Source organism: Anomaloglossus baeobatrachus, chromosome 2 (assembly GCF_048569485.1).
Source record: "Anomaloglossus baeobatrachus isolate aAnoBae1 chromosome 2, aAnoBae1.hap1, whole genome shotgun sequence".
Classification (NCBI taxonomy): domain Eukaryota; kingdom Metazoa; phylum Chordata; class Amphibia; order Anura; family Aromobatidae; genus Anomaloglossus; species Anomaloglossus baeobatrachus.
The window spans coordinates 259,950,180-260,238,537 of NC_134354.1; the positions used below are offsets into that span (position 1 = coordinate 259,950,180).

Sequence of the window (288,358 nt, forward strand, 5' to 3'; positions counted from 1 at the left end):
AAAAAATGCTGAAAAGCCTGAACCTCTGCACAGCAATAGATGCATATGGTCATTCGAGTATTTTTCATAGTAGTTTCCATGGTGTGATCTGCCCCCAAAAATGTCATTACACATTCCCTAAGTGGTATGTGTCCAAAATTATCACCAATGACAACAACAGCTTCCCTGATCACCTATCTGTAGAATAGGTCATCAAAATTAGTTCAGGGGGATCTGATTTTGTATCCCTGCCCATCAGCTATATGACCGCAGCATTATATGGAGAGCAGCATCCTCTTCATTATCTGTGAGGCCCAGCTCTGTAGGGAAAATAGCGGCTTCACCAGGTCCTGCTACTAAGAGCAATAAATAGGCCTGAGCTGTAATACTGGATGCAGCCGTGACTACATGTTATGTGGTCGTGTTACACAATCTACAAGTGCACAAAGATATTACACATTCAACACTCGAAAAGTGGGCCTGTGTACCGCCCCAGCACCAGCAGCCGGGCTGCTGCTCGGACCCAGATCCGCGGTGGCTCGAGAGGTTTCCAGGTCTGAGAGGGGTCGCACGGACACCCGGAATAAAAGGGGGAGTATTTACAGGGGATTTTTTGGTTACAGTTCGTGACGCCACCCACAGTGTGTGGTAATGTGGGATACCACCGCTGCTGTTGGAAGCGCCCGGTGGCAATGGTATGACAGCCAGGTGTTTAACCCCTCTGTGGTAGGGGGAAGTGCTTTGGGGCTTGGTGATGGGGAGAGGGGAGTACCGTTGGGGAGGAAAGGGTCACGGCATACTCAGTCCAATAACGCTGACACCGACAACTTGTAGGAATTCGTAGCACCACTGTAGCAGGGAGGGAGTACGCTGGGGTCCGTACCCGATGGTGTTGCTTGTTAGCCTGTGACCTTTTCCTTTCCACTGTCTCTACTTTTCCTTTCCACTGTCTCCACTTGTTGGCCCCTGTAGTTTGAAACTAGTCGGGTCCCGCCCACCCGTATGGCTAACGAAGTGAGCTTGCTCTCAGGGTTCACGCTTGGGATTTTCTGGACTGTGTATTGGAAAAGTCCTATCCCCCTCCTTGCACTAGTACCCCTATTTTAGAGCGGGTGGAGAACGAATCATGAAGTCTTCGCCCTCGTCGGGTAAATTACCAAATTACCAGGACGCGTGAAGCTACCTAACGGCCTAGGGTCCACATACCCCGTCGTGCCCTGGCCCCTGCCCGGAAATGACTCAAGGCGGCCGGCTGCCCTCCTCGGCAGTTCCATGCCCTTTGACATGATCCCCTATGACCGGGGTTCCAGCTCCTACCAGGCCCAGACCAACGTCTGCCACCTAGTACGGAGGAGCCCAGCTCCCAACCTGTGACCTCTCCTCTCAAGAGTTCCTCAGAACTGACTGTCTCCTACATTCCTGACCCCCCCAAACCAACCCCTCAAGCAAGTGGGCAGCCCTATTCCCTTCAGGCTACCCATTGGCTTGTCTGGTGGGTGTGGTGCAGAGTGTTTCTAGGATTTTTGATTGGCTTGGCTCTTAGCAACACCAAAATGTCAGGGACCCGTAACCAAGGAGGTGGATACCGTGCATAAGGGCAGACTGCACAATACCCTGTGATGACCTGATAGGCCAGGGCGTCACACCTGTGTACCCCCAAATGCCAGGGCTGAATTTTAGTCCCAGTCTGGCCCTGAGTTCATGTAAAGAACATGCCATATAGGACAAAATAGCTGAAAACTTCAGTGTGCATCACTATTCACCCCCCCTTATTCAACTGCTCCAACTTCTTCAAGTAAGGCTATGTGCGCACGCTGCGTTTTTTTGACGCTGCGTTTTTGTGCGTTTTTGGCCACTAAAAACGCACAAAAACGCACCTGTGTCGAAAAAACGCATAAAAAAAGCATGCGTTTTTACCGCGATTTGGTGTGTTTTGGCTGCGTTTTTGATCTCTGCGTTTTGCTGCGTTTTTCGCAGGAAAGTATTGACATGTCCATTTTTTTTTTCAAGCTCAAAAACGCAGCTTAAAAAAACAGTTGTGTGCGGACAGCAAAAATGAAAACTCATAGACTTTGCTGGGGAAGCAAAGTCATGCAGTTTTGAGGCCAAAAATGCACCCCAAAAACGCGCAAAAACGCCGCGAAAAACGCACTGTGCGCACATAGCCTAAGGCCTCCTTTCACATGTCCGTGAATTTGGTATGTATGATGCAATTTTTATACGTACCAGAATCACGGACATATACAGACCCATTAAAATCAATGGATCTGTGCACACATCAGTGATCTTCTCACGGTCCGTGTGGCGCACACACACACGTTCGTATGTGTCGTATGGAGAAAAGTCTGTTTTTCCACAGCAGCACTGATGTCACACAGGACCACACACACACCAATGTGATCCGTGTGATACGTACTAGAGAAAACACGTCTGTGAAATAAAATTATTTTCTATACTCACCTGTCTCCGGAACTGCTGTCATTTGCTTCAGGGCCTGCTCATTGCATATTCACTGCACTGTGGACCTGGAAGAAAGCACCAGGGACAGCAGCATCGGAGAAAGGTGAGTAAAAAGTTCCTGCTCTCCATGTGCTAGAATGGATCGCACACGTGTGCCAAAATCATGGCACATGGGCCATATGCACCTTCAACACGTGTATGAAAAACGTGTTTTTTTCACTGACGTGTGAAAGAGGCCTTAGGGCTCATGCGCACTTAACTGCATAATATTCTGCAGCGATTTGACAGCACATGTGTGCTTCAAATCACTGCAGAAACACTGCGTAATGGATGCAGTATTTTTGTTAAAAAAAAAAGTCAATTTCATGCGCTTGGGATGCTGCCCCCACCATAGACAGAGTGGGAGCTGCATCCATAGCGCACAAAATAATTGACATGCTGCTTTTATGAACGCACCAATTTGGGTCAAAATTTTAGCATCAAAATCGCTGCGTTCAAAAAAAGCAATGTGCGCACGTGTCATGCACAATCTACATAGATTGTGCAGGGAACGCAGGATGCATGCATTTACGCTGCAGTGAAATACACAGCGTAAATGCATGTAAGTGCACAACGTGCGTACGAGCCCTTAGATGGATTTCTCTGGTGTACAGCAATCTTCAAGTCTGATCACAGATTCTCCAATTAATTAAGGTCTGGGTTTTGGCTAGGCCACTTCAATATATTTATAAGTTTCCCCTTAAACCACTCGAGTATTGCTTTAGGCGTATGCTTGGGGTCATTGTCATTTTGGAAGGTTAACCTCCGTCCCAGTTTCAAATCACTGACAAACAGATTTGATCAAGAATATACCTGCACTTCTCACCATCCAGCTACCCCTGGGCCTGTGGTATACTGTTTAATAATCGGCACATTGCAGCGCTTAGCACATGAAAGCACCGCACTGTAAGGCAGGCTGCAAGGAGAGTGAAGTGTGATTTGGGCACTTCCAGACTGCTGTCGCTCACAGAGGCCACCCGACCAGGGATGTGCTCTGCCCAGCTTGTCCGATTCCGGTCTCCAAACCAGAAGGATTAAAGCTAGAACATCTATAAAAATATATATGCGCTGCAGAGAGATGACGTTACAGGAGCAGGTTAGGTAGCAAGTATATTGGGATAGTGTGTGTAAGGCCTAAAACACACTTCCGCAAAAAAAACGTCCGTATGACACTGTCCGTTTTTCGGGTCCGTGTTCCGTATTTTTGGGGCGTTTCTCCGGTACGTATGGTATCCGTGTGATGGCGTATGCGAGCCGTGTGTTCGTGTGGAATGTCCGTATTAACATAAAATACGTACGTGTGCAGTCCGTGTGCCGTCCGTTTTTTCAGATACGTATTTTCACACAAATAACCTTGTTAGCCCATCAAAATGTGCTCCTGGTGTGTTAAATTGGTCAATTAACTACCCAATTTGTTTAGTTTGCTTAAAAAACATGGCTTCAGAGCTCATTCTCACATTAGACACACTCCAAAATGTCTCTCTCCAATGAAGCAACCATGTATTTGCTCTTGTTGATATCTAGGAGATTTGGGGTTAGGCGACATATGATTGAAGAAGAGCCACCACTGGCAAGGATGTGGATTCACCCCCTTGTGAAGCTCAGGAAAACCATGGCCATTTTAATATTTTATATGGCGAAATGCGGAAATTTCCACCTAAATTCCAAGCCTACTGCCATCTCACCATTAATTCATTTGACAACATCCTTGACCTTGTGTACCATCGTTTGAAGCATCAGGACACCTCTATGCGCCTCAGCATCTCCCCTGAGGAACGACTGTTGGTGACTTTACGGTAGGTGTTGTCATGTATACTCATGCTTTATCTGTTATATTGAAATACATGTTAAGTCGCTAAGGCATCATTTTGTTGAAATTATGTAATTTAAAATTATGGTCTTTGTAGAAAACTTATATTGATCACTTAACCACAGTGCAATTTCAAAATAAGATCTGAGAAGTCACATCTACCATTCTATCTCTACAAAAATTAAAGAAACAAGAGGCTTAACTCAAACAAGCTTGTTTATTAAACACAAAATGAAATATTTTTCCAATATGGAAAGTAAAGATCACATATGTTTTCCCAACCAAAGAAATTGTAAAAAAACATACACAGTATCTCGCCAGTCATTGGATGATACAAATATTTGGTGTAAAATACAAATTACATGAATAGTCTAAGTAATGTCATGTTTTTATTCTATTTCAGTTACCTAGCAACTGGGCAATCCATCAGCAGTCTACATTTCGAATTCTTATTGGGAAGGTCCACAATTGGCAAGATTATCCTGCATACCTGCACTGTGCTTTGGGAGACCCTTAGGCATCATGTCATGCAGCTGCCTTCAACACAGGAATGGATGCACATTTCAGATGAATTTTTGGAGAAAACAACTTTCCCAAACTGTATTGGTGCCATTGACGGAAAACACATTAGAGTGAAGAAACCACCTAACTCTGCATCAAGATATTTTAATTATCATAAGTTTTTTTAGATTGTAGATTGTGCTACTGTGTGCATGGTATTAGTTGATATTCTTGGCTGTGTGCCCGCATGTTGCTGTGGACTACTCTCTGCAAGAACTGGTGAAGGGCCACTTTGTTGCCCTGTAGACTGGCCTGCAATTACATTAGTGGATTGACTTGTTCCCAAACCCAAATCAGAGGACATTTCTTCTGCGTCTGGCTGGCTGGTGTTGGGGACTGTTGGTGGTTGATATGAGGTTGGCTCCATCTCCGAAGCAGAGGTCGCTGTTAATACTGTTGACTGGGCTTCCTCACTATCTTCCAGATTATCCTCTGTACTTTGATGTACTCTGTACTTTGATGAAAAACAAAAAAAAAATTAATGTGTGCCTTTTAAAAAAAAACAAAAACAACCATGTGATGTAATGGTTTCAACTTACTTTGGTACTTCCATAATGGGCATAAGGAAGCTCAGTTTTTCCTGATGGACATATTTTTTTCTTTTTTGCAGCCGCAGCTGTGGTGGCCACTGGGTTATATTCTCTTCTGAACTGGTCACGGGCTCAGCGCCATCGCCGTTTGACAAGATCCACTGTATAAAAAAAAAAAATACATTGTAAAATAAGGTCACAAATTCTAACAATTGTAGATTTAAAAAATTAGACATTAGTCTTGTATTGCAGCAATTGTAAAAAATAGGAACACACATCCATGTGTATGAAAACAACAACCCATAACACTCATATAGTGACATAACACAATAAGCATGAGAAAGAAAACAAGTTCACCAGTAAAAATCTTAAACCACTGAATAATCATTTATCTCCTTTTAAATGTCCAAAAAAAAATTCCTACAGAAAGCCATGAGAATCAAAATGACTAATAACCCATGAAGTGCCATATGTTCCACATAGATTTTCCATTAGACACTACACATTACTGTTACCATTCCAGACATGGTGACACCAAGGAACATGCATAATAAACCAAACATAAAAATACAACTCAAAATGTATAGACATTTCACAGCACATTTACAATAGAAAAAGCACAGAAATGCAAACAAAAAAAAAAACAACCCAACATGTTTAATAGTGGCCTGAGCACCCTGAAATGCCTTTTGTACATGCATAAAATGATTTGCAGGCCACATATACACATGCTGACATTACTAGTAAACTGCAATGAATACTTCAAAAGGCCAGAAAACTACACTCTCCTGTTTGTGAGTCTCCAGTGTAGCTCAAAATGAGTCAGGCCCATTAATACATGCCAAACTATACAAATATGTTTCTAATCTGCCTACAGAATGTGCACATGTAGGTAAAGACAGAAGCAATGCAAATATCTGTACTCACCATATCTATTTTTCTTTCCAGGGGTACATTGAGACCATCCATTCCTAGGGTAGACTATCTCTGCCACAGACATCCATGCTCGTTCCACCAATAACCTGTCATGGTAGCCATCAACACGTGTGTCCCACAGCTCTGGATGCCTCTCTACTTCTCCAATCAGCCTCTCTGTATCGATCCTGGGCGCCATGCTCAGTACCTGTGTTGTTCTCTGTGCTCAAAATTCCTCTGCAGTGAGAGGACAGGTGCCCAGCTGCTGTCTGGCGTGCAAATGAGACAGGAAATGTATGTTTGGCGCCAGAATTAATCTCTTAACGACCCATGACGTACTGGGTACGTCATGGATCGTGTGCCGGTAAGCCCCGCCCCCTGCAAGCGGCCGCGATCCGCGCACATATCAGCTGTTATCAACAGCTGACATGTGTGCCTGCTAGCCGCATGTCGAATCGCTTCCACCCGCGGCCATTAACCCCTTACATTTCGCTGACAAAATCTGGCAGTGATATTTTTATGGGCGCCGCCATGACAGTCACTTACCCCGCCCCCACCGGAAGTCACGTGACATGATCACGTGACTTTCGGTGGTTGCCATGGTAGCACAGGGTCATGTGATGACGCCTGTAGCTAACATGACTCACTTCCTCTCAATGCCGGAATACAGCCGACATTGAAAGTAAAGCAGCAAATTTGCAGTTCTCAGCTCTGTAGCTGAGATCTGCAGATAGTGCAGAGCGATCGGATTGCTGATCGCTATAGCCCCCTGGGGGACTAGTAAAATAAAAAAAAAAGTAAAAAAAAAAGTTTTAAAAAATTAAAAAAAATAAAAAAAACCTAAAAGTTCAAATCACCCCCCTTTCACCCCATTGAAAATTAAAGGGTTAAAAAAATACAAAATACACACATATTTGGTATCGCCACGTTCAGAAATGCCCGATCTATCAAAATATAAAATCAATGAATCTGATCAGTAAACGGCGTAGCGGCAAAAAAATTCCAAATGCCAAAATTACGTTTTTTGGTCGCCGCAAATTTTGCGCAAAATGCAATAACAGGCTATCAAAACGTAGCATCCGCGCAAAAATGGTACCGTTAAAAACGTCAGGTCGAGACGCAAAAAATAAGCCATCACTGAGCCTTAGATCCTGAAAAATGAAAACGCTACGGGTTTTGGAAAATGGCGCAAAACGTGCGCCACGTTTTTTGGACAAGCTTGTGAATTTTTTTTTAACCCCTTAGATACAAGTAAACCTATACATGTTTGGTGTCTACAAACTTGCACTGACCTGAGGCATCACATAGATATCTCAGTTTTACCATATAGTGAACACAGTGAATAAAATATCCCAAAAACTATTGTACGATCACACTTTTTTTGCAATTTTTCCGCACTTGGAATTTTTTTGCCGTTTTCCAGTACACTATATGGCAAAACTTAAAAGTACAACTCGTCCCGCAAAAAACAAGCCCTCATATGGCAAGATTGATGGAAAAATAAAAAAGTTATGCCTCTCGGAAGAAGGGGAGCAAAAAACAAAAACGCAAAAACGGAAAGTGCCTGGGGGCTGAAGGGGTTAATGGCCTACAATTGACCTCATAAATTGGTAACAAGTGTTTCAAATGTTGTGAAGAAACTTGGACACGGACGATACGTGCTGAACACGGACATATTCCGTGTGCGGTCCTTGCAGGCACGGACCCAGACTAAAGCGGGTCCGTGCCTGCATGTTGCCGGCCAAAAACGGACATGTCGTCCATGTAGAAAAGCGCACACACGTACTTACGACACGGACACACGTTCCGTTTGATTTTACGTGCGTGTGCCATCTACCATTGAATAACATGGGTCTCCGTGTGTACGTGTCTCCGGTATGTGCAAATACGTACCGCACACGTACAAATTACACGGATGTGTGTTGCGGGTCTAAGGAAGAGTTAGGACAAATGAAAGGGGGTCCCATTAGTAGTGGCAAAACTCCTTTAATATAGGAAACTGTTTATGGTCTTAGGTGACTGTAATATACTTTTGGGGTATACCACCCTGTAACATATGTAGTTGTAAATAACTCTTATGGATCACTACCTTGCATAAAGATAATTTATTAGAAATAGAAGTCTATATGTCTTGTACAGTGCTAGTATCATGAATAGGAATTCCTGGTTATAGATCAGTAAATTGATACCTTCTTGATCTAAGGAAAACAATACAGGGAGGAGTATTACCATTTGGGAACTCCTATATATTGTACTGTGCAAGCACCACTATAGGGCTTTCCATCACATCCCTATATCAGGGTCAGGGAGAGGGAGAGCCGACGTGGAATGGGGGCACCCGGTAACTTATGGTGTCATACCCTCCGTTGTTAGGTAGGGATACACTACCCTTATAGGGCTATATTAGTTTCCCTTCCCTGTCCTAAAGTGAGTGTGTATATAAAACTCCTTGGTTATTTACAAGGATAACGTGATCCATTCTCATTTATATGTTTGTGTGTCTGTTTGTGGGTACATTTTAATGAATATTAATAAAAATTGCACATTTTAAAATAGGGTTGAGATTACATGTTAGTCCCTGAATGAAAATAAGAATTTTTTTTGCCTGTGTGAATGTAGCCTTATAATTATAAAGGTACAGGATGAATTAAATAGGTTATTGCACCACATACAATCATCTGACATATAGCTGATATTGTACACAAAGCAACAAAAGCAATAATACCGCACCAACCCGCTGCTGCTGTTTCCGGTTTCTATCTCCCGACTGCCCAGTGCCAGCGAAGTCGCGTCTACCAGACAATGATGAGGACAATAGCATCAAAGCATGTTAAAGGCAGTAATATCACCAAATCACATCATTGCTACAGCTTCATAAATACTGATGGATGATCAGAGAAGTCCCATATGCAGTAGGTGATTTTTTTTTAACCAATAAATAGCATTGTAAAAGCCCTTTTCATTTATAAAAAAAAAATGCTCTTTGTATTTATAATAATGGAGTGTGGTACCTAAATGGTAGTGTATATTTTTATTTATTTATTTAGCCCAACAATCTTATTCCTTATGCTTTTACAGACTTTATATTTAGTAAAAAATATTATTTTAGATGCATCAAAGTCCAAATAACATTTGACTTGTATTATATCACACTCAAATTTACTGCACTTAATAGATTTAATTCCAGTTTTGCATGTGGTGGTTATTTAGGCACCCAAAAAATAAACATGAGTACAAAGATTAAATGTTTCTTTACTTCATCACCTAAAATATTTTTTTCTATGTTCATTAGCAGCCTCTACATACAATTTTATCCTTTTATAAATACTGATATATGTACACACACTGAGTTATCAAATTATTACATAAGACAAAGTTGATATCACTGCTTTTATCCTCACAATACCTCTGCTGTGTTATGGTTTGAACATTTCAAAATGTGTAAAAGCCACTGTGGTTTGCTTAGATTTACAGTGCTGGCCAAAAGTATTGGCACCCCTGCAATTGTCAGATAATACTCAGTTTCTTCTTGAAAATGATTGCAATCACAAATTCTTTGGTATTATTATCTTCATTTAATTTGTCTTCAATGAAAAAAAATTAAAAAAAATTGTCAAAGCCAAATTGGATATAATTCCACACCAAACATAAAAAAGGGGGTGGACAAAAGTATTGGCACTGTTTGAAAACTCATGTGATGCTTCTCTAATTTGTGTAATTAACAGCACCTGTAACTTACCTGTGGCACCTAACAGGTGTTGGCAATAACTAAATCACACTTGCAGCCAGTTGACTTGGATTAAAGTTGACTCAACCTCTGTCCTGTGTCCTTGTGTGTACCACATTGAGCATGGAGAAAAGAAAGAAGACCAAAGAACTGTCTGAGGACTTGAGAATCCAAATTGTGAGGAAGCATGAGCAATCTCAAGGCTACAAGTCCATCATCAAAGACCTGAAAGTTCCTGTGTCTATGGTGTGCAGTGTCATCAAGAAGTTTAAAGCCCATGGCACTGTGGCTAACCTCTCTAGATGTGGAAGGAAAACAAAATTTGAAGAGAGATTTCAACGCAAGATTGTGTGGATGGTGGATAAAGAACCTCGACTAACATCCAAACAAGTTCAAGCTGCCCCGCAGTCCGAGGGTACAACAGTGTCAACCCGTACTATCAGTCGCCGTCTGAATGAAAAGGGACTGTATGGTAGGCTATCCAGGAAGACCCCACTTCTTACCCCGAGACATAAAAAAGCCAGGCTGGAGTTTGCCAAATCTTACCTGAGAAAGCCTAAAACATTTTGGAAGAATGTTCTCTGGTCAGATGAGACAAAAGTAGAGCTTTTTGGGAAAAGCCATCAACATAGAGTTTACAGGAAAAAAAAAAAAGAGGCATTCAAAGAAAAGAACACGGTCCCTACAGTCAAACATGGCGGAGGTTCCCTGATGTTTTGGGGTTGCTTTGCTGCCTCTGGCACTGGACTGCTTGACCGTGTGCATGGCATTATGAAGTTTGAAGACTACCAACAAATTTTGCAGCATAATGTAGGGCCCAGTGTGAGAAAGCTGGGTCTTCCTCAGAGGTCATGGGTCTTCCAGCAGGACAATGACCCAAAACACACTTCAAAAAACACTAGAAAATGGTTTGAGAGAAAGTACTGGAGACTACTAAAGTGGCCAGCAATGATTCCAGACCTGAATCCCATAGAACACCTGTGGAGAGATCTCAAAATGTTAGTTTGGAGAAGGCACCCTTCAAATCTCAGGGACCTGGAGCAGTTTGCCAAAGAAGAATGGTCTGAAATTCCAGCAGAGTATTGTAAGAAACTCATTGATGGTTACCGGAAGTGGTTGTTCGCAGTTATTTTGGCTAAAGGTTGTTTAACCAAGTATTAGGCTAAAGGGGGCTTTACACGGTAGCGATATCGCTAGCAATTTCTAGCGATATCGAGCGTGTAAGTACCCGCCCCCGTCGCGCATGTGATTGTTTGTGATCGCTGCCGTAGCGAACAATATCGCTACGGCAGCGTCACACGTACTTACCTGGTCGTCGTCGTCACTGTGACTGCTGAACAATCCCTCCTTCAAGGGGGAGGGACGTTCGGCATCACAGCGACGTCACCGCTACGTCACTAAGCGGCCGGCCAATCAAAGCGGAGGGGCGGAGATGAGCAGGACGTAACATCCCGCCCACCTCCTTCCTTCCGCATTGGGGCCGGCAGCAGGTAAGGAGACGTTCCTCGCTCCTGCGGTGTCACACATAGCGATGTGTGCTGCCGCATGAGTGATGAACAACATGGATAAACAACCCTTACCGATTTTTGAGTTTGGGACGACCTCTCCATGGTGAACGATTTTCACCATTTTTGAGGTCGCTTAAGGTCGCTGGTCAGTGTCACACGCTGTGATATCGTTAATGACGCCGGATGTGCGTCACTAACAACGTGACCCCGACGATAAAACATTAACGATATCGTAGCGTGTAAAGCCCCCTTAAGGGTGCCAATACTTTTGTCTGGCCCATTTTTGGAGTCTTGTGTGAAATGATCAATGATTTGATTTTTGTTTCATTCTCTTTTGTGTTTTTTTAAATGAAGATAATAATACCAAAGAATTTGTGATTGCAATCATTTTCAGGAAGAAACTGAGTATTCTCTGACAGAATTGCAGGGGTGCCAATACTTTTGGCCAGCACTGTAAGTAAAACCTAGAGGTTGCTTCTTTATTCCAGAAACGTTAACCTACAATTGTTTGATTACTTGTTTTACATACCAAAATATTACATATAGTATAGAGGTGTCAAAGGATGGCTAAGATGGCAACCATGGGGGCACTTCAAAAGGCCCCACTTTGCCCCACCAACCCAATGATTAAAAATGGCATTTAAATGATCAAACAGTAGTGATCTGGGCTAGTGGTTGCTACTGTTAAAGGGAATCTGTCAGCAGGTTTTTCCTACATACCATTGGAGACCAGAACAATGTAAGCAAAGAGAGCCTAAATCCAACGATGTATCACTTAGATTACTGGGTGCAGCCGTTCTGACACAATTACAATTTTTTAGATTTAGCCATATGGCAGAGCGGAGAGAGCGGTCCCTGCCCACACCAGGCTCTCTATAGAGATTGACAGTGAGTTGCCAATCACAGCAGGAGCAGATCAGACAGCTGTGCACTTTGTAGTCTAAGCAATGATAAAGGTCCTACAGCTAAAACAAACAGCAAATAAACACAGATCTTACCTTGACAAGACAGGCATACCCGAATTCTACCCTGTTTCAACGAAAATAAGACACTGTCTTACATTTTTTTTTTGCCCTGAAAAAAGCACTATGTCTTATTTTAGGGGGTGTCTTATTCTCGAGGAGACATGGTTGGGGGTAAGTTTACCCCCCACAAAAAGCAGACCCCCCATCCCAGGATCGTTATACTTACCAGCCCAGGGTGTCTGTATGGCTCCCAGATCCTTCTGTGATCTCCCATCAGATCACACACACAAACACACACTTCTCCCTGTGATCTCACTGCAGCTGTGCTCCCCTGCGTCTGGCTGACATCAGATCTCACACACACATCAGATCTCACACACACATCAGATCACACACACACACAGACATAAGATCTCACACACAAACACACATCCACCCCACTTCTTCCCACCCACCCCACGATCCCAGCAGCTGTGCTGCACGCCGTGCTCCTCTGCCTCCTGCCGACACTCACAGATCTCATCACATACACTTACACACAGTCACACATCAGACAGCATACACGCACACATCTGATCGCATAAACTCACACACACACCCCACTTCTCCCTGTGCCCACCGATGGGCGGTCCCAGCAGCTGTGCTGCACGCCGTGCTCCTCTGCCGACACTCACACATCCGATCGCATACACACGCACACATCCGATCGCATACACTCACACACACACACACTGACGATATCGCACATACGCGCTCACACACTCACAACACCCAGAGATACCACATGGTTCCGGCCATGTGATCCTCCGGCAGGTCATGGAAGGTCACTGCACAGGGGACAGTATCGCCGCCGAGAAGCAAGCGATATCGTCGGATGTTGTGAGTGTGTGGATGCGATCTGATGTGTGTGTGAGGTATGTGTGAGAGTGAGTGAGTGTGATCTGATGTGTGTGTGTCTGTTCTTATGTGTGTGCGTGTATGTGTGTTCCTCCGCTGCAGGACCTTGATGCACTCACCTGCTCCCGGTCGGGGTCTGGTAAGTATGATTGGGGGTCTTCTTTCTTCTGTCTTCTCTCTTCTGGGGATGTCCGCTGCCTATAATGAAGTGTCCTGCAGTGTCTTTAACTCTTTCACCGGTGCATGACACTTCATTATTGACCGCAGCTATGTCTTATTTTCAGGGGATGTCTTATATTAAAGCATCCCTGAAAACTCCTGCTACGTCTTATTTTCGGGGGACGTCTTATTTTCGGGGAAACACGGTATGTTTTAACCGTTGCAGCATGCTATCTTCATATGCCCCCTTCACACATCCATGATTCTGGTACGTATGACGTCCATTTTCATATGTACCGGATACACGGACATACGCAGACCCATTAAAAGCAATGGGTCTGCGCACACATCCCTGTATTCTCATGGACATGTATACGTGTGGAGCACACACATGTCCATGTGCTGCACATGGCGACATGTCCATTTTTCTTCGGCAGCATGGGTGTCACACAGACCACACACTGATGTGATCCATGTGACATTAGTGTGACACATACCGGAGAAGACACATCTCTTTTTATTAAAATGATTTTCGATAGTCACTTGTCTCCAACCATGCTGTTTATCGTGCTGGTGTCACTTGCTTCCGGGTCCGCTCATTATGCTCATGCATATTGACTGCACCGTGGACCCAGAAGCAGTAGCGCTGGGGACAGGCGAGTATAGAATTCCTGCTGTCCATGTGCGATCACAGATAGCACATGAAGAGCACACTGACAGCACACGCTGAACACACACACAACATACACACACCCACACCACGTACCATGAAAAACATGTATTTTTAACACTGACGTGTGAAGGGGGCCTTACATAACAAAAACCTGCTGACAGATTCCCATTAACCAGCATCTGCTATGTATTGTGTGAACTCCACTACTCAGTCGTTACTTATATACAAGCCAAACGGGTACTGTCATGTCGGGAGGTTGTAAAATCAATGCTAGTTTTGGCTTAAGAAAGATAAATATCTGTCATGGATAACACGTGCTCTACTACACAAGTTGTTTAGATGGTAGCAGAGGCCACAAGCATCCCCTCTTTAACTAATCACTAAAAGTCCTTGAGTGAACATTGCTGGTCTTGAGGAGGGGGTGTGGTGGTGTCCGACACCCCTGATTCATTAAAAGGCACAAGGTGACAAGTGGTGTGCACCTTACCACAACTCTTACTCTAGTTGGAGACAAAACTCTAGCATATAATCTTTGATGAACTAGGTTTCTAGTGTTCCTACCAGAATAATTTGCAACTATCCTGTGTATCACAATTAGGTCAATTATGCTATTTAAGGTGCAAGTGTCTTTTCAAGGCAACATACAAAAAAGAGCCATAAACTCTTGGTCCTAAAATGGCAGTACATTGTAAACTCAGTGTAGGCAGGCATGCAGAATAATATGGCAATATATTTACACGTTTGGTTAGTGTTATCAGTACTGCTGTCAATACAATCTAATAGTGTTTAAAGGTTTACATGGGACGGTCTGCCGCCAAAAACTATTATTTAAGCAAGCTTAAAAATCATTTCACCCGGCGAACACGCAGTTTTTTTTCTCCATTAAGTGACTAGGAGCCTTAGACAGACCGATTATTTGGAAGCAAGCATTCCTAGGAATACTAAGTCCCAAGAAGTAGCAAATGCACACTAAGAATATAAATCAGGATATATTGGATACTAATGTAGTACAGAGCAAAACCAATAACTCCGTAGTGTTCTGTCGGCAATACAATATAGTAAAATACATTAACATCCATAAAAGAAAATAATACAATTCTGTGCAGATCACGTCTGTGTACGTGAAAAGGCAGCACAAGTAATGATAAAATAATCACTGAAAAGTGCAAAAGAACAGGCTTTAAAATCCTTGAAAAGTAACGGCTATGCAGCAATGGTTCGGTTTCTTCCAATCTTAATCATTTTACTTTTTCCAACAAAATGTCATTAAATCCACAGTTGAATACATCTGGACATACGCTGGCGAACTGTAGTGGAGACCTCTTGTAATGAAACTTCACAGATCCCTTAGAACAAAAGCAAGAGTAATTATGTAAATCAATGTAAATTAAATTAAAAGGCACAAAAACAGCGATGCACGATAGACTTCTTTAGTTTGCCATCTTTACCTGAAGCTATTATGCCTCAATCACTATTAACTGCATTTAGAGCAGGCACGTGGATCACAGCCAGTAATAATCTGGAGACGAATTTCTAAATGCTAGTTAGTACTGAAATAACCATCCAAAAATATGCGTGTATGTAATATACCTGTAACTAGAAGGAACAATCGGGAAAAAGTAACTTCCTAAGATTGGTAAGTGTTCTGTGGTATTTGGCATTAAGACATCAATGTAACATAGTAACATACTTACCGCCGCTCTGTCTTCAAAATCATTTATAGGAGCATATGCTCCCGGATGGGGGCAAATGCCGTCCATCGAAAAGTTATGTAAATAGTTAACACATTCTGTTGGGCATTGGGTATAGTCATGATCAGCAAAGTACACCCTATTTAACCCTATTTAAAGATGCATCATATGGCCACAAGGCATGTATGAAGCGAGAGCAGAAACTGAGCCTATACTATACTTGGCAGAGGCAGACTGGGTTACACAGCCAACATATGTCTGTAAGGCTATGTGCGATCGTTGCGTCATGTCCCTTCAGAAATTTCTGCAGGGATTTGACAGCACATGTGCGCTTCAAATCGCTGCAGAAACACTGCATAATGGATGCAGTGTTTCTGCAGAATAAATGCTGATTTCATGCGCTATGGATGCTGCCCCACCATAGACAGAGTGGGAGCAGCATCCAAAGCGCACGGAATAATAGACATGTTGCTTTTTAGAACGCAGCGATTTTGAACAAAATTTTGGCATCCAAATTGCTGCGCTCTCAAATGCAACGTGCGCATGGATTATGCACAATCTTCATAGACTGTGCAGGGGACGCAGGTCGCATGCATTTACACTGCGGTGCAATACGCAGCGTAAATGAATGAAATTCAGCAACGTGCGCACACAGCCTTACAGAAGCAGAGAGACCTAGTTCCAAATGGTGCTGTTAAACAGCATTTTTCACCATATTTTTCATGTTGAATTGTACACACAAAGTAATAATGACTGCATTTTTTTAAAATTTTTTCGCATCTCCGATATTAGCGATCATAGTATATGGCACCTAATGGTGTGCTCAAAGTCCCACTATATCAGTACAAGATACAAGCACATCTCAATGAATTAGAATAGCATGAAAAGGTTAATTTATGTCAGTAATTCAATACAAAAAGCAAAACACATATATTATATAAAGTCATAACAAACAGAGTGATCTATTCCTATATATTGTATAGTCATTACACACAGAGGGATCTATTCCTATATATTATATAGTCATTACACACAGAGGGATCTATTCCAATTATATAGAGTCATTACACACAGAATCATCTATTTCAAGTGTTTATTTCTCTTAAGGTTGATGATAATGTCTTACAGCCAATGAAAACCCAAAAAGTCATTATCTCAGAAAATTAGAATATTATATAAGATCAACTGAAAAAAATGATTTTAAACTCAGAGATGTTGTCGCATACTGTAAAGTATGTACAGTAAATGCACACAATACTTGGTTGGGGCTCCTTTTGTATGAATTACTGCATCACTGTGGTGTGGCAAGGAGGCGATCAGCTTGTGGCACTGCTGAGGTGTTATGGAAGCCAGGTTGCTTTGATAGCAGCCTTCAGCTCGTCTGCATTGTTTAGTCTGGTGTCTCTCATCTTCCTTCACAATACCCCATAGATTCTCTATGGGGTTTGGGTCAGGCGAGTTTTCTGGCCAATCAAGCACAGTGATACTGTGGTTATTAAACCAGGTATTGGTACTTTTGGCAGTGTGGACAACTGACAAGTCCTGCTGGAAAATGACATTTCCATCTCCGAAAAGCTTGTCGGCAGAGGGAAGCATGAAGTACTTTAACATTTCCTGGTAGTCGGCTGCACTGACTTTGGTCTTGATAAAACACAGTGGACCTGCACCAGCAGATGACATGGCTCCCCAAACCATCACTGATTGTGGAAACGTCACACTAGACCTCAGGCAGCTTGGATTGTGGCCTCTCCACTCTTCCTCCAGACTCTGGGACCTTGATTTTTAATTGAAATGCAAAATTTACTTTAATATGAAAACAACACCTTGGACCACTGAGCAACAGTCCAGGTCTTTTTCTCCTTGGCCCAAGTAAGACACTTCTGGTGTTGTCTATTAGTCATGAGTGGCTTGACACAAGGAATGTGACAGTTGTGGCTCATGTCCTGGATACGTCTGTGTGTGGTGGCTCTTGAAGCACTGACTCCAGCAGCAGTCCACTCTAGGTGAATCTCCCCCAAATTTTTGAATGGCCTTTTCTTAACAATCCTATCAAGGCTGTGGTTATCCCAGTTACTTGTGCACCTTTTTCTACCACACTTTTTCCTTCCACTCAACTTTCCAAAAATATGCTTGGATACAGTACTCTGAACAGCCAGCTTCTTTAGCAATTACATTTTGTGGCTTACTCTCTTGTGGAGTGTGTCAAAGACTGCCTTCTGGACGTCTATCAAGTTAGCAGTCTTCCCTATGATTGTGTAGAACCAGACTAGGGGACCATTCTAAACGCTTAGGAAGCCTTTGCGGGTGTTTTGTGGTAAATATTTTCATTCTCTGAGATAATGACTTTTGGGGTTTAATTGGCTGTAAGCCATAATCATCAACATTAACAGAAATAAACACTTGAAATAGATCCCTCTGTTTGTAATGTCTCTACATAATATGTGTTTCAGTTTTGTATTGAATTACTGAAATAAATTACCTTTTTGATGATATTCTAATTTATTGAGATGCACTCTTCTATATTGGATGCTACAAATATATTTAATAGACTACTCCTATATGATCACTAGAAATCCATGGCTTTAATGATATTTCATAGAGCTTATATCACAGCAGAGACAGAGAGATAAATCCTTCACATAATTATGTTCCAAGTGCCAAATCTCACAAGCAGATATTTTCCAATGTTTATAGGAAAACAGTCCTTCAGTTTTTAAAAGATACGGATTCTGAAAGTATTCAGCCAGCACCAGAATGGGCCTTTTAAACATATTAACCCCTTCAGCCCCAGGGAGTTTTCCGTTTTTTGGGGGTGTTTTTGCTCCCCTTTTTCCGAGAGCCGTAACCTTTTTTATTTTTCCATCAATCTTGCTATATGAGGGCTTGTTTTTTGCGGGTTGAGTTGTACTTTTAAAAGAAACCATAAGTTTTACCATATAGTGTACTGGAAAACAGCAAAAAAATTCCAAGTGTGGAAAAACTGCAAAGAAAGTGTGATCGCACAATAGTTGTTGGGATCTCTGATTCACCATGTTCACTATATGGTAAAACGGATGCGTTGTTGTGATGCCTGAGGTTGGTGCGAGTTTGTAGACACCACACATGTATAGGTTTACTTGTACTTAAGGGGTTAAAAAAATTCACATGTTTCCGAAACCCGTAGCGTTTTCATTTTTCGGTATCTATGGCTCAGTGACAGCTTATTTTTTGTGTCTCGAGCTTACGTTTTTAATAATACCATTTTAGCTGAGATGCTATGCTTTGATCGCCTAAAATGTAATTTTGGCGTTTGGAATTTTTTGCCGCTACGCAGTTTACCAATCAGATTGATTTTATATTTTGATAGCATTTCTGAACGCGGCGATACCAAATATGTGTATATTTTTTATTTTTTTAACCCTTTAATTTTCAATAAGGCGAAAGGGGGGTGATTTGAACTTTTAGGTTTTTTTTTTTTTATTTTACTAGTCCCCCTAGGGGACTTTATGGATCAGCAATCCGATCACTCTTCCATATCTCCAGATCACAGCTACAGAGCTTAGAACTGCAGATATGCTACTTTACTCTCATTGCTGGCACTATGCCGCCACTGAGAGAAAGTGAGTCATGTTAGCTACAGGCGTCATCACATGACCCTGTGCTACCATGGCAACCACCGGAAATCACGTGCGTGCATGGGGGCGGCGGTAAGTAAAAGTAATGGCCGCGCGCATATACATCTCGCTGCCAGATTTTGGCAGCGATATGTAAGGGGTTAAAAGTTCCGGGTGGAACGCGATTCCACTCGTAACTTGCAAGCACACATGTCAGCTGTTGAAATCAGTTAATATGTGCGTGGATCGACGCGGCCTGCCCACGGCAGGGGGCGGGGATTAACCTTACACGATCCATGATATATCCGTCATGGGTCGTGAAGGGGTTAAGGAACCCTGTAAATAACTCATTAAATAATGAGGAGAAGCACACCGTGTATATTTGAGCTGCAGCTACATGCAAAAGCATTCTACAATGTTTGTTGCAAAATTAATCCCTTCACTTTTCATTATTAAAAGCAAAGTTGCTTTCCTATTGAAAATCGATTGGATAAATACTTTCCTAGAAAATAAAAAAAATGATATACAGTTGAAATCTGAAGTTTACATACACTCTCTAAAAAGACACATATGCATGCATTTCTCACTATCTGACATGAAATCAGAATAAACCTTTACTGTTTCAGGTCAATTAAGATTACCAAAATTATTTATATTTGCCAATTGCCAGAGTAATCAGAGAGAGAATATTTTAAAGCATTTTTAATACTTTCTGCAAAGTCAAAAGTTTACATACACTAAGAGTACTATGCCTTTAACCCTTTCACGACCAGCCGATTTTGCACTGGTTTTTTTTTTCGCCACCCTTCTTCCAAGAACCGTAACGTTTTTATTCTTCCGTCAATATAGGCATGTGAGGGCTCATTTTTTTGCAGAACGAGTTGTACTTTAAAATGAAATCATGTGTTTTACCATATAACGTACTGGAAAACTGCAAAAAAAATTCCAAATATGGAAAAATAGCAAAAAAAATTATATTGCACAGTTGTTTTTGAGATATTTTATTCCCTTTGTTCACTATATGGTAAAACTGATGTGTTGGTGTGATGCCTCAGGTTGATGTGAGTTTGTAGACACCATACATGTATAGGTTTACTTTTATCTAAAGGGTTAAAAAAAAATCAGAAGTTTGTCCAAAAAAAGAGGGGTATGTTTTGCGCCATATTCCGCGACCCGTAGCGTTCTCATTTTTCGGGATTTATAGCTCAATAACGGCTTATTTTTTGCGCCTTGAGCTGATGTTTTTAACTGTACTATTTTAGTGCAGTTGCTATGTTTTGATAGCCTGTTATTGCATTTTGCGCAAAATTTGTGTCGACAAAAAACATAATTTTAGTGTTTGGAATTTTTTGTTGCTACGCAGTTTATCGATCAGATAATTTGATTTTATATTTTGATAGCTCTGGCATTTCTGAACGTGGCATTAGCAAATGTGTGTATATTTTTATTTTTTTAACCCTTTAGTTTTCAACTTTTAGGTTTTTTTATTTTTCAAAACTTTTTTTATTTTTTTTATTTTACCAGGTCCCCTAGGGGACTATAAGAATTAGCAGTCTGATCGCTCTTCCATATCTGCTGATCACAGCTACACAGCCTAACACACAGTTCTCGGTCAGGTGAGACAGGAAGTGAGTCATGTGAGCTACAGGAGTCATCACATGACCCTGTGCTACCATGACAACCGTTGGAGCCACGTGATCACGTCATGCGACTTCCGGTGTCACGCAGTGAGTAAACATAAATCGAGACTGCTATTATAATGCCGCTGTCACAGTTGCACAGCGGCATTTAAAAGGTTAACAGGTATGAGCAGATTGCGGATCTGCTCGTATCTGGTAGGCACACATGTCAGCTGTACAAATCATCTGACATGTGCGCGGATCCCCTCCGACTGCATGTGGCAGTCGGGGGGGATTAGCACTATGACCGCTAGGACGGAATCTTACGGCCCGCGGTCGTTAAGATGTTGAACAATATGGGACAGCACATATAATGATGTCATGTCTTTGGAAGCTTCTGATGGGTTTATTGGCAACATCGGAGTAAAGTAGAGACACACCTGTGGATGTAATTAATGCACACCTGAAACACACTGCTTCTTTATGTAGCATCATGGGAAAGTCAAAAGAAACCAGCCAAGATTTCAGAAAGAGAATTGTGGACTGGCGCAAGTCTGGATTATCCTTGGGTGCAATTTCAAGATACCTGAAGGTTCCTCATTCATCTGTACACATTCACTCCCTGTTAAAGCAAAAGACCACACAATCGTGAAACGTGCGTTGGAGTCCTATGTTGGGGTAACTTTCCTCTTCACCTCCCGGCCTGCCTGCGTTCTACCTGGCACTTTTTCCTCTCTATTTTGGTATGCAACTGTTTTGTATAGCATAGTGTTCAATTTAAATGATATCAATTGTTCCAATTAAGCATAGGGATATTTTATATTGTTTCTTTATGGCCCATATCTACCAACGTTGTATTATTGCTGTTTTTGGTCCAATAGACATACTTACCCTAAATTGATTCCAATCCATTCTTTTTTGCTATACTGGCCATTTTTTATCTAGCTGCACAGCCATTGAATATGCATCAATTTTTTGATGTATTGTTATAAATATTATCTATCGGTGCCATTTAGAGAATGTATAGTTAGACTAATCTGTACCATCTTCTCTTGATGTATACAATTGTTTTTCCAACAAAAAAAGTCTCTTTTGTACTGATTTTACTACATGCATGGCAGGTCTATTACTTGTTTATTTAACATCTCTTTCCCTCTCTGTGCCTAACTTTCACTTTGGTCCTTTTGGACCTTATTTCACTAATGTACGTATGATATTTATTATCAATAAATAATCTTTGAAGCATTATTACTCTCTCTATTTTTGGTTTGATATGCTTTTTGAGTAGCTCAGCAGCTGGGTTCGATCTTTCTGGCTTCTTTTCTGTATATGGACGTTTTATATGCATATGCAAACAATATGGGAATGTACAGCCATCATACCGCTCAGGAAGGAGATGGGTTCTGTGGACCAGAGATGAACATGCTTTGGTCAGACATGTGCATATGAACTCAAGAACAAAAGCAAAAGACCTTGTGAAGATGCTGGCAGAACCTGGTAAGATTATGTGTCATTATCCACAGTGAAACAAGTACTTTATCAACATGGGCTGAAAGGCCACTCTGCCAGGAAGAAGCCATTACTCCAAAGGAAACATAAAAAAGCCAGATTAATATTTGCAAATGCACACGGGAACAAAGACCTCAATTTTTGAAGACATGTCCCATGGTCTGATGAAACTAAAATTCAACTGTTTGGCCATAATGACCATCGTTACATTTGGAGAAAAAAGGGAATCTTTGAAGCCTAAGAATATCATCCTAACTGTGCAACACAGGGGTGGCAACATCAAGGTGTGATGTTTTTCGCTGTAGGAGGGACTGGTGCACTTCATATCTCAAAATAGATGGCATCATGAGGAAAGAAGATTGTGGCAATACTGAAGCAACATCTCAAGACATCAGCCAGGAACTTAAAGCTTGGGTGGAAATGAGTCTTCAAATGGACAAAGTACCAAAGCATACTGCAAAATTGGTTACAAAGTGGCTTAAGGATAACAAAGTCAATGTTTTGGAGTGGCCATTACAAAGTCCTGATCTCAATCCTATTGAAAATGTATGGGCAAAGCTGAAAAGGCAGGTGCGAGCAAGACGACCAACAAACATGGCGCAGTTACACCAGTTCTGTCAGGAGGAATAGGCCCAATTTCCTACCAACTATTGTGAGAAGCTTGTGGAAGGATATCCAAAACGTTTGATCCAAGTCATACAGTTTAAGGGCAATAGTACCAAATAGTAGTGAAATGTATGTAAAGTTTTGACTTTGCAGAAAGTAATAAAAATTCCTTAAAATATACTCTATCTATCATTATTCTGGCATTTGGAAAATATAAATAATTTTGGTTCCTAATTGATCTAAAACGGGAAAGGTTGATTCTGATTTCATGTCAGATAGTGAGAAAAACATACATATGTGTCTTTTTAGATAGTGTATGTAGTAAACCTCTGGTTTCAACTGTATTAATATATGGGGAAAATTTTTAATCACTTTGCCATTAACCAAGATACAAGCTCTAAAGTCATCTTTTCAGTTAAAGGGGTGGTTCACCCATTTTTTTATTGTCTCTCTCAGTGTAACTTACCATTTAATTTGTCTTCTTAATTGCCTTCTATTTCCAGTTCTGGCACTGACCGGCGCTATCCTCCTTGCTCAGTGCCAGTCACATGACCCCCGGGTGCTGTGGCCTCTTGTATCCGCTGATGTCACATCAACTTTCGGGCTCTGAAAGTTGACTTTACATCAGCAGCTACAGCTGCCTCTAATCCTTAGCGACTGGGCTGTGGGCGGTGATCACCGCACGTCACAGTCCAACATGAAAATAAGCAGCTGTGTGCGGGGCCGGCAGCAGGAGCGAGAGGAGAGGAGGAGTCATGTCTGTTGGGAGAGTATGTTATCGCACAGGGGTGGGGGTGGGAGGATGAGCAAAGCGCAGTGTGTGTGTGTGTGTGTGTGCACAAAGGATTATGGGAGTTGTAGGAACTGAACCCAGGAAGTCAGGAGAGAGATTAACCCCATCAGAGCTGGATTCAGCAATGAGGATGTGCTGCTAGAGCACGATAAAAGGTAATATTGCTGAAATAACATAATAGATGTGTGGAGAGGCACATAATAGCAAGTTTTAGAAGAAAAAAAAAATCAGTTTTGGTAACTGGACAACTTCTTTAACTAATTGGAACTATTAGCAGGGACCATTCCTGTTCCACAGACCTAAAATATTAGTTCATAATGAGAAACCTGCACTAAGCTCTGGTGGTGGGGTGTGATCTCTTTACCTTTGAGTGTTGCTGCCTGTCTATGATTAGTCAGTATTATAACACACCTCCAGTGAAAACTATCTGATAACACACTTGAAATATAACTTTATAGGTGCCAAATACTTTGTCAATATCTGCGCAATGCCTACGAGACGGTTTTTCAGCTCAGGAGACCTACGGCCAGTCCGTGCATCACATGGATGTGTGAATGCAGCCTTAGGCATATATAGTTTTTCATCTAGAAAAGTAGAACCATTTTTTTTCTCACTTGTCATTTGTGTGCTGTCCGTATGCAATATTTTTTTTTCTCATACCACATACAGTATTCTGCTACAGATTGGTAATGTATGAGTAAAAAATGGATGTCACTAACATAGTCCGTATGGCATCCAATTTTTTTATTGCACACAGACTTGATTAGGTAAGTCTTGTCCACTTGCAACATTTCCTCATCTGTACTTGGTTTGAACAGTCATTCTGTGCTGACCGAGTCCCTTTAATCACCCCCTAAAGAATATGCGGTTTTGGAGATGTTGTCATCCAGTTCTCTACCTATTATAATTTGACCCTTTACAAAACAATCAATTTAAAACAACTAACAGGTAAACTACATTTGTACGGAATGAACATCTGATATTATTACGATTTATATGTATACAACCTAAAAAAATCAAATATATACCTGAGGTAGTGCTCGGATTGAAGTGATGCCACGCTCTGACTGGTTCGCTTTCACGCTGTATCCATTCCTTCTAGTAAGTAGATGTAGACAAGCTAATAACCGAAGATGCCTATTAAACCCATCAGAAACACCCATGTTTCTTACAGGTGGCGCTCTAAACAATGCAAAACCAAAAATCCAAGACTGTGCAACAAAATAATACTCCAGCGGTTTGCTTTGTGCATAGTGTTTATCTGAAGAGCCATTGGTTTTTTGTTCCACTGACAATGCTGGACTTTCCAGAATATCTATAATGTCATCCAGCTCCTGTGCAGACAGTGCTTCCATCCGTTTCTGGGGGGAAAAAAAAAAAAAACAAAACAAGATTTACTTTTGCATTATCGGAGCAATTTTGACATTCTAGTGATGGGGAAACAGAATGGTTTGATCCCTTCCTTTTTCGCTATGGTATTTCCAGAAAGACGAGCAAAAAAAATATTTCTGGAAATGAATAGAGTGAGATAAAACATTTCCACCTTTGCTGCTCAGGTTTCATTTTTACAATGTTCACTGTATAGTAAAAATTACATGATGAAGCAGGTCACCAGGTTACACAAATAGATATCTGCAAGCACATGAGAATGGTGTACTTTGAAAATCCATGTCAGTGCTGCATTTTAGGAGTATAAAATGATCAATTTAATATAAGACAGGGAAATATTCCTAAGGGATTATGCAGCCATTCTGACATGGATTTCCACAGTAAGTACACCCGCCTCACCAGCTCTGTGAGATCTAACACACACATGTGGCTTGTGTTGCTATAGTCTGAGACCCACAATGTTTAACACTAGAAGTCCCAGGAATTTCGAGCTCCATAGGGTTCCAATAGTAGAAATGTCAAATGACCCCTCTCTGGGACTTCTAGTGTTAATTGATCTGTGAGGTCTAAGTTTGTTTTTTTGTTTTATTACTTTTTGTTAGCATTTTGGTGTACATAATGTTTTGGGGGAATCATGCTTCATTTTATGGGATAAATAATGTGATTTTTGTGTTGGTATTGTTGGACATTCGTGGTACAAAATTTGTATTTTTTTTTTGTTTATGGAATGGGAAAAATTACTTTAATTCTCATTAAAAAAAATAATTCTTTTTTTTTAATTTTAACTATTTATGAATGATGTGCAGCATGTCACCACTGCACAACTAGTGGATTCAGTAGCTAGAGAACTGTAGGATGAAAACGGTTAGTTACAGTTAGGTCTATAAATATTTGGATTGTGACACAAATTATGGAATTTAAACTATTTATTTACCAAAACATATTCAATATACAGTTATATAATAAATATGAGCTCAAAGGGGTGGTCTCAAGTCATGCAGTGTGATGGCAGGGGCATGCATAGCTTCCAATGACACTGGGTCACTAGTGTTTATTGATGATGTGACTGAAGAAAGAAGCAGCCGCATGAATTCTGAAGTGTACAGAGCTATACTTTCTTCTCAGATTCAACTGGATGCAGCAAGGTTGATTGGATGATGCTTTACGGTACAGATGGACAATTACCCAAAACAGACTGCAAAAACAGGAGTTTTTTAAAGCAAAGAGGTGGAATATTTTGCAAAGGCCAAGACAATCACCAGATCTTAACCCCATGGAGCATTTCACATGCTTAACACAAAACGTAAAGGGAACCTGTAAGGTCCAATATGCACCTAGGACCACGAGCAGTTCTGGGTGTATATTCCTAATCCCTGCATATCAGTCCCTGTATACACTAGCATAGATAAAGGGATCTTTAGAAATAGTTAAGTCTCTAAAGATCATTTTTCGTATGCTAATGAGTGAGGGGACTAGTCCCCTGGGCGTTAGTTCCTCTGGGTAGTTAGCTCCCTTAGCATATTAGTACTCCCCTATAGGCGTGCTAACATGCTAATTAATGCGCACCATCAGAGGATGATCTCACTTCTCCGCTGCCATCGCCGCCTGACACTGGATTTCGGCTCAGTGCGCATGACCCCAGAGTTTGGGTCATGCGCACTATGAAGCCAGGTGTACATGACCTGGCTTCAAACTAAAGTAGTGCGCAAGACCGAAACTCCGGGGTCATGCGCACTGAGCCGAAATACAGTGTCGGGCGATGATGACGACAGAGAGGTGAGTGAGATCATCCTCTGACGCTGCACATTCATTAGCATGATAACACACCCACAGGGGTGTACCAACATGCTAATGGAACCGACTAGCCAGGGGAACTAACGCCCAGGGGACTAGTCCCTGCCTTCACTCATTAGCATACCGTAAAAAATCTTTAGAAATACTTTCTCTAAAGATTTATTTATCTATGCTAATGTATACAGGGACGGTTAGGCAGGGAATAGCAGTATGCACCCAGAACTGATCGTGGCTCTGGGTGTATATTGAACCTGACAGGTTCCCTTTAAGGTAGAAAAGATCCACAAACAAGCAACAACTAAAGTCAGCTGCAGTAAAGGCTGGCAAAGCACCACCAAGGAAGAAACTCAGCATTTAGTGACGTCCATAGCTTCCAGACTTCAGGCAGTCATTGTTTACAAAGGATTTTCCACAAAGTATAAAAAAAGAACATTTTATTTATGGCACAGTAAATTTGTCCGATTCCTTTTGAGCCCATGGAATGAGGAGGCTTTGTAGAAAAGTGATTGCAATTCCTAAACTTTTTATAGGATACTTTTAAACCTGAAAGTCTCCACTTCAATTGTATCTGAGTTGTTTCATTTTAAATAAATAGCCATGCAGAAGCCAAATTACCAAGACTCTGTCACTGACCAAATATATCTGAACCTAACTGTATGTACAGGGTAATTTCTTTGTTCTCTACACATTCCATACTCAAAGCAAACTTTTAAAAATCCTTACCTTCCACTTTATCCATGTTCTCTTGATGACAGAAGCTGCCTTCTTAATTTTTTCAATGTGCTTTCTTGTAAGCCAGCTTCTGATTGCTGTGTGGATGTAGAACAGTGATATAAGGACATAATATTATTTAACTACGAGCTGGATAAGAACCAACTAACTGTTATATTACTTTACCTGCTTGGATAGTTATGGCTGCCCTTCTTTGTCTGGTCAGTTTTCTATGTCTGTATTGTCTCCAACAACGCTGAATAATTAATGCCCTTTCAGAAAGTGCTCCTGCTCTTTGTTTTTCAAGTACATCTACCTGATAAATATTAAATAGGATTTCTGTAATAAACAGATCTTATATGTATACAAGAGAAAAACGGGACTTTTCTTACCATAAAGTGTGTCAGAAATACTTTTGTGGTGCCGCAGTGTGCTAACGTATTACTTGATGGATGCAGTTTTGACAAAACCACTTGCAAAATGTTTTGTGATTTGAGCCGTAATTCATCCTCATCTACAACTAGCGTATCTGCAAGTAAGAAAGAGTTGTGCAATTAAATAATGTAATAATTGAATACAAAAAAAGGAAAAAGAAATACCGTATATTTTTGTATAAATTTTCTATAAATATTAATGAGTGAAAGTTACAATAAAAGCGCTAATAATATTATAGTAACAGATATATGGATTAATAACAAGTGAAGGATTATCACTAAAGTACTGGACAAAAGTAGAGATTTGTTAGCAACCATCAAAGTTCCATGACTCAGCTCTGATGTCCTGCAAATATTTTCTATCATAAAGAAAGATGGTTTGAAAGAAGAACGGTCATTAGGTCAAAAGTGGCCATTGGTGCTCTTATTTTATTTAGTCTGCTTCCAATTATTCAGATTTTTTTTCTTTTTAATCCCCTTAACAACTGTGGACCGAAACGGTACATCCTAAGCCATTGAGTTGTAATCACCGGCGGTTGCTGCGGGCAGCCAGTGGCGATTCCTGCACATGTCAGCTGATTTGAACAGTTGACATGTGTGCCTCACACATCCACTCATGCCTGTTAACCCCTTGAATCTCACTGTCAAAATGTGACAGAGCGATTTAAATGCCCGCTGCGTTAAAATCTTCACTCACCCGGCCTCATCGGTGGCACTGTAACGTGATCACTGTGAGCCGATTGTTCTTTCACTTTATCTACAAACCCTGAGTGCTGGATTCTCCTATAAATTTCTACAATAATAAATGTGAGCCGATGGTTGCCATGGAAGCTCAGGGTCATGTGATTTCACCCAGTCAAGTACTGCCAGTAACAAGAGGGCAGCATTTCTTGTGATCACAGCTGTATACGTGTGATCGACAGAAATGAATAAGCGATCAGACTGCTGATCCTTATAGTTCCCTAGGGGGACTGAAAAAATTAAAAGTAAAAAAAAGTTTAAAAAATAAAAAAAACTAAAAGTTCAAATCACCCCCATTCGCCCCATTGAAAATTAAAGGGTTAAAAAAATATCAATTAATCTGATCAGTAAACGGCGTAGCGTCAAAAAAATTCCAAACGACAAAATTAAGTTTTTTAGTTGCCGCAAATTTTGCGCAAAATACATAACAGGCAATCAAAACATAGGATCTGCGCAAAAATGGTACCATTAAAATCATCAGCTTGAGACGCAAAAAAAGTAAGCTGTTACTGAGCCCCAGATCCCAAAAAATGAAAACTCTACGGGTCAAGAAAAATGATACAAAAACTGTGCCACGTTTTTGGACAAACTTCTGAATTTTTTTTAACCCCTTAGATAAAATTAAGCTATACTCGTTTGGTGTCAACGAAACTCATACCGACCTGAGGCATAATAATGACACATCAGTTTTACCATACAGTTAACACGGTGAATAAAATATCCCAAAAACAATCATGCAATTGTACTTTTTTTGCAATATTTCTGCACTTGGATTTTTTTTTGCCATTTTCCAGTACACTATATGATAAAACTTATGGATTTTTTTTAAAAGTACACTCGTCCCGCAAAAAACAAGCCCTCATAAGGCAACACTGACCGAAAAAGAAAAAAGTTACGACTCTCGGAAGAAGGGGAGTATAAAAAAAAAATAAAACCAGAGAATCGGCCGGGGGTGAAGGGATTAAATCCGCCATAAGGTTCCAGAGATGTTGGCCTTTTTTTACACAATGCTTATTGATATTGTAATTACCAAGGGGGTGTCACAGGGTAATAATGCCAAGCAGCCTAAAGACATGCCCTAGACAGAGAATCCAGCTACCAAGCACAAAGGTAGAGTAAAAAAAGGAGAATTTTAAGTAATGCAAAATTGTATAACATATTATTGTGCAAGTAGCCTCTTCAGAAAGAAGGAGAGCACCAACTCTAGTGCTAGTCTTTGGATGTAGCAATCCTAAAATATATTATCGATCCTTTAAAAGGCAACCTGACAGGTTCTTCATACCTCCCAACCCACCATCATTTGTCTATTCCTTTCTAAATAGCCTGCATAACAAGACCTTTATCATTTCTGACACATAAACAGAGGTTTTAAAAAAGGATTTTTAAAGTCGATTTTTAATATGCTAATTTCCTTTTGGCAAGTCGATGGGGCATTTGTTTTCCTATAATAGTTGTCTCACTCAGCATGGTATGACGTTACTGTGGGTGTGATAACATGATTTGCAAGAGGCAGTGTCCTCGCATTGCGCATGGTGGAAAGAAAAGATATCGGCTTCTCCATGGATGTCAGCTTCTCTCTTAGACATGTGCAGTGCACCTTTGAAGTCAGGAAGCTTACACCTGGTTTCAGAGGTGAAATGACGTGCAGGCAAGAAAAATGCATACATACAAATTTGCAGAGGCCTGGCGACGATACTAGCTATTGCAAATTAGGCCTATAGGGGCATGATTACATGTAAAGTTGGACAACTACAGTAGTCTGGGGAAGCAAAACCCCCCTCGACTAGTCAAACGGAAATGAATATTAGCATACTAAAAAGAACTGTAAAAAACACTTATTTTTTAAGAATTTTAACCCCTTTTATTATTCAGCGTCATTGTCTCATTTGAGATTCATATTACATTGTGCTGTCCTCTCTCTGCTATCCATAACATATGATTACTTACATTGTTTAATATACTGTACTTGTATATACCAGGACTTGTTTTCTTTCTCTGCACCACGTCATGACCCCATCTTTTATGTATGCTTCTATTATGACTCTTTTTACTAATAAAATATTTATTTTAGGCTGCGGCCATACGGGCATTAATGCGAGTCAGTCGTATGACACTCGGCCCCCGCTGTGCTGGAGTGTAAGCCGAGGATCATGCCACTGTGATGTGATCCTGCAATGACAGCACAGCCGCAGAGGAGGGGGTCAGGCACTGCGGAGGAGAGGGAGGGAGTAATCTCCCCATCTCCTCCATTGTCAGCTGATGCGATTCTCTAAAAGGAACTCGCATTACACTGGTGTAATGCGAGTGCAATGTGATGTTTCTCTCGCACCCAGAGACTTGTATGGGTGCGCGTGAAAACAAAATCGGACTGCACCCGCAGCATGTTGCGATTGTTTTCTCGGTCCGATTAAGGCTGATACGAAAAATCTTTCAGGGAGCTGGCCCCTAGAGTAACATAGGTCCGGTTGGAATGCGATTTTTCTATCGCATTCCACTAGCTCCGTTTTTCTTGCCGTGTGTGCTTACCCTTAGGATGAAACTGAATCACAAGGGTCTATGTTTTTTCTTTTTTGCATTTATGAGTATTGACCCTAAATTATGTAACGGCCGTATTAGCCTATTATTTAAGCAAATAGCCTCCTCACACATGGAGAGTATTGACTTTTAGGATTGCTACTAGTACTTACATGATGTGGCACTAGAGCCCCTGCTCTCTTCATATATAAATAGGCTATCACCATAGTAGTCATAATAAATTCAACTATTTTAACTATGTGAGTTGTTTATTAATTTTACACACATATAGATATATCACCTATTAGATATTTTATATTAGCCCTTGCATCAAACTACCCAAAAGTGTTAAAAATATGAAAAAAGGAGACGGAAAGGAAAACAAAGGATGGAAGGATAAGTGTGCTATAGAGGTTCTGTCACTTTCCATAAATGTAATTTTTCACCTGGCCTAAATGCCGTTGTCCTCCTGAATCCTATGCTTTTCTTGTGTTCTTGTACCTCATCATTCCAGAGAGTCTTTTTAGTCAAGTGGGCATGGTTATTCACTCTTCTCTGTGGGTCTCCTTAAGAACCACTCCCAACTGGCTAAAAAGACTAGATTTCTATACAGGAAAGAGGGGGCAATATTTCAGGAATGGAGAGGCACAGGAACGACGACAGATTGAGACGAGCAGCGACATTTACACCACATACAACAAAAATGAGTACCGTATATACTGACACAAAGTAACAACTCACAACACCAACTGTTACAAGTTTACACTACATATAAGGTAGATAATTACCTTAGTTTAATTCACTTTTATAAATCCAGAGTTGCAGACAGTAAAGTGATATCCACAAGAAGGAGACAAAAAGATGTGAGAAAATAGTGAAGATGTGAGAAAGACAGCTAATAGGAGAATAGGTACTGTATATATGTATATATATATATATATATATATATATATATATATATATATATGTATATATATATATATATATATATATATATTTAATCTTCACTTTCCAGTACATCCTGGATTTGATACATGAAGCTGTGAAGATACTATAGGTATAATCTCTCTTGGCTGACAACTATTCCTCCAAACCCCCAAATACATGCATGTCCAGCTTGCCTTTCCTCCAGAATTTTTGCTACCGTTAGTCTAATGTGTATCGTAGCTTTGTAAAAAGTCTATCAGTAATTTTGATAGTTCAAAAATGCTGGCAATGCAACACATCGGAAGAGAAAAACTAGTGCAAACAAGCATACCTGAGGTGATGGTCATACAGGATGCATTATTGAGAAATAAATATTTTATGGTCGCTGGAGTCTGCCAAGGTGGTGTGTGCAGCATGTATGCATGCTAGAGATCTCTGCTCTTGTATGGCCTTACTTCATACTGAATACTGGTATTTAAAGGGAATCTGTCAGCAGATTTTTGCTACCTCATCTGAGATAAGCATGATATAAGCAAAGACACCCTGAATCCTACAAAGTATCACTTAGTTTGTTGGGTGCAGCGGATCTGACACAGAGTTTTTAAATTTAACATGCAACAGAGCTGAGAAAGCTAACCACACCCACACCAGACTCTCCAAGTACAATGTCTATAGACAATGAGCTGCTTATAAAAGGAGGCGGTGTGACGGACCAGGGCTCACGCACTGGTGTAGTCTGTGGTTTGTGCACAAGTATTGCACTACATGCTGCACTATTTTTGATATAAAAACTAACAGAGCCCCTGACAGAAAGCCACAATGTAAATATATTGCTGCCAAGGCTATGTTCATAAGATTAGCAAATCAAGAAAATCGACAAAACAAAAGGGGCATCATTTTATCCATACTCCTGGGCACATATCTATGCACAAAGCTGTTTTTGCAATTGAGTTGTTGTATTCAGTCATCCCCTTACATTTGGCACATATCAGATGAGTAGGGGATCTCACAGTGCAGCCTTTAAACGTTTGCTAAATTAGGACTATTCTTGCAATGTATTTTATAACTTCATAGATGCTCTAAAAGATAATACTGCAAAATATACACTGCAACCATTTGAATATTAGTTTACATGATATCCCAGTTGGCAAATTACCTTGACTTGTGTTTTTTCTCATTTTTTTCTTTTCCATTGCTATACTATGCTTATAAGATGTAATCACCTCGTAGCGTTTTACAAAGCTTTGGAAAGAAATCCTAAAAGATAAAGGAAGATTGATAATGTCAGTACTGTTCAATGTCCAACAGTTGGCAAAACAAATTCATAGAAGGTTCAGCTTTTAGGGAAAGGGAATATGTCACTAAGGTTTTGCCACTTAATCTAAGAGCAGCATGATGTAGAGACATAGAACCTGATTCTAGAAATGTGTCAGTTACTGGGCTGCTTGCTGTAGTTTCAATATAATCAGCAGGTTTATCAGCAGGAGATTATCATTTAAGGACTAGTAATCATGCTGCCATGTAGTCCACCTAATTCATGAGCTCTGTATAACCCCGTCTACACCAGTGAATGACAGATTTCTGCCTATGCAAAGTGTACATAGAAACCTGCCAACTGCAGCCCAGCAAGTTATACATCACTGGAATCAGGATCTCTAACCCTACATCATGCCACTTTTAGATGGGGTAACAACCACTTGGTGACAGATTCCTTTAATTACGAATACAATTTTGGCAAAGTCACATTATTCAAACGTCACTTTATGTGGTAATAACTTTGGAATGCTACAACATCTCCCAGTGATTCTCAGATTGTTTTTTTTCTGACAGTGATAAATTTAAGTTGATATGTTTTGTGTCTTTATTAGAAAATATCTGAAATTTGAGAAACATTGAAAAAAAAAAATAGCCTTTGTAAAAAAACAAACAAAAAAACCCCACATGCTTGTTTTTGGGCATTACCATTTACTTCAGCAACTTTGTTATTTTTCTGCTGACAGAGCTGCATGTGGGTGTGTGGCTGGATAAGAGATGGATAGATAATTGAGGGATAGATAAATAATACAAGGATGGATGGCTAGATAATAGATAGAGAATACATACAGTACAGACCAAACGTTTGGACATACCTTCTCATTCAAAGAGTTTTCTTTATTTTCATGACTCTGTAAATTGTAGATTCACATTGAAGGCATCAAAACTATGAATTAACACATGTGGAATGAAATACTTAACAAAAATGTGTGAAACAACTGAAAATATGTCTAATATTCTAGGTTCTTCAAAGTAGCCACCTTTTGATTTGATTACTGCTTTGCACACTCTTGGCATTCTCTTGATGAGCTTCAAGAGGTAGTCACCAGAAATAATTTTCTTTGTCGCTCCATTGGGAGACCCAGACAATTGGGTGTATAGGCTATGCCTCCGGAGGCCGCACAAAGTATTACACTAAAAGTGTAAAGCCCCTCCCCTTCTGCCTATACACCCCCCGTGCTCCCACGGGCTCCTCAGTTTTTTGCTTTGTGCGAAGGAGGCAGACATGCACGCATAGCTCCACAGATTAGTCAGCAGCAGCTGCTGACTATGTCGGATGGAAGAAAAGAGGGCCCATAACAGGGCCCCCAGCATGCTCCCTTCTCACCCCACTCTTGTCGGCGGTGTTGTTAAGGTTGAGGTATCCATTGCGGGTACGGAGGCTGGAGCCCACATGCTGTTTTCCTTCCCCATCCCAATTAGGGCTCCGGGTGAAGTGGGATCCTAATCGGTCTCCAGGCACTGAGACCGTGCTCCATCCACAGCCCCTGGGGATTCTGCTGGATAAGGAGCCGAGTATCGTCAGGGACATGGCCCTGCTACTTTGAGGTACTCTGTGTCCCCGTGGGGACCGCGCACAGAAACACTCCAGCATTGCTGGGTGTGTTAGTGCGCCGGGGACCGCGGCGCTGACCGCACTTGTGCCATCACACGCTGCAGCGTGGCTGGGTGTGTAGTGTATTGGGGACTACCGCGCTGACCGCCGCTGCCATTGTTATACATGCGGCGCGGCTGGGACTGTTAGTGCGCCGGGGACATCCGCGCCGACCGCGCTTATACGGCGGCCGCGCTTATAACGCTAGTCCCCGGCTTTTGCGGCCTAGTCTCATTCTCTTCCCGCCCCCAGGCCTGCCAGTCAGGGGAAGGGCGGGACGCTGTACAGAATGTCAGCACTGAGGGCTGGAGCATGCTTTGCATACTCCACCCCCCTCACTGTGCACAGTGGGGCACCAGTTTCCCGCACTTTCTAGGGCACGCCCACGGCCCCCTCCTCTCCTCAGGACGCCGGCAGCCATTCCTGTCAGCTCTTCTGACGCTGGAGAGGGGAGACAAGCTCTGGGAGACCCAGGCAGGGATTCTGGTGGCCACACAACCGCTTTGAGCGGTCCGGTAAGCAGCACCTCAGGTGCTGGCCCCACTTGTGCAGAAGTGTACTATAGATTATATGATTATAGGCTATACTTTACACTGTATAGTGCACGGTTGATTTTTGGCTATATACCCTCCTGGGTTGCTCAGGGGAGACAACAGCATGGCGCCCACAAGAAGCAGGGGTGCCAAAACACAGGCTTACTATGCTGCCTGCGCCGCATGTACGGCTTCACTACCGGCAGGTTCCACTGACCCTCATTGTGTGCACTGCTCGGCCCCTGTGGCACTTACTCAGCCGGAGCCTCTGCTAAGGGTGGCCCAGGGGGAACCACCTGCTAACACTGTCCAGGTGACAGGGACGGAGTTTACAGTTTTTACTAATGGCTAAGATACTAGAAGCTTTGCAGTCCAGACCGGTATTTCAGACCATGGGCACTGTGGAGTCATTGCCCCCTGGTTCCCCTCAGTTGGAACAACCATGTCCTCCCGGGGTGTCTCATAGATCCCAGGGTGAGGTCTCTGACACGGACCGCAGTCCCAGACCGCCTAAGCGAGCTCGCTGGGAAATTCCCTCGACATCATCACATTGTTCAGGGTCTCAGCGGGAGGACTCTCTGTATGATGAAGCGGAGGTAGCTGATCAGGATTCTGATCCTGAGGCTGCTCTCAACCTTGATACTCCTGATGGGGACGCCATAGTGAATGATCTTATCGCGTCCATAAATCAAATGTTGGATATTTCTCCCTCAGCTCCTCCAGTAGAGGAGTCAGCTTCTCAGCAGGAGAAATTCCGTTTCAGGTTCGCCAAGCGTACAACGAGTATGTTTCTGGACCACTCTGACTTCAGAGAGGCAGTCCAGAAACACCGGGCTTGTCCAGATAAGCGTTTTTCTAAGCGCCTTAAGGATACACGTTATCCCTTCCCCCCTGACGTGGTCAAGGGCTGGACTCAGTGTCCCAAGGTGGATCCTCCAATCTCCAGACTGGCGGCTAGATCCATAGTTGCAGTTGAAGATGGGGCTTCACTCAAGGATGCCACTGACAGACAGATGGAGCTCTGGTTGAAATCCATCTATGAAGCTATCGGCGCGTCTTTTGCTCCAGCATTCGCAGCCGTATGGGCACTCCAGGCTATCTCAGCGGGTCAAGCGCAAATTGACGCACTCACACGTACGTCTGCGCCGCAAGTGGCTTCCATAACATCTCTAACGTCGGCATTTGCGTCCTACGCTATTAATGCTATCCTGGACTCTGCGAGCCGTACGGCGGTTGCAGCCGACAATTCGGTTGCAATACGCAGGGCCTTGTGGCTCCGGGAATGGAAGGCAGATTCGGCTTCCAAAAAGTGCTTAACCGGTTTGCCATTTTCTGGCGACCGTTTGTTTGGTGAGAGATTGGATGAAATCATCAAGCAATCCAAGGGAAAGGAAACATCCTTACCCCAGGCCAAACCAAACTTACCCCAACAGAGGAGGGGACAGTCGAGGTTTCGGTCCTTTCGGGGTGTGGGCAGGTCCCAATTCTCTTCGTCCAAAAGGCCTCAGAAGGATCAGAGGAACTCCGATTCATGGCGGTCTAAGTCACGCCCTAAAAAGGCCGCCGGAGGTGCCGCTACCAAGGCGGCTTCCTCATGACTTACGGCCGCTTCATACCGCATCCTCGGTCGGTGGCAGGCTCTCCCGCTTTTGCGACACCTGGCTGCCACAGGTAAAAGACCGTTGGGTGAGAGACATTCTGTCTCACGGTTACAGGATAGAGTTCAACTCTCATCCTCCGACTCGATTCTTCAGAACATCTCCGCCTCCCGAGCGAGCCGATGCTCTTTTGCAGGCGCTGGGCACTCTGAAGGCAGAAGGAGTGGTGGTCCCTGTTCCTCTTCAGCAACAGGGTCACGGTTTTTACTCCAACTTGTTTGTGGTTCCAAAGAAGGACGGGTCTTTCCGTCCTGTCCTGGACCTAAAACTGCTCAACAAACACGTAAAGACCAGGCGGTTCCGGATGGAATCCCTCCGCTCCGTCATCGCCTCAATGTCCCAAGGAGATTTCCTAGCATCAATCGACATCAAAGATGCTTATCTCCACGTTCCGATTGCTCCAGAGCATCAGCGTTTTCTGCGCTTCGCCATAGGAGACGAACACCTTCAGTTCGTGGCACTGCCGTTCGGCCTGGCGACAGCCCCACGGGTTTTCACCAAGGTCATGGCTACAGTAGTCGCGGTCCTCCACTCTCAGGGACACTCGGTGATCCCTTACTTAGACGATCTGCTGGTCAAGGCTCCCTCTCAAGAGGCATGCCAGCACAGCCTCACCGCTACTCTGGAGACTCTCCAGAGTTTCGGGTGGATCATCAATTTTCCAAAGTCAAATCTGACACCGGCCCAATCGCTGACATATCTTGGCATGGAGTTTCATACCCTCTCAGCGATAGTGAAGCTTCCGCTGAACAAGCAGCGTTCACTACAGACGGGGGTGCAATCTCTCCTTCAAGGTCAGTCACACCCCTTGAGGCGCCTCATGCACTTCCTGGGGAAGATGGTGGCAGCAATGGAGGCAGTCCCTTTCGCGCAGTTTCACCTGCGTCCTCTTCAATGGGACATCCTACGCAAATGGGACAGGAAGCCGACGTCCCTCGACAGGAACGTCTCCCTCTCTCAGGCAACCAAAGCTTCCCTTCGGTGGTGGCTTCTTCCCACTTCATTATCGAAGGGGAAATCCTTCCTACCCCCATCCTGGGCGGTGGTCACGACGGACGCGAGTCTGTCAGGGTGGGGAGCAGTCTTTCTCCACCACAGGGCTCAGGGTACGTGGACCCAGCAAGAGTCCTCACTTCAGATCAATGTTCTGGAGATCAGGGCAGTGTATCTTGCCCTGAAAGCGTTCCAGCAGTGGCTGGAAGGCAAGCAGATCCGAATTCAGTCGGACAACTCCACAGCGGTGGCTTACATCAACCACCAAGGAGGAACACGCAGTCGGCAAGCCTTCCGGGAAGTCCGGCGGATTTTGATGTGGGTGGAAGCCACGGCCTCCACCATCTCCGCAGTCCACATCCCAGGCGTGGAAAACTGGGAAGCAGATTTTCTCAGTCGCCAGGGCATGGACGCAGGGGAATGGTCCCTTCACCCGGACGTGTTTCAGGAGATCTGTTGCCGCTGGGGGATGCCGGACGTCGACCTAATGGCGTTCCGGCACAACAACAAGGTCACGGCATTCATGGCACGTTTTCACGACCACAGAGCTCTAGCGGCAGACGCCTTAGTTCAAGATTGGTCGCAGTTTCAACTCCCTTATGTGTTTCCTCCGCTGGCACTGTTGCCCAGAGTGTTACGCAAGATCAGGGCCGACTGCCGCCGTGCCATCCTCGTCGCCCCAGACTGGCCGAGGAGGTCAAGGTACCCGGATCTGTGGCATCTCACGGTCGGCCAACCGTGGGCACTACCAGACCGACCAGACTTGCTGTCTCAAGGGCCGTTTTTCCATCTGAATTCTGCGGCCCTCAACCTGACTGTGTGGCCATTGAGTTCTGGATCTTAGCGTCTTCAGGATTATCCCAGGAGGTCATTGCCACTATGAGACAGGCTAGGAAACCAACGTCCGCCAAGATTTACCACAGGACGTGGAAAATATTCCTGTCGTGGTGGTCTGCTCGGGGTTTTTCTCCCTGGCCATTTGCCTTGCCCACTTTCCTGTCCTTTCTTCAGTCCGGATTGGAAAAGGGTTTGTCACTCGGCTCCCTTAAGGGACAAGTCTCTGCGCTCTCTGTGTTTTTTCAGAAGCGCCTGGCCAGACTTCCACAGGTACGCACGTTCCTGCAGGGGGTTTGTCACATCGTTCCTCCTTACAAACGTCCGTTGGAACCCTGGGATCTGAACAGGGTGCTGATGGTTCTTCAGAAACCACCGTTCGAGCCAATGAGGGATATTTCTCTCGCACGCCTTTCGCAGAAAGTGGTTTTCCTAGTAGCAGTCACTTCACTTCGGAGAGTGTCTGAGCTGGCAGCTCTGTCATGCAAAGCCCCCTTCCTGGTGTTTCACCAGGACAAGGTGGTTCTGCGTCCGGTTCCGGAATTTCTCCCTAAGGTGGTATCCCCCTTTCATCTCAATCAGGATATCTCCTTACCCTCTTTTTGTCCTCATCCAGTTCACCAATGTGAAAAGGATTTGCACTTGTTAGATCTGGTGAGAGCACTCAGACTCTACATTTCTCGTACGGCGCCCCTGCGCCGCTCGGATGCACTCTTTGTCCTTGTCGCTGGCCAGCGTAAAGGGTCAAAGGCTTCCAAATCAACCCTGGCTCGGTGGATCAAGGAACCAATTCTCGAAGCTTACCGTTCTGCTGGGCTTCCGGTTCCCTCAGGGCTGAAGGCCCATTCTACCAGAGCCGTGGGTGCGTCCTGGGCTTTGAGGCACCAGGCTACGGCTCAGCAGGTGTGTCAGGCGGCTACCTGGTCGAGCCTGCTCACTTTCACGAAACACTATCAGGTGCATACCTATGCTTCGGCAGATGCCAGCCTAGGTAGGCGAGTCCTTCAGGCGGCGGTTGCCCACCTGTAGGACGGAGCCGTTACGGCTCTATTATGAGGTATTATTTACCCACCCAGGGACTGCTTTTGGACGTCCCAATTGTCTGGGTCTCCCAATGGAGCGACAAAGAAGAAGGGAATTTTGTTTACTTACCGTAAATTCCTTTTCTTCTAGCTCCAATTGGGAGACCCAGCACCCGCCCCTATTTTTTTGTGTACACATGTTGTTCATGTTGAATGGTTTCAGTTCTCCGATATTCATTCGGATTGAATTTACTTTAAACCAGTTTATAATTTTTTTCCTCCTTCTTGCTTTTGCACCAAAACTGAGTAGCCCGTGGGAGCACGGGGGGTGTATAGGCAGAAGGGGAGGGGCTTTACACTTTTAGTGTAATACTTTGTGCGGCCTCCGGAGGCATAGCCTATACACCCAATTGTCTGGGTCTCCCAATTGGAGCTAGAAGAAAAGGAATTTACGGTACGTAAACAAAATTCCCTTCTTCACTTCACAGGTGTGCCCTGTCAGGTTTAATAAGTGAGATTTCTTGCCTTATAAATGGGGTTGGGACCATCAGTTGTGTTGTGCTGAAATCTGGTGTATACACAGCTGATAGTCCTACTGAATAGACTGTTCGAATTTTTATTATGGCAAGAAAAAAGCAGCTAAGTAAAGAAAAACGAGTGGCCATCATTACTTTAAGAAATGAAGGTCAGTCAGTCCGAAAAATTGGGAAAACTTTGAAAGTGTCCCCAAGTGCAGTGGCAAAAACCATCAAACGCTACAAAGAAACTGGCTCACATGAGGACCGCACCAGGAAAGGAACAAGAGTCACCTCTGCTGCAGAGGATAAGTTTATCAGAGTCACCAGCCTCAGAAATCGCAGGTTAACAGCAGCTCAGATTAGAGACCAGGTCAATGCCACACAGAGTTTTAGCAGCAGAAACATCTCTAGAACAACTGTTAAGAGGAGACTTTGTGCAGCAGGCCTTCATGGTAAAATAGCTGCTAGGAAACCACTGCTAAGGACAGGCAACAAGCAGAAGAGACTTGTTTGGGCTAAAGAACACAAGGAATGGACATCAGACCAGTGGAAATCTGTGCTTTGGTCTGAGTCCAAATTTGAGATCTATGGATCCAACCACTGTGTCTTTGTGTGATGCAGAAAAGGTGAACGGATGGACTCTACATGCCTGGTTCCCACCGTGAAGCCTGGAGGAGGAGGTGTGATGGTGTGGGGGTGCTTTGCTAGTGACACTGTTGGGGATTTATTCAAAATTGAAGGCATACTGAACCAGCATGGCTACCACAGCATCTTGCAGCGGCATGCTATTCCATCCAGTTTGCGTTTAGTTGGACCATCATTTATTTTTCAACAGGACAATGACCCCAAACACACCTCCAGGCTGTGTAAGGGCTATTTGACTAAGAAGGAGAGTGATGGGGTGCTACGCCAGATGACCTGGCGTCCACAGTCACCAGACCTGAACCCAATCGAGATAGTTTGGGGTGAGCTGGACCGCAGAGTGAAGGCAAAAGGGCCAACAAGAGCTAAGCATCTCTGGGAACTCCTTCAAGACTGTTGGAAGACCATTTCCGGTGACTACCTCTTGAAGCTCATCAAGAGAATGCCAAGAGTGTGCAAAGCAGTAATCAAAGCAAAAGGTGGCTACTTTGAAGAACCTAGAATATAAGACATATTTTCAGTTGTTTCACACTTTTTTGTTAAGTATTTCATTCCACATGTGTTAATTCATAGTTTTGATGCCTTCAATGTGAATCTACAATTTTCAGAGTCATAAAAATAAAGAAAACCCTTTGAATGAGAAGGTGTGTCCAAACTTTTGGTCTGTACTGTAGATGGAAGGATGGATGGATAGCTAGATACTGTATTTTTCGGATTATAAGACACACTTTTCCTCCCAAACATTTGGGAGGAAAATAAGGGGCGCGTCTTAAAATCTGAATATCGCTTATCAGGAGGTGGAGAATTGGCGGGGGGGCTGTCTGTGCGTCTCTCTGTGCGGGCGGCCAGGTGCCTGTCGGTGCATGCGGCCAGATGCCTGTCAGTGCGTGCGGGTGTCTGCTCTCTGTGCTGGCGGCTCTCTGTGTGGGTGGTTGGGCGGCCTGTTGGTTGTCACTCTGTGCGGGTCCCCGGCTGGCTGTGCAGACTGCGCTTGCTGTGCTGGTAGTGGAAGCTGTGGTGGCTTTACGGGGCGTGTCCCAGATGGTCTGTCCGGGGTTTGGGCTTCAAATGATGGCACCTGGAGTCAGCGCATGCGCAGATGGAGCTCTTGGATAAGAGCCATTTCTTTGAAGCATCTGGGACACTCACCGCACCGGTCTGCTCCACCACACAACCACTGCAGCTTCCACTGCCAGTACAGTCCCGCCGCTGCTGCCAACACTGACCCACCGCCGCCAGCATTGACCGGCCGACCGCCACCATGGCTGCAAGCACTGACCCGCTGCTGTGAGCACTGACTCACTGCCACCGCCAGCATTCACCCGCCCCCACTGCCAGCACAGCCTCTGTCTCCTGTGACCCCGCACCACTACCACTGCCGCCCCTCTCCGGTAAGTCAACATCGGAGTATAAGACAGGCCCCATTTTTTTATCTCTTTGCGGTGCGTCTTATATAACGAAAAATACGATAGATAGATAGATGTCTTACACACAGAGTTTGTAGAGTTATGTTGATGTTCTAGAATGTAATATGATATCTGAATAAATGTTTTTTTTTTTTGGAAAATAATAAATGTGGATTATTGTTCATGGAAAACAAATAAGACAACCCCTGAAAATAAGCCTTAGCCCATTTTTCAGAGCAAAAAAAATAATATAAGACTGTCTTATTTGTCTTATATAACAAGAAGAGTGCACTGTTATATAGTAGTCAATATAAACAAAAAGGGAAGGATGCTCCCTTGCGCAGCAAAATTACATGTGTCTGGAAACGAAGAAGGCACTGCACATAAGTGGGAAGCACATCCAATAATAATCAATAAAACATGACCTTTGTTATATGCAAAAGATTAAAAACACTCAAAACCAATACCACACCCAAAAACATGTGAACTGACAGAAACCCACAGAAGTGCAGGTAATATACACAAGAGCCTATACTAGAATAATCAAAACAGACATCGAATTTGCAAGAGTACCCCAGCTACTGTCGCCTCCCCAAAACTATAGAACATAAGCCCGCAAGGGCAGGGTCCTCTTCCCTCTGTACCAGTCTGTCTATTGTAATTTGTATATGTATTTTCTATGTAACCCCTTCTCATGTACAGCACCATGGAATCAATGGCGCTCTATAAATAAATATTTAAAAAAAATAAAAGAGTACATCACATGATAATGACAATCATAATATTAATACCCACATGGATCTTGTGACATTCCATATGGGTACTAATATTATGATTGCCATTATCATGTGATGTACTCTTGCAAATTTGATGCCTGTTTTGATTATTATATTATAGGCTCTTGTCTATATTACCTGTACTTATGTGGGTTTCTGTCCTCTCACATACTTTTGGGTGTGATATTGGTTTTTAGTGTATTAATCTTTTGCTTATAATAAAGGTCATGTTTTATTGATTATTATTGGATGTGCTTCCCACTTATGTGTTCTATATACGGTACTACTGAGATAAAGGTCTCCTGTGAATCCTAGCCAGCTTGTTGCCATGGTGACCTATTTGCATCCAACAATGGTGTTGCATAGGGCCATTGGGTGCATGGAATGCCACACATTGAATGACAATGGCAGAGATTGACAACTGCATTTAAGAAACTACCAGCAGTGATCAGAGCTAAAATACAGATGCTGGCTCTGTCGGAATCTGTTAGATATGGGGCTGTCTTCTTAGCCTGCTCCCTACATGGGGACCAATTGTGGTATATACCATTATATCCATAGTTGGTAAGTGGTTAATGACCACATTACAAAAGGCATATGGAAGGTCATCATGAGTTAAACACATAGTTTATTAGGTGTACGAAATTATATGTACGAAATGAAGGCTTCACTAGCGTCTGACAGTTTTCTCCCCTTTTCTGTATGAAACAAGAAATCTGACAAAGGATTTGGGAAGTCCCAGCCATAAAAAGAATCTGTCACCAAAACTTTGTCACCGAAATGGAGAGCAGCATAATACATAACCCGCCCCCACCACTGATTGGCAGCTTTCTCCTTATGAACAGTGTACATAGAAGGTGGTTAGTGGTGTGGGTGGGTTTATATAGAGCTCAGTATTCAGATATCTGCAGTATAAAACACCATAAGTGATACATTACAGGAATCAGAGCCTCTGCCCCTACATCATGCTGCTCCAATATGAAGAAGCAAAATCCTCATGCCAGATTCCCTTTAATGAATACATCAGGCTATGCCTTATAATGCGGACATCACACTGCAACAACAACTATGAGCTTAATCAGAATATACACTTGAATTCAGGAGAAACGCACAGGGATGAAATCAGCATGCAAAGATATCATTACCTGATTGGGAAGCCAGCTGCACTTATATGAATGGTTTCCACAATGCCACAGGCTTCTAGTTGACTGAGTACCTAAAACAAATGAATATGCATTGTGTTAGGAACAATATAATTACACATTTATGAGATAAAATATCTGGACAACTTAAGTTGCAATCTATGTTAGATCACATAATATTCTCTTGCTGGAATTCAGCAGAAATAATACATAGGAGCGATTTGATTCTATGGAATTTCTTGAGTTCCAGTATGATCCACAGAAATGGCTTTTACCAATTACATTTACTGTTGCGTAGGTATAAAACAGTGGTACTGTATATGAGAAGAGGGTTTATATGCATTCAATGTATATATAAATACAGTAAACAAAGAGTGACAGACTGGTATACAGTAGAGAAGGAGAGCACCCTGCCCTTGCAGGCTTACAATCTACAGGGTATTGGGAATGAGACAGTAGCTCTGCTGGTGGTGAGGTGGAAGTGTGTTTATTGCAGACTGTAGACATTTCTGAAGAGATATGTTTTCAGGTTGCCCAATTAAGGTTTCAATTGTGGGAGACAATTGGACATGCTGAGGTACCTAACTCCATGATGGGGGATGTCTTGGAAAACTCTTGGAGGTGATTTTGTGAGGAACTTACAAGAGTGAAGGTGAGAAGATCTTGTGACAACAGATTATGTGTAGGAAGGTATCGGGAGATTAGTTCTGAGACTTATTAGGGAGACCGATTATAGAGATACATTTAAGTCATTGTTGATGTTTAAACTGGATTTACTGTGTAATTGGAAGCCAACGAAAAGATTGGCAGAGGGCAGGAGGAGTAGCGAAGGCAAGAAAGTGAAAGAAATACTTTAATCAAGGTTTTCATCCTCTTAATATATTGTAATCATCATATTACAGAGCACTGTGTACTTATAATTGATCATTTTGCCTTTTTAGCCAGTTAATTCTTCTCTTTTTTCTGCTCTATGTAGAAACAAGAAGTCTATTTTCCCTGCATAAGTCATCCCCCTTTTTAATTCCTAACCCAGCTGCTCCACTCCTCCCCCTGCGTTTAACTTTTGCAGTGATGACTCATGCAGGGAAAAAAGACTTCTTGTGTCTATATAGAGCTTAGAAGGATTCAGCTAGTCTGTTTTTAATCGCATGATGTCATAGACCTAATGGAAAACAGAAGAATTAACTGAATAGAAAGGCGAAATGAGCAATTGTAAGTACACGGTGCTACATAATATGATAAATGCAATATATTATGAGGATAAAACATTTTATGGGAGTGTTTCTTTAAGGATAAATTGATATGATCCATAAATGTTACTTGGAAGATCATAGAGAAGAACATGGTGTTATTTTAAGGTAAGAGATGAAGGCATGCACTAACATTTTAGTTGATTCAGGGTTCAGGAACAGATGGGTTGAGAAAGAACAGATTCTGGAAATACGCTAGAGTTCAGGGGCTGCAGGAGGTGGTAAGAGTTTGGACGAGAGGTTTGAATGGCGGAGCAGATTCAAGGTTTACAGTGTGTGATACCATGGAAATCATGATTTCAAATATTGTAATAGATAGATCTGGTAGGGGGTTAGTGAAATGGGAGAAAGATGAGTTCAGACTTGTCTAAATTGAGTTTTACAAAGTATGATGAGAAAAAGAAGGATACAACTGGCAAACTTTCTGCGAAGCAGAGAGGTGACCTCTGGGCCACGCCAAAGGTATAATGTAGAAGAGTAGGGGTCCCACGACAGAGCCCTGAGGGACAGTAACAGAGAAAGGTCGGGATGTTGAGGTAGTTTGGGAATGGGAGACACTAAATGTGAAGTTAGTGAGTTAAGAGGAAAAGACATCCAGGAAAAGACAATATCATTGATGTTAAGGGAAGAGAGTATCTGTAGTAAGAGTAAATGGTGAACTGTGTGGCAGAGGAGAGGTCTACAAGGACGTGTACAGAGTATTATCTGTTGGATCTTGCAGTTACCAGGTTGTTAGTAACTTTGGTTAGGGCAGTTTCAGTGGTGAGGATACAAGGTAAATTATAGGTTGTTGAAGAATGGGATGGATAAGAGGTGAGAGGAGAGCTCAATGTCAAAATGCTGTTCAAGGAGTTTAGAGGCAAAAAGAAGTAGTGATATGGGGCGATAGCTGGATGTAGAGATTGGGTCAAGGGATAGCTTTTTCAAGACTGGAGTAAGATTTGTGGAGTAGGGAACACCGCAGCTTGTCATTAGCCACGCCAAATGGCTGTAAGAATGCCAAAAGTTGCCAAATTTTAGCACAGTCTTGTACTGCACCAACATTTTGCATCTTTTGAAAGCTTTGAAAGCCAGGACTGTGATGAAAAACATTGTATGAATTGGAGCCACAGTGTAAACAAGAAAGGGCATTAGAGTAATTACGGTAAAGCACATACATTTTATTGCTCAAGATAAAAAAAACAAAACAAGACAGCAATAAAAGGTAAATAAAAGTGTACAGCGAGGTGAGGTGTCTTTTTGACAAATAACGTTTTACCTCTTCATTCCTGAACACCATTGCCTTGCAGTCCATATTTGGTTTAATACATCTGATATAGTGTGGAGTAGTTTCATGCAAAATATTCATCAAATTTTCTAACGATCCCTAAAAGAAATAAATTAGATCACTGGTATATTAGGTTAAAATGTATTCAGGCAATATAAAGGAAGATATATATTCCCTTATCACAACATTAACATTTTTATAAAATATATTTTTACGTTTTCCAAGTCAGTTAAAAATAAAACCCTGAAATCTTATGACTGTTCACTGAGCCACCACAAAAGACTAACACTTTAGAACACCTGTTCGGTACTTCTTAGTTTGTTTTTTACATACCAGTAGCTGGAGAGAATAAAACTTCATCATCCGAGCTGTCATTAACCCCTTATTACCCCGACTGCCACCGCACCAGGGCAATTGGGATGAGTCAAGTAAATTTCCAGGATTGTTGCATCTAATAGATGCAACAATTCTGGGAGGCTGCAGTCTGCTATTTTGATGCTGGGGGAAGGGTAGGGGGGACAAAACCATGTGCCTCTCCAGACTGAAAATACCAGAATCCATCTGTTGGCTACCCTACACCAATTTTTTAAAATTTATTTTTACATCACGATAGGGACACTCACAGTGTCTGTAATTACAAGCAGACACGCTGTCATGCAAGGTGGGGGCGCAGTCTGACTGCAACCAATCACAGACGGACTGCAGGTGGGCAAGGGAAGCAGTGCATATGCATGAGGTAATAAGCGGCCCTGGAAGTAGTGTTACCGCGGGAGACTGGTAAGTAAAAAGTGCTTGCTGTCTCCCTATTTTCTTTACTTCTTTTATTTTTTTAATTCCTTGGGTGGCCAGGTCCAGATAATTACCCAGATTTCCCTGCGAACTCTGGGACTGGTTTCAGTACACGGGTATTAGGTAACCCACGTGGATCCAGACTTTTACAGTCCAGGTCTGCCCATCACTATCAGCAACCCAATGGCTTGATAGTATCAAGATAATGATGCAGAAGACCCTGGTGGGCCTATCTAGGCTTGCACAAGATCGATCTTCCTACACAGCATTTATCCATCAAGTCACCATGGCTCGAGCTGAATGCCTTTAAAGGGAAGGTATCATCAAAAAAAAAAAAATAATAACAACTGAAGAATCTAAAGTAATAATGTTTAAATGTTTTGTTTAAATATTTTTTTTTTTAATTGTGCAAAATATAAAAAAAAAAATTAAAAAGTTTGATATTTTCCACTGTTAAACACTAGGGGGAGCAGCTTCTGAAATCCTACAGAAATGCCACTGTATAAAAAGCTCACATTACAGCCTGCAGTAAAAGTGGGCGGAGTCTGCTCTCCTGTGTGTGATGGCACACCTCCCCCTCCTAATCTGAGTGTTTACAACAGATAACAGAGAATGACATGTAGGGACACAGTGCACAGCCATTTTGTTGATGACCACAAATGTCTAAAGTGTCACCAAGGACAGCAGGAGTATCACACAGGATAGGATTAGATACACGGCTCAGCAGACAGTATCACACAGGAGAGGATTAGATACACGGCTCAGCAGACCGTATCACACAGGAGAGGATTAGATACACAGCTCAGCAGATAGTATCACACAGGATAGGATTAGATACGCAGCTGTGCTGACAGTATCACAGGATAGGATTAGATACACAGCTGTGCAGACTGTATCACAGGAGAGGATTAGATACACGGCTCAGCAGACCGTATCACACAGGACAGGATTAGATACACAGTTTAGCAGATAGTATCACACAGGATAGGATTAGATACACAGCTGTGCAGACTATATCACAGGATAGGATTAGATACACAGCTGTGCAGACAGTATCACAGGATAGGATTAGATACACAGCTCAGTAGACAGTATCACACAGGATAGGATTAGATACGCAGCTGTGCAGACAGTATCACAGGAGAGGATTAGATACACAGCTCAGCAGACAGTATCACAGGATAGGATTAGATACACAGCTGTGCAGACAGTATCATAGGATAGGATTAGATACACAGCTCAGCAGACAGTATCACACAGGAGAGGATTAGATACACAGCTGTGCAGAAAGTATCACAGGATAGGATTAGATACACAGCTGTGCAGACTATCACAGGATAGGATTAGATACACAGCTGTGCAGACTATCACAGGAGAGGATTAGATACACAGCTCAGCAGACAGTATCACACAGGAAAGGATTAGATACACAGCTCAGGAGACAGTATCACACAGGACAGTATCACACAGGATAGGATTAGATACGCAGCTGTGCAGACAGTATCACAGGAGAGGATTAGATACACAGCTCAGCAGACAGTATCACACAGGAGAGGATTAGATACACAGCTCAGCAGACAGTATCACACAGGATAGGATTAGATACACAGCTCAGCAGACAGTATCACAGGATAGGATTAGATACACAGCTGTGCAGACAGTATCACAGGATAGTATTAGATACACGGCTCAGCATACAGTATCACACAGGAGAGGATTAGATACGCAGCTGTGCAGACAGTATCACAAGAGAGGATTAGATACACAGCTGTGCAGACTATCACAGGATAGGATTAGATACACAGCTGTGCAGAGTATCACAGGATAGGATTAGATACACAGCTGTGCAGACAGTATCACAGGATATGATTAGATACACAGCTGTGCAGACAGTATCACAGGATAGAATTAGATACACAGCTCAGTGGACAGTGTTACACAGAATATGATTAGATACGCAACTGTGCAGACAGTATCACAGGAGAGGATTAGATACACAGCTCAGCAGACAGTATCACACAGGATAGGATTAGATACACAGCTCAGTAGACAGTATCACACAGGATAGGTTTAGATACAGCAACTCAGCAGACAGTATCACACAGGATAGGATTAGATACTGTCTGCTGAGTTGCTGTATCATACAGGATAGGATTGGATACACAGCCCTGCAGACAGTATCACCCGTACACACACATGTCGTCAGGTGACAGCGGAAGGGTGTTTTTGGAGACGGTAGCAGCGCTGAGGCGCACAAAGGTAGCAGAGGCGCACACACAGCAGCGGCGGCGGGGGTCAGAGCGGAGGGAGGGGGTGTCATTGCAGACGGTAACAGTGGGGGGGGAGGGGCGGCGGTTTCAGCAGTAGCGGTGGCTGGGTAGAGCGAAGGGAGGGGGTGTCATTGGAGTCAGTGGCGGCGGTAGCGGGGGCAGAGCGGAGGGACGGGGTGTCATTGGTGACGGTAACGGCGGGGGGAGGGTCCATACTCACACATCCCGGCGGTTGACAGGGGTTAAGTGGAGCAAACAGCATACGCTGTGAGCTCCACAATGATGGTGCCGATCTCCTCCCTCTGCTGTGGCGCCAGGGGGCGCGTCCAGGTCCCAGCAGACGCCCACTGTAACGTTAGCAAAGGGGTCGGATTCCGACCCCTGTTCTCTATGCACAAGGGCTGCCATAAAGGAATGAGTTACTGTCGTTACACACACCGCAAATCCAGCATGGCAGCCCTCAGTGCCTCCAGCAAAATTAGAATTAAATAAAAACTAAATAAGCTGCGATTTTCATTTTTTATTAGAAATACTTGATTTCATAATCACTATTTTTAATACAAAAATAAAAAACTGCGACACCTTCCCTTTAAAAGAAAGAAGAATTTATCTAAGAATAGAATGTTGTGTTGATCAACGAGACATTCTGCTTAGAGGGGATTATCTCATGGGCTTAATTTTAGAAACAGAAATGTGTTTTGGTCTTCTTACTTGTATTCCCAGCTTTTATTTTTACTAGCTTTCCTAGCAGCCACATTGGAAGCCAATACTTCTTATATTTTCTATATAGACAACACATAAGGATGTTTCAAATGAATTTGGGAACGGTGCCTTCAACAAATCAAATAGTGACAGGAGAGAAGCCATCAGAACCTTTTCTTGTGAGTTTTTCATTTAAAACAAATATGTTTAGAATAAAAACATACATTTCTATAATATGTAGTTATTTGATGATACACTAGTATATATTAGCAATACGGCTTTATCAAGTATTCAATATTTTATAATTTTTAAAAATGTCAGGCATATCCTATGTTGACAACAGGAGATGCCTATGCTCCTACAATGGTAAAAGAATGAACGTGTTATTGTCACTAATTTTCTTGTATGTCCCCGAATTCATAATTTCCATTGCATTCGCACTGAAATGATGCCACTTTGTCTATGCTTTGAGGCTATAGAGAACTAATTGATCAAAATTGGATCAGTGACATTCTGACACCTCCACACAACTGTTTTCAGATCCTGTGACAGTTGACTGTGATGGATAAAATAATGAATGGGAGTACCTGAGAAAGGCTTTTATACAGTGTACGGAGCTAGTTTTTACTTCCAGCCAACACAAGACCTGCAAACAGTTGATCTGTGGGGTGATGAGGATTGTAAGCTCATCATTAATATTTAATGGACAGTACAATTAATACTTGGATAACCCTTTCTGCTCAAACATTTCCCCCCGGTAAAATAAAAAAAGCCTATACTCCTTTTCAAGGCCAGTACGGTTGCTGTGGTGCCGGGGCCCGAGTTCCCAGGGCTCATGTGACGATGTCCAATCAGTGCAGGCTTCTCTCTCTCCGCCTTCAGTCAAATTAGTTAATCAATAGAAAGTGAACACTGCGGCTGCCGCTCACTTCCTGTTGATTGTTCCGGTGTCCAAAGGTGGGGAGAGAGAAGCCGGCGGTGATTGGTAGCGGGACTCATGTGACATCACGCGAGCCCCAGCGCCGCTAGAACCGCCCCAGATATGGAGGAGAGTATAGACTTTTTAATTTTACCTGGGAGAAACATGTGGAATCAGAAGGGGTTGTTCTAATAGTGGACAACTCCTTTAAGCTTTCACCCTGCATTTGTAATGTCCAATTTCTATAAAACTCTATTTTTTGGAAATAAAAAGTTATTCTGTTAGTTTTCCTCATAATTTGCCCTTTATGAATCAGGAAAAAACTGATTGCACAGAAGTAACAAGTAATAACTAACCTTAAATTTGGAAACCACGGTCACAGCTGATATTCTGTTGTGTGCACCAACATTAACATGGTTAGTTCCTACAAGTGGAAACACCTTCTGAAGTAGGCTGTCCTTCGTCTCCTGCAAAAGTTGAATAAGTTCGGGTGGAACAGGATCCTAAATAAGGAATACAAAAAATAAATATATTAAGTGGCTTCAACTATTGCAAAGGAATAGATTTCAAAGTATTATTTGTCAGCCAGTTTTATAATGTTACGTATTTTTTTTTTTTCACCCAAAAAAGACACAAAAGATTAACAATCTGTAGTAAAAAAAAAACCCAATATAATTCCCCAAACGTAGCACACAAATATAAGTGGAAGTTTCCTACATTAATATTGCAAGTTAACAATATCCATCATTTAAACCCTATGTAGTCAGCTTGCTGTAGCAGTGGCTACAGGGGCAAAATCATGAATTGTGCTTTTTTTTCTCTGGGAATTACACAGGCAGAAAAAAGCACCTATTTTTTGCAGACTGGCTGTGAATTTAAAAATGGATGGCAACATAGTGGAGCACAACATATTGAGTAGCTCACCATATTCAGAAATGACATTTAAGGAGGGTTCCTTCAGTGTGGTAAATTTAATATTTAGCAATTTATTCCACCTATACGGTCATTCACAAAACTAAAAGTTTGTGAACCGTAGATAAAAATGTGTGGTCTATATGTTTTGTTTCGCCCAAAAGTTAACGTAGGGAAAACTACGCAGGAGCTGAGAAAGATTTCAGCACAACATTTTGATCATCAATTATGCACTCTAGCTTTGCTTAAAGAAAAACTTTGATAACAATCTTAGCAGTACAACAAGCCTCAATACATTTACCTTGAAAATAAAGTGGTCTCTGTACATAGCCCAAATATGGTGGAGCAAGAACATACGTTACTAGTGCTCTATGGACCCAGTCACCTGACATGCACTTTTTCTTCCACCTATACCCTTGGGGTTGCCCTCATTAAACATCAGGATTATGACCTAAAATCTTCATCAATCTCACGCCCGGAACGCTTGCAGAGTAATACCATTGGTCGGTTCTCCTTATTAGCTACTCTAGCCGTGGTTAGTCCCTTCCCAGCTAAAATGGCACCAATATCTAACATGTCAGCTGGTTCGCAGGGAGTAGCTACCAGAGATGAGCGAACCTAAGGTTCAATGTTCAGAGTTTTGAGTTCGGAATCCGACTACCAAAAAAACAAAGTTAAGGTTCGATGTTCGAGTGAGTTACGAGTGCAAACCACTCAAGCGAGCAGTGCTGTGCTTGGATATGAGTGATTCTCAGCCCTGTTCGAGCCACTTGCAGTGTTTGAATGGTTTGCTTCGGGTCTAAAATCAGTATGTTCAGATGTAGTGTGTGCACACATACAAAAAAAAAAATGTAAAAGACCCTGCCCACCCTCTCTCAGAAGTGTTCTGCTTATGGCTGGAAGAATATGGGTGGAGCCACAAACAGCCTAATTACAGACTTCCATTGAGGTTTGGATCAAGTCGGGGTCACAAACTGAACTTTAAGGTTCAAATGTACCTGCCGAACCTGTGAGAGAATACAAGTCATTTTGTTCTTATAGTTTCCATCTTGTTCTATAGCTAATGATGTCATGGGGTTTAGCTAACAATAATGGGAGGGGAAGTTTCACATTTCTGTTCACGCCCCTATTGTTCTTATTGTTGCATAGTTTAGATGGACAAGGCCTTTGCCTGTGATCTTATATAAACTGGTTAGATGCACTAATAAAGCAGAATTCTTTTAGTACACCATACTAAGTGTGTGCTTGATTGACTTCCCGAGCACTCGTAAAACAAAACTTATTAATTTGGAGTCCCAGAGGCATAGAAGGAGTAAAGTTCGCTCATAGAATTTGGTGACGAAAAGTCCCAGGATCAGACTGCATTATACATCTGGATCTCGAGTGAGAGTTGATCTTTTACAAACAGTAATGCTAAAAGCTGCAGCATAAAGGTAAGAAGCTTATTCTTACAATTGCCTTACTCTTTCTAATTGATTTAGCTCTATAATGCAGGTGCGTTATTGTGCAGTCTGCTCCAACTGGTCCAACTGGGAAAAGTTACCTATGCCTTTGTGAACTGTGTGTATGGGATGTGAAACATACTGGTACTTGGAGGGTTGATAGAATTGCTGTGATATGTTTGGCTGTGGAGTCTAATCAACTCAACAGGGGGTTCTTGAAGTCCATTTTACTGGGTTTTTGTAGGGTTTTAAGTGGCTTTGGGTACATGTGTATAATATTTTTATGAATATTATATAATCTTGGCTTTGGTGCCTACCTACATATACATTGAAAGTGTGTTCTAGCACTGATTACAAGCTCTGAGGTAGCTTGTAGGAGCAAGTATGGAGACTTGCTATAGTAAATGGATACAGAAACCCAAATGCAAGACAGAGAAGAGTGTTCAGATAATGTGAAGAAATTGATTGTTAAATGCTGAGATTCCCCAAGATAGGTGTAGTCTGCCTCGTATGAGTTCAGTTAAAATGGCTGCTGTTCTTTAGAATAAGCATGGTGAGAACATCAGGGACACTTTAAGAATGTGATATAGGAAGTGAGTGGTGGAGGTGTAAAGTAACCAGAGACCACATGGTGTGTGAATGTTTGGACAATGGACTGTACAGACTTAGACAGAAACAGAAGCACTTTTTATCTATAATGGACCAGGACCGTGGACATGTACAGCATATATAAATTACAGAATAAAGGCGGGAAAAGATAATTGTTGAACTTATAGTTTTTTCAGCTCTAGGGTCAGTTCCCCACATATGCTCCTACCATCCACTAACAAAGAACCTCGTGGTGAAGCGAAGAAACTGCAGAATACTAAAAGAATGAATACTGAAACTGTTTACTAAAGATAAGAAACATACAGATCAGATATAACTGTAGATTGAAAACTGAAAAATTTGCAAATGAAAAGTGAGAGGTAACTGCACATATTAATAAAGTAATATTTGGGAGTTGAGAGTCATAAAGGATATCTAATTAGTGTAGATATGAGATTGAATATCTGCAGATGTGAGACTCAGGGATATATATTTTAAAGTCCTGCAGCACTGGATGTGAAAGAATGGATGTGAGCAATCCAGATGTTAAATTATGTACCTTAGAGACAGATGTGATGATAAAAAATATATTTTTCGGGGGGAGGGGGCGGAGCTAGCTGATGGTGCGTTAGGACGTAGAGAGACGGAGCTCCCACACACCCGTGGCAGATCCCTTAATCTACAGGCACTCACCGGGTCCCAGGTCGGTAATGGTCAGCAGGAGAGGATGGGCGACGAGCACACAGATCCCAGAGGAAGAAGGTGCCGATATCGCCCGTTTTTTCGGGGCCACAGCTTCTCAGCCTAACACCGCTGCTTTCCCCAAGATGGCGACGGCAGACAATGAGGCAGGAGTTAACGGTCAGCAAACATGCAGCGGAGCGGCCTCACCGCCTCCACACGTGGGAGCAGCAAGCACAGCCTTAAGCTCAGACATATCGCAGCAGAGCACCAAAGGGGGGAATATTGAAAACCCCTTGCCTCAGCCACAGCGACGATCCCTGGATGAGTTACAGGCAGAACAAGGCCCCAGCTCACCATTACTGCAGACCCCAGCAGCCATAGGGAACAGACCTGCAGCACCCAGAGAGGAGCCTATAATGCCACTACAACAATATTCATCACCTAAAGAGCAAAGATCCCCCAACTCATATACCACCACCCGCAGAAACAAGGGAGAACAGAATAAACCAGACCAGACACAGGAACAAGAGGAAGATTGGGATTGGAAAGCACATATCAGATCAATTCCAACCAAGCAGGAAATGGACTCTTTACTGGGGAAACTGAGGGAATCTCATAAGCAAGACATGGCCTCTATACAATCAGAGATCAAGCAAATTGTCCAGCGTGTAGCAGCTTAGCAGCTACAGAAGAGGTACAGGAACAGATATTTTCCCATATAGAATCACACCAACAAGTCCTATCAGAGCACACAGTCCAGATACAGGACATCCTGACCCATTTAGATGACATCGAGAACCGGCAACGCTGTAATAACCTAAGGATCAGAGGCCTTACAGAAGCAGTGGAACCATCACAGCTGAAAGAATGGGCACAAACATTTTTCATCCGTCTTATCCAACGTGATCCAGAACAACACATAGAACTGGACCGCATTCACAGATCCCTGGGTCCCAAATCCCCTGATCCAGCCAGACCATGAGATGTAATATGTCAGGTCCATTTCTATAAAGAAAAGGAGGCCATACTACAAAGATGCAGAGAGAAGGGAGTGGGTACATATAAAGGGTCACCCCTGCTTGTCCTACCAGACCTGGCACGAAGGACACTGCAACTGCGCAAGGCCCTAAGACCACTACTCCAGTCCCTTAAAGATAAAGATGTTCCATATCGCTGGGGATATCCTTTCCAACTCATAGCAAAGAAAAATGGGAAGTTGGCGGTTCTCCGGTCCTTGGGAGATCTTCCCAACTTCTTAGGGACTTTTGAACTGCCTATGATCAGCCTACCAGATTGGTCAACCCCAGGAGGCCCTACACCCTTACCACCGAGGGAGCAATGGCGACAAGTCCAGAACAGACGAGTTGGAGGATCCCCCCGGGATGTGCACCGCTGACCATCGCTGACCATCCAGAGAAAAGGAGAAAACCTTCTGGAAAAGCCAGGAGACGAGACACATGTTGATTGTATTTGATTGTTTACCTGTTTATAGAGCGTAACTTTATCAGTATCTCTCCCCCCGTTTCCTACCTGTCTACCTCCCTCCCTTTTTTTTTTTCTCCCCCTCCATCCTTTCCTTCTCTCTCCCTTTCCTCCACCTCTCTTTCCCCCCCTGCTTCTCCATCTTCTCACACTTCCCGCACACACACTACTTCCCAACAACTAGTTCACCATCTAACTCCCCCTCCCCCTCACATATAATTACAAGTGCCACATGCCCCACACCATTTTCTACCCTTTCACCCTCCCCTCTTCTTGGTCATGCTCTTTACACACATTAAATCAGACATTTCTTACACGCCGTCTTTCCACTTCCCAATTCTCCCCCCTCCCTTGCCTTACGCCATTCTATGTCTTACATTGTCTCTCACAGCCTGTTGTTCCCTCCCCTTTCTCCACTTCTCCCCTCATCATTCTTCTTCATCTCGATCTGATATTGAGCTCTGGTTTAACCACATTTTTCATTGAGTTTATTCTCTCATGTCCTCTCTGTGCCATATGATTCATATTCAAAATGTACCAAACATTTAAGGGTCTGGGGGGGGAGAATAGAAAAGTGACTGATCAATACTAGACTACATATGTGGATTGTTACTCATACTACTTGTGGGGGTTTGTCGCGGGAACGGGGGAGCTCCTGAAGGGCCGTAGGCTTCCCCGTACCTCTATTAGGGACGTGGCAGAGTGCCACATTAGACAACAGTCTACTAGTAGATACCCAGGACCAGTAGGCACTCTAGTCCTACTTAGCCTAATTCCTTTTTTTTTTCCCTTCGCTATCTTATTTCTGCTCTTTTTCCTCTCCTCTTGGTTTACCCTACCCCCTGCCTACCCTCTTCTGTGATGTCGCACCTAACCTTTTGCACCTACAATACTAAAGGTTTAAATAAACCTGAAAAGAGGAGCCAGATCTTGTATCGCCTTCACAGGAAGGGAATTAAAATAGCCCTATTTCAAGAGACACACTTCTTAGCCTCCAACACACCTAAATGTAAAACCAAAAATTACCCGACATGGTTCCATAGCCCACACTCTAGCAGGAAGGTATGTGGGGTTTCCATTGCCTTTCACAAGACATTTCAGCCAATAATTCTCGACACGCTCATTGGCCCGCTGGTTATTTCTTAAAATATCTTTTTTGAACAATACAAACACTATTGCTAATATCTATTTTCCAAACCAAGACCAGGTATCCTTTGGAATGGAGACTCTGGAGAAACTGGCAGAGTTTGCGGGTGGCACCTGTATCATCCTGGGAGGAGACTTCAACCTCGTACTGGATCCAGCCCTGGACTCGTCCTCTGGTAGGTCTGCAATCCCCTCCTTTGCACTATGTAGATTGAAAAGAGAACTAACATCCCTTAATTTAGTCGACCTTTGGAGAGTCTTACATCCCGGAGTCAGAGACTTCAGCTTTCACTCCACAGTTCATAATAGCTATACCAGACTGGACCACATTTTCATATCCCATGACTTGCTAGACAAATCCCCGGGTTGTTCGATGGATGTCTTTCTCTGGTCGGACCACGCGCCAGTACATGGGGAGATTGGGGTAAGAGACGGAGGGGGAGTGGGACGCACATGGAGACTGAACGACAACCTGCTCAAGAACGAGCAATGTCTAGAGGATATTCATAAAACTATTGCAAACTTCAAAATAGACCATGTGGCAGACCCCACACCTGCCCCGGTCAAATGGGAAGCGCTAAAATGTATGATTAGGGGGGTTTGCATATCCCATGGATCCAGAATTAAAAAAGAAAGTGCAAGGGAACTAAAAGAACTGTTATTACAACTAGGTCATAAAAAAACGATAAATAAAACCAGATCCAGTGACATCCTTAAAACAGAAATATCTAATATTCTTCACCAAAGATTATCTATCCTTGATCGAAAATCACTGTGTGCCAGAGATAAATTTCGTAGGAATATCTTTGAGTTTGGAGATAAAAGTGGACGATTGTTGGCTAGAACCCTACACCCCAGACATACACAAACCCCAATACTCGCGTTAAACTCACAGGCAGGAACCCAGATACACTCCACCCCTGACATATTAGAAGAATTCAGAAACTACTATGCAAAACTTTATAACATCCCAACTCCACATGCCCCATTATCTGAAGCGAGACATCATGACATTTTGGAATATCTCAACAAATATGCACCAGACCCCCTTGAGGATGTGGAAGCTGAAGACATAGACGAGGATTTCTCAGACACAGAGCTAAGCAATGCCATTAAAACTCTTAAAGTTGGTAAAAGTCCCGGTCCTGATGGGTTTACTCCCCGGTTTTATAAAATATGTGGAGAGGCCTGTAGCCCTATAATGCTGAAAGCCTTTAATTCTATAACTAACACATGCCAGTTCCCTAAACAGACACTCCAAGCCCGAATAACCATAATCCCAAAACCTGACAGGGACCCCCTGATTTGTTCCAATTATAGTCCTATCTCACTAATAAATGTGGATATTAAATTATACTCTAATAAAATGATAGCCCTGAGATTAGGCCCCTTTATTTCCCAGCTGATACACAAAGACCAAGTGGAATTTGTTCCAGGGAGGGAGGCATGTGATAATACCGTATTTTTCGGACTATAAGACGCACCGGACTATAAGACGCACCCTGGTTTTAGAGGAGGAAAATAAAATTTTAAGCAAAAAATGTGGTCATGACGCACTGTAATGGGGCGAGGATCTGCTGCCTACACTGTTATGGGGGTAATGTCCCCAAATTCTCTACTAAGGTGCCGCATCCTGGTAATGATCCTCCTGCCTTGTATATACAGTATATGTCCCTCATCCTGCTATATACTGGCATATGGCCGCATCCTGCTATATAAGCCATCATGGCATATGGCTCCATCCTGCTATATACCCCCATCCTGCTCATATACTCCCATCCTGCTCATAATATACCCCCATCCTGCTCATAATATACCCCCATCCTGCTCATAATATACCCCCATCCTGCTCATATACTCCCATCCTGCTGATATGACCCCATCCTGCTGATATGACCCCATCCTGCTCATATGACCCCATCCTGCTGATATGACCCCATCCTGCTCAAATGACCCCAAAAACCAGTAAAAACTTCTCAACAGAGGAACATGAGAAAAGAAGAGTCATAACCAAATAAGGTACGGAGAGAACCAAGGCCCAACAGGGCAACAGGGTGGGTGCTGTGTCCCCCAATGATGGCTAAGAGAAAACGGTTTTACGGTGAGTACACAAAAATCCGTTTTTCTCTGACGCCTCATTTGGGGACAAAGGACCATGGGACTTCCTAAAGCAGTCCATGGGTGGGAAACATAAAAGAAGACAACACAACCCAAGGACTAGGAACCAGTCCCAGACAGCCTGGAGCGCCTACTGAGAGAAGTGCTCTACTGCCGTTTGCAGAATTTTCCTACCCAGATTTGCCTCAGTTGAAACCTGGGTATGGACTCTGTAATGCTTTGAAAACGTATGTAGGCTAGACCAGGTCGCAGCCTTACACACCTGTTCCACTGAAGCCTGATGCCGAATGGCCCACGAAGCGCCAACTGCTCGCGTGGAATGAGCCCGCAGCCCACTAGGAATGGGCTTGAGTTGCAAGCGGTAGACTTCCTGGATCGCAGAGCGAATCCAGCGAGCCAGAGTCGCCTTTGAAGCTGCCTGTCCCTTCTTAGGCCCCTCAGGAATAATGAACAAGAGAGTCCGTTTTCCTAAAGGGGGCTGTCCTGGATATGTAATATCTGAGAGCTCTGACGAGGTCTAACGAATGCAGAGACCTTTCCACCCTATGAACTGGGTGTGGACAAATGGAAGGCAGAACAATGTCCTCGTTCAAATGAAACGGGGTAAGAACCTTTGGAAGGAAATCCGGAAGGGGGCGCAGAACCACCTTGTCCTGGTGAAAGATCAGAAAAGGCTCGCGGCAAGAGAGTGCTGCTAGCTCCGAAACCCGTCTGATGGACGTAATTGCCACCAGGAATGTTACCTTCCAGGACAGAAGAGCAAGGGAGGATTCCTTGAGGGGTTCAAAGGGAGACCTCTGGAGACCGTCCAGAACGAGGTTGAGGTCCCATGGGTCCAGCGGCCGTTTGTACGGGGGAACTAGATGGGAAACGCCCTGGAGGAAGGTCTTGACTTGCGGTTTTTGAGCCAGGCGGCATTGGTAGAAGATTGAGAGCGCTGAGACCTGCCCTTTAAGGGAACTGAGAGCCAACCCCGCTTGCAAGCCAGACTGTAGAAAGTCGAGAATTCTGGGGATGGCCAGTGGCATAGGCTGGACGTTAGTTTCCCTGCACCATGAAAGGAAGATTTTCCACGTACGGTGGTAAATGCGGGATGAAGCAGGCTTTCGGGCACTGATCATGGTGGAAATAACCGCGGGGGAGAATCCCGCTCTTGTTGATACCCAGGTCTCAATGGCCATGTCGTCAGCTTCAGGGCTCTGGAGTTCTGATGGGAAATGGGCCCTTGGATCAGCAAGTCCGGGATGTCTGGAAGGCGCCACGGTGCGTCTGTGAGCATTTGTACTAATTCGGCGTACCAGGCGCGCCTGGGCCAGTCCGGTGCTATCAGTATCACCGGGACTCCCTCTGCCTTGATCTTCCTGATTACCCGCGGCAGCAGGGGTAGAGGTGGAAATATGTAAGGCAGGCGGAAGTGGTGCCAGGAACAGACTAGAGCATCCGCGCCGATGGACTGCGGGTCGCGTGACCTGGCTATGAATGCGGGTACCTTTGCATTCAACCTTGAGGCCATTAGGTCCACGTCTGGTGTGCCTCAGCGAGTGCAGATGTGTAGAAACACATCTGGGTGGAGAGACCATTCTCCGGCGGCCAGGCCTTGGCGACTTAGAAAGTCTGCTGCCCAGTTCTCTAACCCTGGTATGTGTACCGCTGATATCAATGATCCCGTCGATTCGGCCCAGCTTAGGATCTTGTGGGCCTCGAGAGAAGCTGCTTTGATGCGGGTGCCCCCCTGCTGATTGATATAGGCTACAGCTGTCGCATTGTCCAATTGGACGCGAATCTGATGACCCGCTAGCAGAGGGCAGAATGCTGTGAGCGCGAGGAAGATCATGCAGAGTTCCAGGATGTTTATGCGTAGGGAAGACTCCTGGGGCGTCCAACGTCCTTGAGCAGTGTGGTGCCGGTACACTGCTCCTCAGCCTAGGAGGCTGGCGTCCGTGGTCAGGACCAGCCAGTTCACTGGGAGAAAAGATCTCCCCTTCGATAGGGATGAGGACCGAAGCCACCAGCGGAGTGCGTACCTGACTGAAGGCGTCAGGTGAAGAGGTCTGTCCAGGGAGAAGGGGCTCTTGTCCCAGGGCGCTAGAAGGGCTAGCTGCAGTGGGCGGAGGTGCAGTTGAGCAAAGGGTACAGCTTCCATAGCCGCCACCATCCTGCCGAGCACTTTCATGCTGAATCGAATGGGTGATGGATCGTGATGGGATCGGGGATGATTTGTCTAGATTCACTAGCCACCCTAAGCGGGATAGGGTGTCCGCAGTGATCTGTACGCTGGTTGAGCAGTCGCGGAAGGAGGGGGCCTTGATGAGGAGGTCGTCCAAGTAAGGGAGAACGAATACTCCCCTGGCGTGAAGGACGCTCCTGGCGGCCGCCATGACTTTGGTGAAGACCCTTGGTGCGGTGGCAAGGCCGAAGGGTAGAGCTACTAATTGAAAGTGGGAGTCCTTAACTGCGAAGCGGAGGAACTTTTGGTGATCTGGGGCGATGGGTATGTGCAGGTACGAGGCGAGGAATTACCCTTCGACCATGGATGCAATAATGGACCCTAGGGACTCCATTCTAAATCTCCGTACGTGCACATATTTGTTCAGGTGTTTGAGGTCCAGGATTTTTGGGGACCACAAAGAGGTTGGAATAAAAAACCCCGAACTTCTCGTCGTCTGGGACAGATATTATCACTCCTGCTGTTTGGAGCGAGTGGATTGCTGAGAAAAAAGTTTCGCGTCGTTTTCGAGTCTTTGGGGGGTTTGAGAGAAAGAACCGACTCGGGTGTCGGGTCCGAAATTCTATGTGGTAACCGGAAGACACAAGGTCTCGCACCCATTTGTCGTCTGAAGCGGCAGCCCAGATGTGTTGAAAGAGCCGCAGTCGACCTCCTACAATGAATGTATCTTCCAGGGTGCCGAAAGAGTCATGAGGGGGGGAAAACGTCGTGGCCGAGTCTCCCTAGTCCTGGACTGTTTCGGTCTAGGCTGCCATGACGAAGTGGGTTTCGGGGAGAGCTGAGAAGGTCGGTCCCTGCGTAGTCCGCGGCTGGTGGCGGGGACAGCACGGGATGTCGACCAACCAAATGAGTTCCGAAAGGAGCGGAACGAGGACTCTGGACGTCTGGTGAAGGACGTCCTGGACTTCAACTGGGGGAGGGAGGTACTCTTTCCTCCCGTGGCGTCAGAAATGAGCTTGTCCAGACGTTCGCCAAACAATCGGTCTGGAAAAAAGGGAAGGCCCGTGAGAGACTTCTTGGAGGCAGAGTCCGCTCGCCATTGTCGGAGCCAGAGAGCTCTACGGATGGCTATGGTATTTGAGGCGGCAAACGCTGCGCAGGTAGCAGTGTCCATGGAGGCCTGCATGAGGTACTCCGCCACAGCGGCAATTTGAGCTGTTAGCTCTGTGAAGGTATGAGTGAACTGGGATTCCTCAAGCGAAGTGTTAGGGGATTCTGCCCAGACCGAGATCGCCTTTGCGACCCACACAGAGGCAAAGGAGGGCGAGAGGGAGGAACCCGCAGCCTCAAAAGCAGAGCGGGCGAGGTGCTCCACCTGTCTGTCTGTTGGGTCCTTGATGGAGGAACCATCGGGTAAAGACAGGAACGTCTTTGTGGTAAGGCGGGAGACCGGGGGGGTCGATCGATGGCGGATCGGCCCAGCCCTTAGGGGCAGGTGATGCAAAAGGGTACCGGGACTCCATGAGTTTTCGGTTACCGAAGCGCCTGTCATGCTTCTCCCTTTGCTATGTGAGGATATCCTGAAACTCTGGGTGATCAGCGAAAACCTTTTGGAGTTTCCTTGCCCTCTTAAAGGAGACCGCATGGTCAGTGGTAGTGGATGGGGGATCCTCCACATGCAGAGTTTGGTTGATTGCTGCTATAAGGGAGTCTATTGCAGTTTGATCATCTGGGGAGGATGAAACCAAGGAATCCTCCTGGTACAAACAGCATTTTCCCTCCTCCAGCTCTTCAGAAGCCGTGGAGCGTGTGGGAGAGCCTGCCCTGTGTGCTCACGAGGGAGAGTCATGGGGGCCATGAGAGAGTGCTGGAGACACCCGGCCGTGTGCTCTTTTCCTGATCCCTGCAACCGGTGAAGCATGTGCCCGGATTACCTCAGAAGGATCCTCCATAAGGATATCCTCAGGCTGCGTTCCGTCCCGGGGCCCAGAAGGGTGTGGAGGACGACATTGCATAGTCAGAACCAGGTTCTGTGACAGTTTTTCCATGGATTGTGCCCATTCCGGTGGGCTGGGAGCCCTAGGCTCTGGGCTGATGGTTGTGGCGGTGGTGGCAGGGGGGTCTTGGGGGGCTATAGGGACAGAGGACTCACAGAGAGAAGAGGTGTGTTTTCATTGTAGCTCAGCGTGGCAGGCAGTGCAGGCTGAATAATAGACTATGTGGGCCTTAGCACTCTTAGTGCCCTTAGAATTCTGCATGTTCCTAATAGGAGTATGCCAGGAGGGGGAGCAATGGTCAGCAGAGCTACAAGTGAAGCAAGCACCTCACCAGAATCAGCCGATGGCCCTGCGTCCTCAGGAAGGAGAAAGCTCTGTGGAGATCTTCGCACGCTTTCCTGGGGGGCGGGGCTTATCGCGCTAAAAGAGCACGAAGAAGAAGTCAGTGTGCCCTCCCGTGCTGTGGGTAGTAAAAAACGTCGGGAAGGGAGCTTCTGACAGTTTTCCTCCCTCTCCCTCCAGTCAGCACACAGCTTGTCACTGGTGGTTATCTCTGCCGGCTTTTCTGCTAGAGCAAATAAACAGAGCAAATAAACAGTGTGAGTTCCTGAGCTCTGGGCCCTCCCCCTGCCACCGGTAAATTATCTGTGCAGGACTTTCTGCAAACAGTGAGGGACTTCCCCCTCCTCCAGCCAGCAAGCTAGAGAAAAGTTAACACTGTGTGTTCAGGATCCCTGGGGCTCTCCTCCTTGCAATCAGCAAGGGACTTTCTCATAATAAATACTGTAAATTCAGCAGTCCTGGGAGCCTTCCCTGCACCGTCTTTTCTCCCTTTGTCTGGGAAACCAGTCAGGGGGGATCTCACCTTAAACACTGCTTCAGTCCAGGCAGTGGAAATAGCAGAGTCCCCTTGCTGTGTCCGGTCACACAGGTGCCATGTTCAACTCAGAGCCTGCAAAGAGGGGCTGAGGAATTGTGCCTCTACCCCGGGCTCTGGAAAATCGGTGTCTGTGGAACCCGTCGTCCAGCCCAGGATCCAGCGTCACAGGAGGGGGTACGTGGAGGCGACACTCCACGTTCCCGCCCGTTGATGGTAGTGGGAGATCGGTCCCAAAAGGAAACCGTCGCCCTCAAAAAATAACAAACCTTGAAAGGAAGTGCCTCCTACAGACACTAAGCTAAAACTGAGGCTGCCTGGCCCGGCCAGGGGGTGTATACTGCAGAGGAGGAGCTATGCTTTTGCATCTACTTAGTGTCCTCCTATGGATAGGCAGCATAACACCCATGGTCCTGTGTCCCCCAATGAGGCGTCAGAGAAACTGCTTTTTAACGATCAAGAAAATAGAGGGAGGAGAATAAATATTTGTATATAAGGACTACCAGAGACTATGGGCCAAAAAGATCTCAGGCAATTGATCGCATTTCAACAAGGTCATGCAGAGACCTCTTGAGGCCTCCTATTCGATTGATAGGGTACATCATGTACCACATTGCAGGGAGAAATCTCACGCGTGCATATGCACATTGCCTGCTCACGCATGTTGCTCTGTCCTAATGCAGGCAGAACCTAAAACACAAATACACATGTGCGAGCTGGCAATGTGTCTGTGCAGGAGTCAGATTTAGACTGGCTACATCGTCATCCACATAGCTGGGGAAATCTTGCGCCTGCGCAAACACATCGCTCACTCACGCACATGTACTTGTGTTTTAGGTTCTTCCCACAGTAGAGCAAAGCAAACTGCGCATGCGCAAGCTGGCAATGCCTATGTGGATGACGAAGGAGGCCTCAGCCACGTCAATCAGCGGAGAGTAGGGATAGACGCCGCAGCAAGGACGCCCATCGGACCAGACCGTCCGGATTTACATACAACTTTGAAGAATGTATACAGGTTTTTGAGGGGTATGCAGGGTGTCAGCGGATAATATCAACTTTATAGAATGAAGCACAGGCACTGCTGAAGGTGGTAGTCTTAGTTCACACACATTAAAAATCTGGTGACAGGTTCCCTTTAATCTGATGTGCATCCCATTGCTCTTCAATTTGTAATTCCTGTGCTCCTCAGAGTTGTGGTTATGGTTACTGTTGATATTGTTGTCATTTCATAGGTGTCTGGTGTACTGCGGCACTCTATTTTCTGGTTTCTTTTTCCACCCAAATCTGCAAGAATACTGTGCAGGATTTTCTTTTCGTTTTCTCTCTCTATGACTTCTCCGTCTTCTCTCAGATTTCTTTTTTCAACCAGATCTCTTATTTCCCTTCCACTCTTTACCTGCTCTAACTGTTTCCTTTCCCAAGCCCTTAATTAAAATGGTGAAAGATCATTATCCTGAATTAACATAGCGCTCCTTAAATGTCAAAGGTTTACACAGTCCTGAGAAAAAGTCTATTTTACTAATCCTCCTTTATACAAGGAGGATGGATGTTGTCTTTCTGCAGGGAATCCATTTCTGCCAAAATAAACTGTATATGGTTATACTTTTAACTATAGGTTTCACATGAATTACCATAGCTCTTCACCTGATTCAAAATCAAGAGGTTCCTGCATACTTATTCACGTTCGGTACACTGAGAGTTCTCTAATGCGGGCTTCACACGGTACGATCTATCGTGCGATTGCACAAGCGATCGTACCCGCCCCCGTCGTTTGTGCGTCACGGGCAAATCGCTGCCCGTGTCGCTCAAAGTCGTTAAACCGCCGTCACACGCATTTACCTGCTGAGCAACCTCGCTGTGGGTGGCGAAAATCCACTTCCTGAAGGGGGAGGGACGTTCGGCGTCACAGTGACGTCACACAGCCGCCGGCCAATAGAAGCGGAGGGGCGGAGATGAGCGGGACATAAACATCTCGCCCACCTCCTTCCTTACGCATAGCCGGCGGGAGCCGCAGGATGCAGGTAAGCTGTGTTCATCATTCCCAGGGTATCACACGGAGCGACGTGTGCTGCCACGGGTACGATGAACAACCTGCGCCATTAAGAATAAACGATTGTTTAAAAATAAGCGACGAGTACACGATCAACGATTTTTTACCGATTTGCGATCGAACGTAGGTGTTACACGAGATGACATCGTGAATGATGCCGGATGTGCGTTACGAAAACCGTGACCCCGACGATGCATCGTACGATAGATCGTCTCGTGTGACGCCCGCATAAGTCTCGCACTGATGGAGAGGGACGTCTCCTGATGGTCAAAGGTCTCATTGCATCGAACAAGGTCACATTCACCTCTCTGCATCTTCCCAATTCAGGTCAGGACAAAGCACTCAATACCTACTTAGATCAACTGGTGGTAGTTGCAGAAGGAATACTGACTTCAACATAGCATTTGACCTTCTTATTGACAATTCCAAAGGGAGTTTTTTCCTTTCACGCTCCATACAAAAACGTATATTAATATCTCTGCAGGACCATCAGTTGATTTACACATGGTGCCTTCTACAACCAGCAGACAGGGATTTCTCCTTCTTTTCTAAGTCTCATTGTCTGTACAAGGATTGACTATTTTTTATTAAAATAACAAGACACTGCTGTACTCCAAAGGGCCAATATTGACAATATCTTCTTCATGGACTATGCGTTGGTTAGTGTCACCATTACTTTGTCTTTAGACTCAAGCAATGCCACTTGCGCTGAAACGCATCTCTTCTTGATGACCTCATCTTGGTCAGACCTACAGAAGTCTCTTGACACATATTTTGCTGTCAGCTCTATTGAGAAAACAGACCATTGTATTGTGTAGAAGGCACACAAATGTATGATCAGAAGGGGTTTTTTTTAGCTTGGGGCTCGCATAAAACGTGAACATGTTCAGGAGATTGCTTGTCTGCTGGGGGAGATTGGTGACCTGGAAATATCACATATCAGATGATACAAGAGAGCCACTGATGGTTAAATGTGAGTCAATTTGGTCTCTACTTCAACATAAGGCAAAAGATGATCTCTCCCAATGTTGTCACCATTACTATGAAAACGGCAATAAAAGTGGCAATTCGTTAGCTAGGGCCCTTGGGGTACAGAGATCTAACACCTATGTCCCGGTCATCATGGACCAGTTGCAGCGACGCAAACATCCTCTACTTGACATTGCCGATACATTTAAAACTGGGTATAAATTTCTCAGTGGTGTAGGATTCCAACTCACCTGCATTCTATCTTTACGGAAGCTAGTCCCTTATGATAGAGATATGGTTAGGTGGAGGGTGATATATTAAAAATGTTTTGTTCCTGCAGGCCGCTCTCTTCTTTTTGGGAGCAAGTGCAGCAAGTAGTACATAAACTCACAAATTTAATTTCAGACCCGGACCTGGCTGTTGTCCTCCATTACTGCAACATCCCTCTAAAAATCAACAGGCATTCGATATCAAGACATTTAATTGTGACTGCAAGAGCGTGCATCCCTCTGCTCTGGAAGAAAAATACCACTCTGACAATCTGTGTCTAGTTTACTAAAATAAATCAGTTGATATTAATGGAGGAACTCAAGGTTTACAATTAATAACTTATGATTGCTTCTACAAAACCGGGCTTATTGGACAGAATTAAGATAAGTAGATGACTATCTGGTCTTTATCGGGGTGAACTGACCTACATTCTTTGGGTCCCACCTTTAAACAGCTGTCCCCTTACCGTTCCCTCTTCTCTTTTTGCATCTTTTGCTTTTCTCTTTTTCGGTTTATTCTTTTTCTTCCTTCTTTGTAAACTCTTGTGACTAGATGGCTACACTCAGCATGGACAAGTACGCTATGCATTTTTAAATCCTGCACCTTAATGTTTTTGTGTTATTGTGCTGTATAACTTTCAGGATCTGAGTAATAAGTTCATATCTTCTATTCTCGGCACGGCTAGTACATTGTGAGTGTATTTACTCTTCTCTTTATAAATTCAATAAATAAAAATTATGTAAAAAAAAAAAGAAAGAGCTAAAATTACTGCTGTCCATTCACCTTATTTTTTTCAGCCATCTCTTCAATCTGATAAGTCACTTTTCCAGCATAGTGTGATATAACAAAGTTAGGACTTTTACTGAATTTGTCCCGCCCAAAGCACGCATTCTGTGAAAGATTGACTTCAAGTCGAGATTGGAGTTGGAGAGAATCGGAAGGTCGATTCAAACGACATTCCTGTAAAAAGAAAAGAAATAAAAAAAATCTATAATCATCCTCCTTTTTGTAAACTACCATGCAGCAAAGATGTAGTCACTCAGAGAAGGTGTAGACTAACCTCTTAAGGACAAGGACTACATTGGTCTTAATAATCAGCCTTTTATATTTTAGTTTTTACTATTTTTGCACACAATAAAAATTAAATCTTTTCTTTTCATCGCCATACTTTTTTATTTTATTCCATGGAAAGTGCTATATCACAAGCTTGTTTATTTCTACACTAAAACTCCTATAGCAGCAAAAGTAAAAAAGAAATTGATGATTTGTGTTATAATTACTTACCTCATTCAGCAATGAAAAAACACTAACTGGACTTCCTTCGATAAGTTCCACACAGCGCTTATTATCTTGGTAACTGATAAAAGACCATTCAAGGCCTTCTGAAGCATATTCGTCCTTTAAAAGATGACAACACATAAATGTTCAGACTAAAAATATTTATTATTCAGTAAAACATGTTTTAGATACAAGACCACACGTACATCTTAAGAAACCGATGCCAAAAAAATACATCCTATTCCAAAATGACTTATACATGTCTAAAAATTAACTTCACAACATTCATTTTGACCTAACAGCACCGTATGATTTTTTTAACAGTGTTAAAGGATAAATCTGGATGACCAAACAGACGAAAAACGCAGAGTCAAAAACGCAATGAAAAAAATGCAAATGAGCTAAGGTGCAGAAACTCTGTAGCATCAAGAACTCAACTGATCCTGATCGTGGGAACATAGCCTAATTGTAATATCATGGACAATATGGCAATTTGGGAAATATGTATATTACTAGAGATACTTTTATATCATGAATTAATAGGACATGTGAAAAAAGGAAACTTTGTAATATATTTGGTCTTGTCTTGGCAGTTGATTCTGTGTAGACGGTAGGTTGGAGGAGCTCTGTCTCTCACTCCTCCTTCCGTCCATTCTACCTCTAGCTCCTCCCTTTGCCTCTAGCTCCTCGCACTACCTCTAGCTCCTCCCTCTGGCTTTAGCTCCTCCTCCAGCTCCCTCTGCCTCTAGCTCCTTTTTCCTCTTCCTCCCTCACCTCTACCATACCTCCCAACCGTCCCGGATACAGCGGGACTATCACGCTTTGCATTGTTTGTCCCAATGCCACGGGCGGGACGGCCGTCTCCCGGGCTCCGCCCACCCACTCTCTCCCCGCCTCCCTGCTTTTCCCTCCTACCATCCTAACACGTGACGTGGCATAACAGAAAGGAGCGCGCTGCCCGAAACTAGTCTCTGTCTGCTCTGTGCTGCTGCTAAGGTATGTAGAATCTCCCCAGCGCTGATTCCCCTCCCCTCCCGGCCGGAGCCTCTCTGTGCGGTCGGCCGGAGCCTCTCTGTGCGGGCGCCCCCCGCCGCCTGTCTGTGCGGGCGGGCGGCCGCCTGTCTGTGAAGGCGGGCGTCCGGCCGCCTGTCTGTGAAGGCGACCAGCCGCCTCTCTGTTCGGGCCGCCTCTTTGTGCGGTCGGCCCGCGCCGCCTGTCTGTGTGGGCGGCCGGCCGGCCGCCTGTCTGTGAAGGCGACCGGCCGCCTCTCTGTTCGGGCGCCCCCCGCCGCCTGTCTGTGCGGGCGGCCCACCGCCTCATTGTGCGGGCGGCCGGCCGCCTGTCTCTGCGGCGGCCCGCCGCCTGTCTGTGCGGGCGGCCCGCCGCCTGTCTGTGAAGGCGGGCGGCCCGCCGCCTGTCTGTGAAGTCGACCGGCCGCCTCACTGTGCGGGCTACCGGCCGCCTCACTGTGGCTGCCTGCGTCTCCGTGCTGGAGGCCCGCCGGCTGCCTGCGTCTCCGTGCTGGAGGCCCGCCGGCTGCTGCGTGTCCATGCTGGAGGCCCGCCGGCTGCCTGCGTGTCCATGCTGGAGGCCCGCCGGCTGCCTGCGTGTCCATGCTGGAGGCCCGCCGGCTGCCTGCGTGTCCATGCTGGAGGCCCGCCGGCTGCCTGCGTGTCCATGCTGGAGGCCCGCCGGCTGCCTGCGTGTCCATGCTGGAGGCCCGCCGGCTGCCTGCGTGTCCATGCTGGAGGCCCGCCGACTGCCTGCATGTCCATGCTGGAGGCCCGCCGGCTGCCTGCGTGTCCATGCTGGAGGCCCGCCGGCTGCCTGCGTGTCCATGCTGGAGGCCCGCCGGCTGCCTGCCTGTCCATGCTGGAGGCCCACCGGCTGCCTGCGTGTCCATGCTAGAGGCCCGCCGGCTGGCTGCGTGTCCATGCTAGAGGTCCGCCGGCTGCCTGCGTGTCCATGCTGAATGGGTGTGGATGGGGAGTGGATATGGGCGTGACTGTGAAATAGGTGTGGTTAGGGGCGTGGCCTAAAAATTTGCGTAGTACGCCGCAAACTTTGTCCCTCTTTTCCTTCTTTAAAAGTTGGGAGGTATGCCTCTACACAGAATCATATCAGTAGCAACTGCCATCTCCTATGTCAGTAATGCAACAATCCCTCTTCACTGAATACAGATATTCCTAGGAATTGAGAATTTTGAAAATGAATAAGTCCAGGAGAAGAAAGAAGCAAATTTCTCGGATAAGATATATTACAAATTTTATTTTCATGTGTACATTGATTTATGGAATAAATATTAAAACAACGGTTACGCTTTACGTATCAGTCTGTATCAGTAAAAGACATTCAGGAAAAGAAAAGTGACCAGCAACTCATTCAAAATGTATAAAACAAGCCTTTATTCCATACTATTAAAAAAACATTGGTTGCTCAGATGTGTAGATACATACAGTGCGTCTTACCTGTTTCAAGCCCATCAAGGCTCTTAATCATAGACATAAAAACCAAAGCACAAAAGATAAAATTAAATACCCTCCCAAGAGATTAGGCTTGGTTACATGGTTTCCATTCATTAGCAGAAATTAGTCAAGCTGCTGTGAGATAATCGGAGAGACAGGTTAGAGCAGCAAACAGTAATTAGCAGAACACAATCCATAGGAATACTTGGACATACTTTGCATAGTATCAGCCTTAGGGGTACTTCACACACAGCGAGATCGCTACTGAGATCGCTGCTGAGTCACGTTTTTTGTGACCTCATTAGCGATCTCGCTGCGTGTGACACTGAGCAGCAATCTGGCCCCTGCTGTGAGATCGCTGCTCGTTACACACAGTGCTTGTTCGTTTTTTTATTGTTGCTCTCCCGCTGATAAGCACACATCGCTGTGTGTGACAGCGAGAGAGCAACAATCCTGAATGTGAAGGGAGCAGGAGCCGGCGTCTGACAGCCTGTGGTAAGCTGTAACCAAGGTAAACATCGGGTAACCAAGGTGGTTACCCGATATTTACCTTCGTTACCAGCCTCCGCAGCTCTCACGCTGCCAGTCCCGGCTCCTGCTCCCTGCACACGCTAAGCTAAGCGGTGTGCGCTGGTAACTAAGGTAAACATCGGGTAACCATACCCGATGTTTACCTTAGTTACCAGTGTCCGCAGCTTCCAGACGCCGGCTCCGTGCAAGCACAGCGTCGCTTGCACGTCGCTGCTGGCTGGGGGCTGGTCACTGGTCGCTGGTGAGATCTGCCTGTTTGACAGCTCACCAGCGACCATGTAGCGATGCAGCAGCGATCCTGACCAGGTCAGATCGCTGGTCGGATCGCTGCTGCATCGCTAAAGTGTGAAGGTACCCTTACCATTGTGTAGTAATAAAACTATTAGCAGTGTATGTAAATGTAGTAAGGAAAAATAAACAGAAACCTTACTATTTTACATAGATAAGAAAAACAAGTTACAGCAGCATAAACCCTAAAGCTGGGTTCACACATAGCGACAGCGACAACGACGTCGCTGTTACGTCACCATTTTCTGTGATGCAACAGCGACCTTGTAAGTCGCTGTTATGATCACTGCTTAGCTGTCAAACACAGCAGACACAGAGGCGATCATAACGACACGTGTCGCTGTGGTACATGTGCAGAGAGCATGGAGCCGTGCACACTGCTTAGCGCTGGCTCCCTGCTCTCCTAGCTACAGTACACATCAGGTTAATTACCCGATGTGTACTGCAGCTACATGTGCAGAGAGCAGGGAGCCATGCACACTGCTTAGCCCTGGCTCCATGCACTCCTAGCTACAGTACACATCGGGTTAATTACCCGATGTGTACTGCAGCTACATGTGCAGAGAGCAGGGAGCTGACACTGGCAGCGTGAGAGCGGCGGACGCTGGTAACGAAGGTAAATATCGGGTAACCAGGGAAAGGTCTTCCCTTGCTTATCCGATGTTTACCGTGGTTACAGCTTACCGCAGCTGCCAGGTGTCGGCTCCTGCTCCCTGCTCGCTTCATTTCGTCGCTCTCTCGCTGTCACACACAGCGATGTGTGCGTCACAGCGGGAGAGCAACAACCAAAAAATGAAGCTGGACATTCAGCAACGAGCGGCTACCTCACAGCAGGGGCCAGCTTGTTGCTGGATGTCACACACAGCGACAGCGACGGGACGTCGCTGCAACGTCACAGAAAATGGTGACGTAGCAGCGATGTCGTTGTCGTCGTCGCTGTGTGTGACGCCACCCTAAGGGTGCCAATATATTTATATGGATCACATTTAGTTCATGCATCCTTGTGGATCTATCTGGTGAAAGGTTTCTAGTAACTTTGAATGTCCTCCCTATCATCACACAATAGTAAAGCTGGTGTCACACATAACGACGACGACAACGACGTCGCTGCTACGTCACCATTTTCTGTGACGTTGCAGCGACGTCCCGTCGCTGTCGCTGTGTGTGACATCCAGCAACGACCTGGCCCCTGCTGTGAGGTCGCCGGTCGTTGCTGAATGTCCAGCTTCATTTTTTGGTCGTCACTCTCCCGCTGTGACACACACATCGCTGTGTGTGACAGCGAGAGAGCGACGAAATGAAGCGAGCAGGAGCCGGCACTGGCAGCTGCGGTAAGCTGTAACCAGCGTAAACATCGGGTAACCAAGGGAAGACCTTTCCCTGGTTACCCGATGTTTACGCTGGTTACCAGCCTCCGCTCTTGCTGCCAGTGCCGGCTCCTGCACTGTGACATGTGGCTGCAGTACACATCGGGTAATTAACCCGATGCATACTGTAGCAAGGAGAGCAAGGAGCCAGCGCTAAGCAGTGTGCGCGGCTCCCTGCTCTCTGAACTGTGACATGTAGCTGCAGCACACATCGGGTTAATTAACCCGATGTGTGCTGCAGGAGAGCAAGGAGCCAGCGCTAAGCGCGGCTCCCTGCTCTCTGAACTGTGACATGTAGCTGCAGCACACATCGGGTTAATTAACCCGATGTGTGCTGCAGGAGAGCAAGGAGCCAGCGCTAAGCGCGGCTCCCTGCTCTCTGAACATGTAGCACAGCGACCTTATGATCGCTGCTTCTGCTGTGTTTGACAGCTAAGCAGCGATCATAACAGCGACTTACAAGGTCGCTGTTACGTCACCGAAAATGGTGACGTAACAGCGACGTCGTTGTCGCTGTCGTTTAGTGTGACACCAGCTTAAGGCTAATGTTAGTGCCTAACCAGTCACTTTATCACTGTAGTTCTCCTTATCTAGGCACAATAGTAAAGGTCCAGTCACACTAAACAACTTATCAGCGATCCCAACAACGATAGGGATCGCTGGTAAAGGCCCCGTCACACTAAGCAACATCGCTAGCAACATCGCTGGTAACGAACAACTTTTGTGACGTTGCTAGCGATGTTGCTGTGTGTGACATCCAGCAACAACCTGGCCCCTGCTGTGAGGTCGTTGGTTGTTGCTGAATGTCCTGGGCCATTTTTTAGTTGTTGCTGTCCCGCTGTGAAGCACAGATCGCTGTGTGTGACAGCGAGACAGCAACAACTAATGTGCAGTGAGCAGGGAGCCAGCTTCTGCGGAGGCTGGTAACCAATGTAAACATCGGGTAACCAAGAAGCCCTGTCCTTGGTTACCCGATATTTACCTTTGATACCAGCCTCCTCCGCTCTCACTGCCTGTGCTGCCGGCTCCTGCTCTGTGCACATGTAGCTGCAGGACACATCAGGTAATTAACCCGATGTGTGCTGTAACTAGGAGAGCAAGGAGCCAGCACTAAGCAGTGTGCGCTGCTCCCTGCTCTGTGCACATTTAGCTGCAGCACACATCGGGTTAATTAACCTGATGTGTGCTGTAACTAGGAGACTGGGGGCTGGTCACTGGTTGCTGGTGAGCTCACCAGCAACTCGTGTAGCCACGCTCCAGCGATCCCTGCCAGGTCAGGTTGCTGGTGGGATCGCTGGAGCGTCGCAGTGTGACAGCTCACCAGCAACCTCCTAGCAACTTACCAGCGATCCCTATCGTTGTTGGGATCGCTGGTAAGTTGCTTAGTGTGACTGGACCTTAAGTTGCTAGGAGGTTGCTGGTGAGATGTCACACTGCGACGCTCCAGCGATCCCACCAGCAACCTGACCTGGCAGGGATCGCTGGAGCGTCGCTACACAAATTGCTGGTGAGCTCACCAGCAACCAGTGACCAGCCCCCAGCCAGCAGCGCCGCGTGGAAGATGCTGCGCTTGGTAACTAAGGTAAATATCGGGTAACCAACCCGATATTTACCTTGGTTACCAGTGCACGCAGCTACACGTGCAGAGAGCAGGGAGCAGCGCACACCGAGCGCTGGCACCCTGCTCTCCTAGTTACAGCACACATCGGATTAATTACCCGATGTGTGCTGCAGCTAAATGTGCAGAGAGCAGCGCACAATGCTTAGCACTGACTCCTTGCTCTCCTAGTTACAGCACACATCGGGTTAATTAACCCGATGTGTGCTGCAGCTACATGTGCACAGAGCAGGGAGCAGCGCACACCGCTTAGCGCTGGCTCCTTGCTCTCCTAGCTACAGCACACATCGGGTTAATTAACCCGATGTGTCCTGCAGCTACATGTGCACAGAGCAGGAGCCGGCGCTGACAGTGAGAGCGGCGGAGGCTGGTAACAAAGGTAAATATCGGGTAACCAAGGACAGGGCTTCTTGGTTACCCGATGTTTACCGTGGTTACCAGCCTCCGCAGAAGCCGTCTCCTGCTGCCTGCACATTTAGTTGTTGCTGTCTCGCTGTCACACACAGCGATCTGTGCTTCACAGCGGGACAGCAACAACTAAAAAATGGCCCAGGACATTCAGCAACAACCAACGACCTCACAGCAGGGGCCAGGTTGTTGCTGAATGTCACACACAGCAACATCGCTAGCAACATCGCTGCTACGTCACAAAAGTTGTTCGTTAGCAGCGATGTTGCTAGCGATGTTGCTTAGTGTGACGGGGCCTTAAGGCTAATGCTATATAATACTATGCATAGAGACAAAAAAGACTGACTGCACTCCTCGACCTGACGTGTGAACAGGTGCATAACTGAACATGACATAAAATACAAAAAAAAACAGTTTGCACTCTGATAATGCTAAAGTATGGAAACCATGAATATGTGAACATGGATCTGCATTACTGCTAAGGAAAATCTGAGAAAAATATGAGATATTTAACATATATAAATGGCCATTTGTATATCTGCCCAGTTGCCCCTTCACGGCATATCTCGTAACTGGGTCCCTGACGCTATGCTGAAGCCTCTCTCTAGGTTAAAAACCTCCTGTGTATGGGCAAGTAGGAACCTGCTATATAGGATAAGATTACCTGTGGCAACTGGGGGAAGGGTGCACGGTCAGAAGGTATGACCCTCTTCATATAGACAAAAAAGACTGACTGCACTCCTCGACCTGACGTGTGAACAGGTGCATAACTGAACATGACATAAAATACAAAAAAAACAGTTTGCACTCTGATAATGCTAAAGTATGGAAACCATGAATATGTGAACATGGATCTGCATTACTGCTAAGGAAAATCTGAGAAAAATATGAGATATTTAACATATATAAATGGCCATTTGTATATCTGCCCAGTTGCCCCTTCACGGCATATCTCGTAACTGGGTCCCTGACGCTATGCTGAAGCCTCTCTCTAGGTTAAAAACCTCCTGTGTATGGGCAAGTAGGAACCTGCTATATAGGATAAGATTACCTGTGGCAACTGGGGGAAGGGTGCACGGTCAGAAGGTATGACCCTCTTCATATAGACAAAAAAGACTGACTGCACTCCTCGACCTGACGTGTGAACAGGTGCATAACTGAACATGACATAAAATACAAAAAAAACAGTTTGCACTCTGATAATGCTAAAGTATGGAAACCATGAATATGTGAACATGGATCTGCATTACTGCTAAGGAAAATCTGAGAAAAATATGAGATATTTAACATATATAAATGGCCATTTGTATATCTGCCCAGTTGCCCCTTCACGGCATATCTCGTAACTGGGTCCCTGACGCTATGCTGAAGCCTCTCTCTAGGTTAAAAACCTCCTGTGTATGGGCAAGTAGGAACCTGCTATATAGGATAAGATTACCTGTGGCAACTGGGGGAAGGGTGCACGGTCAGAAGGTATGACCCTCTTCATATAGACAAAAAAGACTGACTGCACTCCTCGACCTGACGTGTGAACAGGTGCATAACTGAACATGACATAAAATACAAAAAAAACAGTTTGCACTCTGATAATGCTAAAGTATGGAAACCATGAATATGTGAACATGGATCTGCATTACTGCTAAGGAAAATCTGAGAAAAATATGAGATATTTAACATATATAAATGGCCATTTGTATATCTGCCCAGTTGCCCCTTCACGGCATATCTCGTAACTGGGTCCCTGACGCTATGCTGAAGCCTCTCTCTAGGTTAAAAACCTCCTGTGTATGGGCAAGTAGGAACCTGCTATATAGGATAAGATTACCTGTGGCAACTGGGGGAAGGCTGCACGGTCAGAAGGTATGACCCTCTTCATATAGACAAAAAAGACTGACTGCACTCCTCGACCTGACGTGTGAACAGGTGCATAACTGAACATGACATAAAATACAAAAAAAAAACAGTTTGCACTCTGATAATGCTAAAGTATGGAAACCATGAATATGTGAACATGGATCTGCATTACTGCTAAGGAAAATCTGAGAAAAATATGAGATATTTAACATATATAAATGGCCATTTGTATATCTGCCCAGTTGCCCCTTCACGGCATATCTCGTAACTGGGTCCCTGACGCTATGCTGAAGCCTCTCTCTAGGTTAAAAACCTCCTGTGTATGGGCAAGTAGGAACCTGCTATATAGGATAAGATTACCTGTGGCAACTGGGGGAAGGGTGCACGGTCAGAAGGTATGACCCTCTTCATATAGACAAAAAAGACTGACTGCACTCCTCGACCTGACGTGTGAACAGGTGCATAACTGAACATGACATAAAATACAAAAAAAACAGTTTGCACTCTGATAATGCTAAAGTATGGAAACCATGAATATGTGAACATGGATCTGCATTACTGCTAAGGAAAATCTGAGAAAAATATGAGATATTTAACATATATAAATGGCCATTTGTATATCTGCCCAGTTGCCCCTTCACGGCATATCTCGTAACTGGGTCCCTGACGCTATGCTGAAGCCTCTCTCTAGGTTAAAAACCTCCTGTGTGGGGGCGTGTCCTGGCTATGGAGGAGTGAGGACGTGTTTGTCTCAGCTCCTGCCACCGGACTACATTACTGACAATTAAACCAGCCCAAGAGCCTGGAAGAAAAGGATATGCAGCGCAGGAGAAGGGAGAGCTCCCAGGGGCCCAGCAGAGGAGCGTCACGGACAGAGGAGAAGGGAATTAGAGGCTTCCTTACCGGGCCGAAGCAGAGGACAGCACTGCAGACATCTCCCAAGATGGAGAAGCAGGGGAAGCCCCAGCAGCAGCAGAGACAGAGGGAGGAAAGCACCCGGGCAGTGGAGGAGAGGCAGCTGATAACCCCAGACAGCCAGCGTGTCCAGGTACAGGGGAGCCCTGGAGCAGGGAGCATGGGTACAACCCCCACCATTGCTGATTGCAGACCTGCAGTGGGGAGGCCTCAGGAGGGGGGAGAGGTGCCCTTACCCCTGTCACAGAAGGAGGACAATAATAAATCTCAAGCAGAGGCTGTTAATGCTGCAAATGGGGAACAGGGCCCTGCTAGTGGAAATCTCCTATCTTCAGTGAGACACAGCCTGAGTCAAAGTGTGTATGATATGGAAATGCAAGCAGAGTTAGAGCCTGCCACAAGTACAATAAGATCACATGAACCAGGAGTGCTAACAGAACTTAATGAAATCCGGGCACACATCTCTTCTATGCCCACCAGAGAAGATATGGAGACATATATAGCAAGGCTGGAACAGGCATACCGCACAGAGCTGTCGGCCCTGAGGGGGGAGGTGGAAAGAGTGGACACTCAGAACCAAATACAGGCAGCTAAAATACAGAATATAGAAGACACCACTCAGGCACAAGGGGCCATTTTGGATCAACACTCCTGCCAAATACAATATATGGTGGAAGCAATGGACGATGCTGAAAACAGGGGCCGGAGAAACAATTTAAGGGTCCGGGGTTTACCAGAGTCTGTTGAACCTAAGGATCTCCAGAGAGCCCTCCAAGTGATGTTTAATGAGATCCTGGGTGAACCATCAAGCCAACCCCTGGAGCTAGACAGAGTGCATAGAGCGCTTGGCCCTAGACCTACACAGAATGACAGACCTCGAGATGTGATTTGTAGGGTCCACCGTTATGTCCTTAAAGAGGCCATCCTGTTTAAGCTGCGCAGTGGAGTTTCACCAGCATACGAGGGGAGCCAAGTCCAGATTCTGCAGGACTTATCCCGTTTCACTTTACAAAGAAGGAGAGCACTGAAACCTCTCCTGGACATGCTCCGTTCGTATGAGTTTCAATACAGCTGGGGATTTCCCTTCCGCCTGCAGGTCCGACATGCGGGAAGAATGCATGTTCTTAGGAACCCGACTGATATGCCATCGTTTGCTGCAGCCCTGGACATTCCATTGGTGCCTATAGAGGAATGGCCGGTGTTTCCAATGGGGGTTTGGGGTGCTGCCCCAGATGGTGATCGGATGCGTGGCCCTCGAAGAGGAAGACCAGTCTGATGTTTAAGGAGTTATTGGTTCATAAACAAAAATTCATTGGGTTGTTTCTCAATAGAATGTACCTCCCAGTTTTGCTATAATTTTTTTGCCAGGGGGATTAAGTCTTTCTGATTATGAGGGGGGGGGTTCCCTCCCGCCTTCCTGGAAGAGGGGGCGGGGGGGCACCCCCTGACGGTGTATAGCACAATATTCTCTCTAGACCTTGTGTCCTCACATTATATAGGGCTCTGGCTGACAAACTAAGTTGAATAATTGCTTATTGTTAGTCCGGGGCAGGGGGCTCCTTTGTAGAAAGTTCCCTCCCTGATTGGGATAACACGCCATAAAGGAGTGGCGTAGTCTCACCATCCCTAGGTTAGACAGTTTGGTATTCTCTTATACCTATACAGTTACTTTTAGTCTTTTTAGACCCGACGTTAGGGTCTTGTTGTGACCTTGCAGGCGGGAGGCACTCTGACCTCCTTGCCTTTGGTTTCTACTGCTTTGTTGGTAGTTTCTTTTGTATTCTCGACCTTCTTACCTCTTCTCTTTTATTTCCTCTTCTCCTTCCCTGCTCTTCCTATCCGACTTGCCTGCACATCTCTCTCTCTCCCTAATCCCCGAACCTATCCCTAGAGTCCCCACCGTTCCTCCGCATTGAAATGACGCAGATTAATTGGGGTTCACTAAATGTGAGGGGACTTAATGTCCCGCAAAAACGCTCCCAGATATTTTTTGACATGCACAAAAAAAGAGTCCATATACTATTGATCCAAGAAACACATTTTAAAACGGGCCACCTCCCCATCTTTAGAGACAGATATTACACTAACTGGGTCCACAGTTCCAACCCAGAGTCAAAATCCAAGGGAGTGTCCATAGGCATCCATAAGTCCCTAGTGCACACAGTTCTAGATACACGGGTGGACACGGAGGGAAGATTTATATTCCTGAAAATTAATGTTAACTCATCCATCTTTACCATTGTCAATTGGTATCTACCGAATAGAGATCCGGCGACGACCTGCTCCTCTCTCCTGTCATCACTGGATGAATTCGCAGAAGGGACCGTGATCGTGGGCGGTGATTTAAACTTCACTTTGGACCCTAAGGTAGACACAACGTCGGGACATAACTTTCTCTCAATAAGGAAACTAACGAAGGTTAAACGTTGTATACAGGAACTCAGATTAGTGGATGTATGGAGAACACTACACCCAGTAGACCGTGACTACACATATTTTTCCCCGGCTCACTCTTCATACAGCCGCATAGACCTATTCCTTGTAAGTCAGAAGGCCCTGACATGGCAGATACAGGCCTCTATAGGCAGTATCTCTTGGTCAGATCATGCCCCCATATTTTTGAGCCTCACTATGCCGGATGGGCCTGGGAGGCCGTGGTCTTGGCGGTTGAATGATAGTCTGCTGAGGGACCAGGGATGCTTGAAAGACCTGCAGAACACAATAGATGAATTCTTGGAGATACACTCAGGAGACACTACTACCCTACCTGTTCAATGGGAGACACTAAAGTGTGTGTTGAGAGGGATTCTGATCAAACATGGGGCTAGGATTAAGAGGGAGAGAGCCCAAACCATTCTGTCTCTACTTCAGAATATTTCAGACCTAGAGAAGATCCATAAGCAGACATTATCCCCGGTGACACTGACAGAGCTAGTTAAAAACAGAGAGGAACTTAAATCCATTCTGGACCGACAATACGAGCGCCACAGGAATAGACTAAAAAGATTTATGTATGAATATGCGGACAAATGTGGCAGACCACTAGCTAGGTTATTACATCCGAGGGGGGACCCCAGTCACATCCCTACGATCAAAAAATCGGACGGCCTTTTGACTCAGAACCCAATCCACATAGCGGAGCAGTTTCAAAAATATTATAGTGACCTTTACAACATAAGGGGCAAATTTGGGGATATGCCACAAGAAGCTTTGGAGACTAAAATAAATGATTACATACTTAAAACAGCCCTGCCGACTATACCCAATACTGAGGTTGAAAACCTAGAAGCAGACTTTACAGAGACAGAAGTGGCATCTATTATCAGGGATTCTCCTTCAGGCAAAAGCCCAGGTCCGGACGGGTTTACCCCCAAGTTCTATAAAATTTTTCAGACTCAGTTATCCCCGTTCATGACCAAAGTATTTAACTCCATATCTGAAAACTCCCAGTGGGTAGCACAGTCTCTTGAAGCACACATATGTGTTATCCCCAAACCGGGAAAGGACCACTTGCTGGTTACAAATTACAGACCCATCTCACTGATTAATTTAGATTTGAAATTTTTCTCTAAAGCACTTGCCAACAGACTTGCCCTGTCCCTGCCTGGGATAATACATACAGACCAGGTGGGATTTGTAAAAGGCCGGGAGGCACGGGACAACACCAACAAATTGTTCCTCCTGATGGCTCGGTCGAGGGCTCAGTCTCTCCCCATGTGTTTACTTTCAGTGGACGCGGAGAAGGCCTTCGACCGGGTCAGTTGGAGCTTTATGATGGCAGCCTTGAGACAGGTGGGTTTGGGTCAGAAATTTTTGGGTAGAATTGCGTCCCTGTATACGAGACCCTCAGCAAAAGTCAGGACAAATGGGTTTCTATCATCATCCTTTCTGGTCCACAATGGAACGAGACAGGGATGTCCACTGTCGCCCCTCTTATACGTCATAGTCATGGAGCACCTTGCGGTCGCCCTGAGAAACAACACAAGCATCCACGGGATAGAGGCGGGGGGGGAGAGCCGTAAGCTGGCTCTATTCGCGGATGACCTTCTCATGTTCATTTCCCAACCACACATATCCTTCCCGTCCTTGCTTAAGGAGTTCGAACAGTTTGGCAACTTAAGCAACTTCAAAGTAAATTTTTCCAAATCAGAGGCCATGAACGTGACTTTATCGGCAGAAGACCTTGCGAGAGTATCACAAAACTTCCCTTTTAAGTGGCAACCGTCAGTTTTAAAATATCTGGGAGTTATGGTACCTAGGGATCCAGCAAAAATTGTACATCACAATTTTTTCCCCTTATTAGAAAGGACAATCAGGGACTTAAAGAAATATGACAAAAAGAGATTGACGTGGTTTGGGCGTATAAACGCGATAAAAATGGATGTGTTACCGAGGTTCCTGTTCCTGTTTCAGACAATACCCATACAGCTACCGCTAAGTTACTTCTCCAAGATCCGGACAGCCTTGTCTGGGTTTGTCTGGGGGAACAGGAGACCCCGAACAGGAATTAAAACTCTGACCAGACACAAAAGTGACGGGGGGGCGGGGCTCCCAAATTTTCAGTTATATTACAAGGCAGCTATCCTAACGAGATTACTGGACTGGCATTTTCATGGTAATTCGAAACAATGGGTGGTGATTGAACAGGATGTACTGGGAACTCCCTTACATTTACTTCCATGGTTAGAGAAAGAAAGTAGGATCCAGATAGCGAAAGGAATGGAGTTCACGCGGACAGCGATGGGGATGTGGGATGGAGAGATAAAAAAGGGATCTCTCTCTCAGGAGCAGGGCCCACTTACCCCCGTATTCGGTAATAAGAAGTTCCCCCCAGGACTCCACTCCCATAGATTCGGGGGATTTACTCGGGCGGATGATACCCGTTTTTGTCACGTGCTCCAGGGACACACCCTACCAACTTATACTTCCATGCAGGCCACAGGGAGAGAGATTTCCTGGATGGAATATATGCAGTTGAAATCTTTCCTCTCGTACCAGGACAGGGAGAGAAGGATGAGGACACCCCCTACTCCTTTTGAGAAAATATTTTTACAGGGGTCATCACCTGGACATGGCATCTCACTCATCTATAAAATGCTGAACCAGAGAAATAGGGTGGATAAACCTCACTTTGTCTGTAGGTGGGGAGAGGAACTGGGAGAGGATATTGCAGAGGACGATTGGAGCAGAGCGTACCTGTGGACCCACAAGCTTTCCTTGGCGTGCGCCGCTCAAGAGAAAAGTTATAAAATTCTCACAAGGTGGTACCATTACCCGACTAAATTACATGCTATATTTCCCTCTGTGTCTGATGTGTGCTGGAGGTGTGGCACAGACACAGGTACAATGCTACACATATGGTGGAGCTGTACTAAGCTGCAACCCTTTTGGGACTCAGTGTTCTACCTGTACAAAAAGATGAGCGGAGGTGAAATAGAAAAATCCCCCCAGGTTGCCCTTCTTTCTATGCTCCCAGGAGCTATTAAAACACAAAAAAGGGACATGTTGCGATTTTGCCTGGCGGCTGCCCGTATGATTATCCCACGATTTTGGAAACAGACTAGATGCCCTACGGTGCTGGATTGGTTGGAGGAGATGACAAACCTCCAGAGAATGGAGGAGCTGACAGCAGAACTAAATGGGAACACAGAAAAATTTACTACAGTTTGGAGACCATGGATTATGTTCATGGAGTCCCCAGAGTTTGTGGAGAGTTTGGCGAGCTTTTTGAGCTGAGAAACGGTGGGGAGTCTCATTCCTTCCCCCCCCTTTTTTCTTTTCTTTTCTTGCTTCCCCCCCTCCCCCCTTTTCTCTAATTTCCTCTTCTTTATGCTTATATCTTTCCTCTTCTTTCTTTCTTTTCTGAACATTAATCTGCATTTTTCTAGTTTCATTTTTTATATGAAAAGATTTATCAATAATTCATAAGACAATAGACATACAAGGAGAATGAGTATATTAGGATACGGGAAGTCAAAAGAAGTAAAATTCTGACCTATAATTTACAAGTGGTTGTATGGTAATAGCACAAAGATAATTTGAAGAATTCCAAGAAATTTAGTAATGTAACAATTTCTGGATGTTATCCCGGCATTGAGAAAATGATGCTTATGTATTGTAATTGCACAAATGATATGTTTGTATGTTGACAACAGTTTCATCAATAAAACAGATTTGAAATAAAAACCTCCTGTGTATGGGCAAGTAGGAACCTGCTATATAGGATAAGATTACCTGTGGCAACTGGGGGAAGGGTGCACGGTCAGAAGGTATGACCCTCTTCATATAGACAAAAAAGACTGACTGCACTCCTCGACCTGACGTGTGAACAGGTGCATAACTGAACATGACATAAAATACAAAAAAAAAACAGTTTGCACTCTGATAATGCTAAAGTATGGAAACCATGAATATGTGAACATGGATCTGCATTACTGCTAAGGAAAATCTGAGAAAAATATGAGATATTTAACATATATAAATGGCCATTTGTATATCTGCCCAGTTGCCCCTTCACGGCATATCTCGTAACTGGGTCCCTGACGCTATGCTGAAGCCTCTCTCTAGGTTAAAAACCTCCTGTGTATGGGCAAGTAGGAACCTGCTATATAGGATAAGATTACCTGTGGCAACTGGGGGAAGGGTGCACGGTCAGAAGGTATGACCCTCTTCATATAGACAAAAATCCAGGTAACCTCAGTGACAGCTCAGCCGATCACACGGCTCTCTTCATTAGCTGCGTGCAGGTGACAGGAGCGGCTGTGTCTTCTGCTGCTCCTGTCACCTGCATGCAGCAGAGCTGGATGCGACGCTGGAGGACCGTGGATTATGCCGGACAAGGAGGGCTTTGTTGTGGGTAATAAATTGGTAATGAGGGAATGTGTTTGTGTTTTTAATTTCTAATAAATGATTTTTTCGGGTGTGTGTGTGTTTATTTACTGTCACTTACAGATTAATCATGGAAGGAATCTCGGGGAGACGCCTGACATGATTAATCTAGGACTTATTGGCAGCTATTGGCTGACAATAACTCCTTATTACCCCGATTTGCCAACGCACCAGGGCAAATCGGGAAGAGCCGGGTACAGTCCCAGAACTGTCGCATCTAATGTATGCGGCAATTCTGGGCGGCTGCTGACTGATATTGTTAGGCTGGGGGGCTCCCCATAACGTGGGGCTCCCCATCCTGAGAATACCAGCCTGCAGCCGTATGGCTTTATCTGGCTGGTATTAAAATTGGGGGGGACCGCACGCCGGATTTTTTAATTATTTATTTATTTACACGGCACACAGAGCCGCGCGGCATTAAATGAAGTCGGGTGAAGTTCACCTGCTTTTTTGACACGTCCCCAACGACCAGCTAGTCGCTCTGCAGGTCCGGATCGCTGTTAGGTCGTTGGCCAGGTCTGCCTGTTTGACAGCTCACCAGAGACTTTGTAGCGATCCCGGCTAGATTGAGATCGCAGGTTGGATCGCTAGAAAGTCTCAGTGTGTAAACCCAGCTTATGTCTATTTATCCCTACTGCATTTCTGTGCATTGTGCTGAGTTAATGGTTTTATTACTACACAGTAGTAAAGGCCCAGTCACACACAACGACTTACCAGCGATCCCAAAAACGATGCAACCTGATAGGGATCGCTGGTAAGTCGCTGGGAGGTCGCTGGTGAGATGTCACACAGTCAGATCTTACCAGTGATGCAGGAACAATACAGGTCGCAGTAGCGACCTGTATAACGATCTCAGCCGTCACTGTGACCCTGTCACACAGTGTCAAACACAGTGATGTGTCCTGCCCAGCAGGACATTGCCTTTGAAGAAAATGGCCTGGACCATTCTGCAACGACCGGCGACCTCACAGCAGGGGCCTGATCGCTGGTAGATGACACACATATCGAGATCGCTAATGGGATCGCTAGTGCGTCACAGAAACCGCGACTCAGCAGCGATCTCGCTAGCGATCTCATTATGTGTGACGGTACCTTAAGGCTAATACTATGCAAAGTGTGTCCAAGTATTCCTATGGATTGTGTTCTGCTAATTAACTGTTTGCTGCTCTAACCTGTCTCTCCCATTATCTCACAGCAGCTTGACTAATTTCTGCTAATGAATGGAAACTGTGACCAAGCCTAATCTCTTGGGAGGTATTGTGCTTCGGTTTTTATGTGAGCCCTGATGGGCTTGAAACTCGTAAGATACACTGTATGTATCTGCCCAAGCAATGGGTTTTTAATAGTATGGAATAAAGGCTTGTTTTATACATTTTGAATGAGTTGCTGGTCACCTTTCTTTTTCTGAATGTCTTTTACTGTAACAAATACAAAATGCATACAGCTACACACAAAATGCCATCAATGTATAAGGGAACTCTGATACTGCATTACTGCTATATGAAAAAATGAGATTTTTAGTTTATGAATTGGCCAATGCATGTAAGCCCGGAAACCAACGGCAAGGTAACTCTCAATATTCTAGGTTAAAAACATCCGTGTCTGGGCAGCTAGACTAAAAAATCTAACTTGAAATGCCACTATCTGGACTAACCTCCATGCCTGGGCAGCTAGGACTCCTGGTATAAGGATTATGAACACAGCCTGGTTTACAGGGCGGAGTGCTAAGTCAGAAAAAGACACTACAAATATTTGAAAAAGACTGACCCGCACATCCTGCAAGTGTGTATAGGTGCCAGCTGAAAAAACATAGCAAATACAAAATGCATACAGCTGCACACGAAATGCCATCAATGTATAAGGGAACTCTGGTACTGCATTACTGCTATATGAAAAAATGAGATTTTTAGTTTATGAATTGGCCAATTCAGTCTTTTTCAAATATTTGTAGTGAGTCTTTTTCTGACTGAGCACTCCGCCCTATAAACCAGACTGTGTTCATGATCCTTATACCAGGAGTCCTAGCTGCCCAGACATGGAGGTTAGTCCAGATAGTGGCATTTCAAGTTAGATTTTTTAGTCTAGCTGCCCAGACACGGATGTTTTTAACCTAGATAGTGGCATTTTAGTTAGGTACCCGGAATGAAGGGAATTTTGTTTACTTACCGTAAATTCCTTTTCTTCTAGCTCCAATTGGGAGACCCAGCCAATTGGGGTGTATAGCTACTGCCTCCGGAGGCCACACAAAGTATTACACTCAAAAGTGTAAACCCCTCCCCTCTGCTATACACCCTCCCGTGCATCACGGGCTCCTCAGTTTTGGTGCAAAAGCAGGAAGGAGGAAACTTATAAATTGGTCTAAGGTAAATTCAATCCGAAGGATGTTCGGAGAACTGAAACCATGACCAAGAACAATTCAATCTGAACAACATGTGTACACAAAGAATAACAGCCCGAAGGGAAACAGGGGCGGGTGCTGGGTCTCCCAATTGGAGCTAGAAGAAAAGGAATTTACGGTAAGTAAACAAAATTCCCTTCTTCTTTGTCGCTCCATTGGGAGACCCAGACAATTGGGACGTCCAAAAGCAGTCCCTGGGTGGGTAAAAGAATACCTCGTAATATAGCCGTAAAACGGCCCCTTCCTACAGGTGGGCAACCGCCGCCTGAAGGACTCGCCAACTAAGCTGGCATCTGCCGAGCGTAGGTATGCACTAGAAAGTGCTCCGTGAAGGCGTGCAGACTCAACCAGGTAGTCGCCTGACACACCTGCTGAGCCGTAGCCTGGTGCAGCAACGCCCAGGACGCACCCACGGCTCTGGGAGAATGGGCCTTCAGCCTTGAAGGAACCGGAAGCCCAGCGGAACGGTAGGCTTCAAGAATTGGTTCCTTGATCCACCGAGCCAAGTTGACTTGGGAGCTTGCGACCCTTTACGCTGGTCAGCGACAAGGACAAGAGCGCATCCAAGCGGCGCAGGGGCGCCGTACAAGGAATGTAGAGTCTGAGTGCTCTCACCAGACCTAACAAGTGCAAATCCTTTCCACGTTGGTGAACCGGATGAGACAAAAAGAAGGTAAGAAGATATCCTGATTGAGATGAACAGAGGATACCCCTTCGGGAGAAATTCCAGAACCGAACGCAGAACCAGCTCGTCCTGGTGAAACACCAGGAAGGGGGACTTTACATGACAGGGCTGCTATGTCAGACACTCTGCGGAGCGACGTGACTGCCACTAGGAAGACCACCATCTGCGAAAGGCGTGAAAGAGAATATCCCTCATTGGCTCGAAGGGTGGATTCTGAAGAGCCGGTATCACCCTGTTCCGATCCCAGGGTTCTAGCCGACGCTTGTAAGGAGGAACTATGTAGCAAACCCCCTACAGGAACGTGCGTACCTGAGGGAGTTTGGCTAGACGCTTTTGAAACACAAACACAGAAAGCGCCGAAACTTGTCCCTTAAGGGAACCGAGAGACAACCCCTTCTCCATTCCGGATTGAAGGAAGGACAGAAAGTGGGCAAGGCGAATGGCCCGAGAGTAAAACTCTGATCAGAGCACCAGGATAAGAAGATCTTCCACGTCCTGTGGTAGATCTTTGGCGGACGTTGGTTGCTTGGCCTGTCTCATAGTGGCAATGACCTCTTGAGATAACCCTGAAGACGCTAGGATCCAGTACTCAATGGCTACGCAGTCAGGTTGAGGGCCGCAGAATTCAGAATGCGTCTGCCGCCAGAGCTCTGTGATCTTGAGAACGTGCCATGAATGCCGGGACCTTGTTGTTGTGCCGGGACGCCAATAGGTCGACATCCGGCTTCCCCCAGCGGCAACAATCTCTTGAAACACGTCCGGTCGAAGAGACCATTCCCCTGCGTCCATGCCCTGGCGACTGAGAAAGTCTGCTTCCCAGTTTTCTACGCCCGGGATGTGAACTGCGGAGATGGTGGAGGCTGTGGCTTCCACCCACAGCAGAATCCGCCGGACTTGCTGGAAGGCTTGCCGACTGCTTGTGCCGCGCCTTGGTGGTTGATGTATGCCACCGCCGTGGCGTTGTCCGACTGAATTCGGATCTGCCTGCCTTCCGGCCATGGCTGGAACGCTATTAGGGCTAGAACACTGCCCTTCTCTCAAGAACATTGATCTGGAGGGAGGACTCTGCTGAGTCCATGTACCCTGAGCCCTGTGGTGGAGGAAGACTCCCTGACAGACTCGCGTCCGTCGTGACCACAGCCCAGGATGTGGGCAGGAAGGATTTTTCCTTCGACAAGAGTGGGAAGAAGCCACCACTGAAGGGAGGCCATGGCTGCCCGAGAAGGAGCAACGTTCTTGTCGAGGGACATCGATTTGCTGTCCCATTTGCGGAGAAAGTCCCATTAAAGTGGGCGCAGATGAATCTGCGCAAACGGAGCTGCCTCTATTGCTGCCACCAACTTCTCTAGGAAGTGCATGAGGCGCCTCAAGGGTGTGACTGGGCCCGAAGGAACGATTGCACCCCTGTCTGTAGTGAACGCTGTTTGTCCAGCGGAAGCTTCACTATCGCTGAGAGAGTATGAAACTCCATGCCGAGATATGTCATTGATTGGGCCGGTGTCAATCTTGACTTTAGGAAAAATTGATGAACCACCCGAATCTCTGGAGAGTCTCTAGAGCAATGTTCAGTCTGTGTTGGCATGCCATCCGAGAGGGGGCATTGACCAGCAGATTGCCTGAGAGAGTAGGACCGCTACCACCGTTGTCATGACCTTGGTGAAGGCCCGTAGGGCTGTCACCAGGCCGAAAGTTAGTGCCACGAACTGAAGGTGTTCGTTCCCTATGGCGAAGCGCAGGAAGCGCTGATATTCTGGTACAATTGGCACGTGGAAATAAGATTGATATTGATGCTAGGAAACCTCCTTGGGCCATCAAAGGTGATGGCCAGCGGAGAGATTCCATCCGGAACCGTCAGGTTCTCCGTCCGTTGAGCCGTGTGAAGTCCAGAACGGGGCGGAGTGATCCGTCCTATCTGGTACCACGAACAAGCTGTAGTAAAAAGCCGCGACTACGTTCTTGAAGGGGAACGAGGATCGCAACTCCTCCTGCCTTCGGAGTGTTCACCGACTGGAAACGTGCATCGGCTCGCTCGGGGGACGGAGATGCTGTGAATCAACGAGTCGGAGGACGAGAACTGAGCTCTATCCTGTGACCGTAAGACAGAATGTCTCCTACATCGGTCTTGGACATGTGGGGATCACTCCCCTGACCTGGACCGTCATGCAGAAAAGGTTCTCTGTGCACGGCGGAGGATGAAAATACCACCGCCTGAGACGTCAAAGACGCTAATTGCGGAGCACAGGATGACCGCATTGATCTGAGACAGAGCAGCTGAGATAGCCTGGAGTGCCCACCCCTGCAAAGGCTGGGGCAACGGACGCGCCTATGGCTTCATAGATGGATCCCATTAGGAGTTCTATCTGTCTGTCCGTGGCATTCTTGAGCGTGGACCCACCAGCCACTGCTACTACTGATCTAGCCGCCAGTCCAAGACTGGCGGGCACCTTATGACACTGAGCCGAAACCTTAACAACGTCAGAGGGGAAGGGACAACGTGTGTTATAAGGCATTCAGTAAAACGCTTGTCCGGGAAGGTGTGCTTCTGGACAGAATCTGTGAAGCCTTGAGAGCCACGTCCGGACAGAGTCCTGGGTTGCGACCTCCGCCCCATCCTCTAGAGGGTCCTCAAGCTGAGACCCTAGAAGTCGGGGAAGATTCCAAGCAAGGCTGCTTAGCCGGACTGGGACTGCGGTTCGTGCTGGAGTTTACCACGTACTAACTAGAGGCCACCCCAGGAACACGCTTCGTCGCAGACCGAGGGAGGCCTGGGGCGATCCCGCAGTGCCCGGGGCCTGTGTAAGGGGCCGGTCTGGACCGCAACTCCTAGTCTCTTAGCCGACCATTTGTCCATAGCCTGAGACATGGATAGTGAAAATGACCCAGAGAGTTTCTCAGCAAAGCTGTAACTCTGTCCCTGCCGCCTGGACAGGGAACGCCGGCGAAGCTCAACCAGTGAAACTGCATTCAAACATTATATAGCCATATATACAGTGTATCACATATACAGTTCATCACTCTAGGGGGCCCAGCATCGAGAAGAAGCCCCCTGGTGTACCGACCCTGAAGCAGTATGTGCTGCTGAAAACATGGCTGTCGGCGTGTACAGTGGAGGGGGGAGCCGTGTGCGTAACCCCAAAAGTGCAGGAATCTGGTGCCCTGAGCAAAACGTGAGGGAGACGGAGGACAGCCAAGTGTGCTCCAGCCGTCACTGCTAGCCTCCGACTGACCGTCCCGCCCTTCCCCCTGACTGGCAGGGCCAGGGACGGGAGTTTAAGGCGCTAGGCCGCAAAAGCCGGGAACTAAAGTTACAGACCGCGGCCGGCAAGCAGGCGCGGTCGGCGTGGTAGTCGCCAAGTCTGAGGCGAAGCTGCTCTCTGCACCGTCCCCAAGGGGACACTGAGTCCTTGAGGGGATCAGTTCCGTAGCGTGATTAGTGAGGGGGGCGGAGGACAGCGAAGTGTGCTCCGGCCCTCACTGTCGGCGTCAACCCGACTGTCCCGCCCTTCCTCCTGACTGGCAGGTCCGGGGGTGGTATAATGATTGAACAGTGCCCGGGGCTGGACTGTAAGGCTTCTCTAGGAGTAGCCAAAAAGCAACAGTGCGACCATACAACAAGCATATATATATATATGTACACTTCGGCACTCAGTGGGGCCAGCACCTAAGGTGCTGCTTACCGACCGCTCACAGCGGTTGTGTGATCACCAGAATCCGTGCACGGGCCCCCCTGATGTTGTCTCTCCTCTCCAGCGTCAGAAGTGCTGACAGTAATGGCTGCCGGCGTTCTGTGGGGAGGAAGGGGCCGTGGGCGTGCCCTAGAAAGTGCGGGAATCTAGTGCCCCACTGTGCTGAGTGAGGGGGGAGGAGGATACAGAGTATGCTCCAGCCCTCAGTGCTGCCGTCCTGTGCAGCGTCCCGCCCTTCCCCTGACTGGCAGGCCTGTGGGCGGGAATAAGCGAAACTAGGCCGCAAAAGCCGGGGACTAAAGTTATAAGCGCGGCCGGCAAATAAGCACGGCCGGCGCGGTAGTCCCCAGCGCACTAACACACCCAGCAGTGCTGCAGTGTGTATGGCACAAGCGCTCCATGCGCGGTCCCCACGGGGACACAGAGTACCTCACAGTAGCAGGGCCTTGTCCCTGACGATACCCGGCTCCTGGCCAGCAGATTCCCCAGGGGCTGCGGAGGGAGCACGGTCCCAGTGCCTGGAGACCGATTAGGATCCCACTTCACCCAGAGCCCTAAAGGGATGGGGAAGGAAAACAGCATGTGGCTCCTGCCTATGTACCCGCAATGGGTACCTCAACCTTAACAACACCGCCGACAAGAGTGGGGTGAGAAGGGAGCATGCTGGGGGCCCTGATATGGGCCCTCTTTTCTTCCATCCGACCTAGTCAGCAGCTGCTGCTGACTAAGATGTGGAGCTATGCGTGGATGTCAGCCTCCTTCGCACAAAGCATAAAAACTGAGGAGCCCGTGATGCACGGGAGGGTGTATAGCAGAGGGGAGGGGTTTACACTTTTGAGTGTAATACTTTGTGTGGCCTCCAGAGGCAGTAGCTATACAACCCAATTGTCTGGGTCTCCCAATGGAGCGACAAAGAAATTGAGCTTTACCTTGTCGTTGGTGTTCGGGCTTACATGCATTGGCCAATTCATAAACTAAAAATCTCATTTTTTCATATAGCAGTACAGAGTTCCCTTATACATTGCTGGCATTTTGTGTGCAGCTGTATGCATTTTGTATTTGCTATGCTTTTTCAGCTGGCACCTATACACACTTGTAGGATGCGTGGGTCAGACTTTTTCAAATATTTTTACTGTAATAGACTGATACGTAAGCGTAACCGTCGTTTTAATATATATTCCATAAATCAATAGTACACATGAAAATAACCTTTGTAATATATCTTATCCGAGAAATTTGCTTCTTCCTTCTCCTGGACTTATCATTCATTTTCAAAATTCTCATTTCCTAAGAATATCTGTATTCAGTGAAGAGGGATTGTTGCATTACTGACATAGGAGATGGCAGTTGTTACTGATGAGATTCTGTGTAGAGGGGAGGGAGGAAGAGGAAAAAGGAGCTAGAGGCAGAGGGAGCTGGAGGAGAAGCTAGAAGCAGAGGGAGCTGGAGAAGGAGCTAGAGCCAGAGGGAGCTGGAGGAGGAGCTAGAGCCAGAGGGAAAAGCTAGATGCGGAAGGAGGAGCTAAAGGCAGAGGGAGGAGCTAGAGTTGGAAGAAGGAGCGAGAGGGAGGAGCTAGAGGCAAAGAGAGGAGCTAGAGGCAAAAGGGGTGGAGGGAGGAGCTAGAGACAGAGCTCCTTCAACCTAGTTGCTGGATCATCTTTTTTTTCCTGGATCTTGCTGTGCTGCACCCTTGGACAAGGAGCTCTTTCCGTGCACCATCCTGATCTCGGCGCCCACATTTCTGTGATCAGAAAATCCTCCTTTTTTATCTTTACAGTAAAACATACTGCATACCTGTTGAGCTTTCATGTAGTGAGATACAAAATGCTGCTGAAGTTTCTCATTAGCGTAGTTAATGCACAATTGTTCCAAACTGTTTTGTGGAAAAGATTCAAATCCATATACATCCAGCAAACCTGGGTAGAAAAAAAAAATTAACATTGTGAAAAGGTTGTGTGGATTATGCCGGACCTGGAAGGGTATTTGGGGATTTTAATAAAGTGGTGAAAGAGGGTGGTTTTTTTTTGTCTTTTATTACATATAAAGGATTTTTTGGTGTTTGTGTTTAATTACTTTCACTTACAGGTTAATCATGGGCGGTGTCTCATAGATGCCTGCCATGATTAACCTAGGACTTAGTGGCAGCTATGGGCTGCTATTAACTCCTTATTACCCCGATTGCCACCGCACCAGGGCAATTTAGGATTAGCCGGGAGTTGTCCCAGGACTGACGCATCTAATGGATGCGGCAATTCCGGGCGGCTGCTAGCTGATATTTTTAGGCTGGGGGGCTCCCCATAATGTGGGGGTCCCCATCCTGAGAATACCAGCCTTTAGCCATGTGGCTTTACTTTGGCTGGTATCAAAATGGGGGGGGGGGGGGGGGAACCACACGCCGTCTTTTTAAAACTTATTTATTTATTGTACCGCACGATATAGACTCGCCCACCGGCGGCTGTGATTGGTTGCAGTGAGACAGCTGTCACTCAGCGTGGGGGCGTGTCTGACTGCAACCAATCATAGGCGCCGGGGAAGCAGGGAATACGAGATGGAATAATGAGCGGCCGGCATTTTCAAAAGAGGAGAAGCCGTCAGAGCAGTGTGACAGCCGTGCAGCGCCGCGCCGGTGATCGGTGAGTATGAGAGAGGGGGTGAGAGGGAGAGACCGACAGAGAGAGAGACCGACCCACAGAGAGAGAGAGACCGACAGAAAGCGAGACAGAGAGACCGACAGAGAGCGAGACAGAGAGAGAGACTCTAATCACATCACGCTGGTTTCTGCCCAACAGGATCCTGCCTATCAGCATGGCAGCGTTCACATGCGTTTGAGTGCAGTATAGTCAGGATCCATTGACAAACAGTATTTGGACGCAGCTCAAAAATGCTACAAGTGGAGTTTTTGAAAAATGTTAAAATACTGCAACTCGCTGGATCCGAACTATACCGCACGCAAACGCATGACAACGCATGTTGATGCGCGTCCATTGCAAACGCATTGAAATTAAAACGTATTTGCACTGGATTCGCTTTTGCAGCAAAAAAACGTTCAGGACACATGTTAAAAAAACGTAGTGTGAAAGTTATCTTAATTTTCTGACCAAATGGTATATAAATAAAGGGAAAAAAAATCCAAGATCAAGCAAGAAGGGAATTTTGTTTACTTACCGTAAATTCCTTTTCTTCTAGCTCCAATTGGGAGACCCAGACAGTGGGTGTATAGCTACTGCCCTCTGGAGGCCGCACAAAGAACTACACTTAAAAGTGTAAGGCCCCTCCCCTTCTGGCTATACACCCTCCCGTAGGAGTACAGATTCCTCAGTTTTAGTACCAAAGCAAGAAGGAGGAAAGCCAATAACAGTTTCAAAAACAAATTCAATCCGATAACACGATCGGAGAACTTAAGAAACAACATGAACAACATGTGCACCCGAAAAAACGAAACCCTAAGAACAAATAGGGCGGGTGCTGGGTCTCCCAATTGGAGCTAGAAGAAAAGGAATTTACGGTAAGTAAACAAAATTCCCTTCTTCTTTTTCGCTCCTAATTGGGAGACCCAGACAGTGGGACGTCCAAAAGCAGTCCCTGGGTGGGTAAAAAGATACCACATGAACGGGCTGTCAGACAGCCTCTTCCTACAGGTGGGCCACCGCCGCCTGAAGGACCTGTCTACCTAGGCTGGCATCTGCCGAAGCGTAGGTATGCACTTGATAGTGTTTGGTAAACGTGTGCAGACTCGACCAGGTAGCCGCCTGGCACACTTGCTGAGCCGTAGCCTGATGCCGCAATGCCCAGGACGCACCCACGGCTCTGGTAGAATGGGCCTTCAGTCCAGATGGAATCGGAAGCCCAGCAGAACGGTATGTGTGAAGAACTGGTTCCTTGATCCACCGCGCCAGGGTGGATTTGGAAGCTTGCGATCCCTTATGCTGACCAGCGACTAGGACAAAGAGCGCATCAGAACGGCGTAGGGACGCCGTGCGAGAAATGTAAATCCTGAGTGCTCTCACCAGGTCCAACAGATGTAAACCCTTTTCAAATTGGTGAACTGGATGCGGACACAAAGATGGCAAAGTGATATCCTGATTGAGATGAAAGGAAGAAACCACCTTGGGAGAAAACTCTGGAATTGGACGCAGTACTACCTTGTCTTGGTGAAACACCAGGAAGGGAGATTTGCAAGATAACGCCGCTAGCTCGGACACTCTTCGAAGAGACGTGACCGCCACAAGAAAAACTACCTTTTGTGAAAGCCGAGAAAGGGGAACCTCTTTCAAAGGCTCGAAAGGCGGCTTCTGGAGAGCAATGAGAACCTTGTTCTGATAGATCTTAGCTGAGGATGGTTTTCTAGCCTGTCTCATTGTGGCAACAACCTCATGAGATAAACCTGAGGCCGCTAGGATCCAGGACTCAATGGCCACACAGTCAGGTTCAGGGCCGCAGAATTCAGATGGAAAAACGGCCCTTGAGACAGCAAATCTGGACGGTCTGGTAGTGTCCACGGTTGGCCTACCGTGAGATGCCACAGATCCGGGTACCACGACCTTCTTGGCCAATCTGGAGTGACGAGTATGGCTCGATGGCAGTCGGACCTGATTTTCCGGAGAACTCTGGGTAACAATGCTAGAGGTGGGAACACATAGGGGAGTCGGAATTGCGACCAATCCTGAACCAAGGCGTCTGCCGCCAGTGCTCGGTGATCGTGAGACCGTGCCATGAAAACTGGGACCTTGTTGTTGTGCCGTGACGCCATCAGATCGACGTCCGGCGTCCCCCAGCGGCAACAGATCTGCTGAAACACGTCCGGGTGAAGGGACCATTCTCCTGCGTCCATGCCCTGGCGACTGAGAAAGTCTGCTTCCCAGTTTTCCACGCCTGGGATGTGAACTGCGGATATGGTGGACGCTCTGCTTTCCACCCACGTCAAAATCCGTTGGACTTCTTGAAAAGCTTGGCGACTGCGTGTTCCCCCTTGGTGGTTGATGTACGCCACCGCCGTGGAATTGTCCGACTGAATCCGAATCTGCTTGCCTTCCAGCCATTGTTGGAAGGCTCGCAGGGCAAGATAGAATGCTCTGATTTCCAGAACATTGATCTGCAGGGTGGACTCTTCCAGAGTCCACATCCCCTGAGCCCTGTGGTGGAGATACACCGCTCCCCACCCTAATAGGCTCTCCCATTGTAGAGGGCGCAGATGAAACTGCGCGAACGGGACTGCCTCCATTGCTGCTACCATCTTTCCTAGGAAATGCATGAGGCGCCTCAGTGAGTGCGACTGGCTCTGAAGGAGAGATTGCACTCCAGTCCGTAGCGAGCACTGCTTGTCCAGTGGAAGCTTCACTATCGCTGAGAGAGTATGAAACTCCATGCCAAGATAAGTCAGAGATTGGGTCGGGGTTAGATGAGACTTTGGAAAGTTGATAATCCACCCGAAACTCTGGAGAGTGTCTAGTGCCACCTTCAGACTGTGTTGGCATGCCTCTTGAGAGGGTGCCTTTATAAGCAGGTCGTCTAAATACGGGATGACCGAGTGACCCTGCGAGTGCAGAACAGCTACTACTGCTGCCATGACTTTGGTGAAGACCCGGGGGGCTGTTGCCAGACCGAAAGGTAACGCTACGAACTGCAGGTGTTCGTCGTGTATGACGAAGCGTAGGAAACGCTGATGCTCTGGTGCGATCGGCACGTGGAGATACGCATCTTTGATATCTATTGATGCTAGAAAATCTCCTTGAGACATTGAGGCTATGACGGAGCGTAGGGATTCCATCCGGAACCTTCTGACTTTTACGTGTCTGTTGAGCAACTTTAGATCCAGGACGGGCCGATACGATCCGTCCTTTTTTGGGACCACAAACAGATTGGAGTAAAAACCGTGACCTTGTTCCTGAAGAGGGACGGAGGTCACCACTCCTTCCGCCTTTAGAGCGGCCACCGCCTGCAACAGAGCATCGGCTCGGTCTGGTGGTGGAGAAGTTCTGAAGAAACGAGTTGGCGGACGAGAACTGAACTCTATCCTGTACCCGTGAGACAGAATATCCCTCACCCAACGGTCTTTGACGTGTGACAGCCAGATGTCGCCAAAGTGGGAAAGCCTCCCACCGACCGCGGGTGTGGGAATCGGAGACCGCAAGTCAGGAGGACGCCGTCTTGGCAACGGTTCCTCCGGCTGTCCTTTTTGGGCGTGACTGAGACCTCCAAGAATCTGAGCGTCTCTGGTCTTTTTGAGTCTTTTTTGACGAGGCGAATTGGGACCTGCCCGGTCCTCGAAAGGACCGATAACCAGACTGACCCTTCCTCTGTTGGGGTCTGTTTTGTCTGTGTTGCGGTAAGGATGAGTCCTTACCCTTGGAGTGTTTGATGATTTCATCCAAACGCTCTCCAAACAATCGGTCACGAGAAAAAGGCAAATTGGTTAAGCACTTCTTGGAATGAGAATCTGCTTTCCAATGTCTCAACCACAGGGCCCTACGCAAAACAACGGAGTTGGCTGACGCCACTGCCGTGCGGCTTGTAGCGTCAAGAACAGCATTAATCGCGTACGACGCGAATGCCGCCATTTGCGAGGTCAATGGTGCTACCTGCGGGGCAAATGCACGTGTGACGGAGTCAACTCGCGCAAGCCCGGCTGAGATAGCTTGGAGTGCCCATACGGCTGCAAAAGAAGGCGCTAATGACGCTCCAATCGCTTCATAGATGGATTTCAGCCAGAGCTCCATCTGCCTGTCAGTGGCATCTTTAAGTGCCGCTCCATCTTCAACTGCAACCAAGGATCTAGCTGCAAGCCTGGAAATTGGAGGATCCACTTTTGGACACTGGGTCCAACCCTTGACCACCTCAGGGGGAAAAGGATAGCGTGTATCTTTAAGCCGTTTAGGAAAACGCCTACTAGGATAAGCGTGGGGTTTCTGGATTGCGTCTCTAAAGTCAGCGTGGTCCAGAAAAGTGCTTAAAGTACGCTTAGGGTATCTGAAATGGATTCTCTCGTGCTGCGAAGCTGACTCCTCCACAAGAGGAGCTGGTGGGGAAATATTTAACATCTTATTGATGTTAAATATAAGATCATTAACTACGGCGTCACCATCTGGTGTATCTAGATTGAGAGCGGTCCCAGGATCAGAATCCTGATCAGTTACGTCCGCCTCATCACCCATAGATTCATCTCGCTGGGATCCTGACCATTGAGATGAATGTGAAGGCCCGTCATAGCGAGCCCGCTTAGGCTGCCCGGGGCCATCGTCCGAGTCAGAGTCTTCACCCTGAGGTGTATATGCCCGTCCCGGAGCTTGGAGCTGAGGGGGACCAGGGGGCAATGATTGCACAGTGTCCGTGGCCTGAAGTACAGGCCTAGCTCGCAATGTGTCAAGAATTTGTGACATAGTGAGAGACATTCTGTCAGCAAAAGCTGCAAACTCAGTTCCTGTCACCTGGACAGCATTCACAGGTGGTACACCCTGGGTCACGTCCAGCAGAGGTCCCGACTGTGCAAGCGCCGCAGGGGCCGAGCACTGCACACAATGGGGGTCCGTGGAGCCTGCCGGTAGAAAAGTCCCACATGCGGTGCAGGAAGCATATAATGTCTGTGCCTTGGCACCCTTGCGTTTTACGGACGACATGCTGCTGGCTCTCTGCAATGTGAGAGAGTCTATAGCCAAAGGGCGACCAGCGCTATGCAATACAAAGTATTTGTAGAAACAAAATACTAAGAATACTACTGGCACAAGAGGGGGTGAGCCCTGAGGGCTGCTTAATGCCCGCTGAACAGCGGGTAAGAGGCTGCAGAATTCCTTGTCTGGGTCTCCCCGGCTCCCCTCTGCAGCTCAGCGTGTCAGCAGGAATGGCTGCCGGCGTCTGTGGAGAGGGGCGGCCCGTGGGAGTTCCCAAACAAAAGTGCGGGAAACAGTGTCCCCTCTGTGCCGATTGTGAGGGCTGGAGTATGTAAAAACGACTCCAGCCCTCGGCGCTGATGCACTGACCAGCGTCCCGCCCCTCTCCTGACTGGCAGGTCTGGGGGCGGGAACGAACGGAAGCAGGCCGCAAAAGCCGGGGACTCGAGTTATCAGCGCGGCCGCCGTAAAAGCGCGGGCCGCGCTGAAGTCCCCGGCGCACCACAAGTGCCAGCCGCGCCGCAGTCCCAGCGGCCGGTGCGACCGATTCCTAGACGTGGCCAGCGTCCCGCCCCTCTCCTGACTGGCAGGTCTGGGGGCGGGAACGAACGGAAGCAGGCCGCAAAAGCCGGGGACTCGAGTTATCAGCGCGGCCGCCGTAAAAGCGCGGGCCGCGCTGAAGTCCCCGGCGCACCAAAAGTGCCAGCCGCGCCGCAGTCCCAGCGGCCGGCGTGACCGATTCCTAGACGTGGCCAGCGTCCCGCCCCTCTCCTGACTGGCAGGTCCGGGGGCGGGAACGAACGGAAGCAGGCCGCAAAAGCCGGGGACTCGAGTTATCAGCGCGGCCGCCGTAAAAGCGCGGGCCGCGCTGAAGTCCCCGGCGCACCACAAGTGCCAGCCGCGCCGCAGTCCCAGCGGCCGGCGCGACCGATTCCTATAAGTGTGCCTGCTTCAGCGAAGCTGAATGAGGCCATGGCACAAGCGCCGTAGCGCTGATGTCCCCCGGCGCACTACAACACCCAGCATGCTGCGGTGTGAGCGCCAAATGCACGGGGACACAGAGTACCTTGAGGAAGCAGGGCCATGTCCCTGATGTACTCCGCTCCATCCAGCATCTTCTCCAGGGGCTGTAGATGGAGCACGGTCTCAGTGCCTGGAGACCAGTAAATCCCACTTCACCCAGAGCCCTGTAAAAAGGGATGGGGAAGGAATCAGCATGTGGGCTCCTGCCGCCGTACCCGCAATGGGTACCTCAACCTTACAAACACCTCCGACATACAGTGGGGTGAGAAGGGAGCATGCTGGGAGCCCTGTATGGGCCCTCTTTTCTTCCATCCGACATAGTCAGCAGCTGCTGCTGACTAAAAACAATGGAGCTATGCGTGCGTGTCTGACCTCCTTGCGCACAAAGCTAAAACTGAGGAATCTGTACTCCTACGGGAGGGTGTATAGCCAGAAGGGGAGGGGCCTTACACTTTTAAGTGTAGTTCTTTGTGCGGCCTCCAGAGGGCAGTAGCTATACACCCACTGTCTGGGTCTCCCAATTAGGAGCGAAAAAGAAATAACATTATAAACACTGGCTGGACCATGCACACAATCAGTAAAAAATAAATTGTCTAACAATATCTACCATCGACCTCATGCTGCCACTCAGGGATAAAAGAGATAAATATAATTACTGTAGAGATCCCCCTTGACGTACATTTCGCGTCATTTCGCTTCCTCAGAAGCAGCGTGGTTCAGAATGGAATTGGAATTTTTTCCCTTTATTTATATACCATTTGGTCAGAAAATTAGGATAAGTGGAGTTGGGTTTATTTCTGTATTATTTCTCCTTTTGTCTTTTAATATGTTTGTAGAAAATAACGTAACCTAGAACTCTATTAAGAGATCTAGTAATTGGATGTCAACCTATAACAGTGGAATTTAATGCGCGTGTCCCAGGCTGATGGTAAGGGTGAAGGGGTGCGCACCATTCCACACGACCATCTGCTCCCCTTAGGTATGATTGTAAGAGTGCCAATGGATTGCTATTGCAGTAGGAGGTCTGCTGAAGACCCCACAATTAATATTGCCAATGGGGAACTCAAGCATTTTTCCAGGAAATCTGTAAAAATGCTTGAGCTCCCCACTGACTTCCATTATACTCTGGTACTCGAGTCGCACCCATATGAGCATCAAAATGCTCGTTATGAGTGCCAACCACTCAAGCATGGTAGTGTTCGCTCATCACTACTTAAAAAGCTTTAATGACTTGAGCCGAAAATGTGTAATTCATGGTTTCATCCATTTTACACTAATTTATTGTTAATAGTCAATGGATAAAAGGTTCAGTCTACTTGCCTCAGTTTTTAAAAATAGATGGGAAAAAAAAGATGCAAAATGGATGACACATCGGAAAAAACATTCTCCATTTCTGATGGATGTCAGGATAGACATGGGTGAGTGAATATAGCCATACATTTTAAAGGGGGGGGTCCGAATGCCAAACAAATTTCCAGCTAAATCCCTATCTTTTGCACCAGGATTCTCAAATGAAGCGTATTCACACAAAGTAGGGAAAAAATATTATAGCGGTGAGATCTTGTAGTTAAAGAATTTTTAAGGCAAGTATATTAAAAATTAGTTTAGATTATGGTACTAAATAGATAGGGATTTAGATACAAAGTTCTTTGGCCTGTGGACCACACCTTTAATAACATGTAAATATGTAATCTGGTTTCAGAATGTTTTTGCCTGAGATACTTTACCTAGAAAATGTTTCCATGTTCCTGATTCAGAGCGTATGCTTTCATTTATTGCACTCACTAGCCAGTCAAACAATCTGAGGAAAAAAAAAACAAGATCAATATCTGTCTTTACAAAATGATATATTTTAAAGCTACATAAAAGAAGACTTCACTTTCATTGACATGATTTAATAAAATCTATAGACAGGATACAGATCTCAGCATTCACACAACAGTGGTATGGATGGATTTTTATAATAATTTTATTCATTTATATAGCGGTATTAATTCCACCGCGCTTTACATACATTGGCAACACTGTCCCCATTGGGGCTCACAATCTAAAGCCCCTAGCTGTATGTCTTTGGAGTGTGGGAGGAAACCGGAGTACCCGGAGGAAACCCACGCAAACACAGGGAGAACATACAAACTCCTTGCAGATGGTGTCCTTGGTGGGATTAGAACCCAGGACCTCAGCGCTGCAAGACTGCAGTGCTAACCACTGAGCCACAGTGTTTTAGATCGGAGTTTCCTCAGTGCTTTCGATCGGCATTTCCTAAGTGTTTTAGATCAGTTTCCTCAGTGTTTTAGATCAGAGTTTCCTCAGTGTTTTAGATCAGTTTCCTCAGTGTTTTAGATTGGAGTTTCCTCAGTGTTTTAGATCGGAGTTTCCTCAGTGTTTTAGATCGGAGTTTCCTAAGTGTTTTAGATTGGAGTTTTATCAGTACTTCAGATCGGAATTTCATCTGTTTTTTACTGCACCAAAAATGTTTCTCAAGCTTCTCAACCAAAAAAACCTTTCAATTCAGAGAGAATTATGATGCTACTATGATGCCATCGCCTTCTGTTCGAGTCTTCTCACAGGCTCGTAGACTTGGATGAGAGTATAAATCATGACTAGAGGCCCAGTCACACTGAACAACTTACCAGCGATCCCAACAACGATACAACCTGATAGGGATCGCTGGTAAGTTGCTAGGAGGTTGCTGGTGAGATGTCACACTAAGCGACGCTCCAGCGATCCCACCAGCAACCTGACCTGGCAGGGATCGCTGGAGCGTCACTACACGTGGAAGCATGCTGCGCTTGGTAACTAAGGTAAATATCGGGTAACCAACCCGATATTTACCTTGGTTACCAGCGCACACCGCTTAGCGCTGGCTCCCTGCACACCTTGCCACAGTACACATCGGGTTAATTACCTGATGTGTACTCTGCTACGTGTGCAGGCAGCAGGAGCCAGCTTCTGCGGACGCTGGTAACCACGGTAAACATCGGGTAACCAAGAAGCCCTTACCTTGGTTACCCGATATTTACCTTCATTACCTGCATCCGCCGCTCTCAGCTGTCAGTGCCGGCTCCTGTTCTCTGCACTCCTAGCCACAGTACACATCGGGTTAATTACCCGATGTGTACTCCGGCTACGTGTGCAGAGAGCAGGGAGCCGGCACTGACAGCTGAGAGCGGCGGACGCTGGTAACGAAGGTAAACATCGGGTAACCAAGGTAAGGGCTTCTTGGTCACCCGATGTTTACCGTGGTTACCAGCGTCCACAGAAGCCGGCTCCTGCTGCCTGCACATTCAGTTGTTGCTCTGTCGCTGTCACACACAGCGATGTGTGCTTCACAGCGGGAGAGCAACAACTAAAAAATGGCCCAGGACATTCAGCAACAACCAGCGACCTCACAGCAGGGGCCAGGTTGTTGCTGGATGTCACACACAGCAACATCGCTAGCAAGATCGCTGCTACGTCACAAAAGTTGTTCCTTAGCAGCGATGTTGCTAGCGATGTTGCTTAGTGTGACGTGGCCTTAGGATCAAAACCTGGGACATGTAAACAACCACTGACTATAATAAAAATCAGCACGAACACATACAGTACATGTCTAAATGAGCACTAAGACTTTTACATCCAAAATGGGGTACCCGATTCTGGGCCCTAAATGTTTTGGAATGGGTTCTATGTTGGAGAAATAGGACAGAGTAAAAGAAAAGATGAGCTCTCATGTCACAAGATTGCAGACAAAAAAAGATCCATTATCTATAATATTTTAGTCTGGCGCACAACTTAAACCATCTGAAAGTTAACCTGCCATAGCCAATTTTAACCTTTCCTCCCAGTAGGCAAAAAAACCATAACTTTTTTTATTTTTACATCGACAAAACGGTATGAGGCCTTTTTTTGAGGCGATGAATTGTAGTTTTTCATGACAATGTTCATTTTATCATGAAATGTACTGGAAATGAAGAAAAAAATTACAAGTATGTTGAAACTATGATAAAAAAAAATCTGACATTTATTTTTGAGGGTGTTCACAGTTCGGCATAGATGACCTGGAAATATGATTGCCCCCAGTTAATATTATTCAAAGCTTTGTAAAGTTTGTTATTGTTATTACTATTGTTACAAAGATTCTGAAATTTAAAAAAATAAATTATAAAAAGGATTAAATTAATGATTTGGTTTGTGTCATTACTTTCTGAGATCCGTAACTTTTTCTACTTTTTCTGTCAATTCTGTCTATGTGAGGACTTCATTTTTTTGAAAGTCAAGGTGATGTTTTAATTGGTAAATGTTTGCGGTATAAACAATGTTTTGAACACTTTTTATTGCATTTTTGGAGGGAATAAGAACCCCCCCCAAAAAAAACAAGTTCAAATCACCCACTTTTGCCTCATTGAAAATAAAACAATAAAAAATAGACATATTTGGTGTCACCAAGTTCAGAATCACCCGATCTATCAAAATATAAAATAATTTAATATGTTCGGTAAAGGGCGTAACAAAAAATAAATAAATAAAAAAGCCTGAATTATGTTTTTTTTGGTCACTGCAACATTGCAGTAAAATGGAATAACAGGCGATCAAAACATTGCATCTACCCAAAAATGGTCTACACCGTGTGCAGAATTATTAGGCAAGTTGTATTTTAGAGGATTTTTTTTAATATTGATCAAAAACTATGTTCTCAATCAACTCAAAAGACTCATAAATATCAAAGCTTAATATTTTTGGAAGTTGGAGTGGTTTTTTTTAGATTTGGCTATCTTAGGAGGATATCGGTTTGTGCAGGTATCTATTACTGTGCAGAATTATTACGCAACTTAATAAAAACCAAATATATTCCCATCTCACTTGTTTATTTTCACCAGGTAAACCAATATAACTGCACAAAATTTAAAATTAAACGTATGACATGCAAAAACAAAACCCCAAAAAATTTGTGACAAATATAGCCACCTTTCTTTATGATGACACTCAACAGCCTACCATCAATGGATTCTGTCAGTTGCTTGATCTGTTTACGATCAACATTGCATGCAGCAGCCACCACAGACTCCCAGACACTGTTCCGAGAAGTGTACTGTTTTCCTTCCATGTAGATCTTACATTTTATGAGTGACACCAGGTTCTCTATGGGGTTCAGATCAGGTGAACAAGGGGGCCATGTCATTATTTTTTCATCTTTTAGACCTTTACTGGCCAGCCACGCTGTGGAGTAGTTGGATGCATGTGATGGAGCATTATCCTGCATGAAAATCATGTTTTTCTTGAACGATACCGACTTCTTCCTGTATCACTGCTTGAAGAATTTGTCTTCCAGAAACTGGCAGTAGGTCTGCGAGTTGAGCTTCACTCCATCCTCAACCTGAAAAGGTCCCACAAGTTCATCTTTGATGATACCAGCCCATACCAGTACCCCACTTACACCTTGCTGGCGTCTGAGTCGGAGTGGAGCTCTCTGGCTTTTACTGATCCAGCCTCTAGCCCATCCATCTGGCCCATCAAGAGTCACTCTCATTTCATCAGTTAATAAAACCTTTCAAAAATCAGTGTAAAGATATTTCTGGGCCCAGTCTTGATGTTTTATCTTATGTTTCTTGTTGAAAGGTGGTCGTTTTTCAGCCTTCCTTACCTTGCCATGTCCCTGAGTATGGCACACCTTTGCTTTTTAACGTTGCAGCTCTGAAATATGGCCAAATTGGTGGCAAATGGCATCTTAGCAGCTTCATGCTTGATTTTCCTCAATTCATGAGCAGTTATTTTGCGCCTTTTTTGCCCAACACGCTTCTTACGACCCTGGTGGCTATTTGCCATGAAACGCTTGATTATTCGGTGATCACGCTTCAAATGTTTGGCAATTTCAAGACTGCTGCATCCCTCTGCAAATCATAAAAGGTCCGTGGAGCCTCTGTTAGGAGTCTTGAACAGAAATTAGCCAGATATCCCTTCGAGAAGGACCTAGCCAAGGAGTGGCTCTTTTTAAGGAGACCACCAGTATGAATTGCATACTTCCCAGGGTGCAATGCACCTAGGATTTCACTGTTTTGAGCGCCTTTCCTGGCTGCCGGCAGTGTTTTCTCTGGCTGGTTTCCCCGAGATCAGTGATTGTTTTGTCTTGCTGGTCTACTAGGCATTGCTCCCACCTAGCCAGAATCCTACTCCACACTGATGAGGGGCAATACCCCGAAACAGCTGTCTGTGGATGGATACCTGGCCTTGGTATTTCCCTTGGCATATCTTTGAACTCGTCAAAGAATTGGATATTGACTAAAAGGGCCACTTAATATGGTGGGTATAGTGGTCTCCTTAAAAAGAGCCACTCCTTGGCTAGGTCCTTCCCGGAGGGATATCTAGCTAGTTAATGTGTCGAGACTCCTAACAGAGGCTCCACGGAGCTTTTTTGATTTGCATACTTCTTAGGGGGCAATGCACCTAGGATTTCACTGTGTTGAGCGCCTTTGCTGGCTGCCGGCAGTGTTTTCTCTGGCTGGTCTCCCCGAGATCAGTGATTGGTTTGTCTTGCATCCCTCTGCAAGACATCTCACAATTTTGGACTTTTCAGAGCCCGTCAAATCTTTCTTCTGGCCCATTGTGCCAAAGGAAAGGAAGTTGCCTAATAATTAAGCACACCTTATATAGGGTGTTAATGTCATTATACCACACTCCTCCTCATTACAGAGATGTACATGACCTCATTTACTTAATTGGTAGTTGGCTCTCAAGCCTATACAGCTTGGAGTAGGACAACATGTATAAAAAGTATCATGTGATCAAAATACTCATTTGCCTAATAATTCTGCACACAGTGTAATTAAACGTGTCAGCTCAAGATGCAAAAAATAAGCAGTCACACAGCCCCAGATCCCGAAAAAGTGAGAACGCTACAAGTCTCGGAAAATGGTCACAAAAGCGCAATTTTTTTTTTCACAAATTTCTGAATGTTTTTCAGCGAGGCATTGCAGTTATAAGTCCCCTTACCACTGACAGCCAGACTGGTTTGTCAGGTCTCCATAAGGAGAATAGGCTTCCCCCGTGGTCCCCACATAGATTCTCATACAGCCAGATCAGATACCCACACTTTGTACTGACGAGGGGCAATCACCCCGAAACACAGTGTCTGCAAATTGGGATTCTGATCTGGCATATATCCTAGGTCATATGAAAAGGCATGTTAAAAGGACAATTTTGACTTTTAGGACTGCTGCTTCCAATAGGTGGCGCTAGAGTTTGTCTCCTTTCCTGGAGAGACAATTTGAATAATTCCCAGAGGAGCATTGCAGCTATAAGTACCCTTATCACTGACAGCCAGACTGGTTTGTCAGGTCTCCATAAGGAGAATAGTCTTCCCCCGTGGTCCCCACATAGCTTCTCATACAGCCAGATCAGATACCCACACTTTGCACTGACGAGGGGCAATTACCCCGAAACACCATGTCTGCAAATTGGGATTCTGGTCTGGCATATATCCTAGGTCATATGAAAAGGCATGTTAAAAGGCCAATTTTGACTTTTAGGATTGCTGCTTCCAATAGGTGGCGCTAGAGTTTGTCTCCTTTCCTGGAGAGACAATTTGAATGTTTTTCATAATTTAAATAAAAATAACCCAATACATGTTTGGTATCTATTACCTCATACGGACCTGGGGAATCATAGTGCCAGTTCAGGTTACTATATAGTGAACATAGTAAATACAAAAGTCCAAAAACAATTGTGGAATTCCATTTATTTTGCAATTTCACTGAACTTGAGACAGCCCGTGGACAGAGAAAGCCAGAGGGGGTAAAACAGTCGACTGCAGACCTCACTGTGCCCATGCGTGCCACCCATTCGCTGCTGCCCGATGTCGCCATTATTTGCATCGGTGAACACATTGGCAGAGGGTGGTGCTGCTGGCTCATTCTTCCACCATCGCGTCTACTGTGAGGCACAGCAGACGCGATGACGTCACATCATCATATTTCCAGTGCGGAGCATCAGTGTACTTGAGGCTGGAGTAGATCTCCAAGGGAATGAGAGCAAGGTGAATATGTGGTGTTTTTTTTTTTTTTCTTCATGTATATGTAATGTTTGCATGTACATAGGAGGCTGTGTAAGGGCTCAAAATGTATATAGGGGCTATGTGTGGCTTCTAATGTATATAGGAGGCTATTTGGGGCTCAGAAACATATATATGAGGCTATGTGGGGCTTATGATATATATATATATATATATACATACATATATATATATATATATATATATATATATATATATATATATATATATATATATAAAAATAAATACAGACCAAAGGTTTGGACACACCTTCTCATTCAAAGAGTTTTCATTATTTTCATGACTCTGAAAATTCTAGTTTCACATTGAAGGCAGCAAAACTATGAATTAACACATGTGGAATGAAATACTTAACAAAAAAGTGTGAAACAACTGAAAATAGGTCTTATATTTTAGGTTCTTCAAAGTAGCCACCTTTTGCTTTGATTACTGCTTTGCACACTCTTGGCATTCTCTTGATGAGCTTCAAGAGGTAGTCACCGGAAATGGTCTTCCAACAGTCTTGAAGGAGTTCCCAGAGATGCTTAGCACTTGTTGGCCCTTTTGCCTTCACTCTGCGGTCCAGCTCACCCCAAACCATCTCGATTGGGTTCAGGTCTGGTGACTGTGGAGACCAGGTCATCTGGCGTAGCACCCCATCACTCTCCTTCTTAGTCAAATAGCTCTTACACAGCCTGGAGGTGTGTTTGGGGTCATTGTCCTGTTGAAAAATAAATGATGGTCCAACTAAACGCAAACTGGATGGAATAGCATGCCACTGCAAGATGCTGTGGGAGCCATGCTGGTTCAGTATGCCTTCAATTTTGAATAAATCCCGAACAGTGTCACCAGCAAAGCACCCCCACACCATCACACCTCCTCCTCCATGCTTCACGGTGGGAACCAGGCATGTAGAGTGCATCCGTTCACCTTTTCTGTGTCGCACAAAGACACAGTGGTTGGATCCGAAGATCTCAAATTTGGACTCATCAGACCAAAGCACAGATTTCCACTGGTCTAATGTCCATTTCCTGTGTTCTTTAGCCCAAACGAGTCTCTTGTGCTTGTTGCCTGTCCTTAGCAGTGGTTTCCTAGCAGCTATTTTACCATGAAGGCCTGCTGCACAAAATCTCCTCTTAACCGTTGTTCTAGAGATGTGTCTGCTGCTAGAACTCTGTGTGGCATTGACCTGGTCTCTAATCTGAGCTGCTGTTAACCTGCGATTTCTGAGGCTGGTGACTCGGATAAACTTATCCTCCGCAGCAGAGGTGGACTCTTGGTCTTCCTTTCCTGGTGCGGTCCTCATGTGAACCAGTTTCTTCGTAGCGTTTGATGGTTTTTGCCACTGCACTTGGGACACTTTCAAAGTTTTCCCAATTTTTTGGACTGACTGACCTTCATTTCTTAAAGTGATGGCCACTCGTTTTTCTTTACTTAGCTGCTTTTTTCTTGCCATAATACAAATTCTAACAGTCTATTCAGCACGAATGGTGCTGAATGGTGTATTCACTGGTGTATCCACCAGACTTCTGCACAACACCAACTGATGGTCCCAACCCCATTTATAAGGCAAGAAATTCCACTTATTAAACCTGACAGGGCACACATGCGAAGTGAAAACCATTTCCGGTGACTACCTCTTGAAGCTCATCAAGAGAATGCCAAGAGTGTGCAAAGCAGTAATCAAAGCAAAAGGTGGCTACTTTGAAGAACCTAGAATATAAGACCTATTTTCAGTTGTTTCACACTTTTTTGTTAAGTATTTCATTCCACATGTGTTAATTCATAGTTTTGATGCCTTTAATGTGAATATACAATTTTCAGAGTCATGAAAATAAAGAAAACTCTGGTGTGTCCAAACTTTGGGTCTGTACTGTATATATATGAGACTATGTGGGGGCTCTTAATGTATTTAGGAGGCTATGTGAGGGCTCAAAATGTATACAGGTGGCTATGTAGGGCCATAATGTATATAGGAGAAAATGTGGGGGCTCATACTGTATTTAGGAGGCTATGTGGGGGACCATGCTGTATATAGGAGGCTACGTCTGGACTCATACTGTACATAGGAGTCCATGTGGGAGCTCATACCGTAGTCAGGAGGCTATGTGGGGCTCAATTTATTTAGAAGGCTATGTGAGGGCTCATACTGTATTTAGGGAACTGTTGGTGTCTCATACTGTATATATAGGGCTATGTGGGAACTCACATTGTATATAGAAGGGCTATGTAAGGGTTCGCACTGTATAGAAAGAGGCTATGTAAATTCTCATACTGTATATAGGGGCTGTACAGGGGCTCATACTGTATGTAGGGACTGCGTGGGGGCTCATGCGGTATATAGGGGCTGTGTGAGGGCTCATCCTGTATGTAGGGAGCTATGCAAGTCTCAGGAGTCTGTGTGTGGGCTCTATATACTATATACAGGGGCTGTCAGGATACTTATTAATTCTGCTCTATATTAAGTGATACAATATTAATATAAAATAAAAATAATTAATATATTTAATATTAATGTTTAGCTGAATTAATTTCAGCCTATTGGTTTGGCCTCCACACAAGTCACGGTCTCCCATGTGGCCCCTCAGGAAAATTAATTACCAACCCCTGGTGTATTAGGATAAACACAGTGGACAGTTGTCTTTTTACAACTTTTTTTTTAGTATTGTATGTACATACTAGTCTGTCTTATCAATATTGATAGTTTACATATGTCCTTATTTATGACATTATATATCTTCTTATTTAGGACAGGTTTAAAAATGCTTTGTTACTGCCTACATAAATAAGCAAATACCGTATTTTTCGGACTATAAGACGCACCTGACCATAAGACGCACCCTGGTTTTAGAGGAGGAAAATAGGAAAATAAAATTTTAACCAAAAAATATGGTCATGACACACTGTTATGGGGCGAGGATCTGCTGCTGACACTGTTATGGGGGTAATGTCCCCAAATTCTCTACTAAGGTACCCCATTCTGATAAGGATCCTCCTGCCTTGATATGCCCCCATCCATCATGCTCAAGATATGCCCCCATCCATCCTGCTCATGAAATGCCCCCATCCATCCTGCTCATGAAATGCCCCCATCCATCCTGCTCATGAAATGCCCCCATCCATCCTGCTCATGAAATGCCCTCATCCATCCTGCTCATGAAATGCCCCCATCCATCCTGCTCATGAAATGCCCCCATCCATCCTGCTCATGAAATGCCCCCATCCATCCTGCTCATGAAATGCCCCCATCCATCCTGCTCATGAAATGCCCCCATCCATCCTGCTCATGAAATGCCCCCATCCATCCTGCTCATGAAATGCCCCCATCCATCCTGCTCATGAAATGCCCCCATCCTGGTAAATGGCGTGTATCCTGTGGCACAGGAAAAAAAAAAATAAACGTTTATACTTACCCTTCCTCACTCCCTGAAGCACCGATCTCTGTCTCAGCTGCAGCGCCGCTGTGTGGAGCCGTCACCGGTGTCTGCAGCATCGCGTCTTCCTGTCTGTGCCGGCGGTAAGCTGATCGATTCTGGTGGATACTAGCGGCGCGCACAGCGATGACGTCATCGCGGTGCGCGCCGCTAGTGTCCAGATCAGCTGACCGCCGGCACAGACAGGAAGACACGATGCTGCAGGGGGGCGGCTCCACACACGGTGACGGGTGAGTACACTGATTCACTGCACCCCGCGCTGATAATGATGCACGGGGGGCAGTGAATACAGCCGCACATGATGACTCCAGGCTGTAGTTGCCAGGGGTGATCACGGCCGGCTGCTAATTATGCACGCAAACCCCCCCCCCCGCCCATCACCCCGCCCACCTGTCAGCGCCGGTTTCGCTGAGAGATGATGGGCGGGAGGATGGGCGTGCATATGTAATGAGCGGGCCCACGTGGTCACGGCAGGCTGTTACAGCCTGCTCGTGCCGCCGATGACCCGCTGCACCGCGGCACCCTCATTCCCCGCAGCCTTATAGTCAGACCATAAGACGCACCCCCCACTTTCTCCCAACATTTGGGGGGAAAAAAGTGCGTCTTATGGTCCGAAAAATACGGTATGTTTTACACTTGAAAGTAAATGATAAAAATGTAAAATAATATGATCATTATATGGAATATTAACAGTTAGCACTCTGATCGCAATTTATTGCAAAGAAAAAAAATGACAATAAAATGTAAAAGTCTTTACTTTAATATTGACTTGTTGGAAATGATTCAAAGGGGTTTTCTGGGAGTAACTGTTCTCTCCCCATTGGCTTCTGCCAGATAAAATAACCAGGTGTTTCTTGCCCTTCCTAGTTGCATCACGTGTGCACCAGTGCCCTAGTCTTTGATTAGAAGCTGCAGTAGTGCCATTATGACTACAGAGCACATGACTCCTGCAGTCAATAATTGGGCTTAGTGGTTACTGATGCAGACACCACGAGACACTGAGCCCAGTTATGCAGGTCGCACAAGCTGACAAAAATGATCATGGTAGTAATGGAGACAAGGGGACAGAATAACACCTATTATTCTAACCTAACAGAAGCAGAAATAGAGTTAAAAATTATTCCCAGGAAACCCCTTTAATCTGAATTTACCGACTTTTTAACTCACCTAGCATAGATGGTTTTGGCCAGACAATCCCTCCTGGTCTCACACTCTGACTTTTTGCATGGCTTCTTAAATACTTGTTTCCCAGCTGTAATCGTTCGGAAACACAATCTTTCCAGCAGTAGATCAGGAGGAAGTTGTAACAGGTTTGAAGCCGAATTTGCAAACTCTAAAGCAAGAGAAAACAATATACCCACATCACATATATGCGCAAATCTACATGCTATACTATACATACTATACATGCTAAACCATTATATTCATGGATAGCTGTAATGTCAGTGCAAGAAATAATTATTGAAAATATACGCATACATCGGCAGAAGGCATTTTAAAAGGCACATATTAGTAATATGGCTACTGAACATCAGACACAAAAGCATCATGAATTGTTAAAAAAAACAAAAAGCAATGGATTGGATGGGCTGCTAGATTCTTTGAAAAGGTGGGGGGAAAAACTCTTGGGTGGGTCTATCTTTCCTATTTTGCTATAAAGGGTCTTTGATATTGAAGGCCTATTCTAAGGACAGGTCATTTATGTGAGATTTTTGGAGTGCGTCAGTAATAAGCTTTTCCCAGGCCTTTCAGCGTCTAGAAGCACACAGTGTACGCAGCTGGAACATCATAGTCTATATATGTATACTGTATATGTGTCCAAATAATTACTGATTAGCCCCCACTTGTAATCATATTTTTGAATTTTGTATCTATATCCAACTTTAATACATGAAAACTTAGGAATGCTAACATAAAGCATAAGCTATGTTCATTTATTTAAAAGAAAAGAAACATCAGTGCTAGTCATACATTTTCGGTGATCCTCTACAAAGCTCACCTTTTATTGTAAAGGTCATTAATGGGGTAAGCTATGTATTGGTACATCATTTTTGGAGTTCAAAAGGTTGTCCACTACTTTAACATTTATGGCCTATCCTTAGGATAGGTCATCAATGTCTGATCGACTGGGGTCTCAGTTCCGCGGCTGGGTACTACACATCTGCCTCCTATTCAAATCAAGTGATTTCAGACAACAGGAGAAAAGCAGGTTTAAATACCGCGCCAAACCACAGGAGTCCAGATGAAGTTAGTAAATCTCTTTTCTTTATTTTCACAGGTCTACGCGTTTCAAGGACATATCCGTCCTCTTCCTCAGGACAAAATGCAGAGAATACTAACATAGTATTCTCTGCATTTTGTCCTGAGGAAGAGGACTGATATGTCCTTGAAACGCGTAGACCTGTGAAAATAAAGAAAAGAGATTTACTAACTTCATCTGGACTCCTGTGGTTTGGCGCGGTATTTAAACCTGCTTTTCTCCTGTTGTCTGAAATCACTCCGTTTTTGCGGGACTGCTGCCTTCCACGTTACTTTCATGCTGTCAAAGGGGTTGTGACTGGCACAACCGCATCAGGTGAGTGTTCCTGTTATACATTCACCTCCCATTGTTATACCGGGTAAGACCCTATTTGCGCCTTTCTTCCCACAGCTTTTTTCGCTTCCTATTCAAATCAATAGGAGGTGGCCTCTATCAGAAGACAGAGCAGCTGTGGAACACAGCATTTCCTGCTGCCACCACCGACACCAAGAACAGTTGAATGGCGGGGGTAACAGGTGTCAGAACCCAGCCAATCAGACACTGATGACCTATCTTAAGAATAGACCATCTGTGTTAAAGTAGTGGACAACATCTTTAATCTACTGTTGGTCAGTATCTGAAATTCTCATTCCCCTCACAGCACTCAGTTGTGGCATGTAGATCGTTAATCTCCTTTCCCCACAGGCTTCAGTTCATGGCAGTAGGCAACAGTCACACAGCCACCTAGTGCTGTCCATTTTATCTGGGATAGCACACTGACCCATAGAGTTTCATGGAGCTTTACAAACATCAGTTTTAAAAAAACAGGTCCATGTCTCCAGTTCTTAAGATTCAGAACATGGTCTATCCTCATCAGTTCTGCAGATAGGACTCGACCATTATCCCCTTTACAATGGGGTCAATTTCCGTCTTTGTGGGGGTTTCTCCCCCTCCTTCTACACCAAGCCATAACTTTATTTTTCTGTCCACACAGACATACAAGGGCTTATTTTTGCAGGATTAATTGTACTTTTGAATGACACTATTGATTTTACCACATAGTGTACTGGAAAACAGGAAAAAAAAATCCAAATGGGGAGAAATTGTTAAAAAAAACACAATTCTGTTGTCTTTTTTGGAAATTGTTTTTACATTGTACATGTTGTGGTAAAAATGACCTCGCAATAAGATTCTCATTAGTACAATTACGGCGATACTAAACCTGTTGTAAACAGTTGTTTTATTATTCTAGTGGAAAAAAAAAAAATCAGAAATTTAGACAGAACAATTTTGGGGGTTGTCGCCATTTACCAAGACCTGTAACATTTTCATTTTTTGGTCGGTGATGGCTTATGTTTTGTAGGGTGAGACGTTTTTATTGATACCATTTTGGGATAGATATGATGTTTTAATCGATTATTACAGCATTTTTTGTGGTATTGAAGAGTTTACCGATCAGGTTAATTATTTTTAGATTTTGATAGATCAGACTTTTCTGAATGCAGCGCTACCACATTTGTATTTTTTATTATCTTTAATCTTAATGCGGCAAACAATGAGTGATTTGAACTGCAATGATTTTTTAATTTTTTTTTTTATTTACTTTTCAGTGTTTTAAATAATTTCCTTAGAGGACTTGAAGATGTGATTGTCTCACGCCTGTGCTATATACAGAGTTTGTCAGCGGGAATTAACAGACTAATAGTAATGGGCTGACCCAGACTGAAATAGTCCGAATCCGGAATCCGCGCAGTTTCAAAAGAATCCGGGTGCCGGATCTAGAGTTCTCAGGGAACTCCGGCTAATGATCCGAGTACGGCAACTTGAGAAATAAAAAATAGAATAAAGGAAAAATGAAAAATAAAGCAAGCGCGCTATACTTACCAAGCCTACAATGCGGCTCTAACTGCTTCCGGGGCCGCTCACTCTTCTTCCGGGGCCACATATTATCCTCATACATATTCACTGCAGTCCTGGCGTCTGTGATTGGTTGTAGGCAGACACGACCTCAGCCTGTGTGACAACGTCTCACTGCAACAAATCACAGACCCTGTCTGTGTGTCATTTGTGTGGTATAAAAATAAACAAATAGTTATAGGGTCCCCACGTATTATGATAGCTAGTATAGATAAAGCATACGGCTTCAGGCTGCAGCCCTCAGCCATGAGCTTACCTTGGCTGTGTATCAAAATAAGAGGAACCACATGAGCCTTTTTTTTCAATTATTTAAATAAATAGAACCAATATTTTTTTTATTTATTAATTTTTTAAGTCCGGTTAGTCCCGCCGATCCCAGATATCTGCGAGTTCGCCCATCATTAAAGACTAAACAATAGCAGGCGGAGCTCCCATCCACCCCCAATTGTTAAAGGCAACTCTTGGCTGTAACACACTGCCATTACCTGCTTAGAGTATGGGGTGAGCTCACCTTGTGTCCATGAATAAACTGGCAGCAAATGGACAGCACTGGGACTAGTGTCCTTCAATGGGGCACTGTAGCATGCACTACTTTCTTTCATCTGTCGGATGAGACTTACCCATTCATGTCTACGGGTGTGGAAAAAAAAGGTCATTGCCATAAAGTGCCACAGTAAGGCATCTGATTTTTATGAATATATTGCAATTCTTTAACATACGAAACTGTAAATGGTCCAGTAAATTATTAATAGCTTCTGCTTAAAAAAACCCCAAAACACTGCACAAAGATGACAAGTGAAAAAAAAAACCTTCCAAGTCTTCTGGATGAAACTCTGACCAAGACCAATTATTTTATACGGTCGTGTGACCAAGACTAAAGGCCGCTTTACACGCAGCGACATCGCTAACAAGATATCGCTGGAGTCACGGAATTCGTGACGCACATCCAGCCTCGTTAGCGACGTCGTTGCGTGTGACACCTACGAGCGACCGCTAACGATCAGAAATACTCACCTAATCGTTGATCGTTGACACGTCGTCCATTTCCCAAATATTGTTGCTCGTTCTGGACGCAGGTTGTTCGTCGTTCCTGAGGCAGCACACATCGCTACGCGTGACACCCCGGGAACGACTAACAACAGCATTCCTGCGTCCTCCGGCAACGAGGTGGGAGTGACGTGAATGCAACTGCTCTCCGCCCCTCCGCTTTTATTGGTGGCCCGATGAGTGACGGTGCTGTGACATTGAACGAACCGCACCCTTATAAAAGAGGTTGTTCGGCGTCCACAGTGACGTCGTTAGGAAGGTATGTGTGACGCGTACTGGCGATATTGTTCGCCACGGGCAGCGTTTTGCCCGTGACGCACAAACGACGGGGGCGGGTGCGATCGCTATCGATGTCGCAGCGTGTAAAGCAGCTTTAAGAGTGAATGGATAAAAAAAAAATGTTTGGTCATTCAGCTGCTTCAAAAAGGATGAGAAAAAAACCTTAAACAACTAGGGTGCTACTAGATAAGGAAAGAAATAGCAAAAACATTTGAGAAAAAAAAGTGGTGTTTCTCTCGAATGGTAACATGTGGGATGTGTGAATGTAATCTAAAGGTATGTGCATATGATGACGTTTTTCGGTGGCTTATGCCTGGAATCCCCCTGAAAGAGCACTAAAAAAGCACCAAAAAAAAGAAAAGAACATACAAACAGCAATGTAAAAACAACTTGCTACACATACTGTATGTTCAAGATTTTTTAACTTCTTTGAACAGCTTCAGGATTCCGATGCCATGAAGCTGTTAAAAGAAGTGATCGGTCCAGCCTACTGACAACTTCCACTTAGAAGCAGCTCATTATTAGTACATACAATTAAAAAAAATGCCAGCAGCAAAGCCACTGCAATTGTGCACATATCCTTTGTTGATTAATTCTTATTACCTTGAAACATCGTGTCAATATAGCATATGGTATCTATACACTAAGGATTCTTTAATGTGACCTCTATATCTGTCTGCATAGTGAAACTGGAGGTGGATCCTCAATTTTATACTCACGGTGAATATTAATTGTGCTATTAGATGTTTTATGTTAAGTCATCAACGCCTGTTAGCTTGTGTTTACAGGAAAACATAATCATTGACAAAATAATGCCACATTGTATTATTTATGCTGCAGTTTTGAAACAAAAGGAGTTTGGAGGAATCCTTATTTACATGAAGTGGTCTCGGTAGTGCTAAATAAAAGGTTTCTAGACATTATTGTGGGATTTTAAAGGGAATCTGTCAGCAGAATTTTCCCTTCACAGGAATCTCTTAAGATGTGCCTGTAGCTCATTAATAAGCAAGTCCAGCAATATTTTTACATGGCCTGGCCATTCCTCCATTGCTGAGTACTCAGCTTTTAAATTGATATACAAATGAGTCTGAATATCTGAAGCATCTGTCACTTCAGCTCTATTCCCTGCCCAGAGCTGCCCCCTCTTCCTGACTGTCAATCTCTATGCTGTGTAGGTTGAGGCAAGCAAGAGGAGGCATCGTTGGGCGGTTAATAGAACTGGAGTGGCAGAGGCTTCAGATCTACAAATAGCTATTCAGTCTCATTTGCATATCAATTTAAACATTGATTTAAATTAGTAACAAAGGAACAGACTGCCCGTGTAAATGTATGGCAGGACGGGTCTTTGAAAGTGCTAAATGCACATATAAATAGTATAGGATGTGAAATCCGGCTGACAGATTGCCTTTTAAAGGGAAACAGACAGGCAGATTCATGCAATCCAAAGAGCGGGCAGCATTAATTACAGCCTGCATGGACGACTGCAGCCAGGTACACCAATCCCTGAAATACTCCAGTGTTTCAGAGAAAATTTACTTTCAAGATCAGGCCGGGCACAATAGCCACAAATGAAATTATTACTATGCCACTTCCAGTTGGTTCTTCCCAACAGGTGACTGACAGGTCCCTGCTGACCTGTCAATCACCTCCAGTAACTCTGAGTAGAGCCAGGTCCTTTTATTTAGACATATTTAGAAAGTGTTTAATGTGTGGCTGCCTATTATTTTCTGAAAAATGATAGGTCCTCTTTAAATAACAATTCAATATTTAGGCTGGGGGGGTCCAATAAGCATGGGCCTCCCCAGCCTGAGAATACCAGCCCCCGGCTGTTGGCTTTATCATGGCTGGATATCAAAATTGGGGGGAACCGCACAAAAGTTTTCAAACTATTTATTTAAATAATTTTTAAAAAGCTGCATGTAGTCCTTCTTATTTTGAAACACAGCTAAAATAATGAGCAGACATACTGTTACAAAGGGTATGGGCGCTGTCTGACTGCAACTAGAGGCATGGCGACTGCCAGTGGGTGGGGGAAGCAGTGCATATGCATGCAGATAATGAGCAGCTCCGGAAGTAGAGTGAGCGGCCCCAGAAGCAGTATACAGATGCATGGAGACCGCTAAATATGAAGTACTTGCTTTATACTTATTTTCTTTCTTTTTTCTTTCATTTTTCCTTTTATTACCCGGATGGCTGGACTTGGATTGTTACTCGGAGTTCCCTGAGAACTCGGGGCCCGGGGTCGGTGCTCAGGTTCGTTTAAACCCATGCAGATCTGGACTTTTACAGTCCGGGTCCGCCCATCACTAGTGTATACTGATGCCAGCGCAGTTCTTAGTAATGGCCACACTACACAGTGATTGGAGGGAGTTGTGCTGTTCAGCTCGATTCACTGTTTACAGCCATCCGCCACCAGACTGTATCTAATTCTTTTTTTGAGGTAAAGCATTTCACTGCCTCTTTTTAAAAAATATTTTACCTCATAGAAAGAATAATTTGTGATCCTGTGCTGTAATGTCTGTATACTTTATTACTTCCTTCCCGGCCCAGGAGATGTGGTATGATCAAACCATGTCCCTGTATGTTCAGACACGGCCGTTACACAGTACATAGCAGGGTCACACACAAACATTTTTTTTTTAAATACATCAGATTGTATATATTATTGTTATTATTCTAAGCTCTATTAATTAATGTTAACTTTAAAAGTAAGTTGTTCGTGGGAAAACCTTTTTAAGTCACATACTGTTAAAATAAGAAAATGTTACCTTTTGAAGCATTTACCATTTCACATGCTTGGCTTTCATCCAATGGGTCAGAAAAATGTATATTTCCCATATGCAAAAGTCCAGATAAAATCTTTGAAAAGAGATGTAAAAAAAATAAAAATACATAAATAAAAGGATTGTTTGTTTCTTAACTCTAAAAAGTTATCTTTACATATATTTCTAGGAAATGTCATAATAACGGGGTCCAAGATGTGTGGCCCCTTTATTCTATGGGAGTCGTAGAAGAAGGGAATTTTGTTTACTTACCGTAAATTCCTTTTCTTCTAGCTCCAATTGGGAGACCCAGACAGTGGGTGTATAGCTACTGCCCTCTGGAGGCCGCACAAAGAACTACACTTAAAAGTGTAAGGCCCCTCCCCTTCTGGCTATACACCCTCCCGTAGGAGTACAGATTCCTCAGTTTTAGTACCAAAGCAAGAAGGAGGAAAGCCAATAACAGTTTCAAAAACAAATTCAATCCGATAACACGATCGGAGAACTTAAGAAACAACATGAACAACATGTGCACCCGAAAAAACGAAACCCTAAGAACAAATAGGGCGGGTGCTGGGTCTCCCAATTGGAGCTAGAAGAAAAGGAATTTACGGTAAGTAAACAAAATTCCCTTCTTCTTTTTCGCTCCTAATTGGGAGACCCAGACAGTGGGACGTCCAAAAGCAGTCCCTGGGTGGGTAAAAAGATACCACATGAACGGGCTGTCAGACAGCCTCTTCCTACAGGTGGGCCACCGCCGCCTGAAGGACCTGTCTACCTAGGCTGGCATCTGCCGAAGCGTAGGTATGCACTTGATAGTGTTTGGTAAACGTGTGCAGACTCGACCAGGTAGCCGCCTGGCACACTTGCTGAGCCGTAGCCTGATGCCGCAATGCCCAGGACGCACCCACGGCTCTGGTAGAATGGGCCTTCAGTCCAGATGGAATCGGAAGCCCAGCAGAACGGTATGTGTGAAGAACTGGTTCCTTGATCCACCGCGCCAGGGTGGATTTGGAAGCTTGCGATCCCTTATGCTGACCAGCGACTAGGACAAAGAGCGCATCAGAACGGCGTAGGGACGCCGTGCGAGAAATGTAAATCCTGAGTGCTCTCACCAGGTCCAACAGATGTAAACCCTTTTCAAATTGGTGAACTGGATGCGGACACAAAGATGGCAAAGTGATATCCTGATTGAGATGAAAGGAAGAAACCACCTTGGGAGAAAACTCTGGAATTGGACGCAGTACTACCTTGTCTTGGTGAAACACCAGGAAGGGAGATTTGCAAGATAACGCCGCTAGCTCGGACACTCTTCGAAGAGACGTGACCGCCACAAGAAAAACTACCTTTTGTGAAAGCCGAGAAAGGGGAACCTCTTTCAAAGGCTCGAAAGGCGGCTTCTGGAGAGCAATGAGAACCTTGTTCTGATAGATCTTAGCTGAGGATGGTTTTCTAGCCTGTCTCATTGTGGCAACAACCTCATGAGATAAACCTGAGGCCGCTAGGATCCAGGACTCAATGGCCACACAGTCAGGTTCAGGGCCGCAGAATTCAGATGGAAAAACGGCCCTTGAGACAGCAAATCTGGACGGTCTGGTAGTGTCCACGGTTGGCCTACCGTGAGATGCCACAGATCCGGGTACCACGACCTTCTTGGCCAATCTGGAGTGACGAGTATGGCTCGATGGCAGTCGGACCTGATTTTCCGGAGAACTCTGGGTAACAATGCTAGAGGTGGGAACACATAGGGGAGTCGGAATTGCGACCAATCCTGAACCAAGGCGTCTGCCGCCAGTGCTCGGTGATCGTGAGACCGTGCCATGAAAACTGGGACCTTGTTGTTGTGCCGTGACGCCATCAGATCGACGTCCGGCGTCCCCCAGCGGCAACAGATCTGCTGAAACACGTCCGGGTGAAGGGACCATTCTCCTGCGTCCATGCCCTGGCGACTGAGAAAGTCTGCTTCCCAGTTTTCCACGCCTGGGATGTGAACTGCGGATATGGTGGACGCTCTGCTTTCCACCCACGTCAAAATCCGTTGGACTTCTTGAAAAGCTTGGCGACTGCGTGTTCCCCCTTGGTGGTTGATGTACGCCACCGCCGTGGAATTGTCCGACTGAATCCGAATCTGCTTGCCTTCCAGCCATTGTTGGAAGGCTCGCAGGGCAAGATAGAATGCTCTGATTTCCAGAACATTGATCTGCAGGGTGGACTCTTCCAGAGTCCACATCCCCTGAGCCCTGTGGTGGAGATACACCGCTCCCCACCCTAATAGGCTCTCCCATTGTAGAGGGCGCAGATGAAACTGCGCGAACGGGACTGCCTCCATTGCTGCTACCATCTTTCCTAGGAAATGCATGAGGCGCCTCAGTGAGTGCGACTGGCTCTGAAGGAGAGATTGCACTCCAGTCCGTAGCGAGCACTGCTTGTCCAGTGGAAGCTTCACTATCGCTGAGAGAGTATGAAACTCCATGCCAAGATAAGTCAGAGATTGGGTCGGGGTTAGATGAGACTTTGGAAAGTTGATAATCCACCCGAAACTCTGGAGAGTGTCTAGTGCCACCTTCAGACTGTGTTGGCATGCCTCTTGAGAGGGTGCCTTTATAAGCAGGTCGTCTAAATACGGGATGACCGAGTGACCCTGCGAGTGCAGAACAGCTACTACTGCTGCCATGACTTTGGTGAAGACCCGGGGGGCTGTTGCCAGACCGAAAGGTAACGCTACGAACTGCAGGTGTTCGTCGTGTATGACGAAGCGTAGGAAACGCTGATGCTCTGGTGCGATCGGCACGTGGAGATACGCATCTTTGATATCTATTGATGCTAGAAAATCTCCTTGAGACATTGAGGCTATGACGGAGCGTAGGGATTCCATCCGGAACCTTCTGACTTTTACGTGTCTGTTGAGCAACTTTAGATCCAGGACGGGCCGATACGATCCGTCCTTTTTTGGGACCACAAACAGATTGGAGTAAAAACCGTGACCTTGTTCCTGAAGAGGGACGGAGGTCACCACTCCTTCCGCCTTTAGAGCGGCCACCGCCTGCAACAGAGCATCGGCTCGGTCTGGTGGTGGAGAAGTTCTGAAGAAACGAGTTGGCGGACGAGAACTGAACTCTATCCTGTACCCGTGAGACAGAATATCCCTCACCCAACGGTCTTTGACGTGTGACAGCCAGATGTCGCCAAAGTGGGAAAGCCTCCCACCGACCGCGGGTGTGGGAATCGGAGACCGCAAGTCAGGAGGACGCCGTCTTGGCAACGGTTCCTCCGGCTGTCCTTTTTGGGCGTGACTGAGACCTCCAAGAATCTGAGCGTCTCTGGTCTTTTTGAGTCTTTTTTGACGAGGCGAATTGGGACCTGCCCGGTCCTCGAAAGGACCGATAACCAGACTGACCCTTCCTCTGTTGGGGTCTGTTTTGTCTGTGTTGCGGTAAGGATGAGTCCTTACCCTTGGAGTGTTTGATGATTTCATCCAAACGCTCTCCAAACAATCGGTCACGAGAAAAAGGCAAATTGGTTAAGCACTTCTTGGAATGAGAATCTGCTTTCCAATGTCTCAACCACAGGGCCCTACGCAAAACAACGGAGTTGGCTGACGCCACTGCCGTGCGGCTTGTAGCGTCAAGAACAGCATTAATCGCGTACGACGCGAATGCCGCCATTTGCGAGGTCAATGGTGCTACCTGCGGGGCAAATGCACGTGTGACGGAGTCAACTCGCGCAAGCCCGGCTGAGATAGCTTGGAGTGCCCATACGGCTGCAAAAGAAGGCGCTAATGACGCTCCAATCGCTTCATAGATGGATTTCAGCCAGAGCTCCATCTGCCTGTCAGTGGCATCTTTAAGTGCCGCTCCATCTTCAACTGCAACCAAGGATCTAGCTGCAAGCCTGGAAATTGGAGGATCCACTTTTGGACACTGGGTCCAACCCTTGACCACCTCAGGGGGAAAAGGATAGCGTGTATCTTTAAGCCGTTTAGGAAAACGCCTACTAGGATAAGCGTGGGGTTTCTGGATTGCGTCTCTAAAGTCAGCGTGGTCCAGAAAAGTGCTTAAAGTACGCTTAGGGTATCTGAAATGGATTCTCTCGTGCTGCGAAGCTGACTCCTCCACAAGAGGAGCTGGTGGGGAAATATTTAACATCTTATTGATGTTAAATATAAGATCATTAACTACGGCGTCACCATCTGGTGTATCTAGATTGAGAGCGGTCCCAGGATCAGAATCCTGATCAGTTACGTCCGCCTCATCACCCATAGATTCATCTCGCTGGGATCCTGACCATTGAGATGAATGTGAAGGCCCGTCATAGCGAGCCCGCTTAGGCTGCCCGGGGCCATCGTCCGAGTCAGAGTCTTCACCCTGAGGTGTATATGCCCGTCCCGGAGCTTGGAGCTGAGGGGGACCAGGGGGCAATGATTGCACAGTGTCCGTGGCCTGAAGTACAGGCCTAGCTCGCAATGTGTCAAGAATTTGTGACATAGTGAGAGACATTCTGTCAGCAAAAGCTGCAAACTCAGTTCCTGTCACCTGGACAGCATTCACAGGTGGTACACCCTGGGTCACGTCCAGCAGAGGTCCCGACTGTGCAAGCGCCGCAGGGGCCGAGCACTGCACACAATGGGGGTCCGTGGAGCCTGCCGGTAGAAAAGTCCCACATGCGGTGCAGGAAGCATATAATGTCTGTGCCTTGGCACCCTTGCGTTTTACGGACGACATGCTGCTGGCTCTCTGCAATGTGAGAGAGTCTATAGCCAAAGGGCGACCAGCGCTATGCAATACAAAGTATTTGTAGAAACAAAATACTAAGAATACTACTGGCACAAGAGGGGGTGAGCCCTGAGGGCTGCTTAATGCCCGCTGAACAGCGGGTAAGAGGCTGCAGAATTCCTTGTCTGGGTCTCCCCGGCTCCCCTCTGCAGCTCAGCGTGTCAGCAGGAATGGCTGCCGGCGTCTGTGGAGAGGGGCGGCCCGTGGGAGTTCCCAAACAAAAGTGCGGGAAACAGTGTCCCCTCTGTGCCGATTGTGAGGGCTGGAGTATGTAAAAACGACTCCAGCCCTCGGCGCTGATGCACTGACCAGCGTCCCGCCCCTCTCCTGACTGGCAGGTCTGGGGGCGGGAACGAACGGAAGCAGGCCGCAAAAGCCGGGGACTCGAGTTATCAGCGCGGCCGCCGTAAAAGCGCGGGCCGCGCTGAAGTCCCCGGCGCACCACAAGTGCCAGCCGCGCCGCAGTCCCAGCGGCCGGTGCGACCGATTCCTAGACGTGGCCAGCGTCCCGCCCCTCTCCTGACTGGCAGGTCTGGGGGCGGGAACGAACGGAAGCAGGCCGCAAAAGCCGGGGACTCGAGTTATCAGCGCGGCCGCCGTAAAAGCGCGGGCCGCGCTGAAGTCCCCGGCGCACCAAAAGTGCCAGCCGCGCCGCAGTCCCAGCGGCCGGCGTGACCGATTCCTAGACGTGGCCAGCGTCCCGCCCCTCTCCTGACTGGCAGGTCCGGGGGCGGGAACGAACGGAAGCAGGCCGCAAAAGCCGGGGACTCGAGTTATCAGCGCGGCCGCCGTAAAAGCGCGGGCCGCGCTGAAGTCCCCGGCGCACCACAAGTGCCAGCCGCGCCGCAGTCCCAGCGGCCGGCGCGACCGATTCCTATAAGTGTGCCTGCTTCAGCGAAGCTGAATGAGGCCATGGCACAAGCGCCGTAGCGCTGATGTCCCCCGGCGCACTACAACACCCAGCATGCTGCGGTGTGAGCGCCAAATGCACGGGGACACAGAGTACCTTGAGGAAGCAGGGCCATGTCCCTGATGTACTCCGCTCCATCCAGCATCTTCTCCAGGGGCTGTAGATGGAGCACGGTCTCAGTGCCTGGAGACCAGTAAATCCCACTTCACCCAGAGCCCTGTAAAAAGGGATGGGGAAGGAATCAGCATGTGGGCTCCTGCCGCCGTACCCGCAATGGGTACCTCAACCTTACAAACACCTCCGACATACAGTGGGGTGAGAAGGGAGCATGCTGGGAGCCCTGTATGGGCCCTCTTTTCTTCCATCCGACATAGTCAGCAGCTGCTGCTGACTAAAAACAATGGAGCTATGCGTGCGTGTCTGACCTCCTTGCGCACAAAGCTAAAACTGAGGAATCTGTACTCCTACGGGAGGGTGTATAGCCAGAAGGGGAGGGGCCTTACACTTTTAAGTGTAGTTCTTTGTGCGGCCTCCAGAGGGCAGTAGCTATACACCCACTGTCTGGGTCTCCCAATTAGGAGCGAAAAAGAAATTGGATGATCAATAAAAAATGTGCAAGTAATTCCAATTCCAGTCTGATCTGCAGATAACATGTTACAGAGCAGGAGGAGCTGCATAGATGGGGAAAATAATCAGTATAAGGCCCCATTCAGACATCCATCTATATCTATGTTGCATACGAGAAAAACAGACAGCCGACTGTGACCAATTTTTCAGCCGACTGTGACCAATTTTTCTTGTACATAAACCCCCCCTCTATTCTTTTTCCTTCAGATCTCACTCAAATGGCATCCCAATGATGGCCTTTATTTACACCTATAGACGTGAATATCGGATCAAAATTGGACATGTATGGTCTTCCCGTTCTATGGAAAAGCATTACAAGTGAATGCCCCCATTCCCAACTGTAGGTACGAATGCTATCCGCGAAAAATACAGATAGCTCTTATACACAAAAATCGGACATCTGAATGGGGCCCCACTTGGGGTTTCATTTTTTTCACTGAAATTCCTGCTCCTTATGAGATTTGCAGTCTTGGAGATCATCCTAATCAGTGATTGACCACTATCTCTGAATGCACATTTATATGGGGAAGATTGCATACATGTATTAGGATCAGTGCAAAATCCAAAATGAGTGGAGTTTTCAATCAGTCAAATAAAAGTTGTACGGAATCTTTTCTTTCCATACATCAGCTCTTCCGGCTCTATATAATGCTGCTCATAGACTGCACTGCATTTCCAAGATAACAGGTTCCCATTAAAAGAATCAATGGTATTAGACAAAAACTCATAATGAATAACTTGATCCACAATACATTGATGACAAAAAAGTAACCACCAGGCAGAATATATGTGATGTGGTAGATTGGATTGCTTATTTTGCCATCCTCCAATTGGTGGTTAACAACAAAAGTTGGGCATCGGGTAATATTACTCCAAATACACCAACAAACATCACATTGTGTCCTTGGCCCCAATAATCGATTTAGATAAATTGGGTTTCTTCAAAAGTCACCAACCTTAAATATGTTATTTTGCACGGAAATTTCAATTCCCAAATGCAGCATGGCTGTTTTAGTGGATTCAAAGCAATCTTCTGAAAAATGAGAGAACACTTGTTAGCTAAAATCCGCACATTGATACAGCTAAAATTGTTGGGTTTTTTTTGTTTTTTTTTTTAACTTGGTGAAAATTCCCCACTAATACAAGGGTCCTGGAATTTGAAACAGGAAAGGTTTGCAGTGTTTTTCTTCCTGAACAAAAGGATAGCTGGGTAAATGGAGGCTAGTGACAATAGTTGTATAATAGCCAATCAAGACAGAGCTCAGTGTAGTCTTCCCCCCCCCCTAAGGAAATGGGCATTATACGCTTTAAAGGTTAACTGTCACCATGGTGAAAGTGGGCTAATTATGCTCTTAATTTATGCTGCGGTTTTCAAATCAGCCATATTGTTTCAGAGATATGGGCCTTTTTATTTTGTGCAAATATTATGGTCTCTAGCAGTCGGGGATGGCTAGAACCATTTTTAGTTTTCCACCAATGGACCTTTTTGATCTTGTAAGGGCTCCTTTTTGTGGGACAACTTGTAGTTTTCATTGCTAACTATTCAATTCCTTTCAATTTTTTTTTGCAGAGGCAAAATGAACAAAAACAGCTAATCTGACATTTTCATAAAACATTCATTTTATTGCATTGAACTTTAAAGGGAACCCGTCAGGTCCAATATGCAGTGAGAACCACGAGCAGTTCTGGGCGCATATTACTAATCCCTGCCTACCGTCCCTGTATACACTAGCATAGATAAAGGGATCTTTAGAGAAAGTATTTCTAAAGATCTTATATCGTATGCTAATGAGCGAGGGGACTACTCTCAATGGCGTTAGTTCACTAGCCAGTCGCCCCCCATTAGCATGTTAGTACACCCCTGTGGGTAACATGCTAATGAATTTGCAGCGTCACATGATAATCTCACCCACCTCTCCGCTGCCTGTCGCTGGATTTCGTCTCAGTGCGCATGACCCCAGAGTTTGGGTCATGCGCACAATGAAGCTGGGTGTATGCGTCCTGGCTCCAAACTGAAGCAGTGTGCATGACCGAACCTCCGGAATAATGCGCATTGAGCTAAAATCCAGTGTCAGATGCGATGTTGGCGGAGAGGTGAGTGAGATCATCCTCTGACTCTGCACATTCATTAGCATGATAGCACACCCACAGGGGCGTACTAATATGCTAATAGAGCTGACTAGCCAGAGGAACTAACACCCAGGGGACTGGTCCCCTCACTCATTAGCATACGATAAACGATCTTTAGAAACTTTTTCTAAAGATCTCTTCATCTATGGTAGTGTATACAGGGACGGTTAGGCAGGGATTAGCAATATGCATCCAGAACTGCACATGGTCCTGGGTGCATATTACACCTGACAGGTTCCCTTAAAGGATGAGGTAAGAACAAATATGCAAGGCTTATCAGGAGCTCATATATCACATTTGGTGCCCACTACAACCATAGAGACACAATGTCACATGCAATTGGGCAACGATAGAGAAATAAAGTTATGGGACTAAAAAAAATAGCAATACAAACAATTTTTGGAGGATTTTCTGTACAAAATTGGGATATTTTGAACTAAATAGTATAAAAAAATAATCAATTACCTAAATAATCATAGTGCCAGGTCATTTTACCACACAGTTCATGGTGATAAAATAATCCCCCCTCACAAAAAAGGAAATAGCCAAAATGCAATTTTACCTCACTAGGATTTTTTTCTCCAGCTTACAGTACATTATATGATAAAAGTGAATGGTATATTGATGGAAAAAAAAAATTAAAGCACAAAAAAACTAAAAGTATCTGAGTGCTTAAAGGTTTACATATGACCTCCAAATACTGATGCCCAATAGATCCTCAAACCTCACAAAAATAATATATTGAATAGTTGCTTCTTCCTTCAAAATGGTGCAAGTGGAAAACAGAGCTTGTTCTGCAAAAAACAAACCCTCACACAGCTGTATGTAAAACTAAAAGATTATTTGTTTCACAATATGGCAACCAAGAAGTGATGCTTTTTTTGTGTATACGAACTAAAATAAAAAATGTACAAATTTGGTATAATTGTAATCATATCGACCCACAAAACAAAGTTGTCAATTGTACTGAATGAATCATGGTGTTATTTATTTATTTTTTCAAAAAGTAATTAAAAGTGATCTTTCCATGTAAATTACTTTATTTATTTCCTGCCTTATTTACCCCATGTTATCGCCATCCCTATTTTTTTTCTTCTATATCCCCATACATTTTTAGTTCATACTCTACCCAACAATTGAAAATCAATGAAAACCATTTGAAATAGTATCATTGAAATCAACAGCTTGTCATGTAAACATATATATATAATCTTTGGTTAATATGTACCGTAGCTTTTTCACCCACACCAAGCAATGTTGAAATGTTGAGACAACCATTAGTCTTACCCTCAAGCTGTTTCTCAGAATGTGGAAGCCAGGAAAACTTTGCATTCTCAGGAAGATCCCACTGTTCTCGGTCATGCCTGGATGCACCTTTCACAATCTGAATGAGATCAATTATTACATATTGTAAACACCTTAATTTTAATTAGACATTGTAAACATGAATGGACTTGAACCAATAATGGGGATGAGTGTGTGATAGTGTGTAGCCGGATGAGGATAATGACTAAGGCCTTTCACACATCAGCGATTCTGGTACGTATGTGAACGTTTTTATTCGTACCAGAATTACGGACACACGCAGATCCATTGAAATCAATGGCATACATTAGTTATTTTTCACTGCTCGTGTCTCCGTGCGGCGTACACACGTGATCGTGATTTCCGCACAGACACATGTCCGTGTTTTCCTGGCATCACTGATGTCACACAAAACACACAGTGGTGTGTTCCATGAAACACATACCAGAAAAAACACGTACATTTAAAGTAAAAAGCTTTATAAACTCACCCGTCTGCAGTACGCTGTCTTTAGCCGCTGCGACTGCTGCTTCCAGCCCAGCTAATTATGGTCATGAATATGCAGCTATGCACTGCACAGCCGACGCGGAAGTAGCTGCAGATTGGGAGACAGCTGCGGCCGATCACAGGAGAGCCGGAGATTCAGCATCACGGACAGTAGGAGCGTGGACAGGTGAGTTCAGAGTACCTGCTCTCCATGTGCTATCACGGATAGTACAAAGAGAACACACGTGTGCTATGAAACACGGCACACGGAGAGACATATGCGTTTTTAACACATCAGTGAAAAACATCTGTGTTTTTCACTGATATGGGAAATAAGCCAAAAGCAGTGTTTCCCAACTAGGGTTCCCAGAAAGCTTGGGCATACTTGAGTCTAAAGGCCCCGTCACACACAGAGATAAATCTTTGGCAGATCTGTGGTTGCAGTGAAATCATGGACATATTGTTCCATTTGTACACAACCACAAAGCTGGTATTGATTTCACAATTTCACTGCAACCACAAATCTGCCGCAGATTTATCTCTGTGTGTGACAGGGCCTTTAGAGTATTCTCAAAACACAGAAACAGCAAAAAATGTCAGTTTAACTAGCAATAGGTAACACAACCTTTTTTCAGCCTGCTTAAAGATGTTGTGCAAAGTAGTAAACATTAGTGATGAGCGAGTATGCTTGTTACTACTCGGTACTCGCACGAGTATCAATGTACTCGGGCTACTCGGCGGGGACCGAGTAATCTCGCGATACTCGTGCTGTACTCGGGGTCTTCATGTTGGCGCTCTTTTTACAGCCATCCCTTATGCAGGGATTGGCTGGCAGACCACTGCAATGCCACAGCCCTGTTGTGGAATTGCAGTGATTGGCCAGCCCGCACAGCGTGACCGTGCCTTTAGCCCGACACTTCACCGCTCGGCTACGGCCCCTCCCGCACTCCACTCCGCGTGTATATATATATGCACGCTTACACACACACGCACGTTTTTTTTTTTAATTTACAGTTTTATGGTTTCTACATGCTGCCGGGGGTCATTTCAGAATAATACTCGGGTCTCCCATAGGATAACATTGGGCTCGGTGCTCGGGCCGAGTACACGAGTATTTTGACATGCTCGGCCCGAGCCTCGAGCTCCCAAGCATTTTAGTACTCGCTCATCACTAGTAAACATACCTGAGTCTACTGTACCATATTTTTTCGGACTATAAGACGCACTTTTTTTCCCCCAAATGTTGGGGGAAAATGGGGGGTGCGTCTTATGGTCTGAATGTGGCTGCGGGGAATGAGGGTGATGTGGTGGAGCGGGTCATTAGGGGCACAAGCAGGCTGTAGCGGCCTGCCGTGACCACGTGGGCCTGCTCATTACATATGCACGCCCATCCTCCCGCCCATCATCTCTCAGCGCTAAAGCCAGCGCTGACAGGTGGGCGGGATGATGGGCGGGGTGGTGAGCGGGGGATGCGCGCATAATTAACAGCCGGCCCACATGATCACCCCTGGCAACTACAGCCTGGAGTAATCATGTGCGGCTGTATTCACTGCCCCCCGTGTATCATCATCAGCGCGGGGTGCAGTGAATCAGTGTACTCACCCGTCACCGTGTGTGGAGCCGTCCCCCTGCAGTATCGCGATGTCTTCCTGTCTTTGCCGGTCAGCTGATCTGTGTAGAGAGAGGTGATCACAGCGATGACGTCATCGCTGTGCGCGCCGCTAGTGTCCACACAGATCAGCTGACCGGCACAGACAGGAAGACATCGCAATGCTGCAGGGGGACGGCTCCACACAGCGGCACTGCAACTGAGACAGAGAGGAAGCTGATCGGTGCTGCAGGGAGTGAGGAAAGGTGAGTATAAACGTTTATTTTTTTTTCTGTGCCACAGGATACAGGCCATATACCAGGATGGGGGTATATTATGAGCAGGATGGGGGTATATTATGAGCAGGATGGATAGGGGTATATTATGAGCAGGATGGGGTATATGAGCAGGATGGGGGTATATGAGCAGGATGGATGGGGGTATATGAGCAGGATGGATGGGGGGGTATATGAACAGGATGGGGGTATATGAGCAGGATGGATGGGGGTATATGAGCAGGATGGATGGGGGTATATGAGCAGGATGGGGGGTATATAGCAGGATGGTTGGGGATATATGAGCAGGATGGATGGGGGTATATGAGCAGGATGGGGGAATATGAGCAGGATGGATGGGGGTATATCAGCAGGATCGGGGTATATGAGCAGGATCATATACAAGGCAGGAAGATCGTTACCAGAATAGGGTACCTTAGTAGAGAATTTGGGGACATTACCCCCATAAAAGTGTCAGCAGCAGATCCTCACCCCATAACAATGTGTCATGACCATATTTTTTGGTTAAAATTTTATTTTCCTATTTTCCTCCTCTAAAACCAGGGTGCGTCTTATGGTCAGGTGCGTCTTATAATCCGAAAAATACGGTAATTATAGCAATGTACAAGAATTATAGAACAGTTTACCTGCCCCTACAGAAAGCCTAATTATCTACTTAGGTAGTTTGAAAAAAGCAAGTTTGCAAATGATCTATTTTTTCTATCTGCTGTCCTTCCCCTGCATTGTGAGATTATTATCATACACTTTGTAAAGATGACGGCCAAAGAGATCGGCCCCCAGAGCTGCAGCGAGTATGCACTGTAGATACATCCCAGAAGTCCATTTAAGATCCCAGTCATCTCTCTATGCCACTATGATTTCTATAGAGAGGTTAGTTGCCCGCCTTGCTCCTCCTCCCTGTGAACTGCATGGTCTCCACCTATCCTGTCTATTCTGTTTCTGCTTTCAGAGCTCCTCTCCTAAACGCTGCTCTCACTGTCTATGTCCATGAAACAATGAACACAAAGCATTGGCTCACTTCACTATATGATATGAGCAGGCACCTCAGGGAGAGCCAGTCACTAAATGGCTCTCACTGGGGGTTAAAACAATGTTTTGGACATAATGTGATAAAAAAAACAAAACCTCGCTTTCCCTCCCCCTGGAAATCTCTGTTTATGGCTGGCTGTATGTGGGCGAAGAGCCGAATTGGCCAATCACCAACTTTCAATAATGCTTGTTACTCGAGTTAAGCTCATCTGACTAGCTTGACTCGAATAACGAGCCTCGAGCATTTTACCGCCCATCACTAGTCATCACAGTTGGGTATGTGAACACAATGCCTTTTTCAGGTGGGCCTGCTCCAAAACCCGTTTGAAAAAGCACCCAGAAAACACAAAGAAATGAATATATGCATTTCTACGTATAAACGACTTGCTGTTCACATGTTCAGTCTTGTTCTTTTTTTTAACTGCTTTGGGTTTCCAAAGACACCAGGAAGTGAGCTAAGCATTTTATAGGCGTTTTCCGGCCTAAAGACGTTCTATTCTCTTCAATGCAATACAAGTCAATTGGGAACGCTCAAAGGGCACCTGGAACACTCCAGTAAAAAAGATGCTATGCTAAATAGCCACAGGTAGTCAAAAACATTGAAAAGGCGATTAGGAATTTAACAAAAAAAACTAAATGACGACATTTCCTCAAGGGTCTTCTTGAAAAACTCAGCAGTTTTATTAATGTTAAAAATTAAAAAATTCACAAACCTGGTAAAAGATATGAAAGTTCCTTTCTGAAACGTTTTGATGAGCTACACGTGTACTTTCAAGTAGGTACGTCTGGATACTGGCACCAGTAATTTGTTGGAGGCTTAAAAAAAAAAAAAAAAAAAAAAAAGATTAAAAACAAGTGAATTATTCCCCAAAAGCACACAATATATTTTGACATGAAACACAAGAGGTAAGTTTATAGCAATAAATGGGAAAATGGCTTATATAGTATTATTCAGGTTGGAAATGCTGTGCAGTCCAGTGGCAGCATATTACAGAGCATAGAAAGCTAGTGATCTATAGGTTTGCAGGGAAAACATGCAGGGTCATGTGTTTTTAATCACTATCCTTACTGTCAAGTGGGCGGTCATAATTAGTGATTGACAGCCTTCCCTGTATGCACACTTATATAGGAAATGCTGTCAATCATTGATTAGGACCAGAATGAGGCAGGGATTTCAATGAATAAAGCACGGGAAGCAGGAGTCAGCAGATTCAATACTTATTTTAAACAAAGTTGATAAAGTCATCATAGTGGTGATAATTAGATACAATTTGCCAAAAGGCAACTAAACTTCTCTACTAAAGACTCTCATTAAAATATAACTTTTAATAATTTAAATAATATAACAATATAAAGGCACTATTCAAGTATTCGAGTATTTAAAATTACTTAGTGGAGAGATAGGTGTATTATTTGCTGATAACTTTCTTAGGTGAAATGAACAGACCGTCCTGAATTGTTATATACACTACTCAAAAAAATAAAGAGAACACTTAAAGGGAACCTGTCACGAGAATTTTCGCAATTAACCCCTTCACGACCATGGACGGATCTTTCCGTCATGGTGCCCTGGGCCTTAACGACCAAGGACGGATCTTTCCGTCATGGCGTAATCGCGGCACCGGAGCCTCCGGTGACTGCGAAAAGTTAGCATAAACCGCAGATTCGGGGAGGAGGGGACCTGTACCTGACCTCAGGAGGGGTGGTGCCTCCTCCCCGGACCTACGGAGGCTGTGATTGGCTGACGAACGCCGCTCAACCAATCACAGCCACTGTAATGTTCCAGCCATTTAAAATGACTGAAACATTGAAATCCAGCCCTGACCAGTGCAGCTGTAGCACTGGCCATTGGCTGGAGCTGGGTGACCTCACTGGATCACCCTCCCCCAGTTCCAGCAGCTCTGATTGGAGAGATCGGCCTTGTGACCGATCTCTCCAATCACCATGGACCTGTTGCCGGTGACCGCCCCCGTCACCGTCACTTGTCGTCCCTGCAGCACGCCAGCACAGTGAGTGTATACAGTGCAATGGCAGGGCGACAAGCTCCGGTCCCATGCTGTTATGTGACCGGAGCATGGGACCCGGAAGTTGCTGTGCTGCCTTTGCACTGTATGAAACCGGCGAAAAGCCTCCCGATCCGCCGCCGCCCTCTGCGATCTGCCACCTGTCTCCCCGATCTGCTGCCCGCACCCCCAACCCCTCGTATCTGCTGCCCGCACCCTCACCCCCACACCTCCCAATCCGCCGCCGCCGCTGCCCTCCGCCACCTGTCTCCCCGATCTGCTGCCCGCACCCCCACCCCTCGTGATCTGCTGCCCGCACCCCCACACCTCCCGATCCGCCGCTGCCCTCCTCCGTCTGCCACAGTGTCACCGCTTTCCCCGATCTGCTGCCCGGCCCCTCCCCCTCGTGATCGGCTGCCCGCCCCCTCTCCTACGTTATGTGCTGCGCGCCCCCTGTCCTCCGTTATGTGCTGCGCGCCGCCTCTCCTCCGTTATGTGCTGCGCGCCCCCTCTCCTCCGTTATGCGCTGCCCGCCGCTCCCCCTCATGATTGGCTGGCGCCCCCTCCCCTCCGTGATGTGTTGCCCACTCCCCCCCACCTCTCACCCCCGTGATCGGCTACCCGCCCCCTCCCCTGTCACCCCCGTGATGTGTGCTCCCTCCCCTGTCACCCCCGTGATGTGTGCTCCCTCCCCTGTCACCCCCGTGATGTGTGCTCCCTCCCCTGTCACCCCCGTGATGTGTGCTCCCTCCCCTGTCACCCCCGTGATGTGTGCTCCCTCCCCTGTCACCCCCGTGATCTGTGCTCCCTCCCCTGTCACCCCCGTGATCTGTGCTCCCTCCCCTGTCACCCCCGTGATCTGTGCTCCCTCCCCTGTCACCCCCGTGATGTGTGCTCCCTCCCCTGTCACCCCCGTGATGTGTGCTCCCTCCCCTGTCACCCCCGTGATCTGTGCTCCCTCCCCTGTCACCACCGTGATCTGTGCTCCCTCACCTGTCACCCCCGTGATGTGTGCTCCCTCCCCTGTCACCCCCGTGATCTGTGCTCCCTCCCCTGTCACCCCCATGATGTGTGCTCCCTCACCTGTCACCCCTGTGATGTGTGCTCCCTCCCCTGTCACCCCCGTGATGTGTGCTCCCTCCCCTGTCACCCCCGTGATGTGTGCTCCCTCCCCTGTCACCCCCATGATGTGTGCTCCCTTACCTGTCACCCCCGTGATCTGTGCTCCCTCCCCTGTCACCCCCGTGATGTGTGCTCCCTCCCCTGTCACCCCCGTGATATGTGCTCCCTCCCCTGTCACCCCCGTGATGTGTGCTCCCTCCCCTGTCACCCCCGTGATATGTGCTCCCTCCCCTGTCACCCCCGTGATGTGTGCTCCCTCCCCTGTCACCCCCGTGATGTGTGTTCCCTCCCCTGTCACCCCCGTGATGTGTGCTCCCTCCCCTGTCACCCCCGTGATCTGTGCTCCCTCACCTGTCACCCCCGTGATCTGCTGTCCGCTCTCCCGCCACCTCTCACCCCCGTGATCTGTGCTCCATCACCTCTCACCCCCGTGATCTGTGCTCCCTCACCTCTCACCCCCGTGATCTGTGCTCCCTCACCTCTCACCCCCGTGATCTGTGCTCTGCTCACCTGTCTCCCCCGTGATCTGCGCTGCGCTCCCTCTCCCACCTCTCACCCTCCCCGATCTGCTGCCTCCTTCATCTCCTGTGATCCTGCTGCCTAGATCCATCCTGTAAGGTAACTATTCCCAATCTCACCTCCCACTCCCCATCCCCCCCATCCCCCCTTCACCCCATCCTCTGCCGCTCCTGCATCCACTGCGCCCTCTCCCAGCCGCCCCCACCCTATCCCAGCCGCCTCCACCCTATCCCAGCTGCCTCCGTCTCACAATCACAGATGCTCCCTTTATATGCCACTGCCCCCCATCTGCCGCTATTCTGATCCATCCTGTAAGTATTGTTCGTGGCTCTTTTCTAACGATCCCCAATCGCATCTCCCACCCCCTCTCCCCCCCCTTCTCCCCCACCTGCTTTCCGCCAAGTGCTGATCAGCTACGTGATTGGCTGATCAGGTACATAATTGTTGCTCTAGTTTTTGCTTTTTTTGTGCACCCCAAATAAAAAAAAAACAAAAAAAAAACTTGAACAATTAGGTACCTGATCAGCAATCGTCCTGCAGTCGTACTCGACTTTGGACAGGACTTCTTTTTTCCATCCCACCTAATCCCCCCCTTTTTTGCAGAACATTCGTGCGTGCGCCCTGTTTTTTTTTTCTATGCCATGGGGGGGTCTAGTTTCCAAAATGGGGTCACATGTGGGGAAGCTCCACTGTTTCGGCAAATCAGGGGGTCTCCAAACACAACATGGAATACGCTAATTATCCCAGACAATTATGCGTTTGAAAAGTCAAATGACGCTCCTTGCATTCCGAGCCCTGCTGTGCGCCCAAACATTTGATTTCCACCACATACATTTTATGGTGCAATTTTTCCTGATACCCTTGTGAAAAAAAAGCTACCTGGTTGAAGTAACAATTTTGTGGTAAAAAATATTTTTTTTTTATTTTCACGGCTCAACTCTATTAACTTTTGTGAAGCCCCCAGATGATCAAAGTGCTCAATAAACATCTAGATAAATTCCATGAGGGGTCTAGTTTCCAAAATGGGGTCACATGTGGGGGAGCTCCACTGTTTCGGCACCTCAGGGGCTCTCCAAACGCAACATGGTGCGGCTAACGATTCCAGCTAATTTTCTGTTCAAAAAGTCAAATGACGCTCCTTCCCTTCCGAGTCCTGACGTGCGCCCAAACAGTGGTTTTTCGCCACATATGAGGTATCTGCGCGCTCAGAAGAAATTGCCCAACAAATTTTGGGGGTTCATTTAATCCTGCTACCCTTGTGAAATGCAATATTTGAGGCTAAATTAACATTTTTGTTGCAAAAAGTAAAATGTTCATTTTTTCCTTCCACATTGCTTTAGTTACTGTGAAGCACCAGAAGGGTTAATAACCTTCTTGAATGTGGTTTTGAGTAGCCTGAGGGGTGCCGTTTTTGGAATGGTGTCACTTTTGGGTGTTTTGTGTCATGTAGACCATTCAAAATCGCTTCAAATGTGATGTGGTCCCTAAAAAAAGTGGCTTTGTAAATTTTGTTGTAAAAATGAGAAATTGCTCATAAATTTTGAACCCCTATAACTTCCTTAATTTTTTTTTTTTTCTCCCAAAATTGTTCTGAGGTAAAGTAGACATGTGGGAAATGTTATTTATTAATTATTTTGTGTCATATGTCTCGTTGGTTTTAGAGCATAAAAATTCAAAGTTTGAAAATTACAAAATTTTCAAAATTTTTGCGAAATTTCCATTTTTTTCACAAAGAAACGCAAAAAATATTGGCCTAAATTTACAACTAACATGAAGCCCAATATGTCACGAAAAAACAATCTCAGAATCACCGGGATCCGTTGAAGCGTTCCAGAGTTATAACCTCATAAAGTGACACTGGTCAAAATTGCAAAAAATGGCCTGGTCTTTAGGGTCAAAATAGGCTTGGGGCTGAAGGGGTTAAACTAAGCACGAGATTATGGGTGGGTACTTGGATGACGCTGGTGATGACATTCACAGCGCCGCCCATAATCTCGTGCTTGCGCAATAACGTCACCAGCGCTTGCAATTTGCACAATGCTCAGTCCCGCGATAGTGCCACTGGGCATATGCAAGAACTCAGGAGCACTGCATTACATGAGGGCGGCGGCCTAATGTATGTAAATGAACAATGGTGGATGGCAAACAGCGGCAGGAGGGGGAATAACGGACGCAATACAGCCCGCCCCCGTGGCCAGAAAACATCATTAGCATACCAAAAGGTAAGATTTTATAAAGTGTTTATTTAGGTCTGAAAGGGGGGCCAGTAGTAAGATGAACCTTTCTAGAAGGCAGCCCAGGAGCTGCAGAAGGGGATTCTTTTAGTTTAATTGCGAAAATTCTGGTGACAGGTTCCCATTAAACAACACATTGTAACTCCAGGTCAATCACACTTCTGTGAAATCATCCTGTCCAGTTATGAAGCAATAGTGATTGTGACAATTTCTCCTGCTGTTGTACAAATCGAACAGACAATAGGTAGAAATGATAGGCAATTACAAGGCACCCCCTATAAAGGAGTAGTTCTGCAGGTGGTGACCACAGACCATTTGTCTGTTCTCATCATTTTTGGCTGTTGTTTTGGTTACTTTTGCATTTTGTAATTACTCTGACCCCTAGAGGTAGCATAAAGCAGTGCCTACAACCCACAGAAGTTGCTCAGGTTGTGCAGCTCATCCAAGATGGCACAACAATACGAGCTGTGGCAAGAAAGCTAGCTGTGTCTGTAAGCAGTGTTCAGAGTGTGGAGCCGATATCAGGAGACAGGTCAGTACACCAGGAGACATGTAGAGGGCCATAGGAGGGCAACAGCCACCTTTGTGCAAGGCAGAACAGCTTGAACAGTGCAAGAGCCCTGCAAAATGACTTTCAGCAGGCCATTAATATCAACCCAGGGCTCACTGCATCTGCATATATTGTCACAAGGAGTCTGGGGATCTCATCCTGGTACCTAATGGCAGTCGGGGTACCACTGGCTAGCACGCAAAGGGCTGTGTGGCCCTCAAATAAAATGCCTCCCCACACCATTGCTAACCCACTGCCAAATTGGTCACGCAGAAGGATGTTGCAGGCAGTAGAATGTTCTCCACAGAGTCTCCAGACTCTGTCACGTGCTCAGTGAGAATCTGCTCTCACTCATGAAGAGCACTGGTTGCCAATGTCGAAACTGCTAATCTTGGTGTTCTCTAGCAAATGCCAATCGCCCTGCATGGTGTTGGGCTCGCCCTGCACGGTGTTGGGCTGTAAGCACAACACCCACCTGTGGACGTCAGACCCACATACCACCCTCATGGAATCTGGTTTCTGACATTTTGAGCAGACACATGGATATTAGTGGGCTGCTGGAGGTCATTTTGCAGGGCTTTGCCAATGCTCCTCCTGTTCATTCTTGCACAAAGGTGGAGGTAGTGGTCCTGATGCTGAGTTGCCCTCCTACAGCTGTCTCCACGTCTCCTGGTGTACTGGAATGTCTCCTAGTATCTGCTCCATGGTCTGCACACTGTGCTAACAGACACAACCTTCTTGCCGCAGCTCGCATTGAGGTGCCATCCTGGATGATGCACTACCTCAGCAACTTCGGTGGGTTGTAGACGCCGCCTCATGCTACCTCTAGGGGTGAGAGCAATGACAAAATGTAAAGTGGCAAAAACAACAGCCAAAATGGAAGAAGACAGAGAAATGGTTTGTGATCATCACCTGCAGAACAACTCCTTTATAGGGGTTGTCTTGTAATTTCCTATACTTTCTATCTGTTGTCTGTTCCATTTTCAGAACAACAGGAAATATTGATTCACAATCAGTGTTGCTTCATAACTGGACAGGTTGATTTTACAGACGTGTGATTGACTTTTATTTTTCTGAGCAGTGTAGATTGCATATAGCTGAACATCGTCCGATTGTCAGCAGTAAATGCCTATAAAGGGCAACCTGTCCAGGGAACTAACTAGTTTATGTTATCTCTAACTCTGATGAAGGCCTGACTGGCCAAAACGTCAAAGACTGTGTAATACGGATCGTTATGTTGAAATAAATGTCTGATTTTTCTTGCACCTCACTGGAGTACCAGGGCCATACTATTTTACATTGGGGTTTAATCCTACTTGAGCACCCAAGAAACAGCGGAGTGCTACGTATCGCTCACCTTATATACAAGTGTACCTAGAAGAATTGCTGCTGTTTTGAAGACAAAGGGTGGTCACACCAAAAATTGATTTGATTTAGATTTCTCTTTTGTTGATTCACTTTGCATTTTGTTAATTGATAAAAATATACTATTAACACTTCTATTTTTTTAAAGCCTTCTTATTTTGCAGCATTTTTTCCCACACCTGCCTAAAACTTCTGCACGGTATTTTACATATACAATTTTGCTAATTAGGAACAGCATTAAAAAATAAGACCATAAAATAAAAAAATGAAAATATGAAAAAACTCAAATTAAAAATTCTCTAGTTGTCTTGAAGGGATTAAAAATAATATGAATTGATAGTTATATATTAGGCAAAGAGTAGTTAAATTACCTGTTCAACTGAAGCTGAATATATTTTCCAAACCGGCTGCTATTATTGTTCCTTAAGGTACAGGCATTACCTGAAACAAAAAAATTTACACAACAGGAATTGAAAACTGGTGAGCTCTCCATTACGACCAAAAAAAAAAAATCATTCTTTAAAGACCGGAGTCACTCTTGCGGGTGTAAGTCACGCAAGTCTCTCATTGCATCACCCTGCACGGCCTGACGCTCTCCGGAAGGGACCGTCTCAACTACATAGAAATACATGCTGCTGACCGACTCCTGTCAGGAGAGTGTGCGGCCATGTCGGGTGATGCGATGAGAGACTTTCGTGAGTTACGTGCGAGTCACTCGCAAGTGTGACTAGGCCTTTATCAGGATCACAATACCACAGTCTTACCCTATGTCTGTGCTAGTAGCAGGGAATAAGCGCTGTCAATGACTGCAGCGGCTCTATTAACTCCTTACTTGCTGTGGTCAAGGGGCGACTTGTGACATGTAATGGGTTTAACAAAGGGGGATCTCTCCATCTGTCACTCCATTGGCTCCGATTAACAATTGTGAAAAAATGCTACTAGCCAAAGCAAGCAAAGACCAAATGCTTGCCTCCTGCCAACCTGAAATATTGCGCCAGCAGCACCAACAAGCTGGATACTGAACTATATAAGTTGTGCAGTACATTAACTATGTGATCAAATGCCTGCATGTTCAGGTCCTCATGTGGAACGAATAAATACTGAAAAAAAAAATGTTTATATTGCTTATGTGCGTGCTTAAAAAAATGTAAAACATATATATTCTTTTATTGAAAACTAATAAAACCAAATGGAAAGAAAAAAAATAATTAAAGACATGTCTGGTATAACTGTATCCCTAACGACTGGGACAAGCAAACAAACGGATTTTTATGTACTCACCGTAAAATCGTTTTCTCTTAGCCATCATTGGGGGACACAGGACCATGGGGGTTATGCTGCTTATCCATAGGAGGACACTAAGTAGATGCAAGGATGTTAGCTCCTCCCCTGCAGTATACACCCCCTGGCTCAGCCAGGCTACTTCAGTTTTAGTACACAAGCAGTAGGAGAACAAGTAACAAAAAAACGTGAGTGAATACTCATAACAAAAAAGTACTGAGACAGAAAAAAAGCTATGGCCCAACAGGGCAAAAGGGAGGAAGGGAGGGTGCTGTGTCCCCCAATGATGGCTAAGAGAAAACGATTGTACGGTGAGTACACAAAAATCCGTTTTTCTCTGACGCCTCATTGGGGGACACAGGACCATGGGACGTCCTAAAGCAGTCCATGGGTGGGTAAACAATAAACAAAGCAACCCAAGGACTAGGAACCAGTCCCAGATAGCCAGGAGCGCCTACTGAGATAGGTACTCCACTATCGTTTGCAGAATTTTCCTACCTAGGTTTGCCTCAGCCGAAGACTGGGTATGGACTCAGTAATGCTTTGAAACAGTATGTAGTCAAGACCAGGTCGCAGCCTTACACCTCTGTTCCACTGAAGCCTGATGCCTAATGGCCCAAGAGGCGCCAACTGCTCACGTGGAATGAGTCCGCAGCCCACTAGGAATGGGCTTGAGTTGCAAGCGGTAGACCTCCTGGATCGCAGCGCGAATCCAGCGAGCCAGCGTTGCCTATGAAGCTGCCTCTCCTTTCTTAGGTCTTTCAAGAATGACGAACAAGGAGTCTATGTTCCTAAAGGGGCTGTCCTGGGTACGTAATATCTGAGAGCCCTCACAAGGTCTAGCGAATATAGAACCCTTTCCACCCTATGGGACAACAGGAAGGCAAAATAATGTCCTCGTTCATATGAAACGGGGAAGTATTGATAGAATATTGAGAGAGATGAAACCTGCCCCTTAAGGGAGCTGAGGGCCAACCCCTTTTGCAACCTGACTGCAAAAAAAAAAAAATCAAGAATTCTGGGGATCGCCAGAGGCATAGGTTGGACATTAGATTCCCTGCACTGGGAAAGGAAAGTTTTCCACGTACGGTAGTAAATACGGGATGAAGGCCGGCTTTCGGGCACTGTACATGGTGGAGATGACCGCAGGAGAGAATCTCGCTCTTGTTAAAGTCCAGGTCTCAATGGCCAGGCCGTCAGCTTCAGGGCTCTGGAGTTCTGATGGGAAATGGGCCCTTGGGTCAGCAGGTCTGGGATGCTTACAAGGCGCCATGAGCAATTGTACTAATTCAGCATACCAGGCGCACCTGGGCTAGTCCGCTGCTAGTAGTATCACCGGGACTCCTTCTGCCTTGATCTTCATGATTACTCGCGGCAGCAGGGGCAGAGGCGAAAAACATGTAAGGCAGACGGAAACGACTTCAGGAGACTAGAGCATCCACGCCAATGGACTGTGGATCACGTGGCCTGGCTAAGAACGCGGTTTCCTTTGCGTTCAACCTTGAGGCCATTAGATCCACGTCTGGTGTACTCCAGTGAGTGCAGATGTGTGGGAACACTTCTGGGTGAAGAAACCACTCTCTGGCGGCCAGACCTTGGCGACTTAGAAGGTCCACCGCCCAGTTCTCTACTCCCGGTATGTGTAACGCTGAAAAACACGGACCCCCATCGATTAGGGCCCAGGTGAGGATCCTGAGGACCTCAAGATAAGCTGTCTTGCTGCTGGTACCTCCCTGCTGATTGACATAGGCCACAGCTGTTGCATTGTCCAATTGGACCCGAATCAAAACGACCTGCTAGCAGAAGGGGGGAATGACCTGAGCGCGAGAAGATCTCGCTGATTTTCAGGATGATTTCTGGGAAGGGAACACTCCTGGGGCGTCCAACGTCCCGAAGCAGTGTGGAGCCAGTACGCTGCTCCCCAGACTAAGAGGCTGGCATCCGTGGTCAGGAGTAGCCAGTCCACTTGGGGGAGAAAACCTCCTTCTCGATATGGAAGAGGACTGAAGCCACCAGCAAAGCGCATACCTGACTGAAGGTGTCAGGTGAAAAGTTCGTCCAAGGAAAAGGGGCTTTTGTCCCAGGCAACTAGAGGCGCAAGCTGCAGTGGGTGGTGGTGTGGCTAAGCGAGCAGCACTGCTTCTATAGCCGCCGCTATCCTACCTAGCACTCTCATACTGAAGAATCGTATGGAGCGAGAGGAGTATGTAGAGGGCAGTGTACCGCTTGTTGTAGAGCGGTCGCCTTTGAGGGGAAAATATCAAGCCCCGAAGAGTGTCCAGGGACATGCCCAGGGAGGTGACGGATTTTGACGGGACCGGGGATGATTTGACTGGAGTCAGAAGCCACCCTAAGCGGGATAGGGTGCCCACAGAGATCTGAACGCTGGTTGAACCCTTGATGAGGTCATCCAAGCAAGGCAGAACAGCCACTCTCCTGGCGTGAAGGGCACTCATGGCGGCCGCCATGACCTTAGTTAAGACCCTTGGTGCTGTGGCAGAGCCGAAGGTAGGGCCACAAATGAAAAAAAAAAAGAAGTCCTGAACCGCAAAGCGGAGGAACTTTTGGTGAGCTGGAGCGATGGGTATGTGCAGGTACGCGTCCCTGATAGCTAGGGAGGCAAGGAATTCTCCTTCGACCATACAGGTAATAATGGACCCTAGGAAGTCCTTTCTGAATCTCCTTACATGCACATGTTTGCTCAGGTGTTAGAGGTCCAGGATGGGACGAACTGACCCGTCCTTTTTAGGGGACCACGAGAGGTTAGAATAGAAGGCCTTGAACCTCTCGCCGTCCGGAACAGGTACCATCACCCCCGCCGTTTGGAGGGAGTGGATGGCTGAGGAGAAGGCCTCGTGGTGTTTTGGAGCCTTTGGGTGGGGGTTTGAGAGAAAAGACTGACCAGGGGATCGGGTCCAGAATTCAATGTGGTAACCGGAAGACACAAGGTATCACACCCATTTGTGGTCTGAGGCGGCGGCCCAGATGGAGGACGACGAGATTCCTCGGTCTTTGTCTAGACTGCCAGGACGAGGTGGACTCGGGGAGGTCTGAGAAGGTCGGGCCCTGCGTGTCTAGTAAAAAACATCCTGGGCTAGAGTTGGGGGAGGGAGGTACTCTTTTTCCTCCCGTGGCGTCAGACAAAAAAAGGAGCCTGTCCAGACGATCGGCAAACCATCAGTCTTGAAAGAGAGTACTGTGAGAGGCTTCTTAGAGACAGAGTCCGCTCTCATTATCGGAACCAGAGGGCCTTACGGATGGCTATGGTATTTGAGGCGGCAATAACTGCGCAGGTAACAGCGCCGAGGGAGGCCTGCATGAGGTACTCTGCCGCCACAGCAATGTGAACTGTTACATCTGTGAGGGTCTGAGGGAAACTGGTAGTCCTGGTGCCTGTGCGACCCACACGGAAGGGGAGAGGGAGCCGCGGCCTCGAGGCAGAGCGATCGAGCTGCTCCACTTGTCTGTCTGTTGGGTCCTTGAAGGAGGATCCATCAAGTAAAAGACAGGAGTAGTCCTTCAGGCAGGCGGAAACTGGGTGAGGGTCCACCGAGGCCGGATCAGCCCAGCCCTTAGAGACAGCTAAGCCAAAGGGGTACCGGGACTCCATGAGTTTACGGATACCGAAGCGGCGTCAAAAAACCTTTTTTTTTTTTTAGGTTTCTTTACCCTTTTAAAGGAGACCGCAGGGTCAGTAGTAGTGGATGGGAGATCTTCCACATGCAGAGTTTTGGTTGATTGCTGCAATAAGGGAGTCCATCGCAGCTTGATCACTCGGGGAGGTTGAAACCAAGGAATCATCCTGGTACAAACATCATTCCCCTTCCTCCGGCTCCTCAGAGACCGCGGAACATGTGGGAGAACCCCATCTGTGTACCCCAGAGGGAGAACCATGGGGGTCATGCCCTTTTTCTGATCTGCAAACGGTGAAGCAGAGGGCTGATTCTTATCAGAAGGACCCTCTATAGAGGTGTCATCAGGCTGCGTTCTGTCCAGGGGCCCTGAGGGGTGTGAGGACGATGTTGCATGGCCAGCACCAGGTTCTGGGAACTGTGCCCATTCCGGGGGACTGGGAGCCGTAGGCTCTGGGCTGGCAGCAGTTGCTGCGGTGGCGGAGGGGGGGGAAGTAAGCTACAGGGGCACCGGACTCACAGAAGGAAGAGGTGCTATCATCCCCTAGTAGCTCAGCGTCTTATAGTTGTTGCTGTAGTTGTGCAGGGCATAAAACATGTGACTGCAGCCCCTGGCTGATGAGCCACAAACTCTGATTGTAATGAGGGAGCAATGCTCTGCAGAGCTAATATGCAAGTGAGGCTATAACTCACCCAGAACCCTGATGACCGCTCCCCCCCCCTCCTCCTGCATCCCAGTTCTGGGAAGGAGGAAGCCAGCCCTGAGAGGCGCCCACAGGCTCTGATCACAACAAGAGGGAGCAATGCTCTGCAGATCCTGTGTGAGGAGGGTTGCGCGCGCTTTCTTATCGAGTTTTGGAGGGGACGGGGCTTAGCTCTGACAAGAAGGCATGAGAAAATATAATAAACAAAAAAAATGGAGGGAAGGGACTCCCCTTCCCCCCCCTCCAGCCCTGCACAACAATGGTGGACAGAAAAAACTCTATAAGTGTACCGTAGCTGCGGGTGCACTGAGTCCTGGGGGCTCTCCCCCTGCCCCCGCCACAGGTGGAATGCTATGCAGGAGTCTGCAATCACAGCTCATGTGCATCCAGTCAGTGTGACCTTTGCTCCAATTCAGTGTGGAGAGTCTGACGCCTGCTGGCAGAACTTGTATCAACTCAGAGCCTGCCAGAGGGACTGAGGAAGTTTTCATCTGCTCTGGAAAAAATCGGAAGGATCTCACCTCAACTCCTATGGAGATGGCAGTCTGGTCACACTTGGTGCAGAACGTGTATCAACTCAGAGCCTGCAAGAGGGGCTGAGGAAGTTTTCATCTGCTCTGGGCTCTAGAAATCAGTGCCATGAGACCTGTCGTCCAGTGAGTAACAGCCCAGGATCCAGCGTCGCAGGAGTGGGAAGGGGAGGCGACACTCCGCGTTCCCACCTGTTGATGGTTTTGTGAAATCGGTCCCCGAAGGAAACAGTCGCCCTCTAAAAACAAAAAATTCTTGCTGCAGTAGTCTGCAGAGATGTGCCTCCTATAGACACTAAGCTAAAACTGAAGTAGCCTGGCTGGGCCAGGGGGTGTATACTGCAGGGGAGGAGCTAACATATTTGCATCTACTTAGTGTCCTCCTATGGATAAGCAGCATAACACCCATGATCCTGTGTCCCCCAATGAGGCGTCAGAGAAATCAAATTTATCCAACACAATGAATGGAGCAAAAAAAGATACATACACACACACACACACACACACACACTGTACATACATGAACAACTAAGCCAGAATTTCCATTTTTGTCATTCTGCCTGGATGAAGGATGAAGAAGTCGTGTGGGCCCAAAAATTCCACCAATAGAAATGACAGCTCATTACGAAGAAAAACAAACACACAAGCCCTCAGAGCTCTGTACTAGAAATATGGAACATTTATGGCTCTAGGAAAAAGGATACAAAAAATGGGCATTGAACAATAGTACAAACTGTATCTTTTTTTTATCAGACATGGAAAATGAGAAAAAAAAAGGGCAAGAATTGGTTTGGTATTTTATGTTCATTCATTAAATAAAAAGTGATCAAGCTCTTATGTTACCAAACATGGGACAGTGAAACCACAGCTTATCCTGCAGATAACCCCTTTAATGTTTCGAATTATACCATCTCTGGATCATATAATATGCAGAAGCAAGTAAAAAAAAAATAATTATGTATAATAATAAAAAACAAACGACAACTCTGTTTTGTGTTTTTCTGAGTTTTCACATGTTAGTAGAGTTATGGTGATTACAATGTTATATAGTTTATATGTTTCACAAATTAAAAACATTTTTATCACCATATCCTCAGAGACAAATTGAAAGTTTGATACCTTTTAGTGGCATAAATTTGTGGTCGATAAAACTTTTGATATGTTTTTATCATATTTTTGGGGGAGGCAGAGTAACTCAAGACAAAGATTCTATTGTTTAATTTCGGGAATTAATAGAGTTTATTATTAGCTTCAACAGTTACGCATGTGGCTGTGACAGTTACGCATCAAATGCTTGGTTTCATTTTTCAGATTTTTTTCCCATTTTGGAAAAGTAGGTATGAATTGAATCCATTTGATCACCTGTGCCTTTCAATACTCTGGTATTCCAGTGAACTGTATAATGAACATTCTCCTATGAAACTAAGCGATAGGCTGGGCTTCACAGGTGCACAAACATGGTAGACAAGGCCATCTGCACCCCATTATTCATCCTGCTGCTGCGAAACCTGCTCCATCTGTGCAGAGTAGTTAAAGGTTTTGTCCACTATTCGGATAACCCCTATTTAATCAGCTTGTTTTCCCCTTAGAAAATAAGAATGTCTATACTCCCCTTCGGTGCTCGTACCATTACAGTGGCATCAGCACTGGCTCTCTCGTGGCTTGCTTACTGAGGCCCATCAGTGGCCACTTCACTGTTTCCTCCTTCAAATGAATCAGACATCCGGAAAAAGAGCGATAGAAGCTGCAGCTCTGATATCAATCAAGTCCGAACGATGAGACAGTTAAGCAACTGCTGATTCGCCATAGGGATTGCGTGACATAACGTCATGCAAGACCCAGGAGAGCCAATACCATCAACCCTGGTGCTGGTATTGGAGGCGGATATACACACGTGGTCAAAATTGTTGGTACCCCTGGTTTAATGAAAGAAAAACCCACAATGGTCACAAAAATAACTAGAATCTGACAAAAGTAATAAATTAAAAATCTATGAAAATGAACAAATGAAAGTCAGAAATTCTGTGGAAGCATGGCCGAAAAGCAATGTCTGAATTTAATTTGTTAATTTTCATAGATTTTTTATTTATTATTACATTTGTCAGATTTAAGTTTTTTCTGTTACCATTGTGGGGTTTTCTTTCATTAAACGAGGGGTACCAACAATTTTGACCATATGTGTAGGTGTTATTTTACAAGGAGAAAACATACTGATTGAGAAGGGGTTGTCTGAATAGTGGGCACTCTTTTAATGACCTTCTAGAGAACTTGCAAAGTATTTGCAGAAGTTCTGTAAATTACACTAAACTTACTGCTTACAGCTACTGACAAATATGTAATCAACGCTTTTTTGCGTTACTTTTCTATCCTCAGCATTTATTTGGCGTTACTTTTGTGCCAAGTATTAAATTATTACTACTAATAATAATTAATTTATTACATTCACTGTAAAATATCAAAACACAGCCAAGATAATTGTTAGTTTACCGAATGCTTCCAAAACAGGATTAGAATCAAGAACTCGACTCTCTATTCTTTCCAACATCTTGTTTGATCCCTGTATGATGTTAGCAGGAGCAATTGCTGTGTAAAACTTCATTAGGCATCGAGTTGTCCATGTCTATATATAAAAAAAAAAAAAAGATACAAAACCTTGCAAATATTTATTTTTACCTAACTTAAAAAAAAAAATCAATCAAGAAAAGACATGAATAAAAAAAATTAAAATAAAGATCACAGAATACAAATTGCCATTACCAACACAAGGTCAGATTACTACTGTATTACAGGATGCAGCAGGCCCCCATGATAACACCAGTCACGTTTTTTTGTTATTATTTATGTTTTTTTTCTGTTTCTGAATTTAGTGTAGGGACTTGCAAATATGGGGACCCCTGACATGCATTGCAAGCTTACATATTTTGGCCACAGTATGGACCATTACGTCATGTATCTTACACACCATTTTTATCTTTTTATTGCACATTTTTCCATTTGTATGCAGCCAGGCCCTTTAGTGCTGGTTGGGTGAATTGGGGTGTCTGTCCTGTGGGGTGCAATTATATAGTGCTGGGCAGCCTGCCTGATCTAATAGTATCCGCATCAATAGGCTGTAAGCCAGACACTGCACACCTACATGTACCTGTGTGACTGGCACCTATGCAAGCCCTATCTGTGTGCATGTCTAATACTAACAGCTACCTCCTCTATGAATTGATAGGTTGTGAGTGGTTGTTTCATTAGTATCTTGCACCTGTGCTGCCCCCACCTTTATCATGGGGGTCCGCTGCATCATGCTTTTGCAATGGGTAACCCTTATGTTGGTCATGGCTGTTTCCTGTTCTGTGATTTTATTTATTTTTTTTAAATGATGTCCTTTTTCTAGAAGTTATTTGAGGTATATCATTCACGTGATTGCTACAACCAATAATTGGTCTAAGCAGTCTTGTGCTCTACATAACAGCATCATTGCTGAGATCTGTGATTGGCTGCAGTGGTAACGTGAATTACGTAAGTAATGCCAACCAATACCACCTTGGTGACAGCCCTGGCACAGAGTGGGATTTGAAATGTTAAGTTATTTTAATATGCTCTTCTCACAATGCCTTCTAATAAACAAATTTCATAAAATCCCTTAAAGTTATTTTACCTTTCCTGCTCCACTTTCTCCTGTAACAATAATAGACTGGTTTATGGGATTTATCCGGTTTTGGACATTTCGGTAAGCTTGTTCTGCAACAGTAAAGATGTGCGGTTTACCGTTCTAAAAAAAAAAAGAAATATAGACCATTAGATCGTGTAAAAATCTACATGCTATGTAAGAGGTAAGGTAAATGTATATATTAAATATGTATACTGATATACTAAAACTACAGTACAGTATATTGTGAATGATGAAACCTTAACCAATGTATCACTATGCATCCCATTTTGGTATTTTATTAATTACAAAAATGTAATCCCATCAACTATCTGGTATCAGTCCTTACTAGTTTGTGTCTATTTATTTCATTATTAAAACCTATCCAACAAACTATTGGCAGCAACATGGGGTATGCTCGTTATCAAATTCAACACTACTAACCATGTGGTATTATCTATCCTTTCCTATCATATGGAACGATATATTTAGTTAGTTGACATAATACAATAATTTGTCTTATTTACACCCGTGTGTCACTACTCAGCATTTGGCCACTTGTGTGGGGGGTGAACTGTTCTTAATTAGGGCAGACGTATGGGTCCTTTGTTTATTAAAGGAAAAGAAGTTAGCGATTGCCTCATGTGAGACTGATCAGAGCACTATTGTGTGTAAATGTGTATTGCCTCAGTCCTTCTGACTACATAGTTCAGAGAAAAATTATGCAGTCGGATTGAACTAGCGACCAGTGAGAGAACAGCCATGTCCACCAATCCTGTAAGAGAACTGAGAGGTATAAAAAGGACTTTGTTCTGTCACCAGGTGAATTATTCTACATGACCTCAGCTGAGGAACTACAGTTCCAGTTGGAGGAGGACAGAACTGCTACAAAACTCATTCTACAGGATTTCAGCCTAGGATCCACGGTTCCATCTGAAGGATAACAGAATTGCCTCACTGCTCAATGCTGAGACCACAAAACAAATTAGCTTGAAGAACCACGGTTGGGTCAACTCTGTCGCCTGGCTACATGTCTTGGTATTCTGCTAAGCTTCCTACTATATCTTCTCAGTGGGTACCTGCTAAAAGCAGGGTGCTGCTGTACTGGGATAGTTGACCCTTAAAGCCCCGAAGATTATAATCCCTGGTGAGCTCTGTCGCTTGTACGATCTTGTTTTTTGCTAGGAATGGTGGAGGAAGGTTGAACTAGATGGACCTAGGTCTTTTTTCAACCTAAGTAACTATGTAACTATGTATAATATGTTTTTGCCTGTTGGTGAATCATTAAAATCTTACCAACGCGTGATTCCCTCACGCTATGTTGTTTGAGTAATGTTTTACCCCCGGGGAAGGAGTGTGAGCGTTTAGTGGGATGAGCTCTGGTCCGTGCAGCTTTTCTGATGAAAGCCAGGCCAGTGGACGAGAGTACCCACTGACCGTCGTGTCCCGACACCTTTTCTCTCTGGTTTGCACAATGTACAGTTTACATGATTTTCTGCTGTGAACCCAGCCTGAAGGAATTGATGGGAATCTGTCAGCATGTTTTTGCTATTTAATCTGAAGACCGCTGGATCGAGGCTGACACAGAGTTCAATGATGTGTCATTTATTAGAAGTCTGAAGCCGGATTTGGTTGCAAAAAGATTTCCAAAACTTTAAACAGCCCAAGAAGCACTGTGGAAGCGATCATATTGAAATAGGAGTATCATACCACTGCAAATCTACCAAGACCCAGTCGTCCCTCAAAAATTTCATCTCAAACAAGGAGAAGACTGATCAGAGATGCAGCCAAGAGGCCCATGAGCACTCTGGATGAACTGCAGAGATCTACAGCTGAGGTGGGAGAGTCTGTCCATAGGACAACAATCAGTCGTACACTGCACAAATCTGGCCTTTATGGAAGAGTGTCAAGAAGAAAGCCATTTATCAAAGGTATCGATAAAAAGTGTTGCTTAAGGTTTGCCACAATCCACCTGGGAGACGCACCAAACATGTGGAAGAAGGTGCTCTGGTCACATGAAACCAAAATCGAACTTTTTAGGCACAATGCTAAAATGATATGTTTGGAATAAAAGCAACACAGCTCATCACCCTGAACACACCATCCCCACTGTCAAACATGGTGGTGGCAGCATCATGGTTTGGGCCTGCTTTTCTTCAGCAGGGACAGGGAAGATAGTTAAAATTGATGGGAAGATGGATGGAGCCAAATACAGGACCATTCTTGAAGAAAACCTGTTGGAGTCTGCAAAAGACGTGAGACTGGGACGGAGATTTGTCTTTCAACAAGACAATGATCCAAAACATAAAGCAAAATCTACAATGAAATGGTTCACAAATAAACGTATCCAGATGTTAGAATAGCCAAGTCAAAGTCCAGACCTAAATCCAATCGAGAATCTGTGGAAAGAGCTGAAAACCGCTGTTCACAAACACTATACATCCAACCTCACTCTCAGCTTGAGCTGTTTGCAAAGCAAGAATGGGCAAGAATATCAGTGTCTCGATGTGCAAAACTGATAAAGACATACCCCAAGTGACTTGCAGCTGTAATCGCAGCAAAAGGTGGCGCTACAAAGTATTAACTTAAAGGGGACGAATAATATTGCACCCCCCAATTTTCAGTTTATTATTTTTTATAAAAGTTTAATTTCGTTCAACTTCACAATTATGTCCCACTTGTTGTTGATTCTTCACCATAACATTAAAATGTTTATCTTTATGTTTGAAGCCTGGAATGTGGGAAAAGTTTGAAAAATTCAAGGGGGCTGAATACTTTCGCAAGGCACTGTACATCATTGGATTCAGAGTATCTTTGCCTACATTATGCTGCTCTCAGATGAGATAGCAAAAATCTGCTGACAGATTTATTTTAATATGTTTGCTCTATTTCCATATGACCTACACCCCCTCACATGTGGCTGCAAGTCAATATGTTATTTTTTCTTTTTTTTTTAGAACAGGTTCCCTTTAGTGTTGTTTTCCCAATTACCTGAGGATGACTTGCAGTGTGATACTCCTTCATAATCCCAACACTGTATAATTTATCAACTGGCTGAAAAGGATTAACTGCAACCACAGTGCATCCAGCATAGGTGTAGAAAACATCTGCTGTATATCTTGCTTGAAGACATTTCAAAACTGTAATAGAAAGAGAAAAAATAATCCAAAAACAGCCATGTAATGCGCGCAGGCATAGGGATGCTCCATTCTATGCGCCCCTTGGTGTCACTGTGAATTGATCGCGGGTCTCCGATGGATTACTATGACAGCTGGAGGTCAACTGAAGACCTCCTTGCCTGTCATTACGGAGCTCCCTAATGAGGATTTAGGGTCCAGTTTAGTCCACTACAGGGTAAAGGTCCAGTCACACTAAGCAACTTACCAGCGATCCCAACAACGATAGGGATCGCTGGTAAGTTGCTAGGAGGTTGCTGGTGAGATGTCACACTGCGACGCTCCAGCGATCCCACCAGCAACCTGACCTGGCAGGGATCGCTGGAGCGTCGCTACACAAGTTGCTGGTGAGCTCACCAGCAACCAGAGAGCAGGGAGCAGCGCACACTGAACGCTGGCTCCTTGCTCTCCTAGTTACAGCACACATCGGGTTAATTACCCGATGTGTGCTGCAGCTAAATGTGCACAGAGCAGGGAGCAGCGCACAATGCTTAGTGCTGGCTCCTTGCTCTCCTAGCTACAGCACACATCGGGTTAATTAACCCGATGTGTCCTGCAGCTACATGTGCACAGAGCAGGAGCCGGCAGCACAGGCAGTGAGAGCGGAGGAGGCTGGTAGCAAAGGTAAATATCGGGTAACCAAGGACAGGGCTTCTTGGTTACCCGATGTTTACATTGGTTACCAGCCTCCGCAGAAGCCGGCTCCTGCTGCCTGCACATTCAGTTGTTGCTGTCTCGCTGTCACACACAGCGATCTGTGCTTCACAGCAGGACAGCAACAACTAAAAAATGGCCCAGGACATTCAGCAACAACCAAAGACCTCACAGCAGGGGCCAGGTTGTTGCTGGATGTCACACACACCAACATCGCTAGCAACGTCACAAAAGTTGTTCGTTAGCAGCGATGTTGCTAGCGATGTTGCTTAGTGTGACGGGGCCTTAAGAGCTCTATGCCTGGTTATGGACCGACACCTGATTCCTCCACATTTATGACCCTTTCAACATGAGACCTGGATTTTTGGGTGAGATCAATTCTTTTCTCTTGTATATCACCACTGTGATTATTTAACCGCATGATTGCTGTGAGATGTTTATTTATTTATGGCTAAAACTAATCCACTCTGTATCACCACTGTGATCAGGTGCAAATAATGATTAGTAAAAGCCACGTCACACTAAGCAACATCGCTAGCAACATCGCTGCTGAGGCACAACTTTTGTGACGTAACAGCGATGTTGCTAGCGATGTTGCTGTGTGTGACATCCAAAATTAAGGAGGCATAAAATGTAACTTTTAATCTAGTTATATTAAAAGCTTTTTGACAATCTAGTAACCCAAAGCTCACTGGACTGCTGATATAACCAGCTTCAAGTACAACGTCCAGGGAGCCTATGATATATAACAAAATAATAAAAAAAACACAACATACATAAAGAAAATTAAGTATGATAGTCTCACTCCGGAAAGAGACAGTGGTCCCATTAATGAGTGCCAAAAAAATTATCAAACTTAACTCAATACAAGAAAAACCATATAGTGTGAGGTGGTCCTCAAAGAGGAATCCACCACTATAAAAGCTTATTTACAGAATGAGTTGAAAACGGTCTCACCAATTCATCGCAGCTTGGGGTAAACAGAGCTTCCTCTATGGGTCCTCACAGCATCCAGCTGACCCTATAATATCCCTGAGGAAAACTAATAATGTCTGTTTATTATGAATCGGGGTGTTTTTTTTGGACCCCGATAATGTGATCGCCGGTATACACCATATACCGACGGTCACATAAAAAAAAAAGAAATGGCCAGTAAAACTGATTTCTTTTTCATCTGACATGATCAAACATGTCAGATGAGAAAGAAATCTAAACCCCTAGTGCCCCCAAAGCTCCCGGTACCGGAGAGTCCCCCCCCACCCCCACCCCCCTCCGGAGCAGTCAAAATGGCATTGAAGCGCACAGAAAACTGCCGCCGGCGCCGGCTCTGCATTCATTTCCCTCCGATCTGAAATGATCAAACATTTCAGATCGGAGGGAAATGTCCTTCCCCTGACCTCTCCTCCGGTCCACCGGAGCCCTCTGGTCACCGGAGCCCCCTCCGGTTCTCCAGAGCAGCCTCCCCCCTCTCCCCTCCGGAGCGTGGAAGATGGCGGCGCGCAGCGCCCAGTAGCGCGCGGCCGCATTCATCCTGCTCTTTCTGACGCATGTGACACGTCACATGCGACAGAAAGTTGTCCCCAGGTCCCGCTAGGTCTCCCGCCGTCCCCCCGCGTCCGCCCCCGGTCTTACGTTACCTGGCTGGTGATCCGTCCCGCGATCACGCCGCCTCCTTCTTGAATGCTGGCGGCGCATGCGCAGACAGCGGCTGTCAGCTGGATCCCTGCAAGCAGGGACGCTGACGTCGCTGCTGCACAGGCTGCTCCACTGTGGACCGGGGAAGAGTGAGTGCAGTAATCTGCAGCCACACTCCTCACATGGAGAGACTGCTGTTCCAGAAAATGGGGGGTACGTTCTGTGAGCGTGCCCCTCATATTCTGGAATGAGGTTACTGCAGGTCACTCTGCCCTAAGTTGGACCGGGGCAGTGTGAGTGCAGTATTCTCAGATTACTGCACCCACACTGCTCATGGAGAGCTTGCTCTTCCAGAAAATGGGGGATACGTTCCCTGAACGTGCCCCCCATATTCTAGAAGGTCCAGAGTCGGCGTGGGACCTCCAAAATAGATTACAGCGACCGGAATTTCTTTATTTTCAATAAATTGGTGAAAGAGGAATGTTTCGGGGAGTGTTTTTTCAAATAAATTTTTTTTGTCTTTATTTTTTTCTATTACTGACTGGGTTAGTAATGTCGGGTATCTGTTCAGATTCCGTGACATCACTAACCTCAGGGCTTGATGCCAGGTGAGATTACAGCTGGTATCAACCCCATATATTACCCCGTCTGCCACCGCACCAGGGCGCGGGATGAGCTGGGGCGAAGCGCCAGGATTGGCGCATCTAATGGATGCGCCACTTCTGGGGCGGCTGCGGCCTGCTATATTTAGGCTGGGAAGAGTCCAATAACCATGACTCTTCCCACCCTGAGAATACCAGACCCCAGCTGTCCGCTTCACCTTGGCTGGTGATCTAATTTGGGGGGGACCGGACGTTTTTTTTTGGTTTTTTTTTTTTAAAACGCCTGGGGAGCCCTCCAAATTGATCACCAGACAAGGTGAAGCTGTCAGCTGTGGTTTGCAGGCTACAGCTGTCTGCTTTACCCTAGCTGGCTATCAAAAATAGGGGGGACCCCACGTCGTTTATTTTAATTATTAATTTTTTGGGGGGCTAAATACAAGGCTAGGCACCCTTTAGTGCCACATGAAAGGCACTAAAGGGCGCCAGCTTAGAATATGCAGGGGGTGGGACGTTATATATGTTTGACATCTATCCATTCATCCATTGTAGCATTTTAAGCTGTGCGCCCACAATTGGGATTTGCAGCGTTTTGGGCGCAGAGTGTTTTCCCTGCGTCCATAGCGCTGTGTTGTGCAGTAGAAGCACAGTGGAAGGATTTTTAGAAATCCCATGCCCAATGTGCTTGCCCAATGTGCTTCTTTTCTCCGCAGCATACACTGACCTGTGGTGCAGCTTCCCGAGCCTCAGCATGTCAATTTATGCTGCGGAGACAAGAGTGTTCTCTGCAGGTAGCATAGAGCTCCACAGCGGCCTGAACCCAAATCGTGGGCATGGGCAGCTGCGTTCTCCCGTGGACAACACTCACATCTCTGCAGGAGGCTGACACTGTGTACTAGACGCCGTGTCGCTGGATCATGGCCACATAGCCTAAAAGTGAGACATTTGTTGCTACAGCAACATTTTTGTGAAGTACCTGTGGATTCAAAATGCTTACTATACTCCTGAATAAAATCCAGTTTCCAAAATGGGGTCACTTGTGGGGGGTTTCTGCTGTATAGGTACCCAAGGGGCCCTGCAAATGTGACATGGTGCCCGCAATTTATTTCAACTTTTCCAGAATTCAAATGGTGCTCCTTCCATTCCAAGCCCTCCCATTTATCCAAACAGAGGTTTTTGGCCACATGTGGGGTATCCCTGTGCTCATAAGACATTGGATAACAACCTGTTGGGTCCACGGTTTGTTGTTGTCTCTTGAAAAAGTAAGAAATTTGATGCTGAAGCAACAGTTTTGTGAAAAAAATGAAAATTTTCAATATGGCAACCTAAGCTTATCAAATTCTGTGAAGTACTCGTGGATTCAAACTGCTCACTATACACCTAGATAAAAGCCTTGAGGTGTCTTGTTTCCAGAATGGAGTCACTTGTGGGGGACCGCCACTGTTTAGGCACCTCAGGGGCTCTCCAAATGCAACCTGGCGTCCGCTATTGACTCCAGCCAATTTTGCAGTCAAATGGCACTCCTTCCCTTCCGAGCCCTGCCATGCGCCCAAACAGTTGATTTCCACCACATATAAGGTATCGCCAAACTCAGGAGAAATTGCACAATAAATGTTATGCTGAATTTTTTCCTTTTACTCTTGTAAAAAAAAAAGCTACCTGGTTGAAATAACAATTTTGTGGTAAAATTTTATTTTTTTTTTTTCATGGCTCAACGTTATAAAATTCTGTGAAGCACCTGGGTGTTCAGGGTACTCACCAAACATCTAGATAAATTCCTTGAGGGGCCTAGTTTCCAAAATGGGGTCACTTGTGCGGGGTTTCTGCTGTTTAGGTACCTTAGGGGCAGGGCCGTATTTACCATTAGGCACCCGTGGTCCCGTGCCTAGGGCGGCAGGATGCAGGGGGCGGCACCTTCTAGCAGTAAAAAAAAAAAAAAAAAAAATTTTTTTTTTTTTTTTACACATTCATTGAATCCGCTGTATTTTCGGAGGCGGGAGGGAGGAGAGGCGCACCTTTATTTATTTGTATCCGTGTAAATTAAGACGCGAATGAATGCAGGCAAACTGCGGCGGTCGGGCACAGAGAGCTGATTGACCCCGGAACTGCCGGCGCCTGCACTTCCAGGGTCACAGGCGCGCCAATCAGCTTCTTCCTCTGTGCTGCGCCCAATGCTGTGTGGATTTCACATGCAGAGCTCACAGCAGGACGCCGCAGAGGACGCCGCGATGGAAGCCGGTGTCAGAAGAGGATACTCACGTGAGCCAGGAAGATGACGGCGGGCCCTGGAGCAGGTAAGTGCTCGCAGAGCTGAAGATTCATAAGGAGCGTGGGGGTGTCTCTAATGCAGACTGGAGATCTGCGTATGGGGTGGGAGGAGAGAGGCTGATACTGGGGGAGACTTGGGGGAAGAGAAGCTGATACTGGGGGAGGCTGGGAGGAGAGAGTATGATGCTGGGGGAGGCTGGGAGGGGGGACGCTGATGTTGCGGAAGGCTGGGATGGGGGGAGGCTGACGCTGGGGGAGGCTGGGAGGAGGGAGGCTGATGCTGAGGGAGGCTGATGCTGGGGGAGGCTGGGAGGAGAGAGGCTGATGCTGGGGGAGGCTGGGAGGAGAGAGGCTGATGCTGGGGGAGGCTGGGAGGAGAGAGGCTGATGCTGGGAGAGGCTGATGCTGGGGGAGGCTGATGCTGGGGGAGGCTGGGAGGAGGGAGGCTGATGCTGAGGGAGGCTGATGCTGGGGGAGGCTGGGAGGAGAGAGGCTGATGCTGAGGGAGGCTGATGCTGGGGGAGGCTGGGAGGAGAGAGGCTGATGCTGGGGGAGGCTAGGAGGGGGGAGGCTTTTGCTGGGGGAGGCTGGGAGGGGGGAGGCTGATGCTGGGGGAGGCTGGGAGGAGGGAGGCTGATGCTGAGGGAGGCTGATGCTGGGGAGGCTGGGAGGAGAAAGGCTGATGCTGGGGGAGGCTGATGCTGGGGGAGGCTGGGAGGGGGAGGCTGATGCTGGGGGAGGCTGGGAGGAGAGAGGCTGATGCTGGGGGGGCTGGGGGTCGAGAGGCTGATGCTGGGGGAGGCTGATACTGGGAGAGGCTGTGAGGGGGGAGGCTGGGAGTGGGGAGGCTGATACTGGGGGAGGCTGGGAGGAGAGAGTATGATGCTGGGGGAGGCTGGGAGGGAGGACGCTGATGTTGCGGACGGCTGGGATGGGGGGAGGCTGACGCTGGGGGAGGCTGGGAGGAGAGAGGCTGATGCTGGGGGAGGCTGGGAGGAGAGAGGCTGATGCTGGGGGAGGCTGGGAGGAGAGAGGCTGATGCTGGGGGAGGCTGATGCGGGGGGAGGCTGGGAGGAGGGAGGCTGATGCTGAGGGAGGCTGATGCTGGGGGAGGCTGGGAGGAGAGAGGCTGATGCTGAGGGAGGCTGATGCTGGGGGAGGCTGGGAGGAGAGAGGCTGATGCTGGGGGAGGCTAGGAGGGGGGAGGCTTTTGCTGGGGGAGGCTGGGAGGGGGGAGGCTGATGCTGGGGGAGGCTGGGAGGAGGGAGGCTGATGCTGAGGGAGGCTGATGCTGGGGGAGGCTGGGAGGAGAGAGGCTGATGCTGGGGGAGGCTGATGCTGGGGGAGGCTGGGAGGGGGAGGCTGATGCTGGGGGAGGCTGGGAGGAGAGAGGCTGATGCTGGGGGGGCTGGGGGTCGAGAGGCTGATGCTGGGGGAGGCTGATACTGGGAGAGGCTGTGAGGGGGGAGGCTGGGAGTGGGGAGGCTGATACTGGGGGAGGCTGGGAGGGTGGATGCTGATGCTGGGGGGGCTGATGCTGGGGGAGGCTGGGAGGAGTGAGGCTGATGCTGGGGGAGGCTGGGAGAAGAGAGGCTGATGCTGGGGGCAGAGAGGCTGATGCTGGGGGCAGAGAGGCTGATGCTGGGGGAAGCTGGGGGAGAGAGGCTGATGCTGGGGGAAGCTGGGGGAGAGAGGCTGATGCTGGGGGAAGCTGGAGGAGAGAGGCTGATGCTGGGGGAAGCTGGAGGAGAGAGGCTGATGCTGGGGGAAGCTGGGGGAGAGAGGCTGATGCTGGGGGAAGCTGGGGGAGAGAGGCTGAAGCTGGGGGAGGCTGGGGGGAGAGAGGTTGATGCTGGGGGGCTGGGGGGAGAGAGGCTGATGCTGGGGGAGAGGATGCTGGTGAAGGCGGGGGAGAGCAGCTGCTGCTCGGGGAATGGGAGAGAGGGGCCAATCCTAGAGACAGAGGACAAGGGTTGAGGGATAGTGCAATGACAAAATCGATGGCGGGGGAGTGTAAGGACTCAGAATGAGAGGGGGGCAGCATTGGGAGCTCATTATGGAGAAGGGGCAGCATGTGTGGGCTCAGTATGGAGTGGAGCAATGTAGGGGACTCAATATCAAGAGTGGGGTAGTGTGTGTGTGTGTGTGTGTGTGTGTGTGTTGGAGGGGTGTCTCAGCATAAGCGTTAGTGTGGTGGTCTTAGTATGATGAATGGGGCAGCATGGAGGTGTCATTATGAAAAAGAGGAAGGCAGCATTAGGAGCTCATGGAGAGGGGCAGCATGCATGGGACATTGTGAAGAGGGAACAGCATGCATGGGAAACTGTGAGGAGGGAGCAGCATGCATGGGACATTGTGAGGACGGGGAAGCATGCATGGGACATTGTGAGGAGGGGGAAGCATGCATGGGACATTGTGAGGAGGGGGCAGCACGCATGGGACATTGTGAGGAGGGGGCAGCACGCATGGGACATTGTGAGGAGGGGGCAGCATGCATGGGAAACTGTGAGGAGGGAGCAGCATGCATGGGACATTGGGAGGAGGGGCAACATGCATGGGACATTGTGAGGGGGGGGCAGCATGCATGGGACATTGTGAGGGGGGGGCAGCATGCATGGGACACTGTGAGGAGGGGGCAGCATGCATGGGACATTGTGAGGAGGGAGCAGCATGCATGGGACACTGTGAGGAGGGGGCAGCATGCATGGGACATTGTGAGGAGGGGGCAGCTTGCATGGGACATTGTGAGGAGGGAGCAGCATGCATGGGACACTGTGAGGAGGGGGCAGCATGCATGGGACATTGGTAGGAGGGGGCAGAATGCATGGGACATTGTGAGGAGGGGGCAGCATGCATGGGACATTGTGAGGAGGGGGCAGCATGCATGGGACATTGTGAGGAGGGGGCAGCAAGCATGGGACATTGTGAGGAGGGGGCAGTATGCATGGGACATTGTGAGGTGGGGGCAGCATGATGTGAGGTCAATGTGCAGATCATATTTCATAATTGAGGAAGGTGTGGTGGGTATAATTTATAAGGGAGGGCAGTGTGTAGTTTATTAGGGGCAGTGTGACAGTCACAGTATATAAGTGGGGACGGTGTGGTGGGAATATTTTATACTCATCCTATGTTTTGATGTGCCCGTGGTGATCCCCATTGGGGGGGGGGTTAGTGCCCCTCGTTTCTCATTGATACTTTTTCAAGTGTTTTACAGAGTAGATCTGCCTTAAACAGATGTCGTGTGCGAAAACTCAGTGTTACGTTGTCACTAAGGGGCGTGACCACTTAAAGTGCCTAGGGCAGCATGAAGGCAAAATACAGCCCTGCTTAGGGGTCCTCCAAATGTGACATGGTGCCCGCAATCTTTTTCAGCCAAATTTCCTTTCCAAAATTCAAATATTGCTCCTTTCGTTCCAAGCCCTCCCATTTGTCCAAACAAAGGTTTCAGACCACATGTGAGGTATCACCGCGCTCATAAAAAAGTGGTTAACAAACCTTGATGTCAAATTTTTGGAATTACCTCTTGAAAAAGTGAGAAAATTGATGCTAAAGCAACATTTTTGAGAAAATTATTAAAATTTTCAATATGACAACGTAACGTTAACAAAATCTGTGAAGTACATGTGGATCTAAAATGCTCACTATACCCCTAGATAGAAGCCTTGAGGGGTCTAGTTTCCAAAATGGTGTCACTTGTGAGGGATTTCTTCTGTTTAGGTACCTTAGCGGACCTGTAAATGCAACATGGTGCCCGCAATCTATTTCAGCCAAATTTGCTTTCCAAAATTCAAATATTGCTCCTTCTGTTTCGAGCCCTCCCATTTGTCCAAACAGAGGTTTCTGACCACATGTGGGGTATCGGCGCGCTCATAAGAAAGTGGGGAACAAGTTTTGGGGTCTATTTTGTTGTGTTATTTCTTCTAAAAGTGAATAAATTCGGGTTAGAGCAACATTTTTAGGTAAAATTTAATTTTTGCTTTTTTTCATTCCACATTGCTTTTGTTCATGTGAAGCACCTGAAGGGTTAATAAACTTCTTGAATGTGGTTTTGAGTACTTTGGGGGGTGCAGTTTTTAGAATGGTGTCACTTTTGGGTATTTTCTGTCATCTAGGCCTATTGAAGTCACTTCAAATGTGATGTGGTCCCTAAAAAAATGGTTTTGTAAATTTTGATGTAAAAATGAGAAATTGCTGATAAACTTTGAACCCCTCTAACTTCCTAACAAAAAAAAATTTTGTTTCCAAAATTTGTGCTGATGTAAAGTAGACATGTGGGAAATGTTATTTATTAACTATTTTGTGTCACAGAAATCTCTGGTTTAACGGTATAAAAATTCAAAAGTTGAAAATTGCTAAATTTTCAAAATTTTTGCCAATATTCAATTTTTTTCATAAATAAACGCAAAAAATATTGTCCTAAATTTTGTACTAACATGAAGTCCAATATGTGACGAAAAAACAATCTCAGAATCACCGGGATTCGTTGAAGCGTTCCAGAGTTATAACCTCATGAAGTGACACTGGTCAGAATTGCAAAATTTGGTCTGGTCATTAAGGTGAAAATTAGCTCCGTCACTAAGGGGTTAAGTCACCATTGTGACTGTACAATAACATTTCTCCAGGGCTAGTTAGGATATGATAGCTCTATGTGAGAAAATACATTTATGTTGGGCTGTGGCAACTATTATGAAATATCTTGGTGATATTTAAGCATCTGAATAGCATTGAATGGGACTTAATTGGGTGTTTCTAACCAAGCTTTTTTGAGATTCTATATGAACCATTAGTTTGCTGTGCTATATTGTATCAGTATATGTAATCTGTAGGCGCTGCTATAGCCCTCAGTAGATCAGCGGATTAGTACAAATTGTAATTATATCTAATATTTAGATCTTGGTCTCTGCAATCATTACAACCTGAATAGTTGATTAATGTTGATGTTGCGGTTAAGATAAATTCTGATATCTAGTGGCACACATATTTTGATAAAAGCAGTGCTTGATATACAGATAATAGAATAGATAATGGAATAGTCCTATTGGACAATAAGGTTCTTTTTTCTTTCACTTTGTGTTAATTGCACCAATTTTTTGCACGTTTATCTTTTTAACTACTAGAATAAAAGTTATGTATTCATTTAATCCTCTACTATGCTGTGACTATAGCTCCCACTATAGCCAGTGGTCGGGATTCATAAGGAGACCGTGATTTTTATATACCATAAGCGATCAGGCTATCGCAAGTAAAAAAATTAGAAATAAACATAAATGTTAATATCACCACCCTTTTCTCCCATTAAAAATAAAGATGATACAATTTGTTAAAAAATACACATGTGGTATTGGCGTGCTTAGAAAAGTCCAATCTAAAAAAAAAAAATCTTTATTTTTATATAGCGCTAACATATTCCGCAGCGCTTTACATACATCAGCAACACTGTCCCCATTGGGGCTCACAATCTAAGGTCCCTATTAGTATGTCTTTGGAGTGTCAAGTTATAAAAAGAAAAAGAAAAATTACCCAATTGGTAAAGATAGTAAATGGGAAAAATATTCAGTTACACCAAAATTAAGGGTTTTTTTATGCTGCAATAGCAAAAAAAAAGGCTTTAAACGAGCGATTAAACATATCTATCCCAAAATTATATCAATAAAAATGACGTCATTCTGAGATTCCATAGACTTACTTTATAAAAGCAACGTCTGGGTCACACAGAGCGCAGTGTGACCCAGAGGAGACTACAAAGCGGAGGCATCACTGACAAAAGGAGAACGTTGTTGGATACCGGAGAGAACAGCAGTAGGTAAGTATATCAATACACTCACACTACATTACATGCACATACACACAGGTAATGAATAAAAAAACCTTAATAGGAGTGCTTCTTTAACCAAAGTAGTGGTATTAAAGAGAATCTGTCACCAGGTTTTGCTACGCCACCTGAGAGCATGACTCAGAGCAGCAGAGAACCTGATTCCAGTAATGTATCACTTACTGGGCTGCTTTCTGCAATTTTGATAAAATCACTGTTTTATCTACTGCAGATCTACCAGTTCGAATACTGAGCTCCAAATAGCCCTGGGCACACTACTGATTGACCACTTTCTGTGTACATCGAGCATAGGCAAAAAGCTGTCAATGGTGGTGGTAGAGTTAGATCATGAATAAGGAAGACTACATCGCAGCAGGTCTTATCAAAACTACAGCAATCAGTTTGTGTCGCCCAGGGTTATGGGGTACTCGGTCCCGGGCGGTGTATAACTGGGGAATGTCACTTTGGTGGCCGTTGCCCGATCCCGTGCCCTGGGTGCTTTTTGAAAAGGGGAATATTTACATAGGATTGTTGAATAAAGTTTATACGTGACGCCACTTGCGGTTTTGCGGCCATGTGGATGGAGCCGCCGCTGCACAATGTTCACTACTGGGGCTGGTGTTAATGGCAGCCTGTATGTTAGACCCTCCGCAAGCAGGGACAGGCCCCAGAGGATAGGTGTTGTAGGTGGTTGTTGAAAGAATGTAGGCCACAACGGGAGTTTCAGTGTAACTGGTTCTTTTTACTCACTGCAAGCTGGTAACTGGTCACCCGAGGCTGGCTGGTCTTAACCGCAGGTCCCCGTAGTCCCAATGCTGGTTTAGTGACCTGGTGGCATCTTTCCCCTGCACCCGTCTTTGGTTGGTGGGTCCCCGTGGTGTAGAGCAGCTTGGGGTCCCCTCCTAGTTGTCTTCTTCAGCAGTCCTTATGATGGTACCGTAGTCAGAGTCTCTAGTCCTGTCCACGGTTCTCCCTTTGCTACTGAGTCCCGAACTTCAAGGTCAGTGAGGTCCTTGATGGTCCCCTCACTGTGCAGATTTTATCATGTCTGCCTGGAGCTTTTGCCTGAACTAGGATTCTGTACCCTGTTGGTGCGTAGTTCTGGGAGTACTCCACCGGCAACTAACCGCCTGGGCCCTCAGGTCACCATTCACTCTTGTCAGTCCGTCTGCTCACTTTCACTGTCTCAGACTAACTACTGTCCACTGTCTGCCCCTCCCACCTGATTGTCTAGTGGACTGGATTGGCTCCACCTCTAGACAGCCATCCATTAGTCCAACCCTAGCCTGGTACCATCTATGAGTCATGTTGGGGGAACACAGGGATTTTCTGGAGTGTTTGTGTGTTACTGGCACTGGTATTCTGGGTCCCTAGGGGGCAGGCCCTGCATCCTGGTGGGGATGCAGTACCTTGTAGCTCCCTGATGGCTTCAGGGGCGCTACAAGTTCAGTAAGCGATACATCGCTGAAATCAACGTCTCTGCTACTACATTATGCTACTTTTGTTTTTGATGGCAAAATCCTGGTGACAGATTCCCTTTAAGGAGCTCATTCAGACAGGAGTTACCCACGTTAGCCTCTGTATAACACTAAACAGCAGTGACGAGCTTAAAGGGTTTTTCCCATCTTCAACAATGGATATTGTCAGACAGTGCTTGTAAAAACACAAGTACTTTGGAAATATGCTGCTTAAAATTTGCAGCCATGGGGCGTGGCCTGGCTATGGAGGAGTGAGGAGGCTCGTTGCTCAGCTCCTGATCCAGGGATGACTTTGGACCCGGCCTGAGAGCGTATTTGGACCCGGCCTGGTCCGACTGATCCCAATGCCAGCTAAGACACGCAAGAGCTCCTGCAAAACAAATAGCTGCTCTCCTGTCTCCGTCCGGAATTACCCGATTCCTGATAAGTTCAGTGGTGTCCCTGCCGGAGCTGGCGGTATCTAACATGGCTACAGCTCATATTAATAAGCGCGTGTCTTCCCGGCAGGTAAGAGGAAGAATCTCAGGGGAATACTACCCTCTCATTTGGCATCCACAGAACCATCGCAATCAGAGTGGGCAGATAGGGAGGATATAATTGAGCACAGAGCCCTGTCAGTTGCAGAGATCCCCCTGTGCTGAAAGGACAGGATACCTCTGCATGAAATGGCACACGAGGTGGCAGTGCCTAAAACAACAAGGTGCGTACCCAATGTTCAGTGCGGGTCCCGAGTTCCTGCCCATCTGGGACAAACATCTTTAACCCATATCAATCTAATGGCAACAAGACACTTACTCCTCCTGCATTATCAGCTCCTCTATAGCGAGTTCCCTCCATGCATTACATTGCTCTCCTCTTTTTCATCTCCTGGACAGTCAGAGGGATTCTTACAGGGGTCTCATCTATGGCGGAGATGGTATGGGATGACCTCAAAGCCTATATACATACCATCCCCACAAAAGAGGACATGGAGAACTACATTTCCAGGTTAGAATATTCATGTAGAGCTGAGACTGCAGCTATTAGAGGAGAATTGCAACACAGAGAGGGTGACTAATGCTGAGGGGCATACAGAATCTAGTGCTCAAAAAGTAAATGTTCATGAGCAGATTATCGCATCACAATTGTATCAACTGTAGTGTCTAACAGATTTTATGGACGATATTGAAAACAGAGAAAGACGCAATAATATCAGGATAAGAGGCCTCCTAGAAGCAGTGAAGAGTCTCAATGGAGGAATCATTGGGTTTCATATATAATTCTATTTTGAATGTTTCTCATACAGAGCTGGAACTGGACAGAGCTCATAGGTCCTTGGGTCTGAGATCTACTGATATAACTAAAGAAAGGGCTGTGATATGCAGAGTCCATAGATATAAGGTGGAGAACATCTATCTAAAGCCCTCAAGATGGACTCTATTATGTACAGCGAGCACGTCATTCAGCTTATGCCTGACCGGTCTCGTCATTCTTTCAAAAAAGGACCTTTATGGAAAGCTCTGAAAAAAAGGAACATTGGGTTTCTCCTTTCATCTCCAAGTTTGCCATTTGGGCTCTCTGTAGTTCCTTTGTTGCCTTGAAAATATTCCAGTTTACTCCACCCACGCGCCTCTGTGACATATGTCCAGAGCATTAAAAGACACGACGGCGGGGATAATTATACTTTAATTTTTTCTTTATAATATCATTAGCTACTGTTTGAAGGTCTTGCTCGATTGACTGATTTATTTGTTTGTAAACTTCTGCTCGTTTTTCATTGTAAAAATGTAAAATATTTGTTCCTTTTCAATAAAAATAGGTTGAACATAAAATTTGCAGCCATTCTTGAGATATTTAACACTTTTGTTTATAATTTGTGGCCCAGGAGACCGAATACTGCTGCAGTCTATCTTAGAAGCACTCCGGTGAAGCTGGCCGGGATTAGAAAGTAGGAGTGTGTTCGGCTATGTTCACACCGTGCATCTTTTCTAACCATAAAGATGCAGCATTCTTGGCCCCAAAATATGGGAAAAAAAAAAAAGGCACCCGAGGCAAAAACGCATGCGTTTTTGACGTGTTTTTAAAGCATTTTGCCCAATGCAATCTATTAACTGGAAGGGCTCAAAAACGCAGGAAAAACACAAAAAGAATTCACCTGCTGCATCTAGCTGCATCTTCAAAACCGCAGCCAAGATGCAGACAAAAAGATGCACAGTGTGGACAGCAAAATCAAAATTGTGTGTTTTTGAGGTCACAAAGATGCACCAAAATGCTTGCATTTCCTTCCCACAGCAAAGTCTATTAATTAGACAGCCTGACATCAGCATCTTAACACACTTTTTTTTATGGCAGCACAATGTTTAAAGCTTAACTTTATCAAATAAGGGAAGGGATTACTTTACCAATTTCAGGCGTCACAGGGTTTACTTTGGTCAGATCATCATATAAGTGAAGACATTCTTCATCAGTAAGCAGTGCCTTTACTTCTTCAACAAGAGACTTCTCAAGATCAACAGAAGGCTTTCTCTTACATCCATTAAACTGAAAAAAGAGCAAGAATAAAATATTAGAATTGAAGTTAGATTTTCTGTAACCTCCTGACTTGTTTTCACAAAGTAGAGAACAAGTCTCATCACTGCTAGTCTTCAAGGGGTTGGTTACTAGTCTTTTTCTTGGCATTTACATTTAAAGTGGCCTTCCATCTATCCCTTGTATGTGCAGCAATTTACTGGCAATCTTCCTTAATTTTTTGGTGGCGTAGTTAGTGGTACTTTATAATTATTTTTCCCCAATGTAAACCAGCTCTCCATCTACTCACTTGACCGCCTGTGATAGAATTGTATTTCTACACTGCAGCCGAGTAGAGTAGGTAGAGTTATGGAGAAGGTGGTGTACGGTGCAGCAGCTTTAACCAATGATGAGACGGGGGGGGGGAGAGGTGTCTCAGACTACTCCAGATTACCTGTAGACACTGTTGCTAAACTACAGTCACAGGCCACTGATCTGCTCTAAGGAATCTGTTCAAAGAAGAAGCCAAGCAACATGTTCTCAAAATACTCAGAAGATAATTATCCACTATAAGTATGAAGCAACACATTACTTTTGAGCATTAATAGATTTTGTTGTTTGTTTTTTTTTGTTAGAATAAGAAGAAATTATTTCTTGTGGTAACACACATTGCTGAGTATCAATACCTCTCATCTTCTTGCTTCTATCTTGACTCCTAAAATCCTGACGTTAATAGCAAGCCGGGAAAATAGAATATACAGCCATTATGGCATCAATTGCTAAAGGAAGTACAACAGTCTCATATGTCTGGGATAGACTTCTGAAATGCTCAATTTAATAGAAAATGGAAAAAATAGAATATACAGCCGTTTTGACATGGATTACTAAAGGAAGTACATTAGGACTGAGATCTACGTACAAAGCTGGGGCTACACAGCAACTTTGACTGCGACATAAGTTTCATGGTCAACGTTCGCTAAGACCCAGCCATTGCTACTTCGCAACGTAATTCAGGTGAATGAGGTTAACCTGCATTACACTGCGGTGTAGTAGCAGCACATAGCAGTCTTTGAGATGTGTCAGGACCAATGTAGTCCAAGACTTAAAGGGGATGTCCACTATTGAAAGCCCTTTTCACTCCTTATGTTTTTCCACAGTGAAAAAATAACACTTATCACCTGTGGTGTCGGCACTCTTCCAGAGGTGCCGCCACTGCCTCTCCCAGAAATTGCATCACATGTTTATGTCAGTCGATTTCAGTGGCCAATCAGAGATTGCTTCACTTTCATTGTGTCAGACAATACCTTTAAGGCCATGTCTCACTAAGCAACATCGCTAGCGACATCACTGCTGAGTCACGTTTTTTTGTGACACAACAGCGATCTTGCTAGCGATGCTGGATGTCACACACAGCGACAACGACCTGGCCCCTGCTGTGAGGTCGCCGGTCGTTGCTGAATGTCCTGGACCATTTTTTGGTCGTTGCTCTCCCGCTGTGAAGCACACATCGCTGTGTTTGACAATGAGAGAGCAACGATCTGAATGTGCAGGGAGCAGGGAGCCGGCTTCTGCAGACGCGGGTAACCAAGGTACACATCAGGTAACCAAGCAAAGCGCTTTGCTTGGTTACCTGATATTTATATTGGTTACCAGTGTCCGCAGCTTCTAGAAGCCGGCTCCCTGCACACGTAGCCAAGGTACACATCGGGTAACTATAAGCAAAGCGCTTTGCTTAGTAACCCGATGTGTACTATGGTTACCAAGCACAGCGTCGTTACATGGGTCGCTGGTGGCTGATCTCTGATCGCTGTGGAGATCTGCCTGATTGACAGCTCACCAGCGACCATGTGGCGAGGCTCCAGCGATCCCTGCCAGGTCAGATCGCTGGTGGGATCGCTGGTGCGTCGCCAAGTGTGACGGTACCTTTACATGTATAGATAGTCTGTGCCTCCATTATTGATAAATCAGCATTTGAATTGATATGCAAATGAAGCTGAAGAGATATTTGTAGATCTGAAGCCTTCACCACTTCAACTCTATTCCCTGCCCAGCACTGACTCCTCTTGCTTGACCCACAATTTCTATGCTCTGTGAATTCAGACAAAGGAGCCATCAGTCAAGTATGAGGAGGTGGCGCTGGGTGGTGAATAGAGCTGGAGTAACAGAGGCTTCAGACGACATAGCTCTTAAGCCTCATTTGCATATCAATTCAAACACTGATTTCTCAGTAAAGCAGGAACAGACTGGTCACGTAATGGTATTGCTAAACTGGTCTTTAAAAGAGCTACATGAGCATGTTAATAGTTTGGGGTGTGAAATACTGATGGAAGATTTCCTTTAACCTGTCATGCAAGAGAACTTTATTATCATGTTTATCTGCATTTGCTATAAAACTATAAAAGCATAAAACTATAGATGAAAAACAAAAAAAGGCAGTGTAAAACGATTCTTAGTAATCACGTATGTTTTATACGACTTAACAAGCTAACAATACCAAGACACCATGTATAAAGGTGTCTAGAAACACTGTGCTTCATGGATGTTAGAAGGGCATGCCAGTGCTTGCTTCACACATCACATAAACCACCAGCAAGCAACAGGGCACGTCTCTACATCCAATGCTCGGATACATCTGTCAGCACAGATGTGGAGCTAGTTCTTCCGCTGTCAATACTTTAAGTAGTAACTGTAATATATATATATATATGTGTTATACACACATATACAAGTGCCTTGTGGAAGTATTCTGGCCCCTTGATTTTTTCAACCTTTTCCCACTTTTCAGGCTTCAAACATAAAGATAAAAATTTTAATCTTATGGAGAAGAATCAACAACAAGTGGGACACAATTGTGAAGTTGAACGAAATTTATTGCTTGTTTTAAACTTTTATAAAAAATACATAAATGAAATGTGGGGCGTGCAATATTATTCAGACCCTTTACTTTCAGTGCAGCAAACTCACTCCAGAAGTTCATTGAGGATTTCTGAATGATCCAATGTTGTCCCAAATGACTGATGATGATAAATATAATCCACTTGTGTGTAATCAAGTCTCTGTATAAATGCACCTGCTCTGTGATAGTCTCAGTGTTCTGTTTAAAGCACAGAGAGCATCACGAAGACCAAGGAACACAACAGGCAGGTCCATGATACTGTTGTGGAGAAGTTTAAAGCCGGATTTGGTTACAAAAAGATTTCCACAACTTTAAACAGCCCAAGAAGCACTGTGCAAGCGAGCATATTGAAATGGAAGGAGTATCATACCACTGCAAATCTACCAAGAGCCAGCCGGCCGGCCCTCAAAAATTTAATCTCAAACAAGGAGAAGACTGATCAGAGATGCATCCAAAAGGCCCATGATCACTCTGGATGAACTGCAGAGATCTACAGTTGAGGTAGGAGAGTCTGTCCATAGGACAACACTCAGTCTTACACTGCACAAATCTGGCCTTTATGGAAGAGTGGCAAGAAGAAAGCCATTTCTCAAAGATAACCATAAAAAGTGTTGTTTAAAGTTTGCCACAAGCCACCTAAGAGACACACCAAACATGTGGAAGAAGGTTCTTTGGTCAGATAAAACCAAAATCGAACTTTTTGGGCACAATGCCAAACGATATGTTTGGCGTAAAAGCAACACAGCTCATCACCCTGAACACACCATCCCCACTGTCAAACATGGTGGTGGCAGCATCATGGTTTGGGCCTACTTTTTTCAGGGAAGATGGTTAAACTTGATGAGAAGATGGTTGGAGCCAAATACAGGACCATTCTTGAAGAAAACCTGTTTGAGTCTGCAAAAGACCTGAGACTGGGACGGAGATTTGTCTTCCAACCAGACAATGATCCAAAACATAAAGCAAAATCTACAATGGAATGGTTCACAAATATCCGTATTCAGGTGTTAGAATGGCAAAGTCAAAGTCCAGACCTGAATCCAATCGAGAATCTGTGGAAAGAGCTGAAAACTGCTGTTCATAAACGCTTTCCATCCAACCTCACTCAGCTCCAGCTATTTGCAAAGGAAGAATGGGCAAGAATTTCAGTTTCTCGATGTGCAAAACTGATAGACACATACCACAAGCGACTTGTGCTGTAATCACAGCAAAAGGTGGCACTACAAAGTATTAACTTAAAGGGGATGAATAATATTGCACCCCCCAATATTCAGTTATTTATTTTTTAAAAAAGTTTACGTTCAACTTCACAATTGTGTCCCACTTGTTGTTGATTCTTCACCATAACATTACATTTTTATCTTTATGTTTGAAGCCTGAAAAGTGGGAAAAGGTTGAAAAATCAAGGGGGCCGAATACTTTCGCAAGGCACTATAGATACACACACATATACAGTATATATACTTAAGGGTTGTTCCATTTGTTTATTTTTTAATTTGCCTTATAGTCGGTAACAATAAAACAACCATAACCGTGCTTATAAATCCTACTGCTCCCCTATTTGGTCCTGCACAGCCATCATCTCATGTGCTTGCAGGTAGCGCTGCAGCAGCAACATTGGAGTGACTGTGAATACAACAGGAAGGCAAAATTTGTTTCGTTATTGGACTGCATTTTTTTGCCTTTAGGCTGTGTGCACACGCTGCGTTTATTCATGAAGATTTTAATCAATACTGCAAGGAAAAACGCATCCCGGCACAAACTCTATGAGAATCCTGACTTGCTGTGCACATGTTGCAGATTTTTTCCTTGCAGTTTTTGGTGCAGAAAAACACTACAGCATGTCAATTCTTTCTGTTTTTTTCCCTCTGTTTTGTTGAGGAGGACCATTGGATCAAATACTTTATTAACCTCTTGACAGGGGATTGTGGGAAATGTGTCAATTTGCCTTACATGAGCCAGGTTTTCAAATATAACTAAGATGGCCACCGATGACATTATAGACCCTCCCATCAGCATGGATCCACCAGATGACGTCCCTCCCATCAGCATCACCATGGATCCGTCCAATGACGTCATAGACCCGCCTACGATGATGCCCACCAATCAGCTCATGGACTAACACATTGTTCAACCCACTGACCAATGGACACATCCAAGTATGCTCACTGTGGGGCTGACCATGCCCCTTTTCCTAGTTTTTATAAAGGCATGTTCTTGAATAAATCTCTGTTTCTGGGCCGACCTTGGTCGAGGAAAGATGAATATCCGACTGTGTGTCTGATCTCATTTTTCAAACATGCACTCGATTCAGACAAAATTAGAATCAGGCAATAGGCAACTTGTGGAACTTTGTAAGAGTTCACCCTAACAGATGATCACCAATATAATCCACTGCAGAGCTCAATCACTGCAGTGGATTAGATCTGTCAGTGCTGCACTTGTAGCACCGACACTTCGCCTAAGGCCTCTTTCACACGTCCCTGAAAAACACACACGTGCGTATTGCTCTCGGTGTGCTGTGTGCATGGCCTACGTGTGTTCTCCACGTGTTATCCGTGATAACACACGGAGAACGGGAACTTTCTACTCACCTGTCCCTGGCTTTGCTGTCTGTGGTGCTGATCTTTGGTCTCCGGTCCTGCCGACTCCCCGCTGCTGCTGCTTCCGGCCGCAGTTAAGTGAATATTCAATTAGCATAATGAGCGGCGGTCGGCAGCAAGTGACAGCAGCGGCGGAGACAGAAGGGCAGGAAAAGGTGAGTAATGTTTTGTATTTTTTCTCGCAGACACGTCTTTTCTCCGGTGCGTGTCACACGGAACACATCCGTGTGGTCTGTGTGTGTTACGTGTGACACGTTTGAGTTCCGTGTGACACCCGTGATGCCGGAGAAAAACAGAAATGTCGGTGTGAGAAACACACGGACACACGTAAGTACGGAACGGACACACGTTCCGTTCGAAAATACTTACGTGTGTCCAAAACATTAGGAATACATAGGTCCACGTGTGTACGTGAGAAAACTGCCAAACACGTACCGGAGGTATGTACGTGTGAAAGAGGCCTTACACACTATGCATCCGGCATGGTCTGTGAGGCGATCCCTAGCTCAGCAACTCGTGGTCATCATGGTGATGATGCAGGATTGTCATGGCAGCGATCGGGTCCCTGTGATCAAATTACAGGGACCCGATCGCCAGGGAGAGGTAAGCAATTCCTCTCCCTGCCTCCTGAATGCTGCAATCAGGATTGATAACAGAATTTAGGGGGTGAAACTGCCAGGAGCGGTGCTGGCACCAGTCCTGGTAGTGAGAGCAGGGTCTCAGCTGTAACATCAGCCAGAGACTCAGCGTTGCCCAGCACAGGAACCCCCGTAATCACCATGAAAAGGAATGACAAAAAACAGGAAAACGCAATAAAAAAACAAAAAGCGCACTTTGCTTCATTTTTCCTGCCAAAACATGCAGTTTTGTGTGCAAACTTCTACGTGGGTACATACCCTTATGGTGCCGTCATACACAGTAGCTTTTTTTTTCTTTTTGTCTGAAGTCTTGTTATGGAGTTTTTTTAAGGGGTTGTCAGGGCAAAAAAAAAAAAAGAGTACCTTTCCCAGGCGATCGGAGCTGTAAAAAATATACTAAGGGACTGGTTACATGGACTGACTTGCGACGCAAAATGACAGTCAATCGGTAAAAGTTTAGACAGGCAGACAAAAGTAAACAACGCACAGGGAGCTATCCTTACAAAATGCTGCCCTTGTTCTTACAAGTGAGTCCTATTTACACAGGATGATGCACCACCAAGAAAGAGGATTTTGTATGCTGCAGAAAAAAAACTAAACATTTTGGCCAATGTTTTGCTCGTTGATCTGGTTCATGATTATCTTGCAGTGTAATACATGGATCCAGCATACACTGCTCTGTGTGAGACCTGGTATAGAAAGAGGACATGTCACCACTAGTGATGATGAGCGAATACTATGTGATTTCATATTCATCACGAATCCCGAAGTACGATTCGAGTATTCTCCACGAATAATGAACCTAATGCAAGTCAAGGGGGAATCCCAAGCAATTTTCTGGGAAATCTTCAAGAAAAATGCTTGAGTTCCCATTGACTTGCATTAGCTTAGTTATTCGTGACGAACACTGGAATAGTAGTTTGGGATTAGTTACGAAAAATCCAAATAGTTAGTATTCGCTCATCACTAGTTACCGCTCTACCAGCAGCAGGACTACTCTACCCTGTGTTCAGCTACGACAGTAAAGTGACTTATTCAGCTGTGATGAGCGCCGAAACACCGTCCACAGCCTAGTAACTGAGGGAGACTGGCGCTGGCCTTGGTAATGTCGGGTCAACTGAAAGTTGATGTGACATTACTGGATCTTAGAGGTCACGGAGCCCTGGGGATCACTTCATAAGGATGAGTGGACCGCAATAGCGTCGCTCAGAGGCAGAATTGACTGAACAAGGTATTCAAAAAAAGCCTTCCCTATCAGTTTTACAGGGATGTGGCCACTATTGCTGAGTAGTGAACAACCCCTTTAAGCTAAGTTCTCTAGACTTCTGACTTGTAACACATTTATGTTTTTGTCACTTTTAAAGACCCGTCTGACGGGGCATGGCTTCATGTGAAAGAGGAGCAGCTTGAGGTGGGATAATGTGTGCCAATTTTTTGCGCAAAAAGTAAGCCAATAGGTTATTTAAACGTCAGTATAAATTCTGCAAATTTATCAAACAGCATGAACCACATTGATACATTTGACAAATTTTAACTGTTTAGTTTGAAGACATTTTTTTTTTAGCTACTTAGGCTTTAAATTTACTTAGAGAATGAAGGGAATTTTAATTCTAAAGTGTACATTTAGTTTTATGCTACCGGCCACCTCAAAGGACCCCTAGTCAAGGTGCGCAAGGATGTAAGTGCCGCTTTGAAGTTGGTCAGATCGCTGGATACAGTCAGCTTCAGGGACACTGCGTATGTTGCATTATTTTCACATTTACGACCAGCGATGTGATCTCACCACTGTTCTGAACGGTCAATCTTCAGGAGTGCATGGCACCGGCAATCAGAGGCTGGGAGCTAGAAGAGCAGAGTGGTCCTGAAAACAGATGAGCACACCCCTTTAGGTTTGTGCTGTATGAAATTTAGCAAATCTCCACCACTGTTTATTTCAGGATGCATTTTTTTTTCTAAACTTGTGTTTTTCTTGTAATTTTGTTTTTCAAAACACTAAAGCTTATTTTTAATATAGTGCGCTCATTCTTTGACATTTTTTTCTCTTATTGATGCTTATTTTTCATCATTATAAAAAAAAACAAAAAAACAATGCATGTTAGTGTTTTTTTATACGTGCTTTTTGGTTGCAATTTTGATCTTGCACCTCGATTCCATGTGAAATCTTGGAATCACATGACATAGTGCTGAAACACATTTTTTTAAATTCAATAAAAAATAAAAGAAAAGCCCAGAAAAAATAGACCTTTTTAATCAAACAGCGTGTAAGAATGCGTGCACACGATCAGGGTTCACAGCGTTTTGGATGCAGCATGTTTCAGCCGCATCCAAAATGCTGCGATGTACAGTACAAGCAAATCCCATCCACTGTGCATGTACTTCCTGCAGCGTAAACTGACCTGTGGAGCAGCTTCCCGAGCATATCAATTTATTGCTGCGGAGCCGAAAACATTCTCCGCAGGGAGAACAGAAGAGACAGAGTGCAACTGCCCAAGCCTGGATCGTTGGCACGAGCAGCTGAGGTCTCCTGCGGAAGAGACTCACAGCCTTGCAAGTCAGGCCCTGACTTGTCCAGGATGCAATGGGTCCTGAACGTGGGCACGTACCCTAAAAATGCCCTGACGTTATGTTCACACAGAATTTTATGCAACAGAAATAAATAAATAAATCAAAGTGTGTATATAAAAATGTTTCTTGATTGTCCCCGTTTCCCCAAAACAAGACCTAACCTGAAAATAAGCCCAAGTGGGATTTTTTGGAGCATGCTTACAATATATGCCCTACTCCAAACATACGCCCTAGTTGCAGTTTCATAAGAAAGGGTTAAGTAGGTAAAAAAAGATAGAGAATACAGCAGGACACTTCTTCAAAGAAAGCAGACACCCCTAAAAGAAAGCAGACCAAGTTGGCAAGTGCTGATGGTGGATAGGCTCTCACACAGAGATCTGCCTCGCTGTCAGGTCCCTCATCTTTTCAGTGCATTAAACTGCAGTGTTCACAAGCAAAATGGATAACAGTACCACTCCGCGTGAATGATACTGCTTCCAGTCACCAGGGGTAGCCAACCGCTGTAGAACGCAGAGGACCTGACAGCGACGCAGATTTGTATGTGATTTGTATGTGAGAACCCATTCACTTGCCAACTCTAATTGTAGCGTAGTAAGTGCAATTCTTTTTGGGGGTGTCTGCATTCTTTTGGGGGTAAACTTAGCAGTACATAGAGAATAATAAATTTAAGCAGGTAATTTAAACCTTTGTAAATATGGCATGTACCCACCACTATAGGACTGGTTCTGCACCATGAGAATAGCAAATCAAAAAAGAAAATGTGCATCTGAACCAGTAATAGGATTAAGGCAGTTTTCACACTTGCGTTCAGCGCAATCCGCCGCTATGGAGAATTAACGCACTGCGCTATTCTCCATAGACTTGTATGGACGACGTACTGTAACGCAAGTGTCTGCGTTGCATCCATTGCACGACGCAGAGTCGTTATTTTGGCGCTGCGTCGGGTGGAAGGAACACTGCATGTAGCGTTTTCTTGTCGTTAAAATATCGCACCTTGACGGATTCCGTTAGTATCCGCCAAGGTGTGTAATGATTGTCTATGGCGGCGGATTCCGCCGCAATGTGCTAAGCAGTGGAATCTGCTGACGGTTCCCGTCACGTTCTACTGAGCATGCTCAGCATGTCCAGCAGAACAATCTAAATAGTTTAAAAATCACTCCTGGTCTCTCTCCCCCCTTTCTCATACTCACCGATCACTGGCGCGGCACTGCATGGCTGTCACAAAGCTTCGGCGGCTTTTCCTCTTTTTAAAATGCCGGCTGCTCATTAATCCATCTCGTATTCACTGCTTTCCCCGCCCACCGGCACCCATGATTGGTTGCAATCAGACCTGCCCCCACGTGAGTGACAGCTGTCTCACTGCAACCAATCACAGCCGCCGGTGGGCGGGTCTATATTGTGCAGTAAAATAAATAATTTAAAAAAAAAAAAAAGACGTGCGGTCCACTCCAATTTTGATACCAGCCAAGGTAAAGCCACACGGCTGAAGGCTAGTATTCTCAGGATGGGGAGCCCCACGTTATGGGGAGCCCCTCAGCCTAACAATATCATCCAGCAGCCGCCCGGAATTGCCGCATCCATTAGATGCGACAGTCCCGGGACTCTACCCGGCTCATCCCGAATTGCCCTGATGCGGTGGCAATCGGGGTAATAAGGAGTTAAATGGCAGCTTATAGCTGCCACTAAGTCCACGGTTAATCATGGCAGGCGTCTCCCCAAGACACTTTCACTTACAGGTTAATCAGGAAAGGTAAATAAACACAAACACCCGGAAAAAATCCTTTATTTGGAATAAAAGACAAAAAAAACAACCTCTTTCTCTACTTTATTAATCCCCAAATACCCCTCCAGGTCCGACGTAATCCATGCAAGGTCCCACAACGCTTTCAGCTCTGCTACATGAAGCTGACAGGAGCGGCCGTAGAACACGACCGCTCTCTATCAGCTCCACGCAGCAACTGAAGTGAGCCACGCGATCAGCTGTGCCCTCATTTAGGTGAGCCGAGGACACAGCTCTCAGGTGGAGGACTGCAGCTGTGGCCGCGGGTCACCTGATTGACGGCGCGGCTCACTGCAGTCACTCGGGATTTGCGGTTCTCTCTCTCTCTCTCTTTCTCTCTCTCAAATGTGAAACAGGCCTAACCCAAAATGTTGATCTGAAGCTCCAAAATGTGATGACATTACTCTATTTGAATAAATGTTCAGTTTTTGTTTAAGAATAAATATGAATTGTTGTTCATGGGAAAATATAAGACATCCCCTGAAAATAAGCACTAGCACAAAAAATAATATAAGACACTGTCTTATTTTCGGGGAAACAATGTACCATGTTTCCTCAAAAATAAGGCTGGGTCTAATAGTTTTTTCCCTGAAATATGGGTTGTGGCTTATTTTCAGGGGATTGTTTTTTTTCCATGAACAACAATCCACATTTAATCAACAAAAAAAAAATAAAAATCAACATTTATTGAAATATAATCATGTCATCACATGCACACACTGCACATACAGTACATACTAACCTGTCTCCTATTTACTTCTTCAAGACTCCCGCAGTTAAAGGACCTTTGGTGACATTATGATCACATGGCAGTGATGTCACCAAAGGTTCTTAACCTTGGAATAGAAATGCTGGGGAGGAGAGCGGGGGGCTGACTGTAACTAGTGCTTATTTTTGGAGTAAGACTTATATTTCAAGCATATTTCAAAAATCATGCTACAGCTTATTTTCAGGGTAGGTATTAGTTTTGGGGAAAATAAGTCCCCCTCTTCCCTTCAACTCATTTAATTTCATCAGAAAATGTGGGTCATTTTCCACTTGCATTAAGAATTGACAGTCTGATTTTTTTTTCCACAAGCTAAAAGTGCAGCAAAAGAAACAAAAACGCACTGTTTAAAATATAGACACATTTCCACAGTGAAGTTACTAGGAAACTTATTACCGTATATGCCGAATTCAAGCGCTAAAAAAGTCCATGTCAGCATATCTTGAAAAAAAAACACATTCATTTTTGTAAGCACACAGCCCATTTAGCCAGGCCGAGTGCAGCCAATAAATGACCGCTGATCGGCTACATGCAAGAAGGTCGTTCATTGCCTGTTTAGATAAGCTGAGCACACGTAATGTCATGTTCTATCCGCTAACTAAGATTGAGGTATTGACCGCAGAACTCCTATATACAAAGGACGATTAATATATCATCATGTCACCTCAAACGAGTGTTTTGTTCAGTGCTCAGATGCTTGATGGCTTGCTCAGACAGGTTGATAGCCTGACGCACAGCACTTCTTGGGGTTGCCTTGCCACATAGGCTGGGGAATATTCAGGGGGTGCAGCGTTGGCAGTTGCCCCAGGAGCAGCCAGCAGGGGAAACATAGAGCCACCTGATGCGGCGGTCCAGGATGTTTTCCCGGCAGTTGCGTTTTTCCACCCCCAGTAGTAAGAGTTGGCCGTTCTCTTATCCAGCTGTAGAGCTGACAGATGGCTCAGAGAAGGTGCAGCATAGTGGTTCCCATTGATCAAATCAACTGTACTCGTGTCCTTCAGATGCAAGTACAATTGAACCCCTGACCGCCAGCACTAGCTATCATCTATAAGGTACCCAAATATAAATGTTTATTTGTGATAATGACAACGTCTCATCAGTACTGTGGTTCCTGTATGGTTCGCAGTCTGATAAAGATTGATAACAACTCCTAGTAACTCCTTACCATTATTAAGGATGTAATGGGAGTTGTCAGTTTATGGAATACAAATGTATTACAATTGATGTACCATGTCCTGATGGTGCTTCTGGTGATGTATTCCTGTACTGATGAGGATTGTGATGGGTTTCTGAACTGATGCAGTTATATGGATGAATTTCTGTACAGCTGGGAATTCTAATGATGAATTTCTGTACTGCTGGGGGTTCTGGTATTATTTTTGTACTGATGAGAGTTGTGATGCTGTGTTTCTGTACTGATGAGAGTTTTAGCTATGTATTTCTGTACCACTGGTTGTTCTGGTGATGCATTTCTGTACTGATGAGGGTTGTGATGCTGTGTTTTTGGTGACGTAGTCCTGTGCTGTTATCGGTTATGATCCTTTACACACGTAACAATCCGTAGCTTGTAAGATTACAGTATACATGGCTTTGTTAATAAAGTGCTGTGACGTCTGACAAGTTAAGTGTTACTATTTTTTTTGTTATGTGCATTGAAGGAGTTGTCCAAGTTTGTGATGAGTCTGCAGTCTTTCTACGTCTGCAGACTTCTGAATGCTCACAGTGCACACACTGCACGCTGTCAGGATTCTCTGGTGCTAGCGGTGAGAGTGGAAGGTCACTAAATCGCAATTATGCGATCTACATACATGCGGTCACGTGCCAACTAGACATGCGTGGCCTTGCTCAATTAAAATAAATTGCGTGAGGCAGGACACGTCTAGTTGTAATACGGCCAGAAGTATGCAAATTGCATATTTGTGCTCATATGACTGTCCAATCCCAGGAGAATCCTAAAAGTGTGCAGTGTGCACGCTGTGAGAATTCAGAAGTCTGCAGTCACCTAGAATAACTGTTGACTTTCATTTCAAAACTGGACATTGACCTTTAATGATAAAATTAAACATTGTAGCATGCCAATCCTAACAACGTGTAATATAGGATACAACTCAGCTTATTGGTTCCAGCAGTCGTCACGTAGACACTCCACTCATACGTTTTTCATACTTATGGTCATGTGACAAGTGGCTTTTATTCCTTCCACTGAACATTGAGAGAATTAGGAAGAGCAGCTCGTCGTCCGTGACCGTAAGGCTACATGCACACGCTGCAGTTATATTGTCACAAAAAAACTGCACCAAAAACTGCACCTTGTCCCAGAGTCTGGAAATGTAAAAAAAAATGCTTCTAATGATGGTGCATTTTTGTCAATTATGATTTGATGTGTTTTTGTGAAAAAATAGGAATGGGCGGACTGAAAGTCTAACCCCCATGGGTTCAAGGGCACCCGGGGGCCAGGAATTGATCCGGGTCGGGCACTTGAGAAATTAAGAAAAAAAAAAGTAAACATAAAGAAAAAATTAATAAAGCGAGAACACTATACTTACCGAGTCATCGGCGCAGGTGTAACTGTTCCCGCGGCCGCTCATTCCACTTCCAGGCCGCTCATTAGGCTCATGCATATTATGCATATTCATTGCTTCCCCCGCCCACTCTGTCTGTGATTGGATGCAGTCAGACAGCTCCCCCAGCCTGTTTGACAGTGTGTCTGACGCTTCCAATCACAAACTTGGTCTGCGGGTCTATAGCGTAGAGTGAAAATGAATACAAAAATTGGCGTAGGGTCGCCCCATATTATGATACTCAGCCCAGATAAAGCAAACTGCTACAGCCTGCAGCCCCCAGCCGTACTCTTATCTTGGCTGTAATCGAACATTAAAGAGTCTTTAAATTTACCAAGTATGAAAATACCCAAGAAATAGACGTAATTGAAATGTATAAACATTTTATTTTCAATAAATTCATAGGGTATATGTCCCCCGACGAAGCACATCAGGCGAAACACGTGTTGGGACGCCGGTCCCCACGTGTATACCTGGGCTAAATTTGGTGATCTGCCAGCTGGGTAAGCCATTCTGCCTTGTTAGGCTATGCATTGAGACTTTTCTATCTCCTTGCTAGCAACTTTCTGCACTTGCATTTGGGCATTTAGCTGCCTATCTAGGCACTTGTGCAGATCACTTGTGAGATCTGTTATCCTTTCCTGGGTCACGTGGGGTTTCTTCCCCTTCATCACTTCTCATACTCTGGTTTCATTTTGTTCATTTTCTATGTTATACCCTATGAATTTATTGAAAATAAAATGTTTATACATTCAATTACGTCTATTTCTTGGGTATTTTCATACTTGGTAAATTTAAAGACTCTTTAATCTTAGATTATAGTATTTTCTGAGTTGTTGCCTTATATGTTACCTACGGTTCCTTTATGCTTTATCTTATCTTGGCTGTGTATCAAAATAGGAGGAACCATAAGCGGCTTTATTTTTTTATTTAAATAGTTTATAAAAACAGCGTGCGGCCCCCCAATTTTGATACCCAGCCAAAATAAAGCTCAACAGCTGGGTATTTGGTATTCTCAGGCTAAGGAGACCCATGCTTACTGGGGCCCTCCCAACCTAAAAATAGCAGCCTATAGCTGCCCAGGATTGTTGCATCCATTAGATGCAACAATCCCAGCACTTTCCCCGGCTCTTCCCAAATTGCCCTGGTGTGGTGACAATCAGCGTAATAAGGGATTAATGGCAGCTCACAGCTACCACTAAGCCCTAGATTAGTAATGGGATGTGTCTATGAGACCCCCCATCACTAATCTGTAAGTGAAAAGAAATAAAACACAAACACCCAAAAAATTCTTATTACAATAAAACACCCTCTTTCACCACTTTATTAACCCCAACACACCCCTGCAGGTCCGACGTGATCCACACGAGGTCCCACAACGATTCCAGCTCTTCTACATGTAAAGTCATAGTGCTCAATCATGGCACATGACCGCTCGCTGTGGACTTCAGGCAGAGACTGAGCAGCGATCAGCAGTGACGTCACTCAGGGTAGCCGCGGCCACAGCTGGAGGTTCCCACGGTCCAAAACCTGTGACTGTAAGTAACTTGACCTCAGGTAACTTCTGTGACCTCACCTGAGTTCATTAAGGTCAGGTTACCTGCAACCACACGTGGAGGGCCGTGGGAACCTCTAGATGTGGCCGCAGCTAACCTGAGCCACGTCACACTCACCACACGGCTCACTCAGTTTCTGCCTGAACCTCACAGCGGGTGTTCATGTTCTATTGCCGCTTGGTGTGAATTCAGATGAAGCAGAGCTGGAATTGTTGTGGGATCTCGTGTGGATTACGTCGGAGCTGCAGGGGTGTTTTGGGGGTTAATAAAGTGGTGAAAGAGGATTTTTTTTGTATTTTATTTCAAATAAAGGATTTTTTTGGGTGTTTGTGTTTATTTCTTTTCACTTACAGATTAGTAATGGGGGTTTTTATAGACTCCTTCCATTACTAAGCTAGGGCTTATAGACAGCTGTGTGCTGCCATTAATACCTTATTACCCCAATTGCCTAGGCACCAGGGAAATCGGGAAGAGCTGGTTAAAGTGCTGGGATTGGCGTATCTGGATGTGACAATCCTCAGTGCCTCCAGGTTCATATATTTAGGCTGGGGGGGCCCAATAAGCATGGGTCTCCCCAGCCTGAGAATACCCCCCCTGAAGTCTTGCCGCAGGTGCTGGAAACCTATATACACCTCTGACATAGGAAATCTCAGTGGAAGGCTGCATAAAATACTGGAGAGTGGTCTGGCACATAGGCGGGCTGAGGGAAGAAGGGTTTGGCCAAATGGGCGGTCTCAGAGAAGACAAATAGGTGTGATAACCCCTGATGACAGTGCTGGTGCCCTTCTTCCCTTATGTGCCCTCCTCAGACACCCCCTGCTGGGCGCGCTGTTCCCGCTCACCTGCGGCTTCTCCTGCCGGGCACAGTGGGCAGCACTCATGATGGAGGATCCATATGCTGCAGGTCGTCAGAGTCCCAACACACCTAGCGCCTGAAGGACAAGGGAAGTCATTCTGGAGATCAAACCCAGCCCGCCGCCAGCCGCGTCACTGCAGCGCCCTGTCCTGACTGGCCCGCGTCACCGCCCGGAATCCCGGAACACGGCGGCTCTGTGCGAACTGGTCCGGCCAGCAGCGCTGCGCGCACCACAGAGGCTCGGGCGGGAGCCGGTGACTCACTGCCCTGCACCCACTGGCTGGGCGCCTCTCACATACAGCGCAGCGGCTTCCCACCATCTGTGACACGCTAGTCTGCCCGCAGTGGTGAGTACTGCAGCATCATGCATAAACCCAAGGAATGTGTGTGTGAGACACGTGGCGGCTCTGTGCTCATGGCTGGTGCTGCAGCTGCATGTGTATATGGCTTCTTTTACGCGTTTGTGTCAGGCGCGCAGTACATTGTTGTGGCCGCTAGAGGGCGACATCGTACAATACAAAGTCCTCACATCAGTGACTGATGGATCGGGGGGATCGGTGACTGATGGATCGGGGGGGATCGGTGACTGATGGATCGGGGGGGATCAGTGACTGATGGATCGGGGGGGATCAGTGACTGATGGATCGGGGGGGATCAGTGACTGATGGATCGGGGGGGATCAGTGACTGATGGATCGGGGGGATCAGTGACTGATGGATCGGGGGGGGGGGATCAGTGACTGATGGATCGGGGGGGGGGGATCAGTGACTGATGGATCGGGGGGGGGGGGGAACAGTGACTGATGGATCGGGGGGGATCAGTGACTGATGGATCGGGGGGGATGAGTGACTGATGGATCGGGGGGATCAGTGACTGATGGATCGGGGGGATCAGTGACTGATGGATCGGGGGGATCAGTGACTGATGGATCGGGGGGGGATCAGTGACTGATGGATGGGGGGGATCAGTGACTGATGGATCAGGGGGGATCAGTGACTGATGGATCGGGGGGATCAGTGACTGATGGATCGGTGGGGATCAGTGACTGATGGATCGGGGGGGATCAGTGACTGATGGATCGGGGGGGATCAGTGACTGATGGATCGGGGGGGATCAGTGACTGATGGATCAGGGGGGATCAGTGACTGATGGATCGGGGGGGATCAGTGACTGATGGATGGGGGGGATCAGTGACTGATGGATCAGGGGGGATCAGTGACTGATGGATCGGGGGGATCAGTGACTGATGGATCGGTGGGGATCAGTGACTGATGGATGGGGGGGATCAGTGACTGATGGATCGGGGGGGGGGAAATCAGTGATCCCAGCCTCATTCTAGACTAAATATCCTGTTCACCCCTTTAGGAATGTGGGAATATTTATTTATTTATTCTTTTTCTTTTTTTTCTTTCATTCTGAGAACTACAATGTTTTTATTTTTACAGCTGTACGAGGACTTGTATTTTTGCAGAATGAGTTATAGTTTTGTAGCAATTACCCATTTATTTCACCATGCAATGTACTGGAAAATACAAATAAGATCAAATAATGAATTATAAAAAACACACCACCATTTTGGGGGGCAGCGGAGGGGTGTAAGGTGTTCGTGGGTAGTAAAAATGACCTGGCAATGTGATTCTTTCAGTCAGGCCCATTACGACAGTACCAGAGTCATGTTTTCTTTTATATTTTAGTAGTAAAATAAATGTGGCTTATGTCACTACTTTATCAGGTCTGTACTTTTTTTTTATTCTTTTCTTCTGTCAGTTAACTGTGTAATTTCTTATTTTTTCCGCACCGAGCTGATCTTGTCATTGATCCCATCTTGTGGTACCCATGATGTTTTGTTCACTTTTTATTGCTATTTTTTCCCTTTGGGGGAGGTGGGGGATTATGGTGACCGAAAATTACCAATTCCGGCATATTGACTTAATTAGTTTGGACGATTACCCACGTGACAGTAGCAAATGTGTTTTAGGCCTGTTTCACACGTCAGTGAAAACCACAAACGTTTTTCACTGACGTGTAAAAAATGCATATGTCCCTCCGTGTGCCGTGATTCATGGCACACGTGGGTTATCCATGTGCAATCCGTGATAGCGCATGGAGATAAACTCGCCTGTCCCCGCTCCTGCTGTCCGTGGTGCTGAACTCTTTGGCTCTGCTGTGTTTCCGGCTGCCGCTGACCCCCACTGCAGCTACTTCCGGGTCAGCTGTGCTGTGCATAAATGCATATGCATAAGAATAATTATCCAGGCTGGAAGCAACAGAGCGCAGCTGAAGACACAGTCGCTGGAAAAGGTGAGTATAAAAAGCTTTTTATTTCCAATATCCATGTTTTTCTGGTACGTGTTACACAGATCACACCATGGTGTGGTCCGTGGGACATCAGTGATGCCAGAAAAAACTGACATGTCTCCATGCGGAGGACACGCGTCTAAGGCTAGTTTCACACTTGCGCTATTTTGACGCAAACGGAATCCGTCACTAATGTAGTACAGTTCATTTATTTACAGTGGAAGTGCGTTACTATGGCGCGTGTGTGTGTCATGCAGTACCCGTTTGTGTCCACACGATGTCGCACTTCCACTGTAAATAAATGAACTGTACTACATTAGTGACAGATTCCGTTTGCGTCAAAATAGCGCAAGTGTGAGTGGGCCCTCAGCCACATGGAAACACGGTCAATGAAAAATCATTGATGTGTGCGCAGATCCATTGATTTTAATGGGTCTGCATACGTCTGTGATTCTGGTACGTATAAAAACTGTCACATACGTGCCAGAATCACTGACATGGGAAAAACGCCTTATGGTGTGGTTGTTGTTTTATAAGGGGATGATTAAAACTTTTATATTTTATTTACACAGTATAGACCAAAAGTTTGGACACACCTTCTCATCTCTAGAACAACTGTGAGGCTGATAACACATCTATGCGAGTAAAATCGGTCCGACTGGGCTGAAAAAAACTCGGCTGATTTTAGTTCACGTTAGGTCCGAGTGCAACGCAACTGCGATCCTTTTTTTTTTTAATAAATGAATGGTTTTGCTCGCGTGTGCGACGCGTGTGTGTCGCGATTGCGATGCTAGTTTCCTGCAACATCTTAACTACATTAAATTGATTACACATGTGTCATTTATTTTACCTTTGGGAATGTGATGTCATCTGTTGAATATTTAATGAGCGTAATTCCTGCCACACTCGCAAATGTGAACGATGGTGCGCGTGTGTGATCCTACTTTTAATCCCCTTCCATAGGAAATCATTGGGACAAATGGTGCGAGAAACTCGCAAAAAAGCAGCATGCTGCGATTTTTTTCTCGGTCCGATTTGGACTGAGAAAAAAAATCGCAAATGCGAGCTGAATCATTGACTAACATGTGTCCGATTCCAATGCGAGTTTTTCTCGCATTGCTCTACTGCGAGAAACTCGCAAGTGAGAAGCAGCCCTAAGGCTATGTGCCCACGCTGCGGATTTTGCGTGGATTTTGCCGCGGATTTCCCGAAAATCTGCAGCAGCGGCACTTCCAAGCCATTTCAATGGCATTTTGGAAATGCTGTGTCCATGCTGCGGATTTTTCCGCGGATTTTGATGCGGAAAAATCTGCAGCATGTCAATTATTTGTTGCGGATTTTGGTGCGGATTTTGGGTATAGAATGGGGAAAAAAAAAAAAAAGAAATCCGCATCAAAATCCGTGGCAAATCCGCGGGTGCGGATTTGCCGCGAAAGTCGCGGATTTTCATGCAGAAAAATCCGCAGGTACATTCTACCGTGGACACATAGCCTTAAGAGGAGACTTTGTGCAGCAGGCCTTCATGGTAAAATAGCTGCTAGGAAACCACTGATAAGGATAGGCAACAAGCAGAAGAGACTCGTTTGGACTAAAGAACACAAGGAATGGACATTAGACCAGTGGAAATCTATGCTTTGGTCTGATGAGTCCAAATTTGAGATCTTTGTATCCAACCACCGTGTCTTTGTAGAAAAGGTGAACAAATGTACTCTACATGGCTGGTTCCCACCGTGAAGCATGGAGGAGGAGGTGTGATGGTGTGCGGGTGCTTTGCTGGTGACACTGTTGGAGATTTATTCAAAATTGAAGGCATACTGAACCAGCATGGCTACCACAGCATCTTGCAGCGGCATGCTATTCCATCTGGTTTGCGTTTAGTTGGACCATCATTTATTTTTCAACAGGACAATGACCCCAAACACACCTCCAGGCTGTGTAAGGGCTATTTAACTAAGAAGGAGAGTGATGGGGTGCTACGCCAGATGACCTGGCCTCCACAGTCACCAGACCTGAACCCAATCGAGATGGTTTGGGGTGAGCTGGACCACAGAGTGAAGGCAAAAGGGCCAACAAGTGCTAATCATCTCTGGGAACTCCTTCAAGACTGTTGGAAGACCATTTCCGGTGACTACCTCTTGAAGCTCATCAAGAGAATGCCAAGAGTGTGCAAAGCAAAAGGTGGCTACTTTGAAGAACCTAGAATATAAGACATATTTTCAGTTGTTTCACACTTTATATTTTAAGTATTTCATTCCACATGTTTTACTTCATAGTTTTGATGTCTTCAATGAGAATCTACAATTTTCAGAATCCTGAAAATAAAGAAAACTCTTTGAATGAGATGGTATGTCCAAACGTTTGGTCTGTACTGTACATAAACAAAAAACAAAAGTTGGGACACCCCTGTTGATGCAGTGGTTTTTCTTTATTTTATTGGAATGTGCTCATTGTAGATTCAGACTAAGGGCGGCTTTGCACATTGCAACATCGCACGTGCGATGTCGGTGGGGTCAAATCGAAAGTGACGCACATCCGGCGTCACTTTCGACATCGTTGTGTGTAAATGCTAGATGATACGATTAACGAGCGCAAAAGCGTCGTTATCAAATCATCGTTGCAGGCTCCGACTTTTCCATAATTATGCTGCCGCAACAGGTACAATGCTGTTCCTCGTTCCTGCGGCAGCACACATCGCTGTGTGTTACGCCGCAGGAGTGAGGAACTTCACCTTACCTGCCGCCGGCGGCTCTACGGAAGGAAGGAGGTGGGCGGGATGTTTAAATCTTGCTCATCTCCGCCCCTCCGCTGCTATTGGCTGCCTGCCGTGTGACGTCGCTATGACGCCGCATGACCCGCCCCCTTAGCAAGGAGGCGGGTCGCCGGCCAGCGCGACGGTCGCAGGGCAGGTAAGTGCATGTGAAGCTAGCGTAGCGATAATTTTCGCTACGCCAGCTATCACAAGATATCGTACCTGCGACGGGGGCGGGGACTATCGCGTGCGACATCGCAGCATCGGCTTGCGATGTTGCAACGTGCAAAGCCCGCCTTAGGCTATGTGCGCACTTTGCGTCGAGGTTGTTGCAGTTCTAAACGCATCCTATGCCAGAAATGTTTTTTGCCAAAGTTGGTTTTGACCACAAAAACGCTATAAATATTCTTGCGTTTTTGCCGCTTTTTACATGCTTTTTCACTGCTTAAAATCAGATGCGTTTTGACTACAAATACAATGCTAAATAAAGATTAAACATACAAACACTATAAAAAAAAGAAAAAAATAACAAAAATATCAATAATAAAATCATACAAAAAATGGCTTATGTTAATAAAATGATAACTTTGTGCTAATATTTATGCATAAAATTACATTTATTTATTGATTTTCAAGCATTTAATTGTCGGACTGTGTGTGTGTGTGTAAAGGGACATATCATACCATTAATATTTTGTCAAAAACGCATGCATTTAATTGGTCCAAAAAGCATGTTTTCTGCATCAAAAAGCATGTTAAACGCTAGAATTTTGAATTAGGATGCGTTTTGCAACTTCTCATTGACTGCAGTATTAGCAAAACGCTGCCAAAATGGCAAAAACAATTGACATGCTGCTTCTTTAAACGCTGAGTTTTTGCCAAATTTTCTGCAACTAAAACGCTGCATTTTTAACTGCATTGTGCGCACAAGAAATCACAATTTCCCATAGACTTTGCTTGAAGATCAAATCGCATGTCTTTTGGCATTAAAACGCTGCAGTTCAAAACGCTGCGGAAACGCAGGTAAAAACGCAAAGTGCGCACATAGCATAAAGGCAAAACCATGAAGAGAAACATGGAAAGGAATAAAGAAACACAAGTGAAACAAGCCACAATGTGATAAGCCTTCGACCCTTTTACTCTGGCGACAGCTCCACACACCATTGGCATTCTCTCAAGCAGCTTCATCAAGAAGTCACCTGGAATGTATATCCAACCATCTTAAAGGAGTTCCCAGACAAGAGGTGCTGAGTATTTTTTCCACAGCTTTGCCCTCAATCCAATTCCTCCCAAACCACCTAATTTGGGTTAACGTCCAGTGCCTGTTCAGGTCACTTTATCTGACACAGCTCTGCTTGGTTACAAGTCCCTTACCTGTCCTGTAGGTCCATTTTGGGTTATTGTCATGTCACAGCACAAATAATTGTCCCATCTGCAAATCACATGGAATGGCATATCTGTTGTGAATGTCAGTTATGCTTTGGCTGCTGGGAGGCTTCCTCTTGTGGCCAGGAATGGTTTGGACAGAGACCAGGTGTGTTGAGCAATGGGCGTTTCCATTGCTAACTCTCTGCTTATTTAAATCCTGAGCAACCAAAGAAAAAAGCGATCAAACATCCAATGCATTTAAAATATAAGTTTATTAGTGCAAGTGTATGACATAGGAATAGGCACATAAAGAGGGCATACAATGGTGGTGTCAATCCATCATAATAGTACTAATGGTGCTAATGACACTGCTGGTCACCACCCCTGACGCAGGCATCCGCCGAAACTGACGTCCGTCGGGTGGGGGGCTCTGGTGAGTGCAATACCATGTCCATGGTGGGTTATGTATATACATGTGATAGGTAAATAGACCTGGTTGCCGCTGGTTGGTGGGGTGTCTCTGTTGAGCCCATCAACATGGATATGTGAGTTATACCCCATTAGGGGAATTAATATTGTGGTCATTGCCATTTTTGCTGTGTTCTCCAGGCACTCCCTGCCACCAGCAGTGTCATTAGCACCATTAGTACTATTATGATGGATTGACACCACCATTGTATGCCCTCTTTATGTGCCTATTCCTATGTCATACACTTGCACTAATAAACTTATATTTTAAATGCATTGGATGTTTGATCGCTTTTTTCTTTGGTTGCTGTTGCTTGTCATGCGATTTATCCAAGGTCCTTATATGCGCAAGGCACCATCTATACAATTTATATTGAATGGAAATTGGTAATAATTATGATGGTGGTGTTTATGTCAAAAAGCTTATTTATTATTATTTAAATCCTGGTCTGATAGCAGGCTATGCCCGGATGTCAGTTGTTTTTTGTTCACCAGCCTGCTTCATCCTGCTCCAGACCACATCTACCCCAGATAAGTGCTTTGCTCTTTATTTGTTGTTTGGTTCTTTTACTCTTATCTGAGTTTGTCAGTTGCTGTGGTTGTTTTCAGTTTAGTTGCATGCAGGGATCTTCCCTCTCAGTTGCTTAGCTGGGAAACTCCCTGCAGTTATGTTTGGAGTATTGCTCCTATAAGTCCATGTGTTTGTGGCTTTTTGAATTTGTAATGATTCCTGTTTTCTGTTCATTGGTATGACAAGAGCGCCTGGTATAGGACGGAGTGCTGATCGTGCGATCTGAGGGCCTTTTTGTACTATCAGGAATTTGGAATTTTGTAGGGTTTTTCTCTGGCCACCATCAACCCCTTTCCTGTCCTTTCCTATTTTAGTCAGTGGGGGCCTCACCTTTTGCTAATCCTCTCAGCTATCTGTGGAATGTGTTTTTCCTATATCACCGCAGTCTTTGAATGTGGGGGGCTTGCTATTCTTTATCTATTTTCTGAGGCAGAGAGTTATTCATCTTTCCCTCCTTTAGGATAGCTAGTTCTCCGGCTGGGTTCGCGGTGCACAGGATGTTAGTTCACCCCTCAGCTACTTCTAGTTGTGATGGTTAGTAAGGGGATGGCGGCCAGATTAGTTGCCAATGCTCTTGTCACCTTTTACCAATGATTTATAGTGGTCTTCCATGGTTCCGGATCATAACAGTACATCCGGCCAACAAATTTAAAGGGTACTCTTAAGAAGGAAAAAAAAAAGAGAGGTCTGCTGATATTTTTTTTTTGTATTTTTCCTCTTCTTCTTTGGGTTCCGTGGAAGATTTCTTTTTTCTAGCATGGATGAATTGGGTGAGCGTATTGCTCATCTTGATGCTAAGGTTCGTCGTATAGAGTCTTATCTTGCACAGACTCCCCTTGCAGAGCCTAAAGCCTGCTTTACACGGTACGACCGATTGTGCGATTTCACAATCGATCGTACCCGCCCCCGTCCTTTTTGCGTCACGGGCAAATCGCTGCCCGTGTTGCACAAAGTTAGTAAACCCCGTCATACATACTTACCTCTCGTGCGACCTCGCTGTGGGCGGCGAACGTCCACTTCCTGGAGTGGGAGGGACGTTCGGCGTCACAGCGACGTCACACGGGCGCCGGCCAATAGAAGCGGAGGGGCGGAGATGAGCGGGACGTAAACAATCCCGCCCACCTCCTTCCTTCCACATAGAGACGGCGGCGGCCGCGGGAGGCAGGTGAGCTGATCATCGTTCCCGTGGTGTCACACGGAGCGACGTGTGCTACCACGGAAACGATGGTCAACTAAAGTAACCGATATTATGGAACCTAACGAGCAGTACCCGACTCACGATTTGTGAGCGATACTGCGTCGCTAGGAGGTGTCACACAGGCCGGCATCGCCAGCGATGCCGGATGTGCGTCACAAAAACCGTGACCCCGACGATCTATCGCACGATAGATTGCCTGGTGTAAAGCAGGCTTAAGATTCCCGTTCCTGAATTTTTTTGGAAGATAGGTCAAGATACTTGAGCTTCAAAAATAATTATAAATTATTTTTTGACATGCGCCCTAAGTCCTCACGGAATCCCGTACAGCAGGTTAAGATTGTCATTTCCCTTCTGCGTGGTGACCCTCTCTTTAGCGTCTGATGATCCGATTCTCAGTGATGTGGACTCCTTTTTTCAGGCCTTGGGTTTATTATATGACGAACCCAATATTGTGGACCAAGCAGAAAAGGTCTTGTTATCCTTAACTCAGGGTTTGGATTCTGCAGAAACATTTTGTCAGAAATTTCAAAAGTGGGCGGTCCTTACCAAATGGAATGATGATGCGCTTGCGGCTCTTTTTCGGAAGGGTATTGCTGATGCTGTGAAGGATGTAATAGTAGGATTTCCCGTCCCTTCTGGTCTTGATGCCTCTATGACCTTGGCCATTCAGATTGATAGGCGGTTACGTGAGCGCAGGAAGATACTTGCTGGTTTTGTGCCTGTGGAACAGCCTTTGGAGCCTATGGAGTGTGATATGGTCCTTTCTAATGCTAGTCGGCAGGGGTTCAGACGGAAGAATAGACTGTGCTTCTATTGTGGAGACGCTTCTCATAATATCTCTCTCTGCCCTAAACGTGAAAGGAGATTGGCTACTTCTGTTACTGTGGGTTCTTTGCAACCAAAGTTTCTTTTGTCTGTCACATTGATTTGCTCATTGTCTTCCTTTTCTGCATTTGCCTTTGTAGACTCAGGGGCAGCGCCCAATTTGATGGATTTTGGGTTTGCTAGGGATTGTGGTTTCCCCATGGTTCCTTTTGCAAACTCCTATTCCTTTAAGGGGCATTGATGCTACCCCTTTGGCAGGAAATAAACCCCAATTTTGGACCCAGGTGCCTATGAGAGTTGCACCAGCGCATCAGGAAAATTGTACATTTTTAGTATTGCATAATCTACAGGATACCTTGGTACTGGGATTTCCGTGGTTGCAGACCCATAATCCAGTTCTTGACTGGAGATCCTTGTCGGTAGCTAGTTGGGGTTGTCAAGGTGTGCATCAGGATCTTTCCGTGTCATCCACGTCTGCTCAGGCAGTTGATGTTCCGCCCTTCTTATCTGATTTCCGTGATGTATTTAATGACCAGGAATCTGATTCTCTGCCCCCACACCGGGACTGTGACTGTGCCATTGAGCTGGTGCCGGGTTGTAAATTTCCCAAGGGGCGGATTTTCAACTTGTCTGTGCCCGAACATGATGCCATGCGGTCATACATCAGGGAATCATTGGAGAAGGGGCATATTCGGCCCTCCTCTTCTCCTTTGGGTGCTGGCTTTTTCTTTGTTGCTAAGAAAGATGGGTCGTTGAGGCCTTTTATTGATTATAGTCTTCTTAATAAAATTACGGTCAAATATCAGTACCCTTTGCCTCTGATGTCTGATCTTTTCTCTAGAGTGAAGAGCGCCAAATGGTTTACGAAACTGGATCTCAAGGGTGCGTATAATCTCATCCGTATTAAGGAGGGTGATGAATGGAAGACTGCTTTTAATACTCCTGAGGGGAATTTTGAGTACCTAGTGATGCCTTTTGGGCTCACTAATGCACCCTTCGTCTTCCAGGCCTTCGTGAATGATATTTTTCGGGACCTTATTGGTAAATTCTTGATTGTGTATTTGGATGACATCTTGATTTTTTCTGATGATTGGGACTCTCATGTTGGGCAAGTATGGGCTGTTTATCAGATACTTAAGGATCATGCACTGTATGTTAAGGGGTCAAAGTGCCTCTTTGGGGTGCAAAGGATTTCCTTTTTATGCTTCATCTTGTCTCCCTCCGCTATCGAAATGGACCCGGTTAAGGTTCAGGCTATTTACGACTGGGTGCAACCGACTTCTCTAAAATCCGTGCAGCAGTTTTTGGGGTTTGCTAATTTTTACCGTAAATTTATAGCCAATTTTTCTGCCATTGTCAAACCTCTGACAGATTTGACCAAGAAGGGAGCTGATGCTGAGCATTGGACCCCAGAGGCGATTGTGGTCTTCCAGGAGCTTAAAAGGCGATTCACTTCTGCCCCAGTCCTGCAGCAACCTGATGTGTCTCGCCCAAGTTGAGATCGATGCCTCAGAGATCGGAGCTGGAGCTGTTCTGTCTCAGCGAGACGCTACTTTGGGTAAACTTAAGCCCTGTGCCTTTTTTCTCTCGGAAGTTTGCTCCTTCTGAATGGAATTGTGATGTGGGGAACCAGGAATTATTGGCTATGAAGTGGGCATTTGAAGAGTGGAGGCATTGGTTGGAGGGGGCTAGACATCAAGTTGTGGTGCTTATGGACCACAAGAATCTTACCTATCTGGGATCGGCCAAGAGGTTGAATCCTCGGCAGGCCAGGTGGGCTTTGTTTTTTACCCGGTTTAATTTTGTGGTCTCTTTTTTTTGCCGGGCATCAAGAATGTTAAGGCCGATGCCCTTTCCAGTAGTTTCTGTGCTGACTCCTTGGAGGTTGTCGAGCCGTCTACTATCCTGAATGATGGTGTAGTTTTCTCGGCCATTTTGCCTGATCTGCGGTTGGCACTGGCGGAATTTCAGGAGGATAAACCTGAGAGATGTCCTACAGGGAAACTGTTTGTCCTGGACCAATGGAGAGACCGAGTTGTCTCTGAGGTTCATTGCTCTGTTTTGGCGGGTCATCCTGGCATTTTTGGTACTCGGTGTCTTGTGAGACGCTCTTTTTGGTGGCTTTCCCTGTCCCGGGATGTCCGTCGTTTTGTGGAGTTTGTTCTAGGTCCAAGCCCTGTTGTTCACGTTCTACTGGGCTATTATTGCCTTTGCCGGTACCTAAGAAACTTTGGACGCACATCTCTATGGATGTTATTTCAGAGCTTCCCGTCTCTCAGAAAATGACTGTGATTTGGGTAATCTGTGATAGATTCTCCAAGATGGTCCACTTGGTTCCCCTATCTAAGTTGCCGTCTTCATCAGAGTTGATGCCTTTGTTTTTCCAACATGTTGTTCGTTTGCATGGTATTCCCGAAAACATTGTTTCTGACAGAGGGGTGCAGCTTGTATCCAGCTTTTGGAGGATTTTCTGCTCCAAATTGGGTGTTCAGCTGTCTTTCTCCTCGGCGTTTCATCCTCAGACCAACGGTCAGACTGAAAGGGCTATCCAGACCCTGGAGACCTATTTACGGTGTTTTGCTTCTGCGGATCAGGATGACTGGGTTTCGTTTTTGCCTTTGGCTGAATTTTCCCTTAACAATAGAGCTAGCTCTACCACATTGGTGTCCCCCTTTTTCTGCAATTTTGGGTATCACCCCAGATTCCTCTCGGGGCAGCTTGAGCCGTCTGACTGTCCAGGGGTGGATTCGGTGGTAAACAGAATGCAGCAGATTTGGGGGCAGGTAGTGCATAAATTATTTCAGTCCCAAGAAACTGCCCAAAAGTTTGCCAACCGGCGTCTGACTGTTGGTCCCCGGTTTAAAGTGGGGCACATGGTGTGGTTGTCCTCTAAAAATATTCCTATGAGAGTTCCATCTCCTAAATTTAAGCCCAGATTTATTGGACCTTATAAGATTTCGGAGATTATCAACCCTGTATCTTTCCGTTTGACTCTACCTGTGTCATTTAAAATTCACAATGTCTTCCATAAGTCCTTGTTGAAGAAACATGTGGAGCCAACGGTTCCTACAGCAGCGCCTCCTGACCCTATTTTGGTACAAGGGGATCTGGAGTATGAGGTTGAAAAAATTCTGGATTCCCGTCGCAGTAGGCGACAGCTTCAGTACCTTGTGAAATGGAAGGGTTATGGGCAGGAGGATAACTCTTTGGTTGTGGCTTCTGACATTCATGCGGACAGGTTGGTTTGCGCCTTCCATCATGCTCATCCCGAGCGACCCGGTGGTGAGGGTTCGGTGACCCCTCCTCAAGGGGGGGTACTGTTGTGAATGTCAGTTATGCTTTGGCTGCTGGGAGGCTCCCTCTTGTGGCCAGGAATGGTTTGGACAGAGACCAGGTGTGTTGAGCAATGAGCGTTTCCATTGCTAACTCTCTGCTTATTTAAATCCCGGTCTGATAGCAGGCTATGCCGGATGTCAGTTGTTCTTTGTTCACCAGCCTGCTTCATCCTGCTCCATACCACATCTACCCCAGATAAGTGCTTTGCTCTTTATTTGTTCTTTGGTTCTTTTACTCTTATCTGAGTTTGTCATTTGCTGTGGTTGTTTTCAGTTTATTTGCATGCAGGGATCTTCCCTCTCAGTTGCTTAGCTGGGAAACTCCCTGCAGTTATGTTTGGAGTATTGCTCCTATAAGTCCATGTGTTTGTGGCTTTTTGAATTTGTAATGATTCCTGTTTTCTGTTCATTGGTATGACAAGAACGCCGAGTGCAGATCGTGCGATCTGAGGGCCTTTTTGTACTATCAGGAATTTGGAATTTTGTAGGGTTTTTCTCTGGCCACCATCAGCCCCTTTCCTGTCCTTTCCTATTTTAGTCAGTGGAGGCCTCACCTTTTGCTAATCCTCTCATCTATCTGTGTATTGTGTTTTCCTATATCACCGCAGTCTTTGAATGTGGGGGGCTTTCTATTCTTTATCTATTTTCTGAGGCAGAGAGTTATCCATCTTTCCTTCCTTTAGGATAGCTAGTTCTCCGTCTGGGTTCGCGGTGCACAGGATGTTAGTTCACCCCTCGGCTACTTCTAGTTGTGATGGTTAGTAAGGGGATGGCGGCCAGATTAGTTCCCAATGCTCTTGTCACCTTTTACCAATGATTTATAGTGGTCTTGCATGGTTCCGGATCATAACACATATTGTTGTAGAATTCTGAAGTAGAAGTGCTTTAAATTTGGAATAATTCACCCATTGTGTCACCAGGAAAGCCGACCCACACCATGACCCCTCCCCTTACATGCTTCATGGTGGACATAATATATGTAAAAATGAGCTACACATTTTTCTTTTCCCATGGTTTGGAAAAAACATGGTGCTTGATACCAAAAATCTCAAATTTCGAGTCACCAGATCAGAGATATCCACCGATTTGGTGTCCAGTCATTGTACTGCTTCTTTGTTTCTGTTTCCAGTCCTCAGTAGTGGATTCTTTGCAGCAATTCAATCATAAACACGTCTCACAGCATCGTCTGGACAATTGAGGTTGGGATGTGTCTGCTATTTTGATGTTTTGTATCATTTATGAGGGCTATTACCTGAGGGCTGTCAGTTTTGCCATTTTTGAGGCTGGTAACTTTGATGAAATTAGGTAATTTTTAGTTTTTCTTTCCTGATAAGTCCTCATAAGAGTGAGTTTCATTATATAGAATGATTACAGCACTTGAGGATACCTTCAAGGGTCTAGCAAATTTCCAAATTAATTGACCTTCATGTAATAAAGTAATGGACTGTCTCTTCTTTTTACTTAGATGAGTAATTCTTGCCATATTTTGGGTCAGAACAGGTGTGGAATATGGAACCTGAAAGTGAAGTTCTAAACATTGTATCCTTTTGCTCATCAGTGTGTATAATATCAAAGTTTCAGCTGAAGACCAGATGTTGTTTGCAGACTATTTCAGCACTTTTATGAGTACAAGCTTATAGAAAATTCACTTGCATGGGTGGTGTGTAGAAATTTGGCACACCTTTTTGATCTATATTTTATACAGTGCTTTGTGTATTCATATTTGGAAAAATTCTTTGACGACAATCGTGACCATAAACATCTAGCTAGAAATTCTACATTCTTGCATGCTTTTGTGAAAAAAAAAACAACTTCTGGAAGTAAAGTCATGTTAACAGGTAAGTTTGTTCTTTTTTCAGTTTGTTTAAAAAAACAAACAAAAACAACCCAAACTGCTTTACTTACCCTCCCTGGGTCCAGACCTGAGTCTCTCCTGCTGTTCCTGGTGTCTGTTATTGTCTGCGGCGCTGATGTCATGTTGACAGCGATGCAGCCAATAACTGAGCTCAGGAGCTTTGCCTGAGTACATGGCTCGAACCATTAAGCTCACTGATTCGCGGCAGCGCTGTCAACATGACATGAGCAACGCAGACTATAACAAACACTGGGAACAGCGGTGGGGCATGAGGATTTCCGAAACATGAAAACCTCTTTTAACCCGTTCACAAGTGGTCGATTTTTGCGCTTCAAAATAATAATAAAGTTTATTTATATAGCGCCAACATATTCCGCAGCACTTTACAAATAGGTGTGGGCTGGTATAGACAAAAACAAAACAAAATAGCGGATTAGCCAAGAGTGGACCAAGCGTTCCAGGAGCTTAGAGATAAAGGGGAGATTAGAGACTGGCCTGTAGTTAGCGGCACAGTTCTGATTGAGGGAAGGTTTTTTAAGTAGAGGGGTTATGATTGCATGTTTAAATGATGAAGGAAAGATACCTGATGAAAGAGAGAGGTTAAATATTTTGGTCAGATAGGTAGTGACGGCTGGGGAGAGAGCCTGAAGGAGATGTGAGGGAAGAGGGTCACTGGTGCAGGTTGTCGGGTGAGAAGAAGCAAGGAGCCGGGTCACTTCTTCTGTGACAGGCTCAAATATTGAAAGTGAGCTTGAGGTGCAGGAGAGAAGGGGATCCAGGCTCTGAGGGGATTTTTCAAAAATTTCCTGGCGGATGTTGCTGATCTTTTGTAAGAAGAATGTGGCAAGATCATCAGAGCTTAGGTTGGTGACCGGGGTCTACACTTTAGGGCTCAGGAGGGAGTGGAAGGTTTCAAATAGTCGTTTAGGATTGTTGGCTAGTGAAGTGATGAGATTGGTAAAGTATACTTGTTTAGCCAGATGGAGAGCAGAGTTATAGGTTTTGAGCATGAACTTATAGTGGATGAAGTCTGCAGCTGAAAAGGATTTTCTCAGCACACCTAGAACAGCGCTGTAGGAAACGTGTTTGAAGCGTGTGCCAGGGCTGCCTCTGCCTGTGTGTTTGGTTTTTTTTCTGCATGTAGCTGGTGCAGCTTCATCCAGGGCACTCTGCAATGTCTTATTATAATGTGACACTGCAGAGTGTGCGCAGGAGAAGGAGGAGATGGGAGCCAAGGATGATTGCAAATTGTTCATTAGCAGCTGGGTATTGATGGCACTTAGATTTCTGTATGGGCGATAAGTGGGGGCGTCCCGGGTGCGAAGAGAGTTTTTGTCCCCAGACCTGAATATCATAGAACATCTGTGGGATGATTTGAAGCGTGCTGTCCATGCTCGGCGACCATCAAACTTAACTGAACTGGAATTGTTTTGTAAACAGGAATGGTCAAATATGCCTTCATCCAGGATCCAGGAACTCATTAAAAGCTACAGGAAGTGACTAGAGGCTGTTATTTTTGCAAAAGAAGGATCTACAAAATATTAATGTTACTTTTATGTTTAGGTGCCCATACTTTTGCACCGGTCAAATTTCGTTTAAATGCGGATTGCACATTTTCTGTTAGTACAATAAACCTCATTTCAATCCAGAAATATTACTCAGTCCATCAGTTATTAGATATATGAAACTAAAATAGCTGTTGCAAAAACCCAAATTGTTATAAAGAAAACAGGTTAGCATTAATAGGGGTGCCCAAACTTTTTCATATGACTGTATGCTAAATATCTAATTTTTCTTAGATTTTCTTTAGCAGTAATGCACCTGCACATGTTCACACATTCATGGTTTCCATACTTTAGCATTATCAGAGTGCAAACTGTCTTTTTTTTTGTATTTGAGGTCGCTATTCCGTCACAAAACCGGTGACGTTACAGCGATATCGCAGTGTGTAAAGGTGCCTTTACAAACATAGGTAGAATCAACTCACAGAAGTAAAGACAAAACTTAGCTAATTACACAGCAGGGAAGGAACAGACTAGCATATGCATACCAAAATGAGAGACCGCATTAGGCTGTGTCCGCACTTTGCGTTTCCACCTGCTTTTCACCTGCTTTTCCACAGCGTTTTGAACTGCAGCGTTTTCTTGCCAAAATGCATGAGTTTTGATTTTCCTGCAAAGTGTATGGGAAATGGGGATTTCTTGTGCGCACCATGCAGTTCAAAGCGCTGCATTTAATTTGCATAATTTTGGGCAAAAACTCTGCGTTCAAAGAAGCAGCATGTGAATTGTTTTTGCCATTTGGGTAGCGTTTTGCTAACATTGAAGTCAATGAGAAGTTGTAAAAAGCAAGCAACATCAAAATTTCAGCGTTTTACCTGCTTTTTGGCTGCAGAAAACATGCGTTTTGGACTACATAAACGCATGCGTTTCTGACATCAAAATAATGGAATAAACACACACATAGTCCGACAATTAAATTATTGAAAAATATTAATTTATTGGAATTATAGCAATAAATAGTATAAAACCGCTATAATTATATTAAATATAACGATTTTTGTTATGATTTAAATTATATTTTTTTTCAATTTTTTTTCCCCTTTTTTCATAGTGTTTGTATGTCAAAACTTTATTTAGTAGTGTCTTTGTAATCAAAACGCATCTGACTTTAAGCAATGGAAACGCAGGTAAAAAGAGCTAATTTAAGCGTATTTACCGCGATTTTGTGGTCAAAAGCAACTTTGTCAAAAGCAATTTCTGCCAGAGGATGCGTTTAGAACTGCAACTACGACGACGCAAAGTGCGCACATAGCCTTAGTGTGAATGCAGGAAAGGACATGAGATGAAAATCTGTGCAGGAAATTCAATGGACAGTCGTTCATACCTGTGAATGAGACAAATGGATTATCAGAATCAGAGGTGAATGATGACCATGTAGAAGTTATGCCATAAAATTACATTTCTGTTTCTGGTATATTTCTGAGCACTTATGATGCACTTATCAGATGCGCTCAGAGATGCTTTCCGTTTTTTGTTGGTCATTCTTCTTCCAAGAGCTGTAACTTTTTGTTTTTTTCAGTCAATCTTTCCATGTGAGGGCTTGTTTTTGCGGGATGAGTTGTACTGTTAAACAAAACTAATAGTTTTACCATATAGCATACCGGAAAACGGCAAAAAAAAAATCCAAATGTGGAAAAATTGCAAAAAAAAAGTGCGATTACACGATTGTTTTTGAGATATTGTAGTCACTGTGTTCACTATATGGTAAAATTGATGTGTAGGTGTGATGCCTCAAGGCGGTGCGAGTTTGTAGACACCAAACATTGTATAAGTTTACTTTTATCTAAGGGCTAAAAAAATGGACATGTATGGTTTGATTTCTTTGTGTGAATTGGATGGGTTGTTACTGACATATGGTGAGAAATTAATGTTAATGCACCTTTAGAACTATATCTACTTAGAATATTAGTTACGTGTTTAATACTTATTTAACCCGCTATATATACATATGCAATCATGATTGAAAGTGTTGGCATCCTTAAAATTGTTTATGAAAATTAAGCATTTCTACTTTATTGCAGTTACACGTTTTGTTATGCACGTTTATTTCCTTTTGTGTGTATGTTCGAATAGCACAAAATAAAAAGCAAACCAGGAAAAAAAAGGCAAATTGAACATAATTCCAAATTTGTGGGTAAACTGCTTTATATCAAGCCTGTAATGCTCACGCAAAAACATGGAAAGTAACAGGCGTGGACAATATGAAAATCACACCTGAATATAGATAAAATGGGAGAAGTTGACTCAATCTTTGGATTGTGTGTCTGTATGGGCCACACTAAGCAAAGAAAACAGAAAAGAGGAGAAGGGAACTGTCTTAGGACTTAAACGAAAGTTGATAAATATCAAACGTTCTGAAGGTTACAGGTGTTCAGAGATCTTGATATTCTTTGTCCATGGTGAGCAACATAATCATGAAGTTTGCAACCTATGGCACTGTAGCTAGTCTGCCTGGACGTGGACAGCAGAGAAAAATTGATGAAAGGTTGTAACATAGGATAGTCCGGATGGTGGATAAGCAGCCCCAATCAAGTTCCAAAGATATTCAAGCTATTCTGCAGGCTCAGGGTGTATCAGTGTCAGTGGAATCTATCTATCTATCTATCATCATTTGAATTAAATGAAATGCTATGGAAGGAGACCCTGGAGGGCCCAACTACTGACACAGATAAATAAAAACAAAGACTGTAGTTTGCCAAAATGTGCGTGAGTAAGCCAAAATTCTTCTGGGAAAGCATCTTAAGGACAGATGAGACCAAAATAGAGCTCTTTTGGTAACGCACCTCATTCTACTGTTTGCCAAAAACAGAATGAGGTTTACAAAGAAAAGAACACAGTACCAACAGTCAAATATGGTGGAGGTTCAAAGATGTTTTGCTGCTTCTGGCATTGTGTCCTAGGTCATAGGTCTTTCAGCAGGACAATGACCTCTAACATACTTCAAGAAGCACCCAGAAACGGAATGAAACAAAGCACTGGAAAGTTCTGAAGTGGCCAGCAATTAGTTTGCATCTAAATGCCATTGAACAACTATGGAGAGATCTTAAAATTACTGTTGGGAGAAGGCCTCCGCAAATATGAGAGTGTAGCATCCAGGGATATGGGGTACTCTGTTCCGGGCAGTGTCTCTCTTGGGGGATGTCACGATGGTGGTCGTAACCCGGTTCCGTGCCCTGGGCCCTTTTTGTAATGGGGATATTTACAGGGGATTGGTGAATAAAGTTTATTCGTGACGCCACTTGCGGTGTTGCGGCTAAGTGTAGGGAGCCGCCGGTGCAGAATGTCTCTACTGGGGCTGGTGGTATTAGCAGCTAGTATGGTAGTCCCTCCGCAAGTAGGATTTTGCCCCAGCGGGTGTATGGTGCAGTGGGCGTTGGAAGAAGGAGTTCAGACAGGTATTCAGTGCAACTGGTTTACTCACTTGGGATGTTAACTGGTTGCCCGAGGCCGGCTGGTTTCGCCTCCAGGTCCCCTTTGTCCCAGTGCCAGTCTGGTTCTCTGGTACCTTCCTCCCCTGCACCTGTCTCTGGTAAGTGGGTCCCCGTGGTATGGAACACTGGGGGTCCCCGGTCTGTGTTTTGTCCACTTTTGTCCACCTGACGGTAGCGTGAATTCTGTGGGGTTGGAGTCTCTGGTCCTGTCCCCAGATCTCCCTTTGCTACTGAGTCTTCGGATTCTTTAGGGCCAGCAAGGTCCTTGATGGTCCCCTTTGGTGTGCAGGTGTTAACAGGTCGGCTTAAAGCTCTTTCCTGTCCTAGGGTCCTGTACCCCATCGGTGCGTAGTTCCGTGAGTTCTCCACCGGCAACCACTTCTCCTGGGTACCAGGTCACCGACAACCAGAGTCAGGACGTTGCTCAGTCACACCTTCACGTTTCCAATGTTTGACACTTTCTAACTGTCTGCTCCCTTTCACTGCAGACTTCCTTCTGACTACTGTTTTCCAGTGTCCCAACTCTCCACAGTCTGCCCCTCCCACCTGGTCAACTAGTGGACTGGAGTGGCTCCACCTCTAGGCGGCCATCCATTGGTCCCACCCTAGCTAAGTACCATTGTATGGGGGATTGTTGGGGAAAACTGGGTTTTTGGTGGTACCGGCACTGGGGTTCTGGGTCCCTAAGGGGGTAGGCCCTGCATCCTGGTGGGGATGCAGAACCTTGTAGCACCCTGATGGTCTAAGGGGCGCTACAAGAGCCCTAGAGCAGTTTGCAAAACGAGAATGGTCCAAAATTTGTTGATGGTTTCAGGAAGCGATTGATTGCAGTTATTTATTCCAAAAGGTGTGCAACTGTAACCAAATATTAACCCCTTCACAACCCGGTGATTTTTTCCGTTTTGTGGGTTTTTTGGGGGAGTGGGTTTTTTTGTTTTGTTTTTTTTTTTTTTGCTTCTGGGGTTTTGTTTTTTCCCAAAAGCCATAACTTTTTAATTTTTTTTTTGTCAATATAATCATATGAGAGCTTGTACTTCGAAAATGGGGAAAAAAATTACAAGTGAAATTGCAAAAAAAAAGCAATTCAACAAAGTTTATTTGTGTTTTTATTTACCATGTTCACTATATCCTAAAACTATCCTGCCAGGTTGGTCAGTATGAGTTTGTCGATTCCAAACATGTATGTTTTGTTTTTTTGTTTTTATTTACATAGTCCAAAAACATTTCTGAAATTTGTCAAAAAAAAAAGAATTGCGCACTTTTAGCGTCATTTTCTGAGACCTGTAATCTCATTTTATGGGATCTGTAGCTGTGTGATGGTTTATTTTTTGCTTCCTGAGCTGCCATTTTTATTTTATACCATTTTGATGTAGATGAGATGTTTTGATCACCTTTTATTACAATGTTTTGTCAACAGAAAAAAAAATGTAATTCTGGCTTTTTGAATTTTTTTCTTGTTATGCCCTTTACCTATCAGATTAATGTATTTTATATTTTAATTGGGCATTTCTGAACACAGCGATACCAAATATGTGTATTTTTATTTTTTTTAATTGTTTGTTTTAATTTCAATTGGGGCAAAAGGGCGGTGATTTGAACTTTTGTGGGGTTTATTTTTTTATTTTTCAAATTTTTTAAAACTTTTTTAACTTTTTATTGTTTTTACTGGTTAAAGCTGTCCTATTCTGATTGCTTGTGCTGTACAGAGCACTGCATCAGCACCACTCTGTACAGCACAAATGCTGTATTCGAATTACAGGAAGTTACATCATGACAGACCTAGGGCTCATCATCTGACCCACGACTGTGATGATAACCCATCCCAAGTTGAGAGTGCCACCAATTTGTCTAGCCCATTTTTTTGAACGTTCAGCAGACAACATATTTTGATTTCTATTGTAAAGCAACAAACCTAAGGTGAATAAAGCTTTAGGGAATTTTTGCACTCAGCATTTTTAGCCCACATGTACACATTGAGTATTTGGTGAGTTTTCTACTTTTTTACCTGTAAGCCAAAACCAGGTGTGGATAAAAAATTGATAAGTGGGGCCTGTGTTTCTATTTTTTTCAATAATTGTAGTTTTTATTAAATTATATAACGTTCAACAGATTACATTAGTTTACATAAGCCCAATGGAATTATATGCTATGTAAAAAGGTATATAAATGCAAGAAGAAAACATTGAAGCTTATCCATAAAACTTTAGACCCTGTAGCAGCTCCTGAACTAACTGCATATCATTGCAGGAATTATAGACTTGTGAAGCTAAATGACTACAGGGCCTTAATACATCTTTCTTTTAAAGAATTAACCTTAAAGGTATCAAACGCAATTGACAAACAAAGACAAAGCACTGACACAGTAGGGATAAAGAAAGGAGGTGGGGACAAAGGCTGAATTTATCTAGCTGTTGAATTGGGCCCAAATACAGTCAGGGCCAGAAATATTTGGACAGTGACACAAGTTTTGTTATTTTAGCTGTTTACAAAAACATGTTCAGAAATACAATTTTATATATATAATATGGGCTGAAAGTGCACACTCCCAGCTGCAATATGAGAGTTTTCACATCCAAATCGGAGAAAGGGTTTAGGAATCATAGCTCTGTAATGCATAGCCTCCTCTTTTTCAAGGGACCAAAAGTAATTGGACAAGGGACTCTAAGGGCTGTAATTAAATCTGAAGGCGTCTCCCTCGTTAACCTGTAATCAATGAAGTAGTTAAAAGGTCTGGGGTTGATTACAGGTGTGTGGTTTTGCATTTGGAAGCTGTTGCTGTGACCAGACAACATGCGGTCTAAGGTACTCTCAATTGAGGTGAAGCAGAACATCCTGAGGCTGAAAAAAAAGAAAAAATCCATCAGAGAGATAGCAGACATGCTTGGAGTAGCAAAATCAACAGTCGGGTACATTCTGAGAAAAAAGGAATTGACTGGTGAGCTTGGGAACTCAAAAAGGCCTGGGCGTCCACGGATGACAACAGTGGTGGATGATCGCCGCATACTTTCTTTGGTGAAGAAGAACCCGTTCACAACATCAACTGAAGTCCAGAACACTCTCAGTGAAGTAGGTGTATCTGTCTCTAAGTCAACAGTAAAGAGAAGACTCCATGAAAGTAAATACAAAGGGTTCACATCTAGATGCAAACCATTCATCAATTCCAAAAATAGACAGGCCAGAGTTAAATTTGCTGAAAAACACCTCATGAAGCCAGCTCAGTTCTGGAAAAGTATTCTATGGACAGATGAGACTAAGATCAACCTGTACCAGAATGATGGGAAGAAAAAAGTTTGGAGAAGAAAGGGAACGGCACATGATCCAAGGCACACCACATCCTCTGTAAAACATGGTGGAGGCAACGTGATGGCATGGGCATGCATGGCTTTCAATGGCACTGGGTCACTTGTGTTTATTGATGACATAACAGCAGACAAGAGTAGCCGGATGAATTCTGAAGTGTACCGGGATATACTTTCAGCCCAGATTCAGCCAAATGCCGCAAAGTTGATCGGACGGCGCTTCATAGTACAGATGGACAATGACCCCAAGCATACAGCCAAAGCTACCCAGGAGTTCATGAGTGCAAAAAAGTGGAACATTCTGCAATGGCCAAGTCAATCACCAGATCTTAACCCAATTGAGCATGCATTTCACTTGCTCAAATCCAGACTTAAGACGGAAAGACCCACAAACAAGCAAGACCTGAAGTCTGCGGCTGTAAAGGCCTGGCAAAGCATTAAGAAGGAGGAAACCCAGCGTTTGGTGATGTCCATGGGTTCCAGATTAAGGCAGTGATTGCCTCCAAAAGGATTCGCAACAAAATATTGAAAATAAAAATATTTTGTTTGGATTTGGTTTATTTGTCAAATTACTTTTGACCTCCTAAAATGTGGAGTGTTTGTAAAGAAATGTGTACAATTCCTACAATTTCTATCAGATATTTTTGTTCAAACCTTCAAATTAAACGTTACAATCTGCACTTGAATTCTGTTGTAGAGGTTTCATTTCAAATCCAATGTGGTGGCATGCAGAGCCCAACTCGCGAAAATTGTGTCACTGTCCAAATATTTCTGGACCTAACTGTATAATCCTAGGGAGCCCAGGTACAGTGGAACCTTTGTTTACAAGAACAATCCGTGCTGGGAGTGTGCTAGAAAACCAAGTTACTCATCTAGCAAAGCAAAATTTCCCATAGGAAATAATTTGAAACTCAGACAATGCATTCCACAACTTGTGCAATGTCCCATCCTGGTCCCCTATTGTGCCATTCCACACACGCACAAACACACACATATTATGCTCACCTTACCTTCCATTTCCTCGGCAGCCTCCTGGTTCTTGTAGGTCGCAGGTATGTGTATCTGGTAACCATCGCGACGATGCAGGAGCTTCCGCTGTCAGCGTCAACGTCATACGCATGAGCCGTTTGCCTCTGATTGGTCAGCGCACTGTCTTTGAGAATTGCTGACAGCATAAGTTCCTGCATCGTCGCAATGGTTACTGGATACACATACCTGCGGACTACAAGAACCAGGAGGCCGCCGAGGGAACGGAGGGCAAGGTGAGCATAATATGTGTTTGTGTAGATTGCAAGAGCGGGTCACAGCACGGTGAAAGTACGGAACCGGAAGTGTGTGCGGTATTTGCTCGTACAGCAAAGATTGCTTGTAAACAGAGTTACAAATGTACAGCAAACTTTGCTCGTATAGCGAAATACTCACACACCAAGTTACTCGTAAACAGAGGTGCCACTGTACTTTCAAAACTATCAACTGTAGCATTCAGCAGTGCCGTCAAATATTCCATTCTGCGAATGTCAGAAATTCTGGTTAGTAAATCCCAATAAGGCAGGGGATTGGACTTCCCAATGGAGAGCAATCATGCATCTGGCTGCTGTTTAAAAGGTGTAATAACAGTTTAGTTGAATTCTCCCCCAACCCTCCAGAAGTGACATTAAGGCCCAGTACCCACGCTGTGTAGTTTTGACGCATATTTTCAGAAATCTGCAGCAAAATCTGCATGTCCATTGTGAAGCCAGCAAAGTCTATGAGAATTCAGATGTACTGTGCCCACGTTGCTTATTTTTCCCTAGCGTATTTGGTGCAGAAAAAAAGAAATCTGCACCAAATACGCAAGGGAAAAATGCTCAACGTGGTCACAGAACTCCTGAATTCTCATAGACTTTGCGGGCTTTACAATGGACATGCAGATTTCTGAAAATCTGCATCAAAATCCTCGTCAAAGTACGCAGCGTGGGCACAGGGCATAAGAAGGTAGTTTGCCGGAACAAGCCCCACCTCCACAAAAAGAACCTCTTGTATCAGCCTTTCACTGAGGCCCAAAACTCAGACAGCCTAGGGCAGGTCCAAAATATGTGAAAGTGTGACCCAACCAACAAATCACTACGCCAGCATACACTTGGGAGTTGAGGATTTAATTTTTTAGGAACTCTGGGGTATGATACCAAAACTACATGATCTTGTATTGATTTTACTTTTATGAGGTACATATGGAGGTTTTAGCCGCCTTATCCCTAATATATTGCCATGTCTGTGGGGAAAGATCCCTCCCCAGGAAAGACTCCCACCTAACCACATATGAACGTGTTTTTTAAAAGGATTGACTTGAGGGGAATTAATTAACCTATAGATATCTGATATTAACCCTTTTGTTGATGGGCCTCTCCTACAAAGCTTTTCAAATTCAGTTGGCTGAGAAACTCCTGATGAACCATAAAGCAATAGTGCCAAATGTTTTATTTGAATATGGAAGAACTCACGGTTGGATTTAAGAAAATCAAATTGGTGTATTTTCAATGTGTCCTTGTCCACCACATCCGCAAATCTAAAAAGACCTGCTGAAATCCACGGGTGGACAATGTTGAATTCCACGCTGTTTAGGATTAAAGGTCCTGTTACACACAGAGATAAATCTGCGGCAGATCTGTGGTTGCATTGAAATTGTGGACAATCAGTGCCAGGTTTGTGGCTGTGTACAAATGGAACAATATGTCCATGATTTCACTGCAACCACAGATCTGTCAAAGATTTATCTCTGTGTGACGGGGCCTTAAGGGTTGATAAATGAAACATATCAGCCTGTGTTTCTATTATAGTTTTCCCCTTATTGTTCCACTCCTGGTTTTGGCTTACAAACACTGAGGTAAGAAACTCAAATACTCACCATGTGCACGTGGCCTACATGCGGACTTTTCTGCACCAAAAGCTATAGTGTTGACAGGAAAAATGCTGCATACGGTACGGGCATTCAAGGTTTTGAATGTGTTTTTGCAGCATTTTCAATTGCATTTTTTTTCCATTCAGTTGTATAAGTGAAAAAATATGCAAAAATACTAAAATAATTGACCTGCTGCAGATTTAAAAAAAAAACAAACAAACTGCCCAGTGGTTCAAGAAACACAAGGAAGAAAAAACACTCGGTAGTTTGAAATCTCATTTACATTTCAGGCACTGTAAAATGCAACTGCAAAAATGTCACGTGTGAAGCTTGAAAAGTAAACATTAAAAAATAAACTGTCTGGAATCCTTTATAAAGAATCTCAAAAATCCAACATAGGGGGGCGTGGCCTGGACCTCATGTAGAGAGGAAGCAGCGTGGGTGAGCTCCTGCCTGGATCCTGAATTATCCTGCACACCAGCCTTGCTGACAGGCACTACCGACCCTGGAGGGCTGCAACACTACTTATAACACCCGGGGAAGCGAGCACAGCCAGGATATGCCGACGCGCAGCAGCAATAAAAGGGACAGAGATGCGCAGGAGCGTGCCTCTGAAGAATCCAATATGGCGCCGCCGGCATCCACACCATCCCGAGCTGGAGCAGTGGGAGTAGCAAGCAGGTTGGAGCGGTTTGCCAGAGTGGCCCCTGGCACAGAGCCTACCTGCAACGAGGCACCCGATGGCAGCGCTGAACGGGCCCTGGAGCAGGGAGAAAACATACCCGATGGTGAGACTGTGAGTACCCTGGGCCTTGCATGTTCAGCAGAACAAGGTATGCAGACACACAGGCCTGTGCTGGCAGAGGGAGGAGGGGGAGATGTGGAGCAAACAACACCTGTTTTCACTGAGGCCATACTGAGAGACATTCTGGCAGCAATTAACTCTTGCAATACCACATTGGCCACTCTAAGCAGCCAGATGGGAACTGTCACCTCAGATATGGCCTGTATTAAACGTGAGCTGCAAGGGGTGACTGTCAGAATGGGGGAGCTGGAGGAAAGAGTGAGTACAACAGAGGATAAATTACCACCAATGTCACGAGAGCTGGGAAAGGCCACGCAAAATATCTCCACACTGCTAAACAAGGTGGATGATTTGGAAAATCGCTCCCGCAGAAGTAATTTGCGACTGGTGGGGGTCCCAGAGAGGATGGACGGCAATGACCCACTGAATTTCTTTGAAAAATGGCTTAAAGACACCATGGGAAAAGACATACTATCCTCTTTCTTCACCATTGAAAGGGCGCACAGGGTCCCTGCGCGTGCCCCACAGCCGGGAGCACCCCCACGTCCTATTCTGATTAAACTACTGCACTATAAAGATAGGGACACTATCCTGCGCAGAGCCAGAGATATCAAAGAACTTGCAATTGATGGGAGGAAGATATCAATATTTCCTGATTTCTCCATGGAAGTGCAACGTAAAAGAGCGCAATTTATTGAGATCAAAAAACGACTGCGCAACCTGCAAGTGCCATACTCCATGATGTACCCTGCTAAGCTGCGGATTGCTGCGAACGGAGAGACTCATTTTTTTGATACGGCTGGGGCGGCATTGTCTTGGCTGGATATCAATGAGAGATCCCTGAGGAGGAAGAATACCTGAGATTTCCCTTTCTGCCGCCAGGCGTTGTTTTTGTTTGGGACGCTATGCTGGTGAGCTCATTACAGTTAAATTCATCTAGGATCCAGGTTGGGAGACGGCCGGTTCATTGTGGACACACGCTGCACTAGCGAGTTGTGGACCCCCCTCCCTGCATGGACTTGGGGCGTGTTTTTAGCCCTGATTCTCTCTATTTGGGAGAAATGTGTAAGATACACTTGAGTTTGAGGGCAGGGGCACTGCGCACTGGTGTGCAGAGCCCTATCTCTCTCCATGTTTTTCTTGTTTATTGTTGTATGATGCAATCTGTTTGGGAAGTGTGGTGTGCCTCAGTCGTGTCGCTCAACCTAATGTTTTTGAGAATCGGTGGAGAACGCCTCTCTCCTCCAGGTATGAAGTATCCGTCCGGATCATATCTTAGTCTACGCTTATGGCGACATCTTTAAATATTGTAGCGTGGAATGTTAGAGGGCTCGGAGATGCGAACAAAAGATGTGCTATATTTACTCACCTACAGAAACTTTTACCGGCTATTTTATGTCTCTCCGAGACCCACATGGTCAGGGATAATGTTCATTGGCTGAGGAAGGGATGGATCGCGCATGAATATCATTCCACATACTCGACCCATGCACGGGGTGTGAGTGTGTTGGTGCACAAATCCATCCCGTTCTCATGTACCAAATCAGTGATTGACCCGGGGGGCAGATTTGTCTGTTTGCTTTGCATGCTGTATGGTATACAATTTATTCTGGTTGCGATATATATCCCTCCACCATATTCAGTCGAACCGGTAAAAAGGATATTGTCTATTTTAGATTCCCTTCCATCTGTGCCAACGCTTTTGATAGGGGATTTTAATAATTACTTACATCCCTATCTAGATAAATTACACTCGGGAAACATATCGGAGAACGCCGCCCCGACTTCATTTGCTAGAATGCTAACGGAGCTGGGTTTTGTAGATCTTTGGCGTGCCCAACACCCCACAACCAAACAATTCTCCTGTTACTCTAGCTCCCACCACACCATGTCACGGATAGACCTGGCTATTGGAAACGCACTTATGGCCTCATATACACAAAAGGTGGCCTACCTACCTAGAAGTGTATCTGATCACTCACCATTACATGTTACGCTTGCATGGGGAAACCCCCTCGCTCTGCCCAGGCCTATCTGGAAACTTAATCCCTTCTGGATCCAGCTTATTGGGGGATCTTTATATGATAACATTCTGGAATACTTTCATCTTAATGAGTGCTCTGCACCGCCACACATAGTTTGGGACTCTATGAAAGCTGTGGTAAGGGGCATATATATTAGAGAAATATGCATACGCAAAAATCAAACCAAATGTTACACCCAGAGTCTGATTCAGGAGGTATCTGATGCGGAGGCTGCGGTGGTGCTCAACCCGACAGTAGAAACTAAACACACTCTAGAGAAGGCACAGATGTCACTCAAAGAAAATCTCATGTCGGTGGCAGAAAATAAACGTTATTTCCTTAAACAAAATTATTTTATGGCGGGGGAGGGCGTGGGGCACCTACTGGCCACAGTCATTAGAGCACAGGAAGGATCTTCTTATATAAATAGGTTAAAGACGGAATCGGGTGACTTTGTAACAGCAAGCGAGGATATAATAAGAGAAATAAAGAGGTATTATATGCGGCTATACACATCAGACTGTGACCTCACGGAGACAGAGATTGAGCAGTATTTGGATGCTCTCTCTCTTCCTACACTGAGTGATGTAAACAGGGAATTGCTGGACCGGGACATCTCATTGGAAGAACTGGAGGAAGCGCTTGGCCAGACACAAAATGAAAAAGCTCCGGGAACGGATGGCCTGCCTGGAGAGTTTTATAAAGCGTATGCACCCTTACTGCTACCCAAACTACTTAAGGTATTTGAAGAGGCTGAAAGGCAGTGGGTCCTCCCGCCCTCTATGAGGGAAGCCTTAATAGTCTTAATATTAAAACCCGGAAAAGATCCAGAGATCCCGGATTCGTATCACCCAATCTCTCTCCTACAAACAGACATTAAATTGCTGGCCAAGGTGCTCGCCAATAGGATGTCCCGAGTCATCTCATCTATAGTGCAGAGTGATCAGACAGGATTCATTCCATGCAGAGCCACATCTATGAATCTCAGGAAATTATATTTGGGAATTCAACATAGTTCTGAGGTACCGGGGGAAAGGGCAATTTTGTCATTAGACGCCGCTAAGGCGTTCGATAGCCTTGAATGGGAATATATGTGGGCTGTACTTCGGAAAATGGGCTTTGGACATAGATTCATAAATTGGGTAAAACTGCTATATGACTCACCGGTGGCGAAGGTTAGGGTTAATGGCAGGGTCTCCGAGTCTTTTCCTCTTGGAAGAGGTACTAGACAGGGGTGCCCGCTTTCACCCTTGCTATTCGCGACTGCAGTGGAGCCGTTGGCAGTGGCAATACGGAAATCCAGGGAGGTAGAGGGATTTCGGTGTGGAGCCGTGGAACAAAAGATATCATTATACGCAGACGATCTACTCTTATATTTAGACAGGGTACGTTCCTCGATTTTGCCGGCAATGAATATCATTCGGGAATTTGGACAGAGGTCTGGTCTACGAATCAACTGGTCCAAGTCGGCTTTAATGCCGTTGGACCCCCTTCCGGGGGACTTTTCGGACTTACAGATTCCAGTTCCTGTGGTCCGGGAGTTTAAATATCTGGGAGTAATTGACAGCCCAATCCCGAAGGATTTCCAGGCCCTAAATCTGGAACCCCTGTTACAGCGATTCAGAGCAAAAGTGCATACCTGGTGCCGTTTGCCGCTATCAAATATCGGCAGATCCAATTTAATTAAAATGGTAATGATGCCACAATTACTATACCTTATACATAATTCTCCAGTGTGGATATGTAGGGAATTTTTTGTAAAAATTAATACAATATTCCGGGAACTTATTTGGAAGAAAAAGCAAGCTAGGATTCGACTGGAAGTGCTACAGCGGGGAAAGGAGGAGGGAGGACTGGCGGTACCAAACCCATATATATACTATATAGCCTCCCAGATGCAACATCTGAGGGGTTGGGGCAAAGAAGGAGGGTATGATACCAGTGGTGATATAGTGAGAGAGGGATCAGTATGGAAGTACCCAGGTTGCCGGTTGGATGTGGGACAAAGACAGATAAATGGGGCACGATATCCCACACTGGCTATGATATTCCGGGTGTGGGACAGGGGTAAGTCTCTTTTGGGGATAAGCGGACCTACAGAGCTCTGGCCACTGTGGCAGAACCCCGACTTGCCAGAAATTAAAAAATTAGTAGGGTTCAGAGGATGGGAGGATAAAGGGGTCCATTTAGTGTCACAAGTACTACAAAATAATACTCTTAAAAGCTTTGAACAACTGGGAGCGGAGTTTCACCTTCCGCATGTCTTCTTTTATCAGTATTTGCAGCTGAGACACGCACTGGAAAGACAGGGGAGGACAAACCCGGTCACAGTGACACATAATCAAACATTACATAGGCTGCTTACATCTGAGTCCTCTAAGGGTCTTATTTCGGAACTATATAAAAAATTACTACCTGCCCATCTGGAAACACATCCATTGATTGTTAAAAGCAAATGGGAACGAGACGTCGGTCCCCTGACGGAAGGCCAGTGGTCTGATATATTGGAACAAGTTCCTAAACTGGCGGTATCGGAGTGCCAAAAGCTGTCTCAAATATATCTCATCCACAGGGTATATAAAACTCCCAGTCTACTATTTAAGATGGGACTCAGACCAAACACACAGTGTGTTAGGTGTGGACAGGATGATGCCCATTTGATGCATGTTATGTGGGAGTGTGGACACATTGGTGATTTCTGGAACCAAACCCTGGGACTTATAGATCAAATATATCATATCACAATACCACCGTCGCCCCGCCTGTGCCTGTTGAGTCTATGGGAAGGAGAAGTGGATCCGGATTCTCCAACAGCTCTGGGAATAGCCCGTATCTTGTACCAAGCAAGAAAGCTACTTGCATATCACTGGTTAGACCCTCTACCACCAACATTACCAGAGCTCAAAAACAAATTAAATAACGTCATAAGATTGGAAAGGGGAGTTTATTTAAAAAGAAAAACATTGAAAAAGTTTTACAACATTTGGCGGCCATGGATGGCGTTGCCGGGCCTACCCTCTAGTGCACTGGTTTGGGATGCAATGCTGGACCGGTTACTGTTGTGCCTGCAGTGATGGCATGTGTGAGGAAGGGAATTAAAACTAGTTTTTTCTGTGGCGAAATGGACTTTGAATGAAGAGGTGAGAGAGGACTGGAACGGTTTCATGGATGACTGCACGGAGAGGGAGGGGCGGGAGAGTATAGCAATACGATGTGGAGCGACACGGCTGATGGAGGAGGTGTTCCTGTTAGTCTGAGGCATTATTGCATAATTTAAGTTTTGTTTATTTGTAGAGCCACGAGGTTTGTAGGCTCAAGCTATATAATATAACTATGATTTGAGAACTCTATTATTATATTTACATACATGCAGAGAAAGAACCTGATTTATAAATCACATGTGTTTATCTGTTTGTTGTTATCAGTTATATGAAAAGTGAAATACTCTCTGTATTGATCCCTAATAATTTAATAAAAAAAAGATCTGATTTAAAAAAAAAATCCAACATAGCCGGATATTACCAGTGGCCTTATTGCAATTTTTAACGCTTTATTTTCATGGGTGATTTTTGTAGGTTTTTTTTTTTTTTTTGTTAATACAACTACTGTGCAATGATGTATTTTTGCTTGTTTGTAGGATTGTTTTCTGGCTTCTACCAACTCATTGTTTCTTAACACAGGTGGCATCCTTGCAGGAAAAAGGGGAGTAGTTAAATTTCGAGGAATGCTAGTCAAAAGTATATAAAAATCTCGTCAACAAAAGGTAACTTATGAAAATGCTTTTATTGGGGTTTTTTTAAACTTTCATTTATAGTAATACTATTTTTTTTATTTTTTTTTTTAATCATAGATGTCTGGAAAGCAGCTAAAAGAATTATTTGTAAGAAACCTGAATGGGACCAGCATAGAAGAGATCTCGCTAGGATTAAGCATAACACCTCTTTGCATCCTTTGCAGGGGTTTGATACTTATTTCCCTTTATCAAAAGTTTGGTGTAATTGTTTATTCCTGGAAGTACTGCCTTTTTCTGGATTTTTCTCTGTTAGTGCTTCCACAAGTATTGTCCTGCACAGTCTTCTCAGATTTCTTACACCTAGCGGTGTTATGTATTTCATTAACATGTGCTTTGCGGTTTTACATGATATACAGGAATACTGTTTCTTCCAAAAACACATCTTTTACAAATATCTGCCAGACCTTCTTAAATGCCCAAATGGAAGACCGGAATGTACCATGTGTTACAACGTTTCGCGTTTTCATCAATTTGCTCACAGCCATTTCTATTTTAGCTGTGGATTTTCCTGTGTTTCCGAGGCGTTATGCCAAAACAGAAACATATGGCACTGGCGTAATGGATCTGGGTGTGGGATGTTTTACTTTTGCAAATGCCCTTATTTCCCCAGAAGCGAGATCAAAACATGAAGAAAAAACGTCTGCATTTCACAAAGTGAAAAAACAACTTATTTCAGTGTGGCCGTTAGTCTTTCTTGGACTTGGACGACTTCTCAGCGTGAAAGCGATAGATTATCATGAACACGTCTCTGAGTATGGAGTTCATTGGAACTTTTTTTTCACTTTGGCAATTGTTAGGGTGTTTTCATCATGTCTGCTAACTTTAATTCCAACACACAAAATCTGGCATGTGGCAACAATTATTATTGTCAGTTATCAAATACTGCTGGAAACAACTAATTTAAAGACTTTTATCTTATATGGAAGTGATAAAAAAGGCTCACGACATGGTTTTATTAATGCAAACCGAGAAGGAATATTCTCTGTAATTGGTTACATTGGAATTTACATGATTGGAGTTCAGATTGGATCTTACCTACTAAAGAAAAGGATATTTGTTAAAGAATGGATAGAATTATTTCTTAAGTTCACCGTTCTATCTGCTACGATTTTCATTAGTATGATCATAGTTCAAATATATGTTGAGCCTATTTCCCGCAGATTGGGCAACTTTCCGTTTTGCATTTGGACTGTTGGCCAGTGTATGGCTTTTCTATGCCTGATATTTTTATGTGATCTGGTTTTGGTGTTTGCTAAACATTTGACCCCTGGAAGCGATGTTCCTAGTACATGGAATTTAAGCAGCGTTATACACAGTTACCCAAAGAATGTTTTGCACCTAAATGATAAAAAGAAAGTAATCAATTTCTGTCTCATTGAAGCGATCAATAGGAATCAGTTGCTTTTCTTCTTGCACTCAAATATACTGACTGGTATGGTAAACCTAATGATTGATACTATTCACAGTAACAATGTATTCGCTGTCCTTGCACTTCTCATGTACATGTTTTCAAACTGTTTGATTTCTTATATTTTACATATAAATCATATTACTGTTAAGCTGTGGTGAGCAGCGGGGGATTATTTAATTCATGATTACACTTAAAAAATGTTTTAATGAAGAAATTTTCTCTTCCTTAGGGTAGGTTAGATTTCATTGCATTAAAAGGGTTTACTAGTGCTATAATATTGACCTTCCCCTTGGGTAGGCCCAAAGTATCAGATTAGAGGGAGTCTGGCACCTTCACCGATGAGCTGATATTTGTGCAGGGAATAGTTGGAAATAATTGATGTATGGAGAAGAACATGACAGCTCAATCACACTCTTTAGTGGCTGTTCTAGAGTGCTGCAAGTCAACTGTTATAAATCCATATTCTAGAGGAAAAAAAACAGTTGGGGCTCATTCAGACGTTTTTGATTTTTGATCTGACCTCAGACCACAGTGCACGGACTGGCCCTTGGTATCCCAACCCAAGTGTAACTGCTTCATAAAAATGTATGAAGCTGTCCCAATCGGGCTGGGTCAACCACAGACAGTCCATGCTTTGGCAGTCCGTGCTGGGACCGATTGGCATGGACGTCTGCATGAGCCCTAAGATGACATTTATTCTCAATATTCAAATTATTGTTTCTTTCCTGACTGGAAAAAGACAGGAACTTTAGAAAACAAATATTGTGGGTTCTAGCAAAGATGTCCATCCAATGACGTTAGGATATTATTATTATTATATGACTTGTGAAAACTTGAAGACCTGTCAACTTCTTACATGTCTGTTGTAGTAAATACTTGTGTTCCTCATGAAATAACAATACTGTGACATTTTCTGTTAGTTTGGCATTATGCTGAGTTGTCAGTGTTGTATATTCATACTTTCTAGGACAAATAACTGGAATGGTGCAGTGCAGAATTCTAAGAAAATATGCACTGGAAGACTTTATTTTATTAGCAATTTAATTACTTAAATAATCATGTTAGGTCAACTTACCATGTTATTATCATAATCATTGAGAAGAAAAATTTCAGAAGTATAAAATGGAAAAACTAAAATAAAATGATGTATACTAACCCAATTTAAACCCCGTGGCTCCTGTGAAGACCGTTTCAAGAAGCAATGACAACCAATTCATTGGTCAAGTGATTGATCAGAGCTGCAGCCAATCTTGGGCCTTGGTAGTCAGGTGACTAAACAACTGGATTTCATTACTTACTGCCTTGCCAGAGATCACCATAGTGTCCTGTGCTGGAACCATTGGGTTAAAAATGAGAATGACCAAAGCAAATCCTTTCCTTTGACAACATAATATTACAATATCTGGTTTCCAGACTCTATGCTCTTCTGAAACTGCCCCTACTACTAACAACTAAATCTAATTGTACCTAATTTGTTCTGATGCTTCTGGATCTCTTTGCACCATTTGACTAACAAGTGTTACCAACTTCTCACTTAGATCCACTCTAATGACCTTAATGCGGGCTTCACACGGTACGATCTATCGTGCGATTGCACGAGCGATCGTATCCGCCCCCGTTGTTTGTGTGTCACGGGCAATTAGTTGCCTGTGGTGCACAAAGTCGTTAAACCCCCGTCACACGTACTTACCTGCTGAGCGACCTCGCTGTGGGCGGCGAACATCCACTTCCTGAAGGGACCGGCCAACAGAAGTGGAGGGGCGGAGATGAGCGGGATGTAAACATGCCGCCCACCTCCTTCCTTCTGCATTGCCGGCTGGAGTCGCGGGATGCAGGTAAGCTGTGTTCATCGTTCCCCGGGTGTCACACGGAGCGATGTGTGCTGCCCCAGGTACAATGAACAACCGGCGCCATTAAAAATAAACAATTTTTAAAAAAATAAGTGTCGAGGACACGACTCACAATTTGAGTGAGCAATTCTGCGTCGCTCGGAGCTGTCACACAAAACGACGTCGCAAGCGATGCCGGATGTGCGTCACGAAACCCGTGACCCCGACGATGCATCGCGCGATAGCTCATCTCGTGTGACGCCCGCATTAGGCCTCGGCTCCACTTGCGCATCCCTTCCGATGCTCTCAAATTGGAAGCGATCTGTTAATGACCCTCGGCTCAGGCTCTGCACTTTCTTCCTCTCCTCTGCTTCCCGACTATGCGTATATTGCCCTGCACATGGATGACATGCGAGTGCAGTGTGATGTTTCACAGGCAGCCATCGACTTGTATGGGTGCATGTGAACCAAGACTCACTGCCAAACACAGCATGCTGCGATTCTTTTTTTCATGCCGATATGGCATGAGAAAAGAATTGCCAATCAACACTGCCCCATAGTTTAACACTGGAGCGAGTGCAATCCAATGTTTTATCGGATTACACTTGTCCATGTAAAACGCAAGTGGAGCCGAAGCCTAAGGGGAATGTTCTCCCCTGAACCTTGACTGCTCTTTCAGTGGATCATTTACTGGTTGTTCTTCCTCATTTCTTCCCCCTTAGAGTTGATGTTTGGTCCTTTCTTTCTGACTATATGGGGCTTCTTTTTACATAAATTATCAGCAGATTTGACTGTCTGTACTGTCTCTATGCTGTTTACTCCAAATTAAACACAATTTCTCTTAATATTTCCTGTGCACAAGTACAAAACACCAGAGTGTCCTGCTATTTCTAATATCATATCCTACTTCAATTAGAAAAGTGATCTTTCCAAAATTCAACTTCTTGTGTGTCGCATTACCATAAATCTCAAATAACATGCTCACTGTGTTGGGGTTTTAGTTCACTCAAATCTTTTTCTTTTAAGGCTATGTTCACACAGGGCTTTTTTGTTTTGCTGCGTTTTTTAGCTGCAGATTTGTCTTGGTTTTATGCAAATCCATTCTAATTAAAAGCTGCTTTTTACAGTCCCAGCAAAGTCTGAGATTTCTGAAATCTCATGCACACACACAAACACATCAGGTTTTTTTTTCCTGACTGTTTTATCAAATACTTGCGTTTTTGGTCAGGTTTTAAAGACTGAGCATGTCAATTCTTTGCTGCAGATTTGCTGCGTTTTTTCATTGATACAACCCATTTTGTAGAAAAATAGCAAATCCGCACCAAATCTGCAGCAAAAACGCCACTAAAAAACACATGAAAAACGTACCAAAAACGCAGATGACTCAAACGAGATTTTCTGCCACAAAATCAGGTTTTGGTCTGGAAAAAAACTTACCAAAAAAGCCCTGTGTGAACATAGCCTTACTTTGTATATACAATAACATGCATCCTCATGTGTAATGATCACCTCAAAAACGTATCCTAAATCCAATAAATTTCTTACCTTCAAAACTGCAAAATCTCTTGGGCAATGTTCATACAATGTTTGTTTTTTGTTTTGTTTTTTACATTAAAAAAACATAAGTTTTTCAAGTACCAACCGCTACAGAAAACTTTTTTTTTTTTTTGCACTTTTTCCCTACCAGATGTTCATCAAAATCGCGTCAGAAAAAAACTTTGTATGAGCAGAAAAAAATCCTACAAAAGTGAATATCACGCATTTTTAAATGCTTTGAGAAGTATTTTGAAGCATCCACTAAAAAAAAAATTATAAAACTATTGCTATGATTCATTATAAGCTTGACTACGGTTACTCACTACTATTTGGTCATCTCAGAAACTCTCCCCTCTCTAGTACAGATGAGCGAACTCGGGGAAGTTCGGTTTGGCGGGCTCATCCGGACTTTAGATGAAGTTGGGTTCGGGACCCGGATGTGACCTGAACCCCAATGGAAGTCACTAGTTCGGCATTTTAAGTCTCCACCTACATGCAGCCAGCCATAAAAAGAACACTTCTGGGGGAGGGGTTTTTCAATTTAATTTTATATTTTTTTGTACATGGTACATACAATCATCCGGTTATCCCTGATGCAAGCCGTTCAAACACTGCAAGCGGCTTGCAGTGGACCAAGCACTGGTTGTACCTGAGCACAGCGATGCTTGCGCAAGTGGTTTGCATACATAAAGTCCCCGAACTCTGTTTTGTTTTTAAAGTCTGTATTTAGTACGAACACAGAACACTAAACCTCTGATTCCCGCATCTCTACTGTCTAGCCTTTTCTGAATGCAGCAGACAAGACCCCAGTGCTTTCACCCTCTGCCATTCATTGCACTGCTTGCCCATCTACAGAATAAAACATGATCTCCTCTCTCATTGTTGTCTACCACCCTAGGCATGCTTTCTGTTCTGCTAGTAATTTAAATCTAAACTAACATAATCCATAATCTTTACCTCCTTCTCCCAACTTTTTTCTCATGATCACCAGTTATCTGTTTAATTCCCAGCATCTGTAGTTTAAGTGTCCTAAAAACAGATCTTTTTAGGCAGGCCCATGAAATAACCTCACTTTTTTTTTTTTTTTTTTTTTTTTATGTGCCACCACACTCAGGTTTTCTCAGTTCTCTCTTCCTACCTTTTCATCAGATTATGGCCCTTTCTATTATTTGTATATCCTCTATGCACATGGTAGCACTTTGTTTCTGGAAATATACAGATACTGGTTAGTAACTGATTCATTGAATCATAGAATGGTAGAGTTGGAAGGGACCTCAAGGGCCATCATGTCCAACCCACTGCGAGTGCAGGCTTTCCTAAATCATTCCAGCTACATGTGTATCCAGTTTCTGCTTGAAGATTTCCATTGATGGGAGCTCACTACCATCTGTGGTAGCCTCTTCCACTCCCTAACTGCCCTCACTGTCAGAAAGTTTTTCCTAATGTCTAATCTGAATCTTTTTCCTTTAAGTTCCATTCCATTGCTTTTTGTACTTCCTTGTGCTAATGAAAATAGGGTGGTTCCCTCTGCACTGTGACTTCCTTTCAGATATTTGTAGATCGTTAAGTTTCCTATCGGCCTTCTCTTTTTTTTAAACTAAACATTCCTAGTTCTTTTAGCAGTTCTTCATAGGACATGGTTTGCAGACCTTCTACCATTTTGGTGCCTCTTCTCTGGACTTGATCCAATATATTGATGTCTTTCTTGAATTGGGGTGCCCAGATCTGTACACAGTATTCCAGGTGGGGTGTGGCCAGGGCAGAGTATAGGGGAATAATTACCTCTCTTGATCTCTTAATCTCTAAATGAATATCCATTTTTATTACAGAGCTGGCTGACCATACACAAAAAGCAGTTTTTATCTTTTAAGTCACTCTTATTTTTTTCTCGTAGATTGTAAGCTTGCGAGCCCTCGGGCCCTCACTCCTTGTTTAACTGTAGAATTATGTGGTATTCTGTAATGCCAGATATTATTTGTACTTGTACCCTCCAAATTAAATATGTTGACGCTATATGATTAATGATTTACTGTGGTGTTTCCATTATTATTTAATACTTTTACAGACTAAATAGTTGGTAGTAGAGGTTTCTTGCGTTCTCTTATCTGTGCCAAAGTTTACAAAATGTGATTCAAAAATCACAAATTATTTAATAAATCTTTGAACAGTTCTTCTTGATTATAGTGCATATGGTGGTTGGTTTGTTTAGTTTTTTGTTTTTGGTTGTTTTTTCTTTTTTGTCCGTATGTGTTTATTTTTTTTTATTTTTCCCCTGCAGTGAAACTTACATGCATACTCCCTACAGATGTCATCCTTTTTATATTTCCTTCTTATCCATTCCTGGCTTTGCCTTTAACCCCTTGACGACTCATGACATACTGGTCACGTCATGGATTGTGTGTGTAGATCGCCACAGCGATGATAGTGACATCAGCTGATTTCAACAGCTGACATGTGTGCCTGCTAATTGCGAGTGGAATCGCTTTCCAACTGCAACTTGTAACCCCTTACAAAATCTGGCAGCGAGATGTATATGCGCGCGGCCATTACTTTTACTTACCCCGCCCCCACCCGAAGTCACGTGCATGATCACGTGACTTCCGGTGGTTGCCTGTAGCTAACATAAGTCGCTTTGTTTCAGTGGCGGGATAATGCCAGAAATGAGACTAAAGCAGCATATCTGCTATTCACAGCTGTGTAGCTGAGATTTGATGATATGGAGAAGCGATCAGATTGCTAATCCATATAGTCCCCTAAGGGGGCTAGTAAAATAAAAAAAAAAAGTTTTTAAAAAAACCTAAAAGTTCAAATCACCCTCCTTTTGCCCCATTGAAAACTAAAGGGTTAAAAAAAATACACACATATTTGGTATCGCCGCGTTCAGAAATGCCCGATGTATCAAAATATAAAATCAACTAAACTGATCGGTAAACTGCGTAGCGGAAAAAAATTCCAACCGCCAAAATTTCGTTTTTTGGTCGCCGCAAGTTTTGTGCAAAATGCAATAATAGGTGATCAAAATGTAGCATCTGCACAAAAATAGTACCATTAGAAACGTCAGATCAAGACGCAAAACATAAGCCGTCAGTTAGCCATAGATCCCGAAAAATGAGAACGCTACGGGTTTCGGAAAATGACGCAAAACGTGCGCCGCTTTTTTTGGACAGACTTGTGAATTTTTTTAACCCCTTAGATACAAGTAAACCTATTCATGTTTGGTGTCTACAAACTCGCACCGACCTCAGGCATCACAGCGACACATCCGTTTTAAAAAAAAACGGAAAAACGCCAAACACCCAGGGGCTGAAAGGGGTTAAGATGTGTAGAAACTGAACATGGAAATGTGCCCTTAGTGGTGAAACTATTTTGTATTGCACGGTTTATGTGCTTATTTTATGTACCATATAGAAGAAAATAAAGCCATTTGTGGACAGTTTTAAATAAATAAATAAAAACATTACTGTGTTGGAGTATGTCCTTTCTGTGGCAGCCATATTTCCCAGAAGATGGTAAATCTATAAGCCAGAGATCCCACAACTTGACATAGACAAGCTTTACATTACATTAAAAGTTAAAAGGAAGCAAAATAGAGATTAAAACAGGAGAATTATACTTACTGAATCTCCAACGCAGCCGTCTCACTGCTTCCGAATCTCCAGCATAGCCGTCCCACTGCTTCTGGGTACGCTCATTAGCTCTCATGCCTAGTTACTGCTTTCCCTGCCCACCCTCTGTGACCGTGTCTGTGATTGGTTGCAGACTGCAGGCGTGCTGGCGTTTTGTGCTTGGTTGTGGAGTGTAAAATAAATGGAAAAAATGATGTAGGGTCCCCCATATACTGATACCCAGCGCAGATAAAGCAGACAGCTGGAGGCTGCAGCCCCAATTGTGTGCATTATCTTGGCAGTGTATCAAAATACGAGGAATCCTATGCGGCTTTTTTAAATTATTTAAATAAATAATTTCAAAAAATGGTGTGCAGCCCCCCTCCCCCAATTTTGATATCCAGTTAAGATAAAGCCGACAGCTGGGGTCTGGTATTCTCAGGCTGGGGAATGCCCATGGTTATTGGGCTCCCCCAGCCTAAAAAGAGCAGCCCGTAGCCACTCCGGAATTATCACATCATTTAAATGAGTCAATGCCAGTGCTTTACCCGGCTCTTCCCAATTTCCCTGGAGTGGTGGCAATTGAGATGTGATTTGTCAAAACATCACAGCGGTCATCAAGCCTGAGGTTAGTAATCAGGAGGTGGTCTATGAGCCCATCCCCCATTACTAGTCGTGTAAGTAAAACAAACACAGAGCATACATAAAAATCCTTTATTTAAGAGCGGGAATGTTAGTGAGTTCACCTGAGGTCACAGACAGCAGTTCATACAGTACCCCAGTTGTGACCGCAGGTGAACTGACCTGAGGGGAACTCATTGAACTCCGTGACCTCACCTCAGGTAAAGTCATTGAACACAATGCCACATTAGGCAAAATTGGGGTTAACTGCACGCCGCTTTTTAAAATTATTTAAATAATTTTTTAAAAAGCTGCATGTGTCCCTCATATTTTAAAGGGAAGGTGTCGTCCAAAAAAAAGAAAATTCAATAACTGAAAAAAATGTAAAGTATTAAGCTAAATAAATATATATATGTATATATATAAAAGTTTGATATTTTCCACTGTTAAACACTAGAGGGAGCAGCTGCTGACATCCTATAGAAATCCCACTGTAGAATTGGGCTGGATTACAGCTGCAGTAAAGTGGGCAGAATCTGCTCTCCTGTGTGTGATATCACACCTCCCCCTCCCAACCTGGGTGCTTCCAAAGGGAATGAAATTTAGGATCACAGTGCTGAGCCATTTTGCTGGTGACAAGAAATGTCTAAACTGTCACCAAGGACAGCAGGAGTATCACACAGGTTAGGATTAGATACCCAGCTCTGGAGACAGTATCACACAGGATTGGATTAGATACACAGCTCAGCAGACAGTATCTCACAGGATAGGATTAAATACCCAGCTCTGGAGAGAGTATCACACAGGATAGGATTAGATATATAGCTCTGCAGACAGTATCACATAGGATAGGATTAGATACAGCTCAGCAGACAGTATCACACAGAATAGGATTAGATACCCAGCTCTGGAGACAGTATCATATAGGATAGGATTACATAAGCAAGGATGGTTGACCTTAGGAAGATCAACATCCAACACCGCGGAGACACCATCATGTATTTCTCAACGCAGTGATTCTAGAGCAATGCCCCCTGGGAAATATTCAAAACAAGAAAGCCTGCGGAGACATCATCACATGTTTCTCAACGCTGGCAAAAAACTAGCCAGGTCTTTCACCGGGAAGGAACAACCATGGGAAGGGCAGTCTCCAGTCAAGGAGACCATCTATGCCAAACATGGTATCCATCCACAGACAGCTGTTTCGGGGTATTTGCCCCTCATCAGTGTGGAGTAGGAAACTGGCTAGTGGGAGCAATGCCTACTAGAAGACTACATAAGCAAGGATGGTTGACCTTAGAAAGATCAACATCCAACACAGCGGAGACACCATCACGTGTTTCTCAATGCAGTGATTCTAGAGCAATGCCCCCTGGGATAGGATAGGATTAGATACATGTCTCAGTAGACAGTATCACACAGGATAGGATTAATAAACAGGTCAACACACAGTATTACATCGGGAATGATTAGATACAAGGCTCAGCAGACAGTATCACACATCACAGGATTAGATACATAGCTCAGCAGACTGTATCACAGGAGAGGATTAGATACACAACTCAGCAGACAGTATCACATAGGAGAGGATTAGATACACAATTCAGCAGACAGCATCACATAGGATAGGATTAGATATCCAGCTCAGCAGACAGTACCACACAGGACAGGATTAGGTACTCGGCTCAGCAGACCGTACCACCCAGGACAGGATTAGATATACAGCTCAGCAGACAGTATCACATAGGATAGGTTTAGATACAGCAACTCAGCAGACAGTAGCACATAGGAGAGGATTAGATACACAGCGGCGGGGGAGGGGCACCGGTACTCACGCACTGGTTTGCATGCATGCCCGCAGCGGCTGCAGCAAGGAGAGTAGGTGGGTGCAGGGGGCTGTCAGTGGAGACAGTAGCAGCGGGGGGAGGGGCGCCAGTACTCACATGCTCTGCATACACGCACACAAACAAACACACACAGCTCTGCTGCATGGACGCCGGCGGTGGGGGGAGAGTGCTGGGTAGAGCGTGGGGAGGGGGTGTCATTGGAGACGGTAATCCACCGCTGCCAGCTGTCGGTAACGAAACTGTTCTAGGATATGTTAGGATGGTACTGCTTGCTCTTTCAGATCTTGGCAGTAGGGGAAAAATGCAGCCCAGTCCAAAGTATGAAAAAATGGCGGCTGAACACACCCACGGCTGTGAATTGGGCAGCCCACATAGGCGTTACCATTTCTGTTGTAATAGAACTAATGGGGTCGGAATCAGACTACTATCGCCTATGTCCATGAACTGCTGTAAATTGAGCCTGCACTGTCGTGCTAAAACTAGGAATATAAAATGGCAGCCCCCATTGCCAGGTTTCCAGAATTATAAAAACTGAAAGACATCTTTATTTAAAGCAAGATAACATTATAACTCCATGTTATCTTACAAGTAATCATTGTTTGGATTATATAAATCTGCGACATCCTTCTGCTTTATCTGTGCTGGGTATCAATATACAGGGGACCCTATGTCATTTTTATTCCAATTGTTTAATTTTTCATTCCACAGCCAATCAGAGACTTTGTCACAGAGGGTGTGCAGGGGAAGCAGTGAATATGTATGAGAGTTAATGAGCACACCTGGAAGTAGTGTGACAGCCGAGCGGGAGAGTCAGTAAGTATACTTCTGCTTTACTGCCCCACAGCCCTTATTAACACCATTAATCTGGCCAGGCCCGCCAAACCCGAACATCTGCGGGTTCGCCCACGTCTATTCATTAACCGATATCAAGCAACAGACATCTCAGTGTATCCTATGTGATGTACAGTGCTTAGCATAAACTAATACACCCCCTTTGTAAAGTAAAATTTTAATCAATATTTCACTAAATACAAGAAGAATTTCCAAAATTTTGCAAAGACTGATTTTCATTGAACGTTTTTTTTAACCTATAAAATGAAAGTAAGATTAATAATAAAACTTTCTTTACAAAATCTACTGTTTTACTCAAATTAGGTGATGCTAGAATGAATACAGTCCACAACAAAACTACGACATCTAATATTTTATATGTGCTCTATGGTTTATTTTTAAGAACTGTGCCTAGAACGGAACTAACAAGTTTGCGACATATTTCCATTCCATATACCATTCTTCAAGTGTGGTTTCTTTTAGAGCCTGACTAGAGCGTACAAGCTCTTTTCCACTTGCGTACCACTTCCGATGTTGGAGCATCGGAAGTGATATGCTAATGACCCTCTGCTGCGGATGTCAGCCGAGGGTCATGCGAATGTGATGCAATCTTGCGATCGCATCACAGGAACGGAGAAGAGGGAGGGACCACTTTCTCCCCATCTCCTTCGCTGTATGTCTCTGCGTGCACCGCATTGCAGTCACATGATATGCAAGTGCAGTGCGATGTTGGGGTGCATAAGCTGAGACTCACTGCAAAACACAGCATGCTGCGATTGCACCGAGAGCACGATTCGTGTGGAGAAAAAACAGGACAGAGGAAACTGCCTCATTGTTTCACAGACTCTAAAGACTTCTAATTTTCTGAAAATACGTTTATTACAAAAATGACATATAAATACAAAACTCTTTATTATTAAAACAGTTTTCCACCTTACGGCAGATATGCCAAAAGAACACACACAGAAGGTTCCCCCCTACAATTGTCCTGGCACCTATTCAGATATCTGCATTATATTAATTCATAAATATTTTCTAATATAGGGAACCTTACACGTTTACTGCAAAACAAACCCCTTTCCAGCCAAGGTCAACAGTCAAAGGTCCAGGTCTTAGTAATATAAGAAATCTATCCTTATGTCTGAGGATCCAATTAGGGTACCAATAAGTAAGGTTTTTATAAAGCACTCCATGTACTCAGGTTGCAATTCTGTTAACCTATGCCCCTACTCAAAATTGCCTCATTGTTTAACACTAGTTCAATCCGTTTTATTGGATTGCAATCGCACAAGCAAATTGCAGGTGGAAAAGAGCCCTACTGCTCACCTTGTGTCTTCAGAATTCCCCATAGGTTTTTCAGTTGGTTTGAGATCAGGATTAAAGATGAGAGAACCTTTGGACGTTTGGTTCGCTCGCAGCAAATAAACCGAACCTTGTCCGAGGAGGTTCAGAAATAGTGATTGGCAGTTTGGGTTTCTGCCCACATTCAGCCAGCCATAAGCAGATCATTGCTGGGCGAGGATGGGCAGTCTTTTTCAAAACATTTTTGGGGGGGTTGCACACTAAATGTGATCACGCTGTTATCTCCAGTGCATGCCGTTCAAACACTGCTAGCAGCTCGCACTGGATTGAGGACCAAGCTTACCTAAGCACAGCGATTCTCGTGCAAGTTAAGTTTGCACGTAAAGCATTCAAACTCCAACCCGAGCTCAATTGTTTTAAGTTGGTGTTCGGTTCGAAAACCAAACCTTAGGTTCGCTCATCTCTACTCAGGATACATACTTGGCCATTGAATCACTTTCACCCTGTTCTTCAGAAATGCAACAGATGCGCATAGTGATGGTAGCATCTTATCTTTCAATATACTGTAGAACAGTACATCTGTGAATTCAATATACAACCCCTGGCAAAAATTATGGACTCACCTGGCTCTGAGGATGTTCATTCAGTTGTTTAATTTTGTTTAAAAAAAAGCAGATCACAAATTAGAGGTGAGAGAGCGATCGGCTAAATGTGGGAATTTGCCATTCTTGTTGGTCGGTGACTTTAATAATGTCATAAATACTTATTGGGACAGGAGCAGAAACTCACGGGAGGCGAGGAGGGACAGAGTAACAGCATTTGGTATCTTTATTCAAGAATTGGGGTTGGTAGACGTTTGGAGGAAAAGGAATTTAGGGATGACCTGTTTTTCCTGTCACTCAGCGACCCATGGTACGCTTTCCCGTATAGACCTGGCCTTGGGAAATGAAATGATGGATTCTGGAATTTCAAATGTTGAATATTTGGCTAGAGTAATATCGGATCATAGTCCAATACTGGTATCTATTAAAAAACAGGGAGTAGGGGAGAGGCTAACAAGACAATGGAAGCTACATCCGGTTTGGGTAAAAAGTATTAACATGGGCGGTATAGCCAGTGAGATTCTGGAATATTTTGCCCTTAATAGAGGTAGTGCAGATCCATTGGTAGTTTGGGACGCCATGAAGGCATACCTGAGAGGCCTTTTATTTAGAGACGTTTACTGGTGTACGTCTCGTAGTAGACAGGGGGGAAATTGATTGCTTAGAGGCCTTGAAGGGAGCAGAAGCAGAGATGGTAACACAGCCCACACCAGAGAATAGGCAGAAGCTAAAAGCAGCGCAGGAAGAAGTTAATAAGGTGCTATTGGAGAAAGTAGCTAGGAAGCAGGCTTTTCAAAAAGAGAACTTTTATGCGGAGGGAGAAAAGGTAGGACATCTGTTGTTGGTGGTGACGGCAGGCCAGAGACAATCATCCTTTGTGCATTGCATTCGCACCACAATGGGAGATTTGGTTACGGAGGGGGTAGATATTCTGGACACGTTCGCAGCCTTTTATGAGGAATTATATTCTACTAGAGGGGAGACGAGACAGAGCGACCTAGAGGCTTTCATAGGTACAATGACATTACCCAAAATTACACAGATAGGGCCCTCTAGACTGTGTTTCTCTATCACACTTGAGGAGATAGAGAGAGCTTTGCATGGCATGGCAAATGAAAAAGCGACAGGGGTAGATGGTCTGCCGGTGGAGGTATACAAATCTCTGGAAGAAATACTCTTCGACCAAAGTACTCTCTAATCGATTAACAGAAGTGATGTCTACCCTAATCCACCAGGATCAGTTGGGTTTTTTTTGCCTAATAGATCCACGGCAAAAAATATACGAAGATTATACCTTAACATGCAACTGCTGGTGGACAATCCGGGACAGAGACTAATAGCTTCATTAGATGCTCATAAAGCATTTGACAGTGTGGAATGGGGATATCTGTGGGGAGTGCTAAGACATATGGGATTTGGCCCTAATTTTATATCCTGGATACAGCTATTATATGCTAAACCAGTAGCTAAAGTGAGGATTAATGGAATGTTGTCACACACGGTGGATTTACAAAGGGGTACTCACCAAGGATGTTCGCTCTTGCCTCTCCTTTTTGCTCTGGCAGTGGAACCACTGGCGGCTGCTATATGGCAGAACAGAGACATTAAGGGATTTGTATATGGCCATCTAGAAGAGAAGATAGCCCTCTATGCAGACAACATTCTATTGTTTCTGGGAGACCCAGGGGCATCGTTGAGCTGTGCCATGCAGGTGATCGAGTGGTACGGGGAGAGCTCTGGACTGACTATCAATTGGACCAAATCAAATCTGTTTCAGGTGGACGCGGGAGTGGATAGGTCGATCCTGGGTGATGAGGTCAACAGACTGCGGGTTGTGGACCAGTTTAGATATCTGGGCATTCAGGTATCCATGCCAATTGGGAACTACATTACTATTAATCTAGTACCTTTGCTGAAGCAACTGCGAAGTAAGATAACTGCTTGGAATAAGCTTTAATTATCAGTAATAGGTCGGATTAATCTTATTAAAATGGTGTTTATGCCCAAGATACTCTGTGTTGCACAATTCTCCTGTTTGGATCCCTCAGAGTCACTTTAAGGAGATTGATTCTATGTTCCGTGCTCTAATATGGAAGAACAAACAAACCAGACTTAAACTCGAGACGCTACAGAGACCGAAGGATGAGGGGGGGGCTAGCACTGCCCAATCCGGGAATATATTATCTGGCAGCTCAGAGTCAACATTTCAGGGGATGGGCAGATTTAGGTGTGTTGGACCCAGCATCCAGACTGTTAGGGCATGTTCTGCATCGGAAATCATTAGTGTTCGGACTGGAGGACAGATCATTTGGGAGAGTAGTAAAAACGAGCCCCACACTTAGCCTGATGAATAGAATCTGGAGGAAGATCAAGCAAATAAGAGGGATTACAGCAATAACTGAATTCTCTCCGTTGTGGGACAATGAAAACTGCTCTGAGATATACAAGATAGGCAAAATTAAGGAATGGGCACATAAAGGTATATGGTATTTGGGGCAAATTCTTAGCCAGGGACGTCTGAAATCGTTTACCCAAATACAGGATGAGTTTGGGATATCCCCACTTGGGTGGTACCAGTACAAACGGTTGGTGCATGCAGTGGTGGCTCAGGGGGTTAAGCAATCATTGCTGGTACAGGCAGACCTAGTACTAAAATGTGTGTAGTAGTGGACCCACAAGAGGAATCATATCTACTATATATAGGGACCTACTGCATACATATTTGCTTGATCACCCTGTAAACACTAGGACTAAATGGGAGGCAGAGATAGACGGGATCACTGATGAGGTATGGGATAGTGTTTTGGAATACATACCGAAATTATCAATGAGTGAACCAGCAAGATTATCCCACCTCTACGTGGTGCATAGGTCATATAGATCCCTGCTAATTATGTGTAAAATGGGATTGAGGAGTAACTCCAACTGTCCTAGATGTAATGGAGAAGATGCCGGCATTTTCCACATGATGTGGATGTGCCTCAGGTTGGCACCCTTTTGGATAACTTTTCTTAACAGAATAGAAGGAGCTTATAGATGTAAACTTCCCAGACAACCCCTGGTATGTCTTCTAGGTTACGTGGAAGAAATTAGAGTAGACAACAATTTTAAAATAGTGATAGCCAGACTGCTGTATGCGGCAAGGAAAGTAATTGCCAAACACTGGATGCAGGGGGACCCACCGACTAGAGGGGAATTTGTCACATATGTTAATCATATTGTTCGAATGGAGAGAAACATATATGGGAAAAGGAAATAACTTGCACTTTTTGATAGATTGTGGAATCCATGGTTGCAATATGGATAAATATTAGAGTTGGGAGATGTTGGACTAGGGGCAGAGATAGTTCTATACATTCCAATATATGCTATTGAAGGGTTAAAATGTAAGGTCTTTGATATTGATATGGGTAATATGTACGCTGAGGGGGGAGGGGGAGGGCATGTTGGGGAGGGAAAGTTTATAGTTCCTCTCGTTATTGCTGAAAATATAACACATGTTTTGTATACTTGGTGCAAAATAAAAATGTATCTGATTAAAAAAAAAAAAGCAGATCTCAGACATGGCACAAAACTAAAGTCATTTCAAATGTCAACTTTCTGGCTTTAAGAAACACTAAAAAAAATCATGAAAACATAATGTGCTAGCCAGTAACGGTTATTTTTCAAAACCAAACAGGGGGAAAAAATTATGGAATCACTAAATTCTGAGGTAAAAATAATGGAATTACCCTGTAAATTTTCATTCCGAAAACTTACACTTGCATTAAATAAGATCTGCTTGTTAGTCTGCATCTAAAAAGGAGTGATCCCACATTGGAGAGCTGTTGCACCAAGTGGACTGACATGAATCATGGCTCTAACACGAGAGATATTAATTGAAACAAAGGAGAAGATTATCACACAACGTTGCAAAAGATGTTGGTTGTTCACAGTCAGCTGTGTCTAAAATCTGGACAAAATGCAAACAACATGGGAAGGTTATTAATCCCTCCTTCCTGCACAAAGGATCTATTCCCACACCACAGATATACTATATATTTTCCCAAGGGTATATTTTCTGTTACTGCTTTGCTCTATCAACCTGGTGTATACCAAACATGTGCACACTCAAGACACTTTGTTACAATAATAAAATATAACAAGTTTATTTGCCAACAAGATCACGCTTAATACACAATATAATATAAGCACATGTTTTCAATATGACAAGCATATACTACATTATACACAATTACAATACAGGAAAACACCAGTAAATAATATCTTTACAAATACAATATTAACCCCTGTACCCCAGAGCCTGGTTTTCACCTTAACCCCTTCACGACCGTGGGCAGTAAAGTTACGTCCTATTTTAACGTGACTTAACGACCAGTGACGTAACTTTACTGCCTATAGTTCATTTGATTGCTGTGGCCATAGCAATGGCTTTCAACTGATGTCCCCTGCTGTTTCCTTTGTTCAAATCTGAACCGCCAACCACATTGTTCGCACTAGTTCCGGCTAAAACAATGCCTGAACCAGTGCGAAACTGTGAGATCCTGCTATGAGGTGCCGCAGCAGCTGCAGCAGATCATAGCAGGAGATCAAACATGGTGCCCCCCAGCCCCTGCAGCACTGATTGGAGCGATTGTGCTATGACGCGCAATCGCTCCAATCAGCGTGCAGTGGGGCGGTCTGATCTGGAGGTGACCGCCCTCCCCTGGCTTGTGTTGGTCTGGGGAGCCTCCCCCAGCATGTCTGCAGCGTGCACTGGCTGGTACTTGTGGTACCACGCCGCAGCTGCTGCTGCCGCCGCCCGATCGCTCCATGTGAATATTGCTCCCTTGATGGCCCTTGCGCGCTCCCGTGATGGCCCCTGCCCATGCCCCACCGCGATCTGTCCCCCGCCATCCCGATCTGTCCCCCCCCCCCCGCAATCTGCCTGCCTCCCCCGTGATCTCTATTCTGCTTCCTTGATTCTGCAGCTCCTTCTCCGGTGTCTCCTTCCCCCTCTCTATCTGCTCTCCCTCTCTGATATCCTCTTACCTGTCTTCACCGGGTTGTAGGAGGTCTTCACTGGCCCGATCACATCTGTCTCCATCGCTGGGTCCTTGCTGGGTCTTCTGATGAGCTGACCAACCTCCTGCCTGCTGCTCCTGTAAAGCTGTCCATCTTGCTGCCTCTTATTCCTCCTGCAGTTCCTCTGGTCAGTGATCCTCCTGCTAATCCTCTGGGTCCTGTGAGTATAACTTTTTTTTTTTCTGTATCCCCTGTCCATTTTTATACCTCATCAGTCTGTGTGTCCCGCCGAGCGCTGATCAGGGATGCAGATGTCAAATGGCGTTCCTTCTCATCCGAGCCCTGCCGTGCGCCCAAAACAATTACTTTCCACCATATATGAGGTATCTGCGTACTCAGGAAAAATTGCACAATAAATTTTATGGTGCAGTTTTTCCTGATACTGTTGTAAAAAAAAAAGCTACTTGGTTGAACAAAAATTTTGTGGTAAAAAAAAATAAATAATTTTCACGGTTCAACGTTATCAACTTCTGTAGAGACCCTGGGGGTACAAGTGGCTCACCAAACATCTAGATAAATTCCTTGAGGGATCTAGTTCCAAAATGGGGTCATTTGTGGGGGAGCTCCACTGTTTCCACAAACATGACATGGCATCCGCTAATGATTCCAAACAATTTTGCTGTCAAATGGTGCTCCTTCTCTTGTGAGCCCCGCCATGCGCCCAAACAATTACTTTCCACCACATATGAGGTATCGTCGTACTCAGGAAAAAATGCACAATAAATTTTATTGTGCATTTTTTCCTGATACCCTTGTGGAAAAAAAGCTACCTAGTTGAAGCAACAGTTTTGTGGTAAAAAAAATGTTTTTTCTTTTCATGGCTCAACGTTATAAACATCTGTGAAGCCCCCAGGAGTTCAAAGTGTTCACCAAACATCTAGAAAAATTATTTGAGGGCTCTAGTTTCCAAAATGGGGTCACTTGTGGGGGAGCTCCATTGTTTAGGCACCTCAGGGGGTCTTCAAACCCAAAATGGCGTCCGCTAATGAGTGCAGCTAATTTTGTGTTCAAAATTTCAAATGGCGCACCTTGCCTTCCGACCTCTGCTGTGCGCCCAAACAATAGATTTTTCCGCTTATGAGGTATCAGCGTACTCAGAAGAAAATGCACAATAAATTGTTTGCTGCATTTTCTCTTTTCTCCCTTGTGAAAATGAAAATTTTATGGCTAAAGTAACATTTTTGAGTTTAAAAAGTAAAATTTTCATTTTTTCCGTCCACATTGCTTTGGTTCCTGTGAAGCACCTAAAGGGTTAATAAACTTCTTGCATGTGGTTTTGAGCAGTGTGAGGGGTGCAGTTTTTAGAATGGGGTCACTTTTGGGTATTTTCTGTCACCTAGGCCTCTCAAAGTCACTTGAAATGTGATGTGGTCCCTAAAAAAATTATTTTGTAAATTTTGTTGGAAAAATGAGAAAATGCTGATGAACTTTGACCCCTTCTAACTTCCTAACGGAAAAAAAAATTGTTTCGAAAATTGCGCTAATGTAAAGTAGACAAGTTGGAAATTTTATTTAGTAACTATTTTGTGTGACACATGTCTCAGATTTATAAGCATAAATTTTCAAAGTTTGAAAATTGCGAAATTTTCAAAATTTTCGCAACATTTCCAAAATTTTCACAAATAAACGCAAAAACTATCGGCCTAAATTTACCACTGACATGAAGTACAATATGTCACGAAAAAACAATGTCAGAATCGCCAGGATCCATTAAAGCGTTCAGGAGTTATAACCTATCAAAGTGACACTGGTCAGAATTGCAAAAAATGGCCCGGTCATTAGGATGTTTTAGTGGCTGGGGGTGAAGGGGTTAAATAAGTTAGTGTATTTTCCCACCCTTTTTCCCCTTCCACAAAGGCAGACCAGCCTTTTTCACAAGGTAGCATGGTATTCCTCTTCTAGACTATTTTCACACAGGTTTTTTGGTAAGTTTTTTCCTGACCAAAACCTGATCTTGTGGTAGGAAATCTCCTTTGAGTCATCTGCGTTTTTGGTGTGTTTTTAGTGTCATTTTTTGGCTATGTTCACACAGGATATTTTTGCAGTGTTTTTTTTCCTGACCAACACCTGACCTTGTGGCAGGATGTCTCCTGGGAGTCATCTGCGGTTTTGGTGCGGTTTTTGTGGCATTTTTTACAGTCTTTTTTTTTCTGTGATGTCAAGACCTGCAAGGGTTCAAGAGTATCCGAGAGCTGGGCCGGACCGGTATTGACCTGGATCCGGCACTCAGCTAGTAAAAAAATAAAAGGTAGAAAGAAAAAACAAAACAAAATTAAAGCAAGCACGCTATACTTACCAGTCTCCGGTAGATGCTAGAGTGTATGGGCTCCTTCCAGGTATGGCGTCATTCAACAGGCCCCTATCACATGGAGGGCAAGGGAGGGAAGCATGATTGTAGTGGAAGGGAGAAAACATTGCCAAGCTCAGTAACCCAGCTGGTCACGCCTACTAACCCAGCTGGTCACTCCTACTAACCTGGAAGGAGCCCATACATTCTAGGATCATCTGTACCTGCTTCCGCGGTCCCTCCTCTTTTTGGTGCCGATCATTAGCCTCATGCACATTCACTGCTTCCCCCCACTTGAGTCTGTGGGTCTATCGTACAGTAAAAAATAAATAAATAAAAATGATGTAGGGTCCCCCCCATATTTTGATACTCAGCACAGATAAAGCCTACAGGCTGCAACCCCCAGCCATGTGCTTATGTTGATTCGGTATCAAAATAAGAGGGACCCCATGCTGTTTTTTTTTTTAATTGTTTAAATAAATAATTTAAAAAAACAACCAGCGTGCGGTCCCCCCAAATTTGATACCTAACCAAGATAAAACCCACAGATGCTGGGGGCGCATCTGACTGCAACCAATCACAGATGAAAGCAGTAAATATGTAATGAGCGGGGAAAAGGAGGAGCCGCGGGAGTGTACAGCCACGTCGGTGATTCGGTAAATATACCGTGCCTGCTCCAATCCCCACCACTATTTAAGTGCCAGCCAGATACCCTGGATCAATTCCGGGCCTAACCGGGTTTTTTATTAACCTGGTTAGACCCGCTGATCCAAAGTATCTGCGAGTCCACCTGTCACTAGGGTGAAAACCGTTGCAAAAGCGCTGAAAAGTATTGGCATGTTCATTCTTTTCAGAACGCAACAAAACCGGAGGTGGTTCACAAAACCGTCAGGAAAAAATCATTACGTGTTTGTGTGTGTGTGCATGAGATTTCAGAAATCTCATAGACTTTGCATGGACTGTAAAAATCTGCGTTTTATTTGCATGGATTTGCATAAACCCAAGACAAATCTGCAGCTAAAAATAAACAGAAAAAAGTTACCAAAAAGCCCTGTGTGAACAAAGCCTTACACAGGGCATTTATTTACACTTTTACTATGGCGAGCTCAGGCACAGATTGTTTTTAATTTGTTTTTCTGTATTTGTGTGATTTATCGCGAGCTAAGATAGGGAGAGGGTTGCGGACAGATAACATTGAACACAGTCAAGTGCTGTGTTATACTGTGCACCTAGGCCTTGAAGTTCAGACAATTAGGCTATGTGCGCACTTTGCGTTCTATTCCGCAGCGTGTAAGTCACTACCTGTGCGCCTCAGAACGCAGCCGAAAAAGCTGCGTTCTGAGACACATTTGGCAGAACGCAACGTGCGCACATTCCTGGAGAATTCATGCGTTCTGAATGCTTTCTCTGCCATAGACAGAGTGGGAAAAGCATCCAGAACGCACATTTTTCAGAGTGCGGTACCACTCGGCTCTGCAGCATCTCCATAGACTTGCAGCAGAACCAAGTGGGGCCGCACTGTCAAAAACCATGGCTGGCTGCGAGACAGTGCCACGCGATCAGAATGAACTCAGATGAACTTCACCCGACTTCATTGTGATCGCGCGGCTCTGTGCGTGTGCTGCGGCTTGATTTGCAGTCACACATGAAGGACTCACCTGTGATCGCAAATCCCCTGAGTGACTGCAGTGAGCCGCGCGATCAGCTGTGCTTTCACTCATGATACTGCAGTCCTCCACGTGAGAGCGGTGGCCGCGAGTAACCTCAGTGACAGCACAGCTGATCGCGCGACTCACTTCAGTTGCTGCAAGGAGCTCACAGGAGCAGCGGTGTTCTACTGCCGCTGTTGTCAGCTTCCGATGTTGCAGAGCTGAAAGCGTCGCGGGACCTTGCGTGGATTACGTCGGACCTGGAGTTGTTTTTGAGGGGTTAATAAAGTGGTGAAAGAGGGTGTTTTTTTTTTGTCTTTCATTCCAAATAAAGGATTTTTTGGATGTGTGTGTTTATTTTCTTTAACTTACAGGTTAATCATGGAAGGTATCTCGGGGAGACACCTGCCATGATTAACCTTGGACTTAATGGTAGCTATGGGCTGCCATTAACACCTTATTACCCCATTTGCCACCGCACCAGGGTAATTCGGGATGAGCCGGGTACAGTCCCGGGACTGTCGCATCTAATGGATGCGGCAATTCCGGGCAGCTGCTGGCTGATATTGTTAGGCTGGGGGGCTCCCCATAACGTGGAGCTCCCCATCCTGAGAATACAAGCCTTCTGCTCTGTGGCTTTGTTGAGGAGAGCCATAAGATGAAATACTTAATTAACTTCTTGACAAGGGATTGTGGGAAATATGTCGATTTGCCTTACGTAATTCAGGTTTCAGATCATATACATGACACAGATATAAAGGTGGCTGCCATTCCCTGTTCTCCACACCTTGCCTGGAATGCAAGGAATGTCCAGGTGTAAGAAGATACCATATAAGGGAAGACTGGTCAAGCTAGAAGACATCACAGACCAAACCATCCAGCATGGATCCACCAGATGACGTCCCTCCCATCACCATCACCATGGATCCATCCAATGATGTCATAGACCCGCCTACAATGACGCCTACCAATCAGCTCATGGACTAACACATTGTTCGACCCACTGACCAATGAACACATCCGGACATGCCCCTTTGCAAGGTTATATCAGAGCAAGCTCAGTTGTAATAAAGCAGAGCATGGGCTGACTTCTGTCGAGGAAAGATGAATATCCGACTGTGTCTGATCTCATTTTTCAAACATGCACTCGATCCACACCAATTTGGCCAGGCAGTAGGCAACTAGTGATCTCTGGTTAAGAGTTCACCTTAACATTATTGCTGCCCAACGTGGAGCCAATAGACGGAGACACCTGAAATCCTGATGAACCGGCAACTGGAATGGCATGACGTGCTGGACACCCCAGGAAACTGATCACTTCCTAACGAGAGTATGGTAAGTCTGCTGATTTTTCATAATCTGTAGTCTTCCCGTGGTCTCGGTGGGGTGTGTGGCACTGATTGCCTGACTGTGTCCGGTTTGTTGGGGTATCTGTTGACGGGCAGACGGGTCTCACGGCTATTGGCCATATTAATCTCGGAAGAACCGTCACATATTCAGTTGCCTGCTGCCTGTTATGTATTTGTGAAGAGAGCATGTGGGTTTATGAGTTCTGTTAGTTGTCGCCTGTGATATGGTTTGTGGTTCTAGTGGAAACTTAAGTAGTTAATATGGTTTGGTACAAGACCTAGAGATATAGGGCAGGTTTTAATTGGTCAGGTTAGGCACGTGTTTTTCACGGGCTCTCAAATTTGTTGATATGGTAAAGGATTTTGTCTGTGGTATAGTATACGGTTGTCGCCTGTGGTACGGTTTATGGCTCTGTAAGGAAATACGTGGGACTGCTGGTACGTGGTAATCTTGGGGCCTAGCGCAGTGTAGCGTGGAATGGCTGGTACGGATACCATTGGGGCATAGCGTTTAAGTTGCGCATTGTGGCTGGTACGTGGTAGTCTTGGGGCCTAACGCTGGACGTGAAATGGCTGGTACGGATACCATTGGGGCTTAGCGCAAGCTTGGGTGATATAATTGGTATGAGGTGTCTTGGGGTCTAGAAAAAGCGCTGGACTTGAATCGGCTGGTACGGGCACCTTGTAGCCAGGGGTGACACCATTGGTGTCTTTATGAATTATGGACCATGTAGAAACTGGGCAGGGACACCGTGACGAGGCGCCTGCTGCAGACTTAACAAAAACTTTACTTAGTGTTCAAGTTGTGAGTCATCTCCCCCTGTCTTTGTTTGTTGGTGTTGTTTATCTTGAAAGAAAGATGGAAAAATTGATGAAGCAGTGTCTAGTTGTGCCGGAAAGATCCGGATGAAAGTGGACTTTGTTGGGATGTGGGGACTCTAGGCCGCAATCCTGTGATAAACCATGTGCTAATCATGGAGGCACACATTTTAGATCAGATTTTAAAATAGTGGACGAAGCACATGGCTACGGCATGATTGAGACAAAGAACAGGAAGTGAGTCGGGGGATGTGTGAAGAAGACCATGTGCTCTGTAAATGTTTGAACAATGGATTGGATGGAGTACTATATACTTAGACAGAAACATGAGTGTTTTTAACTGTAGTTGGATCAGGACTGTAGATATCTGAATGTGTGTATATGAGATATATAAATGTATGTGTGGTGTGTATGTATAAAATCCAGACTATAGAATATAGGGGGAAATAGTTGAGAAAGAAAAAAAAAAATTTACCTTCCCCTCCCCCACATGATGCTGCAATCCCAACAAAGAGAAGGAAATCGCATGCTGTGGGGCCATTTTCTATAGGCCTCAGTGGAGCTGACAAAACTGCAGCCACTGAATAACATGAAGTGTTAGTAAGAGTTTATAGTACTAAAAGATAGAATATTGAATGATTGGGGAGTTGTGGAAGACACTTAATATAGATCCAGTGTGCAGGTTGGATTGAGTCAGGACAGTCAAAAGGAACAATATCTTATTAATTAATAAGCAATAAAAGAATAAGAGAAAAACCTTAAAATAAACGTACCTTAAAATAGATCTGATGAAAATAAATAAATATTCCAGTTATGGATCTGATAGATTGATCCTGAGAGTTGAATGTTAAAAAAAAATAAATAAATAAATAAATAGATAAATATATCCATGGGATATCCATGTCTTGCAGAAAGGAAAATAAATAAATAAATAATAATTAAAAAAATCCAACAGAAGGAGGGAAATATCACTCGTGTCCAGGGAAAATGAACAGTGTACTTTTGGGGGAAGTAGCAACTTTTAGAAAAAAAAAAAAAAAACAAAACCTGTAGGGCAGGCTTTTCATCTCACCTTCGATCTATTGTGAGAGCAGCCCAAGAGAAAAAAAAAAAAAAAAGGGGCTTCCTGCATTTAATTCATTGCAAATTATATTGGAAAAAGGTCATTGAAAATAGTTTTATTTTACTAATTTTATCCCAAAGAAATAAAAGTTAACTGTGGACATGTTTAGATTCATTGATAGCTTTTCAAGCATAGAAGTCTGTTAGATAATTTTTCTATGGCAAATAAACATTTTGTTTTCCCACATGGCCAGTTTATTTGTTCTAGATTCTTTTATCACTTCAAGTTATAGGACAGTATCACAGAGATGCTGATAATCTCTTCAATGTTTCAAATATGAACGCCTCTATAGCCAGAGGTTGTGTTACGTTATTAATATTATTGTTGTTAAAATAATTTGGTTTAAAAGTATGTGGATGATTTATGGCATTCTGTGTTTTATATATAATGTATTGAATCATCTGTTTCCTTTTTATAGAAAGAATGCTTGTAATGCAGATTTCTGTGGTTCAAGCGAAGGTTGAAAAGCCATTGAAATAGTTTTCTATTATTAGGTTATACATAACATAATATTTATTTTGTTCCCGATTAGGTACAATCTATACAATGTGACTTTTCTGCCTAAATGTAGAGCTCCGGGGCCACACAGTTTTTGAATCTAATTATGTTTTGGATAATAGATTAAAAAAGGGGGGAAAGATGGTGTGGAAAATCACACGTATTATTTAAGGTTTTAATTTGTTCATCGATTGGGTTTTTCTATTAAGTGTTCTTTATAATTTTATCTGTAAGGAGGATACAGCAGACAGACATATATCTCATGATTGCTCTGCTGTAACAAGAATTGTCAGGTTTTGAACATGTCTCAGATGAGCCCATTGCTAATGCAGATTTTGAGTTTTTCCGTAGATGGATCCAGATACCAAGATACTGGTTGATTCTGCATTGGATATGCTGAGGTTACGCAACATGAGGTAATAAAAATCAAACCACTCCTCTCTCATCGGAATAGGAGAATGAGATGAAGATTTGCGATCACTGTGGTTCGTAGAGCGGGAAGGGGTAAGATAGTCAAAATGTGGATATAGGCAGCAGCCGGAGGAGATGCTCGCACAGGTGCACAACAAAGAAGCAGTGAATGGGCCTAGAGTTGAGAGTCCTTATACAATGCAGACCAGTACCTCGGTGGCTCCTGTCACGTCGTCCGTGACATTGGTCACTGTTTGTGTTCTTAAATCCTTACAGGAACAAGCGATTCAGCAAGGAACGGAGTGTGAGACGCAGGGAGCCAGTGACTGAGGAAGGTCTGTGGATAAAGGGCAGTAAGCTTTCTCTGCCATGAGCGCTCTACTCAATAATGGCCCAGGTAACCCATGTGACAAAGGTGTTGGGATGGACAAGATATGGGCAGCACCACTGCTTCAGTACCCAGGTGGCCAGACACATCCAGTCTTGTAAGACGTGTGTCTATTAAGGTAGAAAAAACTGTAGAGACCTTGTAGAAACACCCCCCTCATCCGCTCTACTGCTCCGGTGATTGCAGATTAGTCATATACATCTACCATGAGTAGGTTTATATGAGTTTTGTGCGTGTTGAGTGAATTTATTTTCAGGCCTGCTCTGAAACATATCCAGTGTGGAAGACATTACTGCTGAAAAACTCGTGGTGCTGGTGGTATGTAAAGATGGAGTTCCTAAAAAGCGGTAAAAGAACATATTCTATAGCAGAGGTCACTATAGAGATCAGTACCTGATGAACCCATCTGCCGTTGTGAAGAAGGGAGAAATGCGTTGGGCTTCTTTCATGCTAAATGTCTGACAAATATGCGTTTTTTTTATTAGCCTGAGTGTGAATTGGACAGTGGAGGGCCTGTGATCGGACGGGATCTCCTCATGACTTTACCTGGCCTTATTATTATTATTATATTGATACAGTGGGTACGTGTTATACATGTGAGATATTTAATTTATTTTAGGGTTTGGTCCTTCAATTTGCTGTATCATATTGATTTAAGCTACCAAACAGCTATATAAATACATAGTGTGAATATTTAATCTTTGGGAATGACTTGGATATATATAATTGCATATTGACGCCTCTTTATCCCCGGTATCTCACGGTTTCTATATTCCCTCACTGACATTAGCAGCACATATTAGCTTAGCAGTGTAGGGATAGGGAGGGTGAGCCGTCGGTGAGCGGGGGCACCAATTCACCTTATAGGGTGCCGACCTCCGCTGCGAGGTAGGGAGAGTTTAGGGCTATTGCCCCAATCCCTGCCCCTCCTGTATTGGAATATCTTATTGTGTCTATAGTCACATGGGTGTATGTTGTGTGGAATTTTAATGATTATAACATAAACATGTAACGATCCACAAGATAATGGTGGACGCTGGCAAATCATGTAACAAATGTTCGTTTTCCTTAATAATTAGACCTTATATAAGATATTTTTGGTTTACTATCTAGAACATGATTATATTTCTCACAGATACTGCAGATACAGTGTGATGTCCTGACCAGTGATGTACGAGCCGTATACAACTGCCTATATAGTGTGTTAAACATGTGTATCCTCCAATTCAAGAACCTATATCAGTGTCAGGGGCACGTGGTCTCAAGCCAGGAGACTGGGTGATCCTAAAAAGACTAGTCAGAATGAGCCATGAGTCAGAATCAGGTGGACCGATCCAGCAACTTCCATGAAGCTTGAGGGAAAACCCATCTGGAGACAACAACCACTGTAAAGAGTCCATCGTACCAGCAGAATGAGGGTCACAACACACATAGTGCTGGATTATCTCACATAGAACCTTATGGAGAATTTCTAGATTGGGGATGATACATGGGAAATAACCATAAGGGAACAATGGGTACAGGAACATTATACAAATAAGGGCTCATGGTGGGAAAGACATTATCTGACCTGAACCAATCAATTATTTTAAGGGTTTAATTGACTTTTTAAGGATAACATACACTTGTAGGTAACTGGTATTGTTTTATTTGTTGGTATTTGAAGCCGTAAAAGTGCTACTCTGTGTTAAGCTGGTGTCACACATAACGACGACGACAACGACGTCGCTGCTACGTCACCATTTTCTGTGACGTTGCAGCGACGTCCCGTCGCTGTCGCTGTGTGTGACATCCAGCAACGACCTGGCCCCTGCTGTGAGGTCGCCGGTCGTTGCTGAATGTCCAGCTTCATTTTTTGGTCGTCACTCTCCCGCTGTGACACACACATCGCTGTGTGTGACAGCGAGAGAGCGACGAAATGAAGCGAGCAGGAGCCGGCACTGGCAGCTGCGGTAAGCTGTAACCAGCGTAAACATCGGGTAACCAAGGGAAGACCTTTCCCTGGTTACCCGATGTTTACGCTGGTTACCAGCCTCCGCCCTTGCTGCCAGTGCCGGCTCCTGCACTGTGACATGTGGCTGCAGTATGCATCGGGTAATTAACCCGATGTATACTGTAGCAAGGAGAGCAAGGAGCCAGCGCTAAGCAGTGCGCGCGGCTCCTTGCTCTCTGCACTGTGACATGTAGCTGCAGCACACATCGGGTTAATTAACCCGATGTGTACTGTACCTAGGAGAGCAAGGAGCCAGCGCTAAGCGCGGCTCCCTGCTCTCTGCACATGTAGCACAGCGACGTTATGATCGCTGCTTCTGCTGTGTTTGACAGCTAAGCAGCGATCATAACAGCGACTTACAAGGTCGCTGTTACGTCACCGAAAATGGTGACGTAACAGCGACGTCGTTGTCGCTGTCGCTTAGTGTGACACCAGCTTTACTGAAGGTAATCAGATCCATGTGTAGGGGAAATCTTGTTAAAGGCCTCCTGGTGGTAGATTATAGACTGGAGACAAGAAGAGATCCATTAGTGTTGTGATACAATCAGGTGTATTCGGGTAGAAAAGTCTCGAAGACGCGGACAGCACTCGGATATTGACTGAGAATCAGTCTTTCAGAAACAGTAATGCTGAAAGTTGCAGCATAACAGTAAGAAGCTTATACTTACAATTGCCTTACTCTTTCTAATCGATTAATCTCAAATTCTGAGTAAGCTCTTCAGCATTAAATAGTCTGTTCTAGTTACCTGTGCCTCTGTGAACTGTGTGTGCGGGATGTGATCAACTCTCTGATCAGCAGTTTGTACCAGCGGGGGCAAAGGCTTAGTATTGCTTGTATAGCGGATAGCAAAACGAAAAAAGGTTGCAGTTAAAGCATTAGAGGACCACGGTAGGGTCAGAGGGTTAATAAAGTATTTAGGGGGGACTGTTGAGGAGAGCCATAAGATGAAATACTTAATTAACTTCTTGACCAGAGATTGTGGGAAATATGTCGATTTGCCTTACGTAATTCAGGTTTCAGATCATATACATGACACAGATATAAAGGTGGCTTCCATTCCCTGTTCTCCACACCTTGCCTGGAATGCAAGGAATGTCCAGGTGTAAGAAGATACCATATAAGGGAAGACTGGTCAAGCTAGAAGACATCACAGACCAAACCATCCAGCATGGATCCACCAGATGACGTCCCTCCCATCACTATCACCATGGATCCATCCAATGATGTCATAGACCCGCCTACAATGACGCCTACCAATCAGCTAATGGACTAACACATTGTTCGACCCACTGACCAATGAACACATCCAGACATGCCCCTTTGCAAGGTTATATCAGAGCAAGCTCAGTTGTAATAAAGCAGAGCATGGGCTGACTTCTGTCGAGGAAAGATGAATATCCGACTGTGTCTGATCTCATTTTTCAAGCATGCACTCGATCCACACCAATTTGGCCAGGCAGTAGGCAACTAGTGATCTCTGGTTAAGAGTTCACCTTAACAGCTTTACCCTGGCTGGTATCCAAATTGGGGGGGGGGGGGCCACGTCGTTTTTTTTTCAATTATTTATTTTTTTTTACTGCTCGATATAGACACGCCCACCGGCGGCTGTGATTGGTTGCAGTGAGACAGCTGTCACTCAGCATGGGGGCGTGTCTGACTGCAACCAATCATAGGCGCCGGTGGACGGAGGAAGAAGGGAATACGTGATTGAATAATGAGCGGCCGGCATTTTCAAAAGGGAAGCCGCCACAGTGTGAACGCCGTGCAGCGCCGCACCGGTGATCGTGGATCTGTATGAGAGAGGGGGTGGGAGGGAGAGACAGACATGGACAGAGAGAGATAGAGACATAGAGATAGAGAGAGACAGACCGACAGAGAGAGAGACGAGAGACCTGCCTTTGTTATGTTAAAAAATCATGCGGATCGCAACAATAATGCAATGCAAACGCACTGCTTAACATTTTGGCAGCGATTTTCTGCAACTCAGTGATTTCAATGGGTGTAGAACGCAGCCAAAATGGCAAAAACAATTGACATGTTGCTTCTTCAAACGCAGAGATTTTTGACAATCAAAACGCTGCGTTTCAAAAAGCATCGTGCGCACAGATTTTGCATGATTCTCATAGACTTTGCTGGGGAATCAGAACGCATGCATTTTGTCAATGACAAAGTGCAGTTGTAAACGCAGCCAAAATGCAGAAAAAAACGCAAAGTGCGCACATAGCCTTAAACTTAACATATAAATTAAAATCAGAGAACCTTAAGCTGGGTTCACACATAGCGACAACGACGTCGCTGTTACGTCACCATTTTCTGTGACGCAACAGCGACCTTGTAAGTCGCTGTTATGATTGCTGCTTAGCTGTCAAACACAGCAGAAGCAGCAGCGATCATAATGACACGCGTCGCTGTGCTACATGTGCAGAGAGCAGGGAGCCGCGCACACTGCTTAGTTGCTTAGCGCTGGCTCCCTGCACTCCTTGCTACAGTACACATCAGGTTAATTACCCGATGTGTACTGCAGCTACATGTGCAGAGAGCAGAGAGCCGCGCACACCACTTAGCGCTGGCTCCCTGCACTCCTAGCTACAGTACACATCGGGTTAATTACCCGATGTGTACTGCAGCTACATGTGCAGAGAGCAGGGAGCCGGCACTGGCAGCGAGAGCGTCGGACGCTGGTAACGAAGGTAAATATCAGGTAACCAGGGAAAGGTCTTCCCTTGGTTACCCGATGTTTACCCTAGTTACAGCTTACCGCAGCTGCCAGATGCCGGTTCCTGCTCCCTGCTCGCTTCATTTCGTCCTGCAGCGATCGGACGGGAGTCTGCCTAGAAGTGAGTAGTTGGGGGTTTTTTTGCACTGATGCATCAGCTCATTGCATAATCGGCTTTTATACAATCAGCTGATGTGTCATGTGATTCACGTCCTTGAACCTCAGACATCATCTGATCGCTTTGCCTACCAGCAAACCAATCAGATGATATTGGATCTGGATTGGACAGCGCAGGACCCTTGACCTAGGATTACTGCGGAGGGGGGGGTTCTGTAGTTCAATAAAGATGGAGTCACTAATTGTGTTGTGTTTTATTTCTAATACAAATATTTTTCTGTGTTGTGTTTTTTTATCTTTAATAGAAATTCATGGTGGCCATGTCTAATATTGGCGTGACACCATGAATTTCGGGCTTAGGCCAGCTGATAATATACAGCTAGCCCTAACCCCATTATTACCCAGCGAGCCACCCGGCATCAGGGCAGCTGGAAGAGTTGGATACAGCGCCAGAAGATGGCGCTTCTATGAAAGCGCCATTTTCTGGAGTGGCTGCAGACTGCAATTCGCAACGGGGGTGCCCAGAAAGCTTGGGCACCCTGTACTGCGGATTCCAATCCCCAGCTGCCTAGTTGTACCTGGCTGGACTCAAAAATTGGGCGAAACCCACGTCTTTTTTTTTTTTTTTTCATAATTTCATGAAATTCATTAAATAATTAAAAAAAAAAGGGCTTCCCTATATTTTTGGTTCCCAGCCGGGTACAAATAGGCAGCTGAGGGTTGGGGGCAGCCCGTACCCGCCTGCTGTACCTGGCTAGCATACAAAAATATGGCGAAGCCCACGTAATTTTTTTGGGGGGCAAAAAACTCCTGCATACAGTCCTGGATGGAGGATACTGAGCCTTGTAGTTCTGCTCCCCCTGCCTCTCCCTCAAACATACAGTCCTGGATGGAGCATGCTGAGCCTTGTAGTTCTGCAGCTGTCTGCTCTCCTGCACACACTAGTGGATGGAGTATGCTGAGCCTTGTAGTTCTGCTCCCCCTTCCTCTCCCCCCAGCACACAGTCCTGGATGGAGGATGCTGAGCCTTGTAGTTATGCAGCTGCTGTCTGCTCTCCTGCATACACTAGTGGATGGAGTATGCTAAGCCTTGTAGTTCTGCTCCCACTGCCTCTCCCACCAGCATACAGTCCTGGATGGAGCATGCTGAACCTTGTAGTGCTGCATCTGTCTGCTCTCCTGCATACACTAGTGGAGAATGAAGAACATATTGAAGAAGGAAATGACATCAGACCATTTTTTTTCAACAATCTTTAATGGCATTGTTCACTGATAAAAATTCATTAAATAATTAAAAAATAAAGGGCTTCCCTATATTTTTGGTTCCCAGCCGGGTACAAATAGGCAGCTGAGGGTTGGGGGCAGCCCGTACCCGCCTGCTGTACCTGGCTAGCATACAAAAATATGGCGAAGCCCACGTAATTTTTTTGGGGGGCAAAAAACTCCTGCATACAGTCCTGGATGGAGGATACTGAGCCTTGTAGTTCTGCTCCCCCTGCCTCTCCCTCAAACATACAGTCCTGGATGGAGCATGCTGAGCCTTGTAGTTCTGCAGCTGTCTGCTCTCCTGCACACACTAGTGGATGGAGTATGCTGAGCCTTGTAGTTCTGCTCCCCCTTCCTCTCCCCCCAGCACACAGTCCTGGATGGAGGATGCTGAGCCTTGTAGTTATGCAGCTGCTGTCTGCTCTCCTGCATACACTAGTGGATGGAGTATGCTAAGCCTTGTAGTTCTGCTCCCACTGCCTCTCCCACCAGCATACAGTCCTGGATGGAGCATGCTGAACCTTGTAGTGCTGCATCTGTCTGCTCTCCTGCATACACTAGTGGAGAATGAAGAACATATTGAAGAAGGAAATGACATCAGACCATTTTTTTTCAACAATCTTTAATGGCATTGTTCACTGATAAAAAAAAAAACGCAAAAAAACGCAGTGAGCAAAAAATCACAAGAACTCATCAAAAACGCATGCGTTTTTGCGGGAAAAAATGCACAAAAACGCAGCGTCAAAAAAAGTGGGGTGTGAACTTACCCGTATGCTGCAGTCTTTCTATAGTTTTACAGGAGTAACACAGATACCATGAATGACAGAACAGGAAATGTAAATTGCTTAGTCTCCTCCAAGTTAAGTAGATGCGAGGGTCGATGTCAACTCTTTTGTATTACAAAGCACTGGCAGGAGTAAATATTAGGAAACTGTGTTTTTTTCGTGTTACTATATACATTTAGTGCACATGTTTTTTACAAAAGCTAAAGGTACCGTCACACTAAGCAACATCGCTAGCAACATCGCTGCTGATGCACAACTTGCTAGCAATGTTGCTGTGTGTGACATCCAGCAACAACCTGGACCCTGCTGTGAGGTCGCTGGTTGTTGCTGAATGTCCTGGACCATTTTTTAGTTGTTGCTCTCCCGTGTGTGACAGCGACAGAGCAACAACTAAATGTGCAGGCAGCAGGAGTCGGCTTCTGGGGACGCTGGTAACCACGGTAAACATCAGGTAACCAAGAAGCCGTTCCCTTGGTTACCCGATATTTACCTTCGTTACCAGCATCCGCCACTCTCAGCTGTCAGTGCCGGCTCCCTGCTCTCTGCACACGTAGCCGGAGTACACATCGGGAACAGGGAGCCGGCACTGGCAGTGTGAGAGCGGCGGATGCTGGTAACGAAGGTAAATATCGGGTAACCGAGGGAAGGGCTTCTTGGTTACCCGATGTTTACCGTGGTTACCAGCGTCCGCAGAAGCCGGCTCCTGCTGCCTGCACATGTAGCAGAGTACACATCGGGTAATTAACCCGATGTGTACTGTGGCTAGGAGTGCAGGGAGCCAGCGCTCAGCGGTGTGCGCTGGTAACCAAGGTAAATATCGGGTTGGTTACCCGATATTTACTTTAGTTACCAAGCGCAGCATGCTTCCACGTGTAGCGACGCTCCAGCGATCCCTGCCAGGTCAGGTTGCTGGTGGGATCGCTGGAGCGTCGCTTAGTGTGACATGTCACCAGCGACCTCCTTGCAACTTACCAGCGATCCCTATCAGGTTGTATCGTTGTTGGGATCGCTGGTAAGTTGTTTAGTGTGACTGGGCCTTAAGACAGGCAGAGAGCCATGAATAGATGAGTATACCAGGTGAAGTGACGTGTTATCCTTTGTGCCTAGACCTAGAAGTTTGGATGGATAACATATAGTTTTATTTAAAACTTGATGCGGAAGACAACTGAAAACAGTGAATTAAGGGTTGGGTTTTTTTTATAAGGCCAGTACAAGTTAATAGGCTGTATAGACACTACAGAAACAATGAAAGAGGAACAATAAATCCCATCTGGCAATTTGGTTAGTCGTCCATTGAGTGAAGGGTGAATGTTGTTTTAGCTACAGCAGTATTTAGAGGACCGTAGTGCAAATAAGAGGAAGAACTACAGTACAATAGAAATATCCTCAAAATGAAATACTCCCAATTGGAATAACAACTTCTTGACAGAAAACAAATTTAGCCATATGGAGTCTTTCGAAGCGAGTGTTTACATTGACTGCAGATAAAGCAAGGGAATGTTCAGGCTAGAAAACATAATGAATGGATAAGACTAAAAGTGGGATTACAAATTTAACCTTAGTGAAGGATAGTGTTAAACCTAGGATCTCTCCCTGGAAAAACAGTTTAATTGCAAATCTATTCTACTTTTCAACAGATATCAGATCATTAATGGATGTCAGCTGATACCTTTCGCCAAACTCATCTTTTATTCAGCTCAACAATCCTATGTCAAATATTGTCAAAAAAGTCTGATTACTCTAAGCTACTTCAGGCACAGGGGTGCAAAAATGAATAACATTTTGAGCCACCGAGTTGGAACCTTGTCTCAAGTGATGCAAGGCATAGGAAGCAGAATGAACATGACTTAGCTCTTGAATAGAGATAAGCAATGTTCGAGGTTCAATTTCAAATTCGAGTGATTTTGGTCACACCGACAGTATTACAGTGAAAAGTCAGCTAGTAACTACCGTGTTTTTCCAAAAATAAGACCTCCCCCAAAAATAAGCCCTAGCAAGGATTTTCAGCATTTTCGGAGAAAGGCTTAAATATAAGCCCTCCCCCGAAAATAAGCCCTAGTCCCGGATCAATAATGAAGTGTCCGTGCAGCTAAAAAAGTTACAGATACTGCAGGACACTTCATTATACACAGCGGCACCCGGCAATCACACTCACCCGATACTGAGCGGCAGGACCTGCAGTGATCACACACCCGCACACATCACATCACACACACACACACTCACACACAAAATCAGATATCACACACACACCAGATCTCACACACAAACATCGGATCGCACACACAGTCAGATCGCACACATAATTAGATCGCACACATAATCAGATCGCACACACAAACATCGGATCACACGCAAACATCAAATCACACACAAACATCGGATCGCACACACATCGGATCGCATACACACCTCATCCAGTGACACCGATCTCTTCTCACCGGGAGAATCCTGAGAGGCAGTGCAGCGCGACGAACAGGACCTGCGGCCGGACACGTGACTTGCTCTCATTCCCTGCTGCCGTAAGTGCTGGATGTGATGTGATGTGTTGTGGTGTTTGTGTGTGCGTGCGCGTGTGTGTCTGTGTGTGATCTGCTGTGTGTGTCTGCAATCGGCTGTGTGTGTGTCTGCGATCGGCTGTGTTTTTCTGCGATCGGCTGCGTGTGTCTGCGTTCGGATGTGTGTATCTGTGATCGACTGTGTGTGCTTGTTATCGGATGTGTGTATATGTGATCGGCTGTGTGTGCCTGTGATAGGATGTGTGTATCTGTGATCGGCTGTGTATGCCTGCGATCGGATGTGTGTATCTGATGGGCTGTGTGTGCCTGTGATAGGATGTGTGTATCTGTGATCGGCTGTGTGTATCTGTGATCGGCTGTGTGTGCCTGTGATAGGATGTGTGTATCTGATGGGCTGTGTGTGCCTGTGATAAGATGTGTGTATCTGTGATAGGATGTGTCATGTGTATCTGTGATCGGCTGTGTGTATCTGTGATCGGCTGTGTGTGATCTGCTGTGTATATCTGCGATCTGCTGTGTGTGTGTATCTGTGATCGGCTGTGTGTGCCTGCGATCTGCTGTGTGTGATCTGCTGTGTATATCTGCGATCTGCTGTGTGTGCGTATCTGTGATCGGCTGTGTTTGCCTGCGATCTGCTGTGTGTGATCTGCTGTGTATATCTGTGATCTGCTGTGTATATCTGTGATCTGGTGTGTGTGTGTGTGTGTGTGTGTGTGAGAGATCTGCTGTGTGTGTGATCTGCTGTGTGTGTCTGGGATCTTCTGTGTGTGTCAGCTAGCAGCAGGGTAGGACGGGGTGCAGCACCGACCGGAGATCACAGGAGGCCCTGGGAGCCACGCAGACGTCCTGGTCTGGTGAGTATGAGTCTCCTGGGAAGTGGGGGGGGGGTCTGTTTTTTTGGGGGGTAAACTTACCCCAACCGTGTTTCTCCAAGAATAAGACCAAAAAAAATATAAGACAGTGTCTTACACGGTAGCTACGCCTTTTGGTGATCGAGCCGTTATCGAACGGTAACTCGAACTGCCGAACTTGAAGCAAATCGTTCGAGTTCGTCGAACACCTCGAGTCGTTCGACGAACTCGAACGATTTGCTTCAAGTTCGGCAGTTCGAGTTACCGTTCGATAATGGCTCGATCACCAAATGGCGTAGCTAGTTACTAGCTGACTTTTCACTGTAATACTGTGAGTCACTGTTAATAACGATATTATCAAAATTCAGCGTATAGTGTGCGGGGGGGACGGGGTTTAGATCAGTGCTGCTGCTGAGTGCTGAAAGAATAGCGATCGCCATTTTTTTTTCCCCTAACCGCGCGTACAGTGGGCGCGAACCAGGCTGTTAGCCAATCACAGACACACACACACAGCAAAGGGGATTTTTGCCAGACAAGCAAGGGCATTTGTCATAGGCTGTGCATGTCACATGTCTTTGCCCTATAAGACCCAGCCATTTTCCCCATCGCCGCCATTATCTCTCTGCTGCAGGTTTGTGACAGTAACCGCTCCCGCTCCCGCTGCTGCTGTGTGCACTATAGACATATAGTGCAATGTACACAGCGTTGGGGACTACTTGTAATTTCAGCCCTTTTCAGGGCTACATAACAGCCGTTCATAGCCATTGTTGCTAGGCAGGTCTGTGCCAGCGCTGTGCAGGGGTTTATATCACAGCGTCTGGCTACATCAGCTCAGACACTTCCTTGGGGCATAGTTTTATGGTCAGGGATAGAGAGTGAGGCTTCCTCTGCTGACAAGCAAGCTACAGCACCTGTGCAGTGTACAGCACCTGTCCATTTTTGCTACGCAATTTTTATTGCAAAAAGTGCTGCCATTATGGGGCCATAGTTTCATTGTCTGGGATACTACGTTAGGGTTCCTCTGCTTACAATTTTGCTATACCACCTCTGCATTGTATACCACATCTCCATTTTTGCTACGCAATTTTCATTGCAAAAAGTGCAGGCAGTTTTAGGGGCCTAGTTTCATTGTCTGGGATACTACGTTAGGGTTCCTCTGCTGACAATTTTGCTATACCACCTCTGCATTGTACAGCACCTGTCCATTTTTGCTACGCAATTTTTATTGCAAAAAGTGCTGGCAGTTTTAGGGGCCTAGTTTCATTGTCTGGGATACTACATTAGGGTTCCTCTGCTGACAATTTTCCTATACCACCTCTGCATTGTACAGCACCTGTCCATTTTTGCTACGCAATTTTTATTGCAAAAAGTGCTGCCATTTTTAGGGCCATACTTTCATTGTCTGGGATACTACTTAGGGTTCCTCTGCTGACAATTTTGCTATACCACCTCTGCATTGTACACCAGATCTCCATTTTTGCTATGAAATTTTTATTGCAAAAAGTGCAGGCAGTTTTAGGGGCCTAGTTTCATTGTCTGGGATACTACGTTAGGGTTCCTCTGCTGACAATTTTCCTATACCACCTCTGCATTGTACAGCACCTGTCCATTTTTGCTACACAATTTTTATTGCAAAAAGTGCTGCCATTTTTAGGGCCATACTTTCATTGTCTGGGATACTACGTTAGGGTTCCTCTGCTGACAATTTTGCTATATCACCTCTGCATTGTACACCACATCTCCATTTTTGCTATGAAATTTTTATTGCAAAAAGTGCAGGCAGTTTTAGGGGCCTAGTTTCATTGTCTGGGATACTACGTTAGGGTTCCTCTGCTGACAATTTTGCTATACCATCTCTGCATTGTACAGCACCTGTCCATTTTTGCTACGCAATTTTAATTGCAAAAAGTGCTGCCATTTTTAGGGCCATACTTTCATTGTCTGGGATACTACGTTAGGGTTCCTCTGCTGACAATTTTGCTACCACCTCTGAATTGTACAGCACCTGTCCATTTTTGCTATGCAATTTGAATTGCAAAAAGTGCAGCCAGTTTTCGGGCCATAGTTTCATTTTCTGTGATAGTCAGTGTTGGTTCTTCAGCTGTCAATAAAGCTAGACGACCTCTGCAATCTACACCACCTCTCCATTTTTGCTACGACATTTTAAGTGTCCAAATTGTTCACAAACAAAATGAGTGGCAAAAGGACAGATGCTGGGGGAAAGGGGAACAGGCGTGTTGGAAAGGGAAAAAAAGTTTGTGTTCGTGGCTTAGGTGGTAAAGCAACAGTAACATCTGCTGAAGAAAGGCTATCTTCCAGCAAAAGTAAGATGTCTACTACTTTCCGTGGACAATCTGATGTGATCCCTTTTTTACGGAACCGAACAACTCTACCAAAGGTAGATGATGCACAAAAAATGCACATGGTTGAATGGATCTCAAGTGCTGAAATGTCTGGAAAATAAGAGTCACACAGCTGAGGAGTTGTGGTCAGCTCTGGAGACCGAGTTTCGTAAATGGTTGTTTCCACTCAACCTGCAGCCAGGGAAGGCCGTGTGCGACAATGCTGCAAACCTGGGTGCGGCCCGTCGCTGGGACAAGGTGACACACGTGCCTTGTATGGCTCACGTGTTGAACCTTGTTGTTCAGCAATTTTTAACCCACTATCCCGGCCTAGATGGGCTTCTGCACCAGGCACGGTCACTATATGCTCACTTCCGCCATTCAAACAGCGCAGCTGACCGACTTGCATCGCTACAGAAGTCTTTCGGCCTGCCGGTTTACCGCCTGAAATGCGATGTGTCGACATGCTGGAATTCGACTCTCCACATGTTGCAGCGACTGTGGCAGCAACGCAGAGCCCTGGTGCAATACGTTATGACGTATAGCCTGGGCCAACGAGATGCAGAGGTGGGGCAGATCACAATGATGGAGTGGTCTCAGATCAAGCACCTATGCACCCTTCTGCACAGTTTCGACATGGCGACGAATATGTTTAGCGCTGACAATGCCATTATCAGCATGACAATTCCAGTCATTTACATGCTGGAGCACACTCTAAACAGTATTCGGAGTCAGGTGGTGGGACAATAGGAAGGGGAGGAAGTACAGGAGGATTCATATGCGGAAGGGATACCAAGATCTACAAGGTCCAGACGTTCAGCATCACCAAGGCGGTAGGCATGGGATGGTGGGGGAGAAGGATTAACAAGGGCGCATGGTAGCAGCCAAACTGTTGAGCAAGGTGCAGGAGCCCAGGAAGAAATGGAGGACGAACTGGCGATGGGCATGGAAGACTCAGCAGATGAGGGAGACCTTGGTCAAATTTCGGTTGTTCGAGGTTGGGGGGAGATGTCAGAGGAAGGAAGCACGGTTATCACCTCGCCGACACAAACACAGCAAGGACTTGGTCCGCATGGATGCGCAAGACACATGAGCGCCTTCATGCTGCACTACCTACAACATGACCCGAGGATTGTCCGAATTAGAAGTAATGCTGACTACTGTGTTGCGATACTCTTAGATCCCCGGTACATGTCAAAATTTGCCGAAATAATTCCAGCCATAGAAAGGAACGCACGTATACAGGAGTATCAGCAGAAGCTGTTATGCAATCTTGGCTCGGCTTTTCCACTAAACACCAGTGGTGCACAGAGTGAATCTCACAGTTGTATCTTGCCAACCATGGGACTGTCAAGTCATCATCAGTCAAACCGTACCAGCAACACCGTTTCTGGTGGTAACACCAATTTTATGGAATCGTTTCATGATTTTTTTAGACCATCCTTTGCAAGGCCACAAGAGACTAGAAGTCTGACACATAGTCAACGGCTGTAGAGGATGATACAGTAGTATCTCCAAGTGAATATAGATGCCATGACTCTGCAACTAGAGCCTTGCTCATTTTGGGCTTCCAATCTTGAAAAATGGCCTGAGCTTGCCACTTACACCTTGGAGATCTTGTCGTGTCCCGCAGCCAGCGTTCTCTCGGAACGTGTCTTCAGTGCTGCTGGGTGTGTGCTTTCAGATAAGTGCACGCGTCTGTCCAGTGACAATGTGGACAGACTAACATTCATCAAGATGAACAAGTCATGGATCCGCAAGGACTTTTCTACCCCTGTGTCATCTTGGGGAGAGTAAATGCTTGTGGATTTTTTAATGTGCTTCTTGCAAATCAACCTGTCAAGTTTGCAACTGGGGGACAACTGATGCTACTTAAGTGGTGTCTGTGGACCAATTTTTGGAAAAAAGGGAGACTCTGGTTGGAGTCCCCTTTTTTTTTTTTAAAAAAAAATGTTCCAAGATGAAGAAGTCATGGATCAGCAAGGACTTTTCTACCCCTGTGTCATCCTGGGGAGAGTAAATGCTTGTGGATTTTTGAATGTGCTTCATGCAAATTAACCTGTTTGTGTTTGCCTCCGATTGTTTTCAATGGGGTTCGAAGGTGTTCGTCGAACGTTCGCCAAACTGAGCCGCCGTTCAACGAACCGAACTCGAACACTAGGGGGGTGGCTCATCTCTACTCTTGAAACACCTTGGGGAAGCACTAGAGTGAAATAAAAATGATGCAGACACAATTCAAAATGCATAGTAAACTGATTAATAATACTCCAACAATCCTTAGGATTTTTATTGAATAAGGTAAGGGAAATAAGATGAGGTGTGATTATGAAGATCCCAAAGAAGTGGAAAGAGGAAAAGAAATAGACTGATACAAATGTTGTAAAACAAGAATACCACGGAGACCCCATCACATGTTTCTCAACGCTGGCAAGAAACTACCCAGATCTTTCATCGGAAAGGAACAACCACGGGAAGGGCAGTCTCCAGTCAAGGAAACCGCCTATACCAAAACATGGTATCCATCCACAGACAGCTGTTTCGGGGTATTTGTCCCTCATCACTGTGGAGTAAGAAACTGGCTAGTGGGAGCAATGCTTAGTAGAAGACTACATAGTTAAGGATGGTTGACCTCGGGGAGATCAACAACCAACACCGCGGAGATACCATCACAAGTTTCTCAACGCAGTGACACTAGAACAAGGCCCCCTGGAAAAATATGCAAAACAAGAATGCCGCGGAGACACCATCCGATGTTTCTCAACGCTGGCAGGAAACTAGCCAGGTCTTTCACTGGGAAGGAACAGCCACGGGAAGGGCAGTCTTCAGTCAAGGAGGCCTTGTTCTAGTGTCACTGCATTGAGAAACATGTTATGATGTCTCCACAGTGTTGGATGTTGATCTCCCCGAGGTCAACCATCCTTACCTATGTAGTCTTCTACTAGGCATTGCTCGCACTAGCCAGTTTCCTACTCCACACTGATGCGGGGCAAATACCCCAAAACAGCTGTCCGTGGATGGATACCATGTTTTGGTATAGGCGGTTTCCTTGACTGGTGACTGCCCTTCCCATGGTTGTTGCTTCCCGGTGAAAGACCTGGCTAGTTTCCTGAAAACGTTGAGAAACATGTGATGGTGTCTCTGTAGCATTCTTGTTTTACATATCAACCATCCTTACCTATGTAGTCTTCTACTAGACATTGCTCCCACTAGCCAGTTTCCTACTCCACACTGATGAGGGGCAAATACCCCGAAACAGCTGTCTGTGGATGGATACCATGTTTTGGTATAGGCGGGTTCCTTGACAGGAGACTGCCCTTCCCATGGTTGTTCTTTCCCGGTGAAAGACCTGGCTAGTTTCCTGCCAGCGTTGAGAAACATCTGATGGTGTCTCCGCGGCATTCTTGTTTTGCATATTTTCCCAGGGGGCCTTGTTCTAGTGTCACTGCGTTGAGAAACACATGATGGTGTCTCCGCGGTGTTGGATGTTGATCTCCCCGAGGTCAACCATCCTTACCTATGTAGTCTTCTACTAGGAATTGCTCCCACTAGCCAGTTTCCTACTCCACACTGATGAGGGGCAAATACCCCGAAACAGCTGTCTGTGGATGGATACCATGTTTTGGTATAGGCGGTTTCCTTGACAGGAGACTGCCCTTCCCGTGGTTGTTCCTTCCCGGTGAAAGACCTGGCTAGTTTCCGGCCAGCGTTGAGAAACATGTGATGGTGTCTCCGCGGCATTCTTGTTTTGCATATTTTCCCAGGGGGCCTTGTTCTAGTGTCACTGCGTTGAGAAACACGTGATGGTGTCTCCGCGGTGTTGGATGTTGATCTCCCCAAGGTCAACCATCCTTAGCTATGATACAAATGTTGTGTTGTTTTTATATAAGATCTAAAATAAAAATGAAACGTAAGTTGGGATCGGGGACTTGTGACGATTTTAGGGACGCAGTGTGGTCTTCTCTAACCAGTCTACGTATGTACTCATTTAGTTTTACGGTACCATTATATGCAGCTATTGTTTGGCTGAGATGTTGTTACATATGTGTTACCTTCTGCATTATACCAAATATATAATCTTATTGTTATAAGACGAGTTGTGATATTTTTCATATACTACACCGTGTGCAGAATTTTTAGGCAAGTTGTATTTTAGAGGATTTTTTTTTTATTGATCAACAACTATGTTCTCAATCAACCCAAAAGACTCATAAATATCAAAGCTTAATATTATTGGAAGTTGGAATGTTTTTTTTTAGTTTTGGCTATCTTAGGAGGATATCTGTTTTTGCAGGTAACTATTACTGTGCAGAATTATTAGGCAACCTAATAAAAATATATTCCCATCTCACTTGTTTATTTTCACCAGGTAGACCAATATAACTGCACAAAATTTATAAATAAACATTTCTGACATGCAAAGACAAAACCCCAAAAAATTAGTGACCAATATACCCACCTTTCTTTATGTTGACACTCAACAGCCTACCAACCATAGATTCTGTCAGTTGCTTGATCTGTTTACGATCAACATTGAGCAGCAGCCACCACAGCCTCCCAGACACTGTTCCGGGAGGTGTACTGTTTTCCCTCAATGTAGAGCTCACATTTTATGAGGGACCACAGGTTCTCTATGGGGTTCAGATCAGGTGAACAAAGGGGCCATGTCATTATGTTCTCATCTTTTAGACCTTTACTGGCCAGCCACGCTGTGGAGTAGTTGGATGCATATGATGGAGCATTATCCTGCATAAAAATCATGTTTTTCTTGAACGATACCGACTTCTGTCTGTACCACTGGTTGAAGACGTTGTCTTCCAGAAACTGGCAGTAGGTCTGGGAGTTGAGCTTCACTCCATCCTCAACCCGAAAAGGTCCCACACAAGTTCATCTTTGATGATACCAGCCCATACCAGTACCCCACCTCCACCTTGCTGGCGTCTGAGTGGGAGTGGAGCTCTCTGCCCTTTACTGATCCAGCCTCTGGCCCATCAAGAGTCACTCTCATTTCATCAGTCCATAAAACCTTTGAAGAATCAGTCTTAAGATATTTCTTGGCCCAGTCTTGACGGTTTATCTTATGTTTCTTGTTCAAAGGTGGTTGTTTTTCAGCCTTCCTTACCTTGGCCATGTTAAGGTGAACTCTTAACCAGAGATCACTAGTTGCCTACTGCCTGGCCGAATTGGTATGGACCAAGTGCATGCGTAAAAGAATTCACACCAGACACAGTCGGATATGAAATCTCTTCTTGGTCACAGTAAAAATGGCACCGAACAGACAGAGTACAAGCATGCGTCCTCTTGATATAGGCTACGGGTGTACACAAGTTCAGATATGCCCATTTAGTGGGACAGTTCATGGGCTAGCCAATGCGGAGATCCGTGTTGCTGTTGATGGGCGGGTCTGACTTCAGTGGATGATACCATGGTGATGGGAGGGACGTCATCTGGTGGATCCATTCTGATGGTTTGGTCTGTGATGTCATCAGGGGCCATCTTGGCTTCCTCTTAAGAGTGACTGGCTTATGTATAGAGAATTGATTTAATTGAACACACTTCTCACAGTGCCTTATGTCCAGAGGTTAATTAAGTATTTCATCTTATGGCTCTCCTTAACAGTCCCCCCTAAATACTTTATTAACCTTCTGACCCTACCGTAGTCCTCTAACACATCAGCTCTAATGCTTTAACTGCAACTTTTTTCGTTTTGCTATCCACTATACAAGCAATGCTAAGCCTATGCCCCCACTGGTACAGACTGTTGATCAGAGAGTTGATCACATCCCGCACACACAGTTCACAGAGTTACAGGTAACGAACCAGTCCTTAGAACAGACTATTTAATGCCGAAGAGCTTACTCAGATTTTGAGATTAATCGATTAGAAAGAGTAAGGCAATTGTAAGAATAAGCTTATTACTGTTATGCTGCAGCTTTTAGCATTACCGTTTCTGAAAGACTGATTCCCAGTCAATATCTGAGTGCTGTCCGCGTCTTCGAGACTTTTCTACCTGAATACACCTGATTGTATCACAACACTAATGGATCTCTTCTTGTCTCGGGTCCATAATCTTCCACCAGGAGGTCTTCAACAAGATTTCCTTTACGCATGGATCCGATTACCTTCAGTAACACAGAGTAGCACTTTTACGGCTTCAAATACCAACAAATAAGACAATACCAGTTACCTATAAGTGTATGTTATCCTTAAAAAGTCACTGAAACCCTTAAAATAATTGGTTGGTTCAGGTCAGATAATATTTTTCCCACCATGAGCCCTTATTTGTGTAATGTTCCTGTACCCATTGTTCCTTTATCATGGTTATTTCCCATGTTTCATCCCCAATCTACAAATTCTCCATAAGGTTCTATGTGAGATAATCCAGCACTATGTGTGTTGTGACCCTCATTCTGCTGGTATGATGACTCTTTACAGCGGCTGCTGTCTCCAGATGGGTTTTCCCTCAAGCTTCATGGAAGTTGCTGTGGTCGAGAAAAGCTGGATCGGTCCATCTGATTCTGACTTATGGCTCATTCTGACTTGTCTTTTTTAGGGTCACCCAGTCTCCTGGCTGGAGACCACGTGCTCCTGACACTGATTTAGGATCTGGAATTGGAGGATACACATGTTTAACACACTATACTGTATAGGCAGTTGTATACGGCTCGTACATCACTGGTCAGGATATCACACTGTATCTGAAGTATCTATGAGAAATATAATCACATTGTAGGTGCTAAACCAAAAATATCTTATATAAAGATCTAATTATTAAGGAAAATGAACATTTGTTACATGATTTGCAGCGTTCACCGTTATCTTGTGGATCGTTACATTTTTATGTTATAATCATCAAAATTCTAAACAACATAGACCCATGTGACTATAGACACAATTAAATATTCCAATAAAGGAGGGGGCAGGGATTGGGGCAATAGCCCTAAACTCTCCCTACCTCGCAGCAGAGGTTGGCACCCTATAAAGCGAATTGGCGCCCCCGCTCACCGATGGCTCCCTCTCCCTATCCCTACACTGCTAATGCTAATACATGCTGCTAATGTCAGTGAGGGAATATAGAAACCGTGAGATACAGGCATCAATATGCAATTATATATATCCAATTCATTCCCAAAAATTAAATATTCAAACTCTGTATTTTACATAGCTGTTTGGTACCTTAAATCAATATGATTGTCACGCTCCCCGGGTCCTCGGCTCCCCTCCCCGGGTCCTCTGCTCCGCTCCCCGGGTCCTCAGCTCCGCTACCCGGCTCACCTGCCACGCTCCCCGCTCTCCAGCCTCCGGTGCCCGTCCTTCCCAGGCCCCCTGGTCTCCGATCCCGGCGCCCGACGGCTTCCCAGGTCCTGGCCGGCTCCCCTGCGTCCTCCTCTCAGCTTCCTTCCCTGGCTTCTGGCACCCGGGCCGCGCGCATGCGCATTAGGGCGCGCGCGCGGTCACTGACCCTTTCTTAAAGGGCCAGCGTCCATTAACAGGAAATGATGCAAAACAGGTACAGGGTATAAAGGGGTTTATTGTCCAAGGGGGCGGGGCCTGATCTTCGTGTTTCCTAAGCTAGGAGTCAGGTCTCCTGGTGTTTTTGTGATATACTCACCTATCTCTCTTGTAGAGCCGTGCCTGCCTCGCCATCCGGTCCTGACCGAATCCCGAACCCCGAACGCTGTCCATCTGCCATCCTGACAGTCCGTACCATCTCGGATCCCTGCGGTGACCCGTCATCTCGCTCCAAAGGTTCCGGACCCCGCTTGACATCATCTCGGCTTCCGAACCTGAGCTGCGTCACCCGGACTACCACCAGTGACTCCGTGGTCCCAGGGACTTCTCCGTTATCCTCGTGTGCACGGACTGTTCTGCTGTCTATAGTGCTCCAGCTACCGGACCCCTTACCAACATCTAGGAGTTCGGCCCAGTGGATCCACCTCCTGGGTCTGCCCGTCCACCTGGCCCTGACAGTAAGATCAGGCCATGGATCCCGCTGCAGCACTAGCAGCCGTACAGGAGGAACTCCAACGCCAGCGTGAGACTCAGACCCGCATGCTGCAATTCATGTCTTCTGTGGACGCCCGCCTGAACACGCTACAAGCGGCAGTTACGTCTTCAGCATCCCGGGCTTCCACTAGTCAGTCCACGGCTCCAGCTCCCGTGGCGACATCTTCAGATACTTCCAGACTTCGTTTGGCCTCACCACCCCGGTACGCCGGAGACCCCAAGACCTGCAGGGGATTCTTAAACCAATGCTCCCTTCATTTCACGCAGCTGCCGCATTTGTTTGCCTCCGATCAAGCCAAGGTCGCCTTCATTATGTCCCATCTAGAGGGTGAGGCACTGGCGTGGATGAACCCCTTGTGGGAGAAGGGGGATCCTGTGACCACGAACATCCAGGAGTTCCTGCAGGCATTCCGTGGCACCTTTGATGAGCCTGGACGCGCCTCCGCGTCCGCTTTGTCTCTTCTCCGGTTACGTCAGGGGACTCTGACGGTGGGCCAATACGCCATCCGGTTTCGCACCTTGGCTTCGGAACTCGGGTGGAACAACGAGGCCCTAACCGCCGCCTTCTGGGAAGGACTCTCGGGGCGAATTAAAGACGAGCTGGCGGGTCGTGACGTACCGACCACCCTGGATGCCCTGATCGCCCTAGCGACTCGAGTGGACATTCGTTTTCAGGAGCGATCCAAGGAAGTGTCCCGTGAGAGACGTCCGGTACGGCATTCCTCTCCTCCGCAGAAGCCCGCCGTACTTCAGTCATCGACAGCTGGGCTTCCCATTCACGAGCCCATGCAGATCGACAGAGTGCGGCAGTCTGAACTACGTCGAGCTGAGCGGCTCGCCAAGGGCCTCTGCTTTTACTGCGGAGAGGACACACACCTGCTACGCTCCTGTCCAGAGAGGCCGGGAAACTCCAAAGCCTAGGGTTGGTAGGAGAGGCCACCCTAGGTGCTGGGACTCTCTCAGACCCGGTTACGTGGACTGTGCAAGTGACAACGGGAGAGACGCGGTTCACGGCTGAGGCATACCTCGATTCCGGGGCAGCAGGCAATTTCATCCAGCAGGCCACGGTGGACAAGTACCAGGTGCCTGTTACTCCACTCGACAAGCCCCTCGTGATTGCCTCTGTGGATGGGAGACCCCTCTCTGACACCATCTCCTGGATCACCAAGCCGGTGGAACTGCGTATCGGTGCCCTGCACACCGAGAACATCGCTTTCTACGTCCTCCCACACATGTCCCATCAGATCCTGCTGGGACTTCCCTGGTTACGGACACACGAACCGTCAGTCAGCTGGGGCACTGGCGAAATCACCCGATGGGGCTCTTCGTGCCATGAGAAGTGCTTGAAGACTATACAACCCATCCGACGACCTCCGGTTCCAGAGAACCTACCGGGGCTGCCCTCGGCCTATTGGTCCTTTGCAGACGTCTTTGATAAAAAGGAATCCGAGGTACTTCCGCCACATCGTCCTTACGATTGTGCCATCGACCTGCTCCCTGGAACAACACCACCTCGAGGACGGATATATCCATTGTCTCCAGCCGAAACAAGGGCCATGTCTACTTACATCACAGAGAGCCTGGCAAGGGGATTCATTCGGAGATCCTCCTCTCCTGCTGGAGCAGGTTTCTTCTTCGTCAAGAAGAAAGAGGGCGACTTACGCCCATGCATAGACTACCGGGGTTTGAATCAAATCACCGTAAAAAACAAGTACCCTCTGCCGCTCATCCCCGAATTGTTTGACCGGCTTAGAGGAGCTCGTGTGTTCACCAAGCTGGATCTTCGGGGTGCTTACAATCTGGTACGCATCCGCTCTGGGGACGAATGGAAGACCGCGTTCAATACTCGCGATGGGCACTATGAATACTGCGTGATGCCCTTCGGCCTGTGTAACGCCCCAGCCGTCTTTCAAGAACTGGTGAACGACGTTTTCCGGGACCTTCTTTACGTCTGTGTAGTAGTGTATCTGGATGACATCCTTGTCTTCTCACCGGACCTCCAGACCCACAGAGAGAACGTACAACTGGTTCTACAAAGACTGAGAGAGAATCGCCTGTACGCCAAGTACGAGAAGTGTGTCTTTGAGCAGTCTTCTCTCCCCTTCCTGGGGTACATCATCTCTGATACTGGACTGCAGATGGATCCAAAGAAGGTCTCCTCCATTCTCAACTGGCCTCCTCCTTCTGGACTGAAGGCAATCCAACGCTTCCTGGGATTCGCCAACTACTACCGCCAGTTCATTCCTCACTTCTCTGCTCTGACTGCTCCTCTCTCCGCTTTGACCAGGAAAGAGGCTAATCCCAAGGACTGGTCCCCGGCGGCCGACGCCGCGTTTGGCTCTCTGAAGCGGGCATTTGCCTCCTCTCCTGTACTCCACCGTCCGGAGTTAAACCGCCAGTTCACCCTGGAGGTGGATGCCTCCTCCTCAGGAGCCGGAGCAGTGCTCATGCAGAAGTCCTCCTCCGGGAAGATGGTGACTTGCGGATTCTTCTCCAAGAGCTTCTCAGCGCCTGAACGCAACTACACCATCGGTGACCGAGAGCTCTTGGCAGTCAAACTGGCTCTGGAGGAATGGCGCTACCTTCTAGAGGGAGCAGTGTACCCCGTGATCATTTACACGGACCACAAGAAGCTGGAATACCTGCGGTCTGCTCAGCGACTGAACCCACGGCAAGCCAGGTGGTCCTTATTCTTTGCCAGGTTTGATTTCCAGCTCCATTTCCGACCCGCGGACAAGAATGTACGCGCTGATGCCTTGTCCAGGTCTTTCATGCCCATGGAGCAGGAGGAAGAGACTACCCAACCCATCATCTGTCCTAGCAAAATCATTCCGGTGGCCCCTGTCACCCTGGCCCAGATACCGCCCGGGAAGACCTATGTCTCTGAGACAGACAGGCAAAAAGTGTTACACTGGGGTCATGCCTCGAAAACAGCCGGTCATGCTGGTCAGAAGAGAACTTGGAGTGCGATTGTACGTCACTACTGGTGGCCATCCCTTCGCACGGACGTCGCTGCTTTTGTCTCTGCCTGCTCCTCTTGTGCCAGGAACAAGACGCCCAAACACCTGCCATATGGCCGTCTTCTGCCTCTGCCGATACCCTCAGTTCCGTGGCAACACATAGCGATGGACTTTATTACGGACTTGCCATTGTCCTCCGGGCACACAGTCATATGGGTCGTGGTGGATCGGTTCTCTAAAATGGCTCATTTCGTCCCTATGGCAGGACTGCCCTCTGCTCAAGAACTCACGGATGCCTATATACATCACATCTTCCGCTTGCATGGCTTTCCATTACACATCGTATCCGACAGAGGAACTCAGTTCACCTCCCGCTTCTGGAGGGCTCTCTGCAAACATCTGGGAGTGACTCTGGACTTTTCATCTGCATACCATCCTCAGTCTAATGGCCAAGTGGAGAGGGTCAATCAAATCTTGACCTCTTTTTTACGTCACTATGTCAACGCCCATCACGACGACTGGTCCACGCTTCTTCCTTGGGCTGAATTCTCCCATAACCACCACATCAGTGAGTCGTCCTCCAGCTCTCCCTTCCATGTCGTTTACGGACTCCAGCCCTCCGTCCCATTGCCGGTATCCCCTTCTTTGGATGTCCCTGCTGCTGATACTGTAGCCCGTGACTTTGCAACCATTTGGGACTCTGTCAAGGCGTCCCTTGGGCGTGCTTCCCTACGGATGAAACGACACGCAGACAAGAGACGTCTGGACCCTCCGTGTTTCTCTCCTGGAGATCTCGTCTGGCTTGCTTCCAAGTACGTCCGCTTGAAGATACCATCATACAAGCTGGGTCCTCGCTACATCGGGCCGTTTAAAGTCCTCAACAAGATCAATGAGGTCTCCTACAAGCTACAGCTCCCGGCCACGATGAGGATACCCAACTCATTCCACGTCTCCCTGCTCAAGCCGGTTGTCCTTGGTCCCTTCTCCGCTGCTGCCAGTCCGGCTCCTCCACCTATTGCCGATGACGACATCTATGCGGTAAGGGATATCGTGGCCATGAAGACCGTACGGGGTCGACAGTTCTTCCTGGTGGACTGGGAGGGGTATGGTCCTGAGGATAGGTCCTGGGAGCCCAGGGAGAACGTGGGCACTCCTCTGATCCGTGCCTTCATGTCCCGGTTGCGGGGAGGGGGGCGTGGGGGGGGGGTACTGTCACGCTCCCCGGGTCCTCGGCTCCCCTCCCCGGGTCCTCTGCTCCGCTCCCCGGGTCCTCAGCTCCGCTCCCCGGCTCACCTGCCACGCTCCCCGCTCTCCAGCCTCCAGTGCCCGTCCTTCCCAGGCCCCCTGGTCTCCGATCCCGGCGCCCGACGGCTTCCCAGGTCCTGGCCGGCTCCCCTGCGTCCTCCTCTCAGCTTCCTTCCCTGGCTTCTGGCACCCGGGCCGCGCGCATGCGCATTAGGGCGCGCGCGCGGTCACTGACCCTTTCTTAAAGGGCCAGCGTCCATTAACAGGAAATGATGCAAAACAGGTACAGGGTATAAAGGGGTTTATTGTCCAAGGGGGCGGGGCCTGATCTTCGTGTTTCCTAAGCTAGGAGTCAGGTCTCCTGGTGTTTTTGTGATATACTCACCTATCTCTCTTGTAGAGCCGTGCCTGCCTCGCCATCCGGTCCTGACCGAATCCCGAACGCTGTCCATCTGCCATCCTGACAGTCCGTACCATCTCGGATCCCTGCGGTGACCCGTCATCTCGCTCCAAAGGTTCCGGACCCCGCTTGACATCATCTCGGCTTCCGAACCTGAGCTGCGTCACCCGGACTACCACCAGTGACTCCGTGGTCCCAGGGACTTCTCCGTTATCCTCGTGTGCACGGACTGTTCTGCTGTCTATAGTGCTCCAGCTACCGGACCCCTTACCAACATCTAGGAGTTCGGCCCAGTGGATCCACCTCCTGGGTCTGCCCGTCCACCTGGCCCTGACAATGATATAGCAAATTCAAGGACCAAACCCTAAAATAAATTAAATATCTCACATGTATAACATGTACCCACTGTATAAATATAATAATAATAAGGCCAGGTAAAGTCATGAGGAGATTTTGTCCAATCACAGACCCTCCACAATACAATTCACACTCAGGCTAATAAAATAAACACATATTTGTCAGACACTCAGCATGAAAGAAGCCCAACGCATTTCTCCCTTCTTCGCAGTGGCAGACAGGGGTTCATCAGGGGCATCCCCAGGTACTGATCTCTATAATGACCTCTGCTATAGAATATGTACTTTTACCGCTTTTTAGGAACTCCATCTTTACATACCACCAGCATCATGAGTTTTTCAGCAGTAACGTTTTCCATACTGGATATATTTCAGAGCAGGCCTGAAAAGAAATTTACACAACACGCACAAAACTCATATAAACCTACTCATGGTAGATGTATATGACTAATCTACAATAACTGGAGCAGTAGAGCGGCTGAGGGGGTGTTTCTACGAGGTCTTTACAGTTTTTTCTACCTTAATAGGCACACGTCTTACAAGACTGGAGGTGTCTGGCCACCTGGGTACTGAAGCAGTGGTGCCACCCATATCTTGTCCATCCCAACACCTTTGTCACATGTGTTATCTGGGCTATTATTGAGTAGAGTGCTCATGGCAGAGAAAGCTTACAGCCCTTTATCCACAGACCTTCCTCAGTCAGCTGGCTCCCTGCATCTCACACTCCGTTCCTTGCTGAATCGCTTGTTCCTATAGGGATTTAAAAACACAAGGATTGACCAATGTCACGGATGTGACAGGAGCCACCAAGGTACTGGTACTGGTCTGCATTGGTAAAGGACTCTCAACTCTAGGCCAGTTCACTGCTTCTTTGTTGTCTGCACCTGTGCGAGCATCTCCTCCAGCTGCTGCCTATATCCACATTTTGACTGTCTTATCCCCCTCCGCTCTACAAACCACAGTGATCGCAAATCTTCATTTCATTCTCCTATTCCGATGGGAGAGGAGCGAGTGGTTCGATTTTTATTACCTCATGTTGCGTAACCTCAGCATATCCAGTGTAGAATCAACCAGCATCTTGGTATCTGGATCCATCTACGAAAAAACTCAAAATCTGCATTAGCAATGGGCTCATTTAACTCTATTTGATGAACAAATTAAAACCTTAAATAATATGTGTGATTTTCCACATCATCTTTCCCCCTCCTTTTTGAATCTATTATCCAAAACATAATTAGATGCAAAAAGTGTGTGGCCCCGGAGCTCTACATTTAGGCATGAAAGTCACATTGTATAGATTGTACCTAACCGGAAACACCATAAATATTATGTTATGTGTAACCTTATAATGGAAAACTATTTCAATGGCTTTTTTTAACCGTCGCTTGAAACACAGAAATCTGTATTACAATCTTTCTTTCTATAAAAAAGAAAACAGATGATTCAATACATTATATATCAAACACAGAATGCCATAAATCATTCACATACCTTAAAAACAAATTATTGTAATTATTAATAAATTAGATTAATAAATATTATTATTATTACTACTATTATTATCAATAATAATAACAACAACAACGTAACACAACCTCTGGATAGAGGCGTTCATATTAGTAAAATTGAGGACATTATCAGCAAATTTTCAGCATCTCTGTGATAATTCTGTTCATGAATACTATTACTTTTCTATAAATACTGGCCATCTGGCAACAGAGCCATGAACTAAAAATTAATTTTCTAAGCAAATCATCATAAAATGCTGATTTACCATAGAAATCCATCTGATTAAACAGCTTCCTATGCTCTTGTATCTACCAATAAATCTAAACATTTCCACAATTAAGTTTTACTCCTTTAGGATAAAATTAGTAAAATAAAAAACTATTGTTTTTTTTTTAAAAGAAACATGTTTGGGCTGCTCTTTTCACAAGAAACCCTCTTTGTAACTTGAAACTCTAGTGGAAAAACTGTATTTTCCTCCTCCCACTAAGGCAAACAGGCCTTCTCCTTCTGTTGGACACATTAAGAAGCCAAATCTCTCTGCTCTCTTGGATATATATATAATTATATATATATATCTTTTATTGGTTTATTTATTTATTTATTTTTTTCCTTTCTGCAAGACAACTCAACATTGCGACCTCTTTTCCCATGGATATATTTATCTATTTATTTATTCATTTATTTTTTTTAAAACATTCAACTCTGAGGATTATTCGTCACATTCATAATTGGAATATGTATTATTTATCATGACATCTGCCACAAAGGCAAGTTATTATAAGGTTTTTCTCTTATTTTATTGCTTACTAATTAATAAGACATTCCTCCCTTTGACCGTCCTAACTCAATCCAACCTGCACACTGGATCTGTATTACGTGTCTTCCACAACTACCCAATCATTCAATATTCCATTTTTTAGTACTATCAACTTTTACTAACACTTCATATGTTATTCAGTGAGAGCAGTTTTGTCAACTTCACTGGAGGGCTCCACACAGATTTACTAATAAAATGGCCGCTACCAGAATAGCACATGGCTTCTTTGTGTAAGGGCGGCTGAACCACATGAGAGGGGGACGGGAGAAACTGATTTTACTTCTGCTAAACTTACAAGTTTAAACAATTATCCTTCCTGCCTATATTCCATACTTTATACATATACACACAGATTTACATATCCACAGTCCTGGTCCAACTACAGTTAAAAACACTAATTTTTCTGTCTAAGTATGTACAGTGGTACCTCGCTTAACGAGTAACCCTCTTAACGAGAATTTCGCTTAAAAAGCAAAGCTTTCTGTAAATTTGTAACCCGCTTTACGAGAAAGCTTTGCTGTACGAGCGAAAATTCTCCCCGCACACACTTCCGGTTCCGTCCATCCACCACACTCTGACCCGCACTTGCAGTCCACACAGACACACACATGTACACACAAACACACACAAACACACACGCACGCACACACATACAGTATTATGCTCACCTTACCTTCCGTTCCATCGCCGGCCTCATGGTTCTTGTAGTTCCCGGGTACATCTCGACGTCCTCGCGGCGAACTACAAGACCCAGGAGGCCTGCGATGCAACGGAAGGTAAGGTGAGCATATAATATAACATAATATGTTTACCTTTCATTTCATCGCCGGCCTCTTGGGTGCTGTAGTGCGCCGCTGCGCTCCAGTCCACACTGTGTATCTGCATCCCTAGCGACGAGGGAGGAACTTCCTGTCACTGCTAATGAAAGGCAGAGCGCTGGCCAATCAGAGGCAAGCGGCTCTGCCTTTGACGTCAGCGCTGTGGCTGGGAAGTTCCTGCCTCGTCGTTATGGTAACGCATTACACAGCCCGGCCCCGTACCAGAGAACAGCAAGTCCCAGCGGACCGGCGATGGAACGGAAGGTAAGGTGAGCATATAATATGTGTGTGTGCATGTGTGTTTGTGTGTGTTTGTGTGTGGTTGTGCATGTTTGTGCATGTGTGGAATGACAGAATAGGGGACGAAGATGGGACATTTTAGAAGTTGTGGAACGGATCGTCAGCATTGCAATGATTTCCTATGGGAAATCTTGCTCTGCTGAACGAGTACCTTGATTAACAAGCACAGTCCCAGAACGGATTATTCTCGTTAAGCAAGGTACCACTGTACTACTCCATCCAATCCAGTGTTCAGACTTTCATACAACCGATGGTCTTCTGGTTACTTTACACATCCCCCTACTCAATATCTGTCTTTGTCTCAATCATGCCTCAGCCATGTGCTTCGTCCACCATTTTGCATCTGTAGGAGCACGTGGCAGAGAAAAAAAGGAAAACTGACCTCACATCTGCTCAAACTCTTTCTCCCCTCTTTTCTATACTCTGTACTTATACGTATATATTTATATACACATACACATATGTCTCCGATCTAAAGCGGGCGATGTCGCACGCGATAGTCCCTGCCCCCGTCGCAGGTACGATATCTTGTGATAGCTGGCGTAGCGAAAATTATCGCTACGCCAGCTTCACATGCACTCACCTGCCCTGCGACCGTCGCTCTGGCCGGCGACCCGCCTCTTTCCTAAGGGGGCGGGTCGTGCGGCATCATAGCGACGTCACACGGCAGGCGGCCAATAGCGGCGGAGGGGCGGAGATGAGCAGGATGTAAACATCCCGCCCACCTTCTTCCTTCCGTATAGCCGCTGGCGGCAGGTAAGGAGATGTTCCTCGCTCCTGCGGCTTCATACACAGCGATGTGTGCTGCCGCAGGAACGAGGAACAGCATTGTACCTGTCGCGGCAGCTTAATTATGAAAAAGTCGGAGCCTGCACCGATGATACGATAACGACGCTTTTGCACTCGTTAATCGTATCCTCTAGGATTTACACACAACGATGTAGAAAGTGACGCCGGATGTGCGTCACTTTCGATTTGACCCCACCGACATCGCACGTTCGATGTTGCAACGTGCAAAGCCGCCCTAAGTCTAATTATAGATAAAAACACTTATTTTTCTGTCTAAGTATATAATATTCCACCCAGTCTTTGTTCAAACATTTACAGAGCACATGGTCTTCTTCACACATCCCCCGACTCACTTCCTTTTCTTTGTTTAAACCATGCATGCCTCGGCCACCATGTGCTTCATACACCATTTTAAAATCTGACCTAAAATGGCTGCCTCCATGACTAGCACATGACTTATCACAGGATTGCAGCCTAGAGTCCCCACATCCCAACAAAGTCCACTCTCATCCGGATTTTTCCGGCACAACTAGACATAACATTCAATCAATTTCTCCATCTTTCTCTCAAGATCTACAACACCAAACAATCTTTTTCTATGCAGACCAAGATAAGAACAACAGACAAACAAAGATGGGGAGATGACTCACAACTGAAACACTAAAGAAAACCTAGGGTTTGCAGCATACACTTCCAAACCAGTCTTTGTTCTGAACTCTAAAAAACACTTCCTCTACCTGGTCTCTAATTGCCTCAATCTACCATTGTACCCGGTCTCTATAACACCCAGGCTCCAGTAATAAGCCCCATTTGGATGTCTTCTACCCAGCCTTTTTAACCCAGGCTCTTTTTTAACAAGCATCTCTTGGAGGACTTGTAACTAGCCTCTCTAACACAGGCTCCCGTTAACAAGCTTCTCTTGGAAGACTTGTAACTAGTGTGAGGTAGCGTGGTCGGCTGCGCAGCAGAAGACACGGGATCCAGGCACCAAGGGTCACAGCACACGGTTTAATATCCAAACAAAAGTCCACAACAGTACACATGTGCCTCTCCGGCAGAGAACTCAGGGAGTTGTGTTCACTCCCTCACACCCGGCACCCCTGCCCTTGTTCCTGTTTCCTTTTAACCCTTCCTTCAGCCTGTAGGGAAACAGCATTACCCTGGAGTGGAGTTACTTTCTATCATGGAGTGAGCACAACCGGGGCGAGACATACCGGCCGTCATAGATAACCCCGGTCACAGTCTCACATACCCCCCCCCCTCAGTTCAAGCGAGTGGGGTTGAATTCCTGCCATCAAACACGGGCCGCGGGACAAGGCATCGGCGTTGCCCTGCAACCTACCGGCCCGGTGTTCAACCGTAAACCGGAAGTTCTGCAGAGAAAGGAACCACCGGGTAACCCGGGCATTCCGTTCCTTGGCGGACCTCATCCAGACCAGCGGAGAGTGATCAGTCACCAAGCGAAACTGCCGTCCCAGCAGGTAATAGCGTAGGGACTCCAAGGCCCACTTAATCGCCAGGCACTCCTTCTCCACTACGCTATAATTCCGCTCGGGAGGGGTGAGCTTCCTACTTAAAAAGGTGACGGGGTGTTCCTCCCCCTGAACCACCTGAGATAGCACTGCCCCCAGGCCGACCTCCGAGGCGTTAGTCTGTACTATGAACTCCTTCCGGAAATCAGGGTTGACCAGAACGGGCTGTCCGCACAGGACCCCCTTCAGGGCCCGGAAGGAGTCCTCGGCCTGCGGAGTCCAGCGCACCATGACGGACTTCTTGCCTTTGAGAAGGTCCGTCAAGGGGGCTGATAGTCCCGCAAAATCTTTTACAAACCTCCTGTAGTACCCCACAATACCCAGGAAGGCCCTAACCTGCTTCGTGGTCAGGGGTCTAGGCCACTTCTGGATCGCCTCAACCTTGTTAATTTGGGGCTTAATCACTCCTTGGCCTATTACGTAGCCCAAGTAGCGGGCTTCCGTGAGCCCCAACGCACATTTCTTGGGATTGGCTGTCAATCCGGCTGTTCGGAGCGCGTTCACCACCGCTTGTACCTGTTCCAAGTGGGTCTGCCACTCAGAGCTGTAAATAATGATGTCATCAAGGTACGCTGATGCATACGCCTGGTGGGGTTCCAGCACCAAGTCCATCAACCTCTGGAACGTGGCCGGAGTGCCATGTCACCCAAAAGGCAAGACAACATAGTGGAAGAGACCCTCCGGCGTAACAAAAGCGGTTTTCTCCTTGGCGGACTCCGTCAGTGGCACCTGCCAGTACCCCTTGGTCAGGTCGAGCGTGGTGAAATATCGCGCCTGTCCCAGCCTATCAATCAGCTCATCCACCCGGGGCATGGGGTAGAGATCGAACTTGGATATTTCGTTCAATCTCCTAAAGTCATTGCAGAACCTTAAGGAGCCATCGGGTTTTGGTATTAGGACAATGGGACTAGCCCATTCACTCCGGGATTTTTCGATGACCCCCAGGCGTAGCATTGTCTTCACTTCCTCTGATATGGCTTGTCTTCGAGCCTCCGGCACGCGGTATGACTTCAGGCGTACCTTCAGGTGGGGCTCGGTGACAATATCATGTCGTATCAGACTGGTCCTACCAGGCAGATCGGAGAAGACATCGGGGTTCTGCTGAACCAGCCGTCTGGCCTCTCGCCTCTGTTGCTTGGTGAGGGCTTCTCCAATCCTTACTTCCGGTTCGTCCTCTCCGGAGGTCGCTGGAGCCGGATGTGAACGACCCGAAGAGGAGGGAGATGGGGAAAAAACAACCATCAGGCTTTCCCGTTCCTGCCAAGGTTTTAATAGGTTGACATGGTATATTTGTTCAGGTTTCCGCCTACCGGGCTGCAATACTTTATAGTTGACCACCCCGACTCTTTCCTTTATCTCGTAGGGGCCTTGCCACTGAGCCAGGAATTTGCTCTCCGCCGTGGGGATCAATACCAACACCCGATCCCCGGGTTTAAAGGTCCGCACGGTGGCTTGTCTATTGTAGCGGCCGCTTTGCGCGGCCTGAGCCTCCTGTAGATGCTCCTTCACAATTGGCATGACCGCGCTTATGCGGTTCTGCATTCCTAAAATGTGTTCAATCACACTTTTATGGGGGGTGGGCTCTTGCTCCCATGTTTCCTGTGCCAGGTCCAGCAATCCCCGGGGATGTCGCCCGTATAACAATTCAAAAGGCGAAAACCCCGTGGATGCCTGTGGCACCTCTCGTATGGCAAACATCAAATAGGGAAGCATCATATCCCAGTCTTTCCCGTCTTTGGAGATCACCCTTTTGAGCATGGTTTTCAGGGTTTTATTGAATCGTTCTACTAACCCATCCGTCTGAGGATGATACACAGACGTGCGCAACTGCTTGATCTGGAGTAGCCGGCATAGCTCTTTGGTCACTTTAGACATGAATGGGGTCCCCTGATCCGCAAGGATCTCTTTGGGCAACCCCACCCGGCAGAACACAGCAAACAACTCCCGAGCTATAAGCTTCGCCGCAGTATGTCTGAGAGGTATCGCCTCTGGATACCGGGTGGCATAGTCAACGATCACTAGGATGTGTTGGTGCCCTCGAGCAGACTTTACGAGGGGCCCCACCAGATCCATCCCTATCCGTTCAAAAGGGACTTCTATAATGGGTAACGGTACCAACGGACTGCGAAAATGGGTCAGGGGTGCGGTAAGCTGACACTCCGGGCAGGTTTCGCAGAACCGTTTTACCTCCCCAAAGACCCCAGGCCAATAGAACCTTTGCAATATTCGCTCCTGCGTTTTCTTGACCCCTAGGTGGCCACTCATCAGGTGTTTATGAGCCAAGTCGAGGACCCGCCGGCGATACGGCTGGGGCACCACCAACTGCTCTACCCCCACGCCCCGTATTTCATCTACCCGGTAGAGTAAATCCTGCTTAAGAGCGAAATGGGGGTACCTTACCTGGGCACCGGGCAGCTGTGCCACCCCGTCAACTACTGTCACCCGACTCCGGGCATGTATTAATGTAGGGTCCTGGAGTTGGGCTGTCCCAAACGTATCCGGGGACGCCTCCAACTCCAGGATGGGCTCGACCGTCTCAGCCTCTCCTGCCAATACCTCTAGGGGCGACCTATCGGGTTCACATTCTGTCCCTATCATGGGGACCCCTACGGCAGGCGTCCCGGATTCAGGATTGTAGGGCTCAGGTCCCGGACTGACCAATATCTGAGGGGACTTAGGAGGTCCCTTCCATAAAGTCCAAAAATAGGGCAGATCCCTTCCTAGGATCACGTCATAGGGAAGAGTGTTAATAAGTCCCACCTCATGTTGCACCTGACTGCAAGGTGCTGTGATGGTGACAATCCCCGTGGGATAGTCTCGGCGGTCCCCATGTATGCAAACCACCCCCACGGTACGTCCTGTGACCTTTACTTTAGCCCTCAAGGTTGATCGCACAAGGGTCACTAAGCTTCCGGAATCCAACAATCCTGTAACCGGACATCCATTCACCTGTATTTGGCACAAGTGGGGCTCAGTCTCTGGGGGGACCAGGTCAGCGGTACACACCACCTGAGCATACATTGAACCCCGCCGGGTAACCCCACAATCCATGGGCTCCGTGGTGAGTGGACACTGGGCTTCCATATGTCCCACCCGCTGGCACCGCCAACATCTAATAGGGAAGGAAACCCCCTTTACGAGTTGTCGTTTAGGGTACAGAACCTTCCGGACCTCAGGGACGGCGGGCGCGGCCTCAGACGGGACGGTAGCGGAGTCCTGCACCGGTGTCAGCGGTGGGTCCTTGGCCCTAGGCTTGGAGGGGCCGGACCGACGGGCGGTACGCAAAGTCTCAGTGTCCCGTATCAAGTCCTGCGTAGCCACATGCCACTCTACCAGGGACACTAATTGGTCCAGGGTACTCGGGTCACCCTGTCCTACCCACCGTTGAATGGTGACGGGTAAAGTGCGCACAAAACGATCAACTACTACCCTTTCCACCATTTGCGCCGGGCTCAGAGTGTCAGGCTGCAACCACTTTTTTACGAGATGCAACAAGTCATAGGCCTGGGAGCGTACGGGTTTGGCTTCCTCATAGAACCACTGATTTACCCGCTGAGCCCGTACATAGGTATTCACCCCCAACCGGGCCAGTATTTCGGCTTTCAAAGTCGCATATTCTATGGCGTCCTCGGTACAGAGGTCCAGGTACGCTTTTTGGGGTTCCCCCATCAGATAGTGCGACAATACCTCAGCCCACTGGGGGGTCGGCAGCTTTTCCCGCTCGGCCACCCGCTCAAACACCGCCAGGAACGCTTCCACATCATCCCCCGGGGTCATCTTTTGCAACGATTGTGTCACCGCTTTCCGGACGCTGCCGTCGTCACCCGGTCCCGGGGTTGTTGCTGCCGGTCCGGCACGGATCGACTTGGCCAGGAGAACCATCTGTTCTTGGTGCCTTTGTTCCTGCAATTTCAAAGAATGCTGCTGATGATCCAACAACCGGAGCAGGTGTGCATTGATCTGTTGCTGCTGCTTTAGTATTTCCTCCATGGCGTCGCCGGGTTTGGGCTGTAGTATAGCCGCTTGAATCCAGGACATGTGCTACCGGGTCACCAGAAATGGAAGCTACACCTCACCGGCTGGCGTGCCCGCATTCTCCACCATATGTGAGGTAGCGTGGTCGGCTGCGCAGCAGAAGACACGGGATCCAGGCACCAAGGGTCACAGCACACGGTTTAATATCCAAACAAAAGTCCACAACAGTACACATGTGCCTCTCCGGCAGAGAACTCAGGGAGTTGTGTTCACTCCCTCACACCCGGCACCCCCGCCCTTGTTCCTGTTTCCTTTTAACCCTTCCTTCAGCCTGTATGGAAACAGCATTAACCCTGGAGTGGAGTTACTTTCTATCATGGAGTGAGCACAACCGGGGCGAGACATACCGGCCGTCATAGATAACCCCGGTCACAATCTCACACTAGCCTCTCTAACACAGGTTTGTGAGCCCGTGGAAAACACGTGCCTAACCTGGCCAATTAAAACCACGCTACATCTCTAGGTCTTGTACCAAACCGTATTAACTACTTAAGTCTCCACTAGAACCACAAACCATATCACAGGTGACAACTAACAGAACTCATAAACCCACATGCTCTCTTAACTACCAGTCAATCTCCCCTCTTCACAAATACACACAACAGGCAGCAGGCAACTGAATATGTGACAGTTCTTCTCAGATTAATATGGCCAATAGCCGTGAGACCAGTCTGCCCGTCAACAGATACCCCAACAAATCGGACACAGTCAGGCAATCAGTGCCACACACCCCACCGAGACCACGGGAAGACTACAGATTATGAAAAATCAGCAGACCTACTGTACTCTCGTTAGGAGGTGATCAAATTCCTGGGGTGTCCAGCACGTCATGCCATTCCAGTTGCTGGTTCATCAGGATTTCAGGTGTCTCCGTCTATTGGCCCCACGTTGGGCACCAATAATGTTAAGGTGAACTCTTAACCAGAGATCACTAGTTGCCTACTGCCTGGCCGAATTGGTATGGACCAAGTGCATGCGTAAAAGAATTCACACCAGACACAGTCGGATATGAAATATCTTCTTGGTCACAGTAAAAATGGCACCGAACAGACAGAGTACAAGCATGCGTCCTCTTGATATAGGCTAGGAGCGTACACAAGTTCAGATATGCCCATTTAGTGGGACAGTTCATGGGCTAGCCAATAGGGAGATCCGTGTTGCTGTTGATGGCCGAGTCTGACTTCAATGGATGATACCTGTAATACTATTGTATGTTTTGAGGATTTCGATAGCGTTAGGGCAATGACAGCCAGAGACGAGTTTGTGGTACAAGATGTTTATGATATGTAACCACGGTAGATACACAACGGAAATACACAGTATAACAAACACATGAAAATACCTTTCCGAAACGGAGCGAAGGGGATTCCCGGGGCCACGCACCGGACTCCCCCAGGGAGACCACCAGAGCGAACCCCTATACAGGGACTGTCCGGCAATCAACCCCGGAAGGCCTAAATGCGCCGCAGCCGGGACACAAGGGGCAAGCGGTAAAGTCCAGAAGTGTCCGTACGGGATGAAAGTCCAGAATGGTTATGAACCGGAAGAAACCGGGCAGACGTGCTGACCAAAGACGGCAGACGGAGTCCGGGCACAGTTTGAAGAAACCGGGTGTGGTCCAGAGTCGGTCGGTAGATTTTCAGGAGGATCCAAAGGTAATCAAGTAGCAGCAGCAGTAAAGCAGGAGCACACAGCAAGCAGTATACTCAGGCACTGGACTAGGCTTAGAGGCGGCCTTTTAAGCAGCTGGACAGGAAGTAGGGCAACAGAACATAAACCTCCATGTTAACCGAGGGCAAGCTCTTTCAAAAGAGGACTGGAAAACCCGGAAACCTGACATTACTCCCCCCCCCAGAAACGGCCTCAGGACGGGTCAGGGCCCGGCTTGTCCGGGTACCGTCGATGAAACTGAGCGATCTTCCGGGGTGCTCGAATGTTACCCACCGGTTCCCAGGAATCGTCCTCGGGGGCGTACCCCTGCCAACGTACCAGATACTGAAGCCGACGACGATGGAGCCGGGAGTCAATAATGTCCTCAACCACGAACTGCTCCTCGCCGTCGACCATCACAGGCGGAGGAGGAGGCACGACACGACCATGAAACGTATTGGGAGAGACGGATTTGAGGAGAGAAACATGAAAGACCGGGTGTACCTTTAGATGGTGCGGTAACCGCAGCCGACAGGCCACAGGGCTCACGATCCCGGTGATCTTGAACGGACCGATGAATTTTTGTCCCAGCTTCTGCGAAGGGACACCCAATCTCAGGTTCTTGGTGGATAACCATACAGAGTCCCCTACCTTATACATGGGTGCCGGTTTCCGGTGAGCGTCTGCCGACCTCTTGTAACGCTCCTGAGCTGTAGCCACAGTGTCCTTCAGAACCTCCAGATTTTGTCGTAGCTCTGTCAATCTGTCCTCCACCGCAGGCACTGAGACCGCAACCGGTGACCTAGGCAAAATAGTCGGATGGTAACCCAAGTTAGCAAAGAAGGGCGTTACCTTAGTGGAGCTGCTCTGAGTGTTGTTATACGAGAACTCCGCCAACGGAAGCATCTTCAACCAATCGTCCTGCAGATGGCTGACATAACATCGAAGGTATTGTTCCAGGGTTTGATTGGTCCGTTCGGTTTGCCCATTTGTCTGAGGATGGTATGCAGAAGACAGACATCAATCTGGAGTGCCGTACAAAACCCCTTCCAGAACCTAGACGTGAACTGCACGCCCCGGTCAGAGATGATCTCGTCTGGTACCCCGTGCAATCGGAATACGTTCTGGATAACCAGATCCACTGTCTCTGCGGCTGAGGGAAGACCGGCACACGGAATAAAGTGAGCAGCTTTAGTCAACCGATCCACCACCACTAAAATGGTATTGTTACCGTCTGAGACGGGCAACTCCACAATAAAATCCATTGAGATAGACCCCCAAGGGCGAGATGGCACGGGTAACGGTTGGAGGAGTCCTGTAGGAGCCACACGAGGGACCTTGCACCGGGCACAAACCACACATGAGTGGACATAGTCCTTTACGTCCTTTAAACAGGTAGGCCACCAGAAAAAACGGTTCAGAAATTCCTGCGTCTTCTGTACCCCCCTATGACCAGCCAACACGGAGTCATGGACCAACTTGAGAACCCGAAGTCTTACGGCCTCCGGGACATAAATGCGTCGCTCTCTCAACCACACACCATTCCGAAGAACAAGAGTTACATCATTCGGGGGGGCAGCAAGAAATACGTCACCATCATAGGCCAGCTTGATGTCCTTCCACAAGTCCTGGTCCTGGATTACTCCAACGAAATTGGCATCCGATAACACGGTCTGAGACGGGGTTCCAGGCACGGAGTCCACGGCGTGGATTCGGGACAAGGCATCGGCTTTCCCATTACGTGAACCTGGACGGTATGTAACGACAAAATTGAACTGGTTAAGGAATAGGCTCCAACGGGCTTGCCGTGGAGACAGGCACCTGGCAGACTTAAGAAATTCCAGATTACGATGATCTGTGAGTACTATCACTTGCTGCGCGGCTCCCTGTAAGTGGTATCTCCATTCCTTGAAAGCGGAAATAATCGCTAACAATTCTTTGTCCGCAATGTCATAGTTCCTTTCTGCAGGGGACAACCGGCGGGAAAAGAAAGCACACGGATGTAAGAGACTCTTGTCCCCAGTCCTTTGAGAAAGGATGGCCCCTAATGCGTAGTCGTAAGCGTCGACTTCCACGATAAAGGGAAGTGCGGGATTCGGATGTACCAATATAGGCGCTGAGGTAAAACAAACCTTGAGACGATGGAAGGCTTCCTGGGCCTGGGCGGACCACACAAACTTCTGTCCTTTCTTGGTTAACAGAGTGATGGGACGAACGATCTCTGAAAAATTACGGATAAAACGTCGGTAAAAGTTGGCAAAACCGACAAAGCGTTGTACCTCTTTGATGTTTCCCGGTTCCGGCCAGTCTAGAATTGCTTGTATTTTGCCAGACTCCATGTTCAGTCCCTGAGGAGAGATGACATAACCTAAGAATTGTATCTGTGAGCAATGGAATTCGCATTTCTCCAGTTTGATGTACAGGTGGTTTTCCCTCAGCCGGGTAAGTACGGTCTTGACGTGCTCCTGGTGTTCCTGTAGGGAATCAGAAAAGATTAGGATATCGTCCAGATAAATCACCATGAATTGGTCCATGATATCCCTAAAAATATCGTTAACTAGATGTTGGAAAGCCGCGGGAGCGTTACAAAGTCCAAAAGGCATCACTAGGTACTCAAAATGTCCATACCGACATCGGAACGCGGTCTTCCACTCGTCTCCGGGACGTATGCGGAGTAGATTGTATGCCCCACGGAGGTCCAATTTGGTGAATATTTTTGCCTGTTGGACCCTCTCCAATAGCTCAGGAATCAATGGTAACGGATACCGGTTCCGGATGGTTATTTTATTCAGTTCCCGGTAGTCAATACAGGGTCTTAGAGTCCCCTCTTTCTTTTTCACAAAAAAGATGGGTGCCCCTGCTGGTGAGGTAGACGGACGAATAAATCCCTTAGCTAGACTTTCATCAATGTAGTTTTTTAGTGCTTCTAGCTCAGGTGCCGCCAACGGGTAGACATGACCAAACGGGATCTCCGCCCCTGGGAGTAAGTCTATGGGGCAATCATACGGTCTATGCGGGGGAAGCCGATCGGCTTTTCTTTTGTCGCATATGTCCGCAAAGTCGTTATACACCGGGGGTAGAACAGGTACCTGTACAGTGCCCTCCGCATTCGGTGTTACTGGAACCGGAACAGTTGGACTAATGGTCGGAATACTCTGCGGTGGGAAGGATATTTCCTTAGTTTCCCAATCGATGACCGGATTTGTAGACCGTAGCCACGGAATACCTAGAATAATCGGAAAATGAGGAGAAGAAATTAGCATGAAAACAAGGGTCTCCTGCTGACCTGGCTTCATGACGCATTCTAGCGGTACGGTTTCCCGATCAACTGGTCCAGAGATTAACGGAGATCCGTCAACCGTCTCCATGGTAACCGGTGAGGCTCTTTGCTGAGTCCGGATACCGTGTTTCCTGGCAAAAGAGGAGTCCATGAAATTTCCCCCTGCCCCAGAATCTATCATTGCAGAGGTAGGTATTAGCTGTCCCTCCCACCGGATCTGAATGGGGAGCGAGCAATGGGTATATTTCCCTTCCTAGTCCTTCGGTGAGGTTGACATTACAGTCAAGGGAAATACCGCATCCAAGTGTCCACTTGCCTCAGAGATATTGGACTCTGCGTCCGTGTTGTCACACTCTGCCATGGCTGCCAATACCTTATTTGGGCGATTCGGACGTTTCGGGCAGTCGATCAAAAAATGGTCCGATTGACCGCAATAGAAACACAAACGCTCACGGAGCCGGTGTTCGTGACGTTCATTGGTCTCTCGCTTTTGCAGAGAGTCCACTTGCATAGGAACGTCCTCGGCCTCCCGTGGCGTCCTGAGAGCGGGTTCTCTGGAAGGAAATGCAAAGTTGTTTACACGGTTTACAGCTGCCCATTTTTCCTGTCTACGTTCCGTCAAGCGGGTATCAATACGCACACAGTGCTGGAGAAACAGTTCAAAATCCCCTGGAGATTCAGAACGAGCTAACTCGTCCTTGATGGTACCGGACAACCCCTTTCTGAAAACAGACAATAATGCATTGTTTCCCCAGTCGGTGTCTACCACTAACCTCTTAAATTCAGTGGCGTATTCAACGACAGAACGCTTTCCCTGACGTAAGGAAAGGAGAGCCGATTCAGCGGTAGCACGGCGATTCGGATCATCAAACATCTGCGCCATTGCGGTCAGAAAATCATCTAGGTGATTTAAACGGATGTCCCGGTTCTCTATCATAGGATTAGCCCAAGCCAGTGCTCGTGAGGTTAATAACATAATTATACATAACACTTTGGACCGGTCAGAACGGTAATAATCGGCATGTACATCAAAAAACAGTATACATTGGTTCACAAATCCACGAAACTGACTACGGTCACCATTGAAACGGAATGGGGGTAACCTAGGCATACCGGCAGCTGATACGGACGTAGTGGGGCCGGCTTCCTGAGCCTCCACTCTGACTTGCAAGTCCTGTATAGCCGGACCCAGTACCTGGTGATCATGGCCCAGCTGTGCCTCCACATCTCTAAGTTTAGTCTGCACCACCTCCATCTCCTGCTGCAAGGAGTTAATCATAGAAAAGAGCTGATCTACTCCTCGTGTCTCAGTCATTGCCCCAGCGAAATCCTCTTAAGGCCTGAGTATAATGTAATACTATTGTATGTTTTGAGGATTTCGATAGCGTTAGGGCAATGACAGCCAGAGACGAGTTTGTGGTACAAGATGTTTATGATATGTAACCACGGTAGATACACAACGGAAATACACAGTATAACAAACACATGAAAATACCTTTCCGAAACGGAGCGAAGGGGATTCCCGGGGCCACGCACCGGACTCCCCCAGGGAGACCACCAGAGCGAACCCCTATACAGGGACTGTCCGGCAATCAACCCCGGAAGGCCTAAATGCGCCGCAGCCGGGACACAAGGGGCAAGCGGTAAAGTCCAGAAGTGTCCGTACGGGATGAAAGTCCAGAATGGTTATGAACCGGAAGAAACCGGGCAGACGTGCTGACCAAAGACGGCAGACGGAGTCCGGGCACAGTTTGAAGAAACCGGGTGTGGTCCAGAGTCGGTCGGTAGATTTTCAGGAGGAT

The 288,358-nt window shown here is 45.5% G+C and overlaps 2 protein-coding genes across 6 annotated transcripts; one reads left to right on the plus strand and one right to left on the minus strand.

Annotated features, from left to right (window-relative positions):
• Positions 1-11,923: 11,923 nt before the first annotated feature.
• MYO19 (myosin XIX) lies at positions 11,924-186,957 on the minus strand. The gene is made up of 24 exons (XM_075335795.1): positions 186,627-186,957; positions 170,314-170,452; positions 155,302-155,450; positions 152,320-152,433; positions 151,158-151,290; positions 142,895-142,964; positions 135,444-135,546; positions 131,314-131,410; positions 128,853-128,929; positions 121,594-121,684; positions 114,511-114,676; positions 103,611-103,684; positions 95,051-95,172; positions 70,160-70,273; positions 69,659-69,835; positions 52,530-52,676; positions 47,485-47,592; positions 44,980-45,050; positions 33,701-33,801; positions 28,321-28,457; positions 28,115-28,244; positions 27,941-28,026; positions 25,063-25,395; positions 11,924-15,569 (listed from the first exon to the last, which is right to left on the minus strand). The coding sequence occupies exons 1-24, from the start codon at positions 186,663-186,665 to the stop codon at positions 15,462-15,464; spliced, it is 2,886 nt and encodes a 961-aa protein (XP_075191910.1). The 5' UTR covers positions 186,666-186,957; the 3' UTR covers positions 11,924-15,461.
• PIGW (phosphatidylinositol glycan anchor biosynthesis class W) lies at positions 51,245-227,300 on the plus strand. 5 transcript variants are annotated; one of them, XR_012750455.1, is made up of 3 exons: positions 51,245-51,433; positions 58,484-58,603; positions 70,478-71,740. XR_012750455.1 is itself a non-coding variant. In XM_075335798.1 (3 exons), the coding sequence occupies exon 3, from the start codon at positions 219,157-219,159 to the stop codon at positions 220,666-220,668; it is 1,512 nt and encodes a 503-aa protein (XP_075191913.1). In that variant the 5' UTR covers positions 51,245-51,433; positions 218,987-219,069; the 3' UTR covers positions 220,669-227,300. The 5 variants fall into 5 exon arrangements, 3 of the variants coding, with proteins under 3 accessions (XP_075191913.1, XP_075191911.1, XP_075191912.1); XR_012750456.1 differs by having other exon boundaries at positions 58,489-58,603; XM_075335798.1 differs by lacking the exons at positions 58,484-58,603; positions 70,478-71,740 and adding exons at positions 218,987-219,069; positions 219,157-227,300.
• Positions 227,301-288,358: the final 61,058 nt, after the last annotated feature.

Excerpts from the sequence above, each read along its gene's own strand:
- PIGW (XM_075335798.1), top strand. The coding sequence starts at position 219,157 with ATGTCTGGAAAGCAGCTAAAAGAATTATTTGTAAGAAACCTGAATGGG.
- MYO19 (XM_075335795.1), bottom strand. The coding sequence starts at position 186,665 with ATGAGTGCTGCCCACTGTGCCCGGCAGGAGAAGCCGCAG. Across the intron at positions 155,451-170,313 it reads CCCTGTGACGCCTGAAATTG|TTTTGAAATGTCTTCAAGCA; the intron begins GTAAAGTAATCC and ends TTTCTATTACAG. Across the intron at positions 135,547-142,894 it reads ATTCAGCTTCAGTTGAACAG|CCTCCAACAAATTACTGGTG; the intron begins GTAATTTAACTA and ends TTTTTTTTTAAG.